Source organism: Camelina sativa, chromosome 4 (genome assembly GCF_030686135.1).
Source record: "Camelina sativa cultivar CO46 ecotype springtype chromosome 4, ASM3068613v1".
Lineage (NCBI taxonomy): Eukaryota > Viridiplantae > Streptophyta > Magnoliopsida > Brassicales > Brassicaceae > Camelina > Camelina sativa.
In genome coordinates, this window is record NC_141883.1 from 19,523,904 (window position 1) to 19,794,141 (window position 270,238).

At 36.2% G+C, this 270,238-nt stretch overlaps 38 protein-coding genes, 2 long non-coding RNA genes and 9 pseudogenes across 80 annotated transcripts; 35 read left to right on the forward strand and 14 right to left on the reverse strand.

The window, feature by feature from the left end:
* Positions 1-454: 454 nt before the first annotated feature.
* On the forward strand, positions 455-26,721 carry LOC104780632 (serine/threonine-protein kinase ATM-like). 18 transcript variants are annotated; one of them, XM_087510370.1, is made up of 79 exons: positions 455-703; positions 1,010-1,118; positions 1,215-1,358; positions 1,863-2,024; positions 2,135-2,330; positions 2,425-2,581; positions 2,714-2,850; positions 2,948-3,035; positions 3,384-3,498; positions 3,794-3,892; positions 4,478-4,534; positions 4,776-4,857; positions 5,366-5,470; positions 5,978-6,019; positions 6,094-6,164; positions 6,394-6,442; positions 6,565-6,636; positions 7,057-7,194; positions 7,300-7,386; positions 7,466-7,650; positions 8,031-8,613; positions 8,697-8,768; positions 8,901-9,071; positions 9,145-9,270; positions 9,717-9,844; positions 10,282-10,438; positions 10,536-10,582; positions 10,663-10,726; positions 10,890-10,964; positions 11,338-11,457; positions 11,671-11,856; positions 12,134-12,255; positions 12,332-12,401; positions 12,497-12,624; positions 13,088-13,229; positions 13,335-13,475; positions 13,573-13,671; positions 13,765-13,811; positions 14,180-14,366; positions 14,453-14,674; positions 15,156-15,227; positions 15,517-15,586; positions 15,723-15,840; positions 15,934-16,057; positions 16,461-16,595; positions 16,865-16,978; positions 17,472-17,519; positions 17,611-17,715; positions 18,002-18,088; positions 18,346-18,663; positions 18,887-18,999; positions 19,397-19,463; positions 19,551-19,625; positions 19,795-19,917; positions 20,103-20,267; positions 20,344-20,442; positions 20,780-20,931; positions 21,047-21,251; positions 21,487-21,534; positions 21,652-21,735; positions 21,852-21,935; positions 22,159-22,239; positions 22,347-22,436; positions 22,513-22,575; positions 22,843-22,983; positions 23,063-23,119; positions 23,207-23,266; positions 23,803-23,897; positions 23,990-24,098; positions 24,260-24,349; positions 24,455-24,534; positions 24,632-24,710; positions 24,801-24,847; positions 24,923-25,022; positions 25,390-25,521; positions 25,640-25,774; positions 25,868-25,933; positions 26,236-26,379; positions 26,470-26,721. In XM_087510370.1, the coding sequence occupies exons 9-79, from the start codon at positions 3,479-3,481 to the stop codon at positions 26,545-26,547; spliced, it is 7,947 nt and encodes a 2,648-aa protein (XP_087366496.1). In that variant the 5' UTR covers positions 455-703; positions 1,010-1,118; positions 1,215-1,358; positions 1,863-2,024; positions 2,135-2,330; positions 2,425-2,581; positions 2,714-2,850; positions 2,948-3,035; positions 3,384-3,478; the 3' UTR covers positions 26,548-26,721. The 18 variants fall into 18 exon arrangements, with proteins under 18 accessions (XP_087366496.1, XP_087366489.1, XP_087366499.1 ...); XM_087510363.1 differs by having other exon boundaries at positions 508-703; positions 3,384-3,487; positions 5,396-5,470; positions 6,097-6,164; positions 7,057-7,212; XM_087510373.1 differs by having other exon boundaries at positions 517-703; positions 5,396-5,470; positions 6,097-6,164.
* LOC104780631 (uncharacterized) lies at positions 26,681-30,914 on the reverse strand. Its single transcript, XM_010505140.3, has 5 exons — positions 29,269-30,914; positions 27,932-28,924; positions 27,610-27,835; positions 27,305-27,447; positions 26,681-27,117 (listed from the first exon to the last, which is right to left on the reverse strand). The coding sequence occupies exons 1-5, from the start codon at positions 30,616-30,618 to the stop codon at positions 26,863-26,865; spliced, it is 2,967 nt and encodes a 988-aa protein (XP_010503442.2). The 5' UTR covers positions 30,619-30,914; the 3' UTR covers positions 26,681-26,862.
* A 69-nt stretch (positions 30,915-30,983) lies between these two features.
* On the reverse strand, positions 30,984-36,485 carry LOC104780633 (uncharacterized). Of its 4 annotated transcripts, none has more exons than XM_010505144.2 (13): positions 35,526-36,485; positions 35,211-35,346; positions 34,864-35,004; positions 34,571-34,772; positions 34,245-34,483; positions 34,029-34,140; positions 33,801-33,945; positions 33,563-33,705; positions 33,298-33,467; positions 32,895-33,185; positions 32,752-32,807; positions 32,403-32,617; positions 30,984-32,331 (listed from the first exon to the last, which is right to left on the reverse strand). In XM_010505144.2, the coding sequence occupies exons 4-13, from the start codon at positions 34,647-34,649 to the stop codon at positions 31,112-31,114; spliced, it is 2,670 nt and encodes an 889-aa protein (XP_010503446.2). In that variant the 5' UTR covers positions 34,650-34,772; positions 34,864-35,004; positions 35,211-35,346; positions 35,526-36,485; the 3' UTR covers positions 30,984-31,111. The 4 variants fall into 4 exon arrangements, with proteins under 4 accessions (XP_010503446.2, XP_010503444.2, XP_010503445.2 ...); XM_010505142.3 differs by having other exon boundaries at positions 34,868-35,004; positions 35,526-36,235; XM_010505143.3 differs by having other exon boundaries at positions 34,868-35,004; positions 35,211-35,342; positions 35,526-35,999.
* A 1,023-nt stretch (positions 36,486-37,508) lies between these two features.
* LOC147945985 (F-box/kelch-repeat protein At3g16740 pseudogene) lies at positions 37,509-38,893 on the forward strand (annotated as a pseudogene).
* Positions 38,894-47,523: 8,630 nt separating this feature from the next.
* Positions 47,524-50,314, reverse strand: LOC147945986 (uncharacterized). Its single transcript, XM_087509441.1, has 4 exons — positions 48,947-50,314; positions 48,297-48,671; positions 48,016-48,150; positions 47,524-47,754 (listed from the first exon to the last, which is right to left on the reverse strand). Exons 1-4 carry the CDS (start codon positions 50,297-50,299, stop codon positions 47,524-47,526), a joined length of 2,094 nt encoding a protein of 697 aa, XP_087365567.1. The 5' UTR covers positions 50,300-50,314.
* Positions 50,315-56,091: 5,777 nt separating this feature from the next.
* LOC109132680 (uncharacterized) lies at positions 56,092-56,962 on the forward strand. The gene is made up of 2 exons (XR_015596169.1): positions 56,092-56,344; positions 56,788-56,962. It is a non-coding gene; the product is annotated as an uncharacterized LOC109132680 (long non-coding RNA).
* Positions 56,963-58,911: 1,949 nt separating this feature from the next.
* LOC109132678 (uncharacterized) lies at positions 58,912-59,454 on the forward strand. The gene is made up of 2 exons (XM_087509121.1): positions 58,912-59,158; positions 59,268-59,454. The coding sequence occupies exons 1-2, from the start codon at positions 58,944-58,946 to the stop codon at positions 59,305-59,307; spliced, it is 255 nt and encodes an 84-aa protein (XP_087365247.1). The 5' UTR covers positions 58,912-58,943; the 3' UTR covers positions 59,308-59,454.
* An 8,181-nt stretch (positions 59,455-67,635) lies between these two features.
* LOC109132679 (uncharacterized) lies at positions 67,636-68,971 on the forward strand. Of its 2 annotated transcripts, XM_019244687.2 has the most exons (3): positions 67,636-67,886; positions 68,207-68,242; positions 68,537-68,971. In XM_019244687.2, exons 1-3 carry the CDS (start codon positions 67,684-67,686, stop codon positions 68,550-68,552), a joined length of 255 nt encoding a protein of 84 aa, XP_019100232.2. In that variant the 5' UTR covers positions 67,636-67,683; the 3' UTR covers positions 68,553-68,971. The 2 variants fall into 2 exon arrangements, with proteins under 2 accessions (XP_019100232.2, XP_087365213.1); XM_087509087.1 differs by lacking the exon at positions 68,207-68,242 and having other exon boundaries at positions 68,537-68,685.
* Positions 68,972-69,337: 366 nt separating this feature from the next.
* LOC104780634 (kinetochore protein SPC25 homolog) lies at positions 69,338-71,640 on the forward strand. Of its 3 annotated transcripts, none has more exons than XM_010505147.2 (8): positions 69,338-69,628; positions 69,803-69,868; positions 70,059-70,205; positions 70,379-70,480; positions 70,577-70,666; positions 70,767-70,889; positions 71,006-71,217; positions 71,389-71,640. In XM_010505147.2, the coding sequence occupies exons 1-8, from the start codon at positions 69,436-69,438 to the stop codon at positions 71,398-71,400; spliced, it is 945 nt and encodes a 314-aa protein (XP_010503449.2). In that variant the 5' UTR covers positions 69,338-69,435; the 3' UTR covers positions 71,401-71,640. The 3 variants fall into 3 exon arrangements, with proteins under 3 accessions (XP_010503449.2, XP_010503447.2, XP_010503448.2); XM_010505145.2 differs by having other exon boundaries at positions 69,358-69,628; positions 70,002-70,205; XM_010505146.2 differs by having other exon boundaries at positions 69,358-69,628; positions 70,002-70,205; positions 71,024-71,217.
* A 13,617-nt stretch (positions 71,641-85,257) lies between these two features.
* Positions 85,258-87,558, forward strand: LOC147945987 (uncharacterized). Its single transcript, XM_087509442.1, has 4 exons — positions 85,258-86,289; positions 86,375-86,786; positions 86,874-87,350; positions 87,485-87,558. The coding sequence occupies exons 1-4, from the start codon at positions 85,258-85,260 to the stop codon at positions 87,556-87,558; spliced, it is 1,995 nt and encodes a 664-aa protein (XP_087365568.1).
* A 1,189-nt stretch (positions 87,559-88,747) lies between these two features.
* Positions 88,748-89,664, forward strand: LOC104780636 (RAF-like serine/threonine-protein kinase 24). The gene is made up of 2 exons (XM_010505152.3): positions 88,748-89,063; positions 89,156-89,664. The coding sequence occupies exons 1-2, from the start codon at positions 88,916-88,918 to the stop codon at positions 89,542-89,544; spliced, it is 537 nt and encodes a 178-aa protein (XP_010503454.2). The 5' UTR covers positions 88,748-88,915; the 3' UTR covers positions 89,545-89,664.
* A 2,535-nt stretch (positions 89,665-92,199) lies between these two features.
* Positions 92,200-94,498, reverse strand: LOC104780637 (pentatricopeptide repeat-containing protein At3g48250, chloroplastic). Its single transcript, XM_010505153.3, has one exon. It carries the CDS (start codon positions 94,410-94,412, stop codon positions 92,556-92,558), a length of 1,857 nt encoding a protein of 618 aa, XP_010503455.2. The 5' UTR covers positions 94,413-94,498; the 3' UTR covers positions 92,200-92,555.
* Positions 94,499-94,917: 419 nt separating this feature from the next.
* LOC104780638 (putative serine/threonine-protein kinase WNK3) lies at positions 94,918-97,500 on the reverse strand. The gene is made up of 8 exons (XM_010505154.3): positions 97,165-97,500; positions 97,044-97,081; positions 96,727-96,954; positions 96,403-96,626; positions 96,167-96,324; positions 95,907-96,072; positions 95,671-95,793; positions 94,918-95,586 (listed from the first exon to the last, which is right to left on the reverse strand). Exons 1-8 carry the CDS (start codon positions 97,231-97,233, stop codon positions 95,051-95,053), a joined length of 1,542 nt encoding a protein of 513 aa, XP_010503456.2. The 5' UTR covers positions 97,234-97,500; the 3' UTR covers positions 94,918-95,050.
* Positions 97,501-98,278: 778 nt separating this feature from the next.
* Positions 98,279-100,144, forward strand: LOC147945988 (cytochrome P450 71A26). The gene is made up of 2 exons (XM_087510375.1): positions 98,279-99,309; positions 99,414-100,144. Exons 1-2 carry the CDS (start codon positions 98,446-98,448, stop codon positions 100,023-100,025), a joined length of 1,476 nt encoding a protein of 491 aa, XP_087366501.1. The 5' UTR covers positions 98,279-98,445; the 3' UTR covers positions 100,026-100,144.
* Positions 100,145-104,740: 4,596 nt separating this feature from the next.
* LOC104780640 (cytochrome P450 71A25) lies at positions 104,741-106,618 on the forward strand. Its single transcript, XM_010505156.3, has 2 exons — positions 104,741-105,768; positions 105,855-106,618. The coding sequence occupies exons 1-2, from the start codon at positions 104,914-104,916 to the stop codon at positions 106,467-106,469; spliced, it is 1,470 nt and encodes a 489-aa protein (XP_010503458.2). The 5' UTR covers positions 104,741-104,913; the 3' UTR covers positions 106,470-106,618.
* A 740-nt stretch (positions 106,619-107,358) lies between these two features.
* LOC104780639 (cytochrome P450 71A26) lies at positions 107,359-109,128 on the forward strand. The gene is made up of 2 exons (XM_010505155.2): positions 107,359-108,336; positions 108,416-109,128. The coding sequence occupies exons 1-2, from the start codon at positions 107,470-107,472 to the stop codon at positions 109,025-109,027; spliced, it is 1,479 nt and encodes a 492-aa protein (XP_010503457.2). The 5' UTR covers positions 107,359-107,469; the 3' UTR covers positions 109,028-109,128.
* A 4,766-nt stretch (positions 109,129-113,894) lies between these two features.
* LOC104780641 (cytochrome P450 71A23-like) lies at positions 113,895-115,775 on the forward strand. Its single transcript, XM_087510376.1, has 2 exons — positions 113,895-114,900; positions 115,015-115,775. The coding sequence occupies exons 1-2, from the start codon at positions 114,037-114,039 to the stop codon at positions 115,612-115,614; spliced, it is 1,464 nt and encodes a 487-aa protein (XP_087366502.1). The 5' UTR covers positions 113,895-114,036; the 3' UTR covers positions 115,615-115,775.
* Positions 115,776-118,303: 2,528 nt separating this feature from the next.
* On the forward strand, positions 118,304-120,001 carry LOC104783895 (cytochrome P450 71A22-like; annotated as a pseudogene). The gene is made up of 2 exons (XR_015596859.1): positions 118,304-119,277; positions 119,366-120,001. The product of XR_015596859.1 is annotated as a cytochrome P450 71A22-like (transcript).
* On the reverse strand, positions 119,549-121,337 carry LOC104780642 (protein-L-isoaspartate O-methyltransferase 1-like). The gene is made up of 5 exons (XM_087510377.1): positions 121,179-121,337; positions 120,693-120,963; positions 120,436-120,600; positions 120,065-120,351; positions 119,549-119,903 (listed from the first exon to the last, which is right to left on the reverse strand). The coding sequence occupies exons 1-4, from the start codon at positions 121,287-121,289 to the stop codon at positions 120,101-120,103; spliced, it is 798 nt and encodes a 265-aa protein (XP_087366503.1). The 5' UTR covers positions 121,290-121,337; the 3' UTR covers positions 119,549-119,903; positions 120,065-120,100.
* Positions 121,338-121,607: 270 nt separating this feature from the next.
* Positions 121,608-122,294, forward strand: LOC104780643 (uncharacterized). Its single transcript, XM_010505159.3, has one exon. It carries the CDS (start codon positions 121,754-121,756, stop codon positions 122,135-122,137), a length of 384 nt encoding a protein of 127 aa, XP_010503461.1. The 5' UTR covers positions 121,608-121,753; the 3' UTR covers positions 122,138-122,294.
* Positions 122,295-125,955: 3,661 nt separating this feature from the next.
* Positions 125,956-127,744, forward strand: LOC104780644 (KDEL-tailed cysteine endopeptidase CEP2). Its single transcript, XM_010505160.3, has 3 exons — positions 125,956-126,687; positions 126,830-127,206; positions 127,348-127,744. The coding sequence occupies exons 1-3, from the start codon at positions 126,246-126,248 to the stop codon at positions 127,609-127,611; spliced, it is 1,083 nt and encodes a 360-aa protein (XP_010503462.1). The 5' UTR covers positions 125,956-126,245; the 3' UTR covers positions 127,612-127,744.
* A 7,225-nt stretch (positions 127,745-134,969) lies between these two features.
* On the forward strand, positions 134,970-135,416 carry LOC147945989 (KDEL-tailed cysteine endopeptidase CEP3 pseudogene; annotated as a pseudogene).
* Positions 135,417-142,923: 7,507 nt separating this feature from the next.
* LOC147945990 (F-box protein At5g49610-like) lies at positions 142,924-144,075 on the reverse strand (annotated as a pseudogene).
* A 16,300-nt stretch (positions 144,076-160,375) lies between these two features.
* On the forward strand, positions 160,376-161,219 carry LOC104783897 (KDEL-tailed cysteine endopeptidase CEP3 pseudogene; annotated as a pseudogene).
* Positions 161,220-161,779: 560 nt separating this feature from the next.
* LOC104780645 (BTB/POZ and TAZ domain-containing protein 2) lies at positions 161,780-164,326 on the reverse strand. The gene is made up of 5 exons (XM_010505161.3): positions 163,900-164,326; positions 163,664-163,806; positions 163,151-163,454; positions 162,516-162,859; positions 161,780-162,207 (listed from the first exon to the last, which is right to left on the reverse strand). Exons 1-5 carry the CDS (start codon positions 164,041-164,043, stop codon positions 162,024-162,026), a joined length of 1,119 nt encoding a protein of 372 aa, XP_010503463.2. The 5' UTR covers positions 164,044-164,326; the 3' UTR covers positions 161,780-162,023.
* A 4,426-nt stretch (positions 164,327-168,752) lies between these two features.
* LOC147945991 (uncharacterized) lies at positions 168,753-169,817 on the reverse strand. The gene has a single exon (XM_087509444.1). The coding sequence runs from the start codon at positions 169,815-169,817 to the stop codon at positions 168,753-168,755; it is 1,065 nt and encodes a 354-aa protein (XP_087365570.1).
* Positions 169,818-175,683: 5,866 nt separating this feature from the next.
* On the forward strand, positions 175,684-177,489 carry LOC147945992 (uncharacterized). The gene is made up of 3 exons (XR_015596861.1): positions 175,684-176,274; positions 176,785-176,823; positions 176,915-177,489. It is a non-coding gene; the product is annotated as an uncharacterized LOC147945992 (long non-coding RNA).
* Positions 177,490-178,169: 680 nt separating this feature from the next.
* On the forward strand, positions 178,170-180,684 carry LOC104780646 (uncharacterized). The gene is given in 12 exon segments (XM_010505162.3): positions 178,170-178,524; positions 178,613-178,856; positions 178,939-179,029; positions 179,117-179,241; positions 179,336-179,417; positions 179,499-179,560; positions 179,563-179,615; positions 179,701-179,979; positions 180,071-180,089; positions 180,092-180,112; positions 180,115-180,227; positions 180,310-180,684. Coding segments are annotated over 12 exon segments (1,422 nt in total). The 5' UTR covers positions 178,170-178,344; the 3' UTR covers positions 180,463-180,684.
* A 793-nt stretch (positions 180,685-181,477) lies between these two features.
* LOC109132507 (F-box protein At2g35280) lies at positions 181,478-182,286 on the forward strand (the record flags this gene model as incomplete). Its single annotated transcript, XM_019244140.2, is given in 2 exon segments — positions 181,478-181,790; positions 181,793-182,286. Coding segments are annotated over 2 exon segments (669 nt in total), but the record flags the coding sequence as incomplete, so codon positions are not given.
* Positions 182,287-183,594: 1,308 nt separating this feature from the next.
* On the forward strand, positions 183,595-184,939 carry LOC147945993 (uncharacterized; annotated as a pseudogene).
* Positions 184,940-185,002: 63 nt separating this feature from the next.
* LOC104783899 (uncharacterized) lies at positions 185,003-188,032 on the forward strand (annotated as a pseudogene). The gene has a single exon (XR_015596860.1). The product of XR_015596860.1 is annotated as an uncharacterized LOC104783899 (transcript).
* On the forward strand, positions 185,286-186,032 carry LOC147945994 (uncharacterized). The gene has a single exon (XM_087509445.1). It carries the CDS (start codon positions 185,286-185,288, stop codon positions 186,030-186,032), a length of 747 nt encoding a protein of 248 aa, XP_087365571.1.
* A 2,192-nt stretch (positions 188,033-190,224) lies between the features above and the next one.
* On the forward strand, positions 190,225-194,118 carry LOC104780647 (putative Ufm1-specific protease). 2 transcript variants are annotated; one of them, XM_010505163.3, is made up of 13 exons: positions 190,225-190,460; positions 190,681-191,037; positions 191,131-191,399; positions 191,469-191,556; positions 191,659-191,834; positions 192,020-192,110; positions 192,346-192,468; positions 192,565-192,612; positions 192,697-192,773; positions 193,056-193,144; positions 193,228-193,339; positions 193,507-193,609; positions 193,810-194,118. In XM_010505163.3, the coding sequence occupies exons 1-13, from the start codon at positions 190,286-190,288 to the stop codon at positions 194,037-194,039; spliced, it is 1,938 nt and encodes a 645-aa protein (XP_010503465.1). In that variant the 5' UTR covers positions 190,225-190,285; the 3' UTR covers positions 194,040-194,118. The 2 variants fall into 2 exon arrangements, with proteins under 2 accessions (XP_010503465.1, XP_087366504.1); XM_087510378.1 differs by having other exon boundaries at positions 191,476-191,556.
* A 661-nt stretch (positions 194,119-194,779) lies between these two features.
* On the forward strand, positions 194,780-196,670 carry LOC104783900 (MA3 DOMAIN-CONTAINING TRANSLATION REGULATORY FACTOR 4-like; annotated as a pseudogene).
* Positions 196,671-196,945: 275 nt separating this feature from the next.
* LOC104783901 (Cysteine/Histidine-rich C1 domain family protein) lies at positions 196,946-198,881 on the forward strand. The gene is given in 2 exon segments (XM_019244676.2): positions 196,946-198,718; positions 198,771-198,881. Coding segments are annotated over 2 exon segments (1,863 nt in total). The 5' UTR covers positions 196,946-196,966.
* Positions 198,882-200,736: 1,855 nt separating this feature from the next.
* LOC104780649 (uncharacterized) lies at positions 200,737-203,047 on the reverse strand. The gene is made up of 5 exons (XM_010505164.3): positions 202,820-203,047; positions 202,015-202,277; positions 201,666-201,877; positions 201,255-201,519; positions 200,737-201,157 (listed from the first exon to the last, which is right to left on the reverse strand). Exons 1-5 carry the CDS (start codon positions 202,902-202,904, stop codon positions 200,828-200,830), a joined length of 1,155 nt encoding a protein of 384 aa, XP_010503466.2. The 5' UTR covers positions 202,905-203,047; the 3' UTR covers positions 200,737-200,827.
* Positions 203,048-203,696: 649 nt separating this feature from the next.
* Positions 203,697-205,746, forward strand: LOC104780650 (CBBY-like protein). Of its 2 annotated transcripts, none has more exons than XM_010505165.3 (8): positions 203,697-204,129; positions 204,216-204,286; positions 204,390-204,548; positions 204,736-204,802; positions 205,003-205,098; positions 205,196-205,242; positions 205,319-205,399; positions 205,496-205,746. In XM_010505165.3, exons 1-8 carry the CDS (start codon positions 203,788-203,790, stop codon positions 205,617-205,619), a joined length of 987 nt encoding a protein of 328 aa, XP_010503467.2. In that variant the 5' UTR covers positions 203,697-203,787; the 3' UTR covers positions 205,620-205,746. The 2 variants fall into 2 exon arrangements, 1 of the variants encoding a protein (XP_010503467.2); XR_015596862.1 differs by having other exon boundaries at positions 203,703-204,129; positions 204,736-204,816.
* Positions 205,747-205,765: 19 nt separating this feature from the next.
* Positions 205,766-209,058, forward strand: LOC104780651 (DNA-(apurinic or apyrimidinic site) endonuclease). Of its 2 annotated transcripts, none has more exons than XM_010505166.3 (9): positions 205,766-206,198; positions 206,864-206,956; positions 207,197-207,341; positions 207,535-207,736; positions 207,852-207,930; positions 208,181-208,242; positions 208,338-208,424; positions 208,549-208,652; positions 208,746-209,058. In XM_010505166.3, the coding sequence occupies exons 1-9, from the start codon at positions 205,959-205,961 to the stop codon at positions 208,829-208,831; spliced, it is 1,098 nt and encodes a 365-aa protein (XP_010503468.2). In that variant the 5' UTR covers positions 205,766-205,958; the 3' UTR covers positions 208,832-209,058. The 2 variants fall into 2 exon arrangements, with proteins under 2 accessions (XP_010503468.2, XP_087366506.1); XM_087510380.1 differs by having other exon boundaries at positions 205,834-206,198; positions 206,868-206,956.
* Positions 209,059-209,605: 547 nt separating this feature from the next.
* Positions 209,606-215,230, forward strand: LOC104780653 (lysine-specific demethylase REF6). Its single transcript, XM_087510379.1, has 8 exons — positions 209,606-210,908; positions 211,129-211,207; positions 211,383-211,450; positions 211,552-211,702; positions 211,785-212,407; positions 212,480-212,974; positions 213,094-213,476; positions 213,580-215,230. The coding sequence occupies exons 1-8, from the start codon at positions 210,029-210,031 to the stop codon at positions 214,981-214,983; spliced, it is 4,083 nt and encodes a 1,360-aa protein (XP_087366505.1). The 5' UTR covers positions 209,606-210,028; the 3' UTR covers positions 214,984-215,230.
* A 3,436-nt stretch (positions 215,231-218,666) lies between these two features.
* LOC104780652 (lysine-specific demethylase REF6) lies at positions 218,667-224,259 on the forward strand. Of its 3 annotated transcripts, none has more exons than XR_015596863.1 (9): positions 218,667-219,965; positions 220,258-220,336; positions 220,435-220,502; positions 220,604-220,754; positions 220,836-221,467; positions 221,565-222,095; positions 222,211-222,384; positions 222,482-222,593; positions 222,695-224,259. XR_015596863.1 is itself a non-coding variant. In XM_087510381.1 (9 exons), the coding sequence occupies exons 2-9, from the start codon at positions 219,611-219,613 to the stop codon at positions 224,060-224,062; spliced, it is 3,567 nt and encodes a 1,188-aa protein (XP_087366507.1). In that variant the 5' UTR covers positions 218,701-218,863; positions 219,099-219,610; the 3' UTR covers positions 224,063-224,259. The 3 variants fall into 3 exon arrangements, 2 of the variants coding, with proteins under 2 accessions (XP_010503470.2, XP_087366507.1); XM_087510381.1 differs by having other exon boundaries at positions 218,701-218,863; positions 219,099-219,965; positions 222,211-222,593; XM_010505168.3 differs by having other exon boundaries at positions 222,211-222,593.
* Positions 224,260-224,356: 97 nt separating this feature from the next.
* On the forward strand, positions 224,357-227,117 carry LOC104780654 (zinc finger CCCH domain-containing protein 43). 2 transcript variants are annotated; one of them, XM_010505172.3, is made up of 6 exons: positions 224,357-225,025; positions 225,400-225,480; positions 225,667-225,786; positions 225,874-226,161; positions 226,242-226,517; positions 226,728-227,117. In XM_010505172.3, exons 1-6 carry the CDS (start codon positions 224,594-224,596, stop codon positions 226,896-226,898), a joined length of 1,368 nt encoding a protein of 455 aa, XP_010503474.2. In that variant the 5' UTR covers positions 224,357-224,593; the 3' UTR covers positions 226,899-227,117. The 2 variants fall into 2 exon arrangements, with proteins under 2 accessions (XP_010503474.2, XP_010503473.2); XM_010505171.2 differs by having other exon boundaries at positions 224,363-225,025; positions 225,874-226,164.
* Positions 227,118-227,254: 137 nt separating this feature from the next.
* On the reverse strand, positions 227,255-228,340 carry LOC104780656 (uncharacterized). Its single transcript, XM_010505174.2, has 3 exons — positions 228,058-228,340; positions 227,577-227,825; positions 227,255-227,486 (listed from the first exon to the last, which is right to left on the reverse strand). Exons 1-3 carry the CDS (start codon positions 228,064-228,066, stop codon positions 227,463-227,465), a joined length of 282 nt encoding a protein of 93 aa, XP_010503476.1. The 5' UTR covers positions 228,067-228,340; the 3' UTR covers positions 227,255-227,462.
* A 2,808-nt stretch (positions 228,341-231,148) lies between these two features.
* On the forward strand, positions 231,149-233,729 carry LOC104780657 (GDSL esterase/lipase At3g48460). Its single transcript, XM_010505175.3, has 3 exons — positions 231,149-232,134; positions 232,476-232,657; positions 233,251-233,729. The coding sequence occupies exons 1-3, from the start codon at positions 231,487-231,489 to the stop codon at positions 233,570-233,572; spliced, it is 1,152 nt and encodes a 383-aa protein (XP_010503477.2). The 5' UTR covers positions 231,149-231,486; the 3' UTR covers positions 233,573-233,729.
* Positions 233,730-240,847: 7,118 nt separating this feature from the next.
* On the forward strand, positions 240,848-245,958 carry LOC104783903 (uncharacterized). Of its 9 annotated transcripts, none has more exons than XM_019244671.2 (13): positions 240,848-241,097; positions 241,220-241,248; positions 241,359-241,461; positions 241,585-241,756; positions 242,112-242,297; positions 242,436-242,575; positions 242,874-243,150; positions 243,331-243,545; positions 243,694-243,792; positions 243,878-244,392; positions 244,473-245,236; positions 245,363-245,561; positions 245,663-245,958. In XM_019244671.2, exons 1-13 carry the CDS (start codon positions 240,932-240,934, stop codon positions 245,840-245,842), a joined length of 3,045 nt encoding a protein of 1,014 aa, XP_019100216.2. In that variant the 5' UTR covers positions 240,848-240,931; the 3' UTR covers positions 245,843-245,958. The 9 variants fall into 9 exon arrangements, with proteins under 9 accessions (XP_019100216.2, XP_087366511.1, XP_087366508.1 ...); XM_087510385.1 differs by having other exon boundaries at positions 240,851-241,097; positions 242,874-243,176; XM_087510383.1 differs by having other exon boundaries at positions 240,900-241,097; positions 241,359-241,495.
* A 209-nt stretch (positions 245,959-246,167) lies between these two features.
* LOC104780659 (putative ubiquitin-like-specific protease 2A) lies at positions 246,168-248,309 on the reverse strand. The gene is made up of 7 exons (XM_010505176.2): positions 248,166-248,309; positions 247,491-247,728; positions 247,224-247,397; positions 247,012-247,140; positions 246,821-246,902; positions 246,630-246,740; positions 246,168-246,524 (listed from the first exon to the last, which is right to left on the reverse strand). Exons 1-7 carry the CDS (start codon positions 248,239-248,241, stop codon positions 246,447-246,449), a joined length of 888 nt encoding a protein of 295 aa, XP_010503478.1. The 5' UTR covers positions 248,242-248,309; the 3' UTR covers positions 246,168-246,446.
* Positions 248,310-249,948: 1,639 nt separating this feature from the next.
* On the forward strand, positions 249,949-250,707 carry LOC104780661 (uncharacterized). Its single transcript, XM_010505178.3, has 2 exons — positions 249,949-250,146; positions 250,318-250,707. The coding sequence occupies exons 1-2, from the start codon at positions 250,053-250,055 to the stop codon at positions 250,581-250,583; spliced, it is 360 nt and encodes a 119-aa protein (XP_010503480.2). The 5' UTR covers positions 249,949-250,052; the 3' UTR covers positions 250,584-250,707.
* A 488-nt stretch (positions 250,708-251,195) lies between these two features.
* LOC104780660 (protein PLASTID TRANSCRIPTIONALLY ACTIVE 10) lies at positions 251,196-254,633 on the forward strand. The gene is made up of 12 exons (XM_010505177.3): positions 251,196-252,045; positions 252,174-252,233; positions 252,327-252,356; positions 252,434-252,507; positions 252,653-252,734; positions 252,819-252,892; positions 253,014-253,080; positions 253,167-253,259; positions 253,353-253,529; positions 253,610-253,660; positions 253,874-254,025; positions 254,113-254,633. The coding sequence occupies exons 1-12, from the start codon at positions 251,302-251,304 to the stop codon at positions 254,540-254,542; spliced, it is 2,034 nt and encodes a 677-aa protein (XP_010503479.2). The 5' UTR covers positions 251,196-251,301; the 3' UTR covers positions 254,543-254,633.
* A 323-nt stretch (positions 254,634-254,956) lies between these two features.
* On the reverse strand, positions 254,957-259,608 carry LOC147945995 (uncharacterized; annotated as a pseudogene). The gene is made up of 21 exons (XR_015596308.1): positions 259,295-259,608; positions 259,059-259,150; positions 258,855-258,965; positions 258,511-258,765; positions 258,304-258,398; positions 258,011-258,092; positions 257,732-257,799; positions 257,539-257,654; positions 257,312-257,400; positions 257,166-257,189; positions 256,974-257,061; positions 256,783-256,850; positions 256,581-256,701; positions 256,385-256,470; positions 256,249-256,272; positions 256,063-256,150; positions 255,821-255,887; positions 255,614-255,731; positions 255,399-255,487; positions 255,270-255,293; positions 254,957-255,155 (listed from the first exon to the last, which is right to left on the reverse strand). The product of XR_015596308.1 is annotated as an uncharacterized LOC147945995 (transcript).
* Positions 259,609-261,161: 1,553 nt separating this feature from the next.
* On the reverse strand, positions 261,162-262,597 carry LOC104780663 (uncharacterized). Its single transcript, XM_010505180.3, has one exon. It carries the CDS (start codon positions 262,319-262,321, stop codon positions 261,434-261,436), a length of 888 nt encoding a protein of 295 aa, XP_010503482.1. The 5' UTR covers positions 262,322-262,597; the 3' UTR covers positions 261,162-261,433.
* Between the last annotated feature and the right edge of the window lie 7,641 nt (positions 262,598-270,238).

Below are 270,238 nucleotides of genomic sequence, written 5' to 3' on the forward strand. Positions count from 1 at the left end.
TATGAAGAAAATGGTATAAAATCTTAAACCAATAACATAATATTTGAATTCATTAACAATCCAAGATTCTTTTGTTTTATTTGAATAACATAAAACTTTTAATGACTTTGTAAAACTCTTAATCCAATAAAAATAGATTTATCAAGATTTTAGATTACTTTTTATAAATCCACAACTAATAACACCAAATTTTAAAAGAGTTTTAGAAAGTCTTAATTGAATAATAACATATTTTACATAACTTTTAAAGTCATTAAAATTCTTTTAAAATCCCAAACCAATACCTCCCCCTTAAAAAAAGGAGACACCAGAGTACCCACGTGTATGAGAGAAAATGTTTGTGATACAAAGGCAAAATGCGTTTAAAATTTTAAATTATAAAACGCAGGGACTTATATGTAAATTAGGTCTGGCTGAATAATCGTGTGATCAAACGGTTCGATTAGGGTAAATCTGTGAAAGCTAGAAAAATATAAGGGCCTACATATAAATGGTTATAGTCGGTGAGTTCCGTCTATTTCACAGTAAACCCTGAACTGATCCCTTTTCCTCAGTGAATTCAAAACCAATTTCACCGGTGGTGACACTTGTAACATTGTCGTGATTCTCGATTATGCGCTAATTCGATTTCGCCATGGTTACTTCCAGAGATGTCCATGAGATCGTCTCCAAGCTCTCGTCGGACAAAGCCAAGACTCGCGAAGTAAACCTTTTCATTTACCCTTTTTTTTAATCGTTTTTGGGTTTTAGGGGGAAAAGGGCTGAGAAATTGAGGTTTATGGTGTATCTATGTGGCTTGTTCTCTTGATTTCGTTGTGGGTTTTCACAACGATGCTTTAGCGTTTCCTTAAACTCGCAATACGGCTCGGTTTCTTTGATAATCTCTCGTGTGGGTTTGGTTTTAAAACGTTGATATACTTATTTCGTTGTGTGTAAAATCTGAGAAATGGAAAATTAAATTTCAAGGTTTCTCATGTTGATGAATTTCTTACATAATCTGTATATCCAGGATGGTGTCAAGTTACTGAATACATGGCTTGAAGGGGAAAGGTCAATTACCTTTTGTAGATTTCTTTCACAAAACACAGCTAAACTTAACTTGGACGAGATTCCAAATGGTAGGTAGTGATTATTTTTCTTCAGCGACATTGGTGCTACTATTATGCAGTGCATCAAGCTTTGAAGCTAATCCAGAACCTTACTTCTCATTGCAGCTGAAACATGGCCCTTTTTGGTTAAACTTCTCATTCAATGTGTCTCAATGGAGGTGTCAGGTAGCAAGAGACGTCTCCCTAAACCAACTTTTGCAAAGACGCTTCGAGTTGTTATTCAGAGAACAGAAGAAACTAGGTTTCCTGGTGAGAGATAATTTTTTGGTGAATGAGATTTTTAGTAACATGCTTTTGCTTCTTTTTTTTTTTTTTTTTTTTCTGGAATTAATTTATGCTTGCAAAGATGCTTCATGATGTGATTCGAATTGCAGAATATCAAGTTTCTTGGTCAGAAACGTTGTAATCTGATTTAATGTTCCCTGTAGTTACTATGTGCTCAAGTCAGCTTATAAAAGGCGTTCAGTTTTATCAGTCAATTAACGGAACCGGAAAAGTGCTATGTTTTTATTAATAGAAGACGATCTAAGAATAAACTGGAAGAACATGAACATTGGTGGACAATAGTATTAACTATGGAACCGTAATAAGTTTGATGTTCATCTTATTAATATTTCCATGTGCCGGTCTGTTCTACATGTTTGTTGTTGTCTCGCAGAAATGTATCTTAATGCTTACACTTTGACAGTGCATTTTCTCTAATCAAGAATTCATCCTCATGTTTATGTAACTACTCTGTTTTAATGGTCTCAGGTGTACATTGTCCTTTGCTATCTATGGCCAAAACCCTCTTTGCACATGTACATGATATCTTGAGCAATACACCAAGCTTTCAGTCCGAGTACGCTACCATACTCCGCCATCTTTTGGAAATTAGGGATTACCGTTTCCAAATGAGGAAGCGTACATATTCCAGTGAGTTCTCTTCAAATCGATATATGTTAATTGTCTGGTCTTGTCATGGATCTGGAGCGTATGTTGGTTTACTGGTGTTGGGTTTCTTTTAAAGATAATGTTTTTGCAAGGTTTGGTGCTGCTATACATGGAAAGGGCTGGAGCAGGGTTTTGCGAGAAAAGCAGTGGTCAACATAGCCAGAAGGAGGAAGCTTTTCGCCATATTCTTACGCTTCAGTCACTTCTAGAGAACCCCTCTGGAGATTTTCCTGATGACCTTCGAGAAGAAATTGTGAACGGCTTCATTCATATCTTCTCTTCTGTAAGGTCTGATTTAATTGTTAGTCAGTCTCTCATTCAGATCTGTACCCTCCTTTGCAAACAGTAATAAAAGTTATACTAATTATTTTAACTCTTCCAGAGATGAGGGAAAGCTTTCACGCAAGCTTATTGAATGTGTAAATACCTTCTTGCTGAAGGATGGTCCTAATTTAGGCTCTTTGTCACTTGACATTCATAATGCGGTTGAACAATTGGTATTTCGTTGCTGGCTAACAACCCATGATAAAAACCTAAAGGTGTTTTATTTTGTTTTGTTTTAATTTTTATTGCTTTTGTTGTAACCCTTTGTTAATCATCTGATTTTTTTCTTCATAGTACAGTTTCATGGTCTAAGTTATGTTTTCTTTTCTTCTTGTTCTGCCTTGTAGGAGATACTTGTTTCTTATGGAAGGCTACAGCTAAATTTGACAAGGGGTGCTAGTCAATCTAGTTCTCTGGTGGAACAACTTTTGGACGTGGTTACCCGTGAATTGGATCTAGGTAGTTCATCAAGTTCTGCATCATGGTACATCTTTTTTTGAGTTTTCTCTTCCGAAGGAGCACTTCTTTAGATTCTACACATCTCGTGAAGTTATGTAGGTCTAATTAAATTATTTTATTAGGGGTGATTCAACCAAGGATGATAAGTTAGGGGCATTGAGCACCTATCAGAGTAGCTTGGTTGAGCTGGCTGCACATGTGTTCTACCAGGTACCTGTTTTATATGCAAATTACTTTGTTCTTTGAGTAGCTTTACATGGCTTACAATAGAGTTCCAACTCATCCGACCATTTTTTTTTTTACTTTTCATTTTGCTTCATCTTACCTTCACCCTTTTTTGAGTTGATTCAATCTATGATTTCTGAAGCATTTTTGCTCTGCAGTGAATTTGGATTTATATACTTTGAGAATACTTTTAAATCAATACTGTCGATTGAATCGCGTCATACAAATCTGTTTTTTGCTTACATCCTTGTGTATCCTTGAATTTGGGTTTGTGTCCGTTTGTGTGTGTAGACTGTAGAGTGAATATGTTAGTGACAATTAGAACTTTGGCAGGCATGTGTCAAAACATCTAGACCATCAGTGTCAGAGAAACGAGCTCGGAGGCAACCTGTTGCGCTGCGTCTTGTCGAGGCACTAACTGAAGGAAAATGGCTATGGTATGTTTCTGGTGAGAGCATTTGCTAGATGATATTCCATCTGCTGATGTCTTCTTTGCGATTTTTTTTTCTAGATACATGTGTAGCCATATCATGAGAATGTATTTGATGAGTGTACGCCATTTGTTTGTTAGTGTGATACTGGAAATTAAGTTTCAAGGGTATCTCTTTTAAGATATATCTGTAGTATTTCTGTCAGTCTAGATACTGTCCTTGCACTAATTATATAATTTCTTTGCTACCTGTTTTTTCCTAGAAACTTTGTTTTTATGTATACATAGACTGATGTACATAAGCTTTACCCAGGTGTGCTACTTTTGGTTGTCTAGTTCGGACTTATTGTACTCGCATCAATAAGGATCTCCTTATTTACTGGTTTGAAGCCATCTGCACGAACTTTCAGAGGTAATTTGGGAAGTTAGACTTTATATTACATGGATCTTTCTTCTGTACCTCTCGGAGAACAGTAGCTAAGAGCTTAGGAATGTTTTTGTCAACAAGGAGTATTGATTTTGTAGTTTCTGGTATAATGCTCTTTAATAATGCCCATTGCCATTTTATCCTCGAACATACTTCCCTGGCACATATCTTACTGGATAGCCAAAACGAAAGAAGCAGTTGGGACGACCATATATATAAGCCTGGTTAGACCACACCTGAAATAGTACTTTTTTAAAGTACTTGTTTATCGACTGAGTGGCGTTTACTATTTGTTCTTATGTTTCTCATATTACCAACTTCTGAACAATAATATGATTCAACGTTACTTGGCAATTGTTGCCTGCTATGATTGTAGTACCTTTGGCAGATTATTGTTTTAAATTCCTGATGAATAACTTGATTAATAATGTGATATATCCATTTTCATAGCATTCTAATAGCTGTAAATTGTAGATGTGGTGCTACTCCTGGATATTTCATTATTACTACTAGTATCTGTAAGTCTGTAACAGTGGACTGCTTTTGTTTACTTAATCTTGTATGTGACAGACTTCTGGAGGATGCCAGTATGAGACGTTCGTATGATGGTCTACTATGGACTTTGAGGTACGTTTATGATGGAATTCAGGTGTTCACTATTTTGAATTTGCAGCAAGTTCCTTCATATTTTTATAAATGTAATATGCTGTCGAGGTGTTTAATACAAAAACTATGCAAATAGTATGAGGCACTTAGGGACCTTTATTTAATATAACGTTCAAGTTGTTAAATTCGCCGATCCTTCAAGTTGTTAAATTCCGATCCTATATCTCAGTTTGTTTATTGTGAAACTTTAATTTATTTGAAGGAGTTTGCAAGGGCTCTCTTCTGGTTTGTTACTTTCAGATACTACTATGGACATATCAAAGTCCCCTGTTTCTTCAAGTGAGGTATTTTACATGCCTTTATGCCTTTGTGTGTGTGGGAGTCTGATAATAATATAGGTTATTAGACAAGCTTTGAACAGAAAAAATGCATTGCTGAGATTTAGAGCTGATTGGGTATTGTTACTAAAATAAGATGACACTCGAATCCGTTGATTATATTAAGGAGAATGTTGATAATATATAATGTTTCTGTGTTTGTGTATTGGCAACCAGTTTTGGTGTAGAATGAGCTGACCATTAATAGCCTATCAACAGATAGGATTATGCTTTTTATGTTAAGTTAAGAACCAACTGACGTTACATAAATTATGTGACCATTTTTGATAAAAATTGTTATGATGTTTTGGAATTCTACATTTTATGATCTGAGTTCTAAAAATCTTTATTACTTTTAGTTGTATGATTGCTGAAATGGTTTTTAGGCCCTATACATTTCAGCTTTGTATTGGAATTCCTGATTTCATTCATTAATATAATATCTTGTTATGAATCTGATTTGCTTTGTTGTTAGGTTTTAGTTTCTAAACCGCATTATTTGCAGCTAGATCGTGGTTGGCAATTGATCTGGAGTTCTTTAATCCATGGGCTAGCAACGTTCAGTAGCACGACTGTAATTGTAAGTTGCACTTATCTACTTATATCCTTTCCTGTTTCGCACAGTATTCTTTTAGATGAAACTAGAGAACATATAAAAATACACCCTGAACACTTGATAGCAAATAAGTTTCCAGCAATGAAACTTGAACTTGTATATTGGTACCAGACAACAACTTGTATTTTAGAGTTTTAACATTTCTTCGAACGATGAAAAAAGCTTGCTTCGGGGATTTGTGTTAGATCAAATGTTAGTGGTTTACTAATTAGGGGCTTCCTTTTTAGCTATTTCCTGTTTCTTACTTCAACTCTGTAAGAAATTCGAAATTGGTCAGAAGTTGATATTTATTTAGATAAAGAAGAGACTTTGATGGAAATCAAGGTTAAGGGGTTTCTTGGTTACCCAATACTATTTAAGGGTGGTTGGTAGTTCTTTTAGCTAAACAGTTTCCGATTACTCGCTTTGTTTAGCTGATTAGTTACCACGAATTTTTTTACGCATGGCTATTTCTACACTATTTTAATGCAGGTTGATGCCGTCTTGGTGCTCCTTGGATCAATTATCTCAAGTGTGAGTTTGTAAATGAATTTTATGAAATTTTCTAAAGACTTGTATCCTCATAATGTTCTTGTCTCTTCAATCAGCAGCACATTAACGTTGGGATTCTGCCTCAAGAAGTGTGGGATCATCAGTTATTCAGGCACATACCTTCTGAGTAAGCCTTTCATCCTCAAAACTTTTTGAGCATGTTGTCAGCTATTTCCTGAGTGCAAATAGGCTAGAGCGTCAGTTTCCTGAAGAAAAGAATCAAAATAAGTTTATGCATCTTATTCTTTATAAATGTTTAATGCTACGAGATTATTTGTGCTTGACTATTGGTTGGCTTTTATTAATAGATGCTGAATGGCTCTACTGTTGTCTAAAGAATTATTACTTTTACTCAGGCCGGCCTTGTACTTCATTGCATGTTACTTTTCACGTATGGGTTGCCAGGTAAACAGGTTCTGACAGTAATTGTATGGTTTTGGTATCTACATTCTGGGTTCACATATTACCAAACTTACAAGTCTTGAAAAGTTGTTACATTAACATGGTCTTGTCCTATAACTCTGCAGGGAAACCTGCAAGATGATTTACATCTTCGACGCAATCTTCTTAGAGCAGTTTGTGCCCCCCTAAGCTGGAAGGTAGTTTTTTTGTTTGTCCAGAAGAACACAAGAATATAGGGCACAGATGTCTAACTATATGTGACACCTCTTACTGTGTGTGGACGAGGTGTTGTCTAAGATATGACCAAACAAAACCAATAGCCTGAGTTTTGCACCATAACGTAGATTGATCTTGCACAGTTTTAATAGCCGTAGTTAAGCACTTAAATATTGGGAAAGGCAGTGAAATTTCACCCTTTTATGTTATTTTCTGCCAACTAGTTGTAAAGAGCTGCCGCATTCTATTTCCACCTAATATGTGAAACTCAAATCGTAAGAGAGAGTTTAAAATCTTATCAGGTTCACTGAGTGTAGTAAGCATTGTAGATTTATGTCTCGAATGATGTGTACCACACAATCATATTGGAAATCCTGCTTATGGCTTATTAACATGTATAGGGTCGTTTGACACTAAATGAGAGAATGGTTCAGCTTCTACCGGCAGCTGCTTTTTCCTTATGTGCTGGTTTCAATACTTCACTTCCAGTACCTAAGGAACATCTTCCAACACCATCTGAATGGGATGTCTACGAACAGGTGAATGATGTGGCGAAGGTGGTTGTTATTAGAGAATTGAATAAATTCATCTCAGAAAAGTATCAAGACTAATATTGAAAAAAACTGGTTTTGTTTCTTTTGCAGATAGATGATGCTGAGATAGAAAGAAAATTTGGACTCTTTGAATGCTCCGTGGAGGCTCTAGCAAAAGTTTGCTCAAATTCTAGCAAGGTGAAGGATCCTTACTTTCTTTTTTCGCCTTTTCCTGACTCATTTCCGCGACAGTAGTTTTATTTCTTTGTATTTTCAGATCTCTAGCTGCCAAGTTTCTGACTTTGTACAACTACCTCTGGTATTAAGAGATCCATTGCTTCATGACATGGATATCTATTTTCTTAGCATTATCCCGGAGAGCAATGCCAAAGGACCACTGTCTGACATCTTTATGGGATGTGCTCTGTTGTGCCATTTTATGCATGGTTCTTATATCACAAGGTTTGGCAACTCATCCTGTTCTTGGTATTTTCTTAAACTTGTGAAAACTGATATTTTTCTTTATGTATCAGATTTTCTCTATTGAAACTGTTCACTCCTTTAATATGTATATATATAATATAGTTTATATGAAGAGTTTCATAGTTTTCTTGATAGATGGTGAGCACCACTTGTAGATGCGTCTTTGTTCTGTTTGTAGTGTCATCATGTAGCTGTCAGAGGCAAGTTTGTGTAATTTGGGAAAAAAAATTTACTCTTAAGAGTAGGTGCCTAAGACATAAAAGTGATTTTGTGGTTGTGAATTTTTCTGCGTGATTTTTTCTGCACCCTGGATGTACTAGCTTAAATTGTATCTCTTCAAATTTTCTTTCATTTCTCAGGAAGAGTAATGGAAGCAGTTCGTTCTTTTTTAAAGCATGCCAGTATTTGTTAGAAGGCTTGGATCATGCTGTCGAAACAATTGTAAAGAGCCTCAATGATCTTCAAAGTCTCGGTCCCTTGGGGTTTGGCTCAGATTTTAATGAGAAAGCTTCTATAATAGTTTCGTTGAGGTCCCTTACTAAGTCTCCCGTCTTTAGCAACAGAAGAGACCATAATCTTCTTGGCGCTAGTTATGATCCTGTAATTCACTCCTTAGAGAACCTTTTGCGGGCATTTGCTAAAGTCTATGGAGAATACACTGAGCACGCAGGGAATACCCAATCCAACACTATACCTACAAAGTCGTTACCACTTGATTCCCCAGAAGTTGGCAGGATAGTGGATATGGAATTAGATCTGGCTGAAGACACTAAAGATATGGATATTATAACTGCCGGTGGGAAGGCTATACCCGGCCTGTCTGTTTCCACGGGGAACTGGAAGTTGGGCATGATATCACTTATCTCATGTTTTTCTCCAGTACTTCAGTTTCCGACATGGGATGTTCTATATAATCTCTTGGAGAAGGAATGTGATCCTAAGGTATTTCAGCATTTTTTTTTTCCCCATATCAGTATCTCAATTTTTTTGGTGACCTTAAAGCCACAAACTGCTTACATGTGTAGGTGCTGGAAAATATACTGTATCATCTATGCCAGCTTTCATGCTTGACGTCTATGCCGAATGTTAATGAATTGGTATAGAATTCAAATTGTTGAAAATTTTCTGTGAAATATTTAGAGAAAGGAATAGACGGTTTTATATCTACATCTCGACCAACCTTTCTTTCTTTGTATTTATGGGGTTTTGTTTCATTATTTTACTTAAAGGTTAATTTCTTGGATGGCATGCTTAGCACACAAGTAAAGATCAAGCGTAACTGTCTTAACATAGTCACTGCTCTGCATGTTTTACTTCGCACTTTATCATCCTCGGGGATGGATTCTTCTGGACTCAGAAAAATCTGTGATTTGTCTTCAAAAGATGGAGAAAGTTCTCAGGTACTATTTGTTTAAGTTGATTATTTGATTTTCTTCCATGATCTGCTCTATTCATTGCTAAAGTAACGTGCAGGTCTTTATCCAACTTGGCTCAATGGTGAATAAAGTTTCTGAATTTGGTCTCTTGGGATGGTTTGGGCGTGTCAAGCTGATCAACTGTATATGTGATCTTGTTTTGCTTAATCCTCAGACTGGTCAGGTGCCTACTTTTCATATTAATTACTCTTTCTTCAGACTTAAAGAGATGACAAATTTGCAATATTGATAATCACCCCTCCTGCTTCTCTTTGAGCTGTTTTCATGAAGCGAAAATGTTCCTACCTTAACGTTTCATAACTTAGTTTTCATGTCGAATACCATTGAAGTTGAAAAATAACATTTCCTTCAGATAAGACATTCCTATTGTTTGCAATCTTCCTTTCACTCATTACTTGTAGCGAAAATGTTCAAGTAAAGAAGAAACCTTACAGTGTGTGTACTATAATCATGTCTTTTATCTTAGGATTAAATATGAGTAAATGGGCAGTTACCCCGTTTTACCATTAATGCTAATAGTTTCTATTTTTGCAAATGTTCTACTTGGTTCCTTGTGGAATTCGTGATTTGATTTAGTTCTACAGTTAATTTAGTTCTTTTTTGACACAGACAATGATTGAGCGACTTCTATTAATGCTAAATGACTCTGATTATCGCGTGAGGTTTGTTCTGGCAAGACAAATTGGAATTTTATTCCAGACGTGGGATGGCCATGAGGCACTGTTCCAAGATATTCGGTAAGTTTGGTGTTTGTTTATTTAACCTTATTATTATCCTATGGCTTTTTATTAGTAGGGTGTTTTCCTTGTAAGACAAACTGTTAGATACTCGTTTCTACAGATTCTTGTTGCATACCATAAAGAGAAAAAAATGAAAAACAGGCTGATTTCTGTCTTTGTTGTGGGCAGACACAAGTAAATTTAGTTATCTTACTTGAAAACCTTCTTCTCTGATACATTGTTCTGAACAACAGCAATCTGTAAGGTCTGATGCTTCACAGCGCTTATACTTTGAAATATTAACTTGCTTCATGGTCTCGGTATCCGTTTTTTTAATGTTCGACTGTAGTTTCTGATTAGTTGTTAATAGTTTATTTTTATCACTGTTTTCAGATATCGTTGTCAGATTAAAGTATCTCATATTAGATGTTAATTTTTCCCATTTCATTTTCCAGCTCCAGCTTCGGAATTATACTGGTAACCTCCTCAAAGGAAAAACTAGTCACTGCAAGGGATGTTTTGGCTGCTGGTCCCCAGCCTCGCCCGAAAATGGAGACTGTCATCATTACTCTTATGCACCTTGCTTATCACAGTGAGAACATAGAGTTGCAAGTAATGCTTTTTTTTTTCTTTTCATTTTTGAATTATTTTGAGCATACAATCATTTAGCTGTGTATTAACATCGTATTCTATAATGGGATAAACGCAGGCTGTTTTTATGATGTGCGCTGTTTCAGCTATAGAACCTTGTCAGAGGTATTTCCTTCTTGTAACTGATACTGTCTTTTATTTATACTTGAAACCTTCTTCTACTTATCTGGCCATTTTCCTTCTAGGGAATTAATCATTGCTGCACTTGACAACCTATCAGCACAACTCCATTACCCATCTAGGTTCAAGGTGTTGTTATTGATTCTCATTTCTTTATCTCTTCCACACCTGCATGATAAATGTTCTTCTTCTATTTTTTTGCAGCAGAGTTATCTGACATTAATCACCTCTGAACGTTGTAAATGTTGCATGCTGACATCATCTACATCTCTTTGTAAAATGGTTTATGCAGTACCTGGAGGAACTCTTGGGCCCGATCCTCTTTTTCTGGATTGCGTGTGGTGTCAGTTTAGCTGGTCTTGTTGAGGTATGCCACAAGTTGATATTCTCTGTTTCATAAATCATTTGTTTTCTGTAATATATTACATTTTCACTATTCATGTTAACTTTTTTTTGTTGGAGTTTCAGTTCTGCTATATTTTATAAACCAAAATAGCATTTATATTTCAAACTTGTGGTACAGAAAAGTAGATTCAATTTCTTTTGTTTCTATTGCACATGGATCTACAATAATGAAGATAGCGCCTAGTTTGACAACAAAATCAAAGTAAATTACTAGTGGATGAATGAAATATCGACATGAGATTTTAGATATCTAGCAATATGTCCTACAATTGTGGCAGTTTGTAGAATGAGTACATTTTAGCATTTCGTATCATCTGGTGGTTGCTTTTCTGCAGACAAGTCAGCTGTTCATTCCAAACACTGAACCAAAATATTTCATCCACTTTTGTTCCCACTGGCTACTTCCAGCTCTTCTGGTGCATGAAGATCATACTAACCTTGATTGGGTATCTAAGGTAAGGGTGCTTCCTTACATCTTTTATGGACATAACTGAACGTTATACAACTCCAATTTCAGTTTATGGAGATGCTTAAAGGACTTTTAGTGAAATTTGTAATATGTACAAACTTTTGGTTGCTTTGTCTTCTGTTTTTGTATGATCTTCATTCTACGGTGGCATTTAAACTTTCCCAATCTATATTCTGCTAACAGTGTCTACAATTTGTAGATTGCTGGCCAACCGGTGGCTGTGTTAGTCAAGGAAAATTTTGTGCCAATATTTTCAATATGTATGGGATTGCACTGTAGTAAAACGTCAGAATGTGATAAAGGTGCAATGGTGCTTCAGAATTCAATATTGTATGTTGGTAAGATCAGCGAAAATGAGAGGGACAAGCTAATTAAGCAGAATATGGTATGGCATCTATAACCTTTGACTCGTGATTCCAGATCTATCTTTGGTGTTTGTGGTGGAAAATTCCCATGCTACCGTTGTTAAGCTAGTCTGATCAGCTAGTCACAATATATCAAGCCTTCCGATCCAAGATCAAAGCATAGGCAACTGCAAGATTAATAGTTTGGATGCTTTAATTTCATTTTGTCAGAGATCCTTGGTTTCAAAAATAGAATAGATAATTCTTTTCATTTATAACGTATTTTAATCCCTAATGAACACCCTGTTCTGTTTTCAGGTGTCTATTGTTAGTTTTATTCTATCATGCACTTCCTCTTCACCAGAACCTTCAGTTCCTGCTTTTTCTCGTGACACAATTTCACTTGCAGTTCAAACAGTTGTGGATGGTTTTCTGGAAGTGTAAAATTTCTTGCTCACTCCATGTAGACTTGTTGTTTAGTTTTTCCTTTTACAAGGTCTTACTTGGTTTATGCAGTGCTGATTATCCTAAGAATGCGGCCATAACTGACAGGATAAACATTTTTCGCCCGGATAGAGTGTTCATGGTAAAATTTTAAATTTGCCGATGCTTTTTCACAAGATCAAACTGTTCTTATCAATTTGATACTTCAGTCAAAATAATTTTGTTGTTTTTTCGCAGTTCATAACAGAAATGCACTATCGAATGTCAGCTGCATGCCATCATCGGCATACGCGTCATCATTTGGCCGCACTTGAGGAGCTTACAATTCTTCTTGGTCATAGAGCTTCAGTTCCAAGTTCCATAAAGTGAGCAGAATTCTCGATTTATCTATTTGATCTTGTTTGATCGTTAGTATTAAAAATTTTCAACACAAAAAGACTTTTTTTGAGTAGAAACTATGTTGAATTGGTAGCTATGAGCTTGACCATTTGGGTTCTTTTCTTGCGTAGAAACTATGTTGTTGTTGATGTTAAAAGGTGTAGTTTGTGCTTGATTCGGTTCTGCTATTGTCTTGAACTCGTTTGTACTGATAAGTTTAATCAGTAACTTTGTATAGTGTTTCTTTTGGTGAGAGTAATTTCCAATTTAAATCTTTAGTTGATATTGAAGGAGCTACGGCTACATTCTATGATGTATAGAACTGCTACATTGTTCTGCTACTAAACTCGATTGTCATCTGTAAATTAAAGTTTCAATGGCACTGAAGAGTGAATCTCTATTTTCGAGCTTTAAAACCTTATGTTGGTCTTTGATTGTTATCCCTTTCAGTTACATATTAAATCTCGTTGGACAATTTATTGGATATCCCTCATTACAAGACCAGTGTTGTAGCATAGCCTCCTGTTTGCTGGATTCGTTCAAAAGCAATCCGGCCAAAGAAATTGTTAGTGTACTAGGTGACCAACTCCAGGTATGTGTTACTTGGTGTTATTACTTGGGTACACTTTTGAAATACCAAGGGATTTAATTACTTTTTTCAAAAATGGTTACATTTCTCGGTCTGCGGGTTTTTTAGTTTTTGGTCTCGCAGCTGGTTACATGTTGCATCGATGCTGAAGCAGATACCAAAGTTTCTGGTTCTAAGTCATCTCAGCTCGTAAATTTGCTACACAAGCTAGTTGTTAATTCAGATTCTGCTCTTGATGAAGATATCAGGGTAGGCGTCCTACCTATAAAGTTGCCTTCCTTTTTGTTCTAGCAGTGCCTGGAATAATCGAGAAACTCACCTCTTCTGATTTGTTCATTGATTTCAGGATTTGGAAGCATTCCCTGATATGAAAATTTTCCAAGTCATTAGTAAATCACACATCAAAATATGCGAAGCATATTCGCCGAGGAGTCATCTATTGAAGGTCAAGCACTCTGCAGTTTTTGATGATTACATTTTTGTTAAAATTTTATCAATATCCAACTTTTTGTTTCTTTGCTGTTCTACTATGCAACAGTGTGCTAGAAGATCTTGTTATCTGCCACCGAGATTCCTTTCCAAGAGGTATCAGTTCTATCTTTCCTGAGCTAAATCATCTTGAGATATGCATTAAGGTTTCCCTATGTGCCATGATGTGCTTAGGATATTAACTGTAGAATTAAAATGACTTATGGTTCGTTTTTGGTTATTTTTAAATTTTCTTAAGTGGGTGGGTCTTTTCGATGTATGCACTACTTGTTTCATTGTCCGTGGACCCCTTGGTTGTACTCAATGAAAGGTTATATTTCTGTGTCTGTTTTAATTTCAAAGGAATTCAGTTTTGTCGATATGGCTCTACCTTAATACCAACAAGGTTGAGAGTCTACTACTCTTTGATCCTCTACTCCTATCACATTGCTGCAATTTTATATCAACTTATCGTTCCCATGCAGCCTCCAAGCACTGCATAACAAGCTCATAGCCTCTGGAGTTTCTCAAGAAGGGACAAATGTAGAAACGGCAGAAACATTTTGGCAGTCTGATGATGAAATTGTAAATGCTGTTTGGACTCTTGTCCGTGTGTCCGCCTCTGATGAAGCAGATAATATGAGACTTTTGGTGTCTGATTTTCTTTCCAGGGTATTTGTGATTCTCTTTTCAAGTCAGTATCTTTTGCTAGGCGAATTTGAATATATAGTCTTATTTTCCATTTTTTTTTACTGAAGGTTGGTATTAGTAACCCGCACACTGTTGTTTTCCGTCTTCCTGGGGAGCTGGGCTCCATGCATGATCGTCAATTTGTTTGCCAGAATACTGGATCAAAATTGAGATCTTTCACTGAGAACGGCATATCCGATGAAACTCTTATCACACTGCTGAAAGTTTTGAAGAAGTATCTTTTAGATGACTCTGTAAAGATTATTGATGTAACATCTCAAACTCTTCGGGTCAGTTTTCTAACTTTCGTACCTACACAGATTTGGCCTTGCTTTTTTATTTTCTGTCAATTGTTTGGTTGGTCTTATCTTTCGATTTAGCTGTAGTAATTTGATAGTCCCTCTAAATTTCGTAATGTTTGCTATTATCTAATTTGGCATTTTTTTCTCAATTCTGCAATCGACTTTAAAGTTTGTTCTGTTGTTTCATGTTTAACACATTGTTTCTCATCTTTATTCCTCGTCGAATGTCTGATCTGTTAATAATTTACTAATCTACAATCACACTCATGAAAGTTATGATTTTTTCTGTCTTATGTGCATTTACATTTGGGTAAAAACATATGTAATCCCCTTCTCAGCTTTCCATGCATTGTAGGGGCTGTGCTTCATTGTCTCCTCTCTGAAAGGCTAATTGTTTGCAAAATTTGCTTTAATTTTTAAAAAAAAACTAGCTATATAGATTATAGATGTCCCTCTCTTCTTATTTTAGGGAATTCTTTCAACCGAAAGGGGGCAGCAAGCATTATCATCTTTCGATTCATGTGAGAGATCTTCCATTGAGGTGAGCCTTTTATCTGGATTAGCTTTCTGGTCTTATGCTACTTTTCATTGGTTGATATTTCGCGGATAAATTGGGGCAGGCATTGTTTTCAGCAATAGTCTGCTGTTGGGTATATTAGATATGGTTCTTTCAGAAAGTTGTGAAAATTGATTCAAAAATCATATCATGATATATATTCAGTGACTACTTAAAAAAATGAATGATTTATAGTGGATTTCCCAATCTTGTTAGGGTATCCTAAGATGAAAACTGCTCTGCCTGTTCAGATATGTTTTTTTTTTTTTGGTAGGTGCATGGCAGGAGCGTGAACCTTGACATTGTGGAAAAGATCTTACTGGATAGCCAAAAGCAGTTCAAAGGTAGTTAATTTTTTTCTAGAGCCTTAAATTCCTTTTGGCTATTACATTTGCGCATGTCATGGATATGTCTGTTTTCATTCATGTTTCATTCCTCTTTTTTTAAATTACTCAAGAATGGTTCATTTTGGCCTCCTAGCTGAGAACTTTTCTCTGGAGAAGTCCGAAGTGTGGTCCACAGATAATAAAAACTTTGATAGATGGATTTGTCAGCTTGTGTACTCTATGATCGCTTTATGTGAGGATGTCCCGATAAGGTATCTCGTTGGTTCCTATTTACCAGAGTTACCATTAAAGGATTGAAGTAAAATCTTGCACTGAGTGATCATTGTTGCTGCTTTATTTGACAGGTTATGCCAGAACATAGCAATGCTGAAAGCTGAAATCTCGGAGCTTCTATTCCCTAGTGTTATTGTTAGTCTTGCAGGAAGGATTGGGACGGATATCAATTTACACAAATTAATAACGTCACAGGTAAATCTTGTATTTTCTGGACCTACCAGTAGTGCTTAATTTTCTAATTGCTTGCATTGCTCTTCTCTGGATATCTCTGTTTGTTGATTCAAATCCACTCCCATTGCGTTCCCTTTTTTGGTTTTGTCTATTGTACATATTTGCTTACTTTACTGTTTCCCACCTTGACTCCTTCTCGACTTTTTCGTACAACCGAATTTAAATCTATTTTAGAACTTTGGTTGTTTGTTTTCTTTGTTTTTGTTGATGAGCTGAGCATTATACTTGGCATTTGCTAATTCTAGTTGTATACCATAAGGTTCTACCTGGTGGCTGCTTCATGATTTTCCTTAAGAGTTGTGTATGTTGCAGAGACAGAAAATTTGTAGTCACTTTTGCTAAAGCTTGTAATCCCCATTGGCAGGTGAAAGAGTATATCTTCATTGATTCAAACAAGCTAACAAAGTCGAAGCAAATTATGTTAAATACCCTGAATGAACTGCGGATGTGTTATGTCCTCGAAAGATCGATTTTTTCTGGACAAACTAAGAAAGAAAAGGTTAGGGGTATTGCTTTGAGCACTGATCTGTTTGCCATATTTTTTTTTCAAGTTTCTAAAAAAATAGTTTCTTGCATAAGAAATAAGCTTCAATATCAATAACAGGGAAAGTTATGCTAATCGTAGGTAGTGTATAAGGACAATCTGCTATTTCTATCCTCTTTATAGTGAAATCTGTATCATTTGATTTGATTTGATTTTTATTTTTATTTGTACAAAATATTCTTATGATATATGTTACCAAATCTAACTTTGGGATGCCCTTGCAGAATGCTAAGCATTCTAGCTACAGTTCAAGATCATGTTCCACAGCTACTAAGATTAGAGATGTGGAAACAGCACCAAATGGAATGGCAGCGTCCATAACTACAAATTGGGAAAAGGTTTATTAGCTTCAATTACCATATGCATTGTTACGACTATGAACATTTCTGATCCATAAAATATTTCATGTGTCTGGTGTTTACCAGAAATCTCCTTAAGTGCTTTTAGCTTCCTGCTAAGATTTCCAACTGTTTTACAGGATTTGCAACTATGTTTTACAGGAAAATGTGATAGGCGTCACACCTTTAGTTTTGTTGATTATGATATGCCTTGTTATAATTTTTGTGTTTATGTCACGTAAGAAGAATTGATTACTTTCAAATGATCAACTTTGAGGTTTAGTAACTTTATATTATATTAAAACGATGCATAACGTATTTGTTCCTTGTCAGTTGTGTGCTACTTCTATGATGTAGCCATTTAGTGTTAAAGTTTCAATACATTTGTTGTTTAAGAGTTTTTGTATCATTACATATGGCTCTAGTTAGCTAATCAGTTATTCCTCTTGTTTCTTTAATATCTTCATCATAAAGAGTGCCTTTTGTTGATCAGGTTTATTGGCTTTCCATTGATTATCTTGTTGTTGCCAGATCAGCAGTAGTGAGTCATCACTGTCCTTTTAGATCATTAACCAATTTAAGATCGAGACTTCAAAGCTATTTCCAGTATATAACTCTTCTCGTTTTTCCAGGTATGCGGTGCATACTTGACCGCCTCCATGTATGTTGAGTATTGGTGTGAGGAGAGATTTGGCAATCTAACTCTCGGAGATCCTGATTTTTCTTATCATGATATGGTACTTACAAGAACTGCGTGTTATCAATTGGGGATCAATGAACTAGATAATATTGTTCTCTAGCTCTTTTCCATTTTTTTAACCAAATAACTAATATGCAATCTGTTTTGTGCTTATTGTCATATTTGAAGTTTTCATTTGCTGCATTTTCAAAATTGCAAACTCTGTGGTCTCCATGTAAAAAAGGGGATTACAAATAAAAGTCCCTTTGCATGATTTCATGCAGCAGAGAAAGTGGTTTTGTTTGTATTTATTTCTAATAGTTCCTTTTCTTTGTGGTTAACAGTTGCCGGATCATGTTGAGATACTTGTGTCTGCAATAACAAGAATAAACGAGCCTGACAGCTTGTATGGGGTTATACATTCAAATAAGGTTTGTTTCTGATACTAAAATTCTGTCCTACAGATTGGATATCTCATCCACACATTTGGGAACTCTTGCCTATTGGAAATGGTTGGCTAGTCAGTACTTTTCTCTATGGGTAACATTAACCCCTTTGATGTGAATGCTGTGAGAAAACTGACACGATTCCGCTGCTAAATTCATACAGCGATTTTTAAAAATCTTTTGCTTGTTTCACATATATGACTAATACTCTCTCTTTCTGTTACATGGATGTAATCTGAAAGTTGTCTGCTCAAATAATCACATTTGAGCATGAGGGAAACTGGACAAGGGCACTCGAGTATTATGACTTGCAAGCACGTTCACAGAAAACAGTCGTGCCACGTAGCTTTTCTGAAAATCTAGAGGTGGAACAATCGCAGCCAACAACTAGTGCACGGCATTCTGTTTTTGGTGAAGGGGAGGTCCAGAGACAACCATTCAAAGGACTCATAAGGTCGTTGCAGCAAACAGGCTGTATGCATGTCCTGGATTTGTATTGCCGGGGCTTGACTTCCCGAGAAGGTTGCTTTCAGTATGATCCAGAGTTCATCGAATTGCAGGTATGCAACCTGATTTGGTTAAGTTTTCTCTTTTTTCCAATAAATGGAAGTCATGTCTAAAGAAGGCTGTTGGTTAATACTATTAATATTTTACGGGATAAAGAAAAGATATGATGAATCGGACATCTTGAAGTAGTAGCATAGCAATTAACTAATCGAGCAAGACTCAGTTGTTGTATGTAAGTTGTGGTTTTTAGGTGATAACTCAAATTCTTGCTTGCAGTATGAGGCTGCATGGCGTGCTGGCAAATGGGATTTTTCTTTACTTTATCCGAAAACGCATGGCCAACCTCTGCAACATGTCAAGAACAATAATTATCATGAAAATCTACACTGGTAACACATCTCTACTCATATGTGCCAATGATGCTATTCTTAGCCATTATATATATATATATATATATACATATATATATATATATATTTCCCTGTTTGTACCTCTCGACTGCACCAAATTTATGTGACATCTTATCAACATAGAATTTGCCGCTTGTCTTCTGACTTTTATTCAAAAAGAATGATATGTTACAGAGGAGTTTTAGAATAGAGTAGTTGAAGTCTCCAGAAATTGCTGGTCTCTGGCTTTATTATGTGGGTCATGTCCTAGTATAAATGGTCAGTTATGATGAAGTCCTATTTAGCTTTGAAAAGTCCTCAATATTACGCATGCGACACTAGCTCCGACCTTTAGGCGTGTTTCTTTCTCCATGTTTTAATATGTTATTTTTCTCAGTTGTTTGAGAGCATTGCAAGAAGGGGATTACGAAGGGTTTTATGGAAAACTGAAGGACACGAAGAAGGTAACACATTATTTCAGTGTATCACCATAGGATTGGAAGGTTCCAAGCTTCGATGTGGTAATAATATTTGCTTTTTCTCCTTTTTAGGAGCTTGTGTTGTCCATTTCCCGTGCAAGCGAAGAAAGCACTGAATTTATATACTCTACAGTAGTGAAACTTCAGGTATGAAATTTTAAACGGACATTAAAGTACAACACCTTTTTCCATCATAATTGTCCTGTGGGTGCCTAATTACTATAAATGTGCTGATTCTAAAGATCTCGTGTCTCTTTGGAAAACAATGGTTTCGACAATCCTAATTTTTGATTTTTTGATGTTTTATTATGTCCAGATTCTTCATCATCTTGGACTAGTTTGGGATCTTCGCTGGACGACATCTTTACATCAAAGTGTGCATGGCTATCCAGTCAAACAAATAGCATGCACAGACCCCGTGACTCCAACAATGAATCAGGTATTTTCCCTTGTAACTTCTTTTTCAAGTGGTTGTTCACTAGCTTCTAGTGAATAATTTAAAGCTTCAAGAATTTATGTTATTTTATTTACAATTAGATTAGTTTGGGATGTATATGCGAAACTACCAAGAAGCTAAGTGAAAGAATTTGTTGCCTGAGGCCAATGTTTAACTATGAAATACAGTTGTCTTGGCTGAATAAGGATTGGAGCTCTATTATTACGCAAACTCAGTTGCACATGAATTTGTTGGAGCCATTTATCGCATTTAGGCGAGTTCTCCTCCAAATCTTGGGATGTAAGGAATGTACCATGCAACATCTTTTGCAGTCTGCTTCATTACTTCGCAAGGTATGTCTAATGTAAAAAGATACAGTATCACTTATAGTAAATGCAGTGGAGCAACACGTTATCTTGTTTCTTTCAGGGAACAAGGTATTCTCATGCAGCTGCGTCTCTGCATGAGTTCAAGTTTCTTTGTGCAAGAAGTGATGGACAACAACCCGTTCCAGATTGGCTTGGAAAGGTACTTTTTATGATTAATCTTGCATTTTTTTGTGGAATTTGAATAGCCTCCTTTTTCTTCCTTAATTGTACATATTTTTGGGAGGTGTTTTCCTTATCACATTTAATGAGGGTGAGACCAAAGTTACAACTAAAGTTCTAATCACTCCTACTTTTACCGACACCTACTTTTGTCAAGAAACAGTTGTGACCTAGGACACAAAATATTTTAATCGAACGATGGCATACATTACTTGTTTTTGACATCTATTAGTTACTTTGCGTCTTAGTTAGAACATGTAAATATATCTGGCTCACAACTAGAGAGATGCTTTCCAGTAACTTTTTCTGCTTTTCAGCTTGAAGAGGCGAAGCTGTTACATGCCCAAGGCCGGCATGAAGTTTCCATTAGTCTTGCAAGCTACATTTTACATAATTATCAATTAAAAGAAGAAGCTTCAGATATATATCGCGTGATTGGAAAGTGGCTAGCAGAAACCAGATCGAGCAAGTAAATAAGTTGTTACTTTTTATTTTGGTTGAAAGCAGTTTCCATTTATGCTCGTTATAAACTTCTATAGAATCTCAACTCGGTTCTTTTATTTTTTTCTTTCTCTTGAAAATAGTTCGAGAACAATTTTAGAAAAGTATCTGAGGCCTGCAGTTTCGCTTGCTGAAGCACAGAGTTCCAAGATCTGCAAAAGGTTGGTAGATAGACAGAGCCAAACTTGGTTTCATCTGGCTCATTATGCAGATGCTCTATTTAAGAGTTATGAGGAAAGACTCTCCTCCAGTGAATGGCAAGCTGCATTGCGACTACGAAAACACAAGGTCCCCTCCACTTTGGTTGCTCAAATTTACTTTATAAGCATTTTATTTCTGTAGTACTTTTTTGTGTGTAGGCTATGCCTAATTTTGTTATCCTTCGAAATGAGCACAAATAGTTGAATAATCCTTTTATTTGGTGTAACAAGTAATAGTTCTAAACAGCTTCAACTCCAAAGTTAGTTCTTCATATGTCCTGGGTGAAACTGGGGGAAACTAACTAGTGTGCTTAATTTTTCAGACAAAGGAGTTGGAGGTGCTTATTAAACGCTTCAAGAGTTCAAAGAAGGCAAGTAGTAGTCGACTTCCATTTGTGTGATCTCGAAACAGATATCATATCAAAGCACAATGTAACTGACGGTCTATGCATGTCTTTCATGTGATTTCATATTTGGTCTTTTACTAGGCGGAGCAATCTGATTATTCACTGAAGATCCAAGATCTACAGAAGCAACTAACAATGGATAAAGAAGAAGCAGAAAAACTGCAGGTGTTCTTTATTCTGCCCAATAATCTGTCTTCTGTAGAAGCAAACATAGTCATGGTTTTTGCTAGATAAGTGATCTTTACTGATTCGTGGTCTTTCCTTTCTCTGTCATTGTGTAGGTTGACAGGGATAACTTTCTGAAACTTGCATTGGAGGGGTATAAACGTTGTCTAGAAATTGGTGACAAGTATGATGTTCGAGTGGTATGTTAATCTAAATAAGTCAGGTTCATGGTAGAGTGACCTTTATACGCTTTCTTATTTGGGATTCATGTCCTATTTATCTCACATTATCACTGAAAGATATTGAACGTTTTCTCTGGCCTTTTTAGAAACATATTTGAGAGATTTAGCTGAAACGTGGTATATTCCATTATAGCATTAAATTACATTAAATTACGGGTGGAACTATTTTTTCTTTCTACAGGTGTTTCGACTAGTATCCATGTGGTTCAATCTTGCTTCCCAGAAAAATGTTATTGATAACATGTTGAGCACCATTAGTGAGGTACTTGACTAATGGGATCAGATTTTATCTGCTACTTTGATTTTCTATCTAAGTTTCTTGTCTGTCTAATTATCCAAGTTTCTTCATCTCCGTAAACATTCTTGCAGGTTCAGTCTTACAAATTTGTACCACTTGTTTATCAAATTGCTTCAAGGTTGGGAAGTTCCAGAGATGAATCAGGATCTAACAGCTTTCAGGTGGAATGCATTTTTACTTGGCTATCGTAGAAAACTTGAGACAGTGATGTTAATCTCTACGATTTCTTAATTGCAGTCTGCTCTGATGTCACTTATCAGAAAAATGGCCATTGATCATCCATACCATACAATCTTTCAGGTTCTGAAGAACATGTTATCTATCTTATGTACTCGTTATGTTTCTTCTTTTCAATTTGGTTTGTGAGAAGTTTAAATTCTTGAATGTCCTATGACATCTCGCATCTGTTGAAAAAAGATGAAAAGATGAAAACATTAAAGTCTGTTGTGCTGTGTAGCATGCCATCGAAATTACATTATTACAAGTTGCTTTGCTATCTTTTTCGAAGTTACGTTTCTAAATGCTGAATGTGTATGTCTCGTATATTTCTTTCGATTTTGGATTTAGCTACTGGCATTGGCAAACGGTGACCGTATTAAAGATAACCAACGCAGTAGAAATTCTTTCGTGGTTGATACGGATAAAAAGCTTGCAGCAGAGCATCTCTTGCAGGATGTATCACATAATCATGGGACTATGATTATACAAGTAAACCTTATTTTCACCTAATCTTAGTCATCATCGACAATTTTAATAACTTATCGGCACATCCTGATTATCTTTTCAGATGAAACAGCTGGTAGATATCTATATCAAGCTTGCAGAGCTTGAAACAAGGAGAGAGGTCTGATCATTGAGTTTAGAGGAAGTGTTTTGTTATACTGTTTGCTGAACAATTTTTGAAACATTGGGGGAACTCTTTCGTTTGCAGGATACCAATAGAAGGGTAACACTGCCAAGAGAAATTCGTAGTGTGAAACAATTGGAACTTGTAAGTACCATTTTTCAATTTATTCATTTGCATTCTTATCTAGTTTTGGCATTAACTATTAGCTCGTAGGACACCATGTTGCTGCTCAAGATAGAAAATTTCTTAGAAATTAAGAAATGGGTCATATTGATAGACTCCTATTCAGTGAAGAAATAAATGGCAGCTATTAGCTCTTAGGACACCATGCTGCTGCTCAAGATAGAAAATTTCTTAGAAATTAAGAAATGGGTCATATTGATAGACTCCTATTCAGTGAAGAAATAAATGGCAGCTATATATTTTTAAAATTGTTTTCTTCTGATCCTAATATTTCATTTGTCTGCTCCCATGTTTATTGTTTTGTGTCTGTTGCAACTCTCTGAAAGAATTGTTGTTTATTAGTAAGTTGGAAGAGAAAATTCGTCAGATGAGCTGGAAGAATGTTTTTTTTTTTTTTTTTCATTTTCATTCTGGTTCAGATATTCAATTTCGCCTTTTCTATGTGCTTCTGAGGTATGCGTCAAACTTGTATTTATTTCGCATTTGTTTGAGTTTAGGTACCTGTAGTGACTGCTACAATTCCTGTCGATCGTAGTTGCCAATACAATGAAGGGACGTTCCCATTTTTCAGAGGTTTATCAGATTCTGTTACGTAAGTCCCTGCTCAGTCAATCCTTTCACTTTTTACATTTCTAGTTTTAAAGAGTGCCTTATTTGAAACCTTGTCTTTTGGATGATATGCAGAGTGATGAATGGTATAAATGCTCCAAAAGTAGTTGAATGCTTTGGATCTGATGGCCAAAAATATAAGCAACTTGCGAAATCTGGCAATGATGACCTCAGACAAGATGCTGTAAGAGTTTCAGAAGTTTTACTGGCAATGTCTGTAATATGATACCCCGTGTGTGTTACTGTCGTTGTAGTTGTACTGGCAGAAAATTGAAATTATGCGGACCTAGCCATGATTACATATACAATAGTTTAGTTATGCAAAGCGTCTACCATTTGTTTCAGGTTATGGAACAGTTTTTTGGCCTCGTAAATACCTTTCTACACAATAACCGGGACACATGGAAGAGAAGATTAGCTGTGCGCACATACAAGGTATTTCTCTGTATCAATTTATTTTTCAGAGAAAATTTGATCCATTCAGTAAGTTGAAATCTCCTTACAATGCATATATATATATATGTATATACATATTCTCAGGTTATTCCTTTTACTCCTAGCGCTGGTGTTCTTGAGTGGGTCGATGGTACAATTCCACTTGGAGATTATCTTATAGGAAGGTCGGTCTAGTAGACTAGTATTTACAGTAACATGGTACAGCAACCTCTTTTCCTAGTCGTTACAGTTCAAAACTTCTCTTTGCATATCAAATCACAGCTCAAGGAGTGAAGGCGCTCATGGTCGTTATGGCGTTGGAAACTGGAAATATGCTAAATGCCGAGAACATATGTCGAGTGTAAGCTCATTTCCTTTCTCAGATCTTCTTAGTTGGCCATCAGTGACATCTGGTAATCTTAATTAATCTGTGGAGACTGGTGGCTTGTAGGCGAAGGACAAGCGCAAAGCCTTTGTGGATGTCTGCACAAACTTCAGGTTTCAGTCTTTATGAAACGTTAATTTAACTTATTAAGTACTAGTTGGTGGCTGACATATCCATCCCTTTTGCAGGCCTGTCATGCATTACTTTTTCCTGGAAAAGTTCCTGCAGCCTGCTGACTGGTTTGTGAAGAGGCTTGCGTATACACGTAGTGTTGCAGCTAGTTCAATGGCAAGTATATCCACTTTTATGATATTTATTCACTTTTAGAATATGAAACAGTATAGATCATTTGTATCATACTAAATGGCGTAAAATAAGCGAGCAGAGAAAGTTGAATACATTCAGGAAGCTGTTGAATCTTAGTTGAGTTGAAATTTTCTTGAATGCTTGTACATTTGTTAGCAAAATAATTGTGTGAGATCTTATTCACCTCTTCTTGTTTTTTTTTTTTTTTTTTTTTTTTTGTTTTTGTTTATTGATATACAATGGGACATGATTCTATTCTGAGTTGGGACACTGGAATAGATATGTTAATTAGTTTTCCCTCTGATTCATCCATCTCCTCCTGAAATTGTGTAATTTGATTTGTTATCAGGTTGGGTACATCGTTGGTCTTGGTGACCGTCATGCCATGAATATTTTAATCGATCAAGCCACAGCAGAAGTTGTCCACATAGATCTTGGAGTTGCCTTTGAACAAGGATTAATGCTCAAGACTCCTGAAAGGGTGTGTTCTCTTCCACCTCCTCTCTTTAGTAAAGAGTCTTTACATATTTAATTGGTCTTCCTGTAAGTGTATAATCTATGTACGATTCTCATTGTTCATTTTTGTTCTGATTTGACAGGTTCCGTTCAGACTGACAAGAGACATAATTGATGGAATGGGCATCACAGGAGTGGAAGGCGTTTTCAGGAGATGTTGCGAAGAAACCCTGTCTGTGATGCGAACAAATAAAGAGGCGCTGCTTACAATTGTCGAAGTAATAAGATCTGAAATTTTTAACTTTTGTCTTTTTTTTTTGAAAATATAAAAGCATTTTTTGAATACTTAATCAAGATTTCTTGTTTTGCAGGTGTTTATACATGATCCTCTGTACAAATGGGCCTTGTCCCCCTTAAAGGCTTTGCAAAGACAGAAGGTACCTCGTACCCTTATAATTTAAACTTTAATGTACAATGCAATTGATGTGGTTGCAGCCTCTGCAAAAATGTTATAAAGTGGACTTAATTACGGATTCTTGCATGTAGAGAAGGCCAGAATGCAATTTTGCCTGTTGTTTAAATAGATGCCATTCTGATGCTTTTTCTTTGAGACTTTTTGACGCAAAAGAATTTTGTGTTTAACTTCATTGTCATGTTCCAGATGAGATTCCAATTCAATATGAGGATATCTATTCTTTTGAACATGTTGTCATTTCTCACACAAAGGTCTTTGATCCAGGAAACTGAAGATTATGATGGCCTGAACTTGGAAGGGTTACAAGAGGAATTCGAGGGGAACAAGGATGCTACGCGTGCCTTGATGCGTGTCAAGCAAAAGCTTGATGGCTATGAGGGCGGTGAGATGAGAAGCATACATGGCCAGGTAAAGTTTTTGATATATAAATCAAAGGTTAAAACAGCACACGCTAACTTGTTTACTGATTGTATTTGCTCAACACTTATTGCTCTGTAGGCACAGCAACTAATACAAGATGCAATTGACACAGATCGTTTGTCACATATGTTCCCTGGCTGGGGAGCTTGGATGTAACTCCCCTTCTACATGTTCCAATTTTTTGTCTGTGAATAGAGAAATCTTTTATGTAAAGTTGAAAATACTCGCTACCAAATTTTTGTCTAACTTATTAGGGGAGAGAGCATGCTAGTGGTACAGTACAAGTATGTGAAGCAACATGCTTATAATTTATTATTACTTCTTGTACTCTATGTTCTCTACATTGAGTTGGCTCATAAACGGGAGAAGGTAAAAGAAGTCTTGTTTACAAACAAGTTCAATTTCTTGCAATTAAACTGAGGCTTTACATTACAGAAGACAAGTTTTACAAACATACATAAAAAATCATATCTATAGATCGTTGGTTGGAAGTGAACCCATTAGAATAGTGGTTTCTTTGTCTTGTTTTGACTTTCCAAATAAACCTGAGAGGAATCGTAGAGGCAAGACAGACATAGAATCTGCTTTCTTCTCCGATACTTGCAGTTCTCCAGGGCTCTTGTTCGGCTTTAATTGTGCTCCGCAATGGCACGTTGAGAGTCTTGCTAAGCATCTCTTGTGGAATACTGAACCGCACGACCGACATTTGTTAACCTCATCTTTCTCCTAATCATTGGATTCAATATATGTTGGATTAAAACAACATCTGACAGATAGCACAATACAGACAATGAACATGTAGAGGAAAGAAAATCCAATGCCATCAAGGCTATGAATTGCTGATCGAGCACCCAAAACTGAGACAAGAGAATATGCGTTATATATTCATTGCAAGTGTAATCTAAATGCTCACCTGGAATGGAAATATTAAAGAGGATGTGTCGTCACAAGCTTGCCGGGCATTACAGGGAACCCCCACATCACAACAAACAAGGCACTGTTCTGTAATATGCTCCAGGATTTTCTTCCTAACGGTCTCCACGATTGCAGGAAGTGCTGGCATTTTTAAGGGTAATGTTAAAAACGCTAGGAAATAGATAAAATGTTAACATTAAACAAGTAGCAGCATGGGATTGACTTGTAATTCAGTTGAGAAGATGTCTCAGCATGAGCGAACACACATGAACTTTAAATCTTGGTTCAAGAAAAGAAATTCACCTGCAAATGGCCCTTTAGAAAGATCAACTAGATCTCTCAAAGCAAAAAAATCAGTGCTCTCAAGAAGGTATCTCCGAGAACTGAGTCCTTTGTTGAGTGTCTTGCGGAATGGGCAGCGTACATATGGAAGCATAATGGTTATTCTTTTCCGGACGCTCATAATATGGTTGAGTGCAGGGACCTTCGAGGACAGAAAAGGGTTGACCGCACTGACACAAAGCATAGGCTGCAAAACAAGATTTGTCAGACATCAACCATATCAAGGCAGAGTATCCAAAAAATTACAATAAATCACACCAAATATCACCAGACCTAAATTTACCTGCTCATGTATGGAGTCCAGATATGATTTTGCCAATTGAGAAACTGGATAACGATTAAAATCCCAATGATGTAACACTGTTGCTGGCAGAACTGCCATGTCATTTGTATGGCAAGAAGAACAAAACAGTTGACCAGTATATTCGCAAAGCCGAGGCTTACCCCATCCAAGAGCTTTCACAAAGTCCCGCACAAGAGTGGCTCCATCATCAAAGTACCTGTGGCATCCAGCGCAAATATAATGCTGCGCTTCTAGCAACTGTTTTACTGATTTGTGAGGTCGAACATCAACAATGAACGAGATGGTATTTCCATACGAAAAAGAACTGGTTGCGGTAGCAGTGATGCCAGCAGAGATTGTTGGAGATACTATAGAATCCGACCCAGAAGAATTAGCACATGCATCTTGAGGGGACAAAAACCTAAGTAACGCATTTGGAAGTGTTGGAAAAAAACGGGACTGGAGAACTGAATTTAAACAATCTTGAATAAGGACAGTCCTTTCAGCAACAGCATTGGGGGACGTTCCAAATATTTTCCTGGATTCTTTCTCCACAGAGGCCCAAGGTGTAGGAAGCGTCCAGCCTTGATCAGCAAATAAAGATGTCAACCGACGATAGAGACTATAAAAATCACGATACCTTCTTTCAATTTCCCACTTGTCTTTCCCACTCCAAACCCTTATGACATAAACTGTGTATTCCTTTACCCCAACCAATCTTTCGCTCAGCGAGACATCACCTTTCTTTTGCTTTACACCAACAACTTCAACCCTATCAATCCTAAATCGCTGGGAAACTGTTGGAGATGAATCATCTAGACCAGATGTTGTAGCCGTTTGCCCCCCATCCCTGTTAGGCAGAGAGAGCTGTAGTTGGAACATCTTGTCATTCTTAGAAAATCTTGCCCCAGATGATTCACCAGAGTCGAGCAGTATTTCTTCCATATCATGAACAAAATCATCATAAAAGTCGTTAAGCTCTGTGTTCTCCTTCTGCAAGATGAAAAATTCGAAACCATATATCTTCTTCATTAAAAATTAAAAGAATCAAATCAAAAGGTGATAAAGTAGAATCCAAGAAGTTTACAGATTGCAGGATTCCGTCTTAATGAACAAGTGGCTATAATGGGGACAGTAACACAACAGTAGTAGGACAACATCCAATTAAACCCTCAGATTTACACTGGTTATATATGGTAGGAGCATAATAAATTGAAATGCACTATTTACACAGAAAGAGTGCATGGAAATCTAACAGACATAACCCGAGGACACATTCTACAATACAAGCAGAGAAAACTTAACGTACATAATGTTTTATATATAAAGCAGCTGACCTTAGGTTGTGCGTAAGTGACTTGTAAGACATTTGGTACAGGATGCGAATCAGTAGATGATGGCTTATCAGAGTTCCGAGATGCCAACATCGGTTCTGAGGTGCACTCTCCAAATGGATCTAACTGTTTTCCATTCTCAGATGATTCATGAAGTAGTTCATTGGCATCTAGATCACAAAGCCCACTTGAAGATTCTTCGTTTCCTAACTCAACTGGTGTAGTGTCTTGGTAATTCATGACGACAGGTGTAACTTCAGTTTGATTGTTGCTAAGCCAACTGTCAAGAAGAGACCCATCTGTTACTAGTGATTGAGGAACCACCAAGGTTCTGTCATTGGCACTCAGGTCAGCAAAACCTCTGGCAGTTATGCTGTCTTTTGCTACGTCACCTTGCTCCCTTTGGGTCGAGACAGTTAAATCTCTAGATCTTACTATATCTTCAATATTTTCACAAAAGTCACCTACATCTGGAGCATGTCTAGTGCTCGCAGTTACGTTTGTATGCTCTTCCCCTTTTCCTGCTTGAGCATCTGGAAGCTTTTGTAAAGCTACAGATAATGATTTTGTGGATGTCCCTTCATTTCCAGTACACCCTTCACCGTGCTTCTCAAACCCGCTGAAGTCGAAAGGAGTGTCAACAAGTTCTGTGGCTTCAAGCTCAAACTCATCCCAATCATTTGTACCAAAGGCAGTGGAAGAATTGATGAGAAATGGATTATCGTTCTCATCTTTAGGGTCCTTTATATACTGTAAATTCCCTGGAACATATTTACCAGAGTGATCACTAAGTGAGTCATCACCATCAGAATGTTCTCCATCTTCTCTATCTATACCACTTGTATGGAATTGTGAATCTGATCTACACATTACCTCCTTATCTTCCATTTCAGCTAACTGATTCATGGAATCTTTTTCAATTGTAGCTTCACTGTCCATCAACTCACCAGACATATCTTCACTATGTCCAGTTTCCTGGGTGTTCACCTTAAGGGGGTTTAAACCGGGTGTCATACTACTAATACCATTACAAGAGCCACCCTCATCAGAAAACTGGATTCCTCGTGTGCTATCCAAAGAGGAGAACTTTATTAGACTTGGTCCCAAGCTAAAATTCTCAAACTCAGATTCCAACGAATCCTGAAATGGTCCTGTAGAGCTACACATACTGGGCGTTCCCAAAGCCGAATTGGCACTACAATACCGCTCAAACTCTGATTCACCGCAAGACGAGTAATGTAACGATGAACCTGGAGAAGCATCTCTACCACTTTCCTTCTCCAGTAGTAACCGATTAGAAAAATCTAGAGAATCAACAACAACTCTCGATGGTTCCTCCTCTCCATTGATCATTTCAAACACACAACCAAATTACACAGAAACAATAAATTACACAAAAATCGATCGATTGATGAAGAAATGAGACAGATTCTAACACCAATTTCTGCAGATCCAAAATCCCCAAACGAAAGAAAATTGAAATTGAAATTGATCAACCCAAGTACTTGAGAAATTGCACGATATAATCTGTAGATTAGCTCCGTCTATGTGATTGGAGCTTCTCTTCGTCTCTTTCGAATTGAATTTTCTCGGAGCCAAACAAGACGAAGCATGAAGCACATCGACGACAGGCAGCTACAGTTTTCTCTGAATTTTTCTTTTCTTTTTTAAATTATAAATAAGAGAAATAATAATGTAAATATAATAAGAAAAAAAGATAATGTAAACATGTTCTCTTTTAATTACGAATTCAGCCCTCATAATACATACTAAACCCCATTAAATATCACAACGTAATCCATAGATTGAATTCAGAACAAATAGTACAAGAGAGAATGAGTTTTTTCTACTTTGACGCAAAAATGGCTTCTAAATCTTTGTAAAGTCCTTTAGGTCTGGATTTGTAATCTGAAGATGAGTCTTTAGAAGAGCTTCCACTTGTCTTTGTTCCCAAAATACTACTGCTCCAACCGCTTTTGCTACCCGACGGATCACTAGGAACCTTACTGTTGCTCCTTTCTCTAGTGAAGCTAGCCTTTGCCATTTCCCTAATCTGTCTCAACCATGGTTTGTCCAAACTACCCGAGCTTCGGCTTCCTGAAGGATTTAAGTACCTGTTTTCTGGGGTTGAGAATGCAATGCCTCCATTGCCGCTGCTGCTTCTTCCTTCTAGTTGAGCCGCAGGGATCTTGCTCTTCATCAGTTTATGCGGTAGGATTAACGCGGCAAGTCCAATGATAAACATCTTGAGACCACTCAAGAAGGATCTGTTGATTTGGTCTAACCGCTTTGTTTGTTTGTACAATGAGTACCATTCGTTGCACATCTGCGCAGTGTACCCAATCAAGAACAATATGACCATGAATATACCGAGTTTCTTCCCGCTCGTCTCTGGAAGGTCTTTCATCATTAGCATCAGACACGAGGCGAATACACCGACTTGACATGCTATAGAGATGATCTCTACGAGCTGTACTTTTTTCTTGATGAATGGTTTCTTCAGAACTAGGAAAAACAGCTGAAAGGAAGTGATGCTCAACAAGACCACTATGGGAGTTTTAGCAGTTTCGTTGTCCAAGTAAGCACCAGCAATGATCCCCACACACACCCTCTTCACCGTTTCGAGAAATGTGTAGTAAATTCTAAGGATTCCGAACAGTTTCTGTATGCAAGGAGCTTCTGCATCTTCGTTTTCGTCATCTGATGCAATGATGCGATCATCTCGCTGCTTGAGTGGATTGCTTCCTGAGATCTGTGTGAGCATGTACTTTGGTGGACCTCTTAAATCTTCGAAAACTGGACCTAACCTAGTTAGATAGACAGAGTTCTCTGTTTTCCATGCCCATTGGCCTCTTTTACCAGGACCAAGGGTCACTCGGATGAGTTCTTGGTACCAGTGGAAAGTTTCGCCTTCTTGATGAATTTCCTTATACTGTAACAGCTTCCCAAACGTTATCCCGAGCGAGAGAAAGACAAACAATGCTAGAAGTAGTACAGCTACCACGCAAAGCACAAGGATGCCAACAATGACACTGGCTTCTGCAGCTCCTTGATGTTTAAAATAGCCTGAGAAAGAGAGAATTTAGCGAATGTGTTTAAAGAGAAATTTCCAACTAAATATATGGTATTAACAATACCTTGTATGAGACTCCTTGCAGCTTTGCAGACTGAGGGTAAAGCGAGAATGAGAAGAAACAGCTCGAATCTTGGGAAGACAAACGCACCAAAACTCCTCTTCTTCTCAGTGTGTGCTTTCTTGAACTTCATTATCAGAGAGAGGAATATATGCAATAGTACCAAACTTCCCCCAATAATAGCTATCCAAAACATGATCCTATAGAAATCTCTCCACCTACAAGAAAGAAGAATGAAAAATCAAACATTTATGGCTTCTTCGTAAATGAAGTTTAAGCAACCAATGCTGAAATGATATCTTCACAAAATTCTCTATAGAAAAAAGTACAAACGAGGATTGTAGTGACTTACACTGTAGAATGTGGAAGACCGAGAACATGTTCTGCTTCCGGCTTAAGATTTGGGGTCTGTAAACACTCATACAGTATTAAAACATGAACAAACGAGTACTAAAGACAACAAAGAAGAAGCATTGACGATTAGTTTCTTTTGACCTCAAAGAAAAGTCTGTACTCCATTGCGGTGAGCGGCAAACCGAATACTGACTCAGCGTTGGTTGATGTCTGAAGATTAATCCTGTTGCTGTGAGTTTTAGAAATGAGCGAATGTGAACCAAAGTAAGGACTTGATGCCACCATGATCTGTTCTTTGTGATTAGTTTCCCATGGGAGAGGAAAATAAGGGATAATCCACTGAATCCCTCTCACAAATTCGTAGTAATCAACAGGCAATGTCACTGGAAGCCATCTCGTGAGTGCAAATAACTGAATGTGACAGGCAGTTCTCTGCATTGGATCCACAAAGCACACAGTACCATTGGATTATTTATGTAATTTGCAGGAAAGCAAAGATAATCTATATGTGTCGTTTTATATATAAATGAGTAAAAAATCATACGAAAAGGTTCCTCGTAGGGTCTGATATGAGGTATGGAGATGGTCTTGGAAATGCACCGAGAGAATAAAGGCTTGTGGTTGAAAGAGTGAGGAGTCCCGCAATGAAAGATGTCACGAAGAAAATGTAAGTTGATGCCCAAGAAACCACAGAAGATAGCATAGGCACAGAATCTGCAGTGAAGTACAACATTTGAAAACCATTGGCAGAAGCAAAAAAATAAAATAAAGTACGCTTGATACCAGATATAAAGTAGTTAAGCGCTTACAATGTTTCACTTCTAGGATGTTAGACGCGAGATTTTTGTTTCCCGCGACATCCTGAGTAACATTTTCAGGAATCTTCACAGAAATTGTACTATTGTTGGCTTTTACATAAACAATGTATATGCTTCCGCTCAGTTCCTCAAAGCTGGAAAATTTGTGGAAAACAAAAGAAGCGAAACTATCACTTAGCATCAAAACTGCATTTCATGAGAAAAATAACATAGACACAAGATTACTAACCTCTCAAGATATCCCCCTGAGATTGATACAAATGAGGAGTTAAACCCAAACACAGGCTTCATGAATTTTATCCAGACAGGGACGGTGTGCTTTCTTGTCCTCATACCAGATGTTGTGTTCAATAAAACATGAGGTCTCTCGGTATCTAAGATCACGCACATGCATGTTTCATTCCAAGGAGCAAATGAAAACAAGAATCTAGAAAAACCAAATGTGTAACTTACTAACCATAAAGAAAAGTCAGTGGTGCAGTTGGAGATGCAGGTGTCCCATGTCTGCTTCTTATTAAATTCGAGTCAAGGGTCACCGTGACTATAGCACGCCGTGATGTATTTGTGACCTGAGAGAAAAAGAGTTTGAATGTTACATTAAAGGATTAACATTAAACAAAATAGAACGATAGCTCTACCAAATAACATTGAGAGAAGCAGCAGAAGCACAAACCATAAACGCAAAACGGCGATTCCCATTGGTTTTTCCATCAATAGGAAGCAAATCACCTTGGCTTGTTCTTAGTAGTCTGAGAATTTCAGCTGAAGAATTGAGTACCGGTTCCGAGAAATACAAGTAAACATTCAGCTTGTCATTATCATTGGTTGCCTGCACCGTCCTAGTTTGGTTGTTTAGCTTAAGTAACTTCTCTGGGACATGAGCCCGTAGGTTGACAAAAACATCTCTTCTATCTAGATGCCAAGAAAATTCAAAATCAATCTTCCTTAATGGTCTTTCAAAGAAAACCAAACGGAGGAAAAAAGGGTAAAGACACTCACCGAAATGAACAAAGAAACGCGAACCCAAAGCTCTTTGAAAATTGTTACCGGCTTTATCAGAACAAACATTCTTATTCATCACCAACACAATCCTTCCGTATTGAGCATCAGGAGATAATCCCACAAGCAGTGAATATCTGAGAAATTGGTCAAGAACGGTGACTGAAGACGGTATAACTTGGCCAGCACCGTAAACAAGAAGCTGTTACATCATTTAAAACCGTGTCAAGAGTAGAGAACAAGAAGGTGAATGACCTCAAAATATTGAGATGAGTGTAAATAAGGTTACGTACTCACGTCGCAGGCATTCACAGATGAACATCTAAAACCTCTGCCACCAACACATGGCTCGGTAAAAGTAATATTAACAGACACGTTTTGTGCACTTGTAAATGGCATTGATGCAGTCACAAAGGCTGTAGGGGAAACCGTATCTGCAAACACAATAAAGCAAAAGGAGTTTGAAATCAGAAAATTCAAGCAATACAAGGGCCTTTCAATGGTTTTTGATATGAGGAAATGTGTGTTCTTCATGAGATAAGAGGATTTATAGAGAAGGCACAAGACAGACAACTTGGATCAACCAACACAAGAAAGATTCAAGAAAAGAATCAAAGAGGTGAAAGAATAGCGTCTTTACCAACAGTCCAGTGATAGCTATTGCAGCCAAATCCATGCATCCTATTTGCGCAGACCTCAAGTGTATGATCTCCATCGAACAACTTCGAGTAGGAAACTTTTCTTTGATGGCAATCAAAACTACAATGGTCATCTAGCTACAGTAAACACAATCTTTTCCCATCAAACAGATGTGACTAGGCATTAAAGGCAAACTTCAAATAAGTTGACACAATTCTTGATTTCAAACTCAAAACTGTTTTCTCAGCCAACATATAGAAGAAATTTGGTTGACACTAATAAAAATTTATAATTGGCGAGTCTAATTAAATCCAACCTTGCAACGGAATCTGCAGCTCGAACAAGTTCTGTTTCCATCCTCAAAAGCTTGAAAGGAAAATTTGGCAGAGCTAAATCTGGAAACAGCAGGAGGTGCTTTCAAGAACTTCACAGAGAGCTCTGAACCATAACAGTAATGAAACCTGAAACAAAAAGGGGGAGAGACAACCCAGAAAAGCAAAAGAAGCCATGCAGTTTTAAGCAGACCCATTTCTCCAACAAAAAATGCAGCAGAGATCTTTGAAAGAACTTATGATACAATCATATTAATACAGAGACTAAAATTTAAAAGCAAATCACAGCCATGGAGACTTCACTTGGATTATTCTGGACAAAGTAGAAAAAGACATTGTAGAGATAATGAGTTGGTGAATAAGAAAAGAGAGAGAGAGAGAGGCAGAGGATTAAAACAAAGAAGGGTAGTTGCTTCTGTGGTCGATGATGGCTGTGGAAGAGAGATAACGGATAGTGTATGTATGCATGAGAGCGATGGGGAGATACAGTGATTGGAAGATAGAGAGAGAGCAAAAAAAACAAAGAGAGACTAATGCTAGAAACAGACAAACTCTTGAAGAATTTATTATTATTCCAGGACTGTCTGTATTATATACTACTACTTGTTTAACAAACTTCTAATTTGAACTTAAAAAGTTTCTTCAGCTAAGTCAATACAACACACAACTAACACAAGACAAATGCTGTTGTGCTAAGTGTTTAGGAGAAACCAACAATAAGCATTTAAAGCTACTTCCTCCTAACTCAACATTCAATACACATGGGATGGGACCATCGTTTTCAGATCAATGATGAGACTTTCAGTGAAAAGATGAAGAGATCCTCCTGGGTTCTTTATTACAAAACATAAAGAGAGAGACCCATCTGATTCTCAATCTGTAGTATCACGTTTACCTCTCCCAAATCCAGTTCTGACACCTTTTTTTTTTTTTTCCTCTGTGCCAATCTTCTCTTCCAACGAAGTACTCGAAGATATATATACATCATGAGTGAGAATCAGACATACTCAAAATTGTTTATCTGATCAAGAAGACAGACTCCATGATGCATATATTTCTTCAAGGACATCGTTCCAAAACTGTTGATACATTTGTTATGTCGAATTTGCCAATTAATTACCTCTCTATCTACTCCATCCATACTTGAACCTTTAATTAATCCTACAGGGTGTATTTGAAGCTGCCAAATTGATAGAGCTTTGATTGAATTTCGCAACTCTCCTCACTCCTTTTGCCTCGAAACAAACAAAAATTCCTAATTCCCGGTTTTTCAGATTTAAGGGTCAAACGACGACTTTTTTTTTTTTTTGACCATAAACGACGACCTCTTTAACATTTACGTTACGTCTAACCTTATAAAAAAAGTTTTGGTTTAAATTTAATTTGACATGTACTTATTATTTAATACATTTAATATCATTTATAAAAGTATCAGTAATTTTTTTAAAAGTATACATAACTAAAATGTTAAAATCTGGCTTTTTTAAAAAGCATAGATTAAAATTTGTGTATCTCATGTAAAATTTTGGTTGAATTTTTTTTCCAAAGAGATAAAACTATGTACAAACTTTTGCATCAATTTTAAAAAAATATATATAGAAAGTATGCAATGAAAAATTAAATAATAGTGATGACAAAGATCACACTAAATTACTGAACTTGGAATTGTTATTGAATTTGAAATATTTTTTTTTTATATAAATCTTGTGTTATTTAATTGTGTATTTCATAAATTCTCTTCTTTCTTTTAAAGTCTACTGTTATTTAATTTATTGGGTACTCTTTTAGAAATCTATTAAATGCTAGTGTTTTTCAATATTAATTTTGATGATAATGTTATTTGATTACAATCTAATAGAAAAGGGGGGGGGGAGGGGAGGATAGAATTTATGGTGTTATATAGATAGAATTTTTCAAATACTTTAAAGTTTAAAAATCTTTCATTTTTCTTACTATCTTTAAAAACTTTTAATTTTCTATTCATTATAAATCTTATAAATTCAGTCATTGAATAACTTGTTTGCACTCCATCGACCGTGCTGGAAAACAAAATGATGAATATTTCGAATCTTCCAAGGGATTTGGTGGAAGAGATTTTGTCTCGCATTCCTTTGACATCTATGAGAGCAGTGCGATCTACTTGCAAAAAGTGGAACACTTTATCCAAAGATGAGGGTTTTACAAGGAAGCATCTCGCTCAAGCAGCAGCAGCAAAGGAAGGGGAGTTCCTGGCGATCATGTTGATAGATTTTAGTCTTTATGTAATGAGCGTCAATCTTCATGGAATCTACACCGACTCTTCTGATCCATTTGTAAAGCTTGTAGGTAAACTAATCAGCCTTAACGATTCAGACCAACTCCGATTCGTTCGAATATGTCACTGTGAGGGTTTGGTGTTATGCACCACAACCGACCACTCTAGGCTGGTTGTTTGGAACCCATATACGGGGCAGAAAACACGGTGGATCTGCGTCGAACCCAACTCTGGTCACCACATGTGGAGATGGTATTCTCATGCTCTCGGATACGACAATAGCAAATTGTGTCGCGCCCATAAAATCTTGAGATTTACTCATACTCCCGGAGAGAGCCCTGTGCACGAAATCTTCGAGTTCAACTCTAATTCATGAAAGGTTCTTGATGTTACTCCAGACTGGCGTATATTGAGTATTTACCACGTACGGCTTGACTTTGAAGGGAAATACGTATTGGTTTGCTACAAATATTAAATCACGAGAACAGGTCCCTGGTTTCTTACTATGTTTTGATTTTACTAAAGAGAGATTTGGACCGCGTTTGCGTCTTCCTTTTGCCTCTATTTTCGACGATCATGTGACTTTATCTTCTCTTAGAGAAGAGCAGCTTGCCGTGTTATATCAAAGTTGTGTTACATGTGAAATGGAGGTTTGGATTACCACTATGATCGAACCCGATGTTGTGTCCTGGAGCAAGTTCTTAGCTGTCGATATGTATCCACTCACTGGTTTTCGGTTTTATCCTGGTGGGAGTTTCCTCATTGACGAGGAGAAGAGAGCCGTGATCGTTTTTGATGAAGATAAAGATACATCACCCTTCAATTGCGACATAGCTAAAGCTTACATCATTGGAGAAAAATGTTACTTTAGAAAAGTGGATCTCGGAGAAACCACAACATACATGGAGGGTTTCCCGCTTGTACGCTCTTATGTCCCAAGCTCAGTGCAAATCGATCAACCTGCATGAGGGAACAATATTTTTTTATGAATTCTTTTTAAAACATGCTTAGTCGATTAATAATTTCTTTCTCTTATTTTTAATCTTTTTTCTATGTAATAAACTCTTGTCTTTTAAAAGAAGCAATTCCTCTGCTTTCTTTATATTTATTCCAAACACCTCCTTGAGGATGATGGACCGTTAGCTTGTGGTACAATATTGCATTGCCATGTTTCTGAAATATCATGTTTGGTTCTAACATGAATTCTCATAATGCTCTTGTTCAAGTGTACTCCTTATCTGGATTGATGGATATGGCTTCTAGTTCTAGTGTCTTTTCAACAAGAGATGGAACTTGATATGATCTTCAGGTATAAATACGATTGACAACATGAAGAAAGCGTTTCCCTGTTTTCTAGAGATGCAAAAAGAGGAAGTTGCACACACACTTTGTATCAGTTCCATTAGCGTATATACTCTAAAATTGAAGAAAAAGCTAGAGGCTTTTATATTGGGTGACAATGGAAAGAAGCCTTTGAGGTTTCAAGGTACTTTGATTAGAGCAAACAAAACAAAAATAATCAATGCTTTCAGTTTTTAGCACAAAACTTGTTTAAGTCCCAATGGTTTTGGAGGCAGGAATTTGTTTAGGTTTGTAATTTCTCTTCTATGATCTCAATAGGGTATCCGAGAAAACACAAGCCCAACAAAGTCAGTTCTTTCTATCATTAGACATCGATTTCACCAAAATTCTTATTAGATGTTTTGTTTCTGTCTCATTTCTGTTTATTTTTCATGCATTGGAAGCTCCTGCAGTTCTAGTGTTTACAAGTAGATGTGTCAATGATAGAGAATGTAAGGAGAGGGTAGAGAACGTCTAGCTCACTAGTTTTGCTGAGCTGGCTTACATGAGCTGCTAGAGAAGGTAAGAGCTACATAAGAGGCAGTAAGGAACTATAGCAGATCGTAAAAGCTATAAATAGGACGACTGCTATCGCGCATCGAATGTTTGTGCCTGTATTTGTTGTTGATTGTTAGCAAACGCTATTGAGTTTGTGGACAGACGCTATGAGGTATGTAGAGGAGGTGCAAGATCCATAGAGTGAAGCTCACTCACCTAGCGTTTTGTAAGTGGTTGTGATAAGGAATAAATGATATTATTACATCTTCAAAGTTAGCAGTCAAATCGACGCCCCGTAAGCAACATTTGATGTTAAGTTCTCAATAAATCTATTCGACGCCGAGAATGACACAGCCTCAGTTGTTACATCCTAAAAGCATTCAGATTATCTTGAGGTTTCTGTTTTACCTCGCCTCCCATCACTAGAGGATAAGATGGTAGACACACTGGTATCACATACTGTCTTTAGGACTTGAACTCATATCCAATAATGCAATATTGACTAACCAAGAGATCACATCGATATAAGAATTGTGTTCTGATGAGTGTTTCCCTTATCCTAGCTGGCTTTCCAATTGATTTAACGTTCAACAAAACTTATTTTGATAGATGAAGAGATTATGATCCAGTCGCTTTGTTGGTTTTAGCCTCTTTTCATTCAACTTGTTCCGATTTTTGGTGGATTTTTCAAGATTTTCTCTAAGAAGATTGAAAGATTATTGGGACAATTGCATTTTTGTACCTTTATTTGCATTATTTGAATGAAATCGTAGATCCCATATTCGATTTTTGAGAAACATAACCACTAAGGGTGCTGAAATTACAATTGACTCCCTTACGACTAAACAAAAAACAGAAGCCGAAATGACAGATGTAACCCGGAAGAAGTCTGCAATAAACACATTTAAGGGAGACTCCAATTGACGTCAACGAGTAGACATAAAGATATGTCTACTCGTTAATTATAGTTTAAATTTTAATTTTAAAAATTATAAAAAATAATTTGGTAAACCTATTGACCAAATAATAACCATATAGACTTCCTGCATTGAAATAAAATAAATTTACATATAAACTAGTCAAATTAAGGGAGGAAAGGCTGCTTAGGTTAAAATTATTTGATTTAGGGTTTGCTTAAGTAGACTTCTCTGTAGACTATTGGTGGTTGACTTTGTAATGCCATCAACTATTAATATTATATTATTTTAATTTCATCGACAATTTAACCAAACTGATAGCTGAACCTAACCGAATGCGTACCGATTCCTTGATTTTAACCTAACCGGATTCAGTAACCATATAAATACTTCTTTCTGTAAGTCAACCCTGGTTTGTATGTGCTTTCTCTCTCTCCACAATTTCTCTCTCTAAAATTCTGATATTGTTGCTCTCGAAAATTCAGATTCTATCCTCATCATTTATCGTCTTCGAAACTCAAGGACATCTCAGATAAGTATTCTCATCATTTATCGTCGGCTATTTTCTTTTGTAACGCTTTAGCTAATTTTGTTCGAAAATATATATGTTCTCATAGTTTTTTGTTCATTTTACACTCAGATATGGGGTTACACAGCTACACTCAGCCATCTTCTAGTTCTTTGCAAGTATAGAGTGAAGGTCCACCCGAAGTAAACTTTCTTGGCCTGACAGTTGGAATTCCTGACAAATGTTTTTGCGGAAGGGAAACCGTTATGAAATGTTCCACCACAGCCGACAATCCTGGAAGGATTTTCTTTGGATGCACTAACCATAAGGTTGTTAGATTGTATGATGGTTTATTCGTTTGGTATAATTATTATTTGAGTATAGATAATATTCTTATGGTATATTTATTTCTATGGTACGGTATAGGATGGAGATGACCATATTATGAAATGGTGGGATGAGGCTATTATGCAAGAACTTCAAGCAATGAGAGGTGGACTTGCTGACCAAAGGGATTCTATTACAGCTATCCAGGAAAATGATGAAATGCTATGGGTTCAGCAGGAGCTAGACAAGGTAAAAGATCAGATGAAGGAATTACGTCTGTCAGTCCGTCGTGTACGCGCGGTGGTCGTGAATGTCTTAATCTCCGGTATAATCTTTATTGTTGTATTAATCTCTTTTGCTTCGTAGATCTTTCAATTAAAATCTGTGAACCTCTCTTTATCGTGGCCGTTTGTTTGAATGGCGTATTTATGTCTGTAATCTGTGAACTTGCTTCAGTTTCTGTAATATTTGGACGATATCGTTGACTTTATTAGATGACCTGTTTAGTAGACTTCCCCCGTTTACATTAAGAAGTCAGTAGACGAAGTCTACTCGTTAATGATTTACGACACAACGGTTTGCGTTATTAATTATGTAACTGTTCATTGTAACCGTTTCGTCTCGTATATATAAACCAGCCTGGGGCCTTTTGATTATTTTAAAACTGCAACCAAAAAAGTTATCTGTAAATCATTTCTTTTCTCTTTAAAAAAAATAGTACGTAGTTCATCTTCACGACGGAAAATTGGTGATCGGTCAATATACTTGTATCGGTCAATATAAATCATCCACACTTAATTGGAGACTGATCACGGTTGGGTAATTGAAACTTTCTCTATATCACTTCACTTCATCATATTAGTGTATAATCATCTATCATTCACGTCTGTGTAACTTTTAGAAAGTTTCTATATCATATCACTTTATACTTAAAAGTGTAGAATTCTATATACACACAACTTTTGTCCCTGTACCATAGAAACTCGTTCATCGTCGTTAACGATGTATTAATAATTTTGATTTGATGGATTTGCAGTTTAAAGTATGTTTTAGTTTCCCCAGAAAGAAGTCTACTTGATAAGTCTTGAGCATAATAGTACAATATTAATTTGATTTGATGGATTTGCAGTTTAAAGTATGTTTTAGTTTCCCCAGAAAGAAGTCTACTTGATAAGTCTTCAGCATAATAGTACAAAAATTAATTTGATATAATGGATTTGCAGTTTAAAGTATGTTTTAGTTTCTCCAGAAAGAAATCTACTTGATAAGTCTTCAGCATAATAGTACAAAAATTAATTTGATTTGATGGATTTGCAGACGGTCCAGTTTCCCATGGAGAAGTCTGCCAGAGAAGTCGTCAACATAATCATTACAAGGTATAAATTGATTTGACGTTAGTTGGCGGTAATATTTATATGTTTAATTTACCGATAAGCGGGAACCGGTTTTAACCGGTAACTTTATAATTTCTTCCTAATTTTCAGGTACTGTTTCTAATAAAACGATTTTGGTTTTATAAAACCGGGATTATTATAATTATTGTAATTTTATACAACTTAAAAACCGAGATAACATAGGATAGTTATCTCTAATTCTTCCTCATAAGGAACTAGAAAACGATTCTCTTCCGCTTATCCTTCCGCTTATTTATATCGCTTATCACTAACGGTTGATTTTCCCATTTTTTGTTCATGTTAAACCTAAATCTCTATCTTTCGGATTGCCAGTTTACTTACTTTGTTTAACTTATTTGTACCAGATCTCAACGAACTCTGTATTCTTCAACCCAACCGCTTTATCTTCATATTCGTCGCGTCTTCGCCGCCGTTGTCCTCTTCGATCAAACCGAAGGTTGACTTCTTTTGCTATTCGATAGTAGCCTTTTTTTCAATTTGACGCATAGACTTATTGGATTTGTCTTCCGCTTTCTCAATCTCTCGTTTTTTAATTTCCCCGCCAAACCTAATCTTATCTTGCAAAATGGATGAGGAGAGAAAACCAGAATTTCCTCGGAAGTTTTACACGAAAGGTGATGAGCCGCTTCCAATAAAAAGCATCGGCAATTACAGCAACAATACGAAGCTGTTTGACGAACTGTACAAAGCTCTCGACCGGATGAATGGGACGAGATTCATCAATCTCGACTGGGTGTCTTGTTACAGTTCAACAAGCTCGAATTTGAATGGGCTTCCAGACTGGTTCACCATATGCTCACCTTACAGATAGTCTGCAACAAAAAGTACGAGATCTGGAGTCTGGTTGGATCTAACCCTTTACGATTTTCTTTGAATGAGTTTGAAGCCATCACTGGACTTAACTGTGACGATGTCGAGTCGTTGGAGCAGCCACATGTTGAGGTTTCAGACGAGATGGAAGAGTTTTGGGAGAAGCTTGGAGTCAATTTAGACAGCGGTCCGAGTATTGAGCAACTGGTTGCAGCATGTAAGAACTCAAACGATTGGGATAGAATAGAGCGTATTAGGTTAGGTTATTTAGCTATCTACGCTGGGTTTATAGAAGCTAGGAAACCATCAACGCCGACCCGTCTAAATATGGCTAGGCTATTCATGGATTTAGATGCATTTCCTTATTATCTCTGGGGAAGAGTTGCTTTCAAGAACCTGATTCTGTCTGTTAAGGAGAAGGACTTAAACAAGCCGAGTTACACCATAGACGGATTTGTCGAAGCTCTGCAGATATGGGTGTATGAATCTATGCCTGATTTTGGCAAATCAATTGGGGAACCGTTGGCGAACAATCCAAGTCCACCGTTGCTTGCTTACCGCGGTTCTCGCGGTAGAAAAAATTTCAAAGAGGGCAATCTAAAACAGGTACGCACCTCTGTGATTTGTCTATAATTTATCTACGATATTAGATGCGTCGGTAACCAATATTGTGTTAGATTTGAACTAGTACACTGTTTTATATCAATTGTAGACAAACTTCAGACACATCAAAACAATTGATGGCATGATTATTCCTGTTTGGGAAGACGATGAAGCAGATGAGAAGATTGATAACATATTGAGAGCATTCAATGTGGATTTTGGTCCATGGAGGTGGGGGAGAGGTTTGTGGCAGACGGATGGTATTTATGAATCCAACAATGCGAAGGTGAAGGTGGAGAAAAAGAGTGAGAAGAAGAGAGCCAGTACATTTGATGAGCCAAGTGGGAAGAGGCACTGTCCAGGTATTTCAACTGCCTTGGACTTCAATATCTTGGAGTCTATTAAAGATGAGCTCGGCATGTGGGGAGCAGCTCTGCTCGATCAGATGAAGGAAGGTTTCAACATGTTGAATGGGAAGATTGAAAGTCTGGCTTTGGATCTTACCAAAATGAAGGGAGATGTGACTTGTACGAAAGAGGCTGATCCTTTATCAAAGGAACAGAAGGACTCTCAGGTAGCTACTGGTACGAAAGAGGTTGTATCAAATGAACAAAAGGACTCTCAGACAGAAATGGTTAGTTCTGAACACTTGCAATTTCCTACTACGATCCCTCACAATCACAATACCAGGTAAAAGGCGCGGAAAAAATAGACTTCCCGAAGTTGTCAACTTCGAAGACATAAAAACAAATGTCTTCCTTATGTGAAGTAGACTTCCTTATGTGAAGTAGACTTCTATATCCGTGTTTTCTTTGTTTGTTTTATTTGAGACAAATTAAATATATGAGGCGACTGTAATATTATCTGTTTCCATAAATGACCATGTAACTTTTAAACCGGAATTTGCAGAACAAGCCAGGGCAATTTGAGACCCTGAAACCATCTCCATCTGTGTTTATTCGCACGGAAATCCCAACAGCTGCCGACTTGACTGCTAGAGCCAAGAAACAAGAACCAAGGAAAGAAGCGGCTAGGATTGCGGCACATGGCAAGGCTGAAAGGGTTAAGAGGTTGGCGTCAAGTCAACGTCTCCTTTCGTTGGTAATAACACAGCCAAGTCTATCATGGGTGATAAATCAGCCACGTTAGCGTACAATCCTTTTGATAAAGCAGACATGGAGTTGAAGAAGGTTTTCCTTGATTTCTTAAAGAAAGATCAGTAAGTCTACTAACTTTTATGTTATGTTTCAAAAATTCTATTTGTCGAAACTCTAGTAACTTATATGTATCCAAACCATTCATCACCCGCAGGACGTACAAGAACAAGGTCCCACAGAAATCCCGATGCTGTCTTTGGTGGTATGAACTGCAGACAAAAACAGTCTGGCTACGAGATTCGGTAAGTCTACTAGAAAACTTCGTCTCCAAGTATACTAGAAAACTTCGAGTCAGTCTTCAATATTATATAACTTCGTTTTAAATCCATGTGGTTATCCAGCACATGGATGCGGGGTTGAATCTATTGAGACATTGACACCCGCAACATCCTCAAATATTTAGAACGAGTAGATTGGCTTTCCCAGACGCTATGTTCACTCATCTGTGGACAACGAAGTACCTTGACTTTGTCAATTCTGAGGCACATGCTAATGGATCTGGGAAACTGTTGCCGGCCGGTGCCTTCAGCTACCATGCAGGGGAGTATCCACCGTATGCTTAGACTAACAAGCAATGGGGTCTGGAAGTGGACGACTTATATGCGCCTTTAAACGTGAAGTCGATGCACTGAGTAGCTATGTGGATCTCGATTCCCATGAGACACATCGTTGTCTGGGATAGCATCCCGAGTGTCACCAACGACGAAGAGCTTGCATCTGCCATCGAGCCTATTGTCGTCTTGGTTCCCTACGTGCTGCGGGAGTTAGCCAGCCCTGACCACAAGCATATGTATTCGTACGAGAAGTTCACTCATGAGCGGGTCAAAAAGGGAGTGCCTCCGAACAAGAAGCCAGGTGACTGTGGTGTGTATACTTTGAAGTACATAGAATGTCATGCTCTTGGGTTAGCCTTTCCTACTGCTTTGTGCGACGCAAACATCACACGGATAAGAGAGAAGATGGTTTGTGACTTATTTCACGAGATTGAATGCCGTGGACCAAATGAGAAGAACTACATAGACGACTTTGGGCTCTATGATCCTCTCCCAATCCGGGACTAACTATAAAGTTTGTTTGAAAAAATTAAACTCTTGTTTTAAGTATGTATGACTCATGAGGATGATGTAGGGTTGATGTTTTGTTTCTGTTTGGGGGATCTTTATATTTTGTGGGTGGGATCCTACTGATTAAACTCTGATGATGGGCGGGATCTTGATATTTTTTGTGTGATCCTCCTTTTAAACTCTAATGTGTAAGGATGATTGTTCTTGTTGTCTACTAGTTATAAGTGGGATATTGGTATTTTTTAGTCAGTTTTTCGTAACATATACATAACTTCAAACGTTAAACGTTAATAATATTTGTACACTTGTCTATTCCTCATTAGTTAGTTTTTAAAATATTAATTACTTGTAGTCTTCTCTAAACAATAACGTACAGCGAAAGCCTAGTAGACATAATTCTGAAGTTAACTTAGAGACTTCAAATGGATATTGTTGTTCAATAGACATGTAGAACTTTTGTTCTCGTAGTTAAATTTTTTGTTTAACTATGATGATAGGCTGCTATACATATATTTTTGTGGAATCCTCTCACCTAACATCTCAATACTAAAACAGTGGTTCATCCTTTTGATGTCGGACCTAATGTCAATCCATCTACAGAGTTTCAATAAAACCCAACGAAGAGCTTTTTTACCTGCTCTCCCGCCGATACTCTACTCTTGCTGTCGGAACCAGAGAAGCAACATAAAATAATATAAAATGTGACTGAGTTATAAACTTTATCGGGGAATGTGTTATTTTAAAATTTTATTAAAATATTAATAAAATAATACAGAAAAGAGAGAAAGAAGAGAAAACCGATGCTTTTTTTTTCATCTTTTTTTTGTTTTGTCGCCTCTGTTTATTTTTACATTTGTTTGTTCCTCATTAGTTAGTTATTAAAATATTAATTACTTGTAGTCATCTCTAAACAATAGCGTACGGCGAAAGCCTAGTAGACATATTTCTGAAGTTAATTTAGAGACTTCGAAAGGATCTTGATGCACATTGGACATGTAGAGTTGACCGATAGATATAGAGAAATAGGTATTCAGAATGCATACATTAAGTTCAAAAATAAAATACAAATAGGAGTTTGGGTGATGCAACTAATCGTCGAGACGGACATGAAGTTTGCCCCAATCAATAGGAGGAGGAACCACACACTGTTTAACATCAGCTTCCGCAACCTCTCTCATCTCCTCTAACCTCTTGTGCTCTGCCTCGAAGTCGACAAGTTGTTGACCCAATATTTGATTCAGTTGGGATAGTTGAGCGTCGATCAGATCCACTTGAATGGCTTTAAAGCGGTAGCCTCTTCCTTCTTCTTCATGTGATCTCTTATCATACAAAGAATGGCTTTAAAGCGGTCCTTCGTCTCTTCTTCAACCACGAATCTCATCCTCTCAAAAGCGTCTTTCATGGCATCTATTACTTCCTCTTCCCACTCGAAATCGGAACTGCTTCGCTTACGCTTACTGGAACTCTCTCCGGCCATAGCTCATAACCAACTTATTCTCTTGTTATCGAAGAAGGAGATGCAATAGATTGAGTGGAAATTGAGAGGATATTTATAGGTGAAATTGAGACGGCAACGATACAATGAATGTAGAGAAATCAAAATGGTACAACGAATGTAGAGATATCGAAAGGGTACAACGAATGTAGAGATAGCGAAAGGGTACAACGAATGCAGAGATATCGAAAGGGTACAATGAATGTAGAGAGAAATACATCTGAAGTCGAAATCTTAGTAGACATCAGATTGAAGTTAACTTAGAGACTTGGTACACATCCCAAGACACATTGCGATGACAACAATGAAACCTATCCAAGAGAGAACCATGAATTGTCGAAGCTTTTTTTCCCTTTCATTGCCTACCAGTAAATCACATTCAAACTTCTTCTTGTCTTCCTCATATGTGTTAACCACACCAGAGTTCACCAAACCGTTAACAACTTGTTCTTTTATTTCTCTTACAGATTCTTTAAGTACCTTGATTTTTTCTCTATGCCGACAGATCTCATCCCTCGCATCCAATAAGCTCCGCATTTGCCAACCACATGATGGTTCTGCGTCTGACCAATGAGAAAACCCATGAACAGTGCATCTGAAGAAATATCTTCCCGGATTTGCATCTGTCCATGATTTCACAATAATCGTTGATCTACCGCAGTAGTTGCAGATTGGACCAGTTATTTGTATATGCGAATTTGTATCAGAAACTGACCCGAAATTTGGCTCATCATTCTCTAGCTGATTGTGGTTGTTCAAGAAGAGGAGTATCATAAAATAAAATGGTCTTACGAGTAAATGATAGTTACGTACTAGTCTTTAATAATGTCGACTTGAACAAGTGGGATAATCCCTGAAAATTACAGAGACAAATTATAGCTAGGGAAATTCTAGATGACTTCACGATGAAGTTAACTTCTACTCGCCGTCTTCAGCAACCTATGTAAATAATTGTTAGTGTAACCAACGATCATATACAAAACGTTAAAAATGTATCAAGTGGGATTGTTACTTACACAATGAAGTCGAGTATGTCCAGGCTGTCTGCATTTTGAACAAGCATATTGCTTATGAGACTTCCTCGGCTTGCTCCCATTTTTACGTGACAGTTCTAGCCATGTTAGCCAACGAGACTTCTTTTGCCTTCCAGGCTTCCGCTTCGGCATGGGAGGTATACATCGGATATCTGGCCCAATTGGATCATGCTCGACATTGGGCATGATGGTAGCCGCGTACGACGCATAGACATAATCTTTTCTATAGTAATCTTTGACTACGGCAGACATATGCCATCCGCTTGACTTGACAGCCTTAATTGCATGTGAACATGGCATTTTCTCAACATCAAACACCCCGCATGAACAAGATTTTGCTTCCAAGTCAACCAAACAGTCACGTTGCCCACCCCTAACGTAGAAACGCCAGCCATCAATGCGTTCTACCGTCATCATATCTGCGTAATTCTCCCTTACGGCCAATAAGAACTCAACACCCCGGCTAAAAGTGGTTGTCAGACTAAGTGCATCCTCTCGTCTTTTCCAATACCACCTACCTAAATTTTTCGTAATAAACTCAATGAGATATGTGATGGGATAACCTTTGGCTTTCTTTAGCATGGAGTTGATAGATTCCGCAATGTTGCTAGTCTTGATGTTGTATCTATCTCCTGGACAGTAAACCCGAGACCATAAAGCTGGATCTGCCTTATTCAAGTACGCTGCAAGGGCCGGATTTACGTTGGTAAGGGAAGCCATGTAGCGGTTGTAATCATCATATGTATGCACATCTGCTGCTCCTTTCACCAAGTACATCAGTTGCTTCCCACGGAAATTAGAAATTATGTTTTGTTGGAGATGGTAGTAACATATCCCTCGTGTTGCACATGGCATAACATTGCGACATGCTTTAGCTATTGAACTGCACCTATCCGAAAATACTACCAGTGGATATTCATCCGAGATACACTCACTTAATTTGGTGAAAAACCAATCCCATGAAGCATCACACTCCGAGTCGACAATTCCAAAAGCCAACAGAAATATTTGAAAGTTACCATCCTGTGCGCAAGCGACTAGCAATACACTTTCATACTTTCCGGTGAGATGGGTCCCATCAACCACAATAACTCGCCTCACGTAATTGAAACCACGGATTGAAGCATCAAAAGATAGGAAAAGGTACTTAAACCTATGCTCGTCATCAACAACAAGGTCAACGACACTTCCCGGGTTTGACTGCTCTATTTTTCTAAGACAATAAGGCAACTTCGCATACCTAGATTCGGCGTTTCCTCTCACATATTCCAATGCATATTGTAAAGCCCTGTACGAAGTTGTGCAATCCAATGTCATGCCGAACATTGTCCTCATTGAATCTTGGATATGTTGTGGGACAACACCATCAACTATTCCTACCCGGTCTACAAAAAGCATCCTAATATATTTGGAGGTGCAATGCTTACGGTGAGCTATGCGGTCCACAATAGAACATGTATGCACGTTCAGATATTTGGTGACCCAAAAAGTGGTTGGATCATTCTTCACAGTGGCCACGACCCTCTACGTGCATCCTGGCACAGAGCATATTGCCACCAACCGAGACTTTGTGGACTTCTTAATTTTGCAAGAGAATTCTAGCATAATAGCGGTCAAACGCACCTCTGTTATAACATCATGTTTGCATGGAAAGCATTGACCTACTTTAAGTTGGTCTATTCAAGGATTATTTAATTGTCCATGAATACCACCAACAAACGGTTTCCCTTCTTCAGCATCTACATCCGGGTGATCTCCATCTTCATCGTCATCTTCAAATTTCTCGTACTCACTGTAATCGAAATCCATGTCATCAACATCTTTTGGCTTCTCATCTGTAGTGTCATGGAGAGCTTCTTGACATTTTTCTACACCTTCATCGGCACCTGGATCTACATCGTCACCAAATTCATCTGTTTGCTCCCCATCGGCAATAGAACAAGAGTTATTTATATCATTAACACATCCCTTAACCGACTGTCCATCCATGCATCGCGTAGAGACGCAAAGGCGAACAACATTCCTACTACTAAAATCTATCAAGTTCTGAACTGATCTATCATTTGTGACATAGACAGGAGGGGTATCTTGGGGCAATTGCTGAAGCATCATCTCTGTTAAGGGATACGATAACTGAACCATATCTATTTCTTTGTCAATCAGATAATCTTCTACAACCATTTCAAGAAGCTCAACGTATGTACAACCGTGTCGCAAAAAAAACATTCTCCCACCTTTGTGTCCATCCATATCAAAATGCCAGGACCCATTACTTGTCACCCATACTCCGTAAACAACAGGTATTTGCGCCATCTACCTGAAAGAGTAAGCAGCAAGTCAATTACTCATTACATAGCTGACTATCTGTAGAAGTCTTAAATCAATAACCTAGATGCCTAACAAAACCAAAAACATGATTGATCCAAAAGTATAACATATTATCATGACAATAATAGACAGAGGCAAGTACATAACCGATACAAAATCAAAAAGAAAAATTTATAAATTTCAATTAAACACTATTTCAAATATACAGACTTCACATATAACTCTAATGGTTTGACTTCGTAAATTAGTCTACTTTAATGACCTAACTACCTATGAAAACCAAAAACTTGATTTCTCCATATGTATAATATGGATTCATGTCAAAAACATACAGAGGCAAGTAAATAACATATATCAAAGAATACAATAAAAAAGTCTTAAAAATTATTCACCAATTTGCAATAATTTGGTTTTCAAAATCTGCTGACTTCATGTTGACGTCACCGGGTAGATATAAACTAGACTATACGAGGATAACTTCAAATGAAGTCTATTTTTTGTGGTCTATTTTTGCAATTACAATTTAACAAAGCAGACAGCGGACGAAGTCTACTAGAACCGGTTGACTTCTTCTGTGGTCATCCTTTGTTAATTTTTTTGGTCAGTTTTGCAATTAAATAGATAAAAATAGGTAGAATTCAATGGAAAGTTCCACCTGTTAACTTCAGTTATAGTTTACTCTGGTTATTTTTGCAACTGACCAACCCATTGACTTTACAGTAGACTTCTGTGTAACAAGTAGACTTCATCTATCCGTCAACAAGAAAATGTAAACTTCGTCGTGGTTAGTTTTGCAATTGACCAAGTTTGACTTTTGCCAAGTAGACTACGTACGAAGTCTATAGTAATGATGACTTTGTTTGCAGTCTGCCGTAGTCATTTTTGGAGTTGACCAACATTTAAAATTTTTAATTAGTAGACTTCTTTTGCAGTCAAATAATTATTTTAATATAATAATATTATGGTCAATGCTTAAATATTTTGGTCAATTCCAAAAATAGTCACTATAGAAGTCTACTCGTTTATTATCGTAAAAAGACTTAGGCCAGCAGTCGTCACTAAAAAGTCAAGAATTTGGTCAATTGCAAAAATACACCTTAGTAGACTGCAAACGAAGTATCTGACGGAAAGATTATAATGCAGTCTGAATCATATTTTTTTGTTTTCAAATGAAATTAAGGAGACTGAAATTTTAGTCTACGGGCTCGAAAGTCGATAAATTTTAAATTGCAAAACTGACCACATAGTAGACTTTACATGATATTATGACGGTTGGACTAACAAATAAAGTCTAAGCTCGACAAAAAAACAAAGATAATCACGAAATCTACCGGAAAATAACCTTATCGGTGGTGGTTTCGCAATGTCAAGCACCAAGGACGTCATATTTAGTCACCACTGAAGAAACACAGCGCCAATTTTCCTTGTTCACGAGATAAAACAAGATTAACGAACTTATAATTTTTTCGATTAAAATGGAGAGGAGATGGAAGAAAATGAAGTTCTCATAGCATTGGATGTTATTTAAGCTCACAAATCGGGTTGTTGAAGCATTAATAGCTTCAAATTTAGTTGTTCATGGTTGTTGGAAAATTGATGGCGGTGGTACAACCGTAAATAAGACAAGAAGATGAGGATATGGATGTAATAAATATTTTCGCAAGAAATTCAAATAAATCAGAAATAATGGCATTTCTGTGAATAAAATGAATGACAGAGGATTTAGTAGGCAGAAAGTAGCAAATGTTGGAGAGAGAAAAAGAGGAGTCTAATCTTGCAATTGACTCAAGTTAGAGATCTATATTTGCAATTGTCCCAAAATTATTTCACAAAAAAAACAAAAAAAAACAACAAAAAAAGTGGTCACAAAGGAGAGATTGCATGGATCACAATGAGAAAAGGGGAATATCAGTCAAAATGTGTAAAAAAGGAAAATGATCAAAGAAAACAAACGTATATTGGAAATTCAATCCGTTATGAAATATTGCATATGATTTCTTTTTTTAAGGAGGTTAACTTTATTTATAAGAAAAAATAAGCACTAAATACATAAAAACATGTTTGTCTTATTTATTTTAGAATTTCAGAAATATTTTATAAAGGGATAATTGATTTAAAAAGACATTTTTTCTTCAATTTGTCCTATTATGCTTTTTTTTTTGAAGTTTGGTAGAGTAGGTTTTAGAATACAGAAAAAACTCAATTATACCCTTAATAACTCAATTAAACCCTTAATTATAGAAAAAACCAAAATTTCCCTTTTCTGTATTTCTTCTTTTTTGTATACTTCCTAAATTTAATCAAAAAAATATATATTTTTTTTAATCCATTTCCTCATTTTTTTTTACAAAATCTCAACATTACTCGCTTACCAAAAATAAAAAATCTCGACATTATTCTCTTTTTCTCAGGAGATATCGACACCCTTTTGTAACCCACCGGCGAGAATCGACGACTCCGGTAGTTTCTCCCACCGGCGAGGATCGTCTCCGGTAGCTTTTCTTCATTAACAATAAATCTCCATTCATTTTAGCCGATACATCTCCATACACCACATGTTACACAGATTTGCAACATACTGCAAAATGAACTCTTGAATGAAATTTAGGTTGATAAGCGTAGGAAAATGTTGAAAAACCTTTAACAAAATCGATTAAAAATGTTTAATGTTTTCAGAACACGTTTTCTAAACATGTTAGAACGTAATCTTAAGAATATATATGATTAGCATAATTTCGGGATTATGTAAATATTTTGTTTCCTTAAATTTTGGATTCAGTTTCTAAATTATGGAGAACATAGAATAAAGTGTAGAATTAATATTCTAATTTTTGCAGAACACATGATAAAATGTAGATTTCATATTCTGACTTCAGTAGAATATGTATAAAGTGAAGAAAACAAATTCTAAAATTTGTAGAATATAGAGTTATGTGTAGAATATATATTCTAATTTCTGTAGAACACATACAAAATCCGACTTCTAAAAGTTTTAGAAGATATATTTATTCTAAAGTTTTCAGAACAAGTAGAGTGCGAAGAATTTGTAATCTACATTATTTAGAACATGTATAGTATGTAGAATTTATAATCTAATATCTTCAGAATATATACAATTAGTAGAAAATGTATTCTAAATGTTGCAGAATATTTTTTTTTCAATGTTAAAACACCAAATTTTCATCAAAAATACCTTATCGCAACCTCTTTCTTATTTCTAGAATTTGTTTTTAGGTGATTGAAATTTTAAAATTGTTTAAAAGTTAGTTTCATTTTTTAAAGGGTAATTTAGGCATAATGACAAATTTAGCGTAGAAAGCATAATGAGACAAATTGAAGAAAAAATGTCCTTTTAAATCAAATTCCCCTTTTATAAAAGTAATCTCATCGACATTTCAGAAAGTTTTGTTAAAACATCATAGGAATTTAGCTTCAAAAAGATAATTCGGTAAAACATAATTATTAATCATAAAATATCAAGGATTAATTTTTGATCTTGTTCTACGTATTGTTATTCAAACGATGCTAGCTTTTTTCTTTCGGTTTTAGTTTTATTTATTTTATTTTATTTTTTGTCAACAAATAATTAGTTCAAACTAGCTAATTTAGTGGGAAATTGAAGTTTATATGAAAATGATGTTATTATAAAATGTTAATTAATACAAGAAAATTTAATAGATGTAACTCACAATTTCAGTTATCTAAAATGTTTGGACTCATAAACTTTTGTTAAGTTTCATACGAATTATGTAACAACAATTATTTAAAAGTCTTTTTTTAATTTGTATTTTGCAGACAGTGCTCTAAAGAGTTTACTTACAGTTAAGTAGATTATATTATTATTATTTTCTTATACGAAAATAATTTTGGTACTTTCTAAAACAGTTTTATCAATATAAAATGTACATATCTTCTTATACTATATGGGATAAAAACATATCAAAGTAAATCTTAATTCAAAGAAAGTCAAAGATATAACAGTGGTCTATTAATAATCCTTCGAAGCAATATAACAAAAACTTATCTTACAGAATTGATGATAGCTATTTACAGATGCATAAAATCAAATTGATAAAATAGTTACTTTTCCAATTGGTCATATGATCTTATGAGCTTGTAAACGACTCTGTCCAAAAATTCTCTTTGTGAAACATGGATTAACACTAAAAATTTGAGAACTTGATACAAGAAAATTCGCATGGAAGAAGAAGATGTTATATAACCTTTTTCGCACCCTAATAATTTGATATTCAAAGTTAATAGGAACGTTGAGACTTGTTTAAAGTAAACACTTGGCTTTTCTGGAAATGAAAAGTGAAGAACGATGATATGTTTTTTGTAAACCCAGTTTTTGAGAGTGTGAAGAACGATGATATATTTTTCTAATTCATGTTTTAGGTGGTTTTTTTTTTATTCTTTTTTCAAATTCTTCAATAGAGGTGTTATTTGTTCATTCCTATTTTTCAAGTAAAAAAATATCCAAAATCTTTCAAAATCAGTTTTCAGTATTTTTTTTAAAAAAGATTTGTGAAGTTTGAATAACAGTGGATTTGATATGATTTTTAAAAATTCTTAATTGAATAACAAGATATTGTGAGTTATTTTGAATGATTTTACATAGAATATGACAAAAGATTTTAAAATCACAAATTGAATAACAGATTTGGAAGAAAACTAAAATCTTCTAAAATCCTTATTCCCCTATAGTGTTCCCGAATTGAACATAATATACCAAATCAAGGTTTGCTCATTTGTTTCATCTGTGTATATATATATACGTACATACAAATTTTTAAAGAACAAATATATACACATAAACTATTATATAAAATAAAAAGACTTGAGAGAAATGACGATGAGAAAATGCATTGTATTAATGTTTTTGGTGGCGGTAGTAATAGCAACCATGGGAAGAGAAGTAGAAGGAGTTTCATGTGAGACCAAGTGCGAGCTTAAGTGCGGTGGCCTTTATGTGCCTCCAAGTACATGTATCGACCCATGTATTCGCGAGCACTGCCACAAACCACCAAGTCATTCATCTCAATCATTGCAGTAATAATCTCTTCACTACTTATTACATTGAGTTTGAGTTATTATTATTTTTTCTGTTTAAATTTCATATTATTATGCTTTTCCGTAAGAGATGTTTATATAACAAATATATTATAAAACTAACTTAAACACAAAATATTAGTTTATGTTTTACGTTTATACTAAAGATATATTTTGATATATAGAAATTATATTTTGAAAAATAAAGATATCATTATGGGCTATTTCTTTACAAAATTTTGCTCAATTTCATATGTGGCAATTCCACCAAGATCTCTAAATTAGTAAGTAAAAACACAAACTTGAATACTTGTGTTTCGTTTTACTAGAAAAAAGAAAAAAAAAACACTTGTCTTTGAAACAACTATCCACATATGAATGTATTTTCTTGTGTTGTGTGTATAGAAAAGTGACAATGGTTTAATTATATGGGGATATTGCAGGGTGGAGGCTATAGGAATGAGAAACATCAGAGAGTAGAAACATGAAGAATGTTATTGATATATTTGTAAGGTGATCAAAAGCATCATTTAAATGAAAACATTAAATTTTGGCTTTAAGGAATAATTCATACAAAAAGTTTTCCAAAAAGTATAAACAACGGAAACATTGACTAAATATTTGATGCATAATTTTTTTCTGTCCCAAATCGTTAATTAAATCAATAAAGTAAGTTCTACAGTTCTACTTAAGTAAACATTAAAATTAGCAATGAGTACTATTGATTAAATCTATATATTTCGCGCAATTTCTTCTCAGATATATATACTGTATATGTCTCCTCCCACGCGTATGCAGACGACAGCATTTTGGATTTCAAATTTGTGATCATGTTTTTGGGATTAAAAAAGAAAACCAAATCTCTTAAATCAAACTCTCATGATGAAATTTATATTATATATCCTCATAATATATTGACAATCAAATTTAGAATCAACTGACAGATGATGCGAGGAGTTGAACTAGTACGAGACACAAGCTTTCAACATTCCTAGAGTAATATTATACTATTACCTTTGTTAGACGATGGTGGCGAACTGGCGATATCTATTGATTTGTTCACCATATAATGGTAAGAATGATGTCTACAGAGCAACTTTTAATACTCAAGATACGTGGAATCATACACGCACAAGAGCAACGATCGTGCCTTGGCATCATGGGGTCTGGTTCATGCAGGCCACACCAAAGTTCTCCTTTTGTACTTGGCTTGCTGTGCAAGACAGAATATCAACAGGGGACCGCATACTCAAATGGAATACTGGAGCTTCAGGTACATGTGTCCTCTGCAATAGTGCTCTGGAATCTAGGAACCATCTTTTCTTCTCCTGTAGCTTTGGCTCAGAGGTTTGGGGAGCTACCGCAAGAAACATCCTCAAATCGAAGTACACAACGAACTGGTCCTCCCTTCTTAACTCAGTTTGCGGGCAATGGCATGATCGTCTTGAGTGCTTCACGGTTCGTTACCTTTTTCAAACTGCCATCTACACCATCTGGCGCGAGCGGAACTCCAGACGTCATGGACACTCACCCAACGCAGCATCTCGGATAATTTCAATGGTGGACAGACAGATGCGAGACCGGTTCCTATCTCTTCTCCTCCTAGGTGATAGACGATATATATGAACAAGGGTTGTAAATTTAGTTCTCCTCGAGATCTTTATTTTCAGACTACGCTTTTAGCTTTTGAACTTTCATCAAAAACCTATCAACTATATGATTGTATCATTATAATATTCATTATCCAACACATGTTTAACTTCTCTGCACTTTAGTAGTTTTGGATTTTGGATTTTATAGCATGTGAAACACCATAGTTTTTTGCTAAAATATTTTAAAAAAGGGATCAGGGGTAAATATATCATGTTATCCTCGTTATGAGCAGTCAAAACGTTCAAAAGGGAAATGGATCAAAGAAAACGAAAAAATCATTGTAAATATTATTCCCTATATATATATATATATGTTGCGTATGATTTCTTTCTTTTTCTAAGAAAACCAAACTTTTTTCTACAACTAAGAAGAACGTTATTTCTCTTATGTTTCAAATTTCTTGTTACTGTGGAAAATGAATACTAGTAATTATTTTCTAAGAATTAAATTTAAAGTTTTCCACTACACTATTGGAAAATTTTCAATCAAAACTTGAATTTTTTTTTAGACTGGTAGATAAAAATAAGAACTTTAATATTGACTAAAAATATTAAAAAAAGCTTCGTATGTTTATTCATTTTCCAAGCCAACATTTTTAGACTGTTGGTGTAGATTATCTGATTATATATGGAGGTTGTTTATTTTATTTTTAAAACAAAACTTTTGGCATTAAGATATATAATTTAATTCATGATATATACGTTTCCCAAAATGGTATTATTTTTTTATATTAGTACAGATAAATAAAACATTATATATATTTGACCCCAAAATAATACTACATTCCTTTGGTCAACTTACTAATACGATATTTATGACTGAGAATCAATAACTGATTGGTGTGGTTTAAGACTATAAATAAAGGGGTCATTCACTATATTCTCTAATAAATTCATAACACAAATACATAATAACACAAAAGAAAAAGTTAAAAGAAGAAGAAGTGATGGGGATGATGAAGGTAACGTTGATGGTTGTGATGATGATGGTGTTGGTCGGAACCATAATAGGTGAGGTCAAGGCTGAGGAGTACTCACATGAGGATTGTGTGAAACGGTGTGTGCACAGGTGCTTTGATAATCCTGATAAGAATTGCGTTCGCCAATGCATCTTTTTTAACTGCGGTCCTCCTTCTCTTCCTACCAATGTTTATCGTTCTAAGTAATATACTCCTACTATTCTTTTTGCTTTCATATAAATTTGCTTATTTGAATATAATTATTTATAATCAAATTGACATGGTCTTTTTACTTTTTGTTTCCTATATAAGCAGGATGAAGGCTCCACAGAATCACGGAATCAGAGAATAGATTATTTTAGATCTTTAGACCAAAAACATAAATAGATATTAAAGATAAAAATCTTGCTTTATAAGCACTTTGATGTTTAGATGAGTTCTTGGCTTGTTTGTTGCTACTGATTTAATATACAACGATTCAGTTCAGTTTGGTTCCACCGATTTATTGTTTGAGTTTTTTAGAATAATTATATATATATATATATATATATATATATATATATATATCAAATCAAAATGTCACAAGATCTAAAGACATTGTTGAAATTTATTTAATTGCAATGCTTTTAATCATCTACAAATAATATGGTAGATTTTTGCTTTCACCTTAATGTATCTACTAGGTAACAACCCGCACATAGTGCATATAAATCAATTTAAATAAAATTATTATGACTAAAATTATTACTTTGAATCTAAGATTAGTTTGTATAAAACAAAATATGTAAATAAATTTTTTGTTTGTTTTCTTTAAATTTGTGTTTATTTTGTGTAAAACACCCGTGAAATATATATTTGAATGTCGAAAATAATTTTAACGTGGTGAAAAAATTTGTATGAAATTTATTTTAATAAATCATGAGTAATTATTATGTTTAAAAAATATATTTTGTTGTTTTTTAAAGAAGTATTAGGTACTAACCCGCGGAAAACCGCAGGCTGAACTTTTTTTTTTGATGAAAATTTGTAATAATTTATTTTGATATTATGTTATTTATTAATTTCTAAAATCTAATCTGTTAAACAGAACTGATATAGATTTTATTCGATTAGATTTTTAATAAAAATTTTAACTTGGGCTGGTTAAAAATGTTGATAAAATTTGTAGTTGTATATTTTATTCAATTATATTTTAAAAATCTTAGCTGTTAATTTTTAATAATATTTTTCTTTTCAACTACAAATTAGTTTAGATTCGAATAGATTCTATTTACTTTTGTAGATTTAATTTAATTTGATGTGTTAATGACTTTTTTTGTTTATTAATAATTAATAAAGATTAATTTAAAGTTTTCTAATGGCAAGTGAATGGAATATTTTACATATTTTAAGGTTAGTTTTATATTTGTACTTCCCAATTAATATAGTAGAATAATAGAGATTCAAATTAAATGGCTACAAATGGTTTTGATTTATCTAACGAAATTTGATTTAAATCTATAATGGCATAAATGTAATTAATATTAACTAATGAGGTTAATTTATTAAAATGTGTTTCGAGCTCTCTAACGATGACACATCAGCATTTTTTGCAAGAATGCTTCTCTATTAATATATAGGGGATTTGCGTTCTCTTCGAAAAATAAACAAAAATACAAGCAAACTATCTATATAGTTTCAGTAGTCCATTTTAACTACACATTTAAAATATTTAATTAGACCAACTAACTCTCACGTACAAAAAGTAACCACCATCACTTCAAAAATTATCATAATTCATTTTTACTACATAATTTTATAAAAATCTAAATCACACATTTAAAAAAAAAATCACACAATAGCATGCATTGTTCAAACAAAAATATATATGAACTAAAAAGTAGCATGCATTGTTCAAACATTCAAGTATTTGACCAAGTTGAATTAAATTACCAACTTTAAATATTACATTCAAATGCGTTTTTTTTTGAATAGTTGAAGTGTAACTTAAATCCAGGATCGGTTTGACTGTTAAGTAGATTAAACGCGGTCTTGTTTTCTCAAATCTTGAGTTGGCGAGGCCCATTAAAAACTAGCTAGTGCACTCTGATTGATATATGATGATTTTTACGGTTTTTAACCATGATATAAATGTGATTTTTGAGTTTCTTGATTTGTTTTTTAGGATGTTTTTTAGTCTTCACAGGTTTTCTAGAACTTTGGCACGGATGGAGCGGAATGAAGCAATTTGGATCATTTTGGAGCATTTAAACGAAGAAAATCGATTTGGAGTCTGCTCAGAAGAACAACGTCGACCGACACCACATGGGTGGAGGTCGACACCAATGCAATCCGACTCAAATCTTCAAATTTGGAAGTTTTACAAATTTACCCAACGTTTTCCACAATTGCAACACAAGCTCTTGACGTGTTTTAGAACATAAATATAGTGTTTTTAGGTTTTAGAAATCTTTAAGTTATTTTCAAAGCAGATTTTTGAGAGAGAGATATTGAGAGCTTTTGGGAGAGACGAATCTGAATTCTTTTGTAGAGAGAAGATTTCTAAACTCCCTCTTTTACTTTTCAATATCTATTGCATGTTATTCAGAATTATGTCTTGTTCTTCATTAAACATGTCTGAGTAGTTTGCTTGTTAGGTTTAGGGTTTTTACGATTTATTAGATCTGTTTATTTAGGATTTATTATCTTTTGTGATCTTCATCTCTAGTAGTTCTTCATATTAATCCTTGATTGGCCATCTAGAATTAATAACTTAGGAAAATAAATTGATATGAGAATATAATTAACTTTCCTGAAAAAACCATTGATGAGCAAAATTATTTTTTACAAAGAGATTTGATTTAGTAATTATGTGAACAATCTAAACCTGTTTTTAAAGCTGATTTTTAACCTAGAATTTTACAAAGAGATTTGGATTTTATGGTTTTAAATTTAGATTATAAATATAGTAAGAACTGATTTATTTTACAATAGAGTTTAGAGTTCTAGATCTGATTTTTAATTGCTTGAATCCTAATTAATTTATTGATTTGATAATTCATAATTACCTGAGAAATTCCCTAGACCTAGCTTTTTAATCTTCTGAATTTACAACACTTTTATTTAATATTTTGCATTGTTTTTCTTAATTCAAATTAATCTGTTTAGCGTAATCATAAAACTCTATAATTTATTGTGTTTGATCTTGAGTCTCTGTGGATTCGACCCCTAAGTACTACAATGATCTCTTAATTTGAGAGAGTAGCTCCAGGGTTTAATTTGAGCATATCAAATTTTGGGGCCGTTGCCAGGGATCGAACCCGAGTCACCCACGTGACAGGCGGGAATACTTACCACTATACTACAACGACTGGCTCAGCAGAAACAGCCAGCGCCGTTGCCGGCGACTCTTTGATCTACCATTAGATTTGCGTTTTTTATTTCGTCTAAATTTTTATTTTTATTTTCTACTAACACGCTTTTGTTTTTCTTCTCTTCTGTGTTTCAGGTGTATGCCTCCTAAGCCTAACACTAGGAACAACAAGACTGGTCCAGTTGTGAAGCTTTCAAACCAAGAGTTAGGAAAACTTGAGAGCGTGAAAACCGAAAAGCAGCCAAATCAGCAAAGATGGTCAATCCGGTCATTCTGAGATTTGATGAGGCTGGAGTTATGTGGGATCAAGAGGGCCACTTGTGCAATGAGCAAGGCCAAAAGCTTGATGCGGAAGGCAACATAATTGCTGAAGTCTTTGTCGCTGAGGAACAGAACGTTGGTGTCGACCGATGCCAACAGGGTGTCGATCGACACCCTCTTCCAGCAGATGTACGTGGAGCTGCCAACCACGCTAATAACCCAGTTCGAAGACAGGACCAAAACCGGGATTTAATCAGGATCATTGCAGATTTCAATAGAGCTGATTTGATGTATGAGAATCGCTCTGCAATTGTTCCACCTCTATTCCCAAGGAATGATTTTAAGCTGGAACCCGCATACTTCCAGCTAGTTGGGCAACGACCTTTCTCAAACCTCCCCAATGAGAAACCTCTGGATCACATTGAACACTTTGAAGATCTGGTGACCAATATCAATGCCAATGGGGTAGCTGAAGATTACATCTACTGCAAGCTCTTTCCATACTCACTTGCATGAGAAGCATCTCAATGGTTGAAGCAGTTGCCACCCGGTTCATTGACAAATTGGCCAGACATCAAGGTGGCTTTCCTCAATTATTTCTATGATGATGCAATGTATGATGAGCTAAGAGTCAAGTTGTCCTCTTTCAAGCAAAGACCAGATGAAGCTTTCAAGGCAGCTTGGGTGAGATTCAGAGCCTATAAGAGGGACTGTCCACACCATGGTTTCTCAAGAGTTCAATTAATGAGTATTTTCTTCAAAAGGTGTGATTGGGAGTATCAGTTAGCTTTAGATGTTGGCATGCTGCAAGCCATGGAAATTTCAAGACAAGATATCTAGATGAAGCTGAGAATTTGATTGAGAATCTGGCTTCCAGCAATAGTACTAAAAGAGCTGATGCTGAAAGAAAGAGATTAAATGGAGGATTTGATGCAAACCAACTGGCTTCAGTCAATGCTAAGCTTGATCCAGTTCACAATCTCCTGGTTGGTAAGAAATCAGTTCACTTTGCTGCTGAAGTTGAAACTTATGAACCAGAACCTGAGCAAGGGAATGAAGAAGAGGATGTCAACTTTGTCTATGGGAATCAAGGTCAACAGTTTGGTAATCAGCAAGGAAGCAGGCCTTACAGTGGAAATAGCCAGCGCAGTAACTTTCAGGGGCAATTCTTATGGTTTCACACCCAAGTCTGACTCTCAGAAGCAGCAACAGAGTAGCAGGTACACAAGGACTTATGGTAATAAATCATATCAGTCCCCTCCTTCTAAGACAGCTGAAAGTAGTAAGATGGAAGCTATGCTTGAGCAGCTTTTAAAAGGTCAGGAGAAAATGAACAGTGACCTTCAATGGAAAACTTGATAATGTCTACACTGAGCTTAATGGCAAATTTGAAGCTTTGAACATTCATGTCAAGAAGCTGGAGAATCAGGTTGCACAAACTGCTAGGTCCGTCAAAAGGCAAGAGGGATTTCTCCTTGGGAGAACTGAATCAAATCCTAAGCACTCATGCAATGAAGTGACTTTGAGAAGCGGTAAACAACTCCATCCTATACCCCAGAAGATTCAATCTGATGATTTACATGAGTTAATTGATGTAGACGTCGATGAGGATGTTTCTGCTGAGCCAGCGTCGACCGACGCTACAGAGCATCGGTCGACACCATCACTACCCGAAGCTACTGTTCTATCACCAGAAGATGGCGTCAACCAACACCACATGGGTGGAGGTCGACACCAGTCACAAACAGAAACTCAGAATGCCACATCTTCCACTCCAATTGCTGAAAGAGTCTACAAACACAAGATTCCTTTCCTAAAGAATCCAAGGAAGTCCAAACAAGAGCTAGATGATGCTAAATGCAAGGTCATCATGGATAAGCTTATTGTTGAGCTACCTTTGATTGATGTTGTTAGGACTTCTCCAATGCTTAGGAGATATGTCAAGAGAATGGTAACCAAGGATTTGAATACTGAGTAGGGAGTCATGATGATATCAGCTCAAGTCAGTGCTATAATCCAGAACAAGATCCCAAAAAAGCTTCCTGATCCATGTAGTTTTGTTCTTGATTGTACTATCTTCACTGACAGATTTGCTAGATCCCTGTGTGATCTTGGTTATAGTGTCAACTTGATGCCAAGATCAGTAGCTCTCAGTCTGGGAATGACCAATTTCAAGCCCACCAAGATCACTCTAATCCTTGCGGATCGGTCAATCTGTATTCCTGATGGTGTTCTTTAAGATGTTCCAATTAAGATTGGTGAATGCTTGATACCTACTGATTTTGTGGTACTAAAGTATGAAGAAGAACCTAAGGACCCTCTTATCCTAGGAAGATCATTCTTAGCCACTGCTGGAGCTATAATTAATGTCAAGAAGGGGCAAATTGGTTTTAATGTTGGTGATCTACAAATGCGTTTTAATATGGATAAGCTGGTCAAGAGGCCAACCATTGATGGTCAGACATTCTATGTAGACAACTTGTCTAATCTTGCTGAAGAGGTATTCAAGGAGCTGCATCCTGAAGACCCATTAGAGAGAGCATTGGTTGCTTCTGTTGAAGAGGTTGAGCATCTAGATGACATTTCTGCTGGGTATGTCAAGCTACTTGATGATAATGAGCAAGTGAAGAAGTTGGTTGCACAAGAGGAATTGGTTAGTACTTCTTCACAAGCTAAGAAATCTTCAGATTGGAGTTTTGAGAAAGCTCCAAAGCTTGATCTCAAGTCACTTCCTGCAGGTTTAAGGTATGCATTCTTGGGTGAAAATTCTTCTTATCCTGATAAACAACGCAGAGTTCACCTTACTGCTAAGCAAGCTGCGCAAGTTTCGCAAAGCTCTTGGCTATTCTCTTGATGATATTGCAGGAATTTCTTCATGCTTGTGTATGTATGCATAGGATTCATCTTGAGGAGGGAGCTAAGACATCTATTGAGCAAGAGGAGGCTGAATCCAAATTTGCAAGATGTTGTCAAGAAGGAGATTATGAAATTTCTGAATGCTGGGATTATCTATCCGATTTCTGACAGCAATTGGGTTAGTCCGGTACATGTTGTTAATAAGAAGGGCGGAGTCACAGTAGTGATGATTATCTGATTATATATGGAGGTTGTTTATTTTATTCATTTTCCAAAATAGTAGTATTTTTATTCATTTTCCAAGCCAACATTTTTGGACTGCTGGTGTAGATTATCTGATTATATATGGAGGTTGTTTATTTTTTTTTAAACAAAAATTTGGCATTAAGATATATAATTTAATTCATGATATATATGTTTCTCAAAATGGTATTATTACTTTTATATTAATACAGATAAAGAAAACATTATATATATTTGACCCCAAAATAATACTACTATATTGTAGAGATATATTATTACTTTTATATTAATACAGATAAAGAAAACATTATATATATTTGACCCCAAACATTATATATATTTGACCCCCAAAATATTTATGACTGAGAATCAATAACTGATTGGTGGTTTAAGACCATAAATAAAGGGGTCATTCACTCTATTCTCTAATAAATTCATAACACAAATACATAATAACACAAAAAAAAAAAAAAAATTAAAAGAAGAAGTGATGAGGGTGATGAAGGTAACGTTGATGGTTGTGATGATGATGGTGTTGGTCGGAACCATAATAGGTGAGATCAAGGCTGATGATCCATAATAGGTGAGGTCATAACTGCGGTCCTCCTTCCCTTCCTACCAATGTTTATCGTTCTAAGTAATATACTCCTACTATTCTTTTGTTTTCATATAGATTTGCTTATTTGGATATAATTATTTATAAGCAAATTGACATGGTCTTTTTACTTTTTGTTTCCTATATAAGCAGGATGAAGGCTCCACAGAATCACGGAATCAGAGAATAGATTATTTTAGATATTTAGACCAAAAACATATATAGATATCAAAGATAAAAATCTTGCTTTATAAGCACTTTGATGTTTAGATGAGTTCTTGGCTTGTTTGTTGCTACTGATTTTAATATACAACGATTCAGTTCAGTTTGGTTCCACCGATTTATTGTTTGAGTTTTTTAGAAAAAATATATATATATATATATCAAATCAAAATGTCACAAGATCTAAAAACATTGTTGAAATTTATTTAATTGCTATGCTTTTAATCATTTACATATAACAAGGTAGATTTTTACTTTTTCACCTTAATATATCCATTTGTGATCTCTTCAAAAAATAAACAAAAATACAAGCGCACTATTTATATAGTTTCGGTAATCCATTTTAACTACACATTTAAATCATTTCATTAGACCAACTAACTTTCACGTACAAACAGTAACCACCATCACTTAAAAAATTATCATAATTCATTTTTACTACATAATTTTATAAAAATCTAAATCACATATTTGAAAAAACAAAAATTAAATCAATAGCATGCATTGTTCAAACAAAAATATATATGAACTAAAAAGTAGCATGCATTGTTCAAACATTCAAGTATTTGACCAAGTTGAATTAAATTACCAACTTTAAATATTACATTCAAATTCGTTTTTTTTTGAATAGTTAAAGTGTAACTTAAATGCAGGATCGGTTTGACTGTTAAGTTGATTAAACGCGGTCTTGTTTCTCAAATCTTGAGTTGGCGAGGCCCATTAAAAACTAGCTAGTGCACTCTGATCTTCTCGTATCTCACCATTGATACACACACACTTTGCGTTTCCACAACATTACATTTCACAAAATCCACTTAATCATCGAATGTTACCTTAAATTTGCTAAAGGTACGGTTTAACATCAAAACCAATATTTTTTTGCTAAAGTATATTATATACTTGTTTGTTTCTCCATTTCGTTTGTAGTCTAAAGTATTAAACTTCAATTGTCCAACTAGATTTCTTTCTTTTCTAGCACAATCTCATGCATGTACTTTTCGTATATATAAATAAAACTTATAAAGGATAATATTAAAATGAATATTTCTTGTTTCTATCGTTTAGTCAAACTTTGAATTTTATAGAATTAACTTTTTGGCCATTCATATATATATATTACACACACAACTATGACTAACAAAGAAGAAAAAAACGTACATAATCTTCTATCTGAATCAAAAGAAAAATAACTTAAAAAGATGGAGATGACGAAACGGAGTATGATGATGATAGTGATCGTGATGGTGATGGCCTCCATAACCATAAGAGAAGGAGAAGCAGTAAGATTAAGATGGACATGCAAGCAAATGTGCATCGACCAATGTGGTGGCCGCATCACTGTCCCTGAATCCCCTTGTCTCCGTAAATGTCTCCACGAGAAGTGTGGCTCTCCACCTCATTTGTAATATATACAACTCATAACTTCTTATATATATTACGTATATGGATCATGCATATATTTTTTTATTTTTTATTTTTTTTAACTAGGAGGTTCAGGGCCGAGGCCCCTAATCCTCTTAGGGTCCGGGAAAGACCGGGTGAAAACCCCTGCCCAAATGGAATTGTCTAGCATTTTCGCACTTGAGGGGAATTGATCCCTAGCCTAGACCAACAGGACAACTCTTTCCTCAAGTGGAAACCACTAGACCAAGACCACTCGGTTATCATGCATATATTTTAATTTGTGTTGAATACTGATTTATATTTACGGCGCCATTGCAGGCCGGTGAAGAATGTAGGAATGAGAAACATTGGAGGGTAGGTAGATCGGCAAATAATGTTCTAATGTATTAGTATTTAATGATGTGTAAGAAAAAAACCCACCAATAATTAAGATTAATGAAAAGTCACTTTCTTAAGATTTATGAATGCTAGTAAAATATTTATGATCGAGCTTTTTAGATCTTGAATGGTAACAACCTATGTCGCAAAATCATAGTATGAAAAGTTAGAGACGAACAATGCACTGCATAAACATGCTCTTAGTGAACGTGAGGTAAGACATGTCATGACTAACAACAGGTTTAACCATTTGGGGGTCTTCGTTTTCAGATGGAGAATCACTTGAGTTAGATGGAGATTCAGTGGAGTCCGATGATTCGGACGCTGAGTCGAGAATGTTGGATCAAATGACTCCGGCTGGACAACGAATTTTGCGTGAAAGACCGGTTCAACCTACCATCAAAGCTAAGGAGATACAAGAATCTTCTAATGCTCGAGGAAGGGGTAACCGGGGACGTGGGAATCGTGGACGCGGGACTCGTGGACGCGGGAAACATGGGTGTGGCTAGTTGTTCTATCGTGAAGAGATAAGAAGCTAACCGAAGCGGAAGATTCGGTTACCAACTTTATTCTACTTTTAATATGGGCATCTGTCTGTATTAATTTCTTGTTTTAAAAATTGTATGACTTAGCAGTCATGGCTTGTATATCACAAACTTGTTATGAATAAAGAGAGGTTTCTCGTTTAAAAAAAAAAAAAAAAAATGCACTGCATAAACGAAACGTACGTAGTTAATGCACTTAAAAGGGTCTTTGACTCTCACTAATGTGTAAGTTGAAACAAAATAACATTAACACAATAGTGTAACGGTAAAACTTCTCACTTTTAATGTAAAAAATAATATTATTTGTTATGATATTGTAATTGTTAAGTACAGTTTGTAACGGTCAAGGTATATACGACATTTACAGATGTCATGATAACATTGCATTGAGAAGAAACTACTCTATAAACTTTGATTTATTCAAAAAACATACACTAATGGGCCTTTTGAGGATAATAGCTATGAGCCCAATGAGTTTGGATTTTAGCAAATTTAAAAACGGTGTCGTTTGGAGGTTCTCATCTCCAATCTCCGTGGTTAGCGTTTTTGAAGCATTTCGAAACTCAAAAACAAATTCAAATGGCGGGCTAAAAACTTCGATTGAGTCTCTCTCTCTCTCTTTCTATGGTGATGGAACAGATTAGTAGCATCGCTGGTGGAGATACAACTACGAGGAAGACTATGGCGTCTCTGGGACTCATGTGTAAGAAAGATTTAGATGAACAGCGTAATAAAATCGATTCCTTCATCGCTTCTCCTTTCCAGAGATCGATGGACTCATTACTGGAGCGAGCTCAAGCCACTGCACAAAGCCAAGGTAAAATTTTCAAAATCCGTATAGTACCCACTCAATTTCGTATGACCCAACTCGTAAATTTTAAACATTTTTGGGTTTAGCTTCTTCTGTCTCTGTGAAATTAGGGTTTTTTAAAATTTGAATCGGACTGGTGAAATTGAGCGGTTTTGTGGAATTTGTATTTGATTCTTATAGCGGAACTAGCGAGTATAAAAGCGGATCTGAGACAAGCAGAGGATGAGCACGTTAAAGTGTTGGCAGGTATCATCACCCACCGTCACATCTCATTACCTCAAAAAGCTTTAAACTTTGAACTTGTTCTTAAATAAGATGTTTAAATCATAAGATTCTCTCCTTGGTGTATGTATATATTACTAGATTTTGCTTTTGTTAGAGCATCAGTATCATGTTTTGCTGAGTTTGGATATCTTACCGCTTCTGGGATGTATAGTGAAGACCCGTAAAGAGGCACAGCAAATGGGGATAAGGGATTCCATTTCTGCAAGACAGTCTAGGATTGAAGTGCTTAGAAGAACTTTGCAGTTACAGAAGTCAAAGAAGGAAGAGTATGCGAGAATGATCTCCCAAAAGTTGCAAGGTTTTGTTAGCTTTCACTGATTTTATATATCATTCTCAACTTCATTGTACATTCAAGTTTCATGATTCAGCTACATGCTTTTGGGACTTTGTTTCAATGGTACTTTAAGAGGTTACATGATTTCACTGAAGACCAGGCTAACATATTTCTATTTGTTTTTTTTTCCGGTAAAGCTTTGTCAATGTCTGAGGATAATTCTGAAGACAAAACAGATATTAGTGGAGCCATCTCTTGGTACAATCAGGCTCTCGGTTTTCATGTTGAAGCTGGACATGGTAATAAGAGAGAATTGAGTTTGTAACAGTCCTAGTTCTTTCTTTAGTTCTCAACTTTGACCCTAAAAGATCTTGTTGTTTCAACTTTTCTTGCAGGAGTGAAATTCACATTCACCAACATTGATGCAAAAAGGCCGACACGCGAATTTTCATTCACAGCTCACTATGAAAATGAAATCTACACACGTGAGTATATATTTCTCTTTGAAGATAGCATCAACTACAATTTTTATTGTTTAAAAAGAATCTTGTAACATGAAACTGTTCGACCATTGTCTTATATCAGTATTGGATTGCGACCTGCAATTGGATGAAATCAAAGGGATGGTTCAAGAATTGAATAAAACCAATGACTTTTTCAGATTTGTTCGTCTGATGAGGGACAAGTTTCAGAAATCCACTTTATCTGGTAAATAGTCTCTCGCTTATCTTTTTATAACCTCAATCTCAAAAGTCTGAAATATTGTTTTCGATATATATAAAGTTGAATATGACCAAGACTTGTGTGTTTATTGGATTTCTTAGAGCTGCCAACACATTCAGAACATCTGCAACAGGAAACCTCTGTCATATCTGATTCAGCTCCAGCTATATCATTTTCCACTGATACAAACATTTCAACTCCAGAGAACAGGAGATCTAAGGTTCAAGTGAATCAGCGACAGAAAAGAGCTAGCGATTCACCACTCCTGTCTCCAGTATCCACGTCTGCCACTCGGCGTTCTTCTCGCCTTAAGGTACTGAATACTCATTGTCTTTTAATTGTTACAACACCAAACCAAATTCAAACCTATCTTCATAACAACTGGACAATAGAATTTTCTTTCTGTTGTATAATAATTAACTGATCACATAGAGCCTATAGTATTCAACAGACCACTTATATACTGATTTCTAACTTGTTACAGGGTAAGAAATGAAGGTGGAGCTCTGTTTTACTCTTCACAAGCATCAAGGAATGATGAGGGAGTTTTGGAAACTGTTGTCAACAACAATCCGTTGTTTGAATTTCTTATAATATTTGACTGTTTTTTTGTAATCACGCTCACGCACAATGTTGATTTCGTTACTAGTGTGGGTGGCTATGCTTATACATCTATCGTTCTTCGTTATCACAAAAAGGTGTAATTTTAGTATGAAGAATCCTTCGCATATGACAATTTACCATTGCCTTGTGCTCTTATTAGAGAACGTGGGCATTTGACACGATGGTCCGAAACATAAAAGTAAGGTTTTTGTCTCTCTTTGTCAACAAAAGATTAGCTCAGAAGATCCAATTGGATGGAAAACTGTTTACAAACAAGACATTATGCCGAAAAGTATGCGTTTGGCGTGCTAAAGAATTCGCATTTACATTTGCATTTCTAGAAACAAAAGATAATGAGAAAGATGAAAATTCCTCCCTGTCACTCTTGATGTCGTCGAGGTACGTCGAAAATGTCGGCCAGTCATGAGGAGAAGACACCATCTTCACCAAGTTTGAACAGTCCGTGTAGAAAGCCACGTCATGAAAACCATGGCCGATCATACAGCGCATAGTCCACAAGAAAGCTTCGACTTCGGCATGCAAGGGAGAAAGATTCCGTCGAAAATTCTTAGCCCCCATGATTGGCGTCGGATCCTGAAGCTGCGTACAAACCCATCATGCGCCTGCAAATGAGTCACCCGCCTTCCAAGAGCCATCAATAAAACAACGGTAGCCTAAATAACTAACAGACAGAGGGCTTGCAGACGTCCTCAGCCTTTGGTTATAGATAGGTTGATTGGTATTGAGATCCTCATCCGCACCTCCCTCCTGGGCCTGCTGCCAAGTTGTCGCCTCGCCTTCCGCCACCCGAATGATCGCCTCAGGCCGCTCAACTTCATTCTCAAAGACTCTTGCATTCCTTGCTTTCCATATGTACCACAATATCCAAGGAAAAGCCGAAATATGAGAACCCGAATTCTTAGGACCCAAAAAATGATCCAAATTTGCATTCACTGACCCCATCGGAAAGTAATTTGGTCCCACATGTACCTGAGATAAAGCCCAAATGACGAGCCGGTGGGCAAAGAAACAGAGCATGATTCATTGTTTCCTCATCAGCACCACACCGTGCACATCCCAAATCACAAGACAGACCACGCTTGTGCAAGTTTGCCGAAACCAAAATACAGCCGGACAATACCTGCCACATAAAATGTTGTAATTTTGGTGGACACGGAACCTTCCAAACGCTAGATAGGAGAGGAGTAACTTTCGGCCCGCAACCACGAGGCTGGAAAGTCCTCGTCACCTCCATCCGTGCCGTATGGTAGCCTGACTTAACAATATATTTTCCATTCTTCGTAAAATGCCAACCAAGAGAGTCTGCAGTCCGACAACTCCCTAAAGGTATGGCCCCTATTAACTCAACATCCAAGGGATCAAAATACTCGGTGAGCAAATCCATCCTCCATGAATTAGTGCCACGATCAATTAAGTGAGAAATTTGAAGATCAGGGTCCTGTAGCGGGCCCTTACTAATAGCTGGTCTCGGGAATTGAGCTGGTATCCAGGGATCAGTCCATATAGAAATTGATTTCCCAGACCCAACTCGTTTAATAAGCCCTTTACTTACCAAAGAGCAAGCGGAAACAATACTTCGCCACCCATACGAGGGAGAATATGACCGAATTGGTTCCATTGGATTGGAGTTCCTATAATACCTACCTTTAAAAAACCTGGCAAAAAGAGAGTCTGGAGCCTCAATTAGCCGCCATAATTGTTTGGTCATACGGTTGATGTGGATAACAAAACCGAACTCCAAGGATGGAGTTCAAATTTCTCTTTATTGATTGATTTTCATTTAACGCTTTCTAATTTTTTATTTGTTTTCTAATTGTTTAAACAATATTTAAGACCCAATTAACACAATACATTTAACTCACACATTAAAATAAAATTATAACTGAAAATAAAATAAATTATGCATTAATCATATTTCACCACTCAATTTTATTCAAACACAATAAATTATTATTGTAACTCCATCATTCTAAATGTAACTTCCATCAATTATCATATAAATAAGCACTCTCTCATTCTCTCATATTGACATTCTTTTACTTTCTTATTTTCACATTCTCTCATCTCGTCCACTTCTCTCATTCTCTTCCACAATACCTCAAATCATTTTTTTTTATTTTTTTTGTTTTCGATTTCTTATTTTTGTTATATGGGTTACAAAAAAAACAAATGAAATATCATTGTAAATTTTTAATGCTAAATTTTAATTTTAGAGACTACATGATATATATTTTACATTGTTCTTATTTTAAAGATTCATCTCCATTATCTAATTTGGATTATCATCTTATAAGTAATCACTCTCTCGTCCTCTCCCACCAATATCAAATGTTGTTATATCTCATATGTGTTGTAAGAGTTTCATTCTATATTTTAATTTAGAAATTATTATATATATTTAACATTGTTTTCAATTTTTATTTTATTTATATAAAAATAAAAGGAAAAATCATATTTTAAACCTTCAAAGTGTCATTGAGTAGCATTTTAAACCTTGAGATATTTTCACTAACACTATAAACCTTTAAAATAATTTCACTAACACTTTAAACCTTTAAACTAATTTTCCTGTTTGTACCGCCACGAAAGATGACGGAACAGTAATATCTGTCAACATGAAATAGTTAAACTATGCTAGTTTGATTTAAATACTTATTTAATTAATTTATTTATTTATGAATATTAGTAAAAAAATTAAAAATGCATCAAGGCAAAAAAAAATGAAGAATCAGAGGTAAGGTTAAAACATTTGGCAAATGTAAAACTGAAGATGACAATATATTTAGAAGATTCATTAGTTTCCAGTGAGAAGTCAATTGATTTGAATCAGAAGCCAGCGGAGATGCATTTATTAAAAGGATTAATAATGTGAAGAGTAACGTCGTAAACGTTTTGTCTACAATGAAGATGAACACAAATTTATTTTCTATCTTTTTATTTATTTATAAAACCTAAAACTAATTAAAATTTAAATTAAACCAACATAGTTTAACTATTTCGCGTTGACGGATATTTATTCCGTTATTTTTTATGGTGGTACCGTTATTTTTTATGGTGGTAAAAAAATGAAAGTTAGTTTTAAGGTTTAAAGTGTTAGTAAAATCATTTTAAAGGTTCAAAGTGTAAGTAAAATCATTCTAAAGGTTTATAGTGTTAGTAAAATTCTCTCGAGGTTGAAAGTGCTACCCAGTGATACTTATTGATTTTAACAAAAAAAATGAAGTTTATTTGAGAATTAGAAGTTTCTATTCCTTTTAAACGATCAATGTGTAGCATATTATACTTTTGAATCAAATTATGGACCCACTAACACTCACTTTTAAATTAAATGGGTTTTAATTTTAGGAGTTGGAAAAGTATAAAAGATTGTTTGTAACTCCCATAATAACATCATAGTAGTGTTCCCAATGAATTTAATCTATATAATAATAACAATCTGAATAAACGCGACCACCAGTTGTGTATTTTCAATCGTACATTTTGGATATTTTCTGAAAAGTCGTGATGGATCATTAAACCGGTTATTTATGAAAAGTTACAACTGTTCACTGTGAAGTTGTGTTGATTGGAACATTCATATCTTTTGAAATATATATATATATATATATATATATATATATATTTGTCTGTTTGAACTGTTTTCATTTTTTTTGCCATGACACAAAGTCAACTAAAATTTCAATCTCAATGGTTTATATATTTTTCTAAATTATTTTCTAGCATTCATTCTTTTAAAAGTCAAGAAATTCCTCTAATTCTTGATTTTTTTTCTCAAAATATACTTATATTGATTTAAATCTGATCAATACACAAAATATACTCTAATTCTTGATTTAACAAAAGTTTTTTGAAATGATGAATCTAATTTACATCTTTTAGTTAATTTAAATATAAAAGTTTAATGAAAATACCTAGAGTGTTTTTCCAAGAGTTAGATGGATTACATAGTGAGTTTTTGGATTTGACTTTTCAATATATTTAAACTCGATCCAAATAAATGCTACCAAAAGTTGTGTTTTTTCAATCGTACCTTCTAGATAATTTTTAAAAAAAATCTGTAAAAATATTAAATTGTATGTTTTACAAAAAGTTGCGATTGTTCATTGTAATGATTTTTTGTAAAGTTGCAACTGTTCATTGTAGAGTTGTGTTTATTCGAATATTCGTATCTTTTGAAATCTATATGTTTGAACTGTTTTCATTTTTTTTTGCCATGACACAAAATAATATAAAATTTTAATATCAACAGTTTTTACAGGTTTCTAAGTTATTATCTAGCATTCATTCTTTTAAAAGTAAAGAAACTCTTCCAATTCTTGATTTAACAAATGATTTTTGGAATGATGAATATACTTTCCAACTTTTAGTTAATTTTAAATATAAAAATTTAATGTCTATATATAATAACAATCCGAATAAATGCTACCAAAAGTTATGTTTTTGAAACCGTACCTTTTGGATATATTTTTTAAAAAATCTATAGAAAAATTAAATTGTGTGTTTCACAAAAAGTTGCGATTGTTCATTATAACGGTTTTTTTTCTAAAGTTGCAACTGTTCATTGTAGAATTGTGTTTATTCGAATATTCATATCTTTTGAAATCTGGATATATTTGTCTTTTTGAACTGTTTTCATTTTTTGCCATGAATACAAAATAATATAAAATTTCAATATCAACAGTATTTACACCTTTCTAAATTATTCTCTGGCATTCATTCTTTTAAAAGTACAAATATTTCTTCAATTCTTGATTTAACAAAAGATTTTTGGAATGACGAATCTAATTTACAACTTTTAGTTAATTTTAAATATATAAAATTGATGAAAATAACTAGAGTTTTTTTTTCAAAAGTTAGATGGATTATATAGTGAGTTTTTTTAATTTGACTTCTTAATATGGTAATAAAGATGTCTTCTATTTAAAAGCAGTTTACATGAGTTATTAGGTGAAATCAATTGCAGACACAACATTTGCGATTTTTCGTAGCACCTTTTCATAATTTTTTTTAATTCAAACGATTGTATATTGAAACAACCCGACCCGTTATTTTTTTTTAATAATAATAATACATAACTAAGAATCCCATACTACTTAATTAAACCAACAAAACCACAATACCTCATTAAACCAGCAATTACCATAAGCACAGCGGAAACATACCAATAATAAAACAACCGATACATCATCAACACTATAACCTCCCTAACCATTCTATCCATCAACCTAGCATATCTCTACACAAGGTCCCATTAACATAACCAACAACACAGAAACGAGACCCTAGATCATCCTCCTCCTCATCACCATGATTCCACGTCACATACCTGCACACCACAAACAACAATTGAGATGCGTAAGTATTATCACAAATACTTAGTGAGGCAATCCTCCCATCTACTGGGCTATACACATAAGCAACTGAGATCCAATGTTTAACAAACAACAAATAAACACAGCCAACCAGGAAACCACACGCAGCACACAAGTTGGTGTCGACCGACACCCACTTGATGTCGATCGACACCGACCCCGCAGATACGTTCTGCTCGAAGCCGATCAACGAATCTCTGTTTCCAATCATCTCCAATCCGTCCCAAACTCACCCAAAAGCTTCATGAACCTATAAGAACCATAACACAACATATCAAGCAAACAAAGGATTCTCAGACTTAGATAAGCCATGGTCATGCACTCACCTCTTTTGCAGGAAGATTGGGTTGAGAAACAGTGGAAACAACTCCTTAGGAAGCTTCTCCTTCGTTCCCAGCAGCAATCCTCTCTTCCACAACAACAGATCTCACCACACACCTCCAAGAACAAGTCAAAATATCTAAAGAACACAAACTCTCTCTTTTCTCTCTTTTCTTTTGCAAACGGCGACAAAACATCCAAAACCCTCGACCTCAGTCGCCTCTCCCTTTATATACTTGGTTTAGACAAACCAATTAACCTAAACCAACCCAAAACCGCGAATTAAAACAATCTGGTCGAACCAGAAAAGCTAGTGTCGATCGACACACCCTTGGTGTCGATCGACACCCATCCCCAAATTCCACTTTTTGGTTCGCCGATGTTACAATTCTCCCCCACCAACAAGGATTCATCCTCGAATCCCGCAGCACCGTCCATCCGCCAAGGACTCTCGTGCCACCGTCAACACGGCCTGCACGTCCTCCGAGGGGACTAAACACCGTCAACCAAGGTTTCCCGTGCAACTATCGCAACAGCCCGCACACCTCCGACTGAACCCCGAGGTCTCCCTCTAGTCAATATACTCACTTCCAAGACGTTATTTGCTCACAACTCAGTGTTCCCCCCGTCCGTGGTCGCAACCAACAAATCATGCCGGCTCGCTATTAGGCTAACCACCTTAAGCTACGGCATCCAGGAAGTCACTCACACACACTCCCCCCGCTCTCAGGTCGCAACCCTCGAGACATACCGGCTCACTGCCGAGCCGCGGCTCACATCTACGGTATCCAGGGAGACTCAAAATCCCGCTCTTGGGTCGTCACCCTAAAGCGCACTCTCGGATCGTCATCTGAAGCAAACATACCACTCCCACTCTCTGGCCACAAAGTCCATCGAGCTATCGGTATCACATGAGTTGGGCCCACACGGCCTTGAGCAAACAAGTCTGATGCCATCGAGTATCTCCCGACTAGATCTACCTCAACACTTCCGCAAAAACATCGCAATGTTCTATGGCCAACACTCGCCACAAAGGCTACCAAGACATCACAAAGACCCTAAACACGTCACAAAGACTCCTAACACGTCACAAAGGCCACACCAACGTCCCGCAGGACCGCCACTAGGCCACGAAAATGTCCAAAAGAACTGCCACAAACGCAACAAACGTCACCGGGACCACCGACATTGTATCCAGCATCACTAAAACCACCACCAAGGTACACATCCCGTAGGATCATCACACTTTCCACAAAAACCTTTCCATTTTTAGAAACTTTCTAATTATAGAAACCCGAGCTACCTCTCTTAGCACCGTGAACTCACCAATCAAAAATCCTTGAGAAATGATCATCTCATCAGTGACCACTCTTCAGGTTATTCCCTCAACATTCCCGCTATCTCGGCATTTCACATCCCCTTCCCAAAATAGACAAGTCCTAACTATTTTTAAAACTTTCTATTTATGGAAACTTTCTGTTTCAAGAACTTCCTATTTAAGGAAACTTTCCATTTCCAGAATTCCCAAGCTATTTCCTTTCCACACGACACACGAGTCAAAAATCTAAACAAACTCCATTTGCAAAACATCCACTCCCACAAATCACCCCCAACGGTATTTCCCGATACCGGCGTGATCCACCACTTTCCAACAACTTTTCAATAGCGAACTGCACTTCCCGCACAAAAGCTAAAAACACTACACATCTAACAACATACAAAACAACTTACCGTGGAATCTCATTGAAGGCTCGAAGAGGATGATACTAGGACTCCATACCACAAACAAATTGACTAACTAGTCATAATCAATTTTCATCACACAACATCATGCATCAACCAACATATAGATCAATTCAACCAATTAAATCCCTAAACCGTTCTAAACCATCCTACAACCGTAAGAGCTCTGATACCAAAATGAAACAACCCGACCCATTTTTTTTTAATAATAATAATATATAACTAAGCATCCCATACTACTTAATTAAACCAACCAAACCACAATACCTCATTAAACTAGCAAATACCATAAGCACAGCGGAAACATACCAATAACACAAAAACTGATACATCATCAACACAATAACCTCCCTAACCATTCTATCCATCAACCTAGCATGTCTCTACACAAGGTCCCAATAACATAACCAACATCACACAAACGAGACCCTAGATCATCCTCCTCCTCATCACCATGATTCCACGTCACATACCTGCACACCACAAACAACAATTGAGATTCGTAAGTATTATCACAAATACTTAGTGAGGCAATCCTCCCATCTACTGGGCTATACACACAAGCAACTGAGATCCAATGTTTAACAAACAACAAATAAACACAACCAACCAGGAAACCACATGCATCACACAAGTTGGTGTCGACCGACACCAAAGTGGTGTCGATCGACACTAGGCCCAGAATGGTGTCGACCGACACCCACTTGATGTCGATCGACACCGACCCCGCAGATACGTTCTGCTCGAAGCCGATCAACGAATCTCCGTTTCCAATCATCTCCAATCCGTCCCAAACTCACCCAAAAGCTTCATGAACCTATAAGAACCATAACACAACCACCACAAACACAACATATCAAGCAAACAAAGGATTCTCAGACTTAGATAAGCCATGGTCATGCACTCACCTCTTTTGCAGGAAGATTGGGTTGAGAAACAGTGGAAACAACTCCTTAGGAAGCTTCTCCTTCGTTCCCAGTAGCAATCCTCTCTTCCACAGCAACAGATCTCACCACACACCTCCAAGAACAAGTCAAAATATCTAAAGAACACAAACTCTCTCTTTTCTCTCTTTTCTTTTGCAAACGGCGACAAAACATCCAAAACCCTCGACCTGAGTCGCCTCTCCATTTTCGTCTTCAAAATCAGCATCTGGAATTCTATGAAGCCTGATAAAATTATGAAGAACCATAGTAGCATGCACAATTCTGTTCTGAGTCTTGACATCATAACGAGGCAAATTGTCAAGAATCATCCATTTTTTTTTCCAAACTCCGAATGTTCGTTCTATCACAGAACGAAGTGATGCATGCCACCTATTATATAATTCTTTTTTTTCCTCGGAGCACCTGCATCAAACTCTGAAAGATGATATCTGATGTTTTCTCTGCTGCTTCCTCTATATGGAGCTAGAAATCCCCGCTTGTTCGCATATCCAGAATCGACGAGATAATACTTACCTATAGGAGGTCTCGGGAATAAAGGATCTCCATCTATTGCATACTGCAACACCAATGAATCATGTGTGGATCCAGCTGCGCCTAGCCATGCATACTTGAAGATCATGTTTAAATGGCATATGGCCATTATGTTTAGACTTTTCTGTCCATTTCTATCAAAATACCCAACTGCATCACTACCTCCAACCATTACTTTGACATGTGTTCCATCAAGTGCTCCAACAAATCCACTAAAGAAAGCCCAATATCTTGAATCTTCTTGTAACTGACGAGGATAGTGCTGGAGTGATGTTATTGTTGGAGTTTTTAAATACTCACATGCAAGTCTCTCTACAGCGTCCAGTACCTCATGGAACTTTCGATAAGCAGTCTCTTGGGAACGACCAAAAGTCATTCCAACAAAGCGTTGAGATGCATTCTGACCGCATGTAACCAGAAATATTGCCACCATCTCATCAATACTGATATTATCGGTACTCCGTAAGTTGTAACGTTGCTCCAGCGTTGTGCACAGGTTCTTGAATGCTTCCGGATGCATCCTTAACATGTTCATACAATTTACCGGCTTGTTACGAATCTGCCTTTCAAGGTTTTGCCAACCTAATCCTCGTTCTTCCGCCATTGGTTGTTTAGAAAAATAACGATTGTAATACTCCATCAAAGGTTGCATTATCGTATCCATATACTCATCATCTTCTAGATTGTACAACTGTAGCAACTCGTCTTCTGTAAGATTTTCTAAATCCCGAAAATACAGCTCGTTTAATCGTATGACCTATAAATAGATGAGAATAAATAAAAAAAAACTAGGATTAGAACTTAATTATTTTATTGATCATAAACCATGTAACATAAAGAAAAATAGAACTAATTTATTAGCATTGAACCCAAAAAAAAAACCTTAGCCTAAAATGCATTAGAAAAAGGAATAGGAATATTATTAAAAGATTTTTAATCTTCTAGATTAAAAGTCTTCGTCTGACTCGATTCTCCAACACAACCCGTTTTCTTGGTTCCACCTTCATACCCTATCTCTTTGAATAATGACATGAGCTCTGTATGAGATGGAGCATTGAATTCTTCGTGAGTCCCCATGTTTGTGTTACGGATGTTCAAATCCAGGTTGACACTTGGAGGACCTCCTTGGCAACTTTGCAAATTATTGAGACGATCTCCAATGAAATCTCCGTTACGATCATATCCCGTATAACCCTCCAAGAATATGATCTTATCATGATCATTTTCACTAGAGACCATCATTTCTCGGGCAAAGAGATCCTCCTTTAGTACTTTGATACATGCCCACCAAAAATCTGTCCACCTTGTCAAACCTTGAATTGATTGCAAGACTCCATATGCCTCTTTGTATGGTGTAGCTTCATTCTTTTCTCTACGTTCTCTTGCCTCTTCTACTTGAGCACGACGAAATTCCATCATTTCTTTGAATTGTCCACCCATCTCTGTTTCAAATGCCGTTCTTCTTCGTGGCATGTTCTTTTCTCCACTCCGTAGTACATCTTTCCCTCGATTACTTGGGTATGGAGTAACACGTGATTGTTTTTTAGCTGACCGCTTCGCTGGACCAATTGGCGACAATGGAGGAGATTCGTTTGTGATGGTTTGAGACTGTAGATGTGCATCCTTTGTAGGAGTACGGTTTGAATCATCTCCATTATCATCTACGGCTATCGGAACGAACTTGTCCACTGATTGCCTCTCATCTACCTCAGTATTGTTTGCATCTTGCTTATGAGTTGGGTACATAGCTTCTTAGCAAGAAAGACAAGCCCAAGCACAATGTGATAACATGTAACCAGGGTTCTTAGCAAGATAAAAGTCATATATATAATGATGTAATGAAAACTTAGAGAGTAACTTTGAGAGTTGTCTCAAAACAACTCTCCTCTCTTTAATCTTATAAGATATCAAATCAAATACTATTTGCTCTTGGTGACAACCTAATCTCTCTTTCCTCTTTCTTTAGTTTCTTTGCACAATAAAGCTCCTAATGAGCTATCTTATATCTCTAGCTTAATAAGCTCTTTAAGAGCACAAATCTATCTTGTTTGAGATTGCTTTCATGGTTTACTGCCTTGACAACCAAATATGTGTCTCATAAGCTCCATATGGGGAATTCCTTCTTCACGGATAATTTTGGCATATGGTATCTCCTGCACAATATTTTTTAAGAATATTAATATGATAGCTAGCAAAATAAAATATGTATTACAAACAACCTTATTTTTGGACTTACAAAAAATAATACATAACCTTAAGTTACCTAATTTAAACTACAGAAAAAAAAATACCTTTTCACGGTCAACCCACCAGTCCGGATCCATGTAAATAAAACCAGTGTTCTGATCATAGTGTATTCCAGTGAAATTTCTCAGCCTCTTATAAGCATTCCACTTATTTCTCAAAGCATCTTTTTCTTGAAAGAATCCCACGGAAGATTTATCTTAGTTTGTTCCAAAAACTTTTCACAAATCCGCGCTCGGCCGATTTCTTTCGGTAGCTTCTGCTTGTATCTAATTCTGGCCAATTCAACATCAAGAAGCTCCAAGAATATTCTGATATACTCATCATCCCATACAATTTGTTTCTATAATACACATTAAAAGATTAAATACTAAACATCCAACGTTTTTAAACTGCGTATGTGACATATTCATTACCTTACGGCGGGTACTTCCACTCCCACCAACATCCTCGCCACGAGCTGCACCACCTTCATTAGACATCTTCATCAAAACAAATAAAATATATTAGTAATATGAACTAATATTTTTAAAGATATATATAAACTCGATGGATAAAAAGAGTAGAAGAAAGAAAACCATACTACTGTTTCTTCAAAGTGTGCTTATTTGACAATAAGCTTTAGGCATCTATATATACAACTTAAAATTTCCGCGTACGTTTCAACGACGAATAATAGTAGGAACAACTTTTTTCGTTTGAAAGAATGATGAAAACTATAAAATTTTAGAAAAATCTTTAACCAAAGTTGTTTACGGGTGCTTAGCATAAAAATAGAAACAAATAATAAATACTTTTTTAAAAAATAATCGTTTGAATCATTTAAAAAACTGATAACTCAACTCTAACACATGAGAATTTCCATGATGTTGAATAATCTTTTGAGTTAACAATTTTACAAAGGATATACCTCAAACTTGTAGATCAACCATAACACATGATTATTCAAACTCAACTTCAAAAAAATTAGTTTTGTTAATGATTGGTAACATTTTTGAATAAAATTTGAGTTAAGTCCATAATTCAAGTTAAGTCGATGGTAACACATGTTACCAGTGAGACCCAATATTTTTAAAAAGTCAAATATTTTCTTTAACTTGGTCTTTGAGGACGGTTAGACTATTCGGTTAGAGGGGTTTATGCAGTTATAAATAATTTGATTCGGTTAAGATCAGTAACAGATAAATAATTCTACAATTGTAATTGAATAGTAACTAATTTGTTTTTCTAAATATAAATGAAATATGTATCCATGGAGACTTAACCATGTGCAACGCCACGACTAGGAATTTGGATTAGCACTTGGATGCTTTGGAATTTGATTAGCATTAGGCTTTTGGATTTTGACAGCACCTTTTAGATTCCGTAATTAAGCTAATAGATATACTCGACTACCTTTACTAGAAGATGAGCACCGGAGATCATTGTGAATAGGTGATGGAGACTTGATCCATAGAATGATATCTTCCAATGCTCAACAACGGATGCGTAAGTTAAACCAAGAAATAATAAACCGACGTAGCTCTCTCTTCGCCTCTGTTTCTCCCAAACAAAACATTATGCTCTTATATATATGGTTTCAGGGGTTTATTATTCTCTTCTCTGGTTAACTTTTTTAGTGTATGATATAGAGAATTAGAGATTTCGATGTAGATAAAACAAGTTAATTAGCAAATTAAGACTTGATCAATCAAAACTACCAATATCTAAAGAGGCTACAATCATATTCTTTTATAAATCTTAATTAGACCAAATACTCAAAAAATAAATAAAAGTAACACATGGAAAAGTACATAGTATGAGTGATAATTAAAAAAAGCTTCAAACAGGTTCCAGTCTCCAACAAAACTCAAGAATTTGATAATAGCTGGCTACGTTCCAACTTCCAAGTCTATAATAAGCTTCATGTAATATAAATTGTTCGATATTCATGCATTAGAATTATATGAACCGTCAATCATATAAATAATTCTTCCATTACTTTAAGAAAACAAAAAAAAAAAACACACGATTCATTCATTCATTCACATGGGAAGATTTGGTGTTGAGATTGTATTACAACGAATCAACATTAAGTCATTAACTAATAAATGATAGCCAATAAATATGAGCCACTTTTAAATTACTTGAAAATTACGGAAAGATGTCCTATTTACCCTTCAAAACTACCATATCGTACCGATTATCCCTGGAACTTTGACCTTCTACTAGAACTCCTTCTAGCTCATATCCTCCTTCTAATTCCCCCCGAATTAATACTTTTATGTCTATTTCCCCAATTAAATTAACCTTCTCATCTATTTTCCCATCAACCTCGATTAACACGGTTTACTGTTTTAGTTAACCGATAGACAATTCTTATTAACCAAAATAACCAAATTAAACCATTTTTAACCAATTGACAATCCGATTACAACCCAATTAGATCACTTAACCTAAACAAACCTAAAAATAAAAAAAACCCAAAAATCCCCAAATCGTTTTTTCCCTTTCCATCGACGAACCCTAGATCCCTAAATTGATTCTTCTTTCTTCGAATCGTTTTGTTATCTCTTGCTCTTGGCTCTTGGGATGGCGTTAGTCCCCGTTGTTAATCCACCTATTGGAGTGGAGTTCGACGAGGAAGGCGAGGATCGAGATGAATTTCACATCGATAAGCTTGCGACAGATTTTACAGAAACGGAGGAATCAATTCGTCATAACGTGTATCCAGAGAGTGACGATGAGTCTGAGGGTAATGTTCGTGGTGGTGCTGCACGTGGGGGGACACCGATCGTTCGTGGCGATGGTATAATGTATAAAGGGCAGAGTTTCTACAATGGAATCGCGTTTAAGGAGTGTGTGACTGACTATGCACTGGCAACAGGTTGTAATCTGAAGCAATACAGGTACGATAGAGATAGAATCGGGTTTAGGTGTGTTGGTGCTAAGGGAAAATGTCAATGGAAAGTTTATGCTGCGTCTCTTCATAATGAGTCGATGTGGAGGATTACGAAGTACACGAACACCCATGTTTGTGTGCCTAATGGAGATTGTGAGATGTTTAAGGTCCCAGTCATAGCTAGGTTATTTCTTGATAAGATTAGAGAAGAACCAGATTATTACATGCCTTTAAAGATGGAACAGACCATAATGGAGAAGTGGAAGATATCAGCTACGAGAGGTCAATGTCAAGCTGCTAGGAGAAAGGCATTGGCATGGATAGCGAGTGAATATGACACTCAATTTGAACGTCTTCGAGACTATGGAGCTGAGATATTGGAAGCAAATCAAGGGTCTGTGGTAGAGATTGATACGGTGAAGAATGACGCTGGTCATGATGTGTTTAAGCGATTCTATGTATGCTTTGATGTTCTTAGGAAAACATGGAAAAAAACCTGCAGGCCACTAATTGGGGTTGATGGTTGCTTCTTAAAGGAAAAGATTAAGGGTCAGTTGTTGGTGGCTTTAGGAAGAGATGCAGACAATGCTATCTACCCAATAGCATGGAGTGTTGTTCAAGTTGAAAACACAGATAATTGGAGCTGGTTTGTGAATAGGCTGAAGATAGACTTGGAGTTAGGTGATGGAGATGGTTACATTATGGTTTCTGATCGCCAAAAGGTTTTTTTTTTGTTATGTTTTATGCTTTGTGTGATTTTTGAATATACAGTTGGATCAGTTTCTAATGAATTTAACTTTGTTTCAGGGATTGATTAAGGCTGTTGAGTTAGAATTACCAAAGATTGAGCATCGTAAATGTGTTAGGCACATTTATGGTAACCTAAAGAAGACTCATCCAAACAAGAAGCTGAAGAAACTGCTTTGGGATCTAGCTTGGAGCTACAACACTAGAGATTACGAAGAGAGATTGGAGAGGATTCACGCATATGATAGCAAGGTCTATGAAGATGTCATGAAGACTAAACCAAAGACATGGTGTAGGGCATTCCACAAGATTGGCAGCTATTGTGAGGATGTTGAAAACAACTCAGTGGAGTCATTCAACAATACAATCAACAAGGCGAGAGAAAAAACATTTGTGGCTATGTTGGAGATTGTTAGAAGGCTTGCCATGGTTCGAATTGCTAAACGGTCTGCTATTTCTTATTCACATGAAGGTTAGTAAGACTACACTCTTATTCTTATTCATTTATATGTTTTATTCTTATTCATTTATATGTACTCTATATGGTCGGATGTGGCAGGATTATGCACTCCTTATGTGACCCGTTTCCTTGCTGATGAGCATAAGGCAGCTTCTACATGCTTTGTATCTCCCAGCACAAATGGAGCGTATGAAGTTTACTTGGGATACGACAAACACCGAGTTTGTTTAAATGCCAGAACTTGTACCTGCATGAAGTTTCAGATTTGTGGAATCCCATGCGAACATGCTTACGGACTGATAATCAAGAAGACATTGGTAGCTGAAGACTATGTGTGTGAATGGTTCAGAACTGCTAAGTGGAGACAGAACTACACAGACGGGCTTGTTCCACAAAGAGGTCCACGCTTTTGGTCTTCCACTGGGGGTGAAAATGTGTATCCACCTCCAAAGCCGGACGATGAGAAGATCGACAAGAAGAGGAAGAAAGGTGTTAATGAGTCACCTACCAAGAAGCAACCAAAACAAAAGAAAAGAATCATGCATTGTGGGATTTGTGGTGCAGTTGATCATAACTGTAGGTACCACCAGAAGAAGAAGAATAAGAAGAATACAACACATGTTAGTTTTCTTTCTAAATTGATTCATTTGTGATACAATAATGGTTCTTTGTTTTATTAAATTAATTCTAATATTTGATTAAATTTGTAGGGTGGAACTCAAGTGGAATCTTCTCAAGGTTGTCTCACTCAAGAGAAGTAATGTGGGATGGAGGATTAGCATAAGTAGGACTGTTTTTTTTTTTGGTTTTATGACCTGTTTCATAACATATGTTGTTCTGTCTTTGTATGGTATGTCTCTCTTTTGAACCTTATTATTAACTATGGTCGGATGTACTCTTTTGAACATGAATGTATTTTCAAACAAGATAACATCATCTCTTAAAAACATTTTGTCTCATACAAAACCAACATAGAAAACAACATACAATTTCATCATATTAGCTTAACTAGACTAAAGATGATCATACAACCTAATACTGAAACAATTATCATCTTATTTATCCTGGATTTAAATTCAGCTTTTACATCTTCAATCCTCTCAAATATCACTTTCTCAAGCTCCATTTTCATCTTCTTCTCAAGCTCCATTTGCATCTTCTTCTCAACTTTCATTGTCTCTGATATGAACTCTTTCATTGTCTCCACCTCATCCAACAAAGCCTCATCGATCCACTTGAAAACGTGATTGTCATTCATAAGCTACACCATGGACAATTCATTTGGTTATCGTTTAGAACCTTATCAATATTCATAAGCCAAATAATAAGTTCTACTCTGTCTTACCTTATTTCCAGCTGCATACACACAACGAAAGTATCGTCGATTTGGGTTATGGTCGGATTTTGAATTTTTGGCCACAATTGCTTCTCCACACCAACATCTCTTAGGTACACCAACAATTCTTCCTCTTTCGTGGACATTTGTCGAACTACTCGAAGATCCAGAAATATTACTCATGATTTTGAGAGAAAGAGAGACAAATTTGGATTTTCTTCAATTTCGATTTTTAGGGTTCTTAGTAAGAATTTGGAGTTATAGGATTCTTACTAAGATAGAAAAAGAAGAGTTGGGTCGGGTTCTAAATGTTACCGGATTATAAATTGCTTTCATACCGATTTAACATGGGTTTTTATCGGGTTTAGTAACAAAACCGTGTAAATCCAGGCGGATGGGGAAATAGACATAAAAGTATTAATTCGGGAGGAATTAGAAGAAGGATATAAGCTGAAAGGAGCTCTAGTAGAAGGTCAAAATTCCCAGAATAATCGGTACGATATGGTAGTTTTGAGGGGTAAATAGGACGTTTTCCGATTACACCAACTCGGTTTCTTTGCTTAACGCAATGAAAGAAAGAATATTCGATAACGTAAAACAATAAATTTGTCCAAAACACCCTTCTTATTCGACAAATGAATCGAATATTTTTTTCAATTTCCCTATATATACGAGTGAGTCTGAGTCCCCACTATGACGTCATTTCCTACCTATATATACGATCCCTTCCACCACCATAATTCTCGGTTTAAGAAAAACCAAAAACACAAACAGAGAAGGAAACATTTCGAAGAAGCTTCTAAAAATGGTGGCCATATCTGAGAACAACAACACTCTCAAGTTCCTCTGTAGTTACAGCGGCAGAATCCTCCCTCGTTCTATCGACGGAAAGCTACGTTACGTCGGCGGTTTCACCAGAGTACTCTCCGTTCATCACTCCATCTCTTTCACAGGTCCGTTTCAATTTTTTTTTTTCCCCCAATTTCCAATTTCAATTTTCCATCTTAACCTCCTCGATTTAACGAATTTGATTTGACTTCTACAGAGCTGATGTCGAAATTGGAGGAGTTTTGTGGATACGCCGTCGAATTAAAATGTCAATTACCAAACGGAGATCTCGAGACACTGATCTCAATCAGATCAGACGAAGATCTTCTCAATATCGTTGAAGTATACGATCGTGTACACGGAGGCAAGATCCGTGCGATTTTATCGGTTCCGAAGCCGATGTCTTCGCCACGATCTAGCGGAGATCTATCACCGAAATCGCGGTTATTCTCCGTCGTGGCTTCTCCATCACCGCCGCGATACTGTTTGGTATCTCCTTCGGCGGAGACTCTTCTTCTCAGTAGGTTCCGTGTGAGAACTGGTGAATATTCTCGTTGCTGTAACTGCCGTGTTCACAACAGAGACTCTAAACTCATCTTTCAATAACATCGTTGACGGAGAAAAATCAAATAATGCCTTAGAAATAAGAAATAATTGTAGAAAATGGTGTGTTGTTGTTTTATGAAAAATTATGAAAATTAGTGAGAATTTTGGCGGTGATTAAAACGGAGAAGATGACGGCGATTTTTTTTATCCCGGCCGGTTATGAACCGTTAACTTTGCCGTTAAGATATGTGTGGGGAAAACGTACGACGTCAGTTAATTTTATTTTAATTGAATACGTGGTACGTTGCGACCGTTCCAGACGTGAAACGTGTCGTAGTCAGATGCGTGTATACGTGTGTGTTTGTGTGGATCAGTGGATGTGTTTTCTCACACGTGTACCCTCTTTAGAGTTTTTTTTCTTTTTCTTTTTTTGGTTTCCTCGGCAGTGTTTTTTTTTTGTATTTTCCTTAACGTTCCATTTTGTTTTTTGTTCGTCAGTTTTATTAATTTTTTTTTTATTTTTTTTTTGTCTTACCCTAGTCAGGATGACATATATCCAACTCAGTTTTTATACTTTTATGCTATTCTTGAAACAAACACAACCATTAGAAAAAGGGAAAAAATACATTCCAAGACCTTTATTTATTTTTATTATCCTATAATGACGATTGGAGGAGTTGGGATTCTGAGACGCGGATTTCGCTTTAATTCGGTTCTGCAAAGGATCAACCCAACAGTTAATTAAAGGAACAGTTATTGGCTGTTAAACGGATTTGACCAAAGAGAGACAACAACAAAAGACTACGCTATACTGAGGAACGACTTGACTTGACCAAGGTCTTCATCTAAACGCAATTAAGATTAAGCTAAAATGCTAAACGAAGATGTGGTGTACTTATTTATGAGCTAGTCTTAACACTTTTTCGGGGCTAAAAACGTAGAACTGAGAAGTACTTGACCAATTTATATTCAGAATGAGTGTATTGAAAGACATGTCGATGATTTTATATAATGGATGTCATCCATGTTCAACATTTAGATGTTTGTTAGGTTTAAGTCAGTTTGTGCATCTAGATGTCGCTTTGTTAAAAAGTTTTTTAATATTATTATTATTTTTTTTCTTCAAAAGTGATTAGAACGATACTGGATTCCTGTACATTTTGTTACTAATTACCGGTTTCGCATTTTTAACGGAAAAGAAAAAAAAATTGTGGTTTCAGCACCAAAACTTTATTCGAAATAGACAAATATATTTTGTTTAAAGCTCAGCCATAAGCTAAAGGGACTGGACTGAAGCTTGAAACAGTCATTCGTTAATATCAGATTTAGAAAAGGAAAGATATAATTGAATGAGTAGAACAAACTTGAAGTGACCATTAGACCATACCATGAGAGACTGTTTACCGAAGAAAATTGTGAACAATAGTAATTTGTTGATGATATGTCAAATTTGATTTGACTATTTCTCGAAGAATTCGAATTACTCGATGCGTTCAGTTTCATTAACCGCAAAATATCTCATAATCAATGTCACAACATTACTAATTAAGCCGACCAATCTTCTAACCTTTTTCAGTTAAAAAAAAACTTGGAGGACTAGAAAATGTATAGACCAAAGTGGACACTTAGCTAACTTTAGTGTAAATAAACTGGTTAAATGTCAGTGTCACTGTCACAACAACACACAAGACTAGATACGTGCCCGAAAAAACTAAGCATCAAATAAACGGTTTCCATGTCAAAAGTTGTTTCCTTTGCATCATTTTCTGAATCCTAATTGCTTTTTTCTTTCTTGTTTTCTAGATTCGCCATCTTCTGCTTGGTTAGTTTCGGGTAAAGCTGCTGTGATAGGTCTCTAAAACTCTTTACCAGTTCAATCGGTCCCGGTATGTTTTATAACGATCTGTTCAACATAAACCATAATTTTTCAAAGTTTAAATCTGATTCGGCCACACAACACTACACAGATCAATCATCAATCCTCTATTAACTGCCAAAATCTGAACCACAATGACATATTTTGTTTATCGGTCGATTATCCAAAAACAATAGTGTTTACATTACACAATTTTTCTTTTTCTATATATAAAGCTTTTTGAAAATTTTCGTGAAATGTTTTTGCAATGTATGGAGAAACAAGGAGAAGTTGATATATCAAAACTAAAAAAAAAAAAAAAAATGTCTAAGACCACGATACTTGGCTGAAAATTGAATACAGTGATTGAAGTGACATTTTATGGTATGATGACTCTTTGTGAGCTCTCTCTTCTTTCAGATAATAATAAGACAACAGCATGTGTGAAGAAGTAACACGTAAGCTTATCAGACTTCTGGAACAAACCTCACATGGCCGAAGCAGACAGGTTTGGAGAGGGTTAATATTCGGATAAGAGGTTTATGACTTTTCATGTAGACTAAAATTCACACTCTCTTTTTTAAAAATAGCATTGCAAAATCACACCAAAGTTGATTGTGATTTAAGAATCATAATAACAAGTCATGTGTATTTGAATACATTTCCATTCTAAATCTAGAAACAAATTCTCCAAGTTAAAGCATCTGGATCCTTTAAACAATGGCTCTATGTTATACCCAATGTAGATGTAAGCAAGAAGAATGATTCTTCATTTGCTCTCCACTTATTGTCAAATTCTTACTAGAGATGTCCTAACCTACCAGGGCTTGAGCAAGACCTCTATCCATAACTGCATCCTCTGATAAAAATTTCATTTAATAATGAGTTGTAGAAAACAAGAAAGTGAGAGAGGAACTCAACAATTGCAAAATAAATAAATAAATGCAAACTGTTTATGAACAATCCCACAACATCCTTCAATTCCATCAACAAAGCCTACAACAAATTCAGCTTACTATAAACTGGTTCTTCATTACCCTGCAGCACGTAAAACAGAGGAATGGCCATTATTCGAGAAGACAGTTTTAGAGTTTTACTCCAGAGTCCAAAGAGGTCGAATGGGAAGACTTTTAAACAGTAGAAGACCTCTTCGTTATATTCTGGTAGTTGTATGCGATGACCATATTTCTGCAGAACAATTAAGTGACATAATATCTCAAGCTGCAGCACCAAAGAGTTCAGAGATTTTAGGGTGTGTCTTAAAGTGATGGGGACATATGAAGAGAAGATTTTTTGCATCGGCAAGTCTCCCTTCTCGATAGAAAGCTTCGATGACATGAAAGTAAGCTGCAAAAGAAGGAGAATCCTTGGAGCTTAGCACATCCAAGAACTTCTTAGCGTCTTCCAAAGTCCCAAACTTTGCAAGGTATCCATCAAAAGCTTCTGCATATGCAGGGTAATTTTGCTTCTTCATCATCTGAAGAAGATCTAGCGCTTCTTCGCCCTTCTTGATTTCTAGCAGCTTGTCTATAAGAGTCTTGTAAGTGCTTTGCCAAGGTCTTACATTAGCATTTCTCACCATCTCCATAAGGAATTTACACGCCCCCTCGATCCTGCTTTGGATAAGAAACCCATCTATCAAGACATCAAGCAGATCAGAGTCAATATCAAACCCTTTCTCTAGCATATTAGCAAAACACGCGAAGGCCTTATCCAGTTCATTGTTTTTGCAGTGCCCTTGGATCAGAATAGTCCAAGTTTTAATGTCCGGATAGCACCCTTGTGCTTCCATTTGATCTAGGACTCCTCGTGCTTCTTCTAATCTCTTAGCTTTACAAAGCCCAAATACGAGTTGGCTGTATGTGATGTTATCCGGCTCATAACTCTTATTTCTCATAGCCTTCACAATTTCCTCAGCTTCGTCAAACCTACCTACACTGGTTAAAGACCTATGGATTCCATCATAAACAGCCTTTGAGAGAGAACTCCCAGTTGATTCATATTTCCTCGAAACACGAAACACCAAATCCAAATCCGGGTTGGGACCAGCCGATAAAGACCTCAACAGAAGACTACAATCTTGAATAGATGGCTTGAACGGACCATCCATCATAAATTCATAAAGCTTAACTGCCTCAGTCATCATTCTAGATTTCTGAAACTGTCTTGAAACCTTTATATAAGTGTCAAGATCCATCTCATGCCCTGCAGTCTTCATTTCATCAACAACACTCCAAAACTCCGTAACTGAGTTAGGCCTAGCCAAAACCCTCAATGCCGCGTTATAACTAACGGTACTATGTTGATAACCAGAAGAACTACCACCAACCCAATGGAAAAAAGCCAAAGCTTTCAAGGGATGATCCCTTAGTTCCTTCAACACCCTGATAACAAAATTATCCGACAAGACAAGTTTAATCTCCTGCAATTCCCTCTCAACCTCACAACCCCAATCAACCTTCAAAACAGCAGCAGAAACATTCTTTGCAACAACATACATTGCGTTATCCTTAAGCATTCTCTCATAGAAATGAGCAACAGCGACAGCATCTGCTTTTGATTCCGCCTTATTAAGCTCACTGTAAACAGTCTTATACGTATCCTCATCTAAATAAAACCCTCCTTGTTTCATCTCACTCAGAGTCATCCAAAACCGCTTCATAGATCTCTGCTGCGCTAAAATCCTCAACATAATGCTATAAAGTGGAGAACTTGGACTAAGCCCTGAATCTCGCAAAACCCAATCGATAAAGCAATAAGCTTTATCTGGGCTCTTCTCCAATTTCCTCAAAACGTAAATTGCAGTCTCGTGGGTTAAAGACATATCTGGTTTCCTCAACCCTTCCTCTACTTCCTTAGACCAATCATTCTCCATCACTAACTGAAGCATAGAATCTGGTTTCGAAGTAAAGGTGCGATATTGCCACTGAAATCGACTAGGGATTGCAAATGAATCGAGAGGCGAAGACGAGTTTGAGGAAACACCCACCTGAGCTCGGATTAGATACGATCGAGTGGAGATCTGCGAGTAAGCGTTTCGAAGAGAAGACAGGATTGCCTTTGATCTGTACATGGCTACAGCTGCTACTACTGTGATTTTGTGTTTCTTGGAAGAAGGAAGACGAAGTGAAGATAGTGACAATAATAGGGTTTAAGCAAAAATGCAATTTGGGGGTTTAAGAGCCTCCTAAAACGCTGCGTTTTTGTGTATGCCATGTTATATTCAAGTTGGGTTTCTTCTAATTTGGGCCTTTAGCCCATTTATGTCATATATTTCGGTCCAGTCAGCTCTAGTATATCTGGTGGCATAAGCTATTTAAGAGACACTAGTACCCATAAAAGGCGAGAGAGACCAGAATATGAACCGTGTAGTCTTCTTCTAAGGTGATGACTGATGAGAAGCGAGCATGGACCAGAAGAGAAACTCTGAGTCTCTGATCAGGTTCACAAGAGTCGGATGAGCACGAGTCTGGTTCAGAACAATCCAGTGTGATTTACAACCTTCTTCTTCACTCGACTCTTCTGAACTAGATTCGTCCTCAGCTTTTCCAAAAAAATCGTTGAATTAGAAAAAAATATTTTTCGACAACTACTATTAGATTTTTCAACAAATAGTCTTCACAATTTCGTTACACATGTACCTTTAGTACCACATAATATTACAAAACCAAAATAATAATATTGACGAGAGTATGTAATGTTACAAACGAACTAACATAGTAAGTTATCGCAATCTTTGAGTTGTAATCTTACCAAAGCCTCTTCACATACCTCAGGAGGAAACTCTTTCAAAAACTCAGAAACAATACGTTCTTGGTCTCTCTGCATCTCTTCAATCTCCTCTCTCTGTTTCCTCAACAGAGTCTCAAGTTTCTCTACTATAACCCCAACATCTTGACTGATCGGTCCTTGTGATAATAAAGAAAGCTTTGAATTAGACCGTGGCGCGAAGGGCGAACGTGAATCTCCAGCTCCAGCTTTAGGAGAGGACCAGAATTTTCTCCCTGAAGGGAATCTGTCTAAATGCAGCGGAGAAGACAAGCATTTGTGTATAGCTGAATCATCTCCGTTAAGACGAGAAGGAGTCCAGTCGGGGATGTGTGAATGTATCTCTACATCGATCATTTTAGCTATCGTTGAGATGTCTTGATCATCGGTTAAGTCTAGTTCTTCGACCATTTCGATGGCGACTGAGAAAGATGTGTCTGTCTCTATGTTAAATGGGAAGTGGATATTTCGGATTTGACCTGTTTTAATAATGTTATAATTATGTCAAAACAAGATTCAATATGATGGTTTTCGATATTAGTCAAAGCAAAAAAGAATGGAACCTTTGGAATCGGTGATTCGTAGTTTTAGGAAGATTGTGTTGAGGTCTTTACGTTGGCCTTCTACAGTTAAACCTACCGTAGAATCTAAGACATCCTCAATTCCTCTTCCGTTGCAGCCATTTTCTGCATCAAGTTACAGTAGAAGTATGAGTCAATAGAAATCATATCAGAAGTCCAAATGATGCAACTGTTTCCAATTGATATATGAAATAAATACCAAAGATATTGATTGTTACCATTGTGAGAGCTAACGTTTTCGGGTTTTTCCTTGTAGCATTTTAGAAAAGGGTCATCAAGTAGTTCCTTGGCAGACAAGCGTTCTGAAACCTTTGCGATACATTTCTCTATGAATGCTCTCACTTGCGGATTAGTCACATTCAAAAGTGAGGCTGGTTTGATCCCCTAAGAAGGATTGAGAAAAAAATGGATCAACTATATGACAAAAATATCATATTAATTCTTTGATTGGATATAAGATTGAGAAAAAGATCATTACCGATGTAACCTTCCTATAAATCTGAGCAGCATTTGTACATTCGGAATACGGGTACTCGAACGTTACCAGCTCGAGCAAACACATTCCGAACGCGTATATATCGACTAGTACATTATAGTCCTCTTCATAGAGTTCCGGTGCCATAAATTCAGGTGTTCCTTAACAATTTCAAACACACAATTTTAGTTTCACAAGAAAAGGGGTTTTGAGTTTGAGAGCAAGCTTAAAGAACTAACCAATGACGCTATGAGCTGAGCGAGCACGGTGAAGAATAGCGGCTAGCCCGAGATCACCAATTTTGACCTCACCTTGGTTGCCATTAATGAAAATATTATCACATTTAAGATCTCTATGGATCACAGGAGGATCATGACTATGAAGATAAACAAGCCCTTCTAAAATCTGCCTTGACCATTTCTTCAATGCTCTTAGATCAACACACTTATGCTTCTTCCGGTACCTATAAAAAAAAAATCAAAACATTCGAGTGGATCCACAAAAGGGTTTGTAAAACATGAAAATAATCAGTTGAAAAAAAAAGAATGAGAGAGGAATCTGACTGTCTAAGATTTCCGGAGGTGAAGACTTCGGTGATGAGGTTGATGGTCATGTGTTGGTGATCGATCCAAGAAGTGTAGAATTTGATGATGCTTTTGTGTTTAAGGGTTTTGAGTAAGTGAACTTCAGAGTAAAGACGATCTAAATTGTCTGAGCTGGAGAGTTTATCGTCTAGCTTAACTTGGTTCCAAGCAACTTCGATCCCTTCAAGTTGGTCAAATGCTCTGTATCTGAATAATTCTCTAATCAAAGAAAAATTTCTTGTCTCTGACTCTTTTCATGTAATAACAAAGAACACAGATCTATGAAAAAAGGATACACTTGTTTGAATGCTCCTTTGCCTAGAACTTCTTTATACTGACAAAAAAATGAGAAAAAAAAAAGATTAGAATGGGAAGATTATTTACTTTGATAATATATGAAATGAAAGAAGAACAAACCCGGCCATAGCGACCAGTGGGATCGACTTCGACGAATTCTTCCTCGGAGTTTTTCTCGTCTTCTCGCATTTTTTCTTGGTTACTTGCAAGTCAAAAACAGAGGATTCTTGAGAAAAGGGAGAAAACTTTAGTCAATATTAAAGCAGTTTCTGTAAACTGTTAGTATTAGCTGTTCTTTTGTATGTGTATTAAATGATGAATTAGATGTTCTTGGTTGAATTTTTAATATTGTTGTTCTGCCATTAAAACCGATCAGGTTAAGCTTTTTACAGCTTGCTGATCATAATGGTGTAGAGTGTTTAAACTCTCTCTTCTTATCTTTCTTCTAATTTGGACACTCAGATCCACAGGACAAGACCACGTGGCAAAGGTGTGGGTCGTTGCTCTTTTCGCGCCATGGATCTGGTTTTTTTATTTGATTTTCTTCTCATTTATTGTGTCATGTGAAATCAATTATTTTGCTTACTCAAGTCAACTTCATGGTGTTATTATGATGACTTATGAAATATTGTATACCTTGGGCTTTTTCCCCTTTTTTTTTTTTTTTTTTGTAAATCTGTGAATTTTCATTTAGCTTTTTCCCCTTTCTAAGTCAGTCCTTTTGGTGACTATCCTAAACCGAAAACTATTTAAAAATGAGTTTGGTAATTACAAAATGGAGATTCGAACTATGATTAAATCCTAACTGTTTACCAATTGAAGCCCCTTGTTGTGGTAACGAATTCGATTTTACTGTGTGTGTCATTGTGTCAACACAACACTATATGTGGTAGCACTTCAGCTTCCGTGTTTTACTCGTTGTGAACTTACTGACACGTTACCAAAAGAGTTTGCTCTCTCTCTCTCTCTTTCTCAGTCACAAATAAAAACAAATCTATAATCATTTGTTATGATCTACGTTATTTATGTTACTGCCTCATAATAGATATATTTTTTATATACATATCTTAATAAGTCTAAACATTTTTTAGACGTACTGTATTAGGACATTTAAAATTCATGGAGGATTGTTTGTTGAACAATCGGCACTTAGATTTGTTATGAATCCAAAAGAAGACACGTAAATCGTAAAAGGACCAAAAGAAAAATCTCGAACAAAGTAAACATATAAAGAAACCAGACGGCATGCATATCATACATCATACATACCTCCAAAAAATTGAGTGGATAATACTTACTACCGTAGAGAACTTGGCTTGTTAGGTAAATAAGTCCAAAATATCACAAACTAAAAACTCCTCACAAAAACATTTTATTTTGAAGAACTTGAAGAATCCAGACATGCAAATGATGAGTATGATGTTTCTGCTATGCTCAATAATTTTTATTACCATCATATTTTTCAAAATACATAAGAGAGGGAAGAACAGCAACACACCTCCGTCTCCACCGGGACTTCCGATGATCGGAAACCTTCATCAGCTCGGCCGCCACACTCACCGATCACTATGCTCTCTCAGCCACCGTTACGGGCCTCTCATGCTCCTTCACTTTGGCCGTGTCCCCGTTCTTATAGTATCTTCCGCTGAAGTGGCTAAAGACGTTTTGAAGACGCATGACCGTGTTTTCGCGAGCCGTCCTCGTTCAAAAATATTCGAGAAACTTCTTTACGATAGGCATGATGTGGCATCAGCTCCTTATGGAGAGTATTGGAGGCAAATGAAGAGTGTGTGCGTCCTCCACCTCTTCAGCAACAAAATGGTACGGTCCTTTCGAGAAGTGAGAGAAGAAGAGATCAGTTTGATGATGGAAAAGATCCGGAGATCGAGTTCTTTGCCGGTAAATCTAAGCAAGATCTTGATGAGTTTAACGAACGATGTGATATGTAGAGTTGCTTTGGGACGAAAATACGGTGGTGAAACAGATTTTCAGGAGTTAATGGAGAGACTAAGCAAGCTACTTGGGACGTTCAGTGTTGGGAGTTATGTACCATGGCTTGCATGGGTTGATCGGATCCGCGGTTTAGATGGTCAGCTTGAAAAGACGGCGAATGATCTTGATGAGTTCTTTGAGAGAGTTGTGCAAGATCATGAAGATGGTGACCACCGAGATAGGAATGACTTTGTGGATGTATTGCTCTCCATTCAGAGAGAAAAGAGCGTCGGGTTTGAGATAGACCGTGTCAGCGTAAAGGCAATCGTCTTGGTGAGGGAAAATAATACACACTTTTGGATAATACTAATTCAGATTTTATGATGTGTTCGTATGTGTATATAAACGTAGTTCTTGTTTTGGTTTTCACTTTTTAGAATGTTTTCGTGGGTGGTACGGAGACATCGTATACACTTATGGAATGGGCAATGACAGAGCTTCTACGTCACCCAAAGTGTATGAACAGACTCCAAGAAGAAGTCCGCACGATTTGTAAAGGCAAATCGCGTGTATCAGAAGAAGATATTCAAGAAATGAAATACTTAAAAGCTGTGATCAAAGAGGCAATGAGGCTACATCCTCCACTTCCTTTGATGATTCCTCACGAATCAACACAAGATGTCAGATTAGGTGATTATCACATACCTGCCGGTACACAGGTTATGATGAATGCGTGGGCTATCGGGAGAGAGGCTGCAACGTGGGGACCAGACGCGGAAGATTTTAGACCGGAGAGGCATTTAGATTTGTCTGTTGATTACCGGGGTCAGTCTTTTGAGCTGATTCCGTTTGGAGCAGGAAGAAGGATTTGCCCAGCAATATCATTCGCTGTGGTGCTGAATGAGATAGTTTTGGCTAACTTAGTGCATCGGTTCGATTGGAGATTACCGGCTGAATCTATAGAAGATCAAACCTGTGTCGCTGAATCAACCGGTACTTCAGTTCACTGCAAGTTCCCTCTCTATGTTATTGCATCATCTACTACTTGACTATATAAGGCATTAACATGAAAATGCTTTATTATGTTCTGTCTACAATAAACAACATGTTTACTTATTTGTATAGAAGGATCTAGAAGATCCTTATGATCAAAGAAGATATTATAACCTGTGTGGCAGCTCTATGATATATTTATAATATCTTCTAGAAGATCTAACTATAATTTGAAACTCTTGAATAAGCCAATAAGTTTGGGTGATGATTCTGTTATGAATTTTCCAAATGCAGTTATTAGTCTCCATTCTTTAACATTTGAACGTGTGTCCTGATTTTGAGGAGATTACTATTATATATCGAAGAAGCTTATTACGATCAAATAATTATCTCAAAATAAATTTGTGAAAAAGGAGTTTGTCTTCTCTTCAACTTAGAAAAAGAACGAATTATCGAAATGATGATGGATAGTTTTTATTTTAGGGGTCATAACATAATCTATTCAACTGCATTATTATCGACCATCTATATGTAGATTCGGCTCAATGGACGAATTTTGTAAAAAAAGTTAAACAATAGTCAAATAAATTTTATTATATTTTCACAAACAGATCCAGTTTTATATAAAACCAAAAGAAAATATATCATTATATTAAAGTAAATAAAATTTAAATAATTTCTCATACTCCTGTATTCAAAAGCCAAAAAAAATTATATACTTATTATTAAGATATTAAGAGAAAAAAGAGTAATTGACCACAATAATTACTTTGTGTTAAAAAACTATATGGGTCAATTCAACTCAACTCAATCCGTAAATTCCAACAAATTTTGTTTTATTGAAAAGCTTTTTATGAATACAACTTTGGTATCTTATTATATAAAGCTTGGTTCTCAAAGTTAGTAACTCACTAGATTCTGACACGTGTTAATTTTAACGATCAAAGATCAAAGTTAAAAACTCACCAGATCGTGACACGTGTCAATTTTAACGATTAAATATCCAAGTTAGTAACTCATCAGATCGTGACACGTGTCAATTATTTCTATTAATTTGCAAGACAAGTAGCATAAAAAAAATATGAATACACAAATGCAAGATAACAATTTAACAAGATAGATTATATAACACTAGATCAACTTAACAGAAAGCGTTCTTATCGTCAAACGATAATACGTCTTACAAGAAAGTGGGAAGCAAAATTTTTTTTTTAAAACAATGAACTCATTGGAATAAATTTTCTCATAAAATAGAAAAGGGATTAAGGAAAATATATAAAAACTATTAATTCTAAAAAATGTAAATACTCACTTCTCTATAAACATAGATAGTCTCATATTATTCATCTAACAAAATAATTTATTTAAAAATATTACTTTCAACTTTTTTTTTTCTCAACAAAGATTAGCTCAAACGAGCCAATATGAAGGGAAATTGTTTACATACAGAACATTATGCGGAGATTTGCGCGCATAGCGTGCCAAACGATCCGCTTTTACATTTGCATTTCTAGGAATAAAAGATAAGAAAAAGAAGAAAATTCCTCCCTGTCCATCTTGATATCATCGAGATACGGCGAGAACGCCAACCAGTCATGTGGTGAAGACACCATCTTCACCAAATCAGAGCAATCTGAGTAGAAAACCACATTCCGGTAATCATGTCCGATTGGTATGCTCAAATTGTAATACCCTAATGGTACTAACAGCCTTGCAGTTGTAATACTCTAGGGGTCGAATCCACAGAGACTCTAAATCACACAATAGACTTATAAATCTTTTAATTATGCTAAATCAAAATATTAAATTAAAAACAATGCAGAAACATAATTAAAAAGAGTGTTGTAAATTTAAAGGATCAAAAAGCTAGGCATAGGGAATTTCTCAGGAAATTATGGATTATCAAATCAATAAATTAATAGGATTCAAGCAATTAATAGTAACTCTAAACTCTTGGTAAAATAAATCAGTTCTCACTGCAAATATTATCTAAATTTAAAACCAGAAAATTCAAATCTCTTTGTAAAATTCAAGGTTAAAAATCAGCTTTAAAAACAAGTTTATATTGTTCACAAAATTATTAAATCAAATCTCTTTGCAGGAAATAATTTTGCTCATCCAAAGTTTTTATCAGGAAAATCAATCTCTCATATCAATTTATTTTCCTAAGATATTAATTCTAGGTGATCAATCAAGAATTAATATGAAGAACAACCTAAGATGAAAATCACACAAGATAATAAATCCTAAAAACAACAGATCTAATAAACCATAAAAACCCTATGAAAAACCCTAAACCTAACAAGCGAACTACTCAGACATGTTTAATGAAGAACAAAACATCTTTTCTGAATAATAAGCAATTGAAATTAAGAAGTAAGAAGGGAGTTTAAGAATCTTCTCTCTACAGATGAAATCAGATCTATCTCTCCCAAAGCTCTCAATAAGGTTGCAGAATAAAACTCTCTAGAGAAAATCATAGGTCTAAACAATGACTATAAAAATCCTATAAATACTCTAAAACACGTCTTGGACCTTAATTGCAAATTAAGGAAACTTGGGCAAATTTTGTAAATCTTCTAAAGTTTGTGGAGACAACTTCCGATTGTCTTGTGGCAGCTGCATCGATCGATGCTGAGGTTACATCGGTCGATGCATAGTCTTGATCTTGTCTCCCAACTTCGTTGATCAGTCTTTATGCTTTGATTATGCTCCAAATCATCCTCTTTTAGCTCCTTAGTGCTCCATCCGTGCCAATGAGTACCTAAACCTATAAAGACTAAAAAAAAACACTGAAAACAAATCAAAAGACTCAAAAAGCACACTTATATCATGGTTAAAAAACACAAAAACCATGATATATCATCGATCATGCAGCGCATAACCCAAATGAAAGCTTCAACTTCAGCGTGTAAAGGGGAAAGACTCCATCGAAAGTTAGTAGCTCCCATACGTGGCGTCGGATCCTGGAATTGGGTACAAAACCATCCGGCACCTGCAAATGTGTCGCCGACCTTCCAAGAGCCATCAACGAAACAACGATAGCCTGAAAAAACCATAGGAAGGGAATTGATTGGCCCTCGTACTCGAGATCAAACTTTGTTCTATTGGTCAAACTTTTTTAATGGGAAGATAAATTGTACTTATTTTTTTAAACCAAAATATACTCATACTCTCTACTTTTTCAGTTTAGAATAGGTAAAATTAATATGTTGATCCAAAAAAAATGGAAGATTAATATATGCATCTTCTTTTTCTAATACTGTATTTTAAAATTTATTGTAGTAGTTTTAGATTGTTTTATTTAATTTATATTTTCATCTTTGAATTATTTGATATACATATATTACCGTGCTTATAATTTTCTATTATTTCATTAATTCTGTCAAATATTTTTTTTCTAATTTCTATTGGTTGGTCATATACTTTTTTTTGTGCAAACATAATTGTTACCATTCATTCAATCTCAAAAGGAGATAAAGAGGAGAAGGTTATCGTCCTAATGGTTGGATAAAATATCAAACACAAGTCTACAACAAACATCGATAGATTCGAAAAACATAAATCGTTGTTGATAGATCCATAGGAGCTTGGAGACAAAGGCTACATCATGGAAGAAACTTCCATGAAATACATTGGGAAAGACATTAGGTACTATCAAAAGATTTTGTGACGTTGGAAAAGAGTCTTTAGTTTCATTGGTTCCTAGAGCAAGCCACTTTGAGATAGCTAAAAGATGTGAACATGTTTTCTCCACACAGGAGGAGGTCAGAGCCGAGGTTCTCTCTATGGTGAAGGAGGTTGGACACAAGGTTATCTCCCTAAGGGAGGAAGGTGGAGGAGGTTAGAGGCAAGGTTAGCTCCCCAAGGGAGGAAGGCGAAGCGAAGGTTCTCTCCATGGTGTAGGAGGTTTGACGCAAGGTTCTCTCCATAAGGGAGGAGGGCAGAACCGATATTCTCTCCATGGTTAGTCATACACTATTGTGATGTAATTTATTTTTTATTCAAAATGTTTTTTAAGCCAACAATTTTAATGATTAAAGAAACTATGCAAAAGTGAAAGTAAAGAGATATAATAGTTGGCTTAATTTGTTCATATTAAACATTTTCTAGGTGGTGGTAAATAATATATTTGTAACATATAATATACCTAGGTGTAAAAAATACATTTTTAATAGTAACATACATAAAAGATTTGTATATGGATATAAATCAGTGTATTATAACAAAATTGTTTTTATAAATAATGTACAATAAATTTTAATATATTTTTACTCAATTTAAATGACCTTTAGCCTTTAGTACAAATCTGGTTGACCTTTAGCCTTAATTTACAAAACTTTAAATCTGGTTGACCTTTAGCCTTTAGTACAAAACTGGTTGACCTTTAGCCTTCACCATCTGACCTTTAGCCTTTATTTACAAAACTTTAAACCCGTACATCGGACGGATCTTTATCTAGTTCGAAATATAAAAATGAGGTATATAAATTTCTTTTAAAAATTTATTTGAAATATACATATAAAGTAAAAATGAGATAAAGAGTTTTGTCTTGTGGCTATAAAAAAAATCTAACAAATATATAAGATTCTTAATCATATATATAGAAGTAGATGACAAAATTTGTTATTTTCTTTTCTTGTTTTGGGTAAAATAACTTTTATTTTGTTATCTTTATCTTTAAATAGCAAATAAAAAGATTTTGTGTCACTTTAGTTGTCATGTGATTGGGTGCCATACTATATATGTAGAGATTTTTTACTCTTTATGTAAAGGATGTGAGAGGAAACTTTTGTCTCCCAATTAAGGCAAAGAAAGAACAAAATCTGAGTGGGATACTAGTAACGTAACCGTAGAGAAGCTTGGAAATATAAACCTAAGTCCAAAAGAACAAAAATTCACAAGAAAAGTTCTTGAAGATATTGAAACCCAAATATACAAATCATGATGATGATACTTCTCTTGTGCTCAATAGTTTTCTTTACCATTCTCTTCTCGAAAAAACAGTCGAGATGGAAGAAAGGTAAGACACCTCCGTCACCACCAGGACTTCCGTTGATCGGAAACCTTCATCAGCTCGGCCGCCACACTCACCGTTCACTATGCTCCCTCAGTCACCAATACGGTCCTCTCATGCTCCTTCACTTAGGAAGTGTCCCCGTTCTTATAGTCTCTTCCGCGGAGATGGCTCAAGAAATCGTGAAAACGCACGACGTCACATTCGCCAACCGCCCACGGTCAAAACTCTCCCAGAAGCTTCTTTACAACAATCGTGATGTGGCCTCAGCTCCTTACGGAGAGTATTGGAGGCAAATGAAGAAGGTGTGCGTCGTTCATCTTTTAAGCAACAAGATGGTTAAATCCTTTCAAGATGTAAGAGAAGATGAAATCACTTTGATGATGGAAAAGATCCGGAAATCGAGTTCTTTGCCGTTTAATCTAAGCAAGATCTTGGAGTGTTTAACAAACGATGTGATATGTAGAGTCGCTTTGGGAAGGAAGTACGGTGGCGAAACGGACTTCAAGAAGTTAACTGATAGACTTAGTGAGCTATTGGGGACGTTTAGTATAGGGAGTTTTGTACCGTGGCTTTCGTGGATTGATTGGATCCGTGGTTGGGATGCTCAGCTAGATAAGACGGGAAAAGATCTTGATGAGTTCTTTGAGAGAGTTGTCCAAGATCATGAAGATGGCAACCACCAAGATAAGAGTGATTTGATTGATGCATTGCTCACTGTTAAAAGAGAGAAGAGTGCCGGGTTTGACATAGACCGACTCAGCATTAAGGCAATCACGTTGGTGAGTGACAATACAATTCAGATTCAATAATATTTTTTATTTTATTTTTATAATATATAATTGTAGTTCTTGTTTTTGGTTATCAGGATGTTTTTGTGGGTGGTTCGGACACATCGTTCACGCTTTTGGAATGGGCGATGACAGAGCTTCTACGTCACCCAGAGTCTATGGAAAGGCTTCAAGAAGAAGTCCGCACGATTTGTAAGGGCAAATCTCGTGTATCGGAAGATGACACTCAAGAAATGAAGTATTTAAGAGCTGTGATCAAAGAGGCACTCAGGCTACATCCTCCTTTTCCAATGATGGCTCCTCACGAATCAACAGAGGATGTCAAACTAAGAGACTACCACATACCTGCCGGGACACAGGTGATGATGAATGCTTGGGCGATAGGGAGAGAGGTTGCGACATGGGGACCAGACGCGGAGGAGTTTAAACCGGAGAGGCATTTAGATACGTCTGTTGATTTCCGAGGTCAGAATTTTGAGCTGATTCCGTTTGGAGCAGGGAGAAGGATTTGTCCAGCAGTATCTTTCGCTGTGGTGTTGAATGAGGTGGTTTTGGCTAACTTGGTTCATGGGTTTGATTGGAAATTACCTGAGGAATCTACTCAAGACAAAACTGATGTCGCTGAGTCTAACGGATTTTCGGTTCACCGCGAGTTCCCTCTTTATGCCATTGCGTCGTCACCTACTACTTAGACTTGGGCATTTATAAAGGCTTTGTTATGTTATGCTATGTTATGTTATGTGTGGATTGTTTTTTTTTTTCTCGCCATCATCTATGTTGTTTTCATTAGTTGCCATGTGATTTTGGGTATTTTAATCAATCATCTTGCTTTGTTCAGAAACATGATTTACGTTCAATCATATATGTACTTTTTAGGGTGTAGAAACAATTTTCATTCCAAAAAAAAAAAAAAAAACAAAACAAAAACTATGGATTGAACTATTGCATTTTTAGGGTCTTGATCTACCTCCCGAATATTCAAATACATTGAACCGAATCGGAGAATAGATTGGATTGGATCGAAAGTCAGGTCGCGAATGACAATTTCATTTCTTGCATGCGTATTGCTCAAGTCTGATTTCTTGTGGAATTATATAAATATTTTTATTCTTTTATATATATAATTAAGGTTGATAAATTTTCTTTCAGATTTTGTTTTCTTATTTTAAAATTATATATTCAAAATCAGAAGTTGGAAACTTGGAATATATCAACCATCAATCACCGGTCTTATTTAAAAGAAGATAACACAATTATACATAATTACTGTCTTGTCGAGAGGATGTAGATAAGAAACCATGATCCTCAAAGATAAGTTATCCACCGAGTGCTTATTCAAACTAGACGGCACTTCGAAAGATTTAACGTTTAATACTCGATTTTTGAAAAAAAATAAAAATATATCATCATAGTTTATTTATCCATATATGCTATAAACAGAAAATAACAAAACTTGAGTGGACACTAGCTTGACTTTGGTCCTTGGAGAAACAAACTTGGCTTTGTATACATAAAATCCAAACGAGCAACACAACAATCTTAAAAATTATTTGTGTAAAAAATTTCTTAAAAACTATTTACAAGAACAGTCTCGACACTTGGCTTTCAATGTATATATAAAGTCCAAACGAGGAACACAAATTTTTTAAAAGAGTACTCTGCACCAAGAACTATCTTGAAGAATCCAAAAAAATGGAAACGATGATCATGATACTTCTCCTATGCTCAATAATCTCTATTACCATTATCTTCTTCAAAAAACAAACTACAAGGAAAAAGAAAAGCAACACACCAACGTCACCACCGGGACTACCATTGATTGGAAACCTTCACCAGCTCGGCCGTCACGCTCACCGATCACTATGCTCTCTCAGCCACCGTTACGGTCCTCTCATGCTCGTCCACTTTGGTCGTATCCCGGTTCTTGTAGTCTCTTCTGCCGAAATGGCTAGAGACGTTTTGAAGACGCATGATCGTGTTTTTGCTAGCCGTCCACGGTCTAAAATCACTAAGAAGCTTCTTTACGACGGGCGTGATGTGGCCTTCGCTCCATATGGAGAGTATTGGAGACAAATGAAGAGTGTGTGCGTACTCAGTTTGCTCAGCAGCAATATGGTACGATCCTTTCGAGACGTGAGAGAAGAAGAGATCATTTTGACGATGGAGCAGATCCGGAAGTCGAGTTCTTTGCAAGTGAATCTAAGCGAGATATTGACGAGTTTAACGAATGATGTGATATGTAGAGTTGCTTTGGGACGAAAATATGGCGGTGAAGTGAATTTTAAAGAGTTAATGAAGAGGTTTACAAGGCTACTAGGAGCGTTTAGTGTGGGGAGTACTGTACCATGTCTTGCATGGATTGATTGGATCTCCGGTTTGGATGGTGAGCTAGAGAAGACGAGAAACGATCTTGATGAGTTCTTTGAGAGAGTAGTGCAAGATCATGAAGATGGCGACCACCGAGATAGGAATGACTTTGTGGATGTGTTGCTCGCAATTCAGAGAGAGAAGAGCGTCGGGTTTGAAATCGACCGGTTAAGCATAAAGGCTATCGTCTTGGTAAAGAAATAAGAAGAAATAAAAATTTATATTCATTGATGTTTAAGTTTATAACCGTAGTTCTTGTTTTGGTTTATAGGATATTTTTGTGGGTGGTACGGACACATCGTATGCACTTATGGAATGGGTAATGACAGAGCTTCTACATCACCCCGAGTGTCTGAACAGACTTCAAGAAGAAGTACGAACGATTTGTAAGGGGAAACCGCGTGTATCAGAAGAAGATATTCAAGAAATGAAATACTTAAAAGTTGTGATCAAAGAGACAATGAGGCTACATCCTCCACTTCCATTGATGGTTCCTCACGAATCAACTCAAGATGTCAAGTTAAGAGGCTACCACATACCTGCCGGTACAGAGGTTATGATCAATACATGGGCGATTGGGAGAGAGGCTGCGACATGGGGACCAGACGCGGAGGAGTTTAGACCAGAGAGACATTTAGATTCGTCTGTTGATTTCCGAGGCAAGGATTTTGAACTGATTCCCTTCGGAGCAGGGAGAAGGATTTGTCCAGCAATATCTTTTGCTGTGGTGTTGAATGAGGAAGTTTTGGCTAACTTAGTGAATCAGTTTGATTGGAGATTACTGGTTGAATCTACAGAAGTTCGAACAGGTGTTGCTGAGTCAACTGGAATAGCAGCTCCCCGCATGTTCCCTCTTTATGCCATTGCATCAACTACAAATTAAATGTTTGTATATGAAATAAAATTTCTAAACTAGATAAATACAATGTAAATATTTTTTATATCATAAAGGTACTATAAAAATGTGACAATGATATTGTGAAACTACAGATTTTTTATATCTTTACTAGAAATAGACTCGCGCGATGCGCAAGATAACTTTATAATAATTTTAACATATATTAAATTTATTAAAATATTTAAAATTTATATTTTGTGTTTCGATAAATTATCTTATGTTTGTTATTTGTTTTGTTTTAAAATAAGTATTCTCAGTCACTTAAAATGAATGACTATTGATTAGTTAAGCATTAAATTGAAATTTTTTGTTAATATGAAAGGTTACTTTAATATATATAGTCTGTATCCCGTAATATATAGAACTCTTCATGTTTTGATGCACAATCAAGACGTACAAACATTTTTACGTTGGGAGAAAAATTATTGATTACGTATAAAATGAAGTGCAGATGAGCATGGACATTATGTGTTAGTTTGTCCGCTTTTAACATAATCTATAAAATATTCTAAAACCAGAAACCTCCAAGAAGGGCGAGACACTAGCTTGAATTTCTCGAATAACCTCTTCTTGAGCTGAAACTCATGCTCTTCCTTCATTCTCTGTGTAATTAATTTCATTAATTATATAACTAAAGGTAGCATAAATAATTTGGTTAAAAATTTCATTAATTATATACCAGCATGCTTCACACATGCTTAAAAGTTTTATTATTATAATCTGAATGTTTAGCAATAAAATATTTCAATCTTAATAAATTATACAAATGACTTCAAATGCATTTGTGTTCTAGAAGTAGAATTCTTTCTGTTTCTTGATTAATTGCATTTGGAAAAAAAAGTTTTCTGTTAGATATTTCTATATTTTGATCACATACTTTATATCTATTGAACATACTAAATGCAAACTGAAATTTAGTTTAGAATTGAGTAAAAAATGTTATTAATATATATTTATATATTATTATATCAAATAAAAATTACTTTTTTGTGTTATACTTTTCTGTTTATATATATATATATGTTGTATATACTCAAAATGACCAAAGAAAAAGAGTAAAACATACCATCATATTATCGAATTACTTTTTTTTAGTGTTAACTGCATAACCTAAGGGAACATAAAATAATTGTTCACCAGATAATATTTTTTTTCTTCTATGTTTTTATTTCTAGAATCATGTGATGGATGGAAAAATAGATAACTCAAATCTTCCTACTTCTCCAAGACATTGTTCTCTCTCTTTCCCTTTGTCTCTCTCTCTCTAGAATGCAATTGGGATTCGCTTAGGGTGATCTTTGGATCTTTCGATTTGATAAACACACGGTAGAGGTGAGTCTTGTTAAATGCGTATTGATGAAACTTGCACGTATGGTCAAATCCCATTGCCTTGTTCTGCTTACAGGTAAGCACTATCATCAACAATCGATCATGGCTAGGAAAAATAATGGAACATATGAGAAGAGAAAATAAGTGCATACATAGTCTAACCCAAACAATAATGTTGTGAAAAGAAATTAGATGTTAATTATATTTTAAGAAAATAATTAAGACTAAATTGTGTAAGAAAATAAAAACTGAATTTGGAAGAATCACATGGCTTTGGAAACCCATATCATGAGATATATATCACCTAGACGTCCAAATCTTCCTCGACCCGAAACCCTAAACCTTCGCAAAACCTTTCTCATCAGAAGTCATAACCTATAAATAAAATAAAAGACTATAGAAATGGTTATCGGGAACAGAGTTAACAAATACATAAAAACACAGTTGTAACGTTAAAGAACAAATTTAAAGTAATAGTATTTGAAACAGTTAATATTTGTTTAAACTCATTTTCATGGGTAATACATACAAACACACTTGTATAAAATGTAGCATGGGTAATAAGTAGCATAAATACTGTGACTAAGATATAAAATCTATTCGGGTTTATGAATTCTGATTTAAACTAAAAAATTTATCAAATGTATCAAAAGAAAACCAAATTACAACATTGATATAATAAATAGGCATTCGAAACAATATTTACCAACATTTACAAGTGAGAACGTGTTATGTGCCTATGACTCAACTTATTTATTTCAAAACCTACAAATGTCACATAAAGGAAAAAGTTAAATATTACAAAATTTAGAAAATCATGTGAGAGGTTGTAACGGCCCGACCGCCACCTATTAGTAGGCCCCATGTTCAATCGCAGTCCATGGGTCCACCTTCCTTAATGGGTCTCACGTCCTCTCACTAGACCCGTGAGCCCATCCATATCCGACGTTCGGTTTGCTACGTCCGGGAGGTTTTAAAGACTTGTTACCGTCCCTACAAATCACCACAAGATCTTTCCCTGTGTTTTGTGCTCACTCACACAGTTCCGACAGTCACTTCCCGAAAGGTCACCATCATAAGACTACTCCAGCATAAGCACGCTTAACTGTGGAGTTCTCTCAGGACTCTTGACCAAAAAGATAAATACACTTTGGTGACATAGGTGGTCAAATCAATTCTTTTAAACCTTTCTGCAAGTCCCTGAAACCGGGATGCCATAATTCACCCCAACAAACAGATCGCAACGTTCTCGTTGCGCACCAAGACCGTCACCCCCAACGGTGTGAACCCACTTGACTCCACATTCGTCTCGGTTCGGCTCTGATACCACTTGTAACACCCCGACCGCCACAAATTAGTGGATACCATGTCCAATCCCAATCCATGGGCCCACCTTCCTTAATGAGCCTCACGTTCTTTCACAAGGCCCGTGAGCCCATCCATATCCGACGTTCGGTTTGCTACGTCCGAGAGGTTTTAAATACTTGTTATCGTCCCTACAAATAACTACATGATCTTTTCCTGTGTTTTGTTCTCACTCACACATTTCCGACAGTCACTTTCCGGAAAGTCACTCATCCTGAGACTACTCCATCATAAGCACGCTTAACTGTGGAGTTCTCACAGGACCCTTGACCGAAAAGATAAGTGCACTTTGGTAACATAGGTGGCCAAATCAATTCTTTTAAGATATATTTGGGAAAATAGACAGTTTTTCAAACTTTCTTAGGAAAGTAGTACAATCACTATTCACAATTAGTAAAATAAACGGTTTATACTATAGAACACTATTTGGATGACTCTCCAACCCTCAAATATAATATCTACAGATAGTGCCATGTGTATTAAAAAAACAAAACTTTATCTTTGTGAACAGGAAATCGTGTATTTCTCTCTTCTTACTTTTTTTTCCTGCTTCTACGATTCTCTCTCTATCATTCTCTTTCTATATATATTTTTATTTTTATTTCTTTTTTTATTTTCATCACATTCCTATTTTCCTAATTATTCAAATATTTATTAATATATTTTTTGTTTTTAATTTTTTTCCACATACAAAAAATATATGTTTTTTTTATAATTTGATATGCATTTTTTTTTAATGATTTCAAATATATTTCATATATTTTATCTTCTATCCAGCAGTATTTGTGTACCGTTTAAATCATTCAGCATCTTCGATAGATTCAAACCGTCCAACAATTTTTATGTACGGTTTAAGCCATCCAACATATTGGATAGATTCAAACCGTCCAACAATACTTGTGTACGGTTTAAACCATCCAGCATATTGAAAGTCTAAGAATTAAATAAATTACATCTGTACACTTCAAATGTATATAGACATTTGTACACTTAATAATGTGTACAGATATCTGTACACTTAATCAAGTGTACAGATATCTGTACACTTAATCAAGTGTACGGATACAAAATATGTAAAAAATATCTAATATTATCAAATAAAATCATCAAACAAAATGCATATCAAATTAAAAAGAAAAAATATAGATTTTTATATATCTGAAAAAAAATTTAAAAACCAAATTTTATTTACTAGTATTTTAGTTTTTAGATTGAAGGGGCATATAATAAAGAAGAAACAAAATAAATAAAAAAAGATTTTTTTTTTGCAAAGATGGAGAGAGACGAGAGTTGGAGAAATAGATCGGAGAGATAGTTGAAAAAAAAATATTGGAGAAAGAGAGGAGAGTTGCACAATATGTGATAATTAGAGATAAAGACATAATAGTAATTACATCAATTCTCCTTTTCTCTATTAGACAGAGGTTATATTACACGCACAGTGATGAAAGTCTATTTTTCTAATTTTGAATAGTAATGTGACTACTATTCTAATTATGTTTTGTAAACGTACTAAAATTCAAAGAAACCCTTCTTTTAAACCTCTCAGCAAGTTCCTGAAACCGGGATGTCACAGAGTTAGAATATGATGTTTAATGAAGACTGTGTCTAGCTATTTATAGATTAATTTGTAGTAGTATGAGAGATTTTTCAATTTTTTTTGGTCAAACATCAAAAAGAGTTATGGTTACATTTCAAAGAATAAATATATCATACGTTTTGTTTGTATTTTTTTTTTAGTAAAACACAAATTGTATAGCAAGTATTTTTCTTGTTGTTGAATGTTATTTGAAATATACAAATAAATTGGTGCAGAATCACAACTGAAAGTTTGAAATGTTATTTAAAAAACCTAAAATATACAAATAAGAGTATATACATTTGAGGATATAAATAGATTTTGTGGACCTTTTATAGGTATTAAACAAAATCTAACAAATAAGGTATTTGAAAAATTATAAAAGTAAAAGATAATTTTTTTGTTTGGTCAAAGATAAGTTTTTTTATTAATCTTATCTTTGAATAGCAAAAATGTGTACGTGTCAACTTAATTGGTACTGTGCTTGGATATCATATTATATGGAGAGATTTCTTACTTTTTAATATATGGAGAGATTTCTTACCTTTTGGGTTTAAAATTATCGAGGAAAAATTGAGTGGACAATAGTGGTATGTAACGCATAGAAGAAACTTGGCTTAAATATATGACCCAAGTGGCCATGTCCACAAGAAGAACACAAAAATCTTAAGAGAGTCTTCACGAGAAAAGCTTGAAGCTAGAATCCAAAATTTACGAAAATATGATTATGATACTTCTCTTATGCTTAATACTTTTCAGAACAATTCTCTTCTTCAAAAAACAGACCACAGGGAAGAATTCAAATCCTGGCTCTATAACATTTCCATCCCCACCGAGACTTCCATTGATCGGAAACCTTCATCAGCTCGGCCAACATCCTCACCGATCACTATGCTATCTCAGCCACCGTTACGGTCCTCTCATGGTCCTCCACTTCGGTAGTGTCCCCGTAATCATAGCCTCTACAGCAGAAGCGGCTCGAGACATTCTAAAGACGCATGATGCTGTTTTATCGAGCCGTCCGCGGTCAAAAATCTTCGAAAAGCTTCTTTACAAGAGCCGTAATATGGCCTCAGCTCCTTATGGAGAGTATTGGAGACAAATGAAGAGTGTGAGTGTCATCCATCTCCTCAGCAACAAAATGGTACGGTCCTACCGAGAGGTGAGACAAGAAGAGATCAGCTTAATGATGGAAAAGATCCGAGAGTCGGGTTCTTCGCCGATGAATCTAAGCAAGATCTTGTCTAGTTTAACTAACGATGTTATATGTAGAGTCGCCTTGGGACGCAAATACGGTGTTGGAACAGATTTTAAAGAGTTGATAGACAGGCTCATGAGGCAGTTGGGTACGTTTACTGTTGGGAGCTATGTACCGTGGCTTGGGTGGATTGATTGGGTCAGCGGTTTGGAGGCTCGACTGGAAAAGACCGCAAATGATTTTGATAAGCTCTTGGAGAGGATTGTGCAAGATCATGAAGATGGAGACGGTGATAAGATGGATTTCGTCGATGTACTACTCGCAGTTCAGAGAGAGAAGAGCATCGGGTTTGAGATTGACCGGTTCAGCATTAAGGCAATCATATTGGTAAGAGACTTCAAACTTACATATATAAATATACATATATCCAATGTTTTTATAACCATTAATTTCTTTGTTTTGGTTTGGACTTTTTTTTTTGGTGTGGATTTCACGTTTCAGGATGCTTTTGTGGGTGGTACCGACACATCCTCCACGCTAGTGGAATGGGAAATGACAGAGCTTCTAGGTCACCCAGAGTGTCTGAAAAGACTTCAAGAAGAAGTCCGTACAATTTGTAAGGGCAAATCAAGTGTATCGGAAGATGACGTTAAAGACATGCACTACTTAAAAGCTGTGATCAAAGAGACACTCAGGCTACATCCTCCAGTCCCATTGATGGTTCCTCACCAATCAATAAAAGATGTCAGGTTAAGAGGTAACTACGTACCTGCTGGCACGCAGGTTATTGTCAATCTTTGGGCGGTCGGAAGAGAGGCAGCAACGTGGGGACCAGACCCGAATGAGTTTAGACCGGAGAGGCATTTAGACGGGGATGCTGATTTCCGGGGTCAAGATTTTGAGCTGATTCCGTTTGGAGCAGGGAGAAGGATGTGCCCAGGAATATCGTTTGCTGTGGTGTTGAATGAGGTGGTTTTGGCTAACTTAGTGCATGGGTTTGACTGGCAGTCTACAGAAGATCAGACCAATGTTGCTGAATCAATCGGTAGTGTGATTCGCCGCATGCACCCTCTTTATGTCACTGCATCATCTACTGCTTGACTAAGGGCATAATATGTATTAATATATATGCTTAGTATTATGTTATGTCTACAATAAACATGTTTACTCATTTTAAAGTGTTGTTAGCAAAGAGATGTTTGAGATTTGAAGTTTCGAGTTCCTTAACTAATTTAGAAAGCCAAGTGAGCTTACTTGATTCATTTCTTCTGTACAACAAGCATCATCAATCTATTTTTCAAACAAGCATGAGCTCATTGAACCAGAAACGTTAGAAGAACATCAAACGAATCTTGAAAACTTTCTATCACGTCCTACGGATCCAAACTATATGCGCAGAGAATCCGTCATAGACTATGACTCCTAGTCAAAATTTCTAACCCGATCGTTGGAGAGTTGGAGAGATTTTGGATCGGAACTAAGATATGGGATAGTCATTTCATTTTCTAGCACGTATGCTCACGTATAAATTACTAGATTAGGACCCGCCCGATATGCGGGTTTAGAATTTTTAAAATAAAATAAAATTTAACAAAAAATATAAAGTAAGTATTTCTAGTAAGTATTTTTAGTAAATAAAAACTATCTATAAAAGTAAATAGATACACCGAAGTGTCCAATGTAAATATATGGTGTAAAAGGTGTGATTATGCAGTTGAGACTATTAATCACATCTTTTTTTGAATGCCCTCACTCGTGTGAAGTTTAGAATTTATCTCTAACTCCGGTCTCATCAGAGGGTTTTTCATATAAGTCGGTGTACTCAAATATGGATTTTGTTTTCTGGAGGGATGTACAAGGTGATCCTGATCAACTTCTTCAATTACCATGGTTTTTATGGGCAATCTAGAAGGCCATAAATAAAAAAAAATTAAGGTTTAGAGATCGAGACGAATGATATAATTGCTCAGGCTTTGGGCGATAATTTAGCTTGGGAAGAGGTGCTATCTTTTACGGCGGTCATGTCGGCTCCATCTCCGTCTTCGGATGTCCAGGTTTCTTCACCTTGTTGTCAAATTGATGGTTCTTGGAAAGCAACCAATGAGCATTCATGATTGAGCTGGTGGTGTTGCGTTGGTGAGGAGCAAACCTTATTGTTGGGGGCCAAGTGTCTAAGACAGAGCTCCTCCCCCTGCATTCAGAGTTAGAAGCGTTGTTGTGGGTCATGGAGCGGATACGTGCTGAGTTACTCACTATGGTGCATTCCCCCGAATATTGGCCATCCTTATTCAACTTGCTTGATGAGTTTAATTCGCTGGAGTTTTTTCCACTATTCTCCATCTCTTTGATCCCGCATGCGACAAATTCGAAGGCGGATTGTCTTGCATGTGCTTCGCATTCTCTTATCTCTGAAGTTTCTTTTGTAAACCCCTTCCCTCGGGCTTGGGCAACTAACCAAGGAAATTCCTTTTAATTTATTGTTTGGTTGAAATAAAAAAATAGATACACTTTCAGTTAAAGAAAATAGTTGTAGATGAGTTTAAAAGTATTTAAATTAAATTAAATTTAATAAAGAATATATATTTAATACTTTTCGTAAGTAAAAACAATGTATAAAAGTAAAAAGATAAACTTTTATTTATAGAAAATAGTTGTTTTTTTTGCTATAATACACTAATGTATATCCATTTATAATGTACTGTCTACATTACCACCAAAAGTTTATTTGTACACCCAAATATATTTTATTGTTAAAATATACTTTTAGTCTTAACTACTACCAAACAAATTGTCTTTATGAACACATTAAATAACCTATTATATGTCTCTTCACTTTAACATTTTTATAGTTACAAAAACGCATATTTTACAATAACAGTATATTTTACATATTCCTATCATATATATTACAATAACAGTCTTCTGAATTAATTATTTGATTGATGAAAAAAATATGAGACGATCTAATTTTTTTTTTTTACTTCAACAATCTTTTTCTTTATGTAAAGGTGAGTATTTATATTTTTTAGAAACAGTAACTAATTGTATAATTTTCACAATCATTTTTTTTTATCTTATATAGAAAGTAATATTTTTCTTGTAATATAGCAAATAAAAATTAAAATAAGTAAACATTATTATAATTTTAAATTTTATGGTATATATATATATATTATATTATAATTAGATTTTAAATAAAATTAGGTTTTATTTTATCTATTTACTTTTATATAAAACCTTTTTAGGTTAGGTTTTGAATTTTTACATTTTTATTTTTAAAAATTTAATAATGAATTGACATGTGTCAACATCTGAATAATATAATTGACACGTGTCACGATCTTGTTAATGAATAATTTTGTCATTAAGGTTTATATAATAAGATTGTGAAACTTATAATTAAAGATTTTTGTATATGTAATTTAAGAATAAATATTAGAGAAAATTCGAATTTTTTTTGTAATATTCAATCTTTAATAACCGTCTTATTTACCAAAGCACATTGTTGATATACATAACAAACTGTTTTGTGAGAGGTCACACTCGTTACTCTTGAGAGGATGTAGATGGGAAACACTAAACCCTAATCTCTCATGTTCAAAAGTGGACGGCACTTTGGAAAATTCGACAATTTCGAGTGGAATAATATTTAATTATCCACGTACGTACGTAAGACTATTTGAGTGGACAGTAGTTTTGGTCCCAGGAGAAACTTGGCTTGTATACATATACGTCCAAAATTCTGGCTCTACTATAGGAATTTTGTGGTTCATTCTATATGCACCACCCATCTACATTTCTACTTTAGTAAGCTTGAACAATTTTTCTTTCTATACGAATCAGGAACACGTAAGTCTTAAGAACTCTTTACAAGAAATTCTTGAAGAATCCAAACATGGAAATCATGATGACGCTATTTCTTCTATGTTCAGCAACCTTCATTACCATTCTCTTCTTCAAAAACCAGATGACTCGAAAGAAAAGCAACACACCGATGTCACCACCGAAACTTCCGTTGATCGGAAACCTTCATCAGCTCGGCCGCCACCCTCACCGATCACTGTGCACTCTCAGCAAAAGTTACGGTCCTTTCATGCTCCTTCACTTTGGTCGTGTCCCCGTTCTTGTAGTCTCTTCCGCAGACATGGCTCGAGATATTTTGAAGACGCATGACCTCGTTTTTGCTAGCCGTCCACGGTCAAAAATGTTCGAGAAGCTTCTATACGATAGGCATGATGTGGCATCAGCTCCTTATGGAGAGTATTGGAGGCAAATGAAGAGTGTGTGTGTCCTCCAGCTCCTCAACAACAAAATGGTCAGGTCTTTTCGAAACGTGAGACAAGAAGAGATCAGTCTGATGATGGAGAAGATCCATAAATCAAGTTCTTTGAGAGTTAACCTAACCGAGCTATTGGTGAGTTTAACGAACGATGTGATATCTAGAGTTTCTCTGGGACGGAAATACAGCAGTGAAACGGGATTCTAAGGAGTTAATGAAAAGGCTCGTGAGGCTACTGGGGGATCGAGTTTAGTGTGGGGACTTATGTACCGTGGCTTGCATGGATTGATTGGATCTCTGGTTTGGATGGAAAGCTAAAAAAGACAGGCAATGATCTTGATGAGTTCTTGGAGAGAGTTGTGCAAGATCATGAAGATGGCGACCACCGAGCTAGGAATGACTTTGTTGATGTGTTGCTCGCAATTCAGAGAGAGAAGAGCGTCGGGTTTGAAATCAACCGGTTAAGCATAAAGGCTATCATCTTGGTAAAGGGATAAGACGAAATCAAGTTCATATTCATTGATGTTTTAATTTATATAACCGTAGTTCTTGTTTTGGTTTTTCACTATTCAGGATGTTGTTGTGGGTGGTACGGATACATCCTACGCACTTATGGAGTGGGCAATGACAGAGCTTCTTCGTCACCCAGACTGTATGAACAAACTCCAGGAAGAAGTCCACACAATTTGTAAGGGTAAATCAAGTGTACCAGAAGAAGACAATCAAGACATGAACTACTTAAAAGCTGTGATCAAAGAGACAATGAGGCTACATCCTCCAATTCCATTGATGTTTCCTCACGAATCAACAGAAGATGTCAGAGTAAGAGACTACAAAATACTGCGGGTACGCAGGTAATGATCAATGTTTGGGCGATCGGGAGAGATGCTGCGTCGTGGGGACCAGATGCAGAGGAGTTTAGACCGGAGAGACATTTTTATTCATCCATCGATTTCCGGGGTCAGAATTTTGAGCTGATTCCATTTGGAGCAGGGAGAAGGATTTGCCCAGCAATATCATTCGCTGTGGTCTTGATAGAGGTGGTTTTTGCTAACTTAGTGCATCAGTGCATCAGTGCGCTTGTTCCCTCTTTACGCCATTGCATCATCTACTACTTGATGGAGAGGCATTATATATAAATGGTTTATTATGTTTACATGTACACAAACAAGTTTACTTATTTGAAAGTCTTACCACACAAGTCACAAAGAGATCTTTACGACTCGAGTTCTTGACTAACTAAACTAATTTCGAAAAGCCAACTGAGCTTACTTGATTCATTCTTCTGTACAACGAGCATTCATTTCATCAGTCTCCTCTCAGCTGGGCTTCACGGCTAGTCAAAGGAACATAACGAACCGAAGTTTCACTCTTGACGCTAACCGAACCATCTGAGTTCTTATCCACCACTTGCAGATCTTGGAATATGTTCCCAACAGGGATCACAAGTCTCCCACCAGGTTTCAACTGATCAATCAACGCCTCTGGGATCTCCGGTGCTGCTGCTCCAACATGAATAGCATCATAAGGAGCAAACTCAGCCCATCCTTGCCTCCCATCTATTTTAAAACCAGCAACGTTAAAAAAAAAAAAAAAAAAAACACCAAACAAATCTCAAAAACATGAATGGGAAGGAAGCTAACCTCCAACATGAACAGCAAGAGACCCTTCTTTCAACAATGACGAAGCACCACTCGCTTCAATATTCTTAACAGAAGAAGCCACAAGTTCAGGAATATGTTCCACACCAATAGCACGACCTTCGGATCCAACCATAACCGCAAAGCAAGCAGTTAAGTACCCAGTCCCTAACAAAATTAAAATCACATTTCTTATTCATCTTCCTCAAAAGCAAAAAAAATGACTATAGACTGAAGTAAACAAAGAAAAAAAAACAAACCGGAGCCGACATCAAGAACACGCATTCCGGGTTTCAAATGGTTTTCAAGAAGTTGAAGACACATTGCGTGCATATGAGGAGCTGATATAGTCACATTGTAACCAATAGACAGGGGACTATCAACATAAGCAGAGGAGCGATCCGGCACAAATACGCCTCTATCAACAGCCTCCATAGCTTTAGCAACTTCATCTGATGTAACAATACCATGGTTTTGTAAATTCTCAACCATAGCTTTGTTCTTGTTGATACTGGTTGGACTCCAAAATTGCTACAACATCATCGGTTACCAAAACAAAAAACAAAAACCCCAAAAAAAATTAAGGCGTATCAGAAATTGAAATGATCTAGTTCAAATGATTACTAGTCTTAGTGATCTGAATCGTCAACGATAAGTATTGAATCGAATTGGGCAATGGAAATCGTAATTACATATATCGATCCGAATCAAAACGATTATACAGTAGAGAGAGAGAGAGAGATTACCTTCATTTTTATGTGAGAGAAAGCTTCCGGTGAGAAGAGAGAGTAACGGTTCAATTTAATGGGAGCAAAGAGCAGAGTGAGACGAGAGAAGTGGTGGCGATTGAGCATCATAGCGGAAATTGCACGCAACGAGCGAGTTTTTTGGTCACCTTTTTGCAGTGTTTCCCATAATTTTCTTTTATATTTTGTATTTACCCCATACTTTTTAAATATTTAAGTTTGGCCCAGAATTACTTTTATTGATTTTTAAAAAAAATTGCTATCATAATTTTAGTATTCATAACAAAAATTTCTACCAAAATGTACTCTTGAATTTCTGATTTTTTTAATGACTATTAAGGAAACAAAGATGCCCTTAAAGCTCAGTGGTAGAGCGTAAGTCTTGTATAGCCTTTATAAAAAAAAATTTTGTCAATGCATTTATATCACCAAGACGACGTCGTGGTAATTTATAACGTGAAAATCACCAAACAACGTCGTTTTTGCAGATTCCTTCGGGACTTCACAAAAACCTCAGTGTCTGAGTCTGAGGACGGCCATCGTCGGCTTCGTTTTAGGGGTTTTTAATCTTGAAAATGGCGAATCTTATGCACAGATTTCTTAGGAACCAGTCTTGTTTAAGAGCAATCCCGAAGCTCACCACCACTACGTATCTTTTAAAGCCTAGCATCGGCAACGTCGGCGAGTCTGTATCTGTAGAATTCGATCCTGTTCCACTTACCAATCCAGTGATTAACGTCGCCGGAACTAAATCTCTCCGGTTTTACCCTAGTTTCCCAATTGGTTACGGGTTTAACCCGACTCTGATTCGTGATAATTCGGGTTTGATTAAAACGGTCGATGCGGTGGAGGAGGACACGGTGATTTATGCAGATAGTGTGAAGAAGAAGAGGAAGAAGAAGATGAATAAACATAAGTATAGGAAACTTAGGAAACGTCTTGGACGCAAATCCAAGTAGAGGTTGCTTTGTTTGATTCGATTCCCCTTTTTGCTATATATTCCGGTGAGGAAAGTTTGAAACGTTCGTCTTTTAAATATTTGGGGATTTCAAACTCTGAATCATGTTTTTATTGAATTAGATCGATAAATTTTACAGTCAGTGTTAATCGTTGCAATGATTGCTCTGTGTTATAGCTTCAACGGAATGTGCTTACGAATGGGAATGTTCCAAGTTTGTGTTTTTGTTTCTTGCATTGTCCCACTATGGAGCCTAGCGCAGAAGTTGAGTTTTTTTTTAGGCTTTAGTTTGTGATGGTATTGACTTTTTTTTTTACTTGGTTGCTTTGATCAGCTGGTTTATATATATCTTGATCCTTGATATATATACTTTGCAATCTAAAATTAGGTGTGTTACATGAGATTACTCCCCTCTGGTCTCCTTTAAGGATACCTAGATTCACATGGTAGTATATTACCTCAGATTCTGAGGATAAGTAGGCTAAAGCGAGACTGTTTTCTAGCAATGTTTTATTGAACCGATGATACCAGGGTGGTGGTTTCAACCGATTTGCTATTTTTGTTGTTGTTGCAAATACTGTCTTGATAATGATCGGTTCAATGATTCTCCAATGGGGGTTGTGTAGGGGTATTGCTGTATAGATTAAACAGTGGTAGTTTGCTTCTACTATTGAGGTTACTTGTTCCAAATGTATTACTAATCCGAGGGTTTGGTCGACCTAATTTCCAAATTCAGTTAGTTAATTGAGTGAGTTAATTGTCTTTTGAAATCAGATAATTGAGTGAAAGACAATTTACCCAATTTTTTCGAAAAGGAAAAGGAAGAAAGACAATTAACAAAACTGATTTTGTTTTTGTTTTTACAGCAAATGCCTAATTACCCAATTTGAGCAAATATATCTATAGGCTACAAGCCAAAAAATATATCATACCCAATTTGTGTTGATAGAAGCACATCACCTAGACCACTGAGCTAAGGAAAACTTTTATTGAGAGTAGCCGAATTATTAATTTTATTATAAACGGTGGCACTTGCTTGGCTTCTTTGCCGGCTATGATTCTCATTGTACCAATATTGTAGTAGTTGCCCATGCTACTAATTTTAATTTTTAAATGATCAAGTCTAAATGATAAATAATTTTTTTTTATTTCTAAGAGAGTTGATGAGTTAAAAAGTTTTAAGTTCGCACACATACAAAAAAAAACAGTAGGTATTACGAACCAAATGCATTTGTTTATTAAACTCAATTCATTTGGTTTTTTTTTTCTTTGCTTCACCAAAATTTAAAATTTAAGTTTACACAGACAAATATATAAATATATAAATATATATATATATATGAGCCTTTCAGTTCCAGATAATTTCATTAACAAGTCTCAAATAAAACTGTGACACTTAGTTGACGACGGAATGCTAGCTAAAAAAATCAATATTGAATTTAAAATTAGTAGTTTTATAGAACAACTTTCAGGCTATTATCTAAAATTTGGAAACAATTCATTTCATTTACTCCATCATCTGAAACCTTTGAGGTATGAATTTACTTTTAAAAAAAATTGCAATGTCTGTCAATAAGTTGTTATTTATGATCTATTTGTTTTAGACGGTGAAAGTGCTCGTGAAAAATCTGTTGAATAACAACATTCTGCATATTAAAATCATTCCGATAATTTGATGTTACAAAATGTTGTTGATTATAAAATCGCCTAAATACTGTTGTTCGTTACTCCCTATAATCCATTAATAATAACGAACAAATATTGTATATCAAGTTTGTTATTATTAATGAATTGTAAACTTTAACTAAAAAGTTTGAATATTATTGAGAAAATTGTAAATTACAAACAAGAAAAAATATTTATAATCAATTTTTAAAACGTTTTCTTCTATGTGTGAAAATCCAAAAACTGGATTAATTAATAAAGGAAGGAGTATATTTATAAAATATCAAAAATATTAGGTTTAGAGGTGGTACAAAGCCGAAAAAAAAAAAGTGGTACAAAAAAACTCCGTAACAAAAAAAAAATGATGAAACCAAACTTAAAAAGTAGACAATATTGTTTACAATATGTTTATTTATTGCACCCATTTACAAGTAGACAATATTGACAGATTCAAATTCACATATTGCATGTTTTTGACAAAAACCGATTAGATATCTTTGTGAGAGTACCCTTTCCAACTCATAAGTCGATTCAGGTTTTGCTAAAGTCCTCAGAAAAAAAAAAGAGAAAAAAAACTATCGACTTTGTTTGTTTGGGATTCATCTTCAATTATTTGAATCTTTCAAAAGATTTGGTAATCCTAACGTTTTGGATATTAAATTGGATAAGGTTTTAAGGACATTTAAGACACGCTAGCTGTGTGGATCGGTCCACGATCCCTATACAACAACACGTTATTGTAAATCTGAATTATTGGGTTTCGAACGTACAATATTCATAACCAATAAAATAATAAGAATCACTTGGCAAGAAACTAGGAAACATCTAACCACGTCGTTGCATTTTTGAGGATCGTATGATTTATAAAATACACAAACTTAATTATACAGAAAGAAAACTAAAGTATGTTATGTAAGATCGATCAATGTTGCATACGAAAATTATTCAGCCTCCTGAATTCCTAATAGAGATGATAAAATAATCAAGTAATATAATTATTATTTCATAGAACTATGGAAGCTAGTGATGATATTTTCTTAACTTCATCATTCATCCACAGGAGTTTAAAAAAAAAAAAGTATTACTACAGGCTTGTGCGAGAAGTGGAATATCTTTCGTACGTATGAATATTCATCAATTGGCTAAGGATTACGATATCAAAGAATGATTAAAATATATATTTCCTCACATTAAGAAGCATCTATGATCCAACCGTTATGCGGATACTAAGCCAAGAGCCATTCCAATTATTCATTCTTATCCACTACACATTACGATCGTTTTCTTTTTGTTCATAAGTGTTCGTTCATCTTACCTTCTTCAGGATTCAGAATAACAAATAACTAGAGATTAAGATGTGGAAATGTAAATAAATTGGCACGAGACGAGATCCTCTCTCGTAGAACACATGGCAATACCTGGATCGATGGAGAAAAACTGTTTTCTATATGACTAGTACATAGTCATTAAATGGTCGATATTAATCAATTATTTTGGTACGTAATTGCTCGGTGCAGGTTTAAGACCTTTTTTTTTATGCTTCAAAAAAAGTTAGTTTAAGCTTCAGAAAATGCAAATGATTATAGTTTGGGGATTCAAGTTTTTTCAATAATCTTAGAAATTATCAAAGTCTTACATAATAACGTGTTATGCAAATTATAAATGTACTATAAAAATTTTCTTGTAATTTTTCATGGATTCTACGCATCACCTTTTTCGCTAACACCAAAATCAAAATCTTTCTATAAAAATTAAAGATACGATAATCATAGAATTAAACAGTTTTCTTCTCAATTAAAAACGATCGAAATATTTGTTTTCCCATTTTAAAAACTTGACGAGCGAAGATTTTATTGTACAAGGCATTATAGGTCAACAATGCCATGGTGTGAACAGCTTTTGGCACCACAGTTTTGGGGACATATCTTAATCTTAATTAATGCTTTTATTATTTTCTTAAGTAACTTGTTGCTTCGTCTCAGTTTTCCCATTATTGTATAAACTATCCATCAACGATGACAAATCATTCCTTCTTTAAGTGTTCATTTAGTTTTCTTTCACTGTCATCTAAATTAGTCAAATCGAACATTCATATCATATGTATACACAACACACACATATAGTTATATAAGGGCATGAAAATTTTATAAAACCAGAAATACAAAATATTATGATAGTATTGTACACTATTTTAAAAAAATTACACTTTAATGATGGGTTTCTTAATCGGTTAATCCTATCAGAAGCGTGTCCTAAAAGCGTTCCATAAGTCTAACCAAGACGTATACACAATAACGATTCACTTTTAAATAACGCTGATGGTAGTTGAGTCATTTCAAGTCTCAAAAGAAAAATATTTCTCTGTGCCTATATATTTCCGACACCATTTCATTGAACTTTCAACCTGAAACAAATAATCAACAAACAAAAAAAAAACACACACAATGAAGAAACTTCTTTTGATATTTCTCTTTTCTCTTGTCATTCTCCAAACTGCTTGTGGATTTGATTACCAGGACAAGGAAGTAGAGAGCGAAGAGGGATTATCAAATATGTATGACAGATGGAGGAGCCACCATTCTGTTCCTAGGAGTCTCCACGAAAGGGAGAAGAGATTCAACATCTTCAGACACAACGTGATGCATGTTCACAACACCAACAAGAAGAACAAATCCTACAAACTTAAGCTCAACAAGTTTGCAGATTTAACCATAAATGAGTTCAAGAATGCCTACACCGGTTCTAAAATCAAACATCACCGGATGTTGCAAGGACTGAAACGCGGCTCCAAACAGTTCATGTATGAGAATGCATCCGGATTACCAGCCTCAGTTGATTGGAGAAAGAAAGGTGCTGTCAGTGAAATCAAGAATCAAGGAAGATGTGGTAAGTATTAATCAAGTCAATTAGTGAGAAATGCTATATATAAGTATGTTATCAAGAATATGATTTTTCTTTAAGTATAAATTATTAATGTAATATCTTTGTTGATATAATGATTTAAATTTGCTGAATATATAATTACCAGGAAGTTGTTGGGCATTCTCTACCGTAGCAGCTGTTGAGGGAATCAACCAGATCAAGACGAACAAGCTGGTCTCACTGTCTGAACAAGAACTAGTGGATTGTGATACTAACCAGAATGAAGGTTGTAACGGAGGTCTTATGGAGATAGCATTTGAATTCATCAAGAAGAACGGTGGAATCACCACCGAAGATAGCTATCCTTACGAAGGTATTGATGGTAAATGTGACGCTTCAAAAGATAACGGCGTGCTTGTGACGATAGACGGGCATGAAAATGTCCCCGAAAATGACGAAAATGCTCTTCTTAAGGCTGTTGCAAACCAACCTGTATCTGTTGCAATTGATGCTGGAAGTTCAGATTTCCAGTTTTATTCCGAGGTAAATATAACATTAATAATGTTTCGTATGTTGAATATAATATGGCTACTATGCTATTAGATTTGAACCAACGAATAAAACGACTAACGCCAAGCCATATGTCGTGTTGTATTGTATATAACATTTGGTAACGTGTTGTAGGGAGTGTTTACGGGATATTGTGGAACAGAGTTGAACCACGGTGTGGCAGCGGTCGGGTACGGATCTGACTCAAAAGGGAACAAGTATTGGATAGTGAGAAACTCATGGGGAGCTGAATGGGGAGAGGGAGGATATATAAAGCTTGAGAGAGGGATTGATGAATCGGAAGGGCGTTGTGGTATTGCGATGGAAGCATCGTATCCGATCAAGCTATCGTCTTCTAATCCTTCCCCGAAAGACGATGATGTCAAAGATGAGCTCTAGATTTATGGACACATTGTGTAAAACCATATTAATGGTGATCCCGATTTCTTGTTGATTCATGCTTTTTATTTCTTCTTCATGATTTGATATTGATGTTGGTTTTGAGTTTGAATAAAATTGTCTCGTTTTTCTATATCCTATCAGTATAGATAGTCTTTATCTATAGTTGTGTTTATGTTGTATAGATTTCGTAATCTCCAAGTTATCTCGAGATTGCGATCATAACAATCTTAACAACCTCTTGTATAAATATGTGCACTCATTGTTGAATAAGAATCATCAATTATCATCTCTCTACATGGTATCAGAGCACTGATCCTAACCTAAATCTCTACACCTCCTTTCTCTTCTTTCTTCTATCTCACTTTTTCTTTCAATCTTCTCTTCTCTTCTCATGGCTTCTGAAACATCTTCCACCTCCTCTGAATCGGCCCATGTTTTCAATGTCACCGAACCTCACACAACTCTAATCTTGCTCAACATGAGCAACATAACCAAACTTACTCTGGACAACTTCATCACCTGGGGTCTCCAGATCAGACCTCTTCTTGAAGCACATGAACTTCATTGTTTCATTGCCGATGAAGACAACACACCACCAGAAACACTCACTTCTGCCACCGCTGCGAATCAAGTCAATCCTAACTTTGCCTCTTGGAAACGACAAGACAAGCTTCTCTTCAATGCATTTCTTGGATCTCTCTCCCTCCCTGTCCAATCCATCGTTGCTCGTGCCACTACTACTCGCAACATATGGGAAATCCTCTCCAACACCTATGGGAAATCCTCTTCTGGTCGCATCCGTCAGATCAGGGATCAACACAAGGAGAGCACCAAAGGAACCAAGTCCGTACAAGACTATCTGCGAGGTATCATTACTAAAGCAGATCAAATAGCGTATGAAGATCTCCTTGACTATATCACCAACAGACTCAACGACGACTACATAGCTATTGTAGAGATGGTTCAAGGTCGTGATACACCAATCTCCATTGAAGAGCTCCATGAGAAGCTTATCAACAGAGAAAACGCGTTGAAGGCTGCAGGTGACACCAATCTCTCTGTTCCTGCAACTGCTAATGTGACACAACTTTCCCGGCAATCATCTCGTGGTGGCTTCACCTCGTCTCGCGGTGGCTTCAACTCATCTCGTGGTGGCTTTCGTCCATCTCGCCCGTATCTTGGCAAATGTCAACTTTGTGGTGTTCAAGGTCATGGCGCCAAATGTTGTCCGCAATATCAACAACCGTCACAACAGTTCTCCTACCCTGCTCCACAATTCAACCAGTTTCGTGGGTTTACTCCTTCCCAGGCTCCGCATCTGCCTCTTCCTGCTCCCCAATGACGACCTCAGGCTCATTACACCACCACTGGTTCCCAGGCTGATGTCACTCCTTGGCTTCTTGATAGCGCTGCTTCACATCACATTTCTAGTGATCTCATTTCTCTTTCCCTACAGACACCTTACACTGACAGCGATAATGTGATGGTTGGTAATGATACTGGACTTCCCATTTCCCACACCGGTTTAGTCTCTCTCCCTTCTCTTTTCAAACCACTCTAACTCCAAAATGTTTTATGTGTCCCTGAAATGCGACGAAATCTCATTTTAGTCAACAAGTTATGCAAAACTAACAACGTTATGGTTCAACTCTGTCCGTTTGATTTTCAGGTGAAGGACCTTCACACGGGAACGACACTACTCAAAGGCAATGCCAATGAGGGTGTGTACGAGTGGCCACTCTCTTCCTCCAAACCTTTTGCTTCAGCTTTTTCTGCAATAAAGTCATCTCCTTCGGAATGGCATTCTCGATTAGGACATCCAAACACTCAAACTCTTCATACTATGTTAGCTAGATTTCATTTACCAAGTACTTTCTCTGTATCCTCTTCTTTGTTTTGCAATTCTTGCTCCATTAATAAAAGTCACAAGCTTCCCTTCTCTATGTCTTCTCTCGTCTCTACTCGACCCCTAGAAATTCTTTTCTCTGATGTTTGGACGTCTCCAGTACTCTCCATTGATGGTTACAAGTATTATGTGATTTTTGCCGATCATTACACTCGTTATACTTGAATTTATCCTCTTAAAACAAAATCTCAGGTTGCTCAAATCTTCCCTATCTTCAAAGCTCTCGTCGAAAACCGATTCAACCAAAAGATCATCACTTTATTCTCCGACAATGGCAGCGAGTATCTTGCTTTACGACCATTTCTTGCTACTCACGGGATCTCCCACCTCACCAGTCCACCACACACTCCTGAACACAATAGAATGGCAGAACGAAAACACCACCATATAGTGGAGACCGGTCTCTCGCTTCTCACACACGCACAAATCCCGCATTCTTACTGGACTTACTCCTTTGCGACGGCCGTCTATCTCACCAATCGCCTCACCACACCAACTATGGCGAATCATGCTCCTTTTGAGCTGCTCTTCCATGATACACCTAACTACTTGAAGTTGCGCATCTTTGGTTGTCTTTGCTACCCGTGGATCAAACCATATGGTCAACACAAGTTTACACCAAAATCCAAACCGTGTGTCTTCATGGGGTACTCTCTTACACAAATTGCTTACATCTGCCTTGACGTTGAGACTTCTCGTGTCTACATCTCGCGACATGTTCATTTTGTTAAATCGGTATTTCCCTTCTCGCGTCTCTTAGCTCAAACACATTCCCCTTCTGAAAACACCTCTTCCTCTGATTTCGTTTATGCATCTCTTGTTCCTATCTTTCCTCAAAAACCTGTCTTGGCCACTCTCCCGTGTTCTACTCCTTCACCTGCTACTGATGTGTCTCCCATGGCACAAGAGTCAAACCATAACGTTTCTAGTACTGCATCTGTTGCCGATGATTCCTCTACATCACAAACGTCGCTTCCTCTTGTGACTAATGCACATCCGATGGTAACACGTTCTAAAAACAACATCGAAAAGCCGAACACCAAGTATGGCCTTCATACTGTTTTGCAGGAACTAGAGCCAGAAAATCTTACACAAGCGCTAAAAGATAAAAAATGGCGGCGGTCTGTGAGCACTGAATACGATGCTTTCTCTCGGAATCATGCCTTTGATCTTGTTGACAGAGCTCTTGCTACTAACAGTGTTGGTTCTAAATGGGTCTACAGGATCAAACGCAAACCTGATGGCTCGGTCGACAACTACAAATCTCGTCTTGTTGCTAAAGGGTTTCACCAGCGTTCGGGAGTGGATTTCCATGAGACCTTTAGTCTGGTCATCAAACACGCTACCATTCGTCTTGTTCTCGGCACGGCTGTTGCTTCTGATTGGCCCCTCCAGCAGCTTGATGTTAACAAAGCTTTTCTACAAGGACCGCTTGAAGAAGAAGTTTACATGCTCCAACCTCCGGGATTTATGGACAAATATCACCCTAACCATGTGTCTCGTCTCAACAAGGCAGTGTATGGCCTCAAACAGGCACCGCGTGCTTGGTACACTGCTCTTAAAGATTTCCTTGTCAGTATTGGCTTCAAGAAGTCTCTCGCAGATGAATCACTCTTTGTTCTGTGCTCCGGAACCTCTTTTGTCTATATGCTCATATATGTTGACGACATCACCATCACGGGCACATCCATCTCTGCCATCACCCGCGTTACTGATCTTCTTGCTGCCAAGTTCTCCCTCAAAGATCTAGGTGAGCTCTCCTATTTCCTTGGAATGGAAGCTTACCGCACACGTGATGGGCTTCATATCACGCAGACCAAGTATATCACTGATCTTCTCCGCAAGACAAAAATGGCTGATGCTAAACCGGTTGCAACGTCGATGTCCTCTGGTCAGGTTCTCACTCTGTCCTCTGGTGATCTTTTCGCTAATCCCTCTACTTATCGTGCTACTGTGGGGAGCCTTCAGTACCTTGGCTTAACTCGCCCCTACATTGCCTTCGCTGTCAACCAGTTGTCTTAATACATGCATCAGCCACGCACACTACACTGGGAAGCTGTGAAACGTGTGCTCCGATATCTTGCGGGTACTGCGAACATGGGTATCTTTTTCTCCGCTAAGTCTTCGTCCAACTTACATGCGTACTCCGACGCTGATTGGGCTGGAAATCGAGATGATTACACTTCCACGGGAGCCTACATTACTTACTTGGGTCACCAGCCTGTCTCTTGGTCGTCTACGAAACAAACTGGTGTTGTTCGTTCGTCCACAGAAGCAGAGTATCGGGCTCTTACTGCGGCTGCCTCTGAAGTCAAATGGCTTACTTCTCTCATGTCGGAGCTTGGTCTTAAGTCTACGGATGTTCCTATTCTCTATTGTGACAACATTGGTGCTACTTACCTCTCTGCCAATCCGGTTTTACACTCTCGTATGAAGCACCTTTCACTGGATGATCATTTTGTTCGTGAACAAGTCCAGGGTAAACAGCTTCATGTTGCTCATATTTGCTCTACGGACCAGCTTGCTGATGCTTTAATGAAGCCACTTCCGCGTGCTCGGTTTCTTGATCTCTCGGCCAAGATTGGACTCTGTCACCGGCGTCTATCTTGAGGGGACGTATTAGTATAGATAGTCTTTATCTATAGTTGTGTTTATCTTGTATAGATTTCGTAATCTCCAAGTATCTCGAGATTGCGATCATAACAATCTTAACAACCTCTTGTATAAATATGTGCACTCATTGTTGAATAAGAATCATCAATTATCATCTCTCTAAATATCCTTCTCTATTAATTAAGTCAAAAGGAGTCAATAATACATTATAGCGAATAGGTTTTCCTAATATATTACCACAAAAATGCAAAACTTGCCACCAAAAGAATGCAAATATTTGAGATAGATAGAAGACATATTTATTGTTGTAATTACGACACAACCTGATGGGATGTAACTCAAAAATTTTATGAAGAACTGTTAAAGTTTAGAAAGGCAAAAGATACAACTCGATTACGTAAGGTGGTTTTGAACTAGATTAAATACAGCGTTGTTCCCATAAATACGACGTAGTTCTACATAAACTATTGTCCCATCCTTAGGTTAAGGGCCTAAATAAGTCTTAAGGAACGTGGAGTCAAGCCAACTCGAGCTTATTTGCTTTTGCATTATAAAACTCTCCATTGAAATCCATATCAATTATTTAATGACAAGGACACTGATGTGTCTGCATTTTATAGGTTTTTAATCATAGTTTTTGTATTTGTTTTGAGTCTTTTGTTAAGTTCAAGTGTGCTTTTAAAGTTTTTTTAGTCTTGTGTGAGTCTTTACAGGTTCTAGGTGACTTTGGAAGGAATCTGAGAGCTTTGAGGATGAAAACATGCATCTATAGCTAAATTGGTTGAAGACTGACCGGACTAGCAAGCAGATGGAGTGAGAGCAGAAAAACATTCCGGATCGACTGATCCTCGCTCGAGATCGACTAGTCCCGTTCCTGAAGCAACTTTTTTTTTTATGTTTCAAACCGACTTTTAGGGTTTTATTTTACTATTTAAGCACGAGGCTCGACCTCTAGAAAGATGAGTTTTATTCTACGCAGCTTTTGAGTACTTGTAAGCTTTGGGAGAAGATCTCTTATCCTTTCTAACCCTTTGGAGAAGAATTCTGAACCCTTTTATTTCTCTTTGCGATTCAAACATGTTTTCTTCATATTTGATTTGTGGTTGCTGTTGTTCGATGTCTGAGTAGTCTTTCTGTTGGGTTTCGGGTTTCAAAAAGGGGTTTCATGATTCTCTGAATTTAGGTTGCTAGATTTGGGATTGATCTATTATGTTCTTCTTCTATTGTTGTTCTTAATGCTTAAACAAGATTAGCTACCTAGTTTATGATTGTAGGTTTAATTCATGTAGGCATCAAAAGTGTTGTTGGATTGCTTGAAAAGAACATAGGTGAGCAAGGTGATCCTTAGCCAATAAAAGTTGAAGTTAAGGCACCTTGTGAACAGAATCAAACTTGAACTTATTGCTTGCTGGGATTGCTTAGATTCAAACGACGGTTTAGAGTTTTATCAATTCCTTGCATAGATAACTAATGCTGCGACAGTAGGTTAGTTTTACATTCGAGATTTGAGTTCAAGAACGGTATCTAATGCTTTTCCAATCTATCATCTAATTTCGTGATTGTGTCCCCTAACTGATTCCCTACGCCCAATATCTTCCCTTGATTTCAAAACTCTTATTTATTTTCTGTTTTTAATCGGTTAACTGAAAAACAATTTTTCTCATTGCCTTAGCTTTATTTGATCTATACAATTTTATAGTGCATTGCTTGGTCTCTGTGGATTCGATTCTGAAATGTTACAACAATACCACTAGATCGTGGTGTAGTACACATTGGGTTTTAATTTATATCTTATTTTTACCATTTAAATAATCTTACGGGAAATGGGAATGGACGTGCCTATTGTATTTCTCTACCAATCTTTTTTTAATAAATACTTTTCAACTGTTTCTACCAAATATAAATTCTGATATCAGTTAAAATTTATAATATATCATAAAGTTCCTCGCGTTTCACGTGTTTTATAAAACGTATCCGTTCTTGCTTTTGTCCCACGCACGATCTTTTCACCCTACTTTCTCATTTAGTCGATATCACGTACATATATCGCATATATACACATGTATTAATAACTCAATATACATTAGAGACACACAAAGATAAGCTTTACTAGTTCTCGTGGTGAGGACGCAACGCATGCAAGTCACTAATGATTATTATTGGGTCGAGAAAACTACAACATAAGCAGCTGACTCAACCATACTGAACTATAGTTATATCGATAAACTGAATGTCATAAGAAATCTACAATGTTACGATTTTAGGAATGGCTATTTACGATTTTGATGATGTAGTGAGTTTGATAATAAGTACGGATGTTATGGTAGGTCAAAAGTACTAGACTAAGTCGGTTTAGTCTTTGTCACAAGTCCATACCATAAATTAGTGAATAGTGAATTTCAAAGGGGAAAAAAAAGAACAGGTTTAGGTTCTATGTAGACTACATAAAATCAATCATGCAACGGTTATGTTGTACCGCATCAAACTCAAACATGCCAATTTTTGTGCGGTTAACTGAGAGCCCGATGAGCCACAAAAACTCGAACTGGGGTCTAAACCAGACCGGAATATTTCTAGTCATAACTCATTCTAATTAAGCATTGGTTTGGAAAAAAACAAATGTTATACGTACCATGCCAATAATCACATTACATGTATGTAACCCTTTTTCAAAAAATAACAATAATAAGAATAATAATTGCATGTAGGTTTAAATTAAAATATAGTGCAATCAGTCAAAATTCAAGGAAACAATGTATTTATGTTCCCATCTCTAATCATTTCATATAATCATATAAAAACAGAACCCAAAAAACAAGAAGAAGAAACTAAAGAAATGAAACTTTACTATCTTGGTCTATCTTTTCTCTTCCTCCTCCAAGCATCTCAAGGATTCGATTTTCACGAAAAAGAGTTAGAGACCGAAGAGAGCGTATGGAAGCTCTATGAGAGGTGGAGAGGCCACCACTCTGTATCCACAGCCTCCCATGAGGCACTCAAGCGGTTCAACGTTTTTAGACACAATGTGCTTCATGTCCACAGGACGAACAAGAAGAACAAGCCTTACAAACTAAAGATCAATAGATTCGCCGACATAACTCACCACGAGTTTAAAAACTCCTACGCTGGATCTAACGTTAAGCATCACCGGATGATCCGTGGTCCTAAGCGCGGATCTGGTAGGTTCATGTATGAGAATGTGACCATAGTTCCTAGTTCTGTTGATTGGAGAGAGAAAGGAGCTGTCACTAAAGTCAAGAATCAACAAGATTGTGGTAATTAAGAGATTCTTATGAGCTCAAATGATTATTGTGTTCTTTTCGAATCAAGAAATATTTATAGGGTGAATTACTCAAATGTTATCCAAATTAGGTAATATTACCAGAATCTACAAACAAAATTTTTATTATTAGAATATTTCGGGTATTTTCAAAATATCCAGTGTGCCGTTGTTTTATGTTACCGGAAAAAACGTAATTACAAAAATGTCATTGCCACGTCAGACGCCACGTCAAAAACGCTGACGTGTAACAATAACTCAGCCATAACGCGTTACAAAGGTATTTTGCGACTGAGTTATAGGTATATTCCGGCTGAGTTATGGAAAAAACATTTGAGTAAGAGCGGACGGCTGAGATAGAGCATAACTCAACCAAGCGTTACGGCTGACTTATCAAAATCTGGCTGAGTTAGAGCATAACTCAGCCAAGCGTTACGGCTGACTTATCAAAATCTGGCTGAGTTACGCTCTAACTCAGCCGTCCTTACGGCTGAGTTTTCACCCAATGGTTGAGTTGTTAAAATTTTGGCTGAGTTATCACTACGACACGGCTGAGTTATCACTACGACACGACTGAGTTACCATTTTCCGACTAGCTGAGTTATCGTACAACTCAGCCGTGATAGGCTGACTTATCTTACAACTCAGCCGTGATAGGCTGACTTATCGTACAACTCAGCCGTGATAGGCAGACTTATCGTACAACTCAGCCATTCGACGGCTGACTTAGTAGCAAAAGATTAATTACTAGAATGTTATTCAGTTACGGCTCACTTATTAAACAATACGGCTGAGTTACATATTTTCAGTTGATGAAGCGGCTGAATTTGGCAGCAATTTTTTTTGCTTTTTAATTACTGTAATGTTTTTCATGTTGTGACTGAGTTATAATTTGTTTGATGGCTGAGTTTTATATAGACTGAGTTATTAATTGTTTGATGGCTGACTTGCCACGTCGGACGCAACATCCATGTCAGCATTCCATGTCATCTTTTTTTTTTCCTCCGGAAATATGAAACGTCGTTCGACTCTTGTTCTTCAATTGGTAAATAAGTGAACTATTTACCTTCTTCTTCACCTTGTTCTTATACTTTTTCTTCACTTTTCTTCTTCACATCGTTATTCTACTTCTTCTTCACCTTGTTCTTCATTATCTTTCATGGATCCAGTTCCGGTACTAGTTGTGTCTGGTAATTGGGTAAAGAAACAGAGATATGTATTTAACACCGACGATAGAGGGTGTATAGTTGTGCAGATCGATGGTGGCACAACACACGACAAGCTTGTGGAGCTTGTTCTTGAAGACTACGGATTGGACGCGTTTAGCCATGAGCTAAATCTGAGCTACATGTTCTCGAGCATGGCACTGAAACTAATGGTGCATGATACTCCACCAGTTTTTGTCTCCAATGATCAACAGTTGCAATGTTTTTTGGGGCTATGGAAAACCGATCAACTACGTCTCTGTGTAGAGTTTTCGGCGAAAGAGTCTACATAAACTAGTGGAGCTAGAGGAAGGATGATTCGGCTAAGCAGTGAATCGAAATTAGAATCTACATACGAAGTGTACGGTGGGGGATTTGAAGGCACTTGTTTTGATTATGGTAAGATCGTTGACAAAGAAAACCAAGAAGAAGAAGAAGTTGTCGAAGTAGCATCTGACGAAGAAGAAGACGATGAATTTTCAAGCCGATTTGATTTTTTCGACGACTCCGATGGTGAGTCATCTGATGACGACCAATTTTCTGTATTGGGTGAGCCTCAGAGTAAAGAAGAGGAAGACCCATCTACTCCGCCTCCTCAGAAGAAAGCTCATAAAGATGATAACTTTGCCCGATCGAAGATGAATCCGGAGGCTAAAAATTGTTGTAGGACAAAGATACATGAGCAAAAAGGAGATCAGGAATCATGTGAAACTTATTTCGGTTAGGGATGGATTTGATTTTAATGTACCAGTATCAAATCCGAGACAGGTGGTTTTTAGGTGATGGGTTGAAGGATGTCTTTGGAGAGTTCGTGCATCTGTACAAGGGGATGACCCGGATTTTCATGTTCGTCTATACGATTCGGAACACACATGTTCTGTGACGGAACGTTCTATTAGATCCCGCCAATCAACAGGTGATGTATTGGCAGGTCTATACAGGGACTATCTTGGTGATCTTGGTCCGGATGTTAAACCTAAAAGTGTCGGAGTCATTTTCAATAAGCAATTTAGTTTAAAGGTAATAACTATGTTTTGACTGACTTATTGATAATAATGGCTGACTTATATGTATGTATAGGCTGAGTTATTTACATGTTACGGCTGATTTATTGATTATTTACGGCTGACTTATTCGAATGTATCGGCTGAGTTATCTATATGTTATGGCTGATTTATTAATTTGTTTGGTGTCAACAGATGGGTTATTGGAAGGCAAATCGAATGCTGCTGAATGCAAGGCTGATCGATCAGGGAACTCCTGAGGATAGTTTTAGCGAGTTACCTTCTTACATATACAAGTTAACAAGGGAAAATCCGGGTACAGTTACGCGTCTTCAAATAGATGATGAAGACAGATTCAAATATGTTTTTATTGCTTTTGGTGCGAGTATTGCTGGGTTTGCTTTCATGCGCAAAGTTGTTGTTGTCGACGGAACGTTTCTCCATGGTAGTTACAAGTGGACGCTTCTAACAGCCCTAGCTCAGGATGGTAACTTTCAAATTTTCCCATTAGCTTTCGCTGTTATTGACACTGAAAATGATGAGTCTTGGCGTTGGTTTTTTACACAACTCAAAGTTGCCATTCCTGACGAAAAGGATCTTGCGATAATCTACGACAGACATAAGTCAATAGGGAAAGCGATTGGTCAAGTGTATCCCTTGGCTTCGCGTGGAATTTTCACTTACCATTTGTATAAGAACATATTGGTGAAGTTCAAAGGAAAACATTTGTTCCCTCTGGTGAAAAAAGCGGCAAGGTGTTTTAAGCTGTCTGATTTTAATGAGGCTTTCATTGAGATTGAAGCACGTCATCCCAAACTACATGGATACCTCCAACGAACTGGTGTCCGAATGTGGGCGCGTGTTCATTTCACAGGTGAAAGGTACAATCTAATGACAACGAATTTTGCAGAATCAATGAACCATGCACTGTCAAATGCTAGAAGTCTTCCCATAGTTCGACTGCTAGAATCGATACGGAATATGATGACTAGATGGTTTTTTGAACGGAGAGAGGATGCAAAATCGCAGCTAACAACGCTCACTCGAGGTGTTGAGAAACTGTTACAGGTAAGTTTACATAACTCAGCCATAACAGCTTTCATATATCAGCCGTAACTGTTTCCATATATCAGCCAATACCATTATAGTTTCCATAAATCAGCCATAATTGTTTTCATAACTCAGCCATCACTCTTTTCATAATTCAGCCTAAAACGTTTTTTTTTGTTCTACTCCCTACTAGGACCGTGTCACCGCAGCCTAAATCAGCCATAATTTTTTTCATAACTCAGCCGTTATTCACTACTCAGCTGTCACATGAATCGATGTGACCTTTTGTTTTCCCGTAAAACTATAACTCAGCCGTTACTTTATTATATTTCAGCCTCAAAGTGAGAGTAGATACTAAAATGTGGAAGCATAAAAGGTGGATACATAGAACATATTAAGGTAAAACTGGAAATCACTGCTGGAAACCCTAAAGGATCCCAGAGACTTTGAGGGACAACCACAAAAGGTAACAATTTTTGCACATGATTTCAAAGTCTCCATAGCGGAGAGAATGGAAACCATAATCCAAACAACACATCACAGCACAAGCGGGAGAAGGGAGTAACGGGCTGTCAGGATAGCGATGGGAGGCTGCGTATGAGTTTTTTCGGGCTGTCTTATAAAGAGATAACTCAAACAGAAAATCATTACCGGTTACCATGGCACCCGGAGACATCAGAGGATAATGATCTGCATCAAACAGCTGGAGGTAATGGACGGCCATAACCTCATTCCCTTGACAAATACTTAGTATCCCACATGCTAAGGTGGCATCAGCATTGGCCGGTACAATACGACTGAGAATATCAATCCCATGCTGGATATCTCTATCCTTAGCCACAACCCTTAGCCCTTCATAGTAAATGGCAATGGGGTTGCCGGCGTCAAAGCATTTGATGAAGAAAGGCCTGTACCGCCCTTCAATTTGGAGGCCACCATCAGGGGCATTCGATGTGTTGATTTCTGATGGATCAGTACAAAGGCAATAGATAGCAGCTGTCTTTAGAACTTCTTTACAGTATACTGCATTTTTTCCCTTACGACCAGCCCTTAGAATAGAACCAAGTGACCACCATCGATCTTCTGCAGCAAGGGAAACAATTTTAATGAAAACATCATCGGGGAGATCCGGCATCTTGGGTTCTCGAGCGGACATAGTAACGTAAAAAATAATTTTATTCTAGTTTGTAGTTGAGAGGGAATAGACTAAAGAAACGGGAATATTATAACTCAGTCACTTGGTTGTATTTGTAGTTGAGAGGTAATAAATAGACTAATAATTTTATAGTTAAGCAATATTTTGGCGAGAAACCATAAGTTAATCCTTTCGTTTTCCCGTACATTTTATAACTCAGCCGTGAAGTCATATATATCAGTCATCTACTTCCAGATTATTCCTAGTGATAAATCAGCCATTACTTACTATAAATCACCCATGACATGAATCGACGAGACCTTTCGTTTTCCCGTAAAACTATACTTCAGCCGGTAAGCAATATTTTGGCAGGAAACCATAAGTTAACCTAATAATAGACGTGACCTTTCGTTTTCCTATTGTTTTCTCTTTATATTCATATAATTCATTGTATCGTTTCGGTTTCTTCTTCTCCGCTCATTGCACCTATAAATATTGCATCTTAGTCGAACAGTTCACCTTCAAATCTCATCTATCATGATATTGAATTTCCTTCGATCGTTGCACATGTAAGTCTCTTTCCCTCTCAATATATTGCATATTTTCCGATTATTGCACCTATCAGTTGGTGACGGTTGTTTTTATTTTGATAGCCGAGCTATGGACGGGGAGGGTTCTAGCAGACGTGAAAAACGCAAGGCAGAGTGCGTAGACAAAGACAATCAGCCGTCCATCCGCATGGCCGGCTCAAGTTCCAGTAAACGTCAAAGAAATGCAGATTTCGAGTGGGAAGAGGAAGCATTATTGGCCGTGTCCGAAGCTTTTACTCAGACGAGAGTCGCGGCCGAGGCGGAGACAAAAGATCGCTATGCAGCAATTCTGCATTTGATGGATGATCATATGCAGAAAAAGGAAGAGAAGACCGCCCTCGAGCATCAAGTGGAACTAATCGACGCTCAAATATCCCAACTGAATCAAATCTTGGGTGGAGAACTTGTCGACTTAGAGACAGAGCACAAGAGGTTAGAGGTTATGAGAGAGATTGCGGATGCTGATGTCGAATAGTGTTTGGTTCCTCCTCCTCTTGATTGGGAGAAACTAAAAGTTCCTGGTTCCTCCTCCTCTTAATAGGTTTTAAAAACCATCTTCCATTGTACTGTCGTCTCGTCTTCTTTATGAACTCTGAACTTAACTTTTTTTCTTTTGATATCTTTTTGTAATGTTTAATATTAATATAATATAACCGGTATTACGATATCGCAGCCATTACGGATTTATAAATCACTATAACTCAGCCGTAAGTTTTATAACTCATCCGTCAAGTCATATATATCAGCCATTTACTTTCAGATTGTTTCTTGTGATAACTCAGCCATAACTCACAATAACTCAGCCTTCAAGGGACCTTTTGTTTTCCTCGTAAATATTATAACTCAGCCGTAAAGTCATATTTATCAGCCGTAAATGTTTCTTGTGATAACTCAGCCATAACTCACTATAACTCAGCCGTCACATGACGTTTCGTTTTCCCGTAAATATGTCTGACTCTCTTTCATCTCACATACGTTTGACTCTCTTTACATCTCACATCGACTTTGCTGAAGAATTGCCATTAAATTTCCATTAAATTCGAATTGATTACATTTAGTTCGGCAATTCGCAAAAATGAAAAAAAAAATAAAAATAAAAAGCGAACGAGTTCCCATGTGAAGGCTAATCACGAGTCTTCTGATCTCGGCACAAACTGATTCCCATCACTAGCATTATGGACGGTCCTGTAGTCTCAGAATGGGAGCTGGACCGGATAGATCAGACTCCAACGGTTCTTCCACCACCAGCTTGCTCAGATAATATCGCAAGATCTGACGATCCCACCTTAAGGCTTCAAGCCTTTCCATCGGCACTTCGGAGCCCTTGGGCACCATCTCCTCCAGGAAGGCACATGGACCTTCTATGGCATGGCTTTCGCGGAAGAAATGGTCCGTTGACTCCAAGTAGTTGACGTACCGCCTCAGCCTCTCCACGCTAGCTTGGTAGGCCTAGACGTCCATGATGCGCAGGAAGTCAGACTCTCCAAAGGTTCGTAATCACCTTCGGGTAAGTTTGGCACCACCATACGGGAGACCTGTCCTTCGCACGAAGCATGCTCAGCAAGTAGACGAGTCATGCGCCACTTCGCCAGAAAGAAACCTTCGGCGATGAGCTCATCCAGGACTCGGATAGTCCCTTCCAATCGGCAGAGCCGATAGACTTGTTCGAGTGTAAGACGAAGTGCTTTGATATACGCGCCTAGTCTCTTGCGGAAAGCTTGGTACATCCGAAGTTCCGTTTGCAAAGGATCCCCGGATGGCTCGATGACGATGAAACTCAGAACGAGTTCACGGGATCGAGACGTCTTCGTCTCCTCTTGAGGGGGGCATTATCCAACTCATTTGGATCGAAACCGCTAGCTCCAGCGGCTGTCCGTTCTCGGGCTCATTTCAACCATGCAGATCGGGTAGTCACTGGCATCTTTGCTAGTTTCGTTCGAGTTAGGAATGCTCTGAACATTTCCAACCCTTCCCCTATTTATACTAAAACTTGGAACGCAACTGCGATCCTCTTCCCGAGAATCACTCTAAAAGACCGTGCAAACATTCAATGTTTTTTGTCACGCGTCCCTAAAAAATCACTATAACTCAGCCATAACATGAATCGACGAGACCTTTCGTTTTCCCGTAAATATTATAACTCAGCCGTAGAGTCATATATCATCCATTTAGTTGCTGATTGTTTATTTTGATAACTCAGCCATTACTCACTATAACTCAGCCGTTACATGACCTTTCGTTTTTCCGTAAATATTATAACTCAGCCGTAGAGCGATATTTTGGCGGGTCACCATAAGTTAACCTAATAATAGACGAGACCTTTCGTTTTCCTATAAATATTATAACTCAGTCGTGACATTGAAATAAATCAACCATTTATTTTCATATTGTTTCTTGTGATAACTAAGCCATCACAGTTTTATTAATCATTATAACTCATCCGTCACATAATCTATCCGATTACAACAAAAAAAGGTCTTACTTAACAATCATCTTCTACGTTTTTTTACTGTTCTCTTGACCATATTAAAGCTTACTCTCTCCATTTCCCACTCCTTTCGTATCTTTTCTTTCAGCTTCATCTTTATCCAAACAAGCTCTTTCGTAGTTTGAGTAGAAAGGTATAAGATGATAACTGGGTGGGTGGCCGGACGATAACAAATTATCCCTAATCAAATATCGACAGTTGTTGCTATTCATGTTGTAGAGACCGAGCCGATCACTAACCGCCACTGATACAACGTCGCTACTTGGGAACCAAAAGGGTTGTGCATATTCATCTTTCAACGCTGTAATTTTAGCGTCTTCCACTTTAACCCAAGACTTTCTCAAATTGTTCTACAAAACCCATAACTCAGCTCCGTTTCTTGATTCTGAATGTTGAGTAACACCTAGCTTTCCTTCGTAGCTGACCAAGATGAGACTGCTATCGCATAATAGTACGTCCGGAAAAGAGAAAATAGACCAAGTTTTGGTTCGCATACAGAACCGGATCACGTTGTTCTTCCTTGTTAACCAATGCAAGAAACCGTGTGCTGATACCGGTATAGCTTCTCTCGGGAAAAACTCTAATAACTCGAAATTATTCAGTCGCTTCCACGCGAAGGAATCAGAATCGAAGACCTAACGGTTGTGAATATAGAAACCTTCCTTGGTCATCCATGTCCTTGGTTCAGAAACCCTAATGATCTTATACCGAAACGGATTCAAAGAAATCACCATTAAACCGGTTGTGATCGTCAGATATCGAGTTTTAGGGTTTGGTATGATCCGGAACTGCTTTGTGGCAGGTTTACAAACGATGTAATCTGGTATCATTTTCGCTCCTTTAAACCTATCACCGATACAGATCAAAATCCCATGATGTGTATCACAAGCTTTGATCTTTGCGTTGTTCTGAGGAAGAAACTGAAGCGAGATTTGTTTTTTATCTCCTTTTTCTTCTTGTTCTGCTTCAACGCTGGGGACAAAACGGGGCCGATACCTAAACCATTTGTCCTCGTAATGAACAAAATAGCCGAAAACAGAGTTGGCTCTATGGAGATGATGATCGATAAATCTCAACTCGTAACTTCTTTTGTTGCACTCTTTGTTTTGTAGACGGAATCTTGCAATTTCCGTCGCTGAACAATGAGAGAGGATCTCTTGAATCACGTCTTGGTTCAACATCGCGTGTGGCCAGATAAAACCTTTGAGAGGATTGTTTCTTGTGATAACACAGCCATAACATATTTATAAATCACTATAACTCATCTGTCACATGCATCGACGAGACCTTTCGTTTTCCCGTAAAACTATTACAAGTCGTATAAATCAATCGTATGCTTTCAGATTGTTTCTTGTAATAACTCAGCCATATCTTACAATAACTCAACCGTCACATGAATCGACGAGACCTTTCGTTTTCACATGAATCGTATGCTTTCAAATTGATTCTTTTGATAACTCAGCCATTATTCAATATAACTCAGTCGTAACATGAATCGACGTGACCTTTCGTTTTCCCGTAAAACTATATCTCAGCCGTCAAGTAATATAAATGAGCCATTTGCTTTCAGATTATTTCTTTTGATAACTCAGCCATTATTCAATATAACTCAGTTGTAACATGAATCAATGTGACATTTTGTTTTCCCGTAAAACTATAACTCAGCATAAGTTGTAACCTTTTGGCAGGAAAACATAAGTTAACCTAATAATAGACACGTTGTATCGTTTCGGTTAATTCATTGTATTGTTTCGGTTTCTTCTTCTCCGCTCATTACACCTATAAATATTGCATCTTCGTTGATCAGTCCACCTTCAAATCTCATCTATCATTATATTGCATTTCCTTCGATCATTTCCTTCAAATCTCAGCTATGGACGGAGAGGGTTCCAGTAGACGTCAAAAACGCAAGGCAGAGTGGGGAGAAGAAGACAATCAAGTGGACGGAGCAAGTTCCAGTAAACGTCAAAGAAATGCAGATTTCGAGTGGGAAGAGTAAGCACTATTGGCCGTGTCGAAGCTTTTAGTCAGACGAGAGTCGAGGCCGAGGCGGAGACAGCTGATCGCTACAAAGCAGTTCTGCATGTGATGAATGATCATATGAAAAAGAAGGAAGAGAAGACCGCCCTCGAGCATCAAGTGGAACTAATCGACGCTCAAATATCCCAACTGAATCAAATCTTGGGTGGAGAACTTGTCGACTTAGAGATAGAGCACCAGAGGTTAGAGGTTATGAGAGAGATTGCAGAAGCTGATGTCGAACAGTGTGTCGTTCCTCCTCCTCTTGATTGGGAGAAACTAAAAGTTCCTGGTTCCTCCTCCTCTTAATCGGTTTTAAAAACCATATTCCATTGTACTGTCGTCTCGTCTTCTTTATGAACTCTGAACTTTTTTTTTTCTTTTTGTAATGTTTAATATTAATATAATTTAGCCGGTATTACGATATCTCAGCCATTATGCGTTTTCCCGTCAAGTCATATATATATCAGCCATTTACTTTCAGATTGTTTCTTGCGATAACTCAGCCATAACTTACACTAACTCAGTCGTGACATGACCTTTTGTTTTCTCGCAAATTTTATAGCTCAGCCGTAAATTCGTATAAATCAGTCGTTTGCTTCCAGATTGTTTCTTGCGATAACTCAGTCATAACGTTACTATAACTCAGCCGTTAAATGAGAGGAGAAACTAAAAGGAAAATGTGGAAGCATAAAAAGGTGGATAACATGGACCTTTAATACATGAAAAAGATACTCGCCTAAGGAATGGAAAATAATTATTTTAAATTAAATTGACAGGAAATTACTGCTGAAAATCACTGCTGGAAACCCTAAAGGATCTCAGATACTTTAAGGGACAACCACCAAAGGTAACAGTTTTTGCACATGATTCTATAACGGTCTCCATAGCCAGGAAAATGGCGACCGTTATCCAAATAACACATCACAGCACAAGCGGGTGAAGGGAGTAACGGGCTGTCAGGATAGCGATGGGAGGCTGTATATGAGTATTTTCGGGCCGTCTTATAACGAGATAACGCAAACAGAAAATTATCATTGGTTGCCCTGACACCTGCAAACAGCAGAGGATAATGATGTACATCAAACAAGTGGAGGTAATGGACAGCCATAACCTCATTCCCTTGACATATACTTAGTACCCCACATGCTAAGGTGGTATCAACATTGGCCGGTACAATACGACTGAGAATATCAATCACACGCTGGATATCTCTATCCTCAGCCACAACCCTTAGCCCTTCATAGTAAATGGCAATGGGGTTGCCGGCGTCAAAGCATCTGACGAAGAAAGGCCTGTACCGCCCTTCAATTTGGAGGCCACCATCAGGGGCATTTGATGTGTTTATTTCTGATGGATCAGTACAAAGGCAATAGATAGCAGCTGTCTTTAGAACTTCTATACTGTATACTGCATTTTTTCCCCTATGACCAGCCCTTAAAATAGAACCAAGTGACCACCATCGATCTTCTGCAGCAAGGGAAACGATTTTTATGAAAACATCGTCGGGGAGATCCGGCATCGTTTTTCCAACTATAACTCAGCCGTTAAACAATATTTTGGCGGACAACCATAAGTTAACCTAATAATAGACGTGACCTTTCGTTTTCCTATTGTTTAAATTTGAAGTTATAATAATTTTAATATTCAACTGTTGGAATAATACTTTTACAAAAAAACAAAAATTCTAAATTCAAATATTAATTATTTAATTATTTTGATAATATATTGTAAAAAAGCTCACTTTATGAATTTATTATCGTGTGGATCTGAACCGACCAAACCAAACCGAATCGGAAAACTAATTTTTGTGATATCACTTTTTGTGATATCGAGTGACGTTTTAATATCTCATAACTCAGCCGTACGAAGTATATAATTCATAACTCAGCCGTGTGAAGTATATAAATCAGCCGTAACTTAACCGTAAATCAGCCATAATTTTGAAAATAGACAAATCAAAGTTTTACAAATCCAAGTAAAATTCCTACCAAAAGAAATCCAAATGTTTTACATATCATAGTACAATTCCTACCAAAAGAAACGAAACGAAGGACGTAATTCTTTCTTATTTAACCTTACTCATAAAATCAGGTGCCTCATCGTAGATTTCTGCTGCCATTTTAACCTGTATAGCTTGGATATTTTGATCACATATGCCATCAAAAGTCAAACCAAGCTAGACATTCTACAAACTTTAGAGCGTACACGCCATAGTCACCAACCTGTACGTTTTGAGGGACCTTCGAGACACTCTTCCTCCTGAAACTGAACTGACTGAAAGTAGGTGTACGCCATTTGTCAGGAACGTTCTCGTTCATCATTGCTGGAATCATCCGCGCAAACGCCCTACAAGCATTCATCATTCTAATATCACTGTCTTTGTTTGCTTGACCCCGATGCTATCAAAGCAATCAATATGCCTTCTGATGAGATCCACGTGCAGCGCCACCCAGTGATTGCCTTCAGTTTGTGGAGAAAAATACAGGTGATCCACATCTTCTATCCACTTCAAATTAGTCGGTTGATCTGAAGGTATCAAACCTTTAACTAACTCTTCGTAACAGTTGCCATTGAATTTAAACAGTTTGGGTTTCATCTCGAACTGAGCATAGTCACGAACCATCGTTCTGGTGAACCACGGGTCTACAAACGCAATGCATTTTTTGTGATATGGGAATGGATCTCGGTTGTACCTAATACTGAGGAGTCTCATAATCGCGCCCATGTGCTGTAAAACAGAAAACTGAGTAAAGAACAGCAGCTCAGCCATAATATAATATAAGTCAGTCGTAAACAATAACAAATCAGCTATTATGTATTATAACTTCGCTGCCAACACTAACAACTCAGTCATTATGTATTATATCTCAGCCGTAAACATTATTACTCAGCCGTCAAGTCATTATATCTTAGCCGTAAACATAATAACTCAGACATCAAGTTAAACTTACTTCATCAGACAACCACCCAAATGTATCATGCTTCACTGGCCAGTTCTTTCTTTCGGTGATGAGAGTCCAATAGAATTCAATATTTGGTGTTGACTTGCATAATATAATGACAGGTTAATATAATGTTAACAAGCTGTGATTAACAAGGGTCTAAAGGGTCATACTCGGCTGTCTTTAGGTACTCCAAAAGTTTTTTCAACTTGATCGGATCAACCGGTGCCAGAGGATCATATATTCCAGCTCCAGGTACAAAGTTCTTCCTCATGCACGTCAGTCCGTTGTCTACAATATAAGGAAAAATTCTCGCTTGTGTAGCTTGTTGTGTATTCAATGCACTTCCATCCGGGGACAGCTTAACACTCTCCAGCCTTAAAGCTTTAATTCTATCAAGCCTAATCTTTTCCTCCTCATCATCCTCAAATTCAGGTTCAAGGACATCATTTTCAACCATTAACTCGGCTGTCATATCACATATACTGCTGTCAGCAGCGTTGGCACCAGCGTTTGCATCAGCTTTTGCACCAGCTTCGGCTTATCCCTCATTCAAAACAGGTTCTACAAATTGCAACGGCTTCACGGCAGTAGGCTTAGTAGTCTTTCTACCTCTTTTCTTTTGCGGATTATCTTCAACTTTCTTTTCCGCCAACTCTTTGACCTTCTTTGTTGCCAACTCTTTGGCCTTCTTTGCAGCCGCCGCCTCATCTTTGGCCTTCTTTGCCGCAACCTCTTTGGTATTTGCATCTAATTCTTTGTCCTTCATTGCATCTTTGGCATTTTTCCACGTGTTCAGCCGTCGGTTTGGTTTCGTAGCAGTTGGAGACTTCTCAACAAAATTAAGAGGATCATCTTTATCAAACTCTTTATTCAGATTCCTACTGACCCAAGCCAAACCACTGCCATCTACCTGTATGACATAGCGAACATAATTCAGATAATAATAACTCAACCTAAACATTCTAGAAAATCAGCCATAAAATTAAGATAAATCAGACATTACCGGAGGACTGTTGACAGAGTAGTTTTCTTGCTTTTTTCCTGGAATGACTGGTGGACCTTTTGGTGTCTGTAGATTTTCCCGAAGGTATTCTGGTAACAGACTCGTTATTTTGAAATTTGAACACGCATCATAAGTGTTTTGGTCAGTTTGCCCAACACCCATGGAAAGCACGTGCTCTTTCATCTGTTTGAGTTCACTCTCAACAAATCCAAACCTGGTATCAATCCTTTCATTCATCCTCTTTTCTATTCTATCTCCAATCTTATTCTCCAATCCAGAGCAATGTTTTTTTCAAAAGTTTCAAACCTTGAGGTTAAATTAGACACAAACTCAACGATAGTTGCAACCGACCCATCTTCTCCAGCATCTTCCTCCTCACTAGCACACTGAAACAAATACATAAACCGTCGTAAACAAGGTAACGAAAGATTACATATAATATAAACACACAATACACCATATCACTTACCTTTATTCCTTTCTTCTTCTTCTTCCTCTTCTGTGCAGCTCCTTCACCAGATTCACCACCCTGACTGTTTGAAACGTCCACCTTCTGGACTGTCTGCTTTTTTGCGGGAGGAGATTCAGAAACATCTGTTTTAGCTTTTCGCTTTTTCTTCTTATCACTCCCCTTAACATCCCAAGAACCTTTTACAAACTTACCCTACTAGGTTGCATGGAAACGGAAACGGATACGCGGAAACGAAACGTTTCGGAAACAGGAAACGGTTTTTTCAAAAATTAGGAAATGGAAACGTTTTGGAAACGTATGTACATATTCATATACATATATATATATATATATATATATATTTATATATTTATATCTATATATATATATATAATGAAACACCAAACATAAAAACCATATCAAAAAGCTTCAAACAATAAAACTTCAAATATAAATATTAAATAGTTGAATTAAAACACTAATAATATTATATATTTATATCTATAATGAAGTTTTATATTTTAAAGATATTTATTTATTAAATTTCAAAATAAAAAAGAAGTTTTCGTCGTGTTTCCAAAACGGAAATGGAGTTTCCATCGTGTTTCCAAACAGAAATTTCTAGGAATCGTGTTTTTGTGCCTTGTTTCCGAGTTTCCACGAGTTTCTGTTTCCGAAACGTTTTGAAAACGGGAAACGGACCTCGAAAAGAGTTTCCATGCAACATAGCTCATGTATGTCTTGGATAAGGCGATCAAGTGCAGGGTCATCTTCTTGACCTGGCCATGTATGAAATAGCTCGCTTACATCATCCTTCATAACCATTTTAGTCAAATGCAGCTGTTACATAAGAGATTTTGAAACCCATCAGTAAGTTTTAACTCAGCCATCACTAAAACATAACTCTGTCAACACAAAACATTAACTCAGCCATCACTAAATCATAACTCAGCCATCACTAAGTCATAACTCAGTCGTGACTTAAAAACCTTACCTCACCAAGCACTTTGATCTCTTCAGAAATTACGGTTTCCAGCGTTGAACATGTACGGTTTCCACCCCATTGAAGCAATGGTATGCCAGCATTTTTTTCTTTTGTTGCATTCCCAAACCGATCTCCAAAGCATTTGATGGACTCATACGCCCAAGCCTGTAACACGGGTGTAAAGCCACTAAGGGTGTACGACTTTCCCGTAGGCTTCAACATCTTTATAGAATCAACAAGAGCTTCAAATACTGACCGACCCCATGGATAAGTCTTCATGGATTCATCATCAAAAACTCTTTTTGCACTTTCATATGGAATTCTAGAGTTATGATGCAAACCATAAAGTCCAATGTGTTGAAGAAGCAACAGCCCCAACCATTTACGATGATTAGGGTTTTTCCATCCCCGGCACACATTTAATGCTTCCCTGAGTTCATTTAATGATGGACCTTCCCCACCAGGCACTTGCAATAGTCTGAAGAACGTTTTGTGTTCCTCTTCAAGTTCAACTCGTTCTGTCGGCATTGGGTCTATGTTTAACCCCGTGACATGAGCAAATTCATTCAACCCAAACCTGATAGGTTGACCACTGACCACAAACCAAAGCTCCTTCTTATGTACCCTTAATTGGTTACATAGTAGGAAATGTACAACCTTACCAGACCAGACGAATTGGCTATCAACTAGCTTAGAGATTATTCCAATAGGTACTTTCTTCGTTTCATCCCACGCATCCTGTCCTATTGATTCCCTAATCTGAGGGAAATCTAACATCTTGAAATTGGTATTAATTTGTTTACTATATATAATAGACTTCATTTCTGGCCAAAGTCTTGGGGGGTAATCCCTTGCTTGTTCTTCAGAAATATCCTTAGCCATCTGATAAATATAATTCAGCAGTAAAGCATAAAATAAATCAGCCATAAAATATGACAAACTCAGACGCAATGCATATAATAACTCCACCACAAATACATAACTCAGCCGTAAAGCAGCCGTAAACTAGAGGAAGACACATACCGGAACTCGAAGACGAGACGGCTTAGACGGAAACGAACAAGACAGCGACGACGGAGAGAGAAAGAGAGAATGAGAGAGAGAGTTTTTTATCGTTTAGGGTTCGTCGAGAGAGAGAGAGATTTCGTCGACGAGAAAGAGAGAGAGTTTTTTTTTATTTTTTTTCCGCGGTTTGTGAACAGTTTTTAACTGTTCACTTTCCCTCTCAGCCATAACTTTACTATAACTAAGCCGTAACATGAGTCGACTAGACCTTTCGTTTTCCCGTAAATATTATAACTCAGCCATCAAAACATATATAACAGCCATCTACTTCCAGATTATTCCTAGTGATAACTCAGCCATCATATAAATATGTCATCTACTTCCGTTTCTAATTTCAGATTGTTTCTCGTAATACCTCAGCCATAACTCACTATAACTCAGCCATTACATGGATCGACGAGACCTTTCGTTTTCCCGTCAAACTATAACTCAGCCGTCAAGCAATATTTTGGCGGGAAATCATAATTTAACCTAATAATAGACGTGACCTTTCGTTTTCATATTGTTTTTCCTTTATATTCTCCTCATTCATATGTCTGACTCTCTTTCATCTCATTCTTCGTTTATATTGTTTCACTTTATACACTCCTAAATCACATATCTGTCTATATGTTACATCTTCCTATCGACATGGAAGTTGTTCCTCATATCGATGGAAAGTTTTTTAGAGATGTCGAAGCGATCATTTGCGCCACTGATCAGGGGAATATTCCGGTTCTAAACCCTGGTGTGGGTTCCTGGGTTGACACAACCACTGTTACGTGGTTCAAGTTCCTTCACGTTCTCTCTATCGCGATTGGAGGAATACTTCAACACAACTTGCACCATGCGTGGCCGACGTACCGCTTGATTCCCTTCCATTTTAAGAGACAATTGTTTATCCTCCTCGCAATAAGATCACTAAAACAAACCACCATATTGATATTATTCTATACTCTTACCGTTTCTTTCCTTTAATTGTAGCGTAAATACACGTGGGATCCAAAGCATACTTTAACGTTCTGGACGCAGTTTAATTTGGTGGCTAGAACGTTATTCAGATCCCAGATGCGTGCTCTCAAGAGGATATGGGCGAAAGGTGGCAATAAATCCGAGATGCTGAGCAGCATAGTTTGGAATGATTTGGTCCATATGTTTGAAGAATTTGGCCTAGATGACGTCGGTTTCATAAAGTGATTTCCATTGTACTTTCGTGTCGTCTTCTATATGAACTATGAACTATGATTTTGTGCTTTTGTTTTTTTTTTTTTGATTTCGTTTATATTGTACCTTCATATTAATATAAATCAGTCGTTATTTCGATATCTCAGTCATTACGGAATGATAACTCAACCATAAAGTTCGATAAGTCAACCACAATATTTGATAACTCAGTCATCACTTTATCTAAATTTTTTACATAACTCAGTCGTGAATATCTCATAACTCAGCCAACCCTCAAATTAGAATGTGTAAAAATCACTCTAAGTCTATAAATATACCTTTTTATTTGTTTTAATGATAGTAATATTCATATAAAATTTTTAATATTCAATGGTTGGATAAATACGTTTTCAAAAATAAAATTCGAATAATAATTATTTAATTATTTTGAATTATATATTGTGAAAAAAGCTCACTCTATAAATTTATTATGCGTGTGGATTTGAGCAGGCACAGAATAAGTGATTTTTCGCGTTTCCCTAACAACACTTTTTGTGACATCGATAGACGTTTTAATATTTATTAGGAGAACGAAAGATCAAGGAAAGAAAGAAGAATACGTTTTCATATTAATGAGAAGACCCTAAACGATAATTCAGCCGTCATAAAATATAACTCAGCCATGACTCCAATTATAAGACTAAATAACCGAACAAACCGAACAGAACCAAAAAAACTAATTATTCCCCATTTGGTATTTTTTTGTATTGGTATTTTCGATTAATTACGGTTATATGCAGGTTAATATCGGTTATATTAAGTTCATCTACCTAATTTGGATAACATTTGGGTTATTTATGGTTATATATTAATCTAACCGGCCATAACCGGAGATAACCGAATTTCAAAAAATTTTAAAATTTGAAATGGTTATCATATTAGTAAACCCAAATTACCACCTTAAATCAAACACATTAGAACCAAAACCAAACTGTTAAATTAAAACCCATAATGTTGGAAATATGAACCCTACAACCCAAACCCTAACCCTAACCCCTAAATGTCATGTTTTGACTGTTTGACACATTTTGATCAGAATATGTAAAAATCACTCTTTGTCTATAATTATTACTTTTTATTGATTATAATAATAGTAATATACATATTTCCATTGTAAATTTAAATTTTGAGTTATAAAAATTTTAATTTACAAATATCTCATAAGTTAGTTGTTTATTTCGATAACTCAGCCATATAGTCAAATTTTATTAAATAAATTTCTAAAATTTGAATTCAATTTTTGAATTCCTTTTTAATAAGAAATCTTTAAAATGTATTTATTATGCGTGTGGATGATAACAAGAAACATAATTATAGTTTGCGTCTCCCCAACAACACTTTTTGTATTCTCGAGAATGTATATAATAAATTAATATGGCCGTTGCATAACTCAGCCGTAACACAATTAATATGGCTGCTACATAACTCAGCCGTAACATCAATGTTAATTTAATATACCACCCTAAGTCAGTCGTGTAAAGTACATAACTCACCCGTAACGTATAGTATTATTAAACGACGTCGTTCGATTTATTGTTTTAGTATAAATGATGGGATTGTAGTGATTTTGTTCTTTAGTAATCGAGTGAAAATGATGGCTCAGGGAGATATCTACGGCGGCAACTCCAGGGCTGATGAGAAAACTGCTGTTGAAGCACTAACAGAGGTACATCTGTGGACCATCTGAAATCTCTAAGCATTATCGTAATATTGTGTTTGTGGTAATGTAGATGAAAATGAAAATGAGGTACGGCGAAATTCGGAAGCGCGACAAGGGCTTTCCAGTCGGGTGTAATTGTGGTGCATGGCTTCTCGTTGCCAGATCTATTGATCCTAGCAGGACAGGAGAACTTTATTTCAGTTTTGGTTATGAAATCACAGATGAAAAGATTTCATTACTCTTATTTTTGTGTTCATCTTGATTTTTTTTTTATATTGTAATATCAGTTCTGTACTACTTGTAAGGGTCCCGGTCAAGGCTGCGGTTTCAGGAGGTGGTGGACTGATGCATTGCACGACGAGTTTGCCAATATTAAGGAGGAGAAGAATGAGATGAAGCAGGACTTGGATGCAGCCAAGAAGCGCATTGAGACTCAAGAATAAATTATCTTGGATATGGTAAAGAAATAAGACGCTCTAGAGAAGAAGTTTGAGAGCTTGAACAAGTATCTGTGAGCTTAGTCAAGCTCTGTTTTTTTTTTTTTTTTTTTGTAATTGGTATGAACTCTCTATGTAGTGCTGTTTTATCAATTTATTTTTATAACTCAGCCATTAATTTGTTTTAACTCAGCCATCATAAACTATAACTCAGCTAACCCTCCAATTGGAGGACTAAATAACCGAACCGAACCGAAAAAATAATTTTTCCCAATTTGGTATTTTTGTATTGGTATGTTTGCTTAATTTCGGTTATATTCGGCTTACTTTCGGTTATATTAGGCTAATCTACTTAATTACAATATATTTTGGGTTATTTATGGTTATATATTAATCTAACCGACCCATAACCGGAAATAACCAAAAAAAAATTAAAAAATTTTAAAAAATATTCAAATGGTAATAATATTAGTATATCCATATTACCACCTTAAACCAAACACATTAAAACACATTAGAACCAAAACCAAAAAACAAATAATGTTACTCATCTGAACCCTACATCTCAAACCCTAAACCCTAAACCCCAACCCTAACCCTAACCCCTAAATGTCATGTGTTGTATGTTTTACACATTTGTTTTACACATTCTGATGAGAATGTGTAAAAATCAATATGTTTTACACATTTGTTTTACACATTCTGATGAGAATGTGTAAAAATCAATCTTTCTCTATAATTATTACTTTTTATTGGTTATAATAATTGTAATATTCATATTTCAATTGTACATTTAAATTTTGAGTTATAATAATGTAAATTTACAAATATTTACAAATATTTCATAACTCAGCCGTGTAAGTCAATAATTCAGCCATCAATTACTCACTTTGTCGGAATTATTTTATTTTTTAATCGAATTTTGAGTTCAGTTTTTTTATTATTTTGTATAATATATTGTGAAAAAGCTAACTTTATGAATTTATTACGCGTGTGGATCTGAGCAGACACAGAATTATTGAGCAGACACTTTTTGTAATATCTGAGCAGACACTTTTTGTAATATCGAGGCACGGCACGAAAGACCAAACGAAGCCGTACCATGTACATAAGCCATAACTCAGCCGTACGAAGTACATAACTCAGCCATAACATATATGCTTATTTAATATTTACTTATAACTCAGCCGTGTGAAGTACATAACTCAGCCGTGTGAAGTATATAACTCAGCCGTGTGAAGTACATAACTCAGCCGTGTGAAGTACATAACTCAGCCGTAACATTGAAAAGATACTATAATATCCAAATGTTTTCAATATCCAAGTACAATTCCTACCAAAAGAAATCCAAATGCTTTCAATATACAATTCCTACCACAAGAAATCCAAATGTTTTTACATACATATCCAAGTACAAGTCCTACCAAAAGAAATACAAAATTACGTAAACTGACTCATAAAATCAGGTGCCTCATCATAGATTTCTGCTGCCATTTTAACACGTATACCCTGGATATTTGATCACAGATTCCATCGAAAGACACACTAAGCGCTAGACATTCTATAAACTTTAAAGCGTACACGCCACAGTCACCAACCTGTACGTTTTGCGGGACCTTGGAGACTCTCCTCCTCCTGAAGCTGAACTGTTTGAAAGTAGGTTCACGATATTCGTGAGGAACGTTCTCGTTCATCATTGCTGGAATCATCCGCGTAAACGCCCTACAAGCATTCAGTATTTTACCCTCACTTTCTTTGGTTACTTGTCCGACGATGCTATCATAGCAATCAATATGTCCCCTAAGCAGATCCACGTGCAGCGCCACCTAGTGATCGCCTCCAGTTTGTGGAGCAATATACAGGTGATCCACATCTTCAATCCACTTCAAATTAGTCGTTTGATCTGAAGGTATCAAACCTTTAACTAACTCTTCGTAATAGTTGCCTGTTAATTTAAATAGTTTGGGTTTCATCTCGAACTGAGCATAGTCACGAACCATCGTCATGGTGAACCACGGGTCTACAAGCGCAATGCGTTTGTTGTGATATGGGAAGGGATCTCGTTTGTACCTATCCCTAAGGAGTCTCATATACGCGCCCATGTGCTGTAAAAAAGGAAACTGAGTAAAGAACAGCAACTCAGCCATAATGTTTAAAATAACTCAGACAACGACAACAATAACTAAGAGATTAAGATAAACTTACTTCATCAGTAAGCCACCCATAGGTACCATAATTTTCTGGTTTCACTGGCCAGTCCTTTCGTTCGGTGATTAGCTGCCTATAGAATTCAATTTCGATTTCGCCCTTGCCTAACAGAATATTCCTAACAAACAAAATAAACACAAGTTAATATAATGTTAACAAGCTGTGATTAACTTGTTAAGAAAAAGGGTCTAAAGGGTCATACTCGGCTTTCTTTAGAAAATCCATAAGTTTCTGCAACGTGACCGGATCAACAGGTGCCAGAGGATCATATATTCCAGGTCCAGGTGAACAGTTCTTCCTCATACACGTCAGTCTGTTGTCTCCAATATAAGGGAAAATCCTGCTTGGATGAGCTTGTTGTGTATTCAATGCACTCCCATATGGGGACAGCATCATCCTCAGATTCAGGTTCAAGTGTGTTGGCTTCAGCAATAAACTGGTCTATAATATCTTCTGCACCAGCTTCTCCCTTATTCAAACCTCCATGTAGTACAATAGACAACGGCATAACAGCAGTAGGATTTTTAGGCTTTCTACCTCTACCTCTTTTCTTTTCCTGAATGTCTCCAGCCGCTAATTCTTTGGCATTCTTTGCCGCAGCTACTTCTTTGACCTTCTTTGCCGCAGCTACTTCTTTGGTCTTTTTTGCCGCCTGTAACTCTTTGGCCTTCTCTGTCGCCTCTAACTCTTTGGCATTTCTCCTCGTGTAAGGCCGTGTTTTCGTATCAGCTGGTTTCTTAGCAGCTGGAGACTTCTTAGCAGCTGGAGACATCTTAGCAGCTGGAGACTTCTGAAGGAAATCAATAGGATTATCAAACTTATCCATCAGATTCTTAATGATCCCATCCAAACCACTGTCATCAACAGAATTCTTTTCCTGTATAACATAGCGAAGACAATTAACGATAATGATAACTCAACCTAAACATCCTGGAAAATCATCCAGACATTACCGGAAGACTATTGACAGAGTAGTTTTCTTGCATTTTTCCTGGAATGACTGGTGGAAATGTTGTTCTCTGTTGTTTTGCCTGAAGGTCCGGTGATATCAGGTTCTTTATCGGTACATCCGTAAACGCAGCTGCCGTGTTTTGGCCAGTTTCCCCAACACTCATGGAAAGCACGTGATCTTTCATCTGTTTGAGATCATGCTCAAAAGGTCCAAACCTGGTATCAATCCTTTCCTTCATCCTCTGTTCTATTCTATCTCCAATCTTCTTCTCCAGATCCAGAGGCATATTTGCAATGTTTGTATCAAGGGTGTCAAACCTTGAGTTTAACCTGCACACCAAGTCAACAAGAGTTATAACCGACACATCTTCCCCCGCATCTTCCTCCTCACTAGCCAACTGAAACAAATACACAAACTGTCGTAAACAGGCTAACGAAAGGTTACATAAAATATAAACTCACTATACACCATATCACTTACCTTTTTCCTTTCTTCTTCTTCTCCTGTGCAGCTCCTGCTCCTTCACCAGATTCACCACCCTGAATGGTGGTCACTTGGTTATGGACTTTCCGCTTCTTTGCGGGAGGAGATTCAGACTCAATAGCTGCTTTGGCTTTCTTTTTCTTTTTCTTCTTCTCAATCTCCTTCACATCCCAAAACCCTTTAACAAACTTATCCATATGTATGTCTTCGATCAGGCGATTAATTGATGGCTCGTCTTCTTGATCTGGCCACGTATGAAATAGATCGTAGTCATTTTCCTTCATAACCATTTTACAGACACGCAGTTGTAACATAAGAGATTATGAAACCCATCAGTAAGTTTTAACTCAGCCATCACTAAACAATTAACTCAGCCATCTAAGACCATAAATCAGCCATCAAAGAACCATAACTCAGCCATAACAAAACCATAACTCATCCATAACTAAACCATAACTCAGCCATATAATACCATAAATCAGCCATCATTAAACCATAACTCAGCCATAAAAGAACAATAACTCAGCCATAACTCAGCATTTACTATACTAAATAATAACTCAGTCATAACAGACGCTAATCACTCAACCACTGCTAAACCATATATCATCCATCATTTAAACAAAAATCAGCCAGTAACTATCAGTCTATCATAACACAATCAAAACCTTATCTCACCAAGCGCTTTGATCTCTTCAGCAATAACCGTTTCCATCATTGAACGTGTACGGTTTCCACGCCATCGAAGCAACGGTATGGCATCATCTTCAGCTGATGCATTCCCAAACCGATCTCCAAAGCATTTGATGGACTCATACGCCCAAGCCTGTAACACGGGTGTAAAACCATTAAGGGTGTACGACTTTCCCGGAGGCTTCAACATCTTTATAGAATCAACAAGAGCTTCAAATGCTGACCGACCCCACGGATAAGTCTTCATGGCTTCATCATCAAAAACTCTTTTCGCACTTTCATATGGAATTCTAGAGTTATGATGCAAACAATCCAGTCCAATGTGTTGAAGAAGCAACAGCCCCAACCATTTACGATGTTAATGATGGACCTTCCCCACAGGCACAACCATCCTCGGCACACTTTTAATGCTTCCCTGAGTTCATTTAATGATGGACCTTCCCCACAGGCACTTGCAAAAGTCTGAAGAACGCTTTGTGTTCTTCTTCAAGTTCAAATCGTTCTATCGGCATTGGGTCTATGTTTAACCGCGTGAAATGAGCAAATTCATTCAACCCAAACCTGATAGGTTGACCACCGACCACAAACCAAAGCTCCTTCTTATGTACCCTTAATTGGTTACATAGTAGGAAATGTACAACCTTACCATACCAGACGAATTGTCTATCAACTAGCTTAGAGATTATTCCAATAGGTACTTTCTTCGTTTCATCCCACGCATCCTGTCCTATTGATTCTCTAATCGTAGGGAAATCTCCCATCCTGAAATTGGTATTAATTTCTCTAAACTCTAGATTAGAGTTTCCTTCAGCGTATAGTCTTGGGGGGTAATCCCTTGCTTGTTCTTCAGAAATAATCACCATCGACATCTGATAAATAATATAATTCATAAGTAAATCAAAAAATAAATCAGCCATAACATAAAACAAACTCATACACAAAGCATAACATAACTCAGCCACAAATACATAACTCAGATCTAAAGCACAAAATAACTCAGTCACCAATACAAAACTCAGCCGTAACTCAGCCACATCAACAAACAAATCAGCCATCGAATCGAATAGATCTAACAAATCAGCCGTAAACCCTAAAAGTAAATCAGCCATTGAATCGAATAGATCTAACAAACCAGCCGTCATTAGAGATGGCAACAATCAGCCGTAAATCATCGATAAAACCCACATTCAGCCGGAAGACTCGAAACTAAACATTCGACACATACCGGAACGTTTAAACGAAGACGAAGACGACAAAGAGAGAGAGCGACGACGAAGAAAGAGAGTGCGACTACGAAGAGAGTGAGTGCGACGACGAATAGAGAGAGAGCGAGCAAATACGGCGAGAGATGATGGCGAGAGATTGACAGCGACAGAGTGGACAATGACAGGTGTAACCGGCGACGAGAAACAACGAAGAAGAGTTTTTTTTTTTAGTATTGGCGGTTTGTGAACAGTGAAAACTGTTCACTTTCCCTCTCTTTGATATAAACAAGAAAAAATAAATGTTGATCTGAAAAAAAACTGCTTAATGACATGTTAAATCATATCTGATGTGTATTTTAATTTGCTGATGTGTATTTTTTTTTTTCTGACCAAAATCAAAAAACAAAACCCAAAGGGTAAATTGTAATTACACCTAGGGCACTAAACATTTGAGTAATTTTCAAAAGATTTATAGATATGAGTAATAAACTAACTTTTGGATAACATTTGAGTAATTCTTTCATATTTATAATTGACTCTTTTCTTATTTAATTTGTGAACTGAATTAACATTTGCTCTGTTTTTTTGCTCTGTTTACTGAATCACTAATATAGAAACTAAACTTTTCAGGAAGTTGTTGGGCGTTTTCGACAGTAGCAGCAGTAGAAGGGATAAACAAGATCAGAACAAATAAATTAGTTTCATTGTCTGAACAAGAGCTCGTTGATTGTGACACTGAAGAGAATCAAGGTTGTGCAGGAGGTCTCATGGAACCTGCGTTTGAGTTCATCAAGAACAATGGAGGCATCAAAACCAAAGAGACTTATCCTTATGATTCCAATGACGTTGAGCTCTGCAGAGCTAAGTATGTTGATGGAGTTACTGTAACGATCGATGGACACGAACACGTCCCTGATAATGATGAGGAAGCACTTCTCAAAGCTGTTGCTCACCAACCTGTCTCTGTAGCCATTGATGCTGGGAGCACAGATTTCCAGCTTTACTCTGAGGTATATCTTTAAAATTAACTAGAAACACCTTTTGTTAAATATAAGTAATCAACTCATTAAGATTTAACTTCCGTATGTAACAATCTTCATGCAACACAATACCAAATTGTATGCCAATGAACATTATTTCACTAGAGAAAATGTGCATGCATTGTATTGTAGGGTGTGTTTACCGGAGAATGTGGGACTCAGTTGAACCATGGGGTGGCGATTGTTGGATATGGAGAGACAAAAAATGGAACAAAATATTGGATAGTGAGGAACTGATGGGGACCTGAGTGGGGAGAAGAAGGCTATGTTCGGATAGAAAGAGGAATATATGAGAATGAAGGACGTTGCGGTATAGCCATGGAGGCTTCTTATCCCACCAAGCTCTCCTCGACTGATCCCTCTACTCATGAGTCAGTAGCTCGTGATGGTGTTAAAGACGAACTTTAGATACTCTTGAGTCGTTGAATACTAAATTTCAACGATTCTTATGGTGATCTGACACTAAGTGTTTATGGGTTGAGATCATATGTTATGGGGTTTTACACGAGTGTATTCATCTCTTCAAACTCTCATAAACACTATTTAATCATTGAATTCGAAAACATTGATTTAATTTAATATTACATGCTAACATTATGAGATTAAGTGAACAAACAAATGTAACCAATTTAAAAGGGTTTACTCACATTGAAACTAAACCCTCTATACTGATCAAAGGGTATATGAATATATGATCATAGACCTCTTGATAGTTCCGCTATATAACCCAAACTACAAAAAGAATCCAACTAACAAATACGATTATAAGAAAATTAATCTTCATTATTATCTACAAACCTCCAAAAGCTCCTTTGTTTTGATTAAATTTTCTGCTTCCTCTTCAGATTTGTTCTTCTTTGACTGACATAACGAAGACATAGCTTTTGCAGTTACAACCCTTGTCACCAAAAGCTTCCACTTGGTGTCTTCACCCATCTTCTTGTCTTGTTCTCCCCTTTTCTTAAATCGCCTGCTCCCAAAAAAAAAGAGTTGAATATGACAAATGAGATTCGCAGCTTTCGAAAATTTGCAGCCGTCGGATTACGACCCATCATTAATTCTCATAGTAATTTGCAACTTTTTAAAAAGGTGGCTCATCACAAAAATGTCAACGTAAAACATTTTTTTTTAATAACAACAAAAACGTGGGTTTTAATAACTCCAAGCTAATTGATATATAACTAGTGGATTAGTCCGTATCTTTTATATATTCGGTTTCTGAATTTCAAATGTGGGAATACTAATATAACATTATAAAGAAAATCTTTCGGGGCATACCTGCAAAGAGGGACGCGACAAGATTCAGGTTGATCACAAACAGAAGAATGTAGTCTAAAGAGTTGAAGCATCCGCTTGCAACGAAGACAACCTTTATCGTTACTCCTCCTTTTGCATACAGCAAAGTGACGTATCAAAAGCTGGAGACCATAGCACGTGGAGAACGCCTTACAAGGCTTCAAATTCTCCGCAATCATCGTTGGCTTGTTGTTGTTGTCTACTACGTTTGATGGACCGACCAACGTACAACCTTGGGTGCATATGTGCTCTATACACTCCATTGCCTCGCTTAGTTGCATGAATAGATCCTGCTCCTTCCTATGTCGTCGTCTTCTTTTCTTCCTCTACATTAAATTAATATCCAACACACAAATGAGAAAACGACCAAATATTTTTAGGGTTAATTAGGTTTATAAACCAAATTTAATCAAACATGAGTTAATTAATTATGTAAACTTATTGCAACAATACCAAATTAAATAACCAGATTTTTTTTTTAAAACTAACACCAAACCAAATATAAACCAAGCTTAACCGAAAAAAATAGCGTTTCTGATTTTGTATGATATTATAGAAACCAAACCGTATAGGCGTATACTAAAGGCCACGTAAACAGAGGTTTTGTGTTTTTTTACCGATTCGGCGTCATCGATGAACTGGAGAATGTCGAGCTCGAGGGAAGGATCATGTTCTTGAAGAAACTTCCATCCTTCGGTCACCTCAACGGTCTTAAACTGCGAATGGATCAGACGCATAGATCGAAGGCAAACATCGGGTGCGTCGCATAGCCGAGCCAGCTGGAGAACGTCGACTACGTTCTCCGCTGTTAAACGCTGTATGATGCCTTTTGAGCAACGTTGCTTCAGCTGCTTGACCATGTAGACATGAGACAACGCTAACAGATGGATCCCATATCTTTCCATCTCATCCTCGGTCAAACTAATGAAAAAGGAAAAAGGGTATTTTAGTCCTTTTCTGACAGCTATTAATTACGTAATTAGCCGTTGATTATTTCAAATCCGTGCGTAATGTAAACGCTTAAACGTTCACATTATGCTACGGTTTCTTCACTTAATCTAAAATTGATCTAAACCATCGGTTTGAATTTTCTACATTTGAAAATTTCAAGAAGAAGAAACCAAACCAACCTAGAAGTGTAGAGGAATTTGATAAAAACGGAAACGGCGTCGCATGGAACGCCAAGAATCTTGATAATTCTTTTGGATCCACAGCCTCTGTAACGTCGTACCGGTTTCTTGATGATGTTCATTAGCACCGGCGAAGCCAAAGCCTGCATTATCCACAAAAATTTCAGCTAAACAAACGAAACCAAACCAAACCGGAAAAATTAAACCGTAAACCTTAGAAAATGATAATCACTTACCAGAACGCCGGAGTGTGCAGGAATCCGACGGTTACCGGAAGTAACGATCTCAACCTCCGACGTCGTCGTGGTTAGAATATGTGAAATTTTATCGTCGTCTTGTTTTGTGGCGGATACGGACATGGCGACAAGAACAGCTTCCATTGAGAGAGAGAGAGAGATGTGTGTGGGTTTGAATAAGGCTTTTGGAACATTTCTGGTTTATATAGACGACGTTGGCGAGGTGGGTCGCACTGTAACGTTTTTGATTGCTTACGTGGCCTTTTGGCAAATTATCTAATTTTTATTTCTTTCTTTCTTAGGTGTCGCGTCTCTCTCTATTCTTATCTATCTCGCTCACACGTTCGTGATCTGTTTCACATTATTACCTTTTTTTTTAAATTCTTTTTTTGGTCTTGGTATGTGATGGAAATAGCATTTTTTGGATAAAGAGATGAAGCTGGATCACTTCTACCATTACTATATTTTACGAAGAGAAGAATTCGTATACAAATTTTATTTTCCATGTAGCAACAAACTAAGAAAAAATCATATTAGAACGAAACTTCCTACTGTGTAATATTTGACTAGCTAGCGACATGTATCTGAAATTTTAAGTGGTTGGAGTTTTGGTAAACTCTTCTTAAGTGTTATTTTGGTCCGTGTGGAGATCATGAATTTTTGGGATAAAGTTATTGCAACTATAAACTCTAAGACAATGAAATATACTGATAAAGAGGATAAGAGGATCAACTTGTTCCATAATTTCATGATAATGTACCACGAGCAGAAAACTCGCCTTTTGTTTCTAACCTATCTAGCATCTATGGTCAAACGACGCACATATTTTTTTGTTTATACTTCAACTTAGTACAACGTTTCAATTTTCTAATCAAAAAATTACTTGAGACTTAATTATAAAGGTAAGAGTGAAACCACAATCAATATTTTTTCCACTGCAATGCGCGTTGCGTGGTACATTTTTATTATTTAAATATGATTGAGGAGAAAAAAAAAAAGAGAACCAAATTGGTGTATTCACCCTTGAAGGTACACAACTACACACAACACACAATATATATATATATTAATTTTTAAAATACAAATGCATTTGTTTTTCTCAACGTATATTGAACAGAGAGCGAGTCTAGATCTTAGTACATTGACACAATAACCTTCGAAAAGAATCCAATAAACTAAGATTCTCACCATTGAAGCTTTTACTATAATATTTACAAGTTACAACAACCACACACACACACAAAAAAAGGCATCTACCAGAGCGTAAACTTAAGTACAGAACTTAGCTAAAGAATGCCTCAAACGCTTTCTAATGGTCGCGCATATCCCACTAACAAGCTCAAGTACGCATTTCTATAAGCTTATATTTGTTTTAAACATTTTAGTATCACCGACTTGGTGTAGCATAAGAATCTAACATAGATAATGTTATATATGATTTGTGTGTATTGAGTCGGATCAATACACCACTTCTAAGAGATTGACAACAAGATAAATAAAGAACTCTCTTTATTAGCTTTAGAAAAATAACTCAAAAACTAAAGTTCTCTCTCAATCTTTAAATTCTTAATCTCTCTAACACATAAAACTCTCTTCTCTAATATGAATGCCACATCTCGACATCTCAATTTATATGCCTAGAACTCAAACACTTTTCTTTTCTCATTATAGGATAGTTTCCCTTTTCACTAAAAGGATAACTTCCTATTCTCTCTGTTTTTCCTAATTAAAATAGGATTGTTTGTCATTCAAGCTTATCACAACATTGTCCTCCTTAAGGTTGAAACCATCCTTCCCAAGATCTTGTAACCCGATAAGCTCTCTCATTTCTTTAAACTTGATCCTTTCCAAAGCCTTTGTGAGTATGTCTGCTTTTTGTTCTTTTCCTGGTATATGTTCCACTTCTATTTGATTACTCTCTATACATTCTCTCACGAAATGGTATCTCCGATGAATGTGCTTACTTCTGCCAAGGAACTTTGGGTTCTTTGTTAGTGCAATTGCTGACTTGTTATCAATATAAATGACAACACTTGCAGTCGGTGTTCCAGTGACTTCACTAAGCAACTCTTGGAGCCAGATTGCTTGTTTCGCAGCTTCTGTGCCTGCCATGAACTCTGCTTCACATGATGATAAATCGATGTATCTTGTTTCTGAGAACACCAAGTGATTGGACTTTTACCAAGATAGAAAATGTGTCCCATAGTGCTTCTTCCATCATATGGATCAACATTGTGACTACTATCACAATAGCCTATCAGCTTTGGTATACTCGAGCATCGTTCAAAAGTTAAACCAAGACTTGTCGTTCCTTTCAAGTATCTCAACACTTGTTTCATTGCAGCTCCATGTGAGGTTCTAGGACTCTGCATGTATCGACTTAATATACCAACAGAAAAAGCTAAGTCCGGCCTTGTATGAAGTAGGTAACGGAGACAGCCAACGTTTTTTCTGAACTTTGTAGCATCAATCACTTCTTCATTCTCGGATTTGGCCAGATTCAAACTTGTATCCATAGGTGTGTGAGCCAAGTTGCAATCCTTCATTCCTGCTTCCTCTAAAATCTTAAGTGCGTATCTCCTTTGATTTAAAGTGATCCCTTTGTCATGTTGATGCACTTCAATCCCAAGGTAATAGGTTAGTTTACCAAGATCACTCATCTCGAACTTAGAAGACATCTCATCCTTGAACTTATTAATGATCTCTAGACTCGTTCCTGTTACAAATAAGTCGTCTACATACACAACAATAACAAGAATCCCTTCTTTTACCTTTTTCCGATAGACTGAAGGTTCTTTAGAGCATTTTTCAAACTGTAGTTCCATCAGGATGTTATTTAGTTTGTTGTTCCATGCCCTTGGTGCCTGTCTTAGTCCATACAATGCTTTGTTCAGCTTGTAAACTTTGTTCTCACTTCCTTTCTTCTCAAATCCTTCAGGTTGCAAAACATAGACTGTCTCTTTTAACTCTCCATGTAAGAATGCTGTCTTGACATCAAGATGGTGGATTTCCCATCCATTTGAAGCTGCGATATTGATAAGTAATCTTATTGTCTCAATTTGAGCTACTGGTGCAAAGACATCCTCGAAGTCGACTCCATACTTTTGAACATAGCCTTTTGCAAACAGTCGAGCCTTGTACTTTTTTATGCTTCCATCTGAGTTTCTTTTGAGCATAAAAACCCACTTCAACCCAATCGGCTTTGTAACCTATTGGCAGATCAACGAGATTCCAAGTATTGAGTTTCTCAATGGAACTAATATCTTCTTTACACGCATTTGTCCACTCTTTAGTTTCTTTGGCCTCCCAGAAATTTCTTGGTTCGTTGTTTAAGCAAAGCAGGAGTGTTTCTCCTTCTTCTATTGCAAGGAGAACATAGTCTTGGAGATATTTGGGTGGATTACTTTGTCTCTGTGATCGTCTAAGTACAGGTGGTGATGCTTCATGATTCTGTTCACCACCATGCTTAGGTTCTTCTTCCTCGTGAACATCCTGATCTCCGTTAGAATCTGAATCATGATCTTCATTATCACCTGATTCAGCTTCACTTACAGTATGTCTCATATCACCCTCGTGATTCTCTTCTTGAAGACCATCGTTTCCAAAACTGTGAAGTTCGATTCTAAAACTTCCACCACCATCTTGTTCAGAGTTGCGATGATTCCAATTCCATCCCATTGTTTCATCGAAGATAACATCGCGGCTCACTACTATTTTTCTCGTTTGTGGATCAAGTAAGCAATAAGCCTTGGAACCTGGTTTCGTTCCTAGATGAACAAGTGCTCTTGATCTGTCATCAAGCTTCTTCAGAGTCGGACCTTCATTCTTAGCATATGCCATACAACCAAATACTCGAATATGCTCAATATTTTGTTTCTTACTTCGAAAGCTTTCGTATGGTGTCTCATTCTTAAGAGTCCGTGTCACCACTCCATTCAAGATGTATGTAGAGTGTCTTATTGCTTCTCCCCACATGTAGTTAGGCATACGCATGTGTTTTAGGATACTTCTTGTCATCTCCATCATGGTACCGTTACGTCGTTCAACAACCACACTATTTTGCTGAGGCGTGTATGGTGCAGTGAGGTGACGTTTGATACCGGTGTTTTCACAAAACGTGTTAAACTCCAAAGACACAAATTCTCCTCCTCTATCTGTTCTGAAGGTTTGTATTTTCTCGGATGACTCTTGTTCAACCATTGTCTTAAAGTTCTTGAATTTTTGAAATGTATCACCTTTCTCTTTAAGCAGGATTGTCCACATGTAACGAGAGTAGTCGTCAATGAGAACGAAAATATATCGATTTCCTGCACCCGTACTTGGTGTTATGGGTCCGCAAAGATCACCATGTATGAGTTCAAGCTTCTTTGATGCACGGTAAGCCGTAGCTTGTGGGAACACTTGTCTTGTTTGCTTTCCAAGAAAACATGAACTGCAGACCTCCTTTTCAACACCAATTTTCAGAATCCCTTGCACAAGCTTCTTTTCTATCATCAACTTCATGGTGCCATAGTTCACATGTCCCAATCTCGCATGCCACTTGCTTGATTCGCTGATGCTTGTAGTGAATAATAGTTGTGAGTTATCTCTTAAACCCATTCGAACTTTGTAGAGTCGATTCTTGGACCTTGGTGCCTTAGCAAGTAACTTTCCATTCTGATCACGCATGATCAAGAAATCTCCTCGTAGTCTTATATCACATCCTGCCTTTGTGGCTTGTCCAAGACTTATAATGTAGTTTTTCAAGTCTGGGATGTAGTAAACATCCTTTATGACTCGAGCTTCTCCGTTTAGGTCCATGAAAGAAATGGTGCCTTTCCCTTTAATGTCGACTTGTGAATTATCCCCAAATCTTACCTTTCCAGAAACAGAATCATCAATTTTGCAAAATATCTTCGATCACCAGTCATATGATCGCTAGCTCCATTGTCAAGATACCAGATATTGTCTCCATCGCTGTTTATTTCAAACTCGCTTGGAACACAACGTTTCTCATTGAGGTAGACCACTTCATGCATCATTAGTCCGTCTGCTTCCTGAGTATCAGTGTCTTTAATTTCTTGAGCTTCCTGGAGTTTAAGCATTCTATCGGGACAGTTAAACGCGAAGTGACCAAGCTTGTCGCATCTAAAACATGTAATCCTTGAAGCATCTCTCACAACATTAGAGCGTCCACGACCTCTTCCTCTGTAACCCGATCTTCCTCCTCGCCCTCTGTTTCCACTAAAGAACTGATTTTGATTCTCAAAAGTTGTATACATTAACTTGCTTTGATCTTCTTGAACTTCTTCTTCCTCGGCAAGTCTTTCTTCATAAGCTTTCATACGACCTACGATATCTTCGAACGTCGTGGTATTAAGGTCCAAAACCTGTTCAAGGGAGGCGACAATATGTATATATTTCTTCTGGGGAAGACACTGCAGAAACTTCTTTACCAGTATGGACTCTTCGGTATTGACTCCTAGGGCAGAGGATTTTGATGCAATTTCAGAAAGTTTGCCAGAGAAATCATCAACTTTTTCTGTATCTTTCATCTTCAACTTCTCAAATTCTGACATTAGCGTTTGTAGTCGGGCGTCTATGACTCTTTCTGCTCCAACATGTCTGGATTGTATTGCTTCCCATATCTTCTTTGTCGAGTCTAGTGTCCCAATTTGGAGAACAAGATTGTGTGGTATTGATTGGAGTAATAATGCAACAGCAACATCGTTTTTCTCCTCATCGGGTGTGTCTGCTTCAACAGTTTCACATACCTTATTAGCTCTCAAAGCTCTCTTCATTTTTATTGCCCACACTGTGTAATTCGTTGAGTTTAGCATAGGAAAGATGATAGATGAAGGTCCTCCTCCTTCTTTTGGTTTCACCGGAACAACAGCACCATCCGTCGTCGCTGGAATAACAGAACCATTCGTCGCCATATTTCCCTATGGATCGCTGCTAATCTCTGGTACCAAATATAGAATCTAAGAGATTGACAAACACAAAATAAATAAAGAACTCTCTTTATCAGCTTTAGAAAAATAACTCAAAAACTAAAGCTCTCACTCAATCTTTAAACTCTTAATCTCTCTAACACATAAAACTCTCTTCTCTAATATGAATGCCACATCTCGACATCTCAATTTATATGCCTAGAACTCAAATACTTTCCTTTTTTCATTATAGGATAGTTTCCCTTTTCACTAAAAGGATAACTTCCTATTCTCTCTGTTTTTCCTAATTACAAGAGGATTGTTTTTCCTAATTACAATAGGATTGTTGGTTACTCAAGCTTATCACAACACCACTGCCCGTATTGTGGAATGCCAACATTATGAATATAAAATGAAAAACACATTAGTATACTTACGTTCCTGAAAAGGTGACTATTATAGGGTTGCTTTTGTTTCTGATCCCACAAAACAATACGACCTTTTGTTCCATGTAGGCAGATTTATGTTTTCTTATGTATCCTATGTGGAAAGTGAAATAACCGGGACCAAAATTTGGCGTTGTTGTCAAAGGGATATGTTTATTAAAATCTAGAAACGCCGGTTATTGCAACAAACCGACCTTTGGCTCTTCCCAAAAGCCACCTTCCTCATCCCTCGTGGCATTTTGTTCTCATCTAATCTTACAAGCCCTCTTGTCTCACCACTTGTGATCCTCTTGTTTATCCACATTAATGTGTGACACAATTTGTGTCAACGAATTTGTGTTCGATTAAAATATTAGCCATATGATAGATGAAAAACCGATTTCTGAATTAAGCGATCTTATCACTTTCGGCTATATTTCTAAATATCTTAGTAATAGCTTTCAACTCCTATTGTCTTTTGAATGTGTTGTTTATACTCGCTTAGATATTTCATCTTTTATAGTCACATATATGGTGTTTTTCATAAAGTATTTGATAGTATTTCTCAATCAATCTAGCCATCTAAGTAAGACTATTAACTATTAAATGACAGTGTTTAATTTGATGTTGGTAGAGTAACCTACCTTTTAATTTTTTCTTCAAAGAAAATAAACTCATATGCAATTAACGTTATGGACCCAACGATTTTTATAAGGAACCCTAAAATGGTTAAACAAACAATTAATTTTTTTGGCGACAAATACAATCATGAATTTAGGAATTGTAAAAGTACAAGGATTGTTACGTTGGAATTGGGGAGTAAAAGTTCGCCGCATATAACATGCTGATGCATGTATTATAAATTAGGCTTTTGTGCAATGATTATCTTCAGGGGGTGGTCACCGGTGGTGTAGATTGTACTCACGGAGCATTAGATCTGATCCACTCGAATTATGCCACGTGAAAATTTAACATTTGAACTGTCATGTTTGGTTGTGTTTGTTAACTAAACTTTTCCACACCGAAATAGTGGTCGGTCCGTCCCATTAACTAATAGGATTGATCAAAGTTCTCACTCATCGTTGGTAAGAGAATAAATAAAAGTCGTTGGTTGGAGATGTGTATTTCCCATATTATTGGAAAATTGGTTGATTACTTTATCTAAAACCCAACTTCATTATACTAATCAATGGTGATCTATGACAAAAGGAAAAAAAAAAAAAATCGATGATAATCCTGTCCGCATGATATGTGGCGGACCAAAAAGTCTCCTTTGGATTTCACTCGTCCAAACTTGAGAGAGATATTATATATACAATATATTGTTTACTTTATATATGTTGCTAATCGATGTCGTCATGGATTTGATATTAATTGTATATTCACTAGTTGGGAGGTTAAATGGAATGGGTGGTTTCTTGGAGATTTTGGCTAAATTATATTGCAAGTTAACTAAGATCGATTGCTTTAGGGTTTACTCGTCGTATACAAAAAGCATTTAAAATATTTTCATACGATAACAGATCAGGGCTGTCACATATACTAGTTGTTAATCATTTGTGGGACATCAGAATTGGGTTATTGTCTTATTGATGATAAATACGATCAAAGTATATTATCACAATGGTATATGTTTCCGATACAAATTCTAATATTAGAATGCATTAGTATTTTAATAAAAGAAATAAGTTTGGTTTAATTGTGATGTTTTATCAATTTGCATGAAAAATACGTAACGCGCATACAAACGACTTCTTTTTTGGATTTGAAGTTGCTATTGCTAATTCTCATGATTTGCTTTCACGTATTTTATCACAAATATCAGCAAATTTTTCCGATCTTATCTGTCACTAATAATGATAGGTTTATTCTTGTTTCTCTTGCGATTTGTCTATATCCAATAGTACGTAACAGTCTAATGATACCAGTATTTTTCTACGGGGGAGACCAATTTTATGAATATTTTGGATATAGTGATTTTTCTTAGGTTTTAAAAATATATTAGTAAGATATGTATAGTTGTTTTCAAACAAAGGTTGCATCGTCTAGAATTCGAAATTGATGAGTTACACTCTTAAATTTTGATCAAATCTAGCTAATATCAGAAACTGATTTCTAGAACAAATCATATACAGTTGGCCGTTAACGTGGACCTTTCCTCCCTTGGTCTTCGGAGCAAGTGACGCTCACAGGACATATAGACAATTTAGATTATCTAAATAATTTCTTTACTCTTATTCGTAAAATATAAGTCTAGCTCTAGGCTTCTTCTTCCACTAAAATTTTATTGGCTACTTATATTAATATTTTGTATTTTAATATGGACACACCGAAAATATTCTCATGAATCTTTAGAACTGTTTTAAGTCTTTTAGCTTAAGATATTATCAACATACGCTCGATTGATAGAAACGTTATCGTGAAGATTAGTTTAAAAAAATCTAAGAAAATGGTTTATTTTATTGCGTATAAATGGTAAATAAATTATAAACTTTAAAAAATACTTAATTTGTCTTCTTTTTTTTTTCTAATTATACAACCACTTGTACTCAACATCTAAAAGACTTCTAGCACATATCAAATTGATTAGAATGTTGGATTACAGTATGTCGTTGCATTTATTATAAACAAAATTGGGTAAGTTTAACTTTTATCCTACGATCAAAAGAATTTTCTTGATAATAATATTAATTAAAACCTCTTCACTTCAAAGTGTTTACTGGTTTTGTGAAATCATGGTCGCCGTAATAAGCATAATGTTATCATGTATTTTTGAGTCAAGTACATATCATATCACTAAACGTGAATTCATCAGACTAATCTTTGTTTGGTAAGGATATAAACAACAACAACATAACAAATGAATTAATATCAAGTTGTTGTATTTCACAAAAAAATAGAACAATAATATAGTGATTCGTACTAAATAAAGATTGATCAAACAATTGATTAATTTGTACATTTTTTGTCTACTCCTACATTGTTTAAATTAAAGATTAGTTTGGACTTGGATACATGATCTCGGGGTTGTATTATCTATCTAAGTTTTAAATGAGTATGTTAAATTTTTATTTGTAGAGATATTTACATACATGAGAACTAATTTCAGACACACTTTTAAAGTTCAAGTCTATTTAGAATCTTATAAAATTGTAATAAAATTAATAGCGTCATTTTCAATAATTTACTTACCTTTTGATTATCAAATAAAATTCATTCACGTATTTGTGCAAATAGATGTATATAGAATATACTTATATATAATTCCAATTTTTTTCTATCGTTACACTTTAAGATTCCTTTTCATAAGAAATTGTATAGTGATGCTTGATTTCCAAGTCAAATTTATTAGTACATGAGATTAACGATGAAATCAATTCACTCTTTAATATGTCTTCTACCGATTCTTCCATATATCCTTCTACTACATTTGAAATTTGAAATATTTATTATAGCATGAGCAAACCCTTGCACCGCAACTGATTATTGTGAAGCGTAGTGGAAATGATGTTTTGTCCTTACTAGTGATGTTAAATGGGTCAGCAAACCCATTTATTAAATGGCAATGTTGAACTAAAATGAGCCCATTTATACCTTGAGAAAAAATTAAATGGTGTTAAAGAGATTTTCTCGTATAGTCCCATTAATTATATAAATTTTATCATAAATAAATGGATACCGATCTAGATCCTTGTGTTGATATTTTTATTAAATATTTATAAAATAAAACTAGATTTTCTGTTAAAACTGTAACATCAAATTTTTCCACCAAAAACATATTTTCTCGCCAAATCCGTAAAAAATTTGTTTTATGCTAAAATTACAAAACCGTGTTTTTCCGCCAAACCGCAAAAAACATGTTTTCCCGCCAAAACCGTAAAAACATGTTTTTTGCCAAAACTGCAAAACTGTGTTTTCCCACCAAAACCGTAAAAACGTGTTTTCCCGCCAAACAAAAAATTATCTTTTTTATCAAAATGTTTTTTTTCTCAAAACCATGTTTTCCGCCAAAAATGCAAAGTAGTCTTTTGTTATCAAAATGTTTTACCGCCAAAATTACAAACCACAAAATTATCACCAAAGTTATATACTTAAATGGGTTTAATAGGTTAAACGGGGTAATGTATGTTTAAATGGATATGGTTAAATGAGTTTCAAATATATATAAGTTGAAATGGATTTATACTTAATGGGATGGGTTTAAATGGGGTGGGTTTACCCATTTTAACATCCCTAGTCCTTACACTTAAATGGTTAGGAGGAATGATTCCCATCCCTATGGGTAGTTAAGGAATTCTTCAATATCACCAAGCATCTCTACTACCTCTTGTCCGATCAAAATACTACCACTAGTCAGGACGTAGTATCCCATTAGTAAAAGCGCTATGTTTGTTGTTTAGGATGCGTACAATATTTTGTGATGTCGGTTCTTCAACTTTCCAAACAAATATTTTCAAATTTCTCCTTTCTCTTTTCTAGCACCCAAGGTCTTGCTTGCTGGTTTGCAGTTCAAACTAGTGACTAGAAAAAAGTCTTCACGGCAGTATTTTATTGGCTTCCCAGCAAAAGTCCACCCCACTTGAGATTTTTTGCCAATGGCTTCTTATGATTTTCTGCAGGCGATGCTTAGTTGGTGGACGGGCTGCTATAAGTGGCATCCATCTTTTTGATATTTTCTTCTCAAATTAAATATATTAATTTTTTATTAAATTTTTTTAACATCATTATTAAAACTATTCAATTCATTTTTTATAATTAAATACCACATAATATTTAGTTAATCCATCAATTTAATTTTTCTAATTATATAAACATGCATTTGTACCCAAAAATACCAAAGAAGGCGGTGACAACAAAAAAATTTGGCGATCACCAATGCATGATTGGATAAAATGTAATGTTAATAGTGCTTTCAGAAACTTAAGCATTCTCCTTCAAAAGCAGGTTGGATACTATGAGATGAAAAAGTATCTTTAAAGAAGCGGGCCAACTTTAGGTGTTGCACTCAATTGCCCACTTGAATGTGAACTTCATGCACTGGTTCTAACTATGCGACATGGTTGGAGTCAGGGATATCGGAAAGTAATCTTTGAAGAGGATTGCAAACAAGCAATAGATCTACTCAATAACAAAGTGTTAAATTTTGGATGGTTGTAAGTTGTAACTGGATTCAGGAGTTATGCGGTTGGCAAAAGTGATTCGGTGAAGTTCTCTTCCTTTGGACTAGCCGGACAAACAATCAACCAGCTGATCTTTCGGCTAAACATCTTTCCGGAGAACAAACATGTCTTATTTCATTTCTATGTTCCTCCTTTTATCATTCATGTTTTACACTGTAATCATATATATAATATCAGAGTTTTCTCTCATTTTAGAGTGTCCACGTCAGCATAAATTTTCAATTTCGTTGGGCTTTTTGTAAACCCAAATATAACTTTTCTAAGTCCAATTGATCAAAGCCTCTTTGAACTTTTCCCCTTCGTCGTCTTCTTCGTAAACAATGAGATTTCTTCTCTTTCTTCTCCATGACGAGCGCCTTCAACGATGGACTGCAATAATCCTCAACCGAAATGATTGAACCAAACCCAATCTTCGACCCGTTAACTCTCTCCCATCACCCTTATAAGCAACGGAGCGAACTGTCACCGGCGACAGATTCTCGCTCCTCTCTTCTCCACCGCCTCCGCCAATCTTCTCTCTACCATTGAACGGCGGCAACGGTGATGTCACCAATAGCTCTTTCAGTTTACCCCTAGCAGCACGGTGTTTCCCCCTCTTATTTTCCCCGGAGTTTCCATCAGATTCCGGCGAATCCTCAAGGATCTGACGGAGATTGCGTCTGCGACTGTCCAAGCTCTTTTCGAACAACATCCGCAGGGTTTTGCGTCGCCAGAGATTAAATACAGGGCTCTTCGTCGGACTCATCGCAGGGTTCCCGGCGGCGGCGGCGGCGGCAGAGCTTGAATTTGTGTACGCTTGAATTTGTGTATCTTCGGTGCTATATCAACGAGAAGGGTGAGAAGGATTACACCACTAAGGTACCTTCACTTTATTATACTCATCTCTTCTCTTTTGTATGCTTGATTTGAAAGACGAAGTGACCAAAAGGGTATGCATGGTCAATGTATAATCAAGCAATAATCTCAGCATTTTCTTTCGTAATGTGTTAGAATCAACTCCCTTTAGAATCTGAATTAAAAGGGATAAAGTTCAACTTCCATTACAGAATTACCATTTGTTTTGTTCTTGTCAAAATTTTAGGATTTCGAATACAAATCACTGTTTTGATATGGGTTAGAAAAGTTTAGGTACACACTAGCAACTTTTGTTTTGTCTGCTTTTATGATTTGTTGTTTCATTTATCTTCAAAATTGATAGAAGCTCTTCTCGACATTGAGTTCTTTTTTGAGTTCTTACTCTATATATAGAAGCATTTTGATACACAATGAGCTTGGTTTCATTTATGTTTATAGAGTTTCATTTATTCATGTCTGTCTTCCAGTCGGTTCTCATATAATCCATATAATTGTTTCATTTGGTTATTTCAGATTCAAGGAAGGCAAGTGCGTCAGTGATCAGATACAATGGTAATATATGCATTCTGAAGATACATTGTGAATTTTGTTTATTTCAGCGATTTGAGCTAAGAGTTTTTTTCAATCTTTTGGATAATCACAGTCAGCTTTGTTCAATTTCCATTCATTCCTAACGGTGGTGCTGCTTCTGATCTGCACTTGCACTTTTCTATAGGACTACTATAAATCCTATCACACCACCCACAAACACGAGTTCATCCTTCCACCTTGATTAAAAAAAAAACTGAAACTTTATATTTTGAGAAAATGTCTTACGATGATGTTGTTGCCATTCCTGCTGAAGTTGCAGATTCATCAGGAAGAATATCTAAGCTGAAACACCTACTCCAACAGAAACCTACTGTAGGTGAATTGCATTATCTTCGAATCTTACTCAACAATATCAAAGGTGCCACAAGTTTCGAACATTTGAAGAGTGTAGGAGGTGTTGTACATGAAACTTTTAAAGAAACATGTTACGCAAGAGGGTTGATAGATGGAGACAACTAATGGGACAAGCGAAATGGTGGAAAGATTTATTGGAAAACTCATTCACTTTGTTGACTATCCCTTTCAAGATATAATTGTCTTTGTTGCCTCTGTTTTGAACTCAAACTCTGTTTTCTTTGTTTTCTTACACTTTTATTTTTCAAATAAATTTCACATTTTTATTTAGAACTTCTGCTTTATTGCTCTTTTTGTTATCAGCCTTTTTCTACCTTCAAGTTTAGCATACATGCTTTGAGTAGTATTTTTAATATATAAACTACACATTTTAATATACATATTCACAATTTTTATTCACTTCATTTCATCCTTGAAACGATAGTAAAACATAAAACACAAGCTTAATTAACGAGTTAATCATTTAATCGAATTAACCACATCTTAACAATTAAACAGGCCACAGGCCCATTTTTGTTTTCAACTTCGGTTTGATGATTTAATTGACGAGTAAGGCAAATAATCGAATAAATTACAGGTTAACAATTAAACCGGGTCACATTATAAATTGTTTCCTCTTCAGATTCGATCAGTTTTGCGAATCTTCTTCTTCTCCACCACGACGATGATGACTTCAACAATCCTTAGTCCCTACTCTTTAATTGCATCAATTAAAGCAAAAACCCAATCCTTTCTCCTTCTAAACCCCCCATTCTAGCGAATTCAATTTTGTTAATTCAAAATTTGAAACTTAAAAATCTCAATTCGTCTGGGAATTCTTGAGACTGATCATATTCTCTTTCCACTGTCTAATTCTTGGATAAGCAACAGTCATCGAGCGTTACAACAAGTAAGATTCTTAAATACATTTATTCATTTCTAATCTAAACTCCACTACTTGAATTTCATATCGTGCTTTAGATTTTAAATGTCCACTATTGAAACTGAAATTGGAATAAATCATTCTCACTCCACCTGATGTCGATTAGCCTTTCTATAGGACTACTATAAATCCTTTCACATCACCCACAAACACGAATTCATCTTTGCATCTTGATTAAAAAAAAGCAAAACTTTATTTTTGAGAAAATGTCTAATGTCGATGTTGTTGCGATTTCTGCTGAGGCAAACTATGTGAGCTTTGATGGCTTACGTCTTGTTCGTTCCTCCCAACAAGTTGTTGGCCGTTTACTTCGTTTTTGGGATGCTCGCAATGTCAAGAACGATAATGAATTTATGGGAATAATCCTTCTCTTACTCGATGAAAAGGTTGAACTTCTTATATGTTTTGATGTATAAATATATTATTCTTAGTCTCTTCTTACTAGCTAAACCCTTCTTTTTTTTTTCTCTTCAGTGCTCAGTAATCAATGCCTTCATCCCATCTGCTTATGCCAGTCAATTCCGTCATGTTTTAGGTGAAGGTGTAATCTTCAATGTTGGAGGTTTTGAAGTGGGTCGATGCCAAAGGCTCTACAAGATCACTGACCATCCTTATGTCATTCGTTTCTTGCCTGCCACATCAATTGAGCGAGAAAAATTCATGTTACGAAACTTTGACGACTTGCAAGTTCTTGCTAACACCAACAGTGAACTCCCTGGTAATATGTCACTTAAATTGTCTTTGTCCCTCAATATTAATCAAAAAACCATGTAATAACTTTACCCCCTCCCCCTATGTAGATGTGGTTGGCCAAATCTGCTTTGTTCAAGGATCTAACCTCAATGATTCAACTTCCACTCAGCGTTTGGTAGTACGATACCGGATGGATACGTAAGCTTACTAATACTCTTTCAAAAGTACCATGTATGGCAGAAAATTCACATTCAAAATCTATAACTACATTTTTTAAATTTTTAGGTCTGTTATTGTGTACTTATCACTATGGGATGATGTTGCTGCTACCTTCCGTGCACATTTCAGCTCTGGCGATACCATGAATTCTGTCATGCTGGTTACTACCGTGAACCCAAAGATGTTTGGAGGTCTGTACTAATCTCAAATCTAAAACCATTTTCATATTTATTTGTAGCTACTAAACTCAAATCTTAAGACACATACTTATTTGTCTTTTTAAAGGTAACCTTTATCTGAACTCCACATCTGCAACAAGGTTTTTTTTTGACACCGACATTCAGCCAATCAAGCAGTTTTCCAACAGGTAAGATTGTGAACTATACTTCTTTAATATGCTACTGACAAAAGCAAACACTAAAAAAGTTTCCATGGCATAATGTTGTAGGATGGGAATAAAAAGTGAAGAGGCCTTTACACGGGCAGACACATCAGCTGGAATACGTAAAAAAAATTGGTTTCCATTCATGAACTTCATGAATTTATTTCTAAATCTCATGAACAGGTATTAAGATACTTTCCAAAACTTAACTTCTAAGTTTAATTCTTTTATATTCAAGTCTAACGTTTCTTCTTACATTCTTCAAAAGACACAAGATGCAGATTTCCTCTGCAATGCTAAGGTCGTAGGCGTTGTACGAAAGAATGGCTGGTCTTATGTGTCATGTACTGGGTGTAGTCGAAAATTAGACAAGGTTGGAAATGCTCTACGCTGCAACAAATGTGTTTCACCCACTGTCACAGGAGTTGTAAGGTATCGAGTTGAACTTGCTGTGGAGGACGGTCATGACCGGGCAACATTTGTTGTATTTGATGATGAAATGACTAAGCTCATCACCAAAATTGCAGCTACTCTCATCCTCGAAGATGTAAGCTATTAAAATGCTATATCCATATGGTTTTCAAAATCTAAAGATCATACAAATGTTTTTATCAAACACTTATAAACACATGTTGTAGGGTGATGGAGGCAACAAAGATGAATACCAAGCTGTATTGAAGACTGAATGGCAAGCAATTTCTTTTCCAAATCAAAGTGACCCCATTCAACTTCACTTCTAGCCACAGAACTTTTACAGTTTCTAAACTCAGTGAAACTACAACTGATGTTGGACAGGTAAATTGCTGTTACAAAGCTAATTTTCCCCCTTATAATTTTGTTTAATTTTAATCACACAAACATACATCTTTCCTTTCAGTCTGTTACTACCATAGAAGGACCCACATTCAACGTTAAGGTGGATAATTCTGCAAGTTCCAACATTGTTCAAACTCTCGACAACAAATTGGACGAATCAACAAGCTCTAACATGGGTATGTCTGAGAGGAAGCGTAAACGTGGACGTGAGTAGGGCTTTGATAACCAGCAATCCGTCATTCCCAATTTTTTTTAACTTTTCTTCTCTATCTTATGCTTAAGAACTCATGTTTTTCCTATTTTCAGTTTCGGGCAATGTTCTTTTTAAAGCACAATGTTTTTATCTTTTGTTTTCTATTATCAAGGGAATGAGTACCGGTTATTAAAACAATGTCTACTTTTAATATAAATACGGATGCAACTTCTTTATTTTTAATACATCTTGCAGATTCATGTTCTTTCTATCGTTAGGACTTTATGATCCAGTAACATGTAGCAGTATATATGAGCATTTGAGTGCTCTATACTGTCTTAGTCCCTTGCATCTACTATTTCAATGACACAAACAATAAACAAACAAAACCAAGCTATACTCTTCAAGATGCAATCGACCAAAAGATAGAATTCAACATCTATGAGCTATGAATCCAACTAAGTTTCTTGAATTTAATGTGATAACATCACATACCATGTGTGGTATCATATTGCTGAATCTTACAAGTAAACACTGATTTATAACCAACATGCGGGTTCTCATCTATCCAAAAAGGAAAAATTATATTTTAATATAGAGCATCTTATAGAAAAAGAGATTATACGATCAATAGCATTTAAAATTTCCAACAGAACTTCATTTTACTTTAAACATATCCTATATGGTTCCCACATTGGGACTATTTGTCTGTCCAGAAATTATACATACAAATAAAAGTATATTGGGAAAAAATAAAATGAAAAACCACTTCCTCATTGAAAATATTTTCCCTCGCTTTAAATAAAAAATTAAAAGCAATAAGAATATAAAAAAAAACCCAGGATAATACAGTTACGTAGACACTGAAAGATCACTAAAATTGAAGTTGAAATACTGGTGAATGTGGGCAATTGCATACGTTAATAAATACTCCACTAAGAATCATATTTAAGGATATTAATCCAAACATTCGAGGAGATAAAACATCCATCACAATTCATTCATCTATTTAAACGATTGAAAATAAACAAAATTCACACTTTCAAATTTACAATACTTCTGTTTACAAATAGATCCAAGGAAAGTAGATATCAGTCGATTGGAATCACTCCCTCAAGATCTGTTGGGCATAATCGTCTCAAAAGTCGTCGATGCATCCACTGACGATTACATTAACTGCATCCTCTCTTGCAAAGAATTAGGCGCATCTGCTGATGACAAACGTATCCTCCAAAAACTCAATCTCGCTCCACTGGTGAAGAAACCACTACTATCAATCCAATACCTTCCGCTCATGAAAAAAACTCTTGCAAAAAACAATCTTGATGCTCACTACATCAAAGGTATCATCACTTCCTCCTCACTGACTCTGTCACAGGACTCCACCATTTGGGTGTCTCAGCTAATGCAGGGAAGCTAGAAGTCATCTATCTGTATGCCATTATACTCTGTAGAGGCAGAGTCATTGAAGGTAAAAAATATCTCAACCAGCTTAAATGGACTGAAGACACAACTCTGGTTAACAATTGCTGGAAAAAGATCAAAATCTCATTACATGGGATTAGAGTGGCCAGGAAGAGATGTTATTTGACATCACTTCGACACATGAAACCAACAGCAACTTTTTGTCACCTCAAGGACATGAAGACCACATGTGGAAGGTGTTTCTACTACAAACAAATGTATAAGTTTATCTTCATGATATAACTTAAACTTGGCATCTAAAGAGTTGAAAATCAGTTTTTTTTTTAAATTCCCTAAAATGCTTATAGAGCTGTGTCTCAAAGCAAATTCGTTTTCGTTTTCTCTTTTTCTTTCATGTTTCCAGCTTTTTAAGTTGTAAGAAATTCTCATAATCAAATAAATTTCAGCTCTTACATATATTAATTGCACATATATTTACTTCCCAAACAATTATTAAGAACCTGGAAATGGGGAGGAGATTTACTCTTGGGAGTTACCAAAAAGCCACACCAAAAACCCTATGATCATTTGTCAAAAAAAAACTAAAATTATTTCAATCAGTTTGCTATTACACTATTAGAAAAACAGTAAACAAACTGTATAATTTGCAAGTTGTGTTAAGCTAATTCCATTATAAAACAAACGTACCCCAATACAGTTACTATATCAAAGTATCTAAAAGGTCTATTTCAAAATGTAACTTCCTCTTAGTGTAAAAATATTTACCAAGAAAATACAAAAAACACTCAAGCAATGATGTTCATATACGTAACATCCACGCAATGACACTCACGTCCATAACGTAAAAACCGTATAACACATGATCGTGAAATATTAATAATATACCCACTCACTAAAGCAATAAATAAGATAAAATATAATGATAATTAATAGAAATGGTGTGAACAATGAAACTCCTATTTAGTTAAATGTAAGAAGCCGAATAGAAAACCTCTCACTATACAATCATCACTTAAAACTACAATCTCACAAAATATAACAACAAGATCGTGATGCAATCTTAAAAAAAAAGAAGTATACAAACTAAAAAATTATGAAGCAAAAAACACCAGGAAAGAGAAAACCCATCTCACAAACTTCAACTCAAGCAACCAAAAAAAGGAAAACAAAGAATCATGAAGAAGCTGGACGCATCTTACAAACTCAAAGTAAGTTCACCATTTCTCAATCGTAATCATATATTAGATCATGCACTTATGATCACGCCAATCAAAGAAGAAGAACAATCACTAAAATTAATTCCTTTAAAACACTTACAGGTAATCCACTGCAAAGTACAGATTATAAATCAAGCATCTTCGCACGTCGAGGTAAACGAAAGCATAAAAATAATTTGTGGATTGAGGGCAAATTTATTTACCTAATGAAACTATACTAAAATTATATAATTGCAGTTGAACAAAGAAAAGCACGACAAATTCGCCGGACAATAATATTGGCTAAAAGAGGAACTAATAAGCAGAAAGGTAATTTGTTTATCAATAACGATGAAAGACATGCTTTCCTAACAAGCAATCTTCATATAGATGAAAACAATATTCCTCGCCTCATAATCTAACTAATATGTTCTAATGGCAAAAACATTGTAACCCAATACTAACAAACTCTTGAATAAAATAATAGGAAACAAGAAAGAGAAGGGCCATACATCATTGGGAACTAAAACAAATGGAGAAGATGGATTGCTACAATGCCCATTTTGTGAAGCTTTGGTGTGGAAAGAGGAAAGAATGGGAACTAAAGGATCAAACAATGTTCCATTATATACAATATGCTGTCAACAAGGCCGAGTAAAGTTACCTGCTGAGCCACAACCACCAGCAACGTTGGAAAAGCTGTTAACAACGTCGCAACACTACCAGCAGAATATAAGAACCTATAATTTTATTCTTGCCTTCACGTCAATGGGTGTGCAGATAGATAAGTCTATCATGCACAAAGGTGGCCCATTCACTTTTAGGAACATGGTCAGAATCATCACAAGATAGGATCATTGGTACCAGAAGAAGGGACAACTCCAAAGTTCTTACAACTCTACATCTTCGATACAGCTAACGAGGTCCAGAACAGAATTTCAGCTGTAAGTAGGACCACAAAGGCTAAGGAGTTAGACGAGAAAATAGTCAAAGACCTTATCACCACAGTGGATCAATTCAATTGTTTGGCAAAAGTTTTCAGGAAGGCAAGGGACAGATATAAAGCTGGTGATTGTCCAGAGTTTAGAATCAAGCTAATAGGGCAGAAGAAGCGAGGAAAACAATATGATATGCCAACAACCGATGAAATAGCTGGGTTAATTGTGGGAGATTTTACAACTGAAATTGGGGAAAGAGATGTGATAGTCCATCATAAGTCAACTGGGCTTCAACAGATAAGCGATCTACACCCTTTGTAAATGACTCTACAATATCCACTTCTGTTCCCATATGGGGAAACAGGATATCATGAAGCAATCCCCGTTGTTGAAAGTGAGGAAAATAAAAGAAAAAGAGCTTACATCACTAAGAGAAAATATTACGCCTACCAAATTCAAACAAGACTGACAGAAGGCATGACGATTGTAAGATCAAAGCGTTTGCTGCACCAATATATAGTCGATGCATATACATCAATTGAGCAAAAAAGATTACGGTGGTATCGACTAAATCAGAAAAAACTGAGGGCTGATCTATACAACAATGTCAAAGATGATGTTTCAAGGGGTGACACAGATGCCAAGTAAATTGGAAAAAAAGTAATATTACCAGCAAGATATACAGGCAGTCCACGCTACATGATTGAAAAATATCATGATGCAATGGCTATATGTCGATGGTATGGAAACCCTGATTTGTTTATCACAATGACAACAAACCCAAAGTGGGAAGAAATCACTGAACACTTGAAGACTTATGGAAACGATGCATCAAATGACAGGCCTGACATAGAATGCAGAGTGTTCAAAATAAAACTAGATAAGCTGTTGCACGACTTCAACAAAGGTTTCTTTTTCCCTCGACCAGTTGCAGGTTAGACAAAATAAATTATTACACTTACATATCTATCAAATAATTTATTCAAACAATTTCAATTTTTTTTTATAAACAGTTGTCTACACTATCGAATTTCAAAAAAGAGGACTGCCTCATGCGCACATACTTCTATGGCTGCCAGGAGATCATAAAAAGCCTACACCAAAGGATATAGATAAGTACATATCAGCAGAAATACCAGATAAAGATAAAGATCCAGAAGGTTACAAGTTGGTAGAGCAACACATGATGCATGGACCATGTAGAAAAGATCGTCCATCCTCTCCATGCATGGAAAAAGGAGTTTGCGGTAAGAAATTCCCAAGAGGGTTTGTACCACACACAAAAATGAACGATGCAGGGTATGTCCTATATCAACGGCAGAACAATGAAAGATTTGTGATGAAAGGGCAAACACGATTGGATAATCGATATGTTGTTCCTCACAATCTAGATATTTTGAAGAAGTACAAAGCCCATATCAATGTAGAATGGTGCAATAAGTCAAGCGCTATCAAATATCTCTTCAAATACATTACAAAAGGAGTGGATAGAGCAACATTCATAATTCAGAAGGGATCTGGTGACAATATTCAAGGATCTGGAAATGGTTCTGAGCCAAAACCACGAAATGAGATAAATGAGTATCTCGATTGTCGTTATTTATCAGCGTGTGAAGCCATGTGGAGAATATTTAAATTTAATATTCACCACCACAATCCTGTCGTCCAACGACTACCGCTACACCTTCTTGGGGAGCAATGCACAGTATTTGGCGAAAAAGAGAAACTTCCAAGTGTTGAAATTCGTTACGGACATGGGAGGACGATGTTTACAGAGTATTTTGAAATGAATAAGATATGTGAAGTAGCCCGGAAGTTGAAATATGTGCAGATGCCATTAGAGTTTTTGTGGGATAGTGACAACAAAATGTACCGTAGACGAAAGCAACGGGGAAACGTGGGAAGGGTCGTAAACATACACCCTACAGCAGGTGATTTGTATTATCTCCGAATCATGCTCAACGATGTCAAAGGTGCCACAAGTTTTGATGATTTGAAGACTGTTGGAGGTGTTCTTCATGAAACTTTTTAAAGCAGCATGTTATGCAAGAGGTTTGATAGATGGAGACAAAGAATGGCATGAAGCTATGGATGAAGCCTCACAATGGGCAACATCATATCTACTTAGAAACCTATTTGTCTTAATTTTGATATATTGTGAAGTTTCACAACCTCTAAAGGTATGGAATCACTGTTGGGAGTATATGGCAGATGACATACTACGAAAGCAACAAAGAGTTCTGAATTTCCCTATATTAGAACTAAAACCGGAAGAATTGAAGCAGTACACACTGATCGAGATTGAAACACTCCTACGCCAGCATGAAAGGTCACTAACAGATTATCCAGAAATGCCTCAGCCAGAGAAAACAATATTGGAAGAACTAAAGAACTCCTTACTTCAGCAAGAGTTTCAGTTCAACATACAAAAGGAGAAAGCATCACATGATGAATTATTCAGGAAGCTCAACCATGAACAAAAAAAAGTTACGATGATGTGCTCAAGTCTGTGACAAATAAAGAAGGCAAGTTATTCTTTTTATATGGAGCTGGAGGTACAGGCAAAACATTTCTGTATAAGACTATTATCTCTGCTCTAAGATCAAAAGGCAAAAGTGTGATTCCAGTAGCATCATCAGCTATTACAGCTTTACTCCTACCAGGCGGCAGGACGGCACATTCAAGGTTCAAGATACCAATCACGGTTCATGAGGATTCAATTTGTGAAATTAAAGCAGGAACAATGCTAGCTCAGGTACTCAGTAAGGTGGATCTTATTATTTGGGATGAGGCACCTATGGCACACCGCCATACATTTGAAGCTGTCGATCGAACATTAAGAGATATTTTATCAGTGGGTGATAAAACAGCTATCAACAAAACATTTGGGGGCAAAACAGTTCTTCTAGGTGGAGATTTTCGTCAAATCTTACCAGTGATACCACAAGGAACAAGACAAGAAACAGTCTGTGCAGCAATAAATCGTTCATATTTATGGGAGTCGTGTCAGAAATACATGTTATTGCATAATATGAGAGTGGACCCGGAAGAAAAGAAATTCGGAAAATGGATTCTGCAAGTTGGGGATGGAGATGCACCAAAAAAAACCAGGATCTAGATGAAGATCAAGAAGAAGATAACATCATAATTGACAAAACTCTAATGCTACAAGAGACAGATAACCCACTAGATGTCCTATGCCAATCAGTATTTCCGAATTTTGCCAACACGTATCAAGACTTGGATAAGCTTAAAGGTACAGCAATCCTGACTCCAAGAAATGATATTGTTGATGAGATCAATGAATATATGCTATCACAAGTGCCTGGTATTGCAAAGGAATATTTAAGTGCAGATACTATCGGTCAAGATTACACACAAACAGAAGAAGGATTTGAGATGTCATATCCATTGGAGTATCTTAATTCACTAGAGTTTCCAGGATTACCAGCACATCGACTATGCCTAAAGGTTGGTGTCCCTATCATGCTACTTAGAAATCTCAACCAAAAGGAAGGGTTATGCAATGGAACAAGGCTTATTGTCACTCATTTGGGAAACAAAGTAATAGAAGCTGAGATACTTTCAGATACAGAAGAAAAAAAAAAAGTGTTAATCCCCAGGATTATACTGTCACCACAAGACTCTAAGCATCCATTCACTCTAAGAAGACGTCAGTTCCCGGTAAGAATGTCCTATGCTATGATAGTAAATAAAAGCCAAGGGCAAACCTTGAACAAAGTGGCATTATATCTCCCAAATCCAGTGTTCAGTCATGGCCAACTATATCTTGCTTTGTCACGTGTCACATCCCCAAAAGGTCTCACAATCCTAGACACATAAAAAAAAAACAAAGGGAACTATGTCACAAACATAGTCTACAGAGAAGTTTTCAGAGGTCTACCAGCAGTTTCATGTAAGTAATTAACACCGAAACTCCACTAATGACATTTTCTGACTCTTACCAAACACCAAATTAAAACAGCAATTAATCTTCTGCTCACTATTATATTTGACACTATAAAGAAAGAAACTAACTACTATTTCTGTACTCTTACGCAGATGAACAAGGTGGCAAATGAAACCAAGAGACACACATTTTCGCAACATGATTACCAAAATCCACATATGCCGGTAAAAGATCAAACCATTTGTTATTCAAATCAACCATATCTTTTATTTAAAACAGATAATCAAATATTCAACTAATCATGTTTTCTGTTTTTCCATATCAAAAAGGGTTAACAACAAGATCTAAGAGAGAAGAAAGGTAGATAGATCAAAGAAGGGAGCAAGAAAGCTAACTATTTTGTAATAAAAAAATTTCAATATTAACAAATTTTTCTCATTAAACGGTTAAATCTTATCCAACAAGCTTTTTTTCAATAAATTTTCCTCACACAACAAAACAAACACTCATGATAATTCCATCAAGTTTAATCACTTTCCAAACCAACAATCAAATTCTTCAAATACTTACAAATTGTCCATTGCTGCGACAACCAAATAACGAGAAGCAGATATTGACCGTATAGATCTTCGTTGCTGGCTTTTAGATTCTGGGAAAAAAAACAAAAAACGAGAAGCTGAATCACAGAGATCGGAGAAAACTGAATCAGAGGTACCAATAGAGAAGATCAATGGTGTTAACGAGTCAGAGAATATTGATAGAGATGAAGTAGAACTAACGTTTCTACAGCGGCCGGTGTTTAAATGTGCCGAGATATACCAAATCTCATATTCTCTAATCGACATAAGAAACGATCAAATCACAAGAAGTTAATCTAATTTATGATTCCACGAATTCAGTAAATCAACAACAAAAGAAAAATCATAGAACGAATGAGATCTTTATCGAGCCTCAAGGTGAACAAAATCCAAAATTAAGCGAACGAAGCAAAGAGATTGAAAACTTACGGAGAATTGTTTAAAGAATCTTCTTCGATCTTCGCGATGATTGAATTTTTTTTGGGTTCTTGTCGCGATGAGAGAGGAGGAAGGGGATGATGAAATCGAGGGACGGGAACTTTTCTTAAATATTTAATTTTTTTTTTGGTTTGTGAATTTTTTGCTGTAATACTGATGCCAGTTGGCAATTTAAAATATGAAGATGGACTGACAAAATTAAAAGAGATAGGCCATTTTAAGCTTCTTCTCTTTTTGTTTTGCAGAAGCCCAACTACATCTCTACTACGTGTCGTTGAGTTACAACAAATACACAAATTATTTTTTTCCTTTCTGTCGGCAATTTAAAATTAGTTTTGTGTGGAATGAAATGTACTATATATTATAGACAGTGTCCTAAAAACGTATAAAAATCTTTGTTGTTTCATATTTTACTAAATAAATCCAAATGTGTATGTTATCTGTGTACCTGTGGTTTATATGAATATATATCATCAACGTTTTACAGTTTTTTTTGTAATTTTAATATTCAAATGTATACGATGAACTCCACTACAGATTTATTAATTTGTCGATTTTTGGTAATTGATCAAATTTTCATTTATTCTAATTCTATAATAATCCAAAAAAAGAAAAAACCCGAGACTCCATTATTTTTCTTTTGAGATTTGTTTACACAGAAAAAAATCGACTAGATTAGATTAACTCCATTCCAAGCTTAGATTAGATTAACTCCCTGTGATTTGATCGTTTCTTAACATCTCATCAAATGGAAAAAAAAAAATTCGATAATTGCCTAACACATGGCACATTTAAATCAAATGGTAAATCAGACAAAATACTATCATATATAATTATACAGTAAAAAAACAGAAAATTAACGTAAATACCATTTTCATGGGAACATTTAATTTCAAACATATTTTTAAACCTCCAATTTATAATTTCAAGCTGGGATTTCACAATCAGTATCAACTAAGCACATGTGCTAAAAGTGCAAAAACACTAGATTCAAAAAATAAAATTTTATTTATAATAATTTTATAAAATAGTATATATGTAGATTTTTAATTAATAATATACCTTTGAGTCTACATAAAAATAAAATTAACACTGATTAGCATACAATTCCGCGCAAGACGCGGGTTCTCATCCCTAATCATTTATAATCAGGTTAATTATAATGGAAAGCAGACGCTAAGAAAAAAAATTTGGTTTAATTTGGATTGTTAGGAAAGGTTAATAGACCATTTAAATGGGCTAATACGACCATATTGGGCTAGGCCCATATAATGGTGGCCATTAAGTCTCACGTTGACACGATAAATCATCGAACGGAAGAAAAAAAACTGATTTTACTCTGCTTGGTTTGGATCCGAGATGGCTCCTTCGAGCGAGACAGCGACCGTACGAGTCCTTTGCCAAAAGCTGCTTCTCTCAGGGAACCAACCTGGAACTCTCCAATGGCTCATTGGTTCCCCATTTTTCCCGCCTTTCACCGTCGTCTCCACCTTTCGATGTATTCATCACTCCCTTGATTTCCAGCTAGAATCTGGTAAGGAGACAGCTTTGATTATAACGATTAGTGAAACTGGATTGCTCAATTGCGTTGATTCCTGCTTTTGATTAAGAAAGTTGAAATTTTTAATTGATTGATCAATTGTTTTGTAACTGTTGTCGGAATTAAGAAACCAAAGTAGCCATCTTTACTGATTTTTGTTTGTGCTGCATTGTTTCCAATTTCCATTAATCATTTTTGTGAAAAAACCAATCAGATGATCTTCGGAAGTTACTACCAAAAGGTTTTGAAGTCATTGGGGGTTTGATAGTTGGAGATTCTGATGCTGAGAAAAGTGCAGTTGAGGCGGTTAGAGCAGCTCGTAGATTGCGAAAGCATTTATCTGAAGGTGGAGAGTTAGATGATGAAAAGATAGTTGGGGCTAGTTGCGATGTAGGAACTGGTACCATCCACTTCTTCATCTCTAAAACCGAGAAAGCTACAAAGCTAGAGCCTGTTGCTTCTGTTGTGTATGAGGATAAGTCTGGAAAGTATTTATGGGAGAATGGTTGCTTGCTTCACTGTGAGCTTCCAATCAAGTTACCATTCTATTTTCCCGCAAGCTCGCCCTCTGGTATGATTTTAAATTTCTGTTATTTGTCTTCATGTTTTGGTTCCATGTGTTTTTTTTGTTTCTCAAGTTTACTGGTTATCTTTTTTTTTCCAGATTCGAAGGAGAAGTTTTCAGAGGCAGTTGATGCAGTTGTTACTCAGTTTAAAGAACCATGTGCTGTGTACATAGCCGAGACCTTAAAGAAAGCTTCTGGAGATGTTCCAAAGCCAGTTGTCCTCCGCGGTAAAGATTTGGGTTTTGGTGCTGATGCGTCAAACATTAACCGGCTTCCTGCTGCTGACCAAGTATCTGACATTAAGATGTTGTCATGTTCACATTTTTGTCTCAATAGCAAAACTGCTGCAGCAGTAAATTCAGCTGAGGTAAGTAAACCGAGAATTTGCTACTTCCTGGATTTACTGCGACTCTTCCCCTGATATTTGTTCTCTTAGAATGCAGATAAAATCCACATATCTGTTCTGCTTAATAGATCTGAAAAATCTCCAACCTCTGGTGCTCCTGTTGCCGAATATTTTCCAGGTAGAACCTTTACATATAGATTATTTATTAAAAGTGTATTCAAGGCGCTACGAATATGCATGTGTGCTGTTCTTATATCTTAAATTGTTACCATTCTCACAGCTATGGGAGAAGCAAGGCTCATTGTTGTTGATTTGAATCTTGATGTGCTTACTTATGCACCCAAGGATCTTCCGCTAATGCATGCGGTCTCAGATTTAGTTATCCCTGCTTTGGTTGATCAGCTATATTCCCTAAAGAAGATTATCTTACCATATCTTTTGATGGAACATCCTCAGGTAGACCTACGTTTTCTTCATTTTAGTTATCTAACACAGTTTTACCCAAGTTATATTTCCCATAGTATCATTCTGTTGGATCTGGTGGTGCCATCATAGCTAGGAAGATAAGCTTGTATTTTCATCCCTCTTTGAACTATCCATATTTTTTTCTGACTATCTCAAGGGTCGCTTTACTTTTACAGTTGCGTATATATCACTTTAATCCACCTGGAGTATTACATCCAATAACGACTATATACGAGCTTAACTACGGGGAGACTGAAATGAAGCAAGGTAATTATTACGTTTGAAGAGGGCTGCATAGAGTCATGCTAAGATTGAAATGATACATATTCCTTTCTTTGATTAGAGTTGAAGTTATTTATAGAGAAACCATAACATTATCAGCTTATCATTCTGCTGTGTTTTTGAACTAGCACTTCCACACAAATTTTGATCCTCTAAAGCTTTTAGTGCAGTCTCATCATGTTATATGATATATTGTTCTTGCTCTTGACTTTCTTTGCAGTCGATGTTAGAAAATCTCTACACTTGAGGCTTGGTCTGCCTCTAGATCGTCCACTCCTAAGAACTGCTAATGCCTTGGATTTGTCTGTGAATGATGACTCAAGGAGCAATGTAAAGAAAAGGGGTACATAGATCTGCCTAGTTTTATTGTCTTTTGTTTTTTCTTTGTGTCTCAATATCTGCAATGACTCTAATTGTTAAGTGACGTGGGCAATGCCAGGTTCTTTCTTGCTGAAAGATGTGCATATTGGAATCCCTAGCAGTGAAGGTTAGCACTATGTATGCCTTTATTTTCGTCGTTCATGCTTGGTTCTAGCTATTCGTTTTATTAATTTTTGCGTTTTTTATGCAGTCTCGGAGGGTGTGGCATCTCTTATTCAAGGTTCTTATGAGTATTATCATTATCTTCAGGATGGCTTTGATGACTCGGTATATCATTTCTCATTCTTCCAAGGTTTCAAAATACTGTGTCAATTGAATAACCTAATGGTAGCTGATGATGTGGAAACTAAAATAATCTTAAGCTGAAAATAGGGAATAATCGCCTAGTGCTATGTAACTGGAATCGTTTACAGTCCAGTCCTTTCACGGGAAATCAGAGTTCTTTACTAATTACTAGTACGAACTTTGGTTGCGCTTCAAGTTTTGCTATTTCATTGTAGAAAGTTGGATGTAGTGTCTACTCCTAATACTAATTTTCTCTTGTGCCAGGGATGGGGCTGTGCTTACCGATCATTGCAAACTATCATCTCCTGGTTCAGACTTCAGCACTATACATCCATTGCTGTTCCTTCACATAGGTTTGAAACTATTTCTCATTACTGAAACTCAGGGCTCCTCTTCCATCTCTCGATCCATTAAGCACCACTATTTGGATTCTCAGGGAAATACAGCAGACACTCGTGGAAATAGGTGACAAGGATCCTTCGTTTATAGGGTCTCGCGAGTGGATCGGAGCCATAGAGTTGAGTTTTGTGCTGGATAAACTTCTTGGTGTAAGTCTTCCCACTCTAAACTTCCTTCTTTAAATATTTATTCTGACATCTGAATCATCTTAAGACAAGAATCTAATAGTAGAGTTTCACCATCAACTCGAAATTGCATCTACTATATGTTTTAGCTATAGAGTTTATCAATAATTTTGAAGGTCTTTTTTATACAGGTAAGTTGCAAAATCATGAACTTCAGGTCTGGATCGGAGCTCCCAGAGAAATGCCGTGAGATAGCTATGCACTTTGAGAACCAAGGAACTCCAATAATGATCGGTAAGTCAAAGCCAAATCACTCTGATATTGTTGTTAAGCATAAGTGAAGAGCCTATATATAAATGATTAGTCGACTAAGTCTTTAATGTGAGTTAAAAATAAATCCTATAAGAAGGATCCCTTATATATATCCAAACTATTGAACTCAATCAGTATTAGAACCTTGGCTCTGACATCACAAAATGCATTGGTTTGTTCAGGAGGTGGGGTTCTTGCATACACGCTACTGGGAGTGGATTACGATGAAGGAAGCGGGGATTGCGCGTTCCTGATCCTGGATCCGCATTACACAGGAAGTGAGGATCATAAGAAGATCGTCAATGGTGGATGGTGTGGGTGGAAAAAGGCAGTAGATAGCAAAGGGAAGAGCTTTTTCTTGCAAAACAAGTTTTACAACCTTCTTCTTCCTCAGCGTCCTAACATGGTTTAGATTATCATATCATTGTACCAACAAATCATATCACAGTTTACTTAGTCCTGATAATGCAAAAAATGGAGTTTTAAAGAAATTTTTGTTTCCTTTTTTTCCGGAGTAAAAATACAATAATACCAAAATTCAAAATAAGGTAAATTGCCTTATTACTTTTGGCAAATCCCTTAACATTTCCTTTTTCTTCTTATTTTTTCCAATTTTGTAAACGCCGACGATTCTCTCTCATCTATTTATACTCTCCTCGAGCTTGAGAGACTTCTAAGAGACTCTTGTGGTGATTCTTCTTCTTACCTGAGGAGTTTGTGTTTCATTAGTGGAGCTCTGATCGCTTGTTCTTCTTCCCTGTCTTGGCTCGAGATCCGACCCAAGCACAGTGCTAACAGTTTGATTCACGAGTTGGATTGTATTCGTTCCGAGTTATAATCACTGGTATGTATAATTATTCTATTGCCGGACGTTTAGTACCCTTGATTCTTTGATGTTATTATATATAGCGAAATAAACTCGTATAGCTTAGAAGAGGTGTTTCGTGTTGACAAAGTAACAAAGACTAGGCTTTGTGGAATCCTAAAAAGCCTAGAACTTTTATCCTCCTGCATCTTTATGAATGTACTAACATAGATCTTTTTCTATAGATTGTTCAATCACTGCTCTGCTTTGCTCTTAAATTGATTATCTTGCTGTTTTGGGATTTTTTTTTTCTTCTAATCATTCATAAATCTTGACTGTGTTAGATAATGGCATCCGGTGAAGGGTTGTTGACGAACGGACAGCAGAAGAAACTGGAATTAGCAACTCAGAATCTGTCATCATCTCCAAAGTCTCCTCCTTCGTTTGCTGTAATAAAGAAAGGTTAGATAATACGTTCATTTCAGTTACTAAGTAAATTAAATACTTCTTTGCTTTACAAACTTGAAGCTTACATGTCATTGAATTCCTCTTTCATCTTTTCAACAGATGGTGCTGCTTGTGGTAAGGAGAATTGGGGAAAGGTTCTTGACACAGAAGTAGACTGTTCTTGTATAGATGATGAAGATTCTAGGGCAGAGGTATTATTATTACGTCTGTTTTATTGATGTTGTGCTACTACTCTCTTTTTTAAAATGCTTTTGTACTCATTTTGATTTATTTTCCAACTTGATTTAAAAACAGGAATCATACGCACTTTCCTGTTGGTCATCAGTGTTAGGCAGTTTGGGTGATTACGAAATATTTGTAGTTACCATTATCGAAGATTAATTTAGCTCTGGGGATGTTGAAGTGGCTGCATCTGACGTTATGGAACTTGGTTTGAGCCAATACCATCCTTATTTTGTCAAGACGCTTGTTTCCATGGCCATGAACAGAGGCGATAAAGACAAGGAGAAGGCTTCGGTGTTACTCTCTCGGTTATACGCTGTTATTGTTTCACCTGATCAAATCAGGTCTGGATTTATTAGACTTCTTGAATCAGTTGGTGATCTTGCTTTGGACATACCTGATGCTGTTAACGTCCTCGCTTTGTTTGTTTCCCGTGCCATCGTCGATGAGATTCTTCCCCCGATTTTTCTAGCTAGAGCAATGAAGACTCTACCGGATTCCTCTCTAGGGTTTCAGGTTATAGTAACTGCAGAGAAGAGATATCTCTCAGCTCCTCGTCACGCAGAGCTAGTGCAGAACATATGGGGTGGGACAGAGAGTCTTGATGATGACCTTTCTCTTGACATCTCATCTGCTCAAAACGTAGGGTTACCAATTGAAGAAGATGAAAAGCTAAGACGATTCAAGAATGACACAGTAACTATAATTCAAGAGTATTTCCTCTCCGATGACATTCCTGAGTTAATCCGCAGTCTTGAAGATTTAGGATCACCTGAGTATAACTCAGTGTTCTTAAAGAAGCTAATCACTCTTGCTATGGATAGGAAGAACAAAGAGAAAGAGATGACTTCTATACTTATCTCTGCTCTTCACATGGAGATGTTCTCAACAGAAGATTTCATAAACGGTTTCATCATGCTCCTCGAATCCATTGAAGACATATCATTAGACATTTTAGAAGTATCGCACGAGCTTTCTCTGTTTCTTGCTAGAGCTGTGATCGATGATGTCTTGGCTCCTCTTAATCTCGAAGAGATCTCAGAGAGATTACCACCGAAATCAACCGGACGTGAAACCATCCGCTCAGCTCTGTCTCTGATATCCGCCCAACACGCAGGAGAAAGACTTCTGAGAAGCTGGGGTGGTGGTACAGGCTGTACGGTGGAAGATGCTAAAGACAAGATCTCGAAACTTCTAGAAGAATACGAAACAGGAGGAGTTATTTCAGAGGCTTGTCAATGCATACGTGATCTAGGGATGCCCTTTTTTAACCATGAGGTGGTTAAGAAAGCTCTGGTAATGGCAATGGAGAAGAAGAATGACCTAGGATGCTTAATCTCTTGCAGGAGTGTTTTGAAGAAGGGATCATTACTACTAACCAAATGAAAAAAGGGTTTGGTCGAATCAAAGATTGTCTTGATGACTTATCTTTGGATATTCCAAACGCAGAAGAGAAATTTAACTTGTATGTTGTGCACGCTGAAGAGAGCGGTTGGCTACACTGACGAAGTGTACTTTTTACATATGATTATCATTTTTAGAGTTTAAGTTGTTCTTTGCTCACATGTATTTGTAATGTTCTCTCAAACTTCCCCAACAATGATTTTTACAATTTTGTTACTTATATAATGTTAAAAAAGTCTTTCTATCAAAATAATAGAATCCGTTTATTATTCTAATAGTTGATCAACATTGTATATACGCATGCATACAGCCCATATTTGATGGCGTTGCGATGTGGCTTATCATTTGTTTATTCAAAGTACATACGTATTGAACATCTCAAAAAAAATATCAACAAAGGTTGACCAAAAAAAGAAAGAGATCTGAAACACAAAAACACAATGGAGAGATCAGTAGATTTACCGATTCACAAACATCCATTATACCATTCATCAAGGTTTATAAATGGTCGTTGTCGTGGTTGCAAGCAAATCTCTCCCATCTATGGTGGCTACCGTTGCAATGACTCTGACTGTAACCATGTTTGGTATCACAAAGATTGTGCTGAGTCATTACCAGAGATCAATCACCCTTCCCATCCTGAACACCCGCTTTGCTTAATCGACTACAGGGGAAACGGTACGTGTGCTTTTTGTGGAGGTTTCTTGTTTGGTCTTACCTATCATTGTTCTATATGCGACTTTCATACCGATATAGCTTGTGCGAGAAAACTACTACCTCCACTAGCTGCTATTGAACATCCCAAATGCCACAGCCATTCACTTGTTCTCTTGGAGAAACAAGTGAAGAAAGATCCTTGTGGAGTTTGCAAGAAAACAGTTTCAGGTAGGTATCCTTATGTTTGTCTTGAGTGTGATGTGTATTTCCACGTTGAATGCATAGATATATCACGAGAAGTCAACCATCCTTCTCATCCTGCTCATACTCTCGTGCTTTTTTTTGGACATGAGTCTCTACCTCATGATGCTCAAAAGACTTGTCTTTTGTGTGGTGAAGGATCGGATCATTTGATTTATCATTGTTCCGTTTGCAACTTCAGCATCTGCGTTTATTGTCGGGTGAATCCTCCACCGCTTGCTATAGAACATCTTAAGACTCACGAGCATATGATAAGTCTCTTGCCTAGACGAGTCGAGTTTATTTGCAATGCTTGTGGCGTAAAAGGTGATGGATGTCCTTATATCTGTCTTCAATGTGGTTACTTGCTCCATCGGAAATGCATTGATTTACCTCGTGTCATTAACATTAATCGTCATGATCATCGCATCACTCTCACTCGTCATCTTGGTCATCAGTATTCCAAATGTGGAGTTTGTCTTCAAAGTGTGAATAGATACTATGGAGGTTATTCTTGCTCTCTTTGCCCCAACTATGTCGTTCATCCACAATGTGCAACGAGAGACGACGTATGGGATGGAATAGAACTCGAAGGGACACCTGGAGATATTGATCAAGATATTGCACCGTTTCAGGTGGTTGATGACAATACTATAAAACATTTCAGTCATGAAAACCATAATTTGATGCTCAACAAGAATGGTGTCATTACTCATTATGATGAAATCACACGTTGTCAAGCTTGTGTCCTTTCTATACTGTATGATCCTAGCTACAGTTGTGGGCAATGCAATTACGTTCTTCATGAAAGATGTGCGAATCTCCCTCGAAAGAGGAGACACGTGTTCAACAACAAACCATTTACGCTACACGTTGGAGATAAAGACTCTTCCAAGAACTGGTTTGAGTGTGATGCTTGTAGAACAGTCTCCAATGGTTTTAGGTATGTTTCTGGTGATTGGATGCTAGATGCTCTTTGCGGTTCAATATCAGAACCATTGCTCCATGATGGTCATTCACATCCGTTATTTTACTACAAAACGCAAGGCAAGTCTTGCAGTTCGTGTCACAACAAAATGGCGAAACCCAGAGTCCTATGTTGTGATACTTGTGACTTTTATTTGGATTTTTACTGTGCTAATTTACCTGAAACGGTAGAACATAGCTGCGATGAGCATCCTCTTTCTCTATTCCACGTCGAGAATGATGTGATTTATGATAACAAATATTGGTGTGATATATGCGAAACCGAAACAGATCCAAAGAAATGGTTCTACACTTGTTATGATTGTGGGGTAACTTTGCATGTTAAGTGTGTACTTGGAGACTTCTCACGTCTCATGCCAGGACGCCACATAAATGTTGATGGATATGAGTATGTAGTGGTTTCTAACAGCAAGAGTTCTAGACCGATCTGCGACCAATGCCGTTCTCGATGTGAAGAACCCTTCATTCTAAAGGCTTGGAACAATTGTAATGTTGTTAATTGTAATCTATGCATTGATGTTTTCATTTGCTCGCGTAAATGTCGCCAGCCCTTTCGTTTGAGACTTTAGTACACTTGCTCACATACAAGATTCAATATGGGTTCTGATTCAGTTGTAGTTTGAGGCTTTGATTTTATTTTTATCGTTGATCATCATAATAAGTTTGCAGACATTGCAAGCAGATAAATATGTCTGATAATTATTCACATATTCCTAGTTTGTATTTTCTAGGACGTTATTTCTATTTTCCTGTATAGATATATGATTGCTAAGGATTTTAAAGATCATCAATTATTTGTATATATTGTACATTTTTCAAGTATATTTTGTAAAAAAAAACCATTTGTGATTTTTGTACAAAATCACATATTTGTTTCTTGTTTATGCATATGGATTTGAACGCAAATTGCACTAGGTGCAGATTTCCATTAGTAAACATCCTCAGTGACGACTGGCTCAACCTAGGTTGTTCATCATGTGGCAGTAAATTTTGTTATTCTTGTTGTGGTGGTGAGCATCTTCCAGCCATGTGCAAAGATTATCAGTTTTGGTCGAATAGGGGAAATAATATTGAGGTTCAAAGATGTCAAGATATTTGAGCTGTTCTTAGTGAGGTAAAGAAGTTGTTTTCTTTTATCTCATTGTGTGTGACCAATTTTGTGTTGAAATACTTCATTGACCCATTGTTTTTTGTTTTTAAAAGAAACTCTCGAAGGTTCACGCTTTGATGAACAACTTCATATCTTACAATGAAGAATCCTTTGAACGGTTCGCCTTTCACCCATATCTGCATTATGCAATCCAAGAGGTTAGGTTAGATTTGGTGTTAGCTATTTTGTTATGAGAATCCATATTTAAACTTCTCTTGTGTAGATTTTTTGTTTCTCTAATTAGATATGTTTTTTTTTTCTAGATGGAATTTGTTGTTGAGCTCCGGCGCTGGTTGAGTGTAGTGTTCTGTTTTACTCCATCGTTTGAGTTATTGCTATCTGTCTACTAACGGAGCATGATTGACAAGTTCAATCTACTCTTCCTCAATTTTCCGAGGCTTACTACAACTATTCAAGAAGACTCCTGGGATCTTTCCTTTCCGCGTAGGGAGATAGGCAAGGCAGTTGGCGAGCTACTTGGTAAACTGCGGGAATCTATGCCTATCAAAGATACTGTTTTTGCCTCCCATCTCCCCCTGAAGTGACTGTTCTACAAGCATCACACTCAAAATATTTTCTTGTCGAAATTACAAAATTGGATTTTTTTGCCAAAATTTTTGAAATTACAAAAGATTCACACTCAAAAAATTACAAAATATTTGTCTCCCATCATCCAAACTATTTTGAGTGTGATGCTTGTAGAACAGTCTCCAATGGTTTTAGGTACGTTTCTGGTGATTGGATTCTAGATGTTCTTTGCAGTTCAATATCAGAATCATTGCTCCATGATGGTCATTCACATCCATTATTTTACTACAAAACGCAAGGCAAGTCTTGCAGTTCGTGTCACAACAAAATGGTGAAACCTAGAATCCTATATAGTGATACTTGTGACTTTGATTTGGATTTTTACTGTGCTAATTTACCTGAAACGGTCAAACATAGCTGCGATGAGCATCCTCTTTCTCTATGCCACGACCAGAATGATGTGATTTATGATAACAAATATTGGTGTGATATATGCGAAATGTTAAAAGGCTTGGAATAATTGCAATGTTTTAAATTGTAACCTATGCATTGATGTCTACATTTGCTCACGTAAATGTCGCCAGCCCTTTCGTTTGAGACTTTAGTACACTTGCTCACATACAAGATTCAATATGGGTTCTGGCTCAGTTGTAGTTTGAGGTTTTGATTTTATTTTCATAGTTGATCATAATCAGTTTGCAGACATTGCAAGCAGATAAATAGTCTCAAACACATCAACTCAAATAGAGGCTTTTCTACTCTCAGTAACAACCTCTTCTTCCCCAATCAAAAGTGACTTGAGGATCTTATCAGTCATACCTTCCGCAAACAGCAAAAAATGTCCTGATCCAGAGATTTCATGGTAACGAATCCATGGCAGCTTTGACACGATACACCGTTGAAGCTTCACTGGCACAAACTTATCCTCGTCGCCTTGCCATAAGTGAACCGAGCCATTCTTGTTCGGGAATGGATCTTGAAGATCTAATGGACCGAATCCCCATCTTGAGAATCCAACATTCAAATCTCTGTGTAGGCTAACGTAGTCACCTTGCTGTCTTGTGTATGCCTGGAAAACAAAGAATAAACACAGCATTTGATTCAAAATCATCTTCAGTGACACAGAAACCGAACCAAACTGCACAATTCTATAGATGTGCTTGTACCCGATTTGGATTGACGAATCCGAGTTTAGACAAGATCTCCAGGTCCTGACGAGAGAAAATAATGGGATTACCAGCAATCACATTGGAGAAAGAGAACCATTTCTGAGTGTTCCACCAATATGTAAGCCAAGGAGCATAGTGAGCAACTCGAAGTGCCCATTGATCTGCAGGATACATAAGAGAGAAGGCTTCACTCGTTACATCTCCTGGTAAGTTTCTCCACCAGTAGTTAATCCCCGGAGCAACAAGTACTGCCCCTGCTAACCTGTTAACAAAGTCCACAACCAAAACAAAACGTCCCACAACTTCACAACACATCTAAGCCATTGTTTTACAAGATCAATGTTAAAACACCTATTCGTTAGTTACATTTAATCATTTCAAAAACAAACTCAAAAATGTAGTAGTAACCTGTGAGGAATGTAGTTAAGGCATGCCCATGTGATTTCACCACCCATGGAGAGACCAAAGAGATAAAACTTAGGTCCTAGACCCAACCCGTCAGCTAGCTCTTCTATATCCAATGCTATGCTTCTGGGTGACCCATTCAGGTTAGGATCACTCTCTCCATAACCAGGACGGTCAAAAGACAAAGTGTATATCCTCAATTCCTCCATAAGAGCCTTCAAAGTTATGCACAAAGATTCAATTTTTTTACTCACTCATCGACTTCACCAAAAGACACAAACTTTAACATTTATACTACACGGAATCAGTGATTGGAGAAATGGGTAATCAGAGACTTGACCGGAAAACTAACCGGCGATAAGAAATGAGCGAAAGGCGAGTCGTGCGTACAAGAATCGAAGCCATGGATAAATATGATCTTGAACTTAGCTTCGTCACTAGGGATTCCGAATTCCTTGTAAGCAAGATGTCTCCCGTCTCTCAGTTTGATCCTCGGCGATGTTACGGCTGCTCCACCGGGAGAGCCGACGATTTTAGCAGGCGGGGGTTGGATTGATTGATAAATCCATGCCAAAGCTCCAACGAATGATACCAGTAGAATCGTTTTCAGATAACCTTCATACAAATTTTGACTGTTTAGTGTGTTATTTTTAATTAACTTTTGTTTTAACCAAATTTATTTTACTATTTCTTTTGGAAATCCCTAATTATAATATTATTCACTTTAATTAAAAAAAATATGCATATCTTAAAGTTGAAAAATATACTTTTGTTTTTTTCAAACAAATTTTTCATTTTATTTTAACTATTAATAAACCAATTAAATATTAATCATCAATATACGTTACTATTATGTGTGATCTGTAAAAACTCAATTAAGAGAAAAAAAAAATCTATATATATATTTTTTTTGTCATTTGCGATAGTTGTAAAAGAAAGAAAAAATGTTTTTTTGTTTCCAGAAAATTAAAGAGTAATGGCCTGAAAAAAAAAAAAAAAAAGGGGAAAGAAAATAGATATCTCCTTCTAAGTTCTAACATCCACAATTATTGCATAAGCATTAAGCAAGATCGTTATAAACAAAGAACATAAGATTATTTCAAGAAAAAAATAATAATAATAAGAAAGATGAAAATTACAGAGATTGTAAAACTTACCAGAAGAAGAACTTTTTTGAGTGTTGTTTCCTCTGGTGTGAGATCTTGCAGATTTCGTCTCCCTCTCTGTTCCTGCTTCAGACATTTTTCTCTCTTTCTCTTAGAAATTTTTTCTCGGATAGAGAAGAGAGTGAGAAAAACCAAACTAACGGTAGCAAATTGAGCCAGTAGCAAGAGTTTGGTTAAGAGAGAACTTGCCTCTCTTTATTGTTTTTTTTGTCCTTATTTATACACATAAAATTAATTAATGATGTTAAATTGAATTTTTAATTTTAACTTTAATTTTGTTTTAAAAATAGTAAAATATTTATCAGTGGCAGCAGAAAAGCAAAGATACGTGGGTACGTACGTACGTGACATTCCCATTCCCATGACGAGTTTAATACATTTAGATTTTGTTTTTTGTTTTTTGTTTTTAATACATTTAGATTTAGTAATTGCTATAGGGAACTTGGGCGACTCAAAGAGTAAAGGGAAAGCGAACACCCATAAACATGACATTTGGAATGTTCTCAAAATATTTCCTGCTTCATTCTTCGATCTTTGGTCCATTTACACTTTTCTTGATATTGTGTCGAGTATACAACTCAAGTGACTTACTTACATACATAGTGCATATCCAACAAAAAAATATATCAAGTTTCATTTGCCAAAATATAAAGTTTAATGCTTAGAGTTGAGACAAACTAATTTGAAAATTAGTGAAGGAGAGACTTAACCATAAGTGTTCAAATTTTTTTTAATGGATTTGATTAGTCAAAAATATATATACAGGTCACAAAACGACCCGAACCGGTTTTAAAAAGTAACGTACCCAAATCCGACCCGTACCCGGGTGGTTCTTTCTTTCTGATTTTTGTGGTCGTTAACACAAGACCGGATAAGTTAGAACAAATTCGCGACCGTTATTTATTTCGTCGACTAGATAGATAGACACAGAGATAGAGATAGAGAGAGAGGATCAAACAATGGCCACTGTGAAAATCTCTCTTTCCTTTGTTTCACTAACACCATCTTCTTCTTCTTCTTCTTCTTCTTCTTCTTCTTCTTCAACTCAATCTAAGTTATCTCCTTCGTTCATCATCCCCAATGCGGCACCGTCGGCAAAGTTGGCGAAGTTGCGATTCAATGGTAAGTCCCTGAGAGCAAAACCGATGGTACGGAGAGCATCTCGCTCCGGCGGAATCACCTGCTCTGCTTCCTCATCTCCGGCGACTATTCCTTCTGCTCTTCTCTTCGACTGCGATGGCGTTCTTGTTGATACCGAGAAGGACGGTCATCGGATCTCCTTCAACGACACTTTCAAAGAGGTTTCTGATCAGTTCCCCCCCCCCCTCTCGATTTGTTGTATTTTTACTGCTCAGGTGATGAAATTTTGAATCTTTTTTTTTTGCAGAGAGAATTGGGTGTTACTTGGGATGTTGAGTTATACGGCGAGCTGCTTAAAATCGGTGGTGGTAAAGAAAGGTATTACACACAATTTTACTAGACCAAGATTTTTTTGAGTGTTGATGAAGTTATCAGTTTTGTATCTTTTTGGATGAAATTGGATTTGGCTCTGTTTTTGTAGGATGACGGCGTATTTTAACAAGGTAGGTTGGCCAGATAAAGCTCCCAAGGATGAAGCAGAGAGGAAAGAGTTCATAGCTGGTCTTCACAAGCAAAAGACTGAGCTTTTCATGGTTCTCATTGAGAAAACGCTGCTTCCTCTTCGACCCGGTGTTGCAAAGTTAGTGTCACTTCTTATATATCTCCTAATCACTTTTGCTTTTGATAGATTCTCTTGATTCTATGAATGTTTGTAAGGCTGGTTGTTTTTAGTAATCATGTAGACATGTTGTGGTTTCTTATAGAATTTTATTGATCTAGTTGGTTGAGGTTAATTGAACCCTTTTTGCTAATAATTAACTTTGTAGGTTGGTGGATCAAGCTTTAACAAATGGAGTAAAAGTAGCTGTGTGCAGCACTTCAAATGAGAAGGCGGTATGATCAATCAGGTTCTACTACTTCAGTTTCCTGAGACTATCAGTATCATGATCATGCCCTTATGTGTTTTCTTAAACAAGACTACACGCAGCACCTTTAGTAACATGAATATGCGAGAATCGTCTAGCTTCAGAGAAGTTTATAATCTTTATGGGAAATGTGAATCTACTTTTTTCCTCATTCTGGCCTGATCTCAGGTTTCTGCTATAGTGTCATGCTTGCTTGGACCAGAACGAGCCGAGAAAATCAAGATATTCGCTGGAGACGTAGTCCCAAAAAAGAAACCTGACCCAGTAATTTACTCACCTTCCATTCTATCACAACAAGTTTTGCTTGCTTCCATCTTGGTTAAAGACAGAGTTATCGAACTTTTGTGTAATTAATTAACAGGCTATCTACAACTTAGCAGCTGAAACCCTTGGAGTTGATCCCTCAAAGTAAGTGTTACTAAGTTTTTGATTTTCACATACTCAGTTTAGAAAACTCTGAAGATTTGCTTTTGTGACTGTGTAGATGTGTTGTGGTTGAAGACAGCGGGATCGGTCTAGCAGCTGCAAAAGCTGCAGGAATGACTTGTATAGTTACCAAGAGTGGGTGAGTTTTATTAGAGAGCCCTTTTCAGTAATCAGAATGGTCATTCATATCAACCAGAAACAAATATATGAATCATTCATCTTTGGATCTGTATAGGTACACCGCAGATGAAGATTTTGAGAACGCAGATGCGATTTTCGACTGCATTGGAGACCCTCCAGAGGAAAGATTTGATTTGGCATTCTGTGGAAGCCTTCTCCAGAAACAGTTCGTTAGTTAAAAAAAAAAAAGCACAAACCACATTGAAATTGTTTCTTTCTCTCAGCATTGGTCTGTGTATAAGTGAAAAGTATATCATTCATGTAAAACCACATAATTCGATTACACGTTATGAAATGAACGTTACATTATTTTGGGCTTGTGAGTGTTATTGGGTTTGCCAACTTTACTGTGTAAATTGGTTTCCTTAACCAATTGTTAGAGAAGGGTACAACGAACGCCGAAACACAAAGGCTGAGTCTTTTTTGACTGAGACGACGTAAAGTTCGTTCCTTTTTTCCAAATTAGTATCAAAATTTTGATGAATTGAGGTTAAAAAAGCTACGAAATTGCAAAAGCTATGAAGCGATTCTTCAAGCCCATAGAGAAGGAAGGCTCAACGGCGGCTAAGAAACCATGCCTCCTCTCGCCGGAAAAGCGTGACGGAGACGGAGATGGAGTTGGAGAAGAGAAGAACCAGAAAGAGCCGTCCAAGTTTGTGACTTGGAACGCTAATAGCTTCCTTCTTCGGGTGAAAAACAACTGGTCTGAGTTCTCTAAGTTCGTTTCTGATTTCGACCCCGATGTCATCGCCATACAGGTGACTTCTTCTGCTTTTTTTTTTTTTTTACTCATTGGGTCGATTCTGAGCAATGTGATTAAATGTGCTTATGTGTTTGTGTGTGGAGCTTAAAATCATTCTAATCTTCTAGGGTTTTTGCTGAATTGGTTTGAGTTTTTTTTTTTTTTTTTTTTTTTTTTTTTTTTTTTTTTTATGTATTTTGCTGACCTCTGTTGGTGAAGGAAGGTAGTGTATGATGTAAAGAGATACTTTTGCTTGTTGTTTGTTTTGGGCATCTCTTGATTTTTCTCAAATTTAGCTGTAAGTGTTGATCTTTTCAAGTCAGTGGGTATTGCTATGGAAATATATAAGTTGATGGTTGCCTATGATATTTTGTTTGCTGTTTAGTGTTCTAGTAAGCTACCCAAGTTAAGATGCTTTTATACATGCGTTGGTAGTAATACCGTAGTATGTCAGATTATGTGCTTTGGATTAATTCTAAATGTGAGTTCAACTTGTTGACTTGTTGATGCAAATTCAGTTACTTATGACACTGTAAATGGTCAGTGGTGCAAAAGATCAGACTCTTACTTTATTTATTTGTGGCTACTGACTATAATGGCACTGTTAGTTCTTTTAGCGTCATTGTGTTTTGGGGCCAGATTACGAGCTTAGCGGTTGATTGACTGTGTTCTTAATGTTAGGAAGTAAGAATGCCTGCTGCTGGTGGGAAGGGAAAACCTAAAAATCCTGAAGAGTTGAGCGATGACACGAAAGTTTTGCGTGAGGAAAAACAGGTACCATGGTTCCTCTATTGACTTGCTTGTTTTTTCTGTTAAAGCTCTGTATTTTGATGCATTTGCGATTACTAGGAGACGTTGGTGTATGAGTTAGAATCAACATTGCAGTCGCATGGTTTAAGACAGATTTAGATTAATGCAGGAGCCACTTTTGGAGTAACTAACTCTCTTGTTGTTTGAATAACGTTTAAGCTTGATAATAGTTCTGGGAAACTTAACTTCTTGTCCCAACTGCAGATTTTGACACGGGCTCTCTCAAGTCCACCATTGGCAAATTATCAAGTTTGGTGGTCTCTCGCGGATTCGAAGTATGCAGGGACAGCTTTGTTGGTGAAAAAATGTTTCAAGCCCAAAAAAGTTTACTTTAACCTGGATAAATTAGGTATTTTTGATAACCTTTTGGCTTGTTCCGTATCATCACATGAATCTCTTGCACACTAGCAATTTGAAACCACGTTTCTTTTATCTGTCTTGTTATGGTTATGCCATTTTCTTGACCTCAAAGTTTTGGGAGAAATATATCATAGCTAGATCAGATTGATGACTAACTTATATACTTATCACTATTCATGCAGCATCTAAACATGAACCTGATGGTCGTGTTATCTTAGCTGAATTTGAGACATTTCGTCTTTTGAATACGTATTCGCCTAACAATGGTTGGAAAGAGGAGGAGAATTCATTTCAGAGGAGAAGAAAATGGGACAAGAGAACTATTGAGTTCGTAAACAAAACATCTGATAAACCTCTAATATGGTGTGGCGACTTAAATGTCAGGTAATGAGGATGTGTTTTGTACCTCTTCTCTTGCTATACTCTATATTTAAGCCCTTTAAGAATTACAGAATAAAAGTTGATGTTACTTCCTTGATTCAATTTTTGTAATATGCAGCCATGAGGAGATAGATGTTAGCCACCCAGAATTTTTCGCAACAGCAAAGCTTAATGGTTATGTGCCTCCAAACAAAGAGGTAAAGATTACCAGATTTTGTACGGTTTATTTTATCATTCATAGATTTTATCCAAAAAAACAGGGCTGGCTCTCAATAAAGTTATGTTTCCGTCGGCCTTTGATTTCTCTTCATTTCTTGTCTCTACATCTGCATTGTGACCTCTTATTGTAGATGACTTTACTACGCCTGAACCGAAAGCTTATCCGTGAGAAGGACTTTAGAATCATACAGTAACTACAGTGATTTTGAATCTTTTCTGATTATGCAGGACTGCGGACAGCCTGGATTTACACCATCTGAGAGAGGACGCTTTGGTGCAATTATGAAAGAGTATGCATAATATGTCTTAGTAGTCTTACTTTCTAGAATAGAGATTATAGTCACTGAACATCTGATTCTAATTATATTCATGGAAACTGTTACAGAGGAAGGCTTGTTGATGCATACCGGTATCTACACAAGGAGCAAGACATGGAAAGTGGATTCTCATGGTCGGGGAATCCCATTGGAAAGTGAGTAGATAGTACACATTTTAGTTTTATTTTACATGACCAACATTGAATGTCACGGTTTATACATGGCATGGAGTCCATAACCTCCACATATTTCTAAAGATGCATATTCTGGTTGCCAAAGGTACCGAGGAAAGAGAATGAGGATCGACTATTTTCTGGTATCTGAACAACTCAAAGAGCGTATAGTATCTTGTAAGATGCACGGTCGTGGGATAGAACTAGAAGGTGCCATGATATAAACGCTTGTTCATCACACAGATTCATAGAGGATTATTGTTTAGCTCTTTTGCAACAATTTTGGTTCTTGATTTGTTTCAGGTTTCTATGGGAGTGATCACTGTCCTGTCACACTCGAGCTTTCAAAGCCATCTTCAGAAACAGAACAGAAACAGGTTTTTAACTAAGGTCATATTCTTCTGTATTAGAACATAATCCTTCTTAGACTCAAGCCAAAGCTTATGTCATCAGAGTTAAGCTTAGATGATCTTTGAATTTACTTTGCCTAGAGATACATTGAAGATAAGGTTCATGTTATTGAGACACTTATTTGTCCTAGTTACTCTGATGAACTCTCAACGCTTATAACTATTGTTGTGCTTATCCTTTTAACATGCTTTATTTTCCCAAGAAATGTAGGTATCTTTTTATTGTGAATCTTCAACTAATTATTTTTATTTAGTAACTTTTGTTAAGGTGATCATTTCTAAAGATTTAGAGCTTTTTTTGTTGGTGTAATTTTAAGCATATTATACTCCTATGCTTTATGGTGTCGTGAGTGGGTAGAGGCAACATTCGTTAAACCAAGGGCTCATATTCATATAAAATCACATCTATGATCTATGTATTCAACCAACCAAAAAACACAATATATATATGATATCTTGGTGTTAATATTCATTCTCAATCTAATTCTGCTGATTTCACTAAATAATTTTATGATTATTAATACAAAACCCAAAATGTTTAAGGAAAAGTATCTAATTTAAAAAATATATGTATCAAAAAAGTATCTAATTTAAAACTTTTTAATCCATAGTAAAATTGTACTCTTTACGGTTTTAAAAAGGAGTTTTCGAATGTGCAAACGGATTTACAGAGAGGACAAACAAGAAATGTATGTGTGTGTGTCGAATCGAACTAAATAAATGGCAGAATCGTAAATGATAAACAAAATAAGTACCCTTTTTGGGTATCTTTACATCAGTGTTCTTTACTTGTTTTAATACTGAGAAGAAATCACAATCTCTTGCTCTGCCCCAAACCCCATCCCAACCCCCTCTAAAAGAAAAAATACAATTTTTTCCTCTGTTTCTTTAATCCAATAAAAAAACAGAGAGACCTAAGAAACGAGATCAAACCCTCCCTTCGTGTTTTTCGAGGAGAAAAGTGGATTGACCCCTTTAAGACAATAAATCTATTGGCCGGAGAAATGGTGGAGACTCGTCGAATCTCTTAAAAAGTTTTTTTTTTTTTTTTTCGTCTCTGTAATTTTTGTTTGTTTTGTTTATGCTCTGTAATGGCGTTTTAGTAAGTACCCCCAGAAGTCGAGAGTGAAGCAATTTTGAAAGTAAGGTCTTTGTTTTGCTTTCCGTGTGAGAGATATGGCGGTTTCAGAGCAGAGTCAAGACGTGTTTCCATGGCTTAAATCGTTGCCGGTTGCTCCAGAGTTTCGACCTACTCTAGCAGAGTTCCAAGATCCGATCGCTTACATTTTTAAGATTGAAGAAGAAGCTTCTAAGTACGGAATCTGCAAAATTTTGCCTCCACTGCCTCCTCCTTCTAAGAAAACCTCGATTTCTAACCTCAACCGTTCTCTAGCGGCTCGAGCGGCGGGGAGGGTTCGTGACGGAGGCTTCGGCGCGTGTGATTATGACGGCGGTCCCACATTCGCCACGCGGCAACAGCAGATCGGGTTTTGCCCCAGGAAGCAGCGTCCGGTGCAGAGACCCGTGTGGCAGAGTGGTGAGGAGTACTCTTTTGGTGAGTTCGAGTTTAAAGCTAAGACCTTTGAGAAGAATTATCTCAAGAAATGTGGCAAAAAGAGTCAACTCTCTCCGCTAGAAATCGAAACCCTTTACTGGAGAGCCTCAGTGGATAAACCCTTCTCTGTTGAGTATGCCAATGACATGCCTGGCTCGGCTTTTATCCCTCTGAGTCTGGCAGCTGCGAGGAGGAGAGAGTCTGGTGGTGATGGAGGAACGGTGGGTGAGACGGCTTGGAACATGAGGGCAATGGCTAGAGCCGAAGGATCATTGCTTAAGTTCATGAAGGAAGACATTCCTGGAGTTACATCTCCAATGGTTTATATTGCTATGATGTTTAGTTGGTTTGCTTGGCATGTCGAGGATCATGACCTTCATAGTCTTAATTACTTGCATATGGGGGCCAGTAAGACTTGGTATGGCGTGCCAAAGGAGGCTGCTCCGGCTTTTGAGGAGGTGGTTAGGGTTCATGGTTATGGTGGAGAGCTCAATCCTCTTGGTGAGTATCTTGTGAACGTTAATTAGTGTTAACTGAGTGTTACTTATAGTTACTCAATGTTTCAATTCCTTGTTCTGATTGTCGTTTTTCTTGTGTCTCTGTTCTTTTTGTTTCTTTGAACTGCTTTTTTTCCTCCAAAAGTTGTCGAGGGAAGAAGCTACTTATGTAGCTGTATGCAAGGAAACTAAATGTTATGCCTCTTATGTTGTTGTAATACCAGTGACATTTTCTACTCTTGGTGAGAAGACAACTGTGATGTCTCCAGAAGTATTTGTTAAAGCTGGAATACCATGTTGCAGGTAATGGTTTCTATTTTTGTGCTCTGTTCATTTCATCATCTTGTTGTTTGCATTCTCATCTTTGGTCAGAAAATAAAGTTTTAATTGCTATTCATCTCTTTCAATTGATTGGAAAATCCAGAGGCACCATTATTTTTCACCTCGTTTTGTACTCAAATGGTTTGTTCTGTATCAGGTTAGTGCAAAATCCTGGAGAGTTTGTCGTCACCTTTCCAGGAGCTTATCATTCGGGGTTTAGTCATGGTGAGTAAGCAACTTTTATTTAGTATCTTCAAGTTACTCATTCATGATTTAATATGTTGAAGTAATTTAAGTTATCTAAAAAAACATCTTGGGGGTTACAGGATTCAATTTTGGAGAAGCATCTAATATTGCAACTCCCCAGTGGTTGACAATGGCGAAAGATGCTGCCATCCGAAGAGCTGCAATAAATTACCCTCCAATGGTTTCTCATCTCCAGCTACTTTATGACTTTGCATTGGCTCTAGGTTCTAGGTACTGTTTCATTTTTCATATACACAATCCAACTTTTTAAGCTTCTTGATGGGATCATATAAGATTGTTTCACTCATTGCAGAGTGCCAACAAGCATCAACACCAACCCACGGAGTTCTAGATTGAAAGATAAGAAAAGAAGCGAAGGAGAAAGATTGACCAAAAAGCTATTTGTTGAAAACATTATCCGCAACAATGAATTGCTCTCTTCTCTTGGAAAAGGATCCCCAGTGGCCCTTCTCCCACAGAGTTCCTCAGATATATCAGTTTGTTCTGACCTGCGAATTGGATCCGATTTGACAACTAACCAGGACAACCCAATCCAATTAAAGTCTGAGGACTTTAGCTCTGATAGTGTTATGGTCGGTCTCGATAACGGTTTAAAGGATACAGTTTCAGTGAAAGAAAAGTTTACATCTTTATGTGAAAGGAACAGAAATCATTTGGCAAGCAGGGAGAATGAAACTCAAGGAACTCTGTCTGAGGCTGAAAGGAGGGAAAAAGGTGGAGCTGTTTGGCTTTCGGATCAGAGGCTTTTCTCTTGTGTTACATGCGGAGTCTTAAGTTTTGATTGTGTAGCTATTATTCAACCTAGAGAAGCAGCAGCTAGATATATCATGTCTGCAGATAGTAGCTTCTTCAATGATAGGAAAGCTGTTTCTGAATCTGCAAACCTTGGTCAGGCTGCAAGATCACATCATCCACGTAAGTTTCAAGTTGCACTCCCTGTTAATGGCTGATATTTATCATTTCTCTTAACTTTATTTCATCATGCAGAAAGCATGGAAAAGCATGATGTAGATTACTTCTCCAATGTTTCTGTTCAGACTGGCCATCAAAGAACTTCAACAACTTCCCAAACAAATGCGCAAAAAGATAATGGTTCTCTTGGGCTGTTGGTTTCAGCATATGGAGACTCTTCTGATTCCGAGGAAGAAGATAACAGAGGCTTAGATGCCTCTACTTCGGAAGGGGAAAGAAAAAAGTATGATCAAGAAAGTGCATTTAAAGCATCATCTTTTGATACAGATGACAATGAGGTGGCTAGAGATGGTCGGACTTCTGATTTTAACAGCCAGAGTCTTATCGGCAAACAAAATAGTTTAAGCAAAGGCGATAATTCATCACTTCTGGATATAACTTTACCATTTGTTCCAAGATCTGATGAAGATCCCTGTCGATTACACGTGTTTTGTCTTGAGCATGCTGCGGAAGTGGAACAGCAACTTCGTGCTATTGGGGGGATTCACATAATGTTACTATGCCATCCAGGTAACAACAAAACTACAAGATTTCATTTTTACTGGTCTTGTGACATTGTTTGGGTTTTGCTTTATCAATTATGCAAATTCTTGAGTCAGTTTCATCATTTAGACGCATAATCATTGCAGAGTATCGAAGGATAGAGGCTGAAGCAAAAATAGTTGCCGAGGAGCTTGCCATCAATCACGAATGGAATGATACTGAATTCAGGAATGTGACCCGAGAGGATGAGGAAACAATTCAGGCAGCGTTGGATAATGTTGAAGCTAAGGGTGGGAACAGCGATTGGACCGTAAAGTTGGCTATTAACCTTTCTTACAGCGCTATTCTCAGTCACTCGCCTCTGTACAGTAAGCAGATGCCTTACAACTCCGTCATATACAATGTGTTCGGTCGTAGCTCTCCGGCAATAAGCTCACTCTCGAAGCCCGAAGTTTCTGGTAAAAGATCTTCCAGACAGAGAAAATATGTTGTTGGGAAATGGTGTGGTAAGGTTTGGATGTCGCATCAGGTACTATTGACTAACCAGACATCATACTAACTCAGACATTACTACTCTTCTGTTTCTGTTTGGTTTGGTTCAATTTAAGACTGCTTTTCTTTTCTCTCTTCAGGTGCATCCCTTTTTGCTGGAGGACTTAGAGGGGGAAGAAGAAAGAAGTTGCCATCTCCGAACTGCCATGGATGAGGATGTCACTGGAAAGAGATTGTTTCCTTGTAATGTTTCTAGAGATGCAGCCACAATGTTTGGAAGAAAGTATTGTAGGAAGAGAAAGGTAAGAGCAAAGGCTGTGCCACGCAAGAAGCTTACTTCTTTTAAGAGGGAAGATGGAGTTTCTGATGACACATCGGAAGATCATTCTTATAAGCAGCAATGGAGGGCTTCTGGGAATGAGGAAGAGTCTTATTTTGAGACAGGGCACACGGCATCTGGTGATTCGTCAAATCAAATGTCTGATCAGCGCAAGGAGATTGTCAGACATAAAGGTTATAATGTATTTAAGTCAGATGACGAGGTTTCAGACCGTTCACTTGGAGAAGAATATTCTGTAAGGGAATGTGCAGTTTCAGAAAGCTCAATGGAGAATGGCTTTCAGCCATATAGAGAGAAGCAGTCAATGTATGATCGTGATGATGATGATGATGATATGTACAAGCACCCTAGGGAGATTCCAAGGAGCAAACGGACTAAAGTTTTTAGGAATCCAGTCTCATATGATTCAGAAGAAAATGGTGTTTATCAGCAAAGGGGAAGAGTATCCAGAAGTAGTAGGCAAGCTAATCGAATGGGTGGTGAGTATGATTCAGCAGAGAATTCTTTCGAGGAGCTAGACTTTTGCAGTACAGGGAAAAGGCAAACAAGGTCCACAGCCAAACGTAAAGCAAAAACCAAGTCAGTTCAGAGTCCGAGAGACGCAAAAGGTCGCACTTTGCAAGAATTTGCATCTGGGATGAAGACTGAAGAATTGGATTCATTCATGGAGGGACCTAGCACACGGCTTAGGATGAGAAATCAAAAGCCGTCAAGAGGGTCTTCAGAATCAAAACCAAAGAAGATTGGTAAGAAGAGAAGTAGTAATGCTTCCTTTGCCAGAGTTGCAAGTGAAGAAGATGTGCAGGAAGATGAAGAAGCGGAGAATGAGGAAGAGGAATGCACGGGGTACCAATGTGACATGGAGGGCTGCACAATGAGTTTCACTTCAGAAAAACAGTTGGCTTTGCATAAAAGAAATATATGCCCTGTTAGAGGCTGTGGTAAAAGCTTCTTTTCACACAAGTATTTGGTTCAACACCAGCGTGTTCACTCAGACGACCGTCCTCTGAAATGTCCATGGAAAGGGTGTAAGATGACGTTCAAGTGGGCTTGGTCTAGAACCGAACACATAAGGGTGCACACAGGCGCTAGGCCTTATGTTTGTGCTGAACCGGGTTGTGGTCAGACATTCCGGTTTGTCTCAGATTTTAGCCGGCATAAGAGGAAGACTGGTCATTCAGTTAAAAAGACGAAGAAAAGGTAACTTAGGCTCTAACATGGAATCTACCATGAAGAGATAACTCCATTGATCTATTAGAAGAAAATTGGATTGTAGGGATTTTAGGGGTTTTCTAAGTAAGTATGTCTCTCTGGTTCTTTTGTCTGTTTAGGATTATTCAGTCGTAAGTCTTTAACATTTGGAAGAGCCATTGTTTGTTGCAGACGTTTCACTTTAAGACATATTCTCTCTTTGTTGGTGAACGAAAAAATAATGAGTTCATATTTTTCTTCTTGGCTTTTGTTAAGTTAAGGAGATAATTTTATGATGAGACTTTTTATTTTCTTGACATTCATTTGATGATGAGACAATTGAAGTCATAATGTTGGCTTTGATAATAAAATCTTCTTGATATTCTTGGATTATGTTTGATTGGTCTCTTATCGTCACGTAAGTCTCTTGCGCACTAAGCAATTTGAAACCATGTTTATTTCTCTCTGTTTCTTAATATGGTTCTTGACCTCAACAAAGAGGAGTACAACATTGCTAGACCAATGCAGTCTCTACGTTTATAAGTGAATCTGAAAGTTTATAAAATTTGGAACAATTAGTAAACCCCATTGTTCACTTCTTGAGAATATGAAATATACGTTTCAGAACATATTCATTCACCTCCTTATAAAATAATAAAACAAAATCTGTATCTATTATTATAAAATTCAAAACTTAAACCACTCTTTTATAAACCCAAACCGATATATAATTTCATTCTAATTATAAAATCTAAATCCTAATCATCTCATTTGTAAACCCAAACCGACATATAATTTCATTTTAATTGTAAATTCTAAACTCTAATCATCTCATTTGTAAACCCAAACCGACATATAATGTTGTTTTAATTGTAAAATATAAACCCTAACCACTTCATTTGTAAACCTAAACCGACATATAATTTCGTTTTAATTGTAAAATCTAAACCCTAATCACCTTATTTGTAAATCCAAACCGATAAATCATTTTATTCTAATGGTAATATCTAAACCAAGCCAATACTTAACTTTCCTTAAAAAAATTATACAAAATTTGTTTCCTTAATTTGTTTTGCTTTTTATTTAATTTTGATTTATTTTCTAAATAAAATAATGTATAGAAGATTTTGATTAGTTGAAGAGGAAGAGACGAACAAGAAGGTTCACCCTAGGAGTGTACCTAAGTATTTTTCTAAGAAAGAATTACTTAGATGTTATCCAAAAGTTGGTTTATTCATGATATGTATAATTTTTCTAAAAATTGCTTAAATATTTAGTGCTCTAGGTGTAATTACAATTTACCCTTTAGATTTTTTTTTCCGATTTTGATTAGAAAAATAATAAAAAAATACACATCAGCAAATTAAAATATACATTATCTTCCATAATTCACGTCACTAGACAGTTTTTTTTTCTAGAATCGACAGTTTCTTCTTTATATCAAAAGAGATGGAAACTGAACAGTTTTTACTGTTTCACAACCCGGAAAAAAAATCTCTCTCTCTCGTCGCCAAACCCTAATTCCGCCAGCGATACTCTGTCTTTCTCTACTCTCTTGTCGTCATCTCTCACCGTACTCGCTCGCTGTCCTCTCTCGCTCTCTATCTCTTCGTCGTCGCTGTCTTGTTTGTTTCCGTCTAAGCTGCCCTTGTTTTCGAGTTCCGGTATGTGACGGCTGAGTTATAGTATTTACGGGAAAATGAAAGGTCTCGTTGATTCACATGACGGCTGAGTTATAATGCTTTGTGGCTGAGTTATCACAAGATATAATCTGAAAGCAAACGACTGATTTATACGACTTGACGGCTGAGTTATAGTATTTACGGGAAAACAAAAGGTCTCGTCGATTCATATGACGGCTGAGTTATAATGCTTTGTGGCTGAGTTATCACAAGAAATAATCTGAAAGCGGAAAACGAAAGGTCTCGTCGATTAATATGACAACTGAGTTATAATGTCTTACGGCTGAGTTATTACACAAAATAAAACAAATGTATTACAACAATACTACATCCGACAAGTTTTCACATTGTGCCCAAGTTGTTTACATCGCGAACATGCGTGTTGCTTAAATACATATTTGTGTTTTTTTACCCAATTATCGGAAACAACAATTACCAGAACTGGATCCATGAAATAAAATGAAGAAGAATGAGAAAATTAATAAGAATGAGAAAATTAATAAGAATGAGTGTAATTAAGAAGTTAAGAACGAGGAAAAACAAGGGGAATAACAAGGTGAAAAACACTTTTTAACCAGTTGAAGAACAAGAGTCGAAGGAACGACGTTTCGTATTTCCGGAGAAGATGATGACATGGAATGCTGACATGGATGATGCGTCTGAAGTGGCAATTCAGCCACCAAACGAATATGTAAATCAACCTAATTAAATCAGCCATCAAACAAGATTATAACTCAGCCGCAACATGAATACTATTACAGTAGTTAAAAAGCAAAAAAATGGCTACCAAATTCAGCCGCTTAATGTCATAACTCAACTGAAAATTTGTAACTCAGTCGTATCGTTTAATAAGTCAGCCGTAACTGAATGATATTCTAGTAATTAATCTTTTGCTACTAAGTTAGCCGCAAAATGGTCGAGTTGTCCGATAAGTCAGCTTATGACGGCTGAGTTATAGTGCTTAACAATAACTCAGCCGTAACGACATCTCATAAGTCAGCCGTTGTTCATAACTCAGCTAGCCGGAAAAGTTAAATTCAGTCGTGTTGTAGTGATAACTCAACCAAAATTTTGACAACTCAACCATCAGGTGAAAACTCAGCCGTAATGACGGCTGAGTTAGAGCATAACTCAGCCAGCTTTCATTAAGTCAGCCGTAACGCTTGGCTGAGTTACGCTCTATGTCAGTCGTCCGCTCTAACTCAAATGTTTTTTCCATAAATCAGGTGCAACATACCATAACTCAGCCGTCATTACCTCTGTAATGCGTTACAGCTAAGTTATTTAATACACGTCAACGATTTCTAATGTGACGTTTGATGTAGCAATGACATTTTTATAATTACGTTTTTCCTATAACATAAAACAAGGGTACATGAGAATTTTTAAAATATCCAAAATATTTTAGTAATAAAAAAAAATTTGTTAGTTCTAGTAATATTACCTAAAATATATTACATCTATGTAAATCTCCCTTTTTCTAAATTTTGATAATCGCTACGTTTAGATTCGTTGTTTTGTACATTAAAGCATATATACACCGTTTGGTTTATTGTTCACTCCAGTGGTCAGAGGCAACATCACATTTGCACTAAATAAATTCGAAAATCTACGAACTAGGAACAGCGACTTTTCAGTTATTTTTAAATATAATTGCTGTCTACGTGGCTTATTCTGGTGGGTTGACAGTCTTAGTTCCATCGCCGTGGACTTCATATGACATTTTGATAAAGAATACCAAATTGCTAATGACATTACCTGAATTTTTGAGTACTGACTCACTTCTTCAGATAACCCAAATGTGAGGCCATGTTACCAAATGGAAAATGCAATCCTGCAAAAAGAGTGTACAGTAGTTTTTGAATGCACCAAACAGAGAAAGACATACAACAAATGTGTCTCCATAACTTACGAAATGGTAGAATCGTAAATAGTAAAACAAACACTACTCCTACTCGTCATCGAAAATTTTTTACAGCAAAAGTTTTACTCATTTCACTTCTTTAGCTGCAAAGTGACTAATTTAAGGAAAAAAAACAAAACAGAGTAATGAGAAATCCCAATCTCAGAGATTCTTGCTCTGCCCCCAAACCCAACCCTCTTCAAAAAACAAAAAATTACAAAGTTTCCTCTGTTTTTTTTTATCTTGATTAAAAAACCAGAGAGACACAAAACAAAGGAAATGAGATCAAGCCCGTCGTTTTGTTCGAGGTCCCTAAAGTAGTAGATAGATAACCAAAATTAAAACCCTTTTTGGGGAAGAGACTCATCGAAGTCTCTTATTAACTCTGCTTCCTCTTTTTCTTCAATTTTATTTTATTTGTTCTGTTTTCTCTGTAATGGCGTTTTCAAGTGTACCCAGAATCTAAATAGGCTTTTCAAGTGAACTAATTTGAGAGAAAGGTTTCATTTTTTTTTGTTTTTTTGTTTCTGATGGCGGTTTCAGAGCAGAGTCAAGACGTGTTTCCATGGCTTAAATCGTTGCCGGTTGCTCCTGAGTTCCGACCTACTTTAGCAGAGTTCCAAGATCCGATCGCTTACATTTTTAAGATCGAAGAAGAAGCTTCCAAGTACGGAATCTGCAAAATTTTGCCTCCAGTGCCTCCTCCTTCCAAGAAAACTTCGATTTCTAACCTTAACCGTTCTCTGGCGGCTCGAGCAGCGTCGAGGGTTCGTGACGGTGGTGAGAGTTCGTGCGATTATGACGGTGGTCCAACATTCGCCACGCGTCAACAGCAGATCGGGTTTTGCCCTAGGAAGCAGCGTCCGGTGCAGAGACCCGTGTGGCAGAGCGGAGAGCATTACAGTTTTGGTGAGTTCGAGGCCAAAGCTAGGAGCTTTGAGAAGAATTATCTCAAGAAATGTGGTAAAAAGAGTCAACTCTCTCCGCTAGAAATCGAAACCCTTTACTGGAGAGCCTCAGTGGATAAACCCTTCTCTGTTGAGTACGCCAATGACATGCCTGGCTCGGCTTTTATACCTCTGAGTCTAGCAGCTGCAAGGAGGAGAGAGTATGGTGGTGATGGAGGAACAGTGGGTGAGACAGCTTGGAACATGAGGGCAATGGCTAGAGCTGAAGGATCGTTGCTTAAGTTCATGAACGAGGAGATTCCTGGAGTTACATCTCCAATGGTGTATATTGCTATGATGTTTAGTTGGTTTGCTTGGCATGTCGAGGACCATGACCTTCATAGTCTCAATTACTTGCATATGGGTGCTGGTAAAACTTGGTACGGCGTGCCAAAGGATGCTGCCGTTGCTTTTGAGGAGGTGGTTAGGGTTCATGGTTATGGTGGAGAGCTTAATCCTCTTGGTGAGTTTTCTTTTCCACCGAATGCCTTTTGCTATCGGATACTCTGTTACATTGTCACTTGTGCTTGGTTGGTTTTTGTTTCAAGTCTGAGTCTCCTTTTGATAACTACTTTCTCTTAAAAGAATTCTGCAAGTGTGAGAGCTTAGTTTCAATTCATTGTCTCATTGTTAATATATATTTGCGTCCCTATCCTTATGTTGCTTCTAACTGCAAAAGTTGACCAAGGTAGAAGATGTTTATGTAGCTGTATGGAAGTAAACTAAGTATTTATGACTCTTATGTGCCTTATCAGTGACATCATATACTCTTGGTGAGAAGACAACTGTGATGTCCCCTGAAGTATTTCTTAAAGCCGGAATACCGTGTTGTAGGTAATGGCTTTCTTGCGTGTGCTCTGTTAATTGAATAGTAACATCCAGAGGCAGTTTCTTTCTATTGGTTTTCACACAAGTTGTTTGCTTGGTATCAGGTTAGTACAGAATCCTGGAGAGTTTGTTGTCACTTTTCCAAGAGCATATCATTCAGGGTTTAGTCATGGTGAGTGATCCACCTACTTCTCTTCAAGTTAATCATTCAAGGCTTACCATGTTGTAACTAATTTGTATTATCGCCGAAAAAAACAATCTTGGGGGTTTCAGGATTCAACTGTGGCGAAGCATCTAACATTGCAACTCCGGAATGGTTGAGAATGGCCGATGATGCTGCCATCCGGCGAGCTGCGATAAATTACCCTCCAATGGTTTCTCATCTTCAGTTACTATATGACTATGCATTGGCTCTACGTTCTAGGTACTTGTTTCTTATTAATTAACAGGTCCCAACTTTTAAATGCTTGAAAGGTTCATATAAGGTGTGTTTCACTCATTGCAGAGTGCCAGCAATCATCAACACCAACTCACGGAGTTCTAGATTGAAAGATAAGAAAAGAAGCGAAGGAGAAAGATTGACCAAAAAGCTATTTGTTGAAAACATTATCCACAACAATGAACTGCTCTCTTCTCTTGGAAAAGGATCCCCAGTGGCCCTTCTCCCACAGAGTTCCTCAGATATATCAGTTTGTTCTGACCTGCGAATTGGATCCGATTTGAGAACTAACCAGGAAAAGCCAATCCTATTAAAGGATAAGGACTTAAGTTGTGATAGTGTTATGGTCAGTTTCAATAACGGTTTAAAGGATACAGTTTCAGTGAAAGAAAAGTTTTCATCTTTATGTGAAAGGAACAGAAATCACCTGGCAAGCAGGGAGAATGTAACTCAAGAAACTCTGTCTGATGCTGAAAGGAGGGAAGAAGGTGGAGCTGTTAGGCTTTCGGATCAGAGGCTATTCTCTTGTATTACATGCGGAGTCTTAAGCTTTGATTGTGTAGCTATTGTTCAACCTAAAGAAGCAGCAGCTAGATTTATCATGTCTGCAGATAGTAGCTTCTTCAATGATTGGACAGCTGTTTCCAAATCTGCAAATCTTGATCAGGAGGCAAGTGCTCCTGTTGTGAAGCTTTCACGTAAGTCACTAGTCGCGTATCCTTTAATGGTAAGTCTGCAAGTGTAACTGTATAGACATGAATGCTAGTATTTAGTAACTTTTTTTTCATCACGCAGAAAGCACGGAAAAGCATGATGCAGATTACTTCTACAATGTCCCTGTTCAAACTACGGATCACTCAATGAAAACAAGCGGTCAAACAACTTCAACAGCTTCTTTAACAAAACCCCATAAAGAAGATGGTGCTCTTGGGTTGTTAGCCTCAGCCTATGGAGATTCTTCGGATTCCGATGAAGAAGATGACATTATTGTCTCGGAAGAGCAAAACTATGACCAAAGTGGTTCTTGTGCATATGAAACACAGTCTTTTGTTACAAATGTCAACGAGGAGGCTAGAGATGGTCGATCTTCTCATTTGAACAGCCAAAGACTTGTATGTGGGAAAGAGAAAGGTGTTATTGAGGGCTCACATGCTACTTCAACTTGTTCGACACTTTCATCACCTGTGGAAATAGCTTTACCATTTGTTCCAAGATCTGATGACGATTCCTGTCGGTTGCACGTGTTTTGTCTTGAGCATGCTGCAGAAGTGGAACAGCGACTACGTTCTATTGGGGGGATTCACATGATGTTACTATGCCATCCAGGTGACAGCAAAACTACAAAAATTATTTCTATTAGTTTTGTGACATTGTTTGGGTTTTTAGAATCAGTTATGCATTCTTTAGTCTTTTTCATCATTTAGACGCACAATTTTTGCAGAGTACCCCAGGATAGAAAGTGAAGCAAAGATAGTTGCTGAAGAACTTGCCATCAATCACAATTGGAATGATACTGAATTTAGGAATGTGACCCGAGAAGATGAGGAAACGATTCAGGCAGCGTTGGATTATGTTGAAGCTAAGGGTGGGAACAGTGATTGGACTGTAAAATTGGGTATTAACCTTTCTTACAGCGTTATTCTCAGTCGCTCTCCTCTGTATAGTAAGCAGATGCCTTACAATTCTGTCATATACAATGCATTTGGTCGTAGCTCACCAGCAACGAGCTCACCCTCGAAACCTGAAGTTTCTGGTATGAGATCTTCCAGACAGAGGAAATATGTTGTTGGAAAATGGTGTGGTAAAGTTTGGATGTCGCATCAGGTACTTTTACCTAACCTGAAACCCTACTAATTCGGACATTAGTATACTTCTGTTTCTGCTTTCGTTGGTTCAATTTAAGATATATATTTTCTCTTCTTTAGGTGCATCCCTTTTTGCTGGAGCAGGACTTAGAGGGGGAAGAATCGAAAAGAAGTTGTCATCTCCGAGCTGATATGGATGAGGATTTCACTGGAAAGAGATTGTTTCCTTCTAGAGATGCAACCACAATGTTTGGAAGAACGTATTGTAGGAAGAGAAATACAAGAGCAAAGGCTGTGCCACGCAAAAAGCTTACTTCTTTTAAGAGGGAAGATGGAGATTCGGATGACACATCAGAGGATCATTCTTATAAGCAGCAGTGGAGGGCTTCCGGTAACGAGGAAGAGTCTTATTTTGGGACAGGGAATACGGCTTCTGGAGATTCGTCAAATCAAATGACTGATCAGCAGATCAAGGGAATTCGTCGACACAGGGGTGTTAAAGAATTTGAGTCAGATGATGAGGTTTCAAACCGTTCACTTGGAGAAGAATATACTGTAAGGAAACATGCAATTTCAGAGAGCTCAACAGAGAATAGTTTTCAGCTGTATCAACAGTCAATCGATAGAAATGCTTTGGAGGACTCTGTATATGGTCGTGATGATGGTAATATCTACAGGCACCTCAGGAGTATTCCAAAGAGCAAACGGACCAAAGTGTATAGAAATCCGGTTTCATATGATTCAGAAAAAAATGATGTTTATCGGGAAAAAGGAAACAGACAAGCTAGTCGAATAGGTATTGAGTATGATTCAGCTGAGGATTCTTTGGAGGAACAAGATTTTTGCATTACAGGGAAAAGACAAACAAGGTCTACAGCTAAACGAAAAGTAAAAAACGAGGTAGTTCAGAGTCCGAGAGAGAAGAATGAAGAACTGGATTCATACATGGAAGGACCTAGCACACGGCTTAGGGTGAGAATACCGAAGCCCTCGAGAGGGACTTTAGAAACAAAACAAAAGAAGATTGGTAAGAAAAGAAGTAGGAATGCTTCCTTCTCCAGAGTTGCAAGTGAAGAAGATGTGGAGGAAGATGAAGAAGAAGAAGAGAATGACAAAGAGGAATTTGCGGCGTACAAATGTGACATGGAGGGTTGCACGATGAGTTTCAGTACAGAAAAACAGTTGGGTTTGCATAAAAGAAACATCTGCCCTATCAAAGGCTGTGGTAAAAACTTATTCTCACACAAGTATTTGGTTCAACACCAGCGCGTTCACTCAGACGACCGTCCTCTTAAATGTCCATGGAAAGGATGTAAGATGACGTTCAAATGGTCTTGGTCTAGAACCGAGCACGTAAGAGTTCACACAGGTGCCAGGCCTTACATATGCGCTGAACCGGGGTGTGATCAAACATTCAGATTTGTCTCTGACTTCAGCCGGCATAAACGGAAGACAGGTCATTCAGTCAAGAAGACCAAAAAAAGATGATATATACATAAAGAGATTAACTAATCCATTGGAATTTGGGAGGCATTATTTTAGTCAAAGTCTTAACATTTGGAAACAGTCAATTGTTGTTGCATTTACAGATTCTCGTCTTCTTTGACTGTTTTGAGTCTATAACAATCAATCCTATTGTCAACTTTTGATAAATAATAAAAGGGGGCTGCTTGTTCAATCAGAAAGTTGAGGTGTATATGAGATCATAAACCTTAAAATATGGAACTTAATTAAAAAAGTTAAAGAGAAACGCATAAAAATTGTGCATGTACACAAACTATATGGGGAAGGAACTTGTCAACATATTAAAAAGCAACGGTTTCTTTGGGATCCTCATTCGTGACGTTTGTAGACGACAATAAACTTTAAGTCTCTATAGAGAAAAAAAAAAAAAAAAAAAAAAAAAAAAGGAAACAACTTTATTCAACCCTTTGATCTTCTTCTTCTTAAATCCCTCCTTGAAATTAGGGTTTTTTTATTTGTAATGTGATTTACTGATTTGTGCAAAAAAAAAAAAAGATGGTCAATTCCGAAAAAATTGCAGATGGGTTTGAGGCAAAACCTGTTTCTCGATCTTACTCTGGTGACTTATCTGCTGATCGATCCCTTTCTGATGTCATCAATCACAAAGCGGAGGAGGACTTGAGTGAGCAGTTTAAGAATGTGGGTTTGGATGAAGTTACGAAAGAGCATAGTGAGACGACGATGAGCGTCTGTGAGGGTAGTGGAGGTTTGGATTCGAATGCTGTAGACATCATCCAGGAAGATGATGAAGAAAATGGAGACGGTGATGGTTATGATGATGGTTGGAGTGAGAACGAGAGTGAGGAGAGCGAAGCTGTGTATCCAGTGAGGCCAGAAGCAGAGGATTGCTCGTTTTATATGAGGACAGGGAGCTGTAAATTCGGATCCACTTGCAAATTCAATCATCCTCTTTCCAGAAAAATCCAAGTAAAAAACTTTCAAATTTTTACCCTTCTGTAGCTTCTTGCACGTTTGCTTCTGACATGGATATTGCTTCTTAATTGTGTGTTTTTCTAATTGATCTTAGTGAAGATTTGTTTATAAAGATACACCATTTTTTAATTACTGGCACATGGGTATATCATTTGTGAGTAAGATAATATATAATTACTGCTTCGTTGCTAGACCAATGGAGAAAGCTTTATTTTTTGTGTTTGCTTCTGATGGAACCAATCTATGTTGGTTCTGGTTTTAAGGGTTTGTGTGCTTCAAAAGTATTTGAGGGATCAGAAGAATGATTAGTGTTAAATGATTAAAAAAAGCTAAGATCTTTTATTTTCGTTTTTCTTATGGGATTGAAGATTGTATCGAAGATTGCTAGGGATAATAAGGTAGGAGAAAAGGAAGAGGATGGTGATAATCTGAGACAAACAGATTGCAAGGTTAATGTTACTTCTCTTTATTTTAACCTTGTTACATGCTCTCGTCATGTATCAGACGTTTGCTTTCTGAAGTTTCATTCTATCATCTTGATCTGCATTTTTAAGTCTCCCTTTTTCTTTGTTTTTTCAATTGTAAGTTACTCATATCCGGTTCATGTGCTCCAATTCCTTGCATGAGGTTTACAGTATTACTTTCGGACTGGAGGGTGCAAATATGGAGAAACTTGTAGATTCAACCATTCCAAAACAAATTCTTGTCTGGCCTCAGCACCCGAGCTTAACTTCCTCGGCCTTCCTATTCGACCGGTATTTGCCATTTAATTGATGCCATTTTCTTTACATTCTGTTGCTAGTCTTTTCGAAGCTATATAATGGTGTTTTAACCATCGGTAGGGAGAAGTGGAGTGCCCTTACTACATGCGCAATGGCTCCTGCAAATTTGGAGCTGAGTGTAAGTTTAACCATCCTGATCCTACAACCATTGGAGGAACCGACTCCCCATCGTTGCGTGGTAATAATAATGTATCCATTGGATCATTTTCTCCAAAGTCCACATTCCAAGCAAGTTCAACTTCCTGGTCTTCACCAAGGCATGCGAATGGTTCAACTCCTTTTATTCCAGCCATGCTGTCACAAACTCATGGAGTTCCTTCTCAAACTCCAGAATGGAATGGCTATCAGGTAGTTAGTACACTACCACTGGATCTATTTCTATCTGAATTATCAACGATGACTTTATCTTGGTTTTCTTATCTGCCTAGGCTTCTTCTGTGTATTCATCTGAAAGGGGTGTGTTTACCCCTTCCACCACATACCTTATGAACAATTCCTCTGCTGAAACAAGTATGTTGTCACAATACCGATATCAAATGCCAGCTGAAGAATTTCCAGAACGTCCAGACCAACCTGAGTGCAGTTATTATATGAAAACTGGGGACTGTAAGTTCAAATTCAATTGCAGATACCACCATCCTAAGAATCGGTTGCCAAAGCTGCCTCCTTATGCTCTCAATGACAAGGGTTTACCCCTTAGACCTGTAAGTTCGTTTTTTTTTTTCTCCTTCCGTCGTCTGTTCTTGTGTGCTAGTATTTGAAAGTTGCTGGCTTTTTTATTGATAGTCTTTCTTTAATTAGTGCTCGTAGTTCTTGAATGTTTGATGAACTCTTTGACTCTTGTAATAGCCCCTTTTGAAATGTTCAAAATAGAAGTCTCTCGGGTTTTGACTGATTGCATAACTGATATGTAGGATCAAAGCGTCTGCACACATTACAGTCGGTACGGCATCTGCAAATTCGGTCCAGCTTGTAGATTCGACCATTCCGTCCAGCCGCCTTATTCGACAGAAAGCTCCCAGGCCAATGTAGAACCTCCTCATCAGGTCGGTGCAAATGGGAGTGAAAGTGACGGTTGGAATTGACGACCAAACATTCAGAAACTTACATTATTGATACCTTGTGTCTCTATCATGGGTTTGAAATTTCTTAACTAAACGATTAGGTATTTTACTCTCCAAACAATCTCTCTATGTGGCAAGCCTATCCTCAGTTCATTTGACAATTTTTCACCAAGGAAACTTTTGTAATCTGTAACTACCCTTTGACTCTTGAGGTTAAATGGAGCCTGCCTGTTTCTTTCATTGGTTGTTTCTTGCTTGAAACCTAATTCCTAAGTTTCTACCATGGTTGGTTTATATTGTATGTGATGGGAGCTAAACCCTGGAACAGAGTTGCTCCAGATTTAGCTGCAATGCCAATTAGCCTAACTAAGAAGAAGTAGCAAGAATAATGTATATTCATATACCCAAATGTGGCCAAAACAAGTGGAAAAAAAAAAGGAACTCAACGAGCAAGAAGAAGAAGATAAGTTTCCTACAACATCTTAGACGATCACACAGGTTTGATCGCTGTAATTTGTTGGAGATCACTCGGTTCCACGATTCTTCTTGCTAATCAGGTTCTTCAGAACAGAGCCAGTACCAGAGTTAACGGAAACAAAGCCATTTCTTCTGCACAACCAAAAGAGGAAAAAGAAACCAGGTTATAAGCAGAGAGAATTATGCAATGAACACGATTCTATGACGGAAAAAAGAAAGCACCTTTGATCGTGGGGTCTCGGATTTACGGTTCTGATGATGGTTGTTACGGTGGTTCTGATGATGGTTGTTGGTTTTTGGAGGTTCTTGGTTTACAGGAGGTGTAACAATACTCTCGGGTCCTGCGACAGCGGTTTTCTTGGTCTTCTTGTCATCACGAGCATTGTTGAAAATGACAGTGAATCCTTGTGCTGATGCTGGATTCGTCGCGTCCCATTCCCCGAATTTTGGCAATTGTCTCCCTCTATTACCCTACAAAACCATGCAGAAACAGAATTGGATTCATCATAAAAAAAATGCAGATTTCTGAAACTTTTTGGCAATGGTTCTTGGCACAAATTTCAAAATAAAAGATTGTATGAAAGGAGGAGGAAACTTTAAAAACATATCAACCGAATGAAAAAAATGAACCAGAATTCGATAATATGAGAGAATTAAGATGTGAAATTTTCTTTCTTTAAAAGGAGATGGGTTTTGTTCTTACCGTTGCCATCGTTTGATATTAGAGCAGAGGATCTTGTGTAATCAGAACAGAGGAATTTGAATCTGATACGAGGAAATGCAAAAAAAAAAAAAAAAAAAAAAAGAAAGAGAGAAGGTGATGATGACGATGATGATCTGGGAAAGAAAAAAAAAAAAAAGGAGAGATGAAAATGTAATATAAGAGGAGGAGAGAGGAGAAGAGGTCGTCGTTTGAAAAGAAAACTAAATCTCTCTTTTTTTTCATATTCTCTCTCAAGTCTCTCACCTTTTCTTTCTTCTTTCCCGCGGCTTTCCCAACAGAAATACCTAAATTTAATTTGTAATTTTTTATTAAAACAGAAAAAAAGAAATGGTCATAGAGAGCAAAAGACTAGAAATAACGTGAAGCATGCCAAAAGTTCTTGCCTTTTTCACCTACTCTAATTCACTATTTTTTTTATCAAAATTATTACTATTTTTATTATATTTTTGCTAATGTAATAGTTTCCTCGAAGTAGTGACAAATAGAGATTATTTTATAAATATATACTATCCAATGTGAATTTATATATTTATGAGAGAAGAAAAAATCTTAGATTTGCAAAAGAAGAATAAAGCTTTCGGATTAATCCAGCTCTAAAGATTTTGAATTTTGACATTTCTCAATTAATTCTAGGCTCTAGCTATAAGTTTTAGTTTTTAAAGTATACAATAGATTCTACCTACGTTGTGTGGGCTATTAAAGTATACGTCGTTCTACGATGGTTGGCGTTCAACTTCGTCAACTAATTTGTAGTATTTAAGAAGATATTAAAACTTTTCAACTTAAAAAACAAAGACCCCAATCAGTTGTCGTCAAAAATACCAACAGGCAACAGCGTAATTTGAGGCTTAAAAGCAATGTCCCCAAAACGATTTCCTTACAGATCGATGGGACGACGATGAAACTACGTATAAGTATAACGTATTATATGCATATCACTGGATTTGTTTTTCTAGGCCCATATAATAAGATTCATTCAATGTACATATTAATTATATCGCAAATTTGCGATAGTTAAGAGAAAAATTCATAAAAAGAAAATTGCTATCAGTTGTAAACACATACTTATTTCAGATACAAACGAAACCTAATAAGTAAAGTTTCATAGGTAATTAACTTCATTTTGATGTGTTTAATATAATATTTCACTGAATACCAAAATTAAGTTTTTAAATGTTGTTGTAAGGAAAAACATCAACGTTGAAATGTTGAGTTTTGCTAATTACTATATATTAGTCTTAAAATTTTCAGAAAAAAATCAACCCGTAACTCATTAGACTCATAAAATATGATTTGAAAGAACAAAAATCAAGGCTCAACTCCAACGATCGAGTTATACTTAGAATAACATAAAATTTGGATTCAGAAAACTTGTACAAGATCGATTTTGAATGAACAAATAAACTACTCCGTAAAGATGTGCCAACCTTTCAAGTAAACGAACATGACGGAACTATAACCCATTTATGTCGGTCATGAATAATAAATGATTTTGAGATATGGTGATATCACTACTTCGTTTGATTAGTATCTTGTTGTTAGTCTTTTTCATATTTTTAATTTTCTGTAGTGAAACCAAAAAAAAAAGTGTAGACAGTACTTAATAGTAGTATTAATTTCAATATAAAACAATTACTAATATTTGGAAAAAAAAAAATAGTATGATGTAGACTTTACATAATTTAACATACTTTAAATATTCTCTCATATCTTATGTCACAATATATAATTTGAAATAAAACACTTTACTACGAATAAAATATGTTTAGCGAGACCAATAATTAAAAAGCATTAACTCATATTGTAAAAAGAAAGAAGCAATTATACTATAACCGATGACCCCCACGAGAATGTAAAATACTGCATGAGCTAACACCGACAGTGGCATCATGGTCTTAAATGCTCCATGTTATTTCCAATCTGATTGGGTTCGAACCTCCATGCTTACAACTTAAAAACTGGCCAAGTGACCATTTACAGTTACAACTAAAGGATTAGAAAAGATAAGACAATGCATTAACAAGAATGAGAAACTCTCCAGATATCTCCCTTATTACGATATATATCATTATCATTGACCTAACAGTTTCAACCTTTAGAAAAATTGCAACAAGATTAATGGGCTCGCATTCACTTCACACTCTGCACAAATGACAAAACACGTGTAGGTTACGAAACCTTATGCATGGTCACTACGAAAATAAATTATGACAGCAAAATGTAACCAACCAATGAGGAAAAAGATGGTCCAACATATACATATATGGTTTCTTATATGATATCAACAAAATGATAGATTACATTGGAATTGTTATGTAGTACATTAATTGTTTGTAGCTAATTCTATCATAGTATTAACATCAAAATATATATATATATATATGCAAATAACGTCGTATAGTATTACAAGAAAACACCACATATAATGTGAAATGAAAAGAAAACATTAAAAGAAAAAAAAATCATTTTTGGTATATTGAAACTTGTTCTTAAACCGACTATGAACATGAAGTACACTTTCAATCGCCGAACTTATTAGCTGCCGCACGTTGCGAGAATGATCATGAGAGATGGCTGAGATATATTTAATGGCTAACTAGTAATCTCTCCACAGCCAACTACATTAACCACCTCCAATCCATGCCTCACCTACTTTATCTTCTTTCCTATTTTTTTCAATTATAATATCTAATATGTTTTCTCATATTAATGTCATAGCCCAAAAAAGTTCATATTGTATTATTGCATATAACTGAATGCTAGGTCCAAACCTCTAATAAGTATAGTGCCACCATGATCGTTTTTAACATTTTTTTTTTATTATTTGAATGAATGTAAAAATATATTCAAACCAAAAAAAGTATTTTTTAAATATTGTGTGTTGGATGATATATATATATATATAACAAAAAAGTGCATTGCGGGTCACTAGTTACAACTTCTGTTTACATTTGCACATTTTTGTATTAAAAACCTTCAAATATTATGCCTTTAAAAAACAATTTAACATATTAACATAAACAAAACAAAAATAAACTTTTAAAACCAATCATACAAGAAGATATACATGTATAGACCACATAAAAAAAAAATCAATCATCCAATCCAATTCCCAAATATTTTGTGGGGTTTAAGCTTTACACATGCTTTTTTCTTTTTGTTGTTTTCTTTGTTAAAAATATAAGCACCACAAATTTTCATCTAAGGCTATAAATGGCTCCTCTATAGCTAGAGAGTTCTCTGGATACTAACAAAAAACCAAAATTTAAAACTAAATTTGGATCTCATCTACTAGAAATTTGTTAACAATAAATACGTTTTTCTTTTATTTTTTCACCACTACATATATAACACACGACCACTCTCATAATATAACCTCTAATTTCAAAACTCACTTCCTTTCACACAATGCCTTCCTCCATCTCTCTCCTCCTCCTCACAACCGCCGTCTCCGTCGTGATCCTCCTCTTCTCCACCGTCTCCTCCGCGGCGCCAGTTCCGAACGTCCACCGTCCATTCAAGAAAATCTACGCCTTCGGAGACTCTTTCACCGACACCGGAAACTCACGCTCCGGAGAAGGACCAGCCGGATTCGGACACTTGTCAAGTCCTCCATACGGCATGACTTATTTCGGACGGCCAACGAACCGTTACACCGACGGCCGTCTCGCCATCGACTTCGTGGCACAGTCGATGAACCTACCGTTTCTGCCACCGTATCTTGGCCTGAGATCAACCAAAGGTAGTAACGGCACGGCCAGGGATACTCACGGCGTTAACTTCGCCGTCTCTGGAGCTACGGTGATCAAACACGCGTTTTTCGTGAAGAACAATCTAACGCTTGATATGACTCCTCAGTCTATAGAAACAGAGCTCGGCTGGTTCGACAAGTATTTAGAGACACTTGGAACGGATCAGAAGGTTTCGTTGTTTAAAGATTCTCTCTTTTGGATCGGAGAAATTGGAGTTAACGATTATGCCTACACCCTTGGCTCTACTGTCTCAAGCGATACCATTAGACAACTTAGCATTTCAACTTTTACAAGGTTTTTGGAGGTAATTTTGAATAATCACCTCTCTGTTACATAGTTTGCAATATGGATTAGGGATGGTTAGTTAGTTTTATCAAAAATGTTTAATAAAAATATCATATATCTTACAAATTACGGACCAGGTTGCGTTATTTAATTATATAAAATCAAACAAAGTGATTTTTATTTTTATTTTTATTTTTTTGCATATATTGGCAAGTCATGATACTGAAGTGATTCAACCGACTAGTCATGCTTGAGATAATAGAGATAGCAAGAAGTCTGTAAACCTGGACCTAGCCGACCGGTTTGGGTTGAATTCGTTGTATGATGTTCGTTAATAACATTTTTGAATCGTAATTGCAGACATTGTTGAACAAAGGTGTGAAATATATGTTGGTACAAGGACATCCGGCAACAGGATGCTTGACGTTAGCAATGTCATTAGCCGCAGAAGATGATCGGGACAGTCTAGGATGTGTGAAGAGTGCCAATAACCAAAGTTACATTCACAATCTTGCTCTTCAATCGAAACTTAAACAACTTAGGTCAGTTTATTTATTTATTTCTAATACTCTGGTTTTATTCATATGTTTACCCAAGATATATAAGTTTGAATGTCACATGATTAGTAATTCGGAAGATTTAAAGTATTTCTTTAACACAACAAAAAATGATTTGAAGTTATTAGTAGGACTTTAGGAAAACACATTTTAAACTCAATCTCTAGGAATAAAATGTATATATCTATAACTCATCCAAATTTTTTGAAAAAAGAAGCACCCTTCAATTATTGAATTAAGATTACATTTTATAAGCATATCAAAATTTCCTGCGATTGGAAATTTATTGAACATCAATGTCATAACTCATAAGTTTTAGGATATCATATAGTATTACTATTTCTAGATGATCTGATATGTAAGAAAAACAAACCTCTCGTGGGTTGTACTTGCATTATATATCTTTAAAATCAACTTAATAGTACTTTAGAAATTGTGGTACTATAATATTAGTTGGCTAGTTGCTGTCTTCTATATGTATTTAATTTATGTCAGAAATGCGTTGAATAAGAACGAATCGATAGAAACAATATTAAAAGTTTCTGTTTTTAATACTAATAGTTATGTAATAAATGCAGGATTAAGTATCCGACTGCCACAATAGTCTACGCAGATTACTGGAACGCGTACCGTGCGGTGATTCAAAACCCTGGCAAGTACGGCATCACCGAGAAGTTCAAGGCGTGCTGTGGAACCGGAGAGCCGTACAACTTCCAGGTGTTCCAGACGTGTGGGACGGCTGCAGCTACGGCGTGTAAAGATCCGAGTCAATACATCAATTGGGATGGAGTGCACTTGACCGAAGCCATGTATAAGGTCATGGCCGATATGTTCCTCGGCGGCACTTTCACTCGTCCTAGATTTAGTAACTTGTTGATCAAGAAACTAAACAGTTTATAAAAGAATTGTTTGAAGAGTATACTATTATGCTTTTAGGTTACAAAAGTCATCCTCCCTCTTCTTACGCTGTTTTTTTTCTAGAAATATTTTATTTATCCAAATGTAGTAGTATACTCTTTTGATTCACAAAAATTATAATGAGCGTTGTTTAGGTCTACTTAATTAGCAATAGTCTAAGTAGTAAAGCCCACGTCCAATATTGTAAAACCCCAGCGAAACTCCAGAAGCAATGTCGACGAATAAAACTGAACTCCAGAATAATCTAAAAGTTAAGTTGTGCAATAGACTTCAGAATAGCTCTTTATCCAGAAAAGACCCACTATATTTATGTGTTAGTTTTAAAATATGTTTATGTTTGTCCCACATCGGTGAAGAGGAGTTTTTGAAGACCAAAAATATTTTAATAATATAACAAATAACAGATACCAAAATTATCTAATCTTCTCCCCATCAATTAATTGATTGATATAAGCTATTAGCTTAACCTCCTCATTACCCTGTTTAGCTTCTTGATTCAATAATGTGAGACAAACATGAATTACTCATTTACCCTTTTCGGTTATTGAATTCTAGTGGTTTAGACAAGGGTAAATGAGGTGATGGTGCATCATGTGTACGCATTCATTGATTAACTAAAATATCATATTTCTAAGTATATATTAACCACATCACTCAGTTCTCTTAACCATTATGATACTTAACCTTCTTGTCCATTTTCTTATGTATTACATTAAAATTGTATATCGTTATCCCTTAAACAATTTTAAGGAAAGCTTTTGGTATTAGCTTATCTTTCAAGGAAAATTATATATATTGAGTTGATTTTCATATATAAATCTTTCAAGGAGTCTTTATATACAGTAAAACCTCTATAAATTAATAATATTAAGACCAAAATCAACATTCTTATATAATCGATAATTATTAATTTATCTATAATTAAATAATTATTAATTTATAGAAATATTTTTTTAATTTGATTTTTCTAAAAATAACATATTTAAAAATATGATTTATTTTTATTAGTAATATTCTTTTAGAATCAGTTACAAGGAATAGCAATAATTATCATGTTTTGAGCTAAACATCAAATTTTGTTGTTGATGGGGGAAGTTTATGGAGTTCGGAGCTATTGATAATCCCTGCAATACTCAACATCCTCAACAAATTTATAGGATCAAGTCTGCTACCACTAAAAGGTTAGTTTAGTCAGGATTAAGTCTGTCACTACTAAACATCAAATTTTGTTGTTAATGGGGAAGTACATTTGGAGCTATTGATAACCTCTCCAATACTCAAACATCCTCAACAAAGTCACCAAGAGTTTGTGGAAGTAGTAAGAAACACAATTCACCTAAAGTAAAACATCTTTTGATTTCGAAAGTCGTATACATCCCTACTATTATTTGTAAAGTCGTTTAACTAATAAACCTTTGTTTTATAAGAAAATTACAAGGGTATGCCATTGGAGTTATGACCAAATAATATATCTTCATTAACGGTAAAAATGAAATTTTGTTCATATCCTAAACGGATAAACAGGCCGATCCCGAGTCGGATTTTTTAAAATGGCTTTTTCACGTCTAAATAATAAATAAAACCAATACATTGCATATTTTACTGAGAAAATTCTAAAAGCATATTTGGTCCAATGAAGCTCAAAAACTTTGGAAGGTGCCAAGTTCGATGCGCTTTAGCTACAATTTTTGCTGTTTCCAATAGTAATCCCACTACGATTTTTTTGGGAATTTGTGAGGAAAACTTATTTACACAAATAAGCGGATTACACAGATCAAATATAGCACTTGCCATGTATGCTTCCAAAAGATGAATATTATAGTTTCCATGTATGCTTCCAAATATAATTTAAATATTTAAATTACCATATTCCCATAATGTTACCTTTAAATTTGATCTTGATATCTGAGTTTCTTACAAAAATATAGGAATGTATATAATTTCAAAATCCCGAACTATAACTGATTACATGATTAGTTGTTTTATCATTCATGTTTAGATATCTTCCTGAAATTTCACGCATAATAGATTCACGCATTTTTGAGTAAACTGTTACTAATATTTCCCTATTTTCTCATTTTTAATTTCTTTATTTTAACATTTTAAAGTAAATAAGATTTTTCTTTTATTCGTTATTCAAATTAAATTCGTATCCTATTTTCATGATTGATTCGTATGAGTGATTTCATTCCATATACCTAAGAACTAACAATATATATACGTTGACTGTTTACTCAAATTATAATGGTATATTCGATTTCATATGCCTCTAAAATTTCGGGAAATCTGTTGTAGTATAGCTTTGCATCCAATCAATTCATTAATAATCTATCAAAATATATTTTCATAATCCCGCTTAACTTGGTAACAGTTCCAAATTTGATAAACTGGATTAAATGCGTGTGCAAATTATTGGAAAAAATTAGAAAACCTACTCCTTATTTAAAAATCTATATATATACCCTCCCATTCCTGACTCTTCTATCACCGGCTCACATTCGCAATTTACTTCCTATTCCACTTATATCATATTAGCAATTTACAGATGTTGATCTTATATGCGAATGTGAAAAAATCGGTGAGTAAGATCAGTTTTTTTTTTTAATTGTATGTTATGACATTCAACCATTAGCACAAAATCATGCTTTTACATTGTCCGGGTTATCTTTAATAATATGTTATTGTGTGAGTGCAGGTAACTTGGTAAATGGTAAATGGTTGCTGTCGAGGTCCAACCATATTATAGTATCCAACACCATGAGTTAGAAAGGTTCGGTTTCAATTATCGAAACATATATATACAAATGTTTTCATAGTTACACAGAAACATAACTCTAATGATATCTTATATGAATGCATGTGGTTTTAGAATTTATTTTGCAAGTACAAACTAACTAAGCAACCCAACATTTTAAAAAAGATTGCAAACGAGGTGACAACAAAAAGCATAAACGTAGTTAAGTTTCATTTCCTATTTAAAACTACGTATGTTGGTAGTTTTTTTTTTTTGTTTAAGTTATATCTTTCTTATTTTTTTCTTTGTATTTCTCTTGAACATAAGCAGCCAAAATTCATGAAAAAGCCTAATACCGAGAGGTGATAAAGATGAAGACCACAACAACAATAAACATCAACAACGTCGACAAGGTTTTTGCTAATTATAATAATATATAAAAAAATTAAATTATTATGGTTTATATGATTTTTAAGGTATGCTGTCACTGTGGAAGCAGAGATGTGTGAGTCGAGGAGCCAAAAGTTTAAGGTGAGTCGTGAGCGAAGATAACTATTTCAACCTTTGTCACACCAAATGTTCCCCCGATAGTAATTGCGACGGATGCCTTTGGTGTTGCTTCTGCAACACATCTTGCTCATTCCAATCATATATCAAATTTAGTTTATCTTCTTCTTGCTTAGTGTGTGTGTGCATTTGTTCTATAAACACTAATAATATTTGTCCCCTATTATCTCTTGGGTATTTATTTGCCTACGCGCTGGTCTAACTGACCCATAATTTTTTTTTTGGATCTTTGCATCCAATTCTATCGCTGTTTATTTTCGAATGGGTGAATGTCTTTTAACTATTTTAATAATAATTCAACTTTTAAATTTTGAAAATTAATTTTAAAAACACATTCACATTTAAGGGGATTTTGTAGTTAAGGAAATAAATATTAATTTATATTTAAACACAATGTTTTCGTATATTCTGAAAATCAGGAATCAAAGATCATTCTTTTGACAAACATTATTTAGATATCTTTCAACCAGATATTTTGTTATAGATATGGATAGTTTCAACATTTAAATATAAAATATAAATATTCCTAAAATAAATCTTATAAATTTTTCAGTTAACAGATTCATATTAAAAAAGAAATATGACAATAATGAATTACTTTGAGACAGGTATTTTGAGAATTTTGTACCTTTTTGAAAATTTTGAGAATTTCTTAACCAAAATGTTTTAATAAATATTGTCTAAAAAGTAATTATTTCAAAAAGAACGGTTATGGGACACAAAATTTTTGGCAGTGAGAAATGGACAGAGCGGGATAAGACGAGACTATATGACATGTAAAAAACTGCTTTAAGATGGATATTTTGAGAGTTTGTGTATTTTTAAAAATATTTTGAGAGTTTTTGAGAATTATGATCTACTAACTATATATAAATTAAATATCCAAATAAATATTTTATGTACTTCGTCTGCATTTTTTAGCCAAACTTTTTTAAAAAATATTGTCTAATGGGAAATTATTTAAAATAGTAAAGTTATGGGCATAAAATATGTTTCCAAACTCAAATATGATATTTGGGTTTAACACCTTAAGCAAACTGTGAGAAATATTTTTAATAGTTTAGTATACACGTGAAAAAAAACACGAGCTCTGTTTGGTTATTATGGATGAATTGCAAAAAATCATATATTTTCAAATTTAATTATCCTTGACACGGGTTGCGATATTCACATTTAAACCAAAATATTGACAAAACACCCAAATAGTGGCCAACTAATTTTAATAGAAAATACTAATAGCATCTAATTGATCTTTTAATTTCTAAACCATTTTTACATGAAAAAATATCACAATGTGTTGTATCCCGAGATAGTACTTCGAAGACATTAAAAATCTCAGTGGTTGATGAGTTTTTGTGTATTGTGTTGCCTATACACATATATATTATATTTGAAAGGTTGATTATGGGACATGTAATCAACTAATTTGGAACCGGTACTTTGAAAATTTTGGTACTTTTGAAAACAATAAGATAGTTTTTGAGAGTTGGCAAAATTGTTTTTTTACCAAGGATGGTATTAGCACTATCAGATTCACGCATGCCTTTCAAAATGAGACGTAGACAATTTCCGATAACTGTTGCTTTTGCAATGACTATCAACAAAAGCCAAGATCAGTCACTCTCAATTGTTGGGTTATATTTGCCTAGACCTGTTTTCTCTCATGGTCAGCTATATGTAGCGATGTCCCGTGTAAGCACTAAATCAGGATTGAAAAAATTCTCATTACTGACCCAAAAGAAAAACCTCAAAAGAAAACAAGGAATGTCTCTTCAAAGAGATTTTCCAAAACATTTGATTCATCTTTATGGATACTTATGTAAGACTCTATTTTTATCTTGTTTCCACTTTTAAAAATTTTATATATATGTTATTTGTGTCAATTATTTGACATAATCTTTTGTTTTTTTTTGCAGGTTAAATTTCATAATATCACCCATCCAATAAATTTATAAAAAATCCTTATTCATGTACTCCAATAAATAATTTTTATTGCGTACTTCCATATTTGCATTTTCATTCTTTTTATTTATTTCTTATAATTATTATATTTAATATTCTACCATTTTATTATTTCTAATTATTTAACCATGTTTATATATATATATATATATACTATTAGAGAAATTTAAAACTTATTACATTCATTATATTCTTGATACATCTTTTAAAATCTTATTGTACATTATTTTAAAATTTAGTAGTAAAAACATATTTTTTATAAAATATGGTTGAAGAAATTATAGTAAATACACAATTATATAAAAGAGATATAACACAACAGCTAATACAGGAGGATACACGACAAAGATTATTAGATATGGTGGGAAGTGGAGTATAGAGGCCAAAGGTTATTAGATATGAATAGAAGGGTTTCGGATTCCAAAGTGAATACTCATGTAAATTATACAATCAATATAAAATAACTATAGAGTACAAAATAACTAACATGGATGTAACTCATACAATATTAAAAGTTTAAAAATATAATAAACGTTTTTGCCCGTGCTGTAGCACAAATTATCACCTAGTAGACTATATTCATATAATCATTACTATTCACTTTGTTGACATTTTTTTTTAGTTTTGCAAGCAATCGATAGGCTGGAAAATGGTCTCTTGGAATTGTGAGGATATAATAAATAGACATAAATAATTTTAAAATCATACTTAAAATAATTGGGTTTTGGGAGTGGTGCTATAGAGAGCTTTCTCTACTTTCACCTCTAAATTGTAGCTTCTTGTTTGCTTAAAGAATAAAAGCTAACATATTGTTGGTTGAAATAGTTAGGTTCACCCCGTGAACCTTTTTATTCACCCCCTTTCTTCTCAACCAATCAGAATATTTTATCTAATATTTTATTAAAAAAATAAATTAAAATTAAATTAAAAAGCAAAATTAATTAAGGAAACAATTTCTGTATACTTTTATTTAAAGAAAGTTAAATATTGTCTTGGTTTAGATTTTAAAATTAAACGAGGTTATATATCGGTTTGGGTTTATAAATGAGATTAGGGTTTAGATTTTATAATTAAAACGAAATTATATGTCGGTTTGGATTTACAAATGAGGTGCTTAGGATTTAGATTTTACAATTAGAACAAAATTATATGTCGGTTTGGGTTTACAAATGAGATGGTTAAGGTTTAGATTTTACAATTAGAATAGAAGTATATGTCGATTTGGGTTTACAAATGAGATGGTTAGGGTTTAGATTTAACAATTAGAACGGAAGTATATGTCGGTTTGGGTTTACAAATGAGATAGTTATAGTTTAGATTTTACAATTATAACGAAATTATATATCGGTTTGGATTTATAAAAGAGCGGTTTAAGTTTCTAATTTTATAATAAATATGTACAAATTTTATTTACTTATTTTATAAGGGGTTGAACCCAAGTATTAACGGGGGATTGCTAATTTGTGTATGGAAACGTAGCTGATGGTATATGCATGTGAAAGCTTTTAAGCATGTGATAAAATAATGCATGCTAATCTGGTAAAGAGAAAAAGAAAACAAAAAGGTGCATATATATAATTTGAACAATACAAAGATTCACCAAAAAGGTGATTTTGTCTTCCAAAATTGCTCTTTTGTCCTTTTTATAAATAGAAATTCATCATCTCAGCAAAGTCCATCACAATCCTCCGTAGTATTTGCCAATTTGACATGGAGAGCTTTCCCTAGTTACCGATTTCACCTCTAACTCTTTCTCTTCATTTACTAGTGGTAGGAGCTGGTTTACTAATCCAGTAAGATGATATGTGACTATGTGAGATTCTTACATAAACTTGTAAATAAACTTTAAAATTCCATGTCAAGTTATAATTATATATTTTTTTCTTCTCCGAATTAGAGTTAAAAACTTAAAATCAAAATCAAATTACCAACATTTGCTAAAAAAACGTCGCCGTATGCTTTCCAACACAAAAGAAACAAAAAAAAGACCAAACGACAACGTTTTACACTTCAGAGTTTAATACGGACGATTTCTACTTTTCTAGTATCGCTCTCTCCAGAGAGTTTCCGTTTCTTCCATGGCCGAAGCGACTAAGCAAGAGAGAAATCTTCAGAAAATTTTGCTCGAAAAGGTCGCAGAAGCCATCTATGCCATTGCTGATGCGAAGCACGTAGACCAGGTTATCTCCTCTATTCATTCCGTCGCCGTTCTTCTCTTCCCGGTCGATCCATCGTTGTTTTCCGGTAATCGACACTCACTTCTTCATCTACTCTAACCTTATCACCTGTTCAGATTTTTGAGCTGTTTTGTTGTTATGGAAAATTAATTGATTCCTTCCCCCCCCCCCCCCTCCATTAAATTGCAGGGAGTATTGGTGAGAAGTACAGAGAAAGGGTTTGTAATTTTTTTTTCTATGTTTTTTTGGGAAAATTTTGAATCTTTCTACATTGTTACTTGGTTCAGGAACCTTTGAGCTTACGTTCTGTATTTGGTCGGCCACACAGGTCTGTAGCTCCGTAGCTTCTTCTGTAGATGACAGAAATGATTGGTTGGAGACTTTCTACAGAGGGGTTGCGTTTCCAACGTTTGCTCGGGTTTTGCTGCTTGGCAAGTTTTATCAAAATCCACTTTTTCTGCTTGTGTTAGCCCTTGTTGATTTGATTGTTATCAATTGTTGCTTTCTTGATCTAATTTGGAAGTTATGTTTAACTATTTCTTGTTTTATTGCAGATGTTGCTTCGGATTGGCTGTCTTGTTTCCCTATTTCAGTGAAGAAACATTTGTATGATGTCTTCTTCTTAGATGGTCCTGTTATCGAGGTTGTTCAGGTCTTGGTTCCTTTCCTACATCGTGTGGAAAATGGTGGCTTTGATACTAATTCTGTCCAGACAAATGTGGAAAGGTACTCAAAAACAACACTTTTGTTTTGGCTACTTCCTTCTATTATTTTCCATTGAGCGTCTTCATCATTTTTTTGTGCTTCATAAGATTTTACAACTGAGGGTAGTTTCTTGTGTGTTTATCGCCTCAGTGACCAAAGTTTTCATTAATCCTCTCCTTTCAATTACTTGAGTCATGTTTAGGCGTGTTCTGAAGATGTAGACAATATCACTTATCTTAGTGGCTCAAGCGGCCATTTTGACATTTTATCTGCATATGAATCTCTGTCCAGTGATATATTTTGACTTTAGCTGATGGAAATGCGACTATTAGTGTAGTCTTAGCCTGTGGTGATATGATTTTGCTTTTAATGACAGATTGCTTATATTGTGTTTGCTTGAAAATGCTGGACTGATCAAGATAACAAAGGAAATTGGTGATAGTTATCAAGGAGATACTTCTAGGAATGGAAGTCTCAAGTCTTTGTTATCTAGGCTATCACAGATCTTGACCTCCATTCCTGATAAAGCACGGTTGAAATCCCCACCATTACTTTCTTCCCAGTATCCTTTTCTCTATGAACGCAGACTCTAGCTCCTTCAATTTGATGTCTTTTAGCCTCCCTTAAGTAATTATATACCTTTATTGTTACTTATCTATTTCGTAGAGTTCAGTGTTTATCTTTTACATGAGTCATAAAGCTTGTACTTCAAGCACATTACCGATCAGCTACTACAAATATTGGACGACCGAGCTTCCTGCACTGAGGCCAATAGCACAGTTATTGTTTTATCATTTGTTGGGGAAATTTTTTCCCGCATCTGTCGACGTGGATTATCAGGTTTATATGCTCCGAGCATTACACTTCTCATCTTACTGTGTTGTTTAATAATTTTAGCTCTATTTTTCGTTTCTCTAGTGTTGTTAATTACCACGGACCTGCTTGTTGTATTCATTATCTGCCCCCTGTAATAGGAAGTTGTGAGAATGTAGATCTGATCCTAGTGCCAGAATAGAATTATCTTGTACTCTGTTATTGACTGATAAGCTTTGGATGGTGTGATTATGCTTTTTGATTGAAGTTATTTTTATGACAGGAATCATGATGTATTTTACATTTATGTGTTTTTAATTTGCAGATTTGTTGTTAAGTAGAGTAACACCTCATGTCCTAGCTCATGTTAGGAGGTTACTAAACTCAAAGATGGGTTCTATTGAGATGGAAACATTTCAGTTGGACCCGACACCCCAAATTTGGTCGAAAACTATGAAAGCAGTGACAGATCCGTATGCTGTTGAGAAAATGGCTGAACAAGTTTTACATCAGCTATATGCTGAGCATGCAAGTGATGTTGAAGCTTTCTGGACTATTTGGACGTTGTTTCATCGCAATGTAATACATCAGGCATCAGTGAGGCAAGCAAAATGATTTCTATGACAGCGTAATTCTTTGTTGAGATACCCCTTTTTCCTTGATCATTACCGTCTTAATGATTTGAAATAGTGCTGTTTGACATAGGGAAACGATTTGCTGTCTTTTGTTTTTTCCCAGTTTAGTCAATTTTGCAAGTAATTTTGTGTAATTTGTTTTTTCAGGTCCATATTTGTTGACAAATTTTTGCTATGGAAAGTGTTTCCCATCCGTTGTCTGCGATGGATCTTACAATTTTCAGTTCTTGAGTGCCCACCGGTTACTAATACACTTGCTAAAGGTGATGTCATGCAAGGACTGCTTGAGACAACACAGCGACTAGCCTCAGTTTGGTCAAAAGGGGAGTTTCTGGAGTCCGTCCCATTGGAGCAGCAAGCTTGTATCCTCTTCTTTCTTTTAAATGCATATGAATAGATCACTATTTTAATAAGGTTTTCTGTATTATCAAATATTTAGACGGTGAAGCAATGATTTAACCTTCCTGCTACTGCTTTAGACTTCTGTTTCCCGTAACATTGATGTTGCAGATATAACTGCAGCTCTTGGACTTTGCCTGGAGAACATGTCAAGAGAGGAACTAGATAGAACGAAGGATGTAATGCACAGTATTCTTCAAGGAGTTAGCTGTACGAATTTATCTCTTTTGGTATCTTTGGTAAAGAAATTAAACGCTTCTGTGGTCTTATTTCTCGTGCTTATTGTTGTCAACAGGTAGACTGGAGAACCCAGGAGATCTGGTACGGAAAATGGCTAGCTCTATTGCCTTTATGTTCTCTAAAGTAATTGACCCGAAGAATCCTCTGTACCTTGATGATTCATTCACTGGGAATGCAATTGACTGGGAATTTGGATTGCAAACGGCTGTGGGAGGGGTCCCGTCAGTCACAAATACAATGGAAAGTGAAGATGGTGAAACCAAAACATCAGCCTCCTTAACTGAAGTAAATGGCTCTAGCCGCAGAGACAAGGAAAAGAAAAATCGCAAGAGCAAGAACATATCTGATTTTGTATTGGCTGATCCAGATGAAATAGTTGATTTGGCTACCTTAAACTGTGAAACAGAGAGTGATAAAGATGATGACAACGCAAGTGTCAGCTCTGATAATTCAAGTGTCACTTCTTTGGAGCCATATGATCTATTAGATGATGACAAGGATTTAGGGAAACAATTTACACATTTGGTCGATGTTGTTGGAGCTCTTCGGAAAACTGATGATGTTGATGGGGTACGTAACTACAGAGAGAATTGTCTGCGACGTTAAATCTTTTCATTATAAGATGGTAATATTTATATTTCGTGCTGCAGGTGGAGAAAGCTATATTTGTTGCAGAGAAACTTGTGCGAGCATCACCTGATGAACTGACTCATATAGCTGGTGATCTTGCTCGAACTCTTATACAGGTTCGCTGCTCTGATATAACAATTGAAGGTGAAGAAGATTCAGCAGAAGAGAAGCGGCAAAGGGCTCTAATTGCATTGCTCGTGACCCGTCCATTTGAATCCCTTGAAACCCTTAACAGTAGTTTGTATTCGCCTAATGTAGATGTAAGTCAGCGCATAATGATACTTGATGTCATGGCTGAAGCAGCTCGGGAGCTTGCTAATTCCAAGACCCTGAAACCTAAAGACGATTCACGGGGACCTCTGATATCAAGTATATCAGATCCTCAGCCTTGGTACTTGCCTAGCAATGCGAGTACTCCATGGAAAAAGGTCTCCGAGACAGGATCTTTTCACCTGAATTGGGCAAATCGATTTGAGAGAGAGCTACAGTCAAAACCTGGACAGACGAAGAAAGGAAAAAGTCGAAGGTGGAGCCTCAAACCAGCAGACAGAGATCAAAACAGTACTGACTGGTCTCAGAATAGATTTCCACTATATGCGGCAGCATTTATGCTTCCAGCCATGAAAGAGTTTGACAAGAAACGACATGGTGTTGACTTACTTGGCAGGGACTTTATCGTCCTTGGGAAACTTGTTCACATGCTCGGCGTCTGTATGCAATGTGCATCAATGCATCCAGAAGCATCTGTATTAGCTATCTCTCTTCTAGATATGTTACAACGAAGGTGCGTCATCACTTTTTATCTTATTGATCTTCTTATATTCAAGCTTTTGCATATATACTGAATATTTGTTTACTTTGCTTTTGCATATATACTGAATATTTGTTTACTTTAACCAATTCAATACAGGGAAGTATGCAATCACCCAGAAGCCTATGTTCGAAGAGCGGTCCTTTTTGCAGCCTCTTCTGTTTTGGTCGCCCTTAACCCGTCTTACATAGTCTCAACCTTGGTTGAAGGAAATCTTGATCTTTCCAGAGCTCTTGAATGGATCAGAACGTGGGCTCTTCAAATAGCTGACTCAGACATCGACCGAGACTGTTACACGGTAAGTCATACATTCTCCCAAGGAAATAAAGAGTCTGGGTTTTTTTATTAGCTCACAACGTGATCAAGTTACAATTTAGCTTATTCGTTGTGTTGTATTAGATGGCTTTGTCATGTCTCCAACTCCATGCCGAGATGGCTCTACAAACTTCTCGAGCTTTAGAATCAACTGGCGGAAGTAGCGGCAGCAGCACTGGATCAGTAAACATAAGTCTACCTTCTGTTATCTCGAAGCTGACATCAATCAATATTAAACTCCCTTCTTCAAATGTTCATCTCTAGAAACTTCAGTCCCATTAATTTGGCTATAATCGCTTCTGTATAGTAACATTTCTTCACTAAAGAACTCATTTGTTAATCGATTTTTGATACCTATTACAAAGTTTTGGGATTTGATATGTGACCATGTTCCTGATTAGTGATTACAGAGCCAGATACCAAACTGATTTCTCTATATTAGGATTGATGAAAAACAGATTAACAAAATCTGATTCAGCAGCTGACCACTGTTTCAACTTTAGATACGATTACAGATGCTTAAAATAGATACTTTCATCTTCCTAAGGTTCAGAATATTTCCATTTATATATCTGACTGAACTAATCAATGATGCAAAAGATATTAATTATTTGCCGCTAAACAAGATTAACAACAGGCAGCCCCGGGAGAAAAACATAACAACAGTTTGATAGATGTATCAAAGAACAAAGAAAAAAAACTCTTAGATTCCTCCTGATGAAGTTTGAGATTCCATACCAACTGGTAACTTATTCAGAATCTCTTTACTCTTTTGAATCTTTCCAAATTCATCTTCTCATATTCCAAGCTGGACCTAATCTTCTGCGCTATGCTGATGTGTTAAAGCCATTAGAAATTATCTCTTTAGTCAATGAATGGTTCCTAAAGAATCAAGCTTGTCACAGAACTCTTCCAAATCTTTATGGCTAAACCAATCCTCTTTCATCTGCAAATCATAAGCGAAACCGGGCAGGACATTTCAAGATCCACCAAAAACAAAAAGCCACTTATCGTAAACAACTATATAATGTTCATTGAATGATAAACTTACAAAATATGGCATATCATCAACGCTGAATTTCTCAGGGGCATCTTCTATGAACCGCTGGATGTAGTAGAGGACAAAGCTCCCACATTCCACATCATTTGTCTGCTGTGGAACCTGCAATGATGATAAGTCAGTCCAATTCTGAGATATAAGAATCAAGAAATATATATAACTTGGTAGATGCACTCAATTACCACTGGCACATGGAGCGGGATTTCATCAACCAATCTTGGGTCTTCTGTTCTTCCCTCAGTTCTATACACGTCCAACACAAACCTGAAATCAAAGAAGAAGCACAAACATATTATCTATCACACAAGCTTTTACACAACAATATCATTCTTCTTTGCTGAAGCTTGGAAAAAGAACAAGAGAGAGTACTCACTTTCTTATATCTGGTTCAAGCCGCTGTGAGGAGTCGGTTGTTTGTAGTGAATCAAGAAACAACATGCATGTGTTGTCGGAATCAAGATCCTCCCCAAAATTGCAAAAGATCAACAAAGTCCAATGGCTCCTGAGGGAAAATTAAAGAAAAATAGTCAAAACAGTTGCATTGCAAAAACCATTTCAAGAACATATACGGCAAAATTAAGTTACCAGTAGACGATAGGAAGAAAAACATATTTCTTAGAGAAGATCTGCTTTGTCTTGATGGAATCAAAAACACTGCTTCGAATATTTTGGTTTTCGCTTTTGTACATACTGAACCATAAACAATCTAAGTAGACAAAAGAGTTCTTTTTCTCATCCGAGAAGCTCCTCCATACATCCCTAATTCACAATACTCAAAAACGTAAGTAAACCATTAAGAAAAAGAACCTACAAATAAGCACAAATCTATGTAAAAAAAGAGGTAATGCTTACTCTAGGTAAGCTACAAATGCTTTGGAATTGAGTTTTTTCCGTAGCTTGGAAGCTAAATACTTGCACTTGATCCTTCGTTTAGACCTACCACGGCGTGTACATTCGTCATAGAAACAAGGTGCAGTCAATTTCAATATCTGTAACTCCTTGGCTCGCTTTGGTTTAGAAACACGCTTGTTCAAGACAGCAATATGCTTCCAACACGACCTGTGGTGTAGATACTCATCTTCCTCACAATCTGTAAAATCATAGAAATGATGTTGATCAAACCCAAATAAAAAAAAAAAAAACTTCACAAACTACAAAATCAGAACTAGGTATATTATTAAGAAACCATAGTCATAAAATCCCAAAATTTAAGCCAATGCCTGAAAAGTTCTCACTTGATACAATTCACCAAACTAGAGCAATGTAGCCCTAAAACTCCAAATTTAGTAGCACACACAACACATGATTTAGAAACAGTCTCTCGTCACTTGGAAAATTCCAGGGGGAAAAAAAAAACACATACCAATTTCAAAGTTAAAATCGAAAACCCCCAAAAACCCTAATCCCCAAAATTGCGTAAAGCACGAAATTAGAAACCTTTGAAAAACCCCCCCAAGGAGAAAAAGACATATAAAAATCGAGGCAGAGAGAAGAAGAAGAAGAAAAGGGAAATTGATTGGAAATTACCATCAATAATAGTAACACGTCCAGGACTCGTGACGTATTTACTATTTTTAACTCGATTACTTCTTCTTCTCGACATTGATATGGGTAAGTTCTTCTTCTCTTGCTGCTATATCTTCCCTCTTCTCTTCTTCTCTTGTAAAAACCTTATTTTGTTTTGTTTTCGAGTTAATATAGCAGACGGATTACGTGAAGGCTCTTTTGGCCGTTGATTTTAATTACTTTGTTCTAAGTTAATGATTCAATGGTCAAGATGTTTTTGTGTCGCTTTGGTTTCTGTTCTGTAATATTTACTGATTTTTTTTTAAGTTTTGTCAATATTTTTTCTCTAAGAAAATATTTTTTTATTAGATGCTTTTGGAAAAATATATAGAATTAAACCATTAGTGTGATTTGCCCTTACAAGTTTTATTTTTGGTTTTTAGACTAACTAGAACACTCAAAAATAAACTAGTAGTCGATTTCAACCCGCAATATTTTCTCAAATTCTGTCATTATTTATGTTTTATTGGTTTGTTATGCTTTGAATGTTTTGTAAATAGAGAAATAACATTATCAATACTACTTCTATTGTTTCACCAGAAAAAAAACACAATATTGTTTTCAAAATCTTAAAAGTATTGACACCTATTTCTACATGTTCTTAAAGGATTGCATGTGTGAAAGACTCCTAAGAGATGCCATAAGAACTAAAGGATCGATAACAAAACTCAGAAACATGTAGCTTGAAAACGTGTGTTGATGAATAAAACGATTGCTGTCAACATTTCTTATATAGGGTTCATATAATTTTAGGACCTTCTTAATCGTTGCTATTCTCTTGGTCATGAAGTTATATTTTAATTATATAATTTTAAATCGAAATATTGTAAATAAATAAATGATTATTTTGTTTTTAGTTAAGCGGTGACAGTATTATTTCTACGATAAAACTCACTGGAGTTCGGCTTCACTAAGTCGCGTAATCCAACGTTGTCGTAGAGATTGACTACAGATCGGACCTTGGCGATTTAATGATGATAAAAAAGAAATGATTATCTTTTTTTTTTGGAAAGATTGTGATCTTTTCGCTCATCTACTCAAATTGTAACCAGATTTCGATTAATCATATTAATATCAAATATTTAATTAAAACAAAATTTGATAAAGGATTTCCTATAAATAAATTTTTAAATAAGTATAATTTTTAAAGGCTAGAACACTAAATGCACTTCAACAATGTTCATATATTTATTCATTTGTTTTCAGTGGAATTATCTTAACATGTAGTTAAATACTAAATCTCAGTTAAATTTTTATCTGATAATTTATTTCCCAAATAATCTAACTTTTCAGTTTATATCTTATAAATATACATAATGTATATATATATATATGTATATTTGATGGTGTTGGTGTGACAAACAATTTTTTTTTTTTCATATTCTTTGTGCGTAAATTTACATTACATTAAGAGATTATGTATGAATGTCGTCAATTATTTCTTTATAAGTTACTGAATATTATAATTTTCTTACAAAAAAATAATTCAGCCCATTAATAAAAATCAATATTTACACTTAAATATATAATTTTCTGTATAATCCTTTTAATTACTAAATTTGATGGAATTTTTTTTTACATTAAAGTAGAAGTTTGTTTTATTAATGCTACTAATGAAAATGTGGTTAATGGTTAAATCTTAATAAAGAGCGAAGGGCCCAGTATAATAGCATTTGTTGGGCCGATTCTGGTTTCGGCTTTAAAGGATCTGACCCGACCCGGCTTTGTTCCCGCTCCTTTTTTATCAATCGAGGCGCCAACCATTATTTTGTTGTCGTCTTTGTAGATTTCAACTCAAACAAGAAGACGAATTCAGATCTAACTGAGTCGAGAAAGAGAGAGAGAGATATGTTCGGAAGGCTGAGACCGCCACCATCATCGCCGGACTGTTTGGAGAGATATCCGGCGAAGATCATCAAAGACGATCCTCTCTCTGTATACGGTACTACACTCTTTCCAATCTCAGATTTGACAGCAAAGAAAAATAAAACCCTCGATTTCAAGATCCTGGATGATGAAATCAAGAGATATCTAGAACTAATTTCATATAGAAGGAATCTAGGTTTTGAGAATCCTTTGATTGAATCTTTTATTTCTTTTGATGGGATTGTAGAGTCAACACTGTTGAAGCTGAAGCAAGGATCAAAACTAGAGACTGCGGGTGAGGTGAATCTGTCATCATCATCATCATCATCATCGTCTCAGGTCTTCTCTTCGGATTCACAACCAGGAGACACTCATGATGCAATGGCTATAGAATCATGTGAAAGCTCGAAACAGTTAAAGAACAAGAAGAACCCATCAGTAATGTCCATGTTTTGCAAGTACAAGAATCAAGCTCAAGCACGAAACATGAAGACAGAGACGACTCAAGAGTGATTTGTAAACACATATCTCTCAAGTTCATATGTATTGATTGTATTTTGATTTTGTACAACTTAACTAGACAACTATGTTTTGTAAGGAGCCTATAGAAAAATAATGTAACTTTTTCAGTATGCAATTCATGCAACATGTTCCATAGTCCGGAACAAAATGATCGATCCCTCGAGAAATGATGTACTCTAATCAGTTTCAAATCAAATCTTCAACACTTGTTATGATCTCATTCTTGGGAATAAGGCATGCCACTAGATCAGATTAGTTCATTTCTAATGATTTAGTGGCGTCACTTTGAAAAACCAAAGTTTCTATACACAAAATATTTTTAATCCCATGTCTTCTATATCAAAGATTGCTAAACACTTTCTCAATCATGTGTAGCTGTTTTAATTGACTGCATAAAATGATCTGTAGCCAAACCTTGTTGATAATACTGCTCAATTAGAAACATTTGGGGTAAAAACAAATTTGGATATACATATGAGGACTCATCCATAAATTACACTTTATCCTTCAAATTGGAATTAGTATGGGCCTAACTGATAAATCAGAAATACTTAGGTTCAAAATTAAATAAGTTTATAAATATGGGGGGTAAATCAAAAACTTAACCTTTCTTCTTCACTGTAAATGAAAAAGCTTATCCACGCACTCTCTCTCTCTCCACTTCGTCACTCTCTTAAACCCTCAAAAACCCTGAAGAGAGGCGAATGGAATGATGCAGATTTGCCAAACCAATCTCAATTTCACCTTCCCCATTTCAAAAAACCCTAATTTCTGCAAACCCAAATCACTCTCCACCGGATTCCAATGGCTTCAACCTCGCCGCATTGACTTACCCCCTTGCCGCGGCTTCAGCTCCGATGAATTCCCCGTCGACGAGACGTTCCTCGAGAAATTCGGACCGAAGGACAAAGATACAGAGGACGAAGCTAGACGACGTAACTGGATCGAACGCGGTTGGGCTCCATGGGAAGAGGTTCTCACACCTGAAGCCGACTTCGCTCGTAAATCGCTTAACGAAGGTGAAGAGGTTCCGCTTCAGTCACCGGAGGCGATCGAGGCGTTTAAGATGCTGAGACCGTCGTATAGGAAGAAGAAGATTAAGGAGATGGGGCTTACGGAGGATGAATGGTACGCTAAGCAGTTTGAGATTAGAGGTGATAAGCCTCCGCCTTTGGAGACGTCTTGGGCTGGTCCGATGGTTTTTAGGCAGATTCCGCCGCGTGATTGGCCGCCGAGAGGTTGGGAAGTTGATAGGAAGGAGCTTGAGTTTATTAGGGAAGCTCATAAGTTGATGGCTGAGAGGGTTTGGCTTGAGGATTTGGATAAGGATTTGAGGGTTGGTGAAGAGGCTGCTGTTGATAAGATGTGTTTGGAGAGGTTTAAGGTTTTCTTGAAACAGTATAATGAATGGGTTGAAGCTAATACAGATAGGTTGGAGGAAGAATCTTACAAGGTTCGTTTTTTTTTTTGTAGCTTTTTGCTTACCTTCATTGTTTATGAGCGGTTTGAACAATGAGACATCATTATCTTAATGGCTAAGAGAAGGATTCTAATCAGAATGAGGTTTTTATTTTTATCCAGTATGATCAGGATTTTTATCCGGGTAGAAGGAAAAGAGGGAAGGATTATGAAGATGGGATGGTAAGAGTACTACTCCTGATTTGATGATTTGACTAGCTTGCTAGGTGATGAACTGTTTGAAGTTAAGTTAATTGCTTTTGTCTTTCTGTGCAGTATGAGCTTCCCTTTTACTATCCAGGGATGGTAAGGATTCTATTCATAGGCCTTGTTTATTGTGAATAATGATCGGTTCGATGAAAAATATTGTAATGTCCCTGTAGATTTGTGAAGGCACAGTTACCACTCTGCATCTGTATCAGGGAGCATTTGTTGACATTGGAGGTGTTCATGAAGGGTATGTCCACGTGCTGTTAGTTTGTATATATAGCTAAATCATATGTGATTTTTGTACTTATAGGGTATATAAGCTGTCAAATGTTGTCTCTAGTGTCAAATGCTCTATGTGAAAGTTTTGAGTTTATGTGTCTGTGCGTTTGCAGGTGGGTTCCTATAAAAGGTAATGATTGGTTTTGGATCCGGCATTTCATAAGAGTTGGGATGCATGTTATCGTTGAGATCACGGTAATCTTAAGGCACATTTCTCTTTCACATTAATAAGATCTGAATGGAAATTTTTTTATTCTCGTGTTTAATCTGTTCTTTCAGGCAAAAAGAGATCCATACCGGTTTCGGTTTCCGTTAGAGTTGCGCTTCGTCCATCCTAATATAGATCACATGATGTATGTAATTCATATGTCTTTCTTTCCTTTTCAAGTCCAGTAAAAATTGACATTGGTTCTGTCCTCAAATGGTCTTGGTTATTGTATGTGTGTTAACTGTGTTTTTACAATCCTGCTCCAGCTTTAATAAATTTGACTTCCCACCAATCTTCCATCGTGATGGAGATACTAATCCAGATGAAATACGGGTTAGTAGAATCCTTTCCTTAGAATATCGATTCATTTCATGTTCTCTTGAAGTGTCTCGCTCTTATCTAATACATTGTTTGTACAGCGAGATTGTGGAAGACCTCCTGAACCTAGAAAAGATCCAGGATCGAAACCAGAGGAGGAAGGGCTACTCTCTGATCACCCGTATGTCGACAAGGTATTTTCCGAAGCGAAAGGGTTGGTTTTGAGTTTTCTAATTTGTTGTTTATTGGCTTTCAAAACCTTCAGCACATTTCTTTCCCGTTTGCAGTTGTGGCAAATACATGTAGCTGAGCAAATGATTTTGGATGATTACGAAGCTAACCCTGAGAAATACAAAGGCAAAAAACTATCAGAATTATCTGATGATGAAGACTTTGATGAACAAAAGGATATCGAGTATGGCGAAGCTTATTATAAGAAAACCAAACTGCCAAAAGTGATTCTGGTGAGAATTTTTCTTCTGATGTGTTGGTGAACCATACTGTCTTAAGCTTCGTGATTATATTTGTTTTCTCTCTCTGGCAGAAAACCAGTGTCAAGGAACTTGACTTAGAGGCTGCATTGACCGAGCGCCAGGTTTAAACCCCTTCACTACTTCTCGTCTCCGATTTCCTTAGACCCACTGCTAGGGCAATATTCTCATTTATCTTTCTATTTCACACTGTCTTAGTGACTGAGATTATCTAAGTTGTGTCATAATTCCATCTAAGGTTTCGCACTTTGTATTTCAATTGTGAGACTTCTTTTCATACTGACAGTGGTTAAATCCTATCCTATTGTCTTCTGCAGCACCATAATAAACTGATGATGGAAGCTAAAGCCAGAGGAGAAGGATACAAGATCGACAAGCTAAGACGAAACATAGAGATGGACGAGTATGATTCCTTACACTGGCGCCGATCTTTGGAGGAAAGAGAAGCATTGCTCAGAGATATCAGCTCGTAAGTAAAAATTACACTTATCAAAGTGAGGGAGCATGTTTTTTTTTGAAAAAAAAAAAGTGTTGATTTTAAAGATTTATGTTTCAGTCGTCAAGCACTTGGCTTACCATTGGAGGAACCAGGGAGGTATAAGCCAGGAAACTTCTTTGGGAAAGATCAGTATGATCCAACAAGTGCACTATACCAGTATGACTACTGGGGAGAGCCTAAGAACTCGGAGATTAGCAAGCAAGAGAGGATGAAGGATGCACACAACAAATCCATTGTTGGGAAAGGCAACGTGTGGTATGATATGTCTTATGATGATGCCATTAAGCAGACATTAGAGAAAAGAAAAGCTGAGCCTAACTTGACTCAAGAAGAAGAAACAGAGTCTGAAAAAGAAGAAGATGAAGACGATGACGATGATTTTGACGATTTTGACGATTTTGACTATAGCATTCTGAGTGACGAAAGTAGTATCTGTTACCCGGAACAGCAACCTCTCGTTAACGGTACTCAAGTCTTAACAGATTGATTGATGTTTAAACGCAAGTAAAAATAAGAATTTTTGAGTCTTCTTTGGACGCTTTTCTATTGTTTAATTGAAGAATACAATTGCATAGTAACATGATGATAATTGGCAATATATAATTAGAAAAGACTACCAATGATGATGGGGTTTGGCTACTATATGATCTCTAAAACATTCTAATTAGTTTTTTTTAATCATACCCAAATTAATATCTTACAAATTGTAGAATGTAGTGCTCTTTTCACTTCGACTGAAATGTCTCTTCGACTAAGTAACTAGCTAAAGTAAAATAATTCCCACAGTTGTTGTTGGTGTTGATATATAATTATGAATTTATATTATAACGATTTTACATTCAAACTTGAGCATATTTTAACGGACGCTCAGACAAAAACCTTAGCTAGAACATAAGAAAACCCGAAGTAATTAATAGTTGCATTGTATCAGAAGTTAAAAACATCAAAAGAGCTTTATCTTCTTCTATCACTTGTCGTCAGAGAAGGTAATCTTCTTACCGCAAGATAAGCCCAATATTGCCTGTGTCATTTTCCTTATGGGTTTGGTATCCAAATCATCTTCTATCATAAGGCTTTCTCGTTGATGATAATCTTCGTTCCTGAAATAAACAAAAACCCTTGTGATCTCTCCATCCATGTTTACCAAAAATTTCACCCCATGTGCTCAATTGATAAAAAAAATATTCATAAGGCAAAAAGTTTAAAAAGCTTACCAAAGCTTCTCTGCAAGGTCGTACCTAATTAACAAAAATATTATCATTAAACTTCTACAATGACATTAATAATACTCTAACAAAGAGAAAAGAGAAACAAATCTTTATAACATGGAAAATCAATTTTACTTGGGTCGGAGAGGGTATGGAGCTATCTCAGCCACGTCAAGAGAAATATAATGAGTCTGCAATCTTTCACGGTGCTTCTTTTGCAGCGCCTACATTATGAAAGATTAAATCAGCTATGGGTACTTTCAAATAACTACTAGTAAATTTGACATCATAAGTATACACTACTTTTCAAATGAATACTTAAATACTTTTCATCATTTTACTACTCTCACCTTCTTTGCTTGGTTAGCAGAAGCAAACTCGACAAAGCCACAACCCACATGCTTACCCCAGCTGTTTACAATAAGCCGAACACTAAAAACTTCTCCAACATCTTTGAAGAAATCGATGCTGTAAAAATAGAAGATAAAATATCAGCCGCCATGAAAAATTTGCTCCAAGAACGAAAGATGAAAGTATATGCATGTGCTCATACTTACATATTTGGTATTTTAATTTTCAAAGGGAGATTGGCAATATAGAGCGTCTTTTTCTTACGGCAACTTCCTGAATTTAAAAAAGCCAAGTTTGTTAGCACGACTCTAAGGAGAAAAAAAAATACTACTTAAATTGCATATCAACAAAACGTAGATTCATCCCTAGAGTAAGTCATATTTCGATTTTGTGGCAACAGTTCTGTTATTACAAGATTCATTTATTTCAAGATAATAAGAAGAGGTACCTCAACAAAATTGGGAGTTTCATCAAGTCCTTCCACTGCTTCATCTTCTTCTATCAGAAGGTTTTCTTGTCGAAGGTAGTCTTCATACCTGGAATATATCAAAAACACTTGTGATCTCTTCATGTATACCAAAAACACCACCCAACGTGCTTTTGATAATAAACTTATGAGGCTTAAATCCCTTACCAAACCTTGTGATCTATGCAATACCTAATTAACAAAAATAATAGAGTTAGTTTTATGTAATGCCATCAAAACTCTAGCAATAAGTTACAACCAGTGTTACAGAAACAAATCTCCCTAACACTGAAAATTTATTTACTTGGGTCGTAGAGAGTATGGAGCTGCCTTAGCCACATCCAGCTGAATCTTGCGATTGAGCAAATATTCACCATCCTTTTCCAGCGCCTACAGTATAAAAGATTTAGTCAGCAATCGTACTTAGAAATAACTACTTATATATTCTTCGTCGTGGTAGTATACACTACTTTTCATCATCACTATTAAACTAATCCCACCTTGTTTGCATCATTAGCGGAAGCAAACTCAACAAAGGCATTGTGAAATAATTGCTTGCCTTTGTGGTTTACAGCAAGTCGAACATGAACAATTGTTGCAACATCTTTGAAGAAATTGATGCTGTAAAAATGGAGGATAGAGTATTTAGTCATGAAAAAACTTGATCCAAGAACGGAAGAGGAGATTAAAGGTGCTACTTACATATCTGATATTTTAGCTTGGTTAGGGAAATGGGAAACACGGAGCGTCTTCTTTCTTACAGCAACTGCCTGAATTCAACAGCCAAGTTTGTTAGAATTGACTCTTAAAGAAAAAAGGACTTTAACTGCATAACAACAAAAAGTAGCCTCATCTAAAAAGATTAATCCCTACTAATAAAGTAGCAGGGGTACCTGAACAAAAATGTGAGTTTCACCAAGTCCTTCCAGTGTCTCATCTTCTACTACCAGACGACTTTCTCTTAAAAGGTAGTCTTCGTACCTGGAATATCAAAAACTCTTGTGATCTCTCCCCATGTACACCAAAAACTTCACCCAGTGTGCTCTTGATAACAAAGTCAAGAGGTAAATAGTTAAATCCCTTACCAAAGCTTCTCTACAAGGTTGTACCTAATTAACAAAAATAATAATAGCGTTAGTCTTCTTCTGTAATGGCATCAGAACTATAGCAATAAGTTACAACCAAAGTAACATTAAAAAATATCCATAACATGGAAAATCAATTTAATTACTTGGATCGTGGAGAGTAGGGAGCTGTCTTAGCCACATCAAGAAAAATCCTATGATCGTGCAAATATTCACCATTCTTCTCTTCCAGCGCCTACAGTATGTATTATGTAAGACTTAATCAGAAATTGTACTTTCAAATAACTACTTGTATATTCTTCATTTTAAGTATACACTTTTCAAATTACATTAATACTATATTTTTTCATCATTACTACAAAACTACTCTCACCGTCTTTGCTACGCAAGGAGAAGCGAACTCAACAAAACCATATCTCACATGCTTACCCTCGGTTTACAATAAGTCGAGCACTAACAACTTCTCCAACATTTTGGAAAAAATTGATGCTGAAAAAAATGGAGGATAAAATATCAGTTTTGGTCCGAGAAGGAAAGTGAGAATTTATAAGGTGTTACGCACTTACATATGTGATAATTTAGTTTGGGGAGAGAGATTGGCAACAAAGAGCGTCTTTCTTATTTTTGCAACTGTCTGAATAAAGTTAACAGCCAAGTGTGTTAGCATGAATATAGAATTGAACCGAATAGGAGAAAAGGAGTTGAATTGCATAACAACAAAAAGTAGACTCATCTAAAAGATTCATCAAGAAAAAGTCATTATTCGACTTAGTGTGACAATTACTAAAATGCTAAGCGTTTCTTCTGAGCCAGCTGTCAAATTTTGAAGTAATAAGAAGAGGTACCTCAACAAAAAAGGGAGGTGTCTTGTCTTCTTCTTCTTCTTTTTCTATCGGAAGGCTTTCTTGTCGAAGGTGGTCTATGTTCCTGGAATAACAAAAACCCTAGTGATCTCTCCATGCATATCAATAACTTCACCTAATGTGGTATTGATAACAAAGAGCAAATAGTTGAATCCCTTACCAAACCTTGTGATATAGGCAATACCTTATTAAAGAAGCTGTTAATATTGTGTAATGGGCATAACAATAAGAAAATAAAAACAAATCTTCATAACATGGGAAATCAATTTATATACTTGGGTCGTGGAGGGTAGGGAGCTGCTATCTCAGCCGCGACAAGAAGAGTAATATTATTACCGCCCCAAAATTTCCCATTCTTATTTTCCTGCGTCTGCATGCAGTAGAGAATCAGCAATGGTACTAGTAGTAATTTTTTGACATCAACAAGTATTAAGTATACATACATAAACTAGGCATTTGAACTATATAAACTAGTCTCTCACCTTCTTTGCTTCGTTAGCAGAAGCAAACTCAATAAAGCCATTGGAAGTACGCTTACCCTCTTGGTTCAAAGTAAGTTGAACACTAACAACTTGTCCAAAATCTTTGAAGAAATACATAATATCTGAAATTCTAAGATCGACAGCGAGATGGTCAACAAAGAGCGTCCTTTTGCTTACTGATGCAACTGATGACTTTAAGAAACCGTGAGTTTCATCAAGTCTTTCCACAGTCTCCTCCTCCTCCTCCTCCTCCTCCTGTTACATATCCAATTCATTTAGGATAACAAAAACAACAAGATGCTTAATTGAACATAATACAAGATTTAGATTTTCAAAAATTATACCTTCACTGGAACTAAATTATTAGTCTGATCAGAATTTGTCTCCAACAACAACTCGACCCTTCCTTCGATCTGCTGCTGGGGACTATCATCAGCAAATACTTTCGTTGTCTCCTGTTACATGAGTGAGTAGATATTATTAGAACAAAGTGTACGTAAAGAACAAGAGCTAGGAATCCGACCAGCTTAATGTTAGGTTGTTGTTACCTTCTCCTTCTCCTCCTCCTCGGATATTTCCTTATGTTTCTTCAGAATCGGTTTGGTCTCCAGAACATCATCATCTTTGAGCTCTCGCTTACCTTAAGAAAAAGAGCAGTAGCAGCAGCAGCAACAAAGGTTAAAAAATCAACAGCAACCTCTTCAGCTGGAGTAGCCCAGACATGTTTATTTATTTATAAAAACATTAGATAAAGAGAGAGCCACCCAGCAGCAGAGACACAAACCCAATAAATTAGCTTTGCCGGCCGAACTGTCCATGGAGAAGATGAAAACAGCTACGTTTATTTTCCGGCAAGAGTTTTTGATGAGGCAGCAATAAGTTTATCGAGAGAGCAGCAATAAAAAAAAATTTAAGAGGTGCTTCCGACCTCGGCGTATTTTTTTTTTTTTTACTCGTTAAGGGTTTTCTCTCTTACTCGTTAAGGGTTTATCGACAGCAGCAATAAAAAAAGTTAAGAGGTGCTTTCGACCAATGATTTTGATTTATTGACTGTTTAGCTGTTTGAAGTTGTATTTGCTTTTTTCTTTCTGATAGGTTATATATACATTCCCCCATTCCCTCCTTATAAAGAAAAAAAGAAAGAAGCTGATAAATAGACCAAGTGTCGAAGAATGAGACAAGGAAGAAACTCTAGTTGCGTGCGAGGGTCCGCGCTATCTAGTATATTCTCGTGAAGCTGTGCTTTGTAGGTCCAAAAGACTAGAGAGAGGCCCAGTTTTATTCATATTGAGTCCGTCGATTATGAATAGCCAACAAATAGGAAAAAAAAAAAGAAGAATAAAAAGTTAATGGAAATTCTGATAATCTAGAGGGTGAGAGTAACTTGATTTTCAGTTTTTAGCTTAGTTGATGCCTACAGCTTTTATTTTAAATAATGTTACTAATTATTTTTGTTAATAATCAAAATCTTTTTATAAATGATCCCTATATATATATATGCAAGTTTACAACCACAAGAGGTCCAAAGAAAAAAAACAAATCTTACTCGTAAAGTAAAACAAAGAGATTATAGAAAAAAGAAAAAGAATTTATAAAAGAAAAAATGTCTAGCTAACCATACTTAATTTGACCCCTAAATTAAACTATTTTATCATACATTTAATGGTTTACAATTGAAGACTTGCAGCTAATTGAAAACATATACTGAGGTTGTTCTAAACGGCTATTTTTGTTGCTTCATTTGTACTCATGAATTGTGTCATTGTCATTTAGGTTTGATTTATTTGATAAGTTTTTTCATTTCTTCTGTTATCAGGAGATAGTAAAATTAGCTTCTTAATAACTTAGCCATACATTTGGAATTTGGTACACCGCTGAACGTTATGAATCTGACGTTTTCGTTTTTGTCAATCTGGAACTGATGTTACAGATAAACACTGGTCCATGTGGCATTTCCTTTATTGCATAGATGATATAGATGTCCCCCACGTATATCATTAGATATTGCACTTTTACCGCAAGTGTAGACTTGTAGGCTTGTAGCCTGTAGTACATTCAAAACTGTAGTACAACATTCATTCTTCACCCTCTCTTTTTTTCTTTGTTTTCTTTTGCTCGGACATATCACGTTTCTATTGGCTCGTTACTTTGTTTTATTCCTTTGTTTCATCAAAATGTGCGTGCCGACGAAAGAAAACAAAAAAATTTGAGTTCCACAGAAATGCCTCTTCGAGACTTCGAGTAAGTAACTAGCTAAAGTAAAGTAATTAAGTACATAAAAAAGAGAGAGACTATTTCCACATTTCTTGTCGTTCATAGAAAATCTTGAGTTCATATATTGAATGGTGAATTATAACGTTGAAATAGTTAAGATAATTGAGCGTTTAACTTAGTTATATAATACTAATCGATAAAATCTATGTACCGCTTCAATCATATAACATTGTTTCAAAGCCGGTACGGTCAGATATATTTGAAGCGATTAAGACAGTAGGTTTCAACGTTTTGGACCACTTTTGGATTTTGCATGGTTGGACGATGGATCACTCGATTGACTCGGACCGTGTAATTGCCGACCGTCCTCGCCGTGAAATCTGACAAAAAAGCATCTAATATACGTGGCAAACGCACCGACGACAAAACGCATTAAATACTTACAATTTTTTTTCCTTCATTAATTATCTTTAAACAACAAGCTCGAATTTAGCATCACAAAATTAAAGCGTTAAGAAAGAAAGAAAGGTGGATTTTTACAAGAACTCTAAGCAAAATATATTATAAGAAACAAACAGAACAAAAGACTTGTAAGTTAAGGAATTAGTTGTCCGAATCCCATGTTTTATGTTTCGTGGAGATCATAGTAATCTAACACGATCGAGACCGTTCGTCGTCGATGGTGTACTACTATAGTTGACTGACGGTGTCAAAGGCACAAAGCGGCCTTAACGTCGAGCCTCCAAGCAAAACCACCACCGTCCATTCTCCATACGTCGCAAGGCACCGTGAGTGTAGAGCCTCTCTCGCGATTTTGACACGTGTGGTGTAGTTTCACTTTGCATGTGAATCCAGGAGACGTTAGCATCGGCCTCTCCCTCATCACCAACTGTACGATCACGTGAAAACTATCGCCGCTAGTTATCTCAGGTGAACCTTCTTCCACCGGAATGTTATCCCTAGCCATTTTCCGATAAGCGTCGTTCGTCCACGTGACTCTCCCCGAACCGTCGGATATGAAACCAGGACACGTGTCTCTCACAAGATTCATCTTCCTCTCTTCATCTGACCTCCCTAGGCCGTAACCGTCAATCCAAGCGTCCGTTACACGCTCCACCGTCATACACGACGAAATCACCACCGTCCTCCGCACAACCTCCTCCTTTTGATAAGCCGGAGTAAACATCCCGCCGCCGTCGCTGAAACTCAACCATAATGGACCCTGCCGCTTCTGCTTCTCCACCGCCATCAGATCCGTAAACGCAGGTTTCTCCGGTAACAGAGAAAGAGTCACCGCATTAGCACCGCCGTGAGTAACGGATTTCTCCGATGTCTTCCGCCGGGTGCACCTTTTAGCGTTACTACCACCGTTCTCCTTACTCTGATGACATTTCCTCTTTCTTCTACCAGCTCTAAAAGAAACGTCTGAGCTTCCACTGCCGCTATCTCCGCTGGATACAGGCTTTACTCCGCCGTCACTGGCTGGTTTAGGAGCAATGGGACGAAAACGAAGCATGATACGATCTGCTTTGGAAAGATCGTACGGTCCAGAGCCAATGGCGTACCTAGCTATGCAACACCCTCCCCTACCGTCCATTTTTATCTCTCTCTATCACTCTTGAGATATTTGTGTAAAGATATGTTTGAGAATAAGCTTCTCTACTTGAGCTGAGGAACACTTAGCAGAGATGGTAAGGGCTTTATAACGTCTGTGAGGACACGTATCGGAGTCTACACGCGTTATGATTTGGACACGTGTCGTAGCCTGCACGTTTGTGGTTGTGTTTGGTCTAGAAGACGCTAATGAGGGTTTTGGGGTGCACATGTAAAGTTATTCTCTTTTTTTTTTGCCTAAGTTATTCTCCCAACTCTAACCATATATTACTTAGTTTTACCTTAAAATGAAAAGGAAAAAAAAGAGTAAATTTTATATATATGCATTGCATTCTTAGCTTTCTATAGTGGAGGTGAAAGGGTTTGGAATTTGGATATGCTTTGAGCTAATGATCGTTTCTCTTCTTATACCTCGAACAAAAAATTATATAAGAAGATCTTCATAATCACGATAAAAAACGAAAAGGATATTTAGTGTTGAAAATTCTTTGGAGAACAAGCGGGCTATGCAACCGCTTAGTACCACCAAAATTTGAATGCTTGTTTGAGTTTGTTCATCCATTAATTCTGGAGGAAGCTAAGGCCAAATTTTTACTAAAAATACTGTTATTATTTAACATTTTTAGTCTAAAAATCAATAATTGATGTTAAGATATGTACTCTATCAATAACATATATCTATAGCCAAAATGAAAGGACGTGGTGGGTGTGAATGTGATAGTCTAAATATTTGTCTGATGAATCCGTTCGACTAAAAATTACATGTCTTGTATACTTGAAAAAAGAAAGAAATCTGTTGTAATAACAGTACTTACTATACGGATATCATTACATCAAAGTATGTTGCTAATGCAAGAAAAAAAAACATAATTCTTCTTGTATATATATTTATTTTTTCATTTAGGATCGATTTTTTTTTAAACCTCTATACTTGCAGATTGTTTGATGGATGCATAATTATAATGTAAATAACAAAACTGGAGTATTCATAATTAGTCTTAGAGGTATTGGTCACTTGAACTAAGATAAAGACAGATTGTATAAGGTTACGTCTGCGTAAAGGGGGAATCAAAAGTTATCCATTTATTATGGAAGACAGTCGTCTTTTGTTTTGTTATTAATAATTTTGTATTAACAATACAATTAATAGGTAATTGCCATAAGGCAGATTCTTTAGGTTGGTATTTCACAAAAACAGGTAAGTATAGGATTAAGTCAGATACAATATAGTGCGACATGGCAATTACCTATTAATTATATTGTTAATATAAAAACATGCTCTTGGTTATGGAGTAGATATCACCTCTCTCCAAGCCAGAGTTTGGGAGACAAATATTTACCAAAAACTCAACATTTTATGTGGCAACTATTGTTAGTAGGGGTGGACGTTCGGTTTTTCGGTTTGGTTTTGGTTCGGTTTTTTCGGTTTACGGTTTTTTTGGTTTTATAAAAATTGAACCATATAGAAACCATATGTAATTTGGTTTGGTTACGGTTCGGTTTTTTCGGTTTATGGTTTTTTCGCTTTTACCAAAAATGAAACCATATAAAAACCATACATATAACGGTTTGGTTTGGTTTCGGATTGGTCCCGGTTTTTAACGGTTATTCCATACTTTAAAAAATAGATAGTTGATACATAACTAAAAAATAAGCATAAAAGTAAAACCTAAACATAATTCAAAAAAATAGAATCTTAATATAGTTTTGTAAACCCAAATACTTAACTGAAATTTAAATTTTTAAAAAGTAGAGGCTATTGAAAAAAAAAACCAGAAAAAAACCAAAATAAAACTTGGAGATCAATAACTATAAGCCCAATAAAGAAAAAAATTACTGATATTATTATACAATAGAAATTTATAAGTTGAAAAACTTATTATATCTGATTATCCTAAAGTTTTATAAAAAACCAAAAAAACCATTCGGTTTTACGGTTTTTAACCAGACCAAACCTAAACCAAATGGTTAATTAAAATAAAAACCATTCGGTTTGGTTTGGTTTGGTTTTTTGGATTTCGGTTTTTTTGCCCACCCCTAATTGTTAGGATGCTTTCGATATCGGCAAATTTAAGCTGATATGGTATTGCTTTTGACTCCAGTTGTGCTTGGTGTGGCGTCGATGAGGAAACAATTAATCATACGATTTTTGTTTGTCTACCTACCCGGCAGGGCATGGGCGTTATCTCAAGTACCGGTTGGTCCAAACTCCTTTCTAACGGAGTTCGTTAACGAAAACGTGGATTATTTTTGGGCCCTACAAATCCGGGTTTCTCGGTCTCGGCGTTCTCTTGGCTTATGTGGTATATCTAGAAGGCAAAGAATGCAAGGATTTTCGAAAACAAGATAGAGCAGCCTGATGAGGTTGTCCGACTAGCGGAAGACGAGGCGACGACATGGCAGCATGCTCAGATAGAGGGTGAAGATGAGGATCTACCCTTATCCCCGCTTGTTCCCACCCATTGGTTACAAGTGGCCGCAGCTCCCATTTCCACTATTTTTTGGGCTATTGGTGTTTTGTAGATAGCTCTTGGAAAGAGGACAAACAATTTACAGGTGCAGGATGATTTTGTACGCTTCTTCAGGATTCGTCGCCGACTATGGGAGCCACTAAGTTCCAGCATAGTCTTTCCACCTTGCATGTTGAAGTAGAAGCTTTCATCTGGGCTATGCGGTGCATGATAGGACATGACTATAGGGAAGTGGTTTTGTTTACAGACTGCTCAGATTTGGTGAAGATTGTGTCTTCTCCTTCGGACTGGCCAGCTTTCTCGGCGTACCTCGACGATATCAAGATCAACAGGGATAAATTTTCTTCTTTCTCTCTATCTTTTATCACTAGAAATGCAAATGTAAGTACGAATTTTTTGGCACGCCAAGTGCTTACTTCTTCGCATAATGTCTTGTATGTAAAAAATTCCCATCAAATTAGGTTGTATGAACTAATTTTTTGTTGAAAAAAAAATACAATTAAATCTTATTGGCTAATAGTTAATAAATACATAATTCTTTTTTCATGAATAATGAATTGGTTCGATGAACATGTTTATATATATGTTATATTATTAAAATGTAAGGTTCTTTCAATATATCATATGGGTATTTTAAGTTTGAGAAACTGTATATTTCTAAGGAGCAATGCTCATGGTTTTCGGTATACCAACCAGAATACAAAGAAAAAAAAATATAAAAGATAGTTAATTTGGAAAGTTGCATGTAATTATTACAACATTATATTTTGATCCTGTGGATGTTGGTGCAGAGATCGGCTACATATATGTTACTTAGTGCAGAGATCAGCTTGATGAGCATTTTGATCCTATGGATGTTGCTTTGATAGAGGCCATTCCCTTGAGTAGTTTTCGGAGGGCAGATTACTTAGGGTAGCACTTTACAAAGTCTGCCAAATATATGGTAAATCAGGGTATGATACAACACGTACGGATGCTCCTAAAACCTTTCAGGCTTTTGGGTCTGAACCGGATATTACTTCTCTTCTTGCAGGGGTTTGTCAGCTTCAATGTCCACCAAAAATTAAACATTTTATGTGGCAAGTTTTGAGAGGATGTATTTGGGTTTAGGCAAATTTGAAAAGACGGGGAATTGATTGTGAATTTGGTTGTACGAGATGAGGGGCTGATGAAGAAACTATCAATCATGCTCTGTTCGTATGTCCGCCGGCAGGTCAGGTCTGGGCTTTGGCCCATGTCCCTGTGGGCCCACAGAACTTTTCGACAGAGTCTATTTTCACAAATGTGGATCATTTTCTGGGGCTTAAGAATCCAGATTCCCAGGCTGTGTCTTTTCCTTGGCTTATGTGGTACATTTGGAAAACAAGGAGTGCTAGGGTTTTCAATAGCCAGGTAGAACAACCTGATGAGGTTGTGCGGCTGGCGGAAGGGGAAGCGAACTCCTGGCTACACGCTCAGAAGGAAGCAGTGGATGAGGAGTGTCCCTCCTTTCCCCTCATCTCTTCTCCTAGGTTCCGAGGGGGCAGTTCTTCCCTACCTTTGGTTTATTCAGGATATCGTTGTTTTGTTGATGGCTCTTGGAAAGAGTCTGAGAATTTTGCAGGTGCAGGATGGTGTTGTATTTCTTTGCAAAGAGCGTCCCCGTTACTCGGAGCTACCAACTACCAGTGCTCTATCTCCGCTACACGCTAAAGTTGAAGCTTCCATTTGGGCCATGCGGTGCATGATTGGACATGATTTTCGGGACGTGGCTTTCTTTACGGATTGTTCAGACTTGGTGAAGATGGTGTCTTCTCCTCATGACTGGTCGACCTTTGCAACATACTTAGACGACATAAAGATTGACAAGGATGAGTTTTTTTCTTTTTTCATTGGTTTATGTTTCTCGTAATACAAATGTTACGGTGGATTCATTGGCACGCCAAACGCGTACGTCTCTGCATCATGTTTTGTTTGTAAACAGTTTTCCTCTAAATTGACTATTTGAGCTGATTCTTTTGTTGAAAAAAAATTATATTTTATAAAACATTATAGAATTTTTTTGCTTTTAGGTAATCAAGCTCATCAAATTTTAGGTTCAAATAGAGATTAATATGTATCATTAAGCATTGCTTCGTTTTGGGGCAACGTCAAAGAAATGTTAGGCAAAATCTAAAAAGGTATAGTTTCGTTACAATGACAACATTCCTATGCTTGTGAACGAGTTAAAATTCTATGACTTTCGCATATATTTTAACCACATTATTAAAAACCCACACGCTACAAATTGATGTATTACAAAAAACACTAATAATCAATTTGTCAATTTTTGGTTTTTTCTTCATATGACCAAATTAAAATCTAAAATAATTAGAATATCATATACTTTAAAATAATTTCTCGAAGACATTATTTAAAATATACGAAGTGAAACTTAAGAGAACTTTACATCCATTAATGCATAAAAGATGAGTTTCCAACAATAAATTTAAATAACAATAATAAAGAAATGTCAAAATCATCATTGACCAAGTGAAAAATATTTTATGCATTTTGAAAAATCTTTCCAACACTTCTGTTAACAGATTCAAGAATTCTGTTAAATTTTGTGATGTCACGAACATATAAGCTAATTTAGGGTATTATATTAGCAATATTATCATTTTGAGGTATAAAAGTAGAAAAATAAAACTTTTAAGGTTTAAACAGTAAGCTGGTGTCACTTTGGGATTTTTTTGTGGGATTTTCCCTTATTAAGAAAATCTTTTTACTAGCACAATCCAAAAGACGAGGATCGAATATAATTATAATCATTGACCAAGTCTCTATATAAAGCTAATGGCATCTTAATTAAACTAAAAGTGAGTGTGACAAATTAGATCTCAAAGGGGACAAGATGATCTCATGCGTAAATGACCTTACAGATTTAGTGACAATGAAGGTGACAAAAAAATAAAGATTTAGTGCCAATGGAGTTAGGTAATCGTTATTGACATAAAGAAGGAATACTATTAATAAATTATACTTATTATCTATTTATAGTATATAATTATTATGAGCTTAATCCTATTATTCACTCCCTCTTTTCTCATGTATACTTTTATTTAAAGAAAGTTAAATATTGACTTAGTTTAGATTTTACAATTAAACGAATTTATATACCGGTTTGGGTTTATAAATGAGAATTATGTTTTATATTTTATAATTAAAATGAAATTATATGTCGGTTTGGATTTACAAATGAGGTGGTTAGGATTTAGGTTTTACAATTAGAACAAAATTATATGTCGGTTTGGGTTTACAAATGAGATGGTTTGGGCTTAGATTTTACAATAAGAACGAGATTATAGGTCGGTTTAGATTTACAAATGAAATGGTTAGATTTAGATTCTACAATAAGAACGAAATTATATGTCGGTTTAGGTTTACAAATGAGATGGTTAGGGTTTAGGTTTTACAATTAGAACGAAATTATAAGTCGGTTTGGATTTACAAATGAGATAGTTAGGATTTAGATTTTACAATTAGAACAAAATTATATGTCGGTTTGGATTTATAAAATAAAGGTTTAAATTTCTAATTTTATAATAATTTATACAGATTTTATTTTCTTATTTTATAAGGGGGTGAATGAAGATGTTCATCCCTAAAACCCTAAAGATGAACCTAATATTGTCCATGCTATTTAGCTTACATTATATGCTTTTTAAAACCATATAACATGTTAAGCGAATTCTTATGGTGAATTATTAAAAAAAACTTGGATACATCTTATGCATGAATTATGGGAAAACTGGATACATATGTTAAGCTTCGAAATCATTAGAGTATATAATAAGCTTTGAAATATTGTTTTGAAAATATTATTTTTCCTGTTTTCCGAATAACTTTTGAAAATAATTATATTTAACAATTCGGATTTGACAGATAACATTACTTGCTAGTTTGACAATTAATGATTTAGATGGCCAAGAATTTGATAGTTCGATGACGATATATAAGCCACTTGGTCTGTTTTACTGGCATATATCGAGTTCAATCGTTCTTAACTTTTCCAAATGCTATACAAATTACAGGCTAGTTGACTATGCCAAGCAGAAAAAATAGAGTTTGATTGTGGTATTTGTTTGTTAAATAATTACATAGATCGAAACAAATCAATTCGTTTGTCCGCTTAAGAAAGACGCCTTAAGAGTTCAAAGTTCAAACTATTGGCTATATATTATCCAAATCATCATATGCACTAAAAAAATATAATATGGAATAGTTTCAACGTTAAATTAGATATTACGTACGGTAGACAATATCGTAGAGTAATGAAATTATCTTATATAATAAAAAAAGTTTATTCTAAATTTTTTTTCCAGAATTTGACACAAATCATCTAAAAAGTTAATATTTCTATTAAAAAAAAACTAACTTGAAATCAGAGTAATATAAAATGTTCAATTTTTTTCTACTTTTGAATCATATTGTCCAATAATATTTTTCTGTTTTATTTATTCACTTTAATAGAAATAATTCACATAATATGATATTAAATTATTTTGTAATTTCATTTCTTTTTTGTCAAATTGTAATTTCATTCTAATTATAATAAAATAAAGTATATTTTATTACATAGAATTTATAAATATTAATAGAAAATAGATGAATACATATTTCGTTTTAAGAGAGAACAAAATGTATATTTAAAATTATATGATTAGCTTGAAGTTCATGTCATATATATATATATATATGTATATTACAGTAGTTTTGAATTTTTCAAAATAATCAGTTCTTTATCCACAATAAACTTATTTTTATGATTTTTCACATATTTTATTAACTTATATATTCTATCAAATATTTTGTAACTCTCATATTTTTATAAGCATATCCATGTTTTAAGACACTAAATTTTAATTGATTGCAATTATCTATTTTTGTTTATGTTATTTTTTTCACATCCATATTATTTATAGCATTGTAATGAATAATTAATAAAAATTAAAAAATAGAATAAATAACAAAAATATTAATATTTAATTGTTGCATTTTTGTAACTCTTATATATTTTATATAACTGCTATAACCATGAAACATGATTGATATAAATATTAGTGCAGCAACTATTACCCAATTGAATAACAATATGATCATAACTACAATTTTCTTAATAAATATCAAGATACACATCTCATTTTCATATATCAAATCTCATAATTTTGCAAATTCTATATATTTTTAGTATTCAACTAACATCGTCTTAGTTTATTTCAATATATATGTAGCATATGCTATTATGTTTATAAGAAGTTTAACATGTGTGTATGATATATATATATATATATATATATGTGATATTTTTGTTTTAAAATATGATGAAATATTTAACTTTTTATCATCTAAATTGTTCTTTATTTTTTTTTGGGAAATTAGTACTATATATATATTATTCCTATATT

Coding starts and splice junctions, on each gene's coding strand:
- LOC104780651 (XM_010505166.3), top strand. CDS start 205,959: ATGAAGCGATTCTTCAAGCCCATAGAGAAGGAAGGCTCAACGGCGGCT. Junction 206,957..207,196: donor TTTTGCGTGAGGAAAAACAG/GTACCATGGTTC, acceptor TCCCAACTGCAG/ATTTTGACACGGGCTCTCTC. Junction 207,342..207,534: donor CTTTAACCTGGATAAATTAG/GTATTTTTGATA, acceptor CTATTCATGCAG/CATCTAAACATGAACCTGAT.
- LOC104780640 (XM_010505156.3), top strand. CDS start 104,914: ATGATGATGATACTTCTCTTGTGCTCAATAGTTTTCTTTACCATTCTC. Junction 105,769..105,854: donor GCATTAAGGCAATCACGTTG/GTGAGTGACAAT, acceptor TTTGGTTATCAG/GATGTTTTTGTGGGTGGTTC.
- LOC147945986 (XM_087509441.1), bottom strand. CDS start 50,299: ATGAGGACAATGTTCGGCATGACATTGGATTGCACAACTTCGTACAGG. Junction 48,672..48,946: donor GACATACTCGACTTCATTGT/GTAAGTAACAAT, acceptor AACCACAATCAG/CTAGAGAATGATGAGCCAAA. Junction 48,151..48,296: donor AGTTTGAATGTGATTTACTG/GTAGGCAATGAA, acceptor TTTCGACTTCAG/ATGTATTTCTCTCTACATTC.
- LOC104780631 (XM_010505140.3), bottom strand. CDS start 30,618: ATGATCAATGGAGAGGAGGAACCATCGAGAGTTGTTGTTGATTCTCTA. Junction 27,448..27,609: donor TTCTAAAGGGCCATTTGCAG/GTGAATTTCTTT, acceptor TAAAAATGCCAG/CACTTCCTGCAATCGTGGAG. Junction 27,118..27,304: donor CTTTAATATTTCCATTCCAG/GTGAGCATTTAG, acceptor TCCAATGATTAG/GAGAAAGATGAGGTTAACAA.
- LOC109132678 (XM_087509121.1), top strand. CDS start 58,944: ATGGGGATGATGAAGGTAACGTTGATGGTTGTGATGATGATGGTGTTG. Junction 59,159..59,267: donor ACCAATGTTTATCGTTCTAA/GTAATATACTCC, acceptor TTCCTATATAAG/CAGGATGAAGGCTCCACAGA.
- LOC104780637 (XM_010505153.3), bottom strand. CDS start 94,412: ATGTACAGATCAAAGGCAATCCTGTCTTCTCTTCGAAACGCTTACTCG.
- LOC104780660 (XM_010505177.3), top strand. CDS start 251,302: ATGATGCAGATTTGCCAAACCAATCTCAATTTCACCTTCCCCATTTCA. Junction 253,260..253,352: donor ATCACCCGTATGTCGACAAG/GTATTTTCCGAA, acceptor TCCCGTTTGCAG/TTGTGGCAAATACATGTAGC. Junction 253,530..253,609: donor AACTGCCAAAAGTGATTCTG/GTGAGAATTTTT, acceptor TCTCTCTGGCAG/AAAACCAGTGTCAAGGAACT.
- LOC104780657 (XM_010505175.3), top strand. CDS start 231,487: ATGCCTTCCTCCATCTCTCTCCTCCTCCTCACAACCGCCGTCTCCGTC. Junction 232,135..232,475: donor CTTTTACAAGGTTTTTGGAG/GTAATTTTGAAT, acceptor TCGTAATTGCAG/ACATTGTTGAACAAAGGTGT. Junction 232,658..233,250: donor TCGAAACTTAAACAACTTAG/GTCAGTTTATTT, acceptor TAATAAATGCAG/GATTAAGTATCCGACTGCCA.
- LOC104780645 (XM_010505161.3), bottom strand. CDS start 164,043: ATGGAAGCTGTTCTTGTCGCCATGTCCGTATCCGCCACAAAACAAGAC. Junction 163,455..163,663: donor AAATTCCTCTACACTTCTAG/GTTGGTTTGGTT, acceptor CTTTTTCATTAG/TTTGACCGAGGATGAGATGG. Junction 162,208..162,515: donor TGTCGCGTCCCTCTTTGCAG/GTATGCCCCGAA, acceptor TTTTGGGAGCAG/GCGATTTAAGAAAAGGGGAG.
- LOC104780642 (XM_087510377.1), bottom strand. CDS start 121,289: ATGATGCTCAATCGCCACCACTTCTCTCGTCTCACTCTGCTCTTTGCT. Junction 120,964..121,178: donor TCTCTCACATAAAAATGAAG/GTAATCTCTCTC, acceptor ATGATGTTGTAG/CAATTTTGGAGTCCAACCAG. Junction 120,601..120,692: donor TGTTCTTGATGTCGGCTCCG/GTTTGTTTTTTT, acceptor TAATTTTGTTAG/GGACTGGGTACTTAACTGCT.
- LOC104783903 (XM_087510382.1), top strand. CDS start 240,932: ATGGCCGAAGCGACTAAGCAAGAGAGAAATCTTCAGAAAATTTTGCTC. Junction 241,757..242,111: donor GTCCAGACAAATGTGGAAAG/GTACTCAAAAAC, acceptor TTTTAATGACAG/ATTGCTTATATTGTGTTTGC. Junction 243,546..243,693: donor CCCATTGGAGCAGCAAGCTT/GTATCCTCTTCT, acceptor TTGATGTTGCAG/ATATAACTGCAGCTCTTGGA.
- LOC104780644 (XM_010505160.3), top strand. CDS start 126,246: ATGAAGAAACTTCTTTTGATATTTCTCTTTTCTCTTGTCATTCTCCAA. Junction 126,688..126,829: donor CAAGAATCAAGGAAGATGTG/GTAAGTATTAAT, acceptor TATAATTACCAG/GAAGTTGTTGGGCATTCTCT. Junction 127,207..127,347: donor ATTTCCAGTTTTATTCCGAG/GTAAATATAACA, acceptor AACGTGTTGTAG/GGAGTGTTTACGGGATATTG.
- LOC147945988 (XM_087510375.1), top strand. CDS start 98,446: ATGCAAATGATGAGTATGATGTTTCTGCTATGCTCAATAATTTTTATT. Junction 99,310..99,413: donor GCGTAAAGGCAATCGTCTTG/GTGAGGGAAAAT, acceptor TTCACTTTTTAG/AATGTTTTCGTGGGTGGTAC.
- LOC104780663 (XM_010505180.3), bottom strand. CDS start 262,321: ATGGACGGTAGGGGAGGGTGTTGCATAGCTAGGTACGCCATTGGCTCT.
- LOC104780638 (XM_010505154.3), bottom strand. CDS start 97,233: ATGCGAGAAGACGAGAAAAACTCCGAGGAAGAATTCGTCGAAGTCGAT. Junction 96,073..96,166: donor TTTATAGGAAGGTTACATCG/GTAATGATCTTT, acceptor AATCCTTCTTAG/GGGATCAAACCAGCCTCACT. Junction 95,587..95,670: donor ACGAATCACCGATTCCAAAG/GTTCCATTCTTT, acceptor TTATTAAAACAG/GTCAAATCCGAAATATCCAC.
- LOC104780661 (XM_010505178.3), top strand. CDS start 250,053: ATGTTCGGAAGGCTGAGACCGCCACCATCATCGCCGGACTGTTTGGAG. Junction 250,147..250,317: donor CGATCCTCTCTCTGTATACG/GTACTACACTCT, acceptor ATGGGATTGTAG/AGTCAACACTGTTGAAGCTG.
- LOC104780653 (XM_087510379.1), top strand. CDS start 210,029: ATGGCGGTTTCAGAGCAGAGTCAAGACGTGTTTCCATGGCTTAAATCG. Junction 211,208..211,382: donor GCTGGAATACCATGTTGCAG/GTAATGGTTTCT, acceptor GTTCTGTATCAG/GTTAGTGCAAAATCCTGGAG. Junction 211,451..211,551: donor TCATTCGGGGTTTAGTCATG/GTGAGTAAGCAA, acceptor TGGGGGTTACAG/GATTCAATTTTGGAGAAGCA.
- LOC104780650 (XM_010505165.3), top strand. CDS start 203,788: ATGGCCACTGTGAAAATCTCTCTTTCCTTTGTTTCACTAACACCATCT. Junction 204,803..205,002: donor GCACTTCAAATGAGAAGGCG/GTATGATCAATC, acceptor GCCTGATCTCAG/GTTTCTGCTATAGTGTCATG. Junction 205,243..205,318: donor CTTGGAGTTGATCCCTCAAA/GTAAGTGTTACT, acceptor GTGACTGTGTAG/ATGTGTTGTGGTTGAAGACA.
- LOC104780649 (XM_010505164.3), bottom strand. CDS start 202,904: ATGTCTGAAGCAGGAACAGAGAGGGAGACGAAATCTGCAAGATCTCAC. Junction 201,878..202,014: donor TCGCTCATTTCTTATCGCCG/GTTAGTTTTCCG, acceptor ATAACTTTGAAG/GCTCTTATGGAGGAATTGAG. Junction 201,158..201,254: donor GATTCGTCAATCCAAATCGG/GTACAAGCACAT, acceptor TTTGTTTTCCAG/GCATACACAAGACAGCAAGG.
- LOC104780639 (XM_010505155.2), top strand. CDS start 107,470: ATGGAAACGATGATCATGATACTTCTCCTATGCTCAATAATCTCTATT. Junction 108,337..108,415: donor GCATAAAGGCTATCGTCTTG/GTAAAGAAATAA, acceptor TTTGGTTTATAG/GATATTTTTGTGGGTGGTAC.
- LOC147945991 (XM_087509444.1), bottom strand. CDS start 169,817: ATGGCGACGAATGGTTCTGTTATTCCAGCGACGACGGATGGTGCTGTT.
- LOC104780643 (XM_010505159.3), top strand. CDS start 121,754: ATGGCGAATCTTATGCACAGATTTCTTAGGAACCAGTCTTGTTTAAGA.
- LOC104780659 (XM_010505176.2), bottom strand. CDS start 248,241: ATGTCGAGAAGAAGAAGTAATCGAGTTAAAAATAGTAAATACGTCACG. Junction 247,398..247,490: donor GCATTTGTAGCTTACCTAGA/GTAAGCATTACC, acceptor ATTGTGAATTAG/GGATGTATGGAGGAGCTTCT. Junction 246,903..247,011: donor CTTGAACCAGATATAAGAAA/GTGAGTACTCTC, acceptor CTTTGATTTCAG/GTTTGTGTTGGACGTGTATA.
- LOC104780633 (XM_010505142.3), bottom strand. CDS start 35,738: ATGGGTCTGCTTAAAACTGCATGGCTTCTTTTGCTTTTCTGGGTTGTC. Junction 33,946..34,028: donor ACCACTGACTTTTCTTTATG/GTTAGTAAGTTA, acceptor GCGTGATCTTAG/ATACCGAGAGACCTCATGTT. Junction 32,618..32,751: donor GGTCTTCCACATTCTACAGT/GTAAGTCACTAC, acceptor TCTTTCTTGTAG/GTGGAGAGATTTCTATAGGA.
- LOC104780634 (XM_010505145.2), top strand. CDS start 69,436: ATGGTGATGGAACAGATTAGTAGCATCGCTGGTGGAGATACAACTACG. Junction 70,481..70,576: donor TCATGTTGAAGCTGGACATG/GTAATAAGAGAG, acceptor CTTTTCTTGCAG/GAGTGAAATTCACATTCACC. Junction 70,667..70,766: donor TGAAAATGAAATCTACACAC/GTGAGTATATAT, acceptor GTCTTATATCAG/TATTGGATTGCGACCTGCAA.
- LOC104780654 (XM_010505171.2), top strand. CDS start 224,594: ATGGTCAATTCCGAAAAAATTGCAGATGGGTTTGAGGCAAAACCTGTT. Junction 225,026..225,399: donor CTCTTTCCAGAAAAATCCAA/GTAAAAAACTTT, acceptor ATGGGATTGAAG/ATTGTATCGAAGATTGCTAG. Junction 225,481..225,666: donor TGAGACAAACAGATTGCAAG/GTTAATGTTACT, acceptor TGAGGTTTACAG/TATTACTTTCGGACTGGAGG.
- LOC104780652 (XM_010505168.3), top strand. CDS start 219,086: ATGGCGGTTTCAGAGCAGAGTCAAGACGTGTTTCCATGGCTTAAATCG. Junction 219,966..220,257: donor TGGAGAGCTTAATCCTCTTG/GTGAGTTTTCTT, acceptor GTGCCTTATCAG/TGACATCATATACTCTTGGT. Junction 221,468..221,564: donor TCCTGTTGTGAAGCTTTCAC/GTAAGTCACTAG, acceptor TTCATCACGCAG/AAAGCACGGAAAAGCATGAT.
- LOC147945987 (XM_087509442.1), top strand. CDS start 85,258: ATGGCGTTAGTCCCCGTTGTTAATCCACCTATTGGAGTGGAGTTCGAC. Junction 86,290..86,374: donor TGGTTTCTGATCGCCAAAAG/GTTTTTTTTTTG, acceptor ACTTTGTTTCAG/GGATTGATTAAGGCTGTTGA. Junction 86,787..86,873: donor TATTTCTTATTCACATGAAG/GTTAGTAAGACT, acceptor CGGATGTGGCAG/GATTATGCACTCCTTATGTG.
- LOC109132679 (XM_019244687.2), top strand. CDS start 67,684: ATGGAGATGACGAAACGGAGTATGATGATGATAGTGATCGTGATGGTG. Junction 67,887..68,206: donor TGTGGCTCTCCACCTCATTT/GTAATATATACA, acceptor GCGCCATTGCAG/GCCGGTGAAGAATGTAGGAA.
- LOC104780632 (XM_087510356.1), top strand. CDS start 635: ATGGTTACTTCCAGAGATGTCCATGAGATCGTCTCCAAGCTCTCGTCG. Junction 18,664..18,886: donor CAGAGTTCATCGAATTGCAG/GTATGCAACCTG, acceptor TCTTGCTTGCAG/TATGAGGCTGCATGGCGTGC. Junction 22,240..22,346: donor TGTTGAGCACCATTAGTGAG/GTACTTGACTAA, acceptor ACATTCTTGCAG/GTTCAGTCTTACAAATTTGT.
- LOC104780656 (XM_010505174.2), bottom strand. Junction 227,487..227,576: donor CCGAGACCCCACGATCAAAG/GTGCTTTCTTTT, acceptor TTGGTTGTGCAG/AAGAAATGGCTTTGTTTCCG.
- LOC104780636 (XM_010505152.3), top strand. CDS start 88,916: ATGGTGGCCATATCTGAGAACAACAACACTCTCAAGTTCCTCTGTAGT. Junction 89,064..89,155: donor TCACTCCATCTCTTTCACAG/GTCCGTTTCAAT, acceptor TGACTTCTACAG/AGCTGATGTCGAAATTGGAG.
- LOC147945994 (XM_087509445.1), top strand. CDS start 185,286: ATGAACGATGCAGGGTATGTCCTATATCAACGGCAGAACAATGAAAGA.
- LOC104780647 (XM_010505163.3), top strand. CDS start 190,286: ATGGCTCCTTCGAGCGAGACAGCGACCGTACGAGTCCTTTGCCAAAAG. Junction 190,461..190,680: donor TGATTTCCAGCTAGAATCTG/GTAAGGAGACAG, acceptor AAAACCAATCAG/ATGATCTTCGGAAGTTACTA. Junction 191,557..191,658: donor TGTTGCCGAATATTTTCCAG/GTAGAACCTTTA, acceptor CCATTCTCACAG/CTATGGGAGAAGCAAGGCTC.
- LOC104780641 (XM_087510376.1), top strand. CDS start 114,037: ATGATTATGATACTTCTCTTATGCTTAATACTTTTCAGAACAATTCTC. Junction 114,901..115,014: donor GCATTAAGGCAATCATATTG/GTAAGAGACTTC, acceptor TTCACGTTTCAG/GATGCTTTTGTGGGTGGTAC.